Here is a 281,910-nt window from a genome sequence, read left to right on the forward strand (position 1 = left end):
CAGGACAATCCATCTGTGGTTAGTGGCTGTGGCCCTTCCAACACTTCAGCACCCACCCTCCATGCAGGGTCAGCTAAGGCACTTGTTAGAGCGGAAGAGTAAAGAAGAACCTGGCCTACAGTGACTGGTGATTAGAGAGAAAGGACAAGACATCAAGTCACTTCCAGAGGTCGGGTCTGAGATCTGGGTGTGCTGAGGTGAACTTTAGGGCCACAGTAAGCCCGATAGTGATGGAGTAGGGTGGGGGCGAATGCCTAGGAGTGAGTGTTAATACCAAGGCCAAGCCATTAAGTGTCAGGTTCATGGATAGGCCACGGTGTGACTGAAGCAATCTGGGATGTGGGCAGGAATCAGGAGTGCATTGTGAAGACCCTGAGCCAGGAGCTAAATTTCTCAGAGTACTGCCCTGGAGATCAGATGGGGAGCACCAGAAAGGGGAAGGGAATCTGGCTGGATGTCAGTCTTCTCAAGGGAGTATGTGCAGGAGGCAAAGGATAGTGATGACATCAAGTAGAAGGTTCATCCAGCCCCTGGGCCATTGGAGAACCTGGGTGAGAGCCAGCGGCATCACCTCCCAGCCCTGCTGGAGAAGCAAAAATAGGTGTTTGTGATTGTGAGTGTCAGTTACCGTTGGGGATGGGTGCCTGGTCTCAGGCACAGACCAGGGCTTGGACTGATGAGACAGCCTTTTATTCACTTCCCTTGCGGAAGCCTGCAGTTTCCCAGGGACCATGAGGAAGGGTGTGAGCTCAGCTACTCAGTAGGAGGGATAAGTCAGGCACAGGAAGAGCGGAGCACATCATGACCCAACCGCTGGAGTGATAAGTAATCCTTGAAGGAATGGAGAGAACAAGAGGCACAGTGGATTCTGTCTCCGTTGTTTCTTTTTGAATCTCTGCAAACAGGACCATGTCTCTGTTACTTTCTTTTCCTTTCCAAGGTTTTTCATCAGGGCAAGATATCTGTGAGCCTCCTCCTCCAGATAAACCTCTGTGGGCCCTATATTGCACAGAACCTTGAATACTGAGCTTATCCTACAATCTGTCACCTCTCTTCCAGACATGTTAACTTCTTGGTCTTTGTTTCAGTCTAGGAAATGGAGCTGTTAAAATGCACCTGTCTCTGGTTACAAGAAACAGCTTACAAGCAAGCACTTTCCAAATTTTGAAACTTTGTATACATGTGAAGAGTTTCCTTGTTCATATCCCCCAATCTGCCTCCAGATACACCCACAGCTCTCTCATAGCCTTTTAAAGGACTGAGTCTCTGCCCCAGAGGAGGTTATAATTTTGCTTCAGAGACAGACAAACACGTCCAAAACAATTAGAGAGGAATGCGCAGCTGGGCCCGATTAAGTGCTAAATTGTTAGGTGCTTACAATAGGAACGCAGAGAGCAGAAAAGGAGCAATTAGCCAGGGTTGGGGGAGCCTGGGAGGCTTCCTGGAGAGGATAGTGCGGAAGATGCTCCGGTTGCTTACTTAGCCTGAAAAGAACACTTACAGATAGGCCTGTTCCGTCTGTATGGCCACACTGTGACAAGGGTCTGGGAAAAGACTTTAGGTCCTAAGTTTCATTCTTTAGACCCTATTACTTTGTGGATCCCTGGCTCCTCTGGGGACTTACGGCTTGGCCCAGAGTAAACTGACACATCATACACTGAGCCTCTCGTATTTGGCTCTTGTGTCAGTCAGGTGTTGGTAAGGAAACCAAAGATGATTTTGCACACAGTTCCTGTGCGCTCTAATGACCACTTAGTAGTTTTGACTGTACAGACCAAAAACCCCTGAGCAAGTAGGTCCAGATGTCTCTCTCCCTAGTTTTTGAGCTCTGCGTTTTGCCTCAGTACCTGTGGCTAGCCTACAGCATACCTACAGAACCAACGCCCTGGGCTGCATATACCTCCTTTCCTCTTGACTGCCCTTGCTTCACTAGCCAGGACCCCCCACAAACCGACCAGCTCAGAGCCGCTTTCTACTTCCTTGATTGTGTCAGACCCAGCTCATGTAATCCTTTGTGTAATGAAGACCTCCTTCCTCAGTGGCTTGCCTCATATCCCTGTGGCCTGGTTGGTATGCCTCCTTTTCATCTGCAGGCATATCAAGGGGCCCAGCATGACTAAGGGACACACATAGCCGGCATCGATAGCACAAATTCCCAAACTCGCATATGCTGTGAATTTAGATGGTTTTAGATCAGTGGTTCTCTGGGGGTTGAATGACCTTTTCACAGGGTCTTAGGGTCACTAAGGCCACTGGAAAACACAGATATTTACATCACAATTCATAATGGTAGTAAAATTATAGTTATGAAGTAGCAACAAAAATAATTCTTGACAAGAAAAAACAATGACAAAAAAATGACAAAAATAATTTTATGCTTGGTGGGTCACCAGAGCATGAGGAACTGTGTTAAAGGATATGGCATCAGTAAGGCTCAGAGATGCTGTTGTAGACAGATAGCAGTGTTTCTAAAGTCTGTTACTCAGTCTGGGGGCAGGGCACTGTAGGCACACTCATATCGGGTTCAGTAATCACTGATTGAACCTGTAGAATCTTGACGGTGGAATTCTGGGAAATCTATTTCAAGTCCTTTGAAAGTGGCAAGTGAGGAAAAGGAGCCTCTAAAGGTGGGACTTTTCAGGGACCATAAACCTTAGCCCCACAGATGCTATCTTGAATGGCGGAAAAGCAAGTCACAGGCTAGAATCACCGGGGCTCTAAAACAGATGACTTTGTTCCCGGGGTGACTTGCAGAAGAGGAAAACAGAGTCTCATCACCAGGGGCAGATGCTGGAAACAAATGCCACGACCCCCAGGGGACCCCCAGAGCGCACAGTTCTGGCGGTGTGATAACTCAAAATCCCCAGGTCTGTGAAGTCTAGCCTGCACACGATATCGTGACCTTGGTGCACAAGGTCAGCCATGGGAAGGGGCATGACCAACTGGCTGCCCCTATTAAGAACATCGTATTTGGGAAAGGGAACACTCAGTAGGAAGAGGTCTTAATTATCATCCAGCCGAAACATTATGTTCAAGGGGAGAGGCCTAAATTGCAGTGTGGAGCATGAGACAGCACCGTTAATGTGATTATCGGAGCACAAGCCTATTAGAGAGCTTAATGCCTGATTCTGGCATCATCTCATGCAAAGCTCCCAGGGTCTAGAAACCATTTCAATTGTAAACACAACTGAACCTCCATTTCCAAGGGGGATAGCAAAAAATCTGCTAACCTTCACCCAAGGCCAAAGCTGCCTGGCTAAGAGGAAAGAAAGTGCTTTAGGAAAGATACCAGCTGGTCAGCAACTCTAGTCGGCCCCTTTCGGAGAAAGTTCGTCTGGCTGCAAATCTTACATAACAGAAGAACAATACGTCTGTGGATTGAGGTCTAACCATCATATGCGTGAAATGACTCAGTTGCTATTGGCAAAAAAGTTGTGATTCCAAGCTCAGATCCCAGGTTGGGGAGTTGAGTATGTTTCTAGGGTAATGAGGACTTATCTCAAAGGGTTCCTAGGAAGGAGAGACGTTATTTACAACTAAGCCTCATTGGGGCTTAGTGAGCATTTCTCTCCGTTGCCTCGGCCGTGGGACCGTCCTCAAAGAGTGAAGAATGAACCAAATCTTCCAATCAAATGAGAAGCAATCTCAACATCCCTAAGAGGAACTGCACGTCCGTCATCAGGATCCCATGACTCGTGAAATTCACATGGCAGGTTCGTCTCACAGCAAACCATCATAGGGGGTCAGGGCAGAGATCCCTCAAACACGACAGTGGTCATGGGAGGAGAAAGCAGAGGACCCTCAGACATTCTTCAAAGACGTAGGATTATGCACATGTTCAAGCCACAGAGTGACACAGTGAGAGAAGCCAAACAGAAGAATCCCACTGAGTTCAAGAACAGGGACAGTCCCTCTGTGCTGGTAGGGAATCGGAACACTAGTCGCCTCTGGAATAAGGACAGAACTAGCTGGAAAGAAGCCAAGGGCAGTGTTCTCCCCACCACACTGGACAACGGTTGCCACATTTTACACACAGGCTTCCTAGTCATGCTTTTGTATTTCCCATTAATAACAATGGCCCTTTAAATTTAAACTGTGTGCATGACAACACATTTCGCTGTTTGTAAACTATACTTCAGAATTGGAAAAGGAGGGGCTGGGGATTTAGCTCAGTGGTAGAGCGCTTACCTAGGAAGCGCAAGGCCCTGGGTTCGGTCCCCAGCTCCGGAAAAAAAGAACCAAAAAAAAAAAAAAAAACAGAATTGGAAAAGGAAAAAAAAAGTAGTGTCTAGGGGGAGGGGATAGGGGAGGGAGTGACCCTCACCCACTGATCCCACCTGTCTGTTTAGGTGATTTAGTGCCAAATCCAGGCAACCACGGACTAACAGGCCAAAATCAGCTGTGGGTAGGAAGGCACAGACATTCTATCTGTGCTAAACAGTTAAACTTGAGACCCCATTCCTCTACGTGCAGAAAACCTTCATCACCATTGCCTTCCTCGCCTAAGTTCATCTTGGGAAATGGGTTTTCAGAGTCTGTCCCTCCCAGCCAGCTCAGTATGTGCGTTTATTGTGCAAGTTTCGGTCTCCAGACTCCATACCATAATTTTATAGAAAAGAAAGGGAGTGTGATTTGGCTAAATTACAAAAGACGTATGACTGGTCCTGAAAAAAACAGGAAAGGAGAGTTTGGGTCCTCAGGAAACATAACAGAAAGTCACTGGCAGGCTTTCAGGGGGACAGAAAACAAGGCTGGAACTAGAACATGGGTTACAAACCATAGCGGAAACTCCATCTTAAGTATTTGTGTGGTGAATCACTTCTGTACTGTCTAGAGGACTTTATCCCACAGGACTGAAGCTCATGGGCAGGGTAGGCCCTGGCCTGGCACTTGGTGGCTTCAGTTCAGCTTCTAGGCAGTTCCCTTAGCTTCGTTTTCTGCCCACACTGCTTGCTTCCTGCAGCCTACCGCAGGCATGTCCTTCAGAGCCAACGCCCAGCAGAATAGGGTGTCCTTCTTCCTGAACTTTCTTATAATGTAAGAAACCTATCCACAGTTCCTTATCGTTTCTTCCCATGTCTTTGGCTGGCGTGGAATCATATGACTCTCCTACAACCATCTCCGGCGCAAGGGACGAGAAGGAAGAGCGTACCTCTGCAAACACAGCCAGAGTTCTGCTGACCCAGAAAACTGGAGCCTTGCAAGTAAATTCCCGGCACACAGCAAGCCGAAATAGGTAGAGAGAAACTGAACTTCAGTGCTGTGGTGGCCATGGCCTTAGCAGGGTTGGTGGCCACAACTGTCAACTCTGAAGAATGATGGGGAAATAGAACTCTATTAACGCCATACCCTGCCCCAACTTCCTAAGAAAACATGTACCTCCAGATGTCAGCTGTTACTCTGGCTTTAAAGGACTGAGGGGAGGTGGCTGTGTCAATTGAGTTTGGAACAGGATCCAAACCTGCAGACACACGGGCAGGATACCCACAAGAATGAAAATCTACCGTATTAGCCTTGAGCAAGCTTAGGGTTTGCTAAGCCCTGGCCTCCGCTGTACCTTCTAAATCACACACATCCGACTGCTCAGTTCTGCATCTCCAGAGTATGCGTCCTGCAGGCTTCCCAACGCAGCTGACAGGGCAGGAGACCCAAAGCAGTTAAAGTCATATCAGACAGACAAGTCAAAGACGCTTTACCTCCGGTTGCTGACTTCACCAACAAGGCTATCATCCAAGACTTAAACTGGAACAAAGAATTCACAAGACAAAAGGGAAAAACATTTGCATGGAATTTTTTTTCTGTAGCACTGGAAAGCCTAAAATAGCATGTTACCCAGCCTCTCTTGGCTGCCTTGACCCCTGACTCCCATACACCACTTATGTTCAAGCCCATGAATATTCCAGTTCTACTAAAACACTGGCTTCAGGGCCAGCTCAGTGTTAGACTAGAGTGTGAGTGGTCGGCCTTGAAGGGAACCGGAGAAATCACTTTGTACACTATTATTTCCCTCACTGAATACCTGAGTACCTTTTTAACACCACACAAGAGTTTGTGTGCACGTGCGGGAACACAGATTATGTGTTGCTGAAACCTCACATGTTTCTTTCATCAGTTTGTTTGCCGATTTTTTTTCTTTTTACCTCAAACATCTCAATCATATTGTGATGTAGGACTTCGATCCTTGGAAATCCAGCTGTGCCCGCATGCAAAAAGGCTCCAATCCCTGCTGGGTTCCTTGTCTGTTGACCTCTTGGAACAAAAGGTGGGTGGGTGGGGAAGGGTTCCCAGGACCCCCACCTGAGCATTCAGTCTCTCCATATAGTTGTATGCAATTCTGCAATGATTGCAGAAGGCCTCTGAGAGGGGCTAGAACATGTAGGTGGGGGGTATGGGGGGTTGTGAACTCCATCTATGGCTGTGGGAAAACCTGCTGGGTAAAGACTTTCCAGCATAGCCTTTGGGGGTGGGGAACATGCCTACTCCTGTAAGTAACCCATCATCTGTGCAAACCCAATAAACTCATTGGCATCCAGTAGGAACTTTGGTGACACATTATATCGGCTAGTGGTTGGGACCTTAGGGAAGCAGGAAGGTGTTATGTCTTCCCAGGTAAGGGACTGTAGCCACACATGTGACTTGGTAACTTGAGGAGCTTGAATTCAGTACTCCAGCTGCTATGGCACCAGGGGTTCTAGATCAGCAGTTCTCAACCGGAAATTATATCCCCTTCACGGGTCGCCTAAGACCATCAAAAAACAAATGTTTTCATTATGATTCATAACAGTAGAAAATTAGTTATGAAGTAGCCACAAAAATAACTTTATGGTTGTTGGGGGGGGGGGTGGTCACCACAACATAAGGAACTGTATAAAGGATCACAGCATTAGGGAAGCTGAACCACTGGTCACGACCTTCATTCTTGCATTTGGTTTACTTTCTTCTTTCTGGTGTTGGGGATGGAACCCAGGGCCTCCGGTATATTTAGGCAAGTGTTGTACCCCACAGAACCTCAGCTGGAGTTCCAGTTCTGTTTGCTCGGGAAAAGCTACTTTTGACACCGTGATCTAGCAATAATGACGCAGGGTCTCCTCAGAAGGGAGAGGCAAAGGCCCTCTGATGTGTAGCCTAACAATTTGTTGCTCAAGGAAAAGAAAAATGAAAAATGGTCATTTCCTCCCTCCCTTCCTTCCTTCCTTCCTCTTTTCCAACTCTAGCCTGACAGAGATCCACCCTAGTCCACACAAACCCAGAACCGTCTCTGTTAGGTTTTTTGGCTGCTTCTTGCTGTCGTCATCGTCGTCGTCGTCGTCGTCGTCGTCTTCCTTCGAAGCCCAGGCTGTCCTCAAACCATGATCCTCTGGCCTCGGTCTCCAGAGCGCTGGACTTGCAAGTGTGCACCACCATATTCAGGTCCTCTATGCAATTCTTATTTCCACTCTAACGTCCACATTCCTGCAGATCCGACGGGAGGGTCCTTGCACGTGACCCATGAGCCTGCTCTTAGCATTGAGCTGCATTCCAAGCCCTCTTGTGATTCTAAAGGCCACAGAACACTGGAATATTACTTTTTGTTTTTCATAAGATGAAATTTGCTACAAAATCCCACAGTTATCTATGGACTGGTAGCTATGGTTTATCAACCCCATTTTATTTCCACCGTGTTCCATTACATATGCGTTATGTGTTTGATCAAAGGCATTTGCCGAAATACATTAATATAACTATAGTAAAAACTGAGAGTGTTAGAGTAGTATATGACTACTTCTCTAAAACTGGGGACACTGTAAATCTTGAATGAGGATTATGGGCCAGCATTGGAATCCAAGGGAAGGAGATATAACCCCAGTTGAGGTCAGAATCGTGGGTCCTCTGGAAGGGAAAAGCATTGTACACCTCCTACTATGAGCAGTGAATGCATAATGGGGAACCACCTCACATCCAGCCCCTGTATGTAGGGTCTAAAAAAATAAATAAATCAAAATAAAAAATCAGGTGCCCAATCTGTCGAATCTTTTGGTGGCCAGAAGATTCTGTTGTGTGTATGTACATATACACAATACATATCCACATGCATATACACATATGTATTTATGATGAGAGCACAGAGCCCTTGGAAATTAAGCCCAGTTAGTGAACGGGTCAAGAAGGCAAATCTAGCAAGAAGAAGAAGGAAGAAACCTCAGAGTGTGGCTAACAGCTGTCAGAGAGCTCACCTCACAGAGGGAGATGAGCGAGAAGCAAAGAGAGTTCAGAGAGGCCTGGGGACGTGCTGAAGCCCATTTTACCTTTTTAAAGCAAAACAGAAAAGGGAGCGTCCAGTGTGGGTTCCCAATAAAGGCACCTTCATTCGCTGCATCAGTGACAGCCATTAGAGGAGGGGCGGACTGGGTGGCGAAAGGCTGGGAGAGCAACAGGAAGCACACTAGTGGGGGATTTGCTTGCTCCGTGACTAGTTGTAAAGAACTTCCTGCCAAATGGAAGAGTGAGAGGTCTGGGTACTGGGACCTGGGGAAGCCAGTGAGCTGGGCGGAAAGAGGAAGGGCGTGGCAGACGAGAAAGGAGATTAAGGAACGAACTCTTATCCCGGCTTTATAGATAAACCGATTTATAGAATTTCAAAAATAAGAGCAAGAAGAGAAGGCAGAGCCATCAACGAGAGAATCTCTTCAGAGAACAGCTCAGTACAGCAAAGCTGGGACTCACACCGAGGCCGAGGGTCAGTCCCAGTCTGGTGCCGTTTCCACTCTAAATATAACCGTTCGCTACTGGCCTCTTCCTCATTTCCTTCCTTGTATGAGAATGAGAATTGGCAGCTGTCGCCATGTGCGTGTGAACTCACAGCTGCTGAGACTGAAACCTTCTCCTTGGCCAACGGTGCCTGAAGCGGGTGGGGGGATCAAGGTTGAGGGTTCCCTCACACTCTGCGGGGGAAGGGCAGACAGTGTCCGACAGCGCGTTGGTAGAGTGTAATGGTTGAGAGGACAGTGTGCTCCGTTTTCCAAACGGTAATTATTATTTTCGTAATCAGCGTTTATTGTTTTTAAATGACAGCATGGGCAGCTGAGAATAATGATTAAAGAGAAACAAGCTCTGTCCGTGGGACCAGAAATCAGCAGGAAAACCAGGCAAGGCTCCACAAGGAACCTGCTTCTGTTTCCTTCAGGCCTGGCTCCGTCTGAGGGTAAAGTTCTGAGTAAGGCCATAACTTGGTGAAGGAAGACACTGCACTAACCAAGGATAAAAATTAGACCCTAGAAGATGGCATGGAGTCCACATCTGCAATCCCAGTGTTCAAGAGGCTGAGGCAGGGGGACCAAGACTCTTAGGACAGCTTGGGCTGCATGGTGAGGATGAGGCCGTTTACTATCCAGAGAAAGACCCTGTCAGGAGACAGAAAAGCATTTGAGAACGAGAGGAAGCTGCATTCCTTGGGGTAACGCTCAATGAAATAGCGCCCGGTTACTTCATATGAGCAAGAAGAATGAAGCTGGTCCTTGCCCTTCACACATGGCGTTGTTTGGTCTCTGCTCTATTCTTCTGCCATAGACGTGCCACTTGATAAACAGCAAGACAATGGGATGTCCGGCCTTTTGAGATACGGTGCATCCTTCCCCCAGACATCTTCAGATATATTAGTCTCAATGGGTGTTCTGTATTCCAAGATGTCACAGCTCATGTGTTGAAAGCCACCCTTTTCCCTTCCTTCAGCCAGCGCTGCACAGTTGACATTACAGAGACCAGGCACACGTAGTCATCAGTGCCTCCAGACTGGGCTCTAGACTGGGGAGTTCTCGGGCCTGAAGTTAAAGTGTGCTGCTCTGGATAGAAAGGGACCTCAGCTACAGTTTCTCCCTTATTCGGTGGGAAGTGCCTTGCTACTATGTTATGTCAGAAGCAGGGAGCTACTATAATTTGTTTCCAAAAGGCACTTTTAGGTCTCAAAAAAGGAACATACAATGTCTATAGCTTAGAAGGCACTTCTCGGTAGCTAAAATGAATGGCCTTGGGAAGGTCTCAGCTATGAGTTCAAACCCCTCCCTTCCCGCAAGGGTCTGAAAGGAAGCTTCCACTGCGTGTCCTGCTGAAGCTCTTAGAGAATGACTCATCCTAGAACTTCAGCTTTGGCTTGGGAAAATGTCATATTGAAAGTGCCAACGGTCCTACTGGGAAAGTGATCTTTTCTGCTTTAGAAAGTAAGCCACAATTGTAGGACACCCAGAGGTATTTTGCTGGAAGCTTTTCCTACAGGCCATAGCTCCAGTTTACATCAACGGAATTCTATCCCAGGTCAACCCAGGAAGAACCTCTCTGGCATGCAGCCGGGAAGCATTCGGCTCACCACCAGGAGAGCTGGCTTGCTCTGAGCAGACTCCACGGTGTCCGTGGTGTCCATTCCCTCCATCCAGTGTCAATAAACTCATGTCACTGTCACAAAATCAGAGTCCCCATAGCACTGTGACTACTTCTTAGGTCACGGAATTGAAACCAGCCCTGGTCCAGCTCCCAAGTGCTACGAGGCACTTCAGGAAAGAGGGAGCCATTGTGACCAACAGGATGCACAACTGGATAGCCTGTCCCATCAGCCTGTGTGTAGATCAACAACGTCCTCAACAAATGCCAAAGAGCCTTGTATTTTAAGTGATTCTTATGAATAATTGTGCCGAGGTATCTAATTGTAACATAGGAGGAATTTCATTCAGTCTTATTCAGTAAGTATTCCCTGGGTGGCTGACTGTTGTACTATTCACTATTATTATACTATTAGACCAGAGCCTGGGCATGTAAGCCATGGTCCTGCTGTGTCTTATACCCCATGTTCTAGGCAGTGACTATCTGTTTTTCCTGTGTTCTAATACCTTCTGCTCAACTCCATCAGCCAATGCTCATCACTTCACAGGCAAGTTGGGAGGACATTTTCACAAACTGGCCTACTAGGAGTTGGAGGTGAGGGGAATTACTTCCTCAAAGCCAACATTGTGGTCCACACCAGGAACCCAGGAAGAGTCCAATTCAAGGCCAACTGGAACTGCCTAGTTAGTCCAAGCCTGCTCGTGCCTGATGTCGTGCACACGAGTGTGCGTGCCTGCACACATACACACACACGCACACACCAAAAGCCAATAAATGCATCGCATAAGAGCTAAGTGAGGAAAGTTTAACTTGGGGGCTTTCTTCCTCAGAATGGAAGTCTGGCTCCAACTGGTTTTAGGCAAGGTAGTTTCCATCTGAAATAAAACTAGTTTCTTCGGGTACCAAGGCATTATTTTCAGTGTTTCCTTACATAATCACGAAATGCTGATCTAAAAGTTTCTCTGGGTAAGGAGTCCTTGGCCTGATCTAACCACCAGCAATTTACTGGCATTAGCGTGGCCTCTGCCGGACAGGAGAACGGCTTTCCTTCCGTTCCATTTTCTCTTTCTAATGCTGATGAGCTCTCAGACCCAGGCTGTGGGTACATCAAGCTGTGCCCTTCAGCCCTGCCGTGAGGCTGAGGAGTGAATGAACGCTGCAGGATGGTTTTACAGTGCGTTGCCCTCTCTGAACTAATGGGAAGAAAGCACATTTTAGATCCACCGAGAAGGCCAGTAAGTGGTCTCAGACGGTCCCAAGCTTTCTGCCTCGCGGGGTAAAACCTTTTCTCGGCAATGTGGGCCATACTGTCTGGCGTGCCTGAGACTCTGCCAGGCAGATCCCCCTCTATGACAGAAACACCAGATTCCCTACCTACGAGATGGGAAAAGACAAAGCCTGGATTCACGGTGCTCTCCTTTCTCCCCGGCCATGATAGCATTCACAAAGACTCTGTTTCTTGAGTCCTGGCTTCTGACAGCAGCCATTTAAAGAAAGAGACATCCAGCAATTATTAATTTTGCATGGGATCAACTCGGCTATCATTGGAGATGCACTTACATGAGAACAGCCTGTGTTAATTTCATCCCTCTGGGGTTGCCTGGCAACAAGGCCTCGTTCCAGACCATCTCTTCTCCGCCTAGGGTGATCTCTTTGGGGTGTCACTCAAGCTAAGGCAATCATCACCCTATTGCTGCCACTTTTGAATGCGTCTCTGCGGGTCGGGTAGTCCAGGGCACCGGAAGCTCGGCTTCAGCCATGCTGGCTGAGGTCTGCGAAAGTCCTGGCTGTGTCAGTACAGAGAGTGAACTGGGCCTGGGGCATTTGGAATCTCTGCAGTGCCCATTGGATAGGAAATAATAAGGCAATAGAAAAGTTACATAATATGAAGACGTTTAAAATAAACATTAAAAAAGTTTGCAAGCCAATGCAAGTTCTTAGCATTTGGGGGTTAACAAAGCTCACCTGAAGACCACACAGGAGCTCTCTGTTTTCGCTTCACTCTTCCCCCACACTCCATTCCTCTGTGTATCCCTGGCAGTCCTGGACTCAGTCTGTAGACCAGGCTGGTCTTGAACTCACAGAGATCTGACTGCCTCGGCTTCTGCCTTCAGAGTGCTGGGACTAAAGACATGCCATGCCTGGCCTCACTAGTTTTACTCTTGATGGTGTTGTTATTGTTGTTGTTGTTGTTGTTGTTGGTGGTGGTGGTGGTGGTGGTGGTAGGTGTGTGTGTGTGCATGTGCACACACATTCACACATATGTTGAATTATTACAAAATTAAAAGTTAAAAAAAAGATAGTTTCAGTATTAACAACCCAAACGGTGTTTGTACAAATTCCCCGTGCTGTTTAAACCTTCCTGCCATTGTTGGTGAAGGAGGTCAGTTTGGCTGTTTTGAACGTTTCTAGTGACTGCATAAATGAACTTCAGAGAAAGCCTTGGGCTAAGAATGTTTTTCTATGGAACTAAAGTGTGGTTTCGTTCTGTCCCACACGGCTTCAGCTGTGATTCCCAAAGATAAAAAGTAAGTGGCAGCCTCCCCAGGGAACACCATGAATGTAGAACTCTGATAAAAGCAGCGCCACTTCTGATAAGCCTGGCTGTGCCTTTCTGGTCATCTCAGTCCCTGACTCGCGGTTCTTCCTCTTTAGACTTAGCTACGGGAGGGTCGTTATCACCACATACGGCTCCTCTGGTACACTCTTTGTTCTTAGGTTTTATTTGAAAATAATTGTATACACACACCTAGTTACAAACAAATGTTCTTGCATTCCAGACTTTGAATTTGCATCTATTGAGATTTTCTTAACTGGGCATGGTCATGAAAGCCTTTAAACCCAGCACTTGGGAGGCAGAGGCAGGCAGATCTCTGTGAGTTCAAGGCCAGCCTGGTCTACATAGCAAGAGCCAAGTGTTTGCAAAATATAAGGACTCACGCGAGAGAAGAGACTCCCCAGAGTTTATGGGCCAGCTAGCACAGTGGTTAGTGTACGCTGTGGGGAGCAAGAAGAGACCCTGTCTACAACGACATGGAAAGGAGGACCCACGCTTGAGGCTGACCCCCCCCCCCCCTCTCTCTCTCTCTCCCCCCCCCCCTCTCTCACACACACACACACACACACCCAAATACACCTTTTTCAAAAATACTTTTAAAAAGAAGGTACTTTTGACCGGGCATGGTGATGGATGCCTTTATTCCCAGGACTTGAAACCCTGTCTCAAAAAAAAATAAAAATAAAAACTAACAAAAATTTAAAGATTAAAAAAAAAAAATCTAAAAATCTGCATACACATATAATATGACTTTGAGAACGACCTAACATGTTAACCTTAAAATTAAAACTGTATTCTAAGATTATTTTAAATTCAAAGAAACAAATCCCAGGGCTTGGGGATTTAGCTCAGTGGTAGAGCGCAAGGCCCTGGGTTCGGTCCCCAGCTTCGGAAAAAAAGAAAGAAAGAAAGAAAGAAAGAAAGAAAGAAAGAAAGAAAGGAAGGAAGGAAGGAAGGAAGGAAGAAAAAGAAAAAGAAAAAGAAAAAGAAAAGAGGGCTGGAGAGATGGCTCAGCGGTTAAGAGCACTGACTGCTCTTCCAGAGGTCCTGAGTTCAATTCCCAGCAACCCACATGGTGCCTCACAACCATCTGTAATGAGATCTGATGCCCTCTTCTGGTGTGTGTGAAGACAGCTACAGTGTACTTATATATAATAAATAAATCTTAAAAAAAAAAAAGAAAAGAAAAAAGAAAAAGAAAAGAAAGAAGCAAATCCGTGTAAGGCCAGAAGAACCTACAAGCTATGAGGTTGGTTTATCCCTGTTTTGTTTAAGCAAATGCTTGCCACAATGTTTCAATAAGGAAGGCAAGTACCGTGAATGTGAGAACTGGCGTTTGCATGGAACCATTTACAATGAATGAATTTGACAGAAGTGGCAGTCATTCTAGTTAAACCACCAGCTAGCCAACATCTTGACAAGTTGGTTTGCAGCCTGGAAAATGGTGGGGGTTTGTTTTGTTTCCTGTTTTGGATTTTTTTTTTTTCTGTTTTGTTTTATTTTTGTCCTTCAAGACAGGGTTTCTCTGTGTAGCCCTGGCTATCCTAGAACTCATTCCGTAGACCAGGTTAGCCCCTCAAGCTCAGAGATCTCTGAGTGCCTCTGCTTCTGAGTACTAAGATTCGAGGCGTCTACCCAGCTCTCTGTCCTGTTTTGTGAATGACAGCCTTGGCACCTCCAGCCACTGCAGTGCACATCTCTTACTCTGGAGGCCTCTGTTGGGGGTATATGCTGCACTGTTCTTCCTGTATGTGACGGTTTCCCACAGTCATTCCTGTGATGATCTCCAAGAGAATTTTGTGTCAGCTGAATAGCAGGCAGCACTGTCCCAGCTGCAGCAGTGTGGTACCTGGTCGCAGTATGGCTGGACGGATCCTCACTTTCAAGGCCTGTGCACTAGGGACCAAGCGTAAACAGGCACATGAGACTTACAGTAGAAGTAACCTAGGGACACCATCTCTGGGTTGCTGCCTTTGAACTTTTCCTTTTCTTTTTCTCCCTCCCTGAGATCCATCTGCGTCATTTTCTGCAGCCTTCATTTTCCCCTTGTTACAGAAGTTTATGATGTGTGAGCACCAGAATTTATATATCCGTTCTCTTGTAGGAAAGACACTTGGGCTGTTTCTTCATTTTAGCAACTATAGAAGGGAACACTGCTATAAAATTCATATGCAAGTTTTTGTCTAAGTACAGGGTTTTAGGAGTGCAATCGCTTGGTCGTATATGGTAGTGAATGTTTAGGTTTGTAAGAAATTAGTTTGCCAAGTAGCCATAACTTGTGGAACACTCAGCTTAAGTGATACAGTTTTGTTTATCCTGCCTACTACGTGTGATCATCGCCAATTCTGTTTTTACTTCCTTTCTGGAAACCTATGCACATTTTAAAAGCAATGGAGACCTGTTATGTTAATTTGAGTTTTATTTAAGTAAATCTGCTTCAACAAGGAAAGCCAAGGCCAGGAATAAAAGGGCCAGAGACAATTATCTCAAAGAGAGACATTAGAGCAGAAGCCACTGCAAGGTAAAATGGCTCACCTAGAGGCCAGACATCAAAAGAGAGGAAGAGGAGGCCAGCCCCCCCCCGACTCCCACCCCCGGACCTAAAGCTTCCCAGTAGGCTCTACTGCTTATGAGTTTCAACTCCCTCCTCAGACCTCCAGCCTGTACACAGGCCTTCTGAGAGGTTGGGAGAGCAAAACATGTGTAAAGTACAGAAAACCAGTAACTGCTTGCATCTACTAGGCACTTGGCCAAATTCTGCTCTTAGAATGTGGGGGAGCCTCTCTCCTGCTTATGAAGGACTGGGGAGGCAAGCATGTGACAGAAAGCCAGTTCTTCCAGTGTCAGCCCCAGAACTCTAATTTAAACTCACCAGCAGTGATGTGAATTGGATGAGCCCTCAACACCCAACAGAAGCTTATATCAGGGACAACTTTGGCATGGACCACCCAGCTCAGAGGAGGAACTGGACCCTCTGAAAAGGTAAAGAAGGAAACTGGCCTTCTGGATCAGCTGTTCGGAGGGAAACAGAACAACATTTGTTTACTGTTTGAGTCTCCAAAAGTTCATACCAGACCTGTGTTTCACAAATGAGGCTGCAGGAGTTCTGCCCAAGGGAGCAAAACTAGGTTGAATTTGAACCTTCAAAAGTGCCTTACTGCTTCCTAGTCAATTCTGGTAACAGAGACCCTGGAGTTACACCCCAGTTCAACTGTAGCCTCATGTTTCCTGTATCTCAGTCTATTTTAAGTCTAGGGTGAAAAGTTCCATTTGCTGACAGCTGTGAATATGGGAAAAATTACATTTCTGTGAAATTAATGGGAACGCATTTTCATCTCTAAGGAGCAGAAGGGCTCAAAAGAATTCAGCTTTAAAAAAAAAAAAAGAAAAAAGAAAAGAAAAACCTCAACTCTTTCCACAGAGGTCAGTTTTGTCTGAAGCAGCACAGAACCCTTCTCAGGACTTCACAGAGCAACTTGCTCTCAGGGAACTCTCTGTCCTCCAAATACTCTTCTCCGCCCAGCTCTTCCTGACCTTCATCCCAGGGGATAACTATTGTCCTTATTCCAATTGGACTTTTAAAAAGTATTTATTTATACCGCAGCCTACTTTGAAAAAGCTTTGAAGAAATTTAAAAACTCAAATATCTTCCTTGTTAAGCAGGACAACAAGACCAAAGAGTTGTTTAAAAGAAACAGAAAAATAGACCGGAGGGAATAAACATCTGCCTTCAGGAGTGCTTCCAGCACTTTCCATACAGAAAGACACAATGTGGCAACATTTGACTTTTCCCACGTGACGTGGTCAAAGCTCAGTGAGGACTCCTGTGTTTCCGGTTCACTTGGAATTACTGGCTTATCCACTTAACAAATATTTGAAAAGGGCCTTTCCAGTCAGTCGTCTGGCTCCAAGTGGGCTGGACTTTATCTGAGGTGAAGCTCTAATCCACAGCATGGTGGTGTTTGAAGGTGGGGCCCATGGAAAGTAACGTTGAGAAGAGGGAGGGACAGAGGAACCCCTCCTCCCAAGTGAAGAACCTGCAAACCAGGAAGAGCCTTCCCAGAATTGAAAAGCTGGTACTTTCCAGATAACAAAACTGTGAGAAATAAATATGCACTGGGTAAGCTACTTAATTTATGGCACATGGTTGCAACATCTACAGCTAAGATGGCAGGACCCATTAAGGAATAGACATACTTTGAATCGCTCTTGTTAACACTGTCTGGGGGCTTTGTCTCTTGTGGGCTGCCATGGCCATATAGTGGAGGCTGAAATATTGCCCTATCTTTGCTGTGTGTTGTGCGTTTGACCCCGTAGGCTCATATATCTGAGTGCTTAGTTATCAGGGAGTGAGTGGAACCCTTGACAGGATTAGAAGGATTTGGAGGGGTGGCCTTGTTGGAGGAAGTGTGTCCCGAAGGACTGGGGGCACTTTGAGGTTTCAAAAGTGCATGTCAGGCCCAGCTTCTGTCTCTGTCTCTCCTCTCCTCTCCCTCTCTCTCTCCCCACAGATCAGGATGTAGCAGCCCTCAGCTACTGTTCCAGCACCACGCACAATGCCATGATCCTATCCATAATGATAATGGACTAAACCTCTGAAAACTGTAAGCCAGCCCTCAATAAAGAATTGCCTTGGTCATGGTGTCTCCTCATATCAGCAGAACAGTTATCAAGACAAAAGACCTGACCATGCTACCTGTTGGCAGAATGTAGATTTGGGGACTTTGGACTAGAAACACAGTTCAGTGCTTGAAGTGGAGCTTAATGGGCTCTCCTAGCAGAAGCTTGGAAGCCGGGGGTGTGGAGAGTAATACAGATTATGACTTCCTGGCTTCTTGAGAGGTTTAGAGGGGAAGAATACCAGTAAGTGGCTTGGAGACTGTTCTTGTGATATTTTAGTGAAAATTGTGGCTACTTTCTGCCCTTGTCCAGAAAAATATGCCTAAGGCTAAATTGAAGAAATTTTTTTTGGATTGATGGTGTTGGCAGAGAGATTTCAAGACAGCCTAGTGTTGGTCGAATTATGTGATTATCAATAATTACTTTTTTTCTTAACAGATTTGGACTTTATTTATTTGGGGTGAGGAGCACATGTCCAATGGTACTCTTGTGGAGATTAGAAGACAACTTAGAGAGAGACGTTTCTTTCCTTCTACCAAAAGAGTCCTAGGGATGGAACTCAAGTTGTTAGGCTTAGTGGCAAACACCTTTACCTGCTGAGTCATCTCCCCAGCCCAGTAATCACTCTTATGCAGATCTATAATGAAAAGGAGAAAGCCAGACAAAGAAATACAAAATGTACATCTTGAGAAGAAAAGGAGCATCAAGAATATAATTCCTGGTGACCTAAGGGCAAGACCCCAACCAGCTAAACTTCTAACTGTGAAAAAGATTTAAAGGACAGTTAAAGCAATGAAGACATACACTTTTGACTCAGGAAGACCTTGAGTCAGGAAGACAACCCTTTAACCTGCACCAGGAAGCCCATATAAGAACACGGAAGAAGGAAGGTTTCGCTCTTTGCCTGCTTGTCCCTCATTTGCTAGCACATCCACTCCTTCCCTGCATCAGAGCCTACTTCTTTGAGATTCCATCATATACAGAAGAGCAACTGAGACACCAAGCCCATGGACTGAGCCACCACTGGATGCTTGGCCTTTCTGTTCACAGCTGCCCATTGGTGGAGTAGCTGGCCTGCAGCCTGTAGTCATTCCAATAAACCCCATATATAACACATGTATATACACATGGGTGTGTATAGGTGTGTCTGTGTATACAAACACACACACACACATACACACACACACACACACACACACACACACACACACACACACACACACAGGTTCACAGTCCATGGTCCTTCAGCTGGGTTGCTGTTAGTCCTATGACAAGGCAGTTGTATGAGAAGTGGCTGCAGAGGAAACTGCTTACTTCATGGTGACTGGAAAGTAAAAGGGGGCAAAGCGCAGAGGTCAAAGACCAATGACCTACTTCCTCTAAGTAGGCCTATCTCACAAGGTTCCTGCTGTCTCCCAGAAGCGCTGTCAGCTGATGAGCCTTGTGGGGACATTTCAAATTATAACTCCAAGTCATATGGGAATAAAGTAGTCAGCCCTTCGTCCAGCCTGCCAGGTGTCCTTATGCGGCAGTGATTCTCACCCTTCCTAATGCCTGCGGCCCTTTAATACAGTTCTTCATGCTGTGGTGACTCCAGCCGTAAAATTACTTCCGTTAGGACTTCATAATTGTGATTTTGCTACTGTTGAGAATCAGAATGTAAACATCTGACATGCAACCCCTGTGAGAGGTTCATTCCTCCCCAAAGGGGTCGCAACTGCTGTATGAAGGGCCAGAGAATTCCACGTAAAGAAGGGGAGGGGGAACAGGTGTCAGAGTTCCACCGCCGTGTGCTGAGAAACATCAAGGTCGTTGGCAACACCAAAAGCTCAGAGTTCTCCCCCAAACTTTGCAGATAGCGTGGCCCTCCCCACAGCCTGATAATTATGAGACAACGAATGTCTGTCGTCTCAAGGTGCCAATTCGAGGTCGTCTGTTACGGCAGCCCAAGCGAAATAGAACACAAAGATGCCAGACTCAAGAGGCAGTAGCTTATAAGCTGCATCTCCACCAGAGGCAGAGCAGGAGGAGGAAGATTCAGGTCCTGTAGCCTGTACCGGGAGGGGCTGGCTGTGGAGACGCAGCTGGCTGTGATAACCACTTATAAAATCAGACTCACATGATCGAGGCCTGGCTTCAATCCCTAACACTAGCCAAGGTTATGAATAAATAGATAAGCTGACAAAGGGTGGAGTTTTATTTTATATAGATTATACACCAGTAAATCTGGTCCTTTTTCCAAATCCAAAAAGCAAAACCAAAGACATACTCTCTTACTTAACATCCAGATGCAAAGGCAGCTGACCTCATACCGTTTGCTTAAATGTATACTGTACATAAGCGACTATGACTGGGTCACTTAAAATAATTTGTAGACATCAGGGCAGTTTAATGCCAAAGCATTTCAATATGCATCTCTTAAGAATAATATTTTATGGACTTGAGAGGTATCTTAGCAGTTGGGAGCACTGGCTGCTCTTCCAGAGGTCCTGAGTTCAATTCCAGCAACCACATGGTGACTCACAACCGTCTGTAATGGGATCTGATGTCCTTTTTGGCATGCAGGCATACATGAGCAGGCAGAGCACTCATGCATAAAAAATATTTTTCTTCATGTCTAAGAAAAGCAGTAATAATACCAATTACTAATTCTACCTTTTCAGTTAAAATCAAAATGTTTTCGGTTTGCTTTTTTTTTTTTTTTTTTTTTTGTAGCCTCTCTAGCCTCTTTCTAACCAGGTTTTAGTCAATGATCGTAAGATGCATTTGAATCTGAATCTGGCAGTGGTGTTTGACTTGACTTGGAAGGTGACGGTGATTATAATGGGTCTGTGTAGGGAGACATTATCTCAGAACCACAAAAGCAAGTAAAAAACGTATTTGGTCGTTAGGTCTCTTCAGTCTCTTATTCTAGAGCAGTGGCTCTCAACCTTCCTAAGGCTGCAACCCTTTAATACAGTGCCTCATGTTGTGCTGACCCCCAGCCATAAAATTATTCTCTTTGCTGCTCCATAACTGTCATTTTGCTAGTGTTATGAATCACAATGTAAATATCTGTGCTTTCTGATCATCTTAGGTGAACACTGTGAAAGGCTCGTGACCCACAGGTTAAGAACTGCTGATCTAGAAAGATCGTTGTATTTTTTTTTTTCTTTATATCATCGTTGGTCTAGTTGGTCTAAAACAATTGTTTTAATGCCTATCTACCCTTGTCTGAAGTTCTTCCTGGTGTTATCAAATGTTTTCTTCTACCCTTGGGTTCCCTATAAGATAGGTTTTAGGACTAAAGGCTTGATTAAATTCAAGGTAAACTTTGGGCAAGAATTATTCACAAGTACTAGAGACGTTTTTGTAGTCTAATATCATCATTATTATTACCACCACCATCACCATCACCATCACCATCACCACCATCACCACCAACATCATCACCATCACCACCTCCACCATCACCATCACCACCATCACCACCACCATCATCACCATCACCACCACCACCATCATCACCATCTTTTGCCTTCCTAAGAACAATTTTCCCACCCTTTCTTCTCTCATTGCATAAAGGCTTTATCTGTGCAAAAAAGCCTTATAGGCAGCCTGGTATATCACCTAGAGACGGAGGCCTTAAACATCAGTATGATAGCTCCTGCCCTAGAGAAGGCGGGTGGATAAAATCCTACCTTTCATCTCCCAGTAAACACTCAGCGACTGCTATAAGGAGTCAGGCAAGACAAAATGGCCCTGCTGTCAGTGAATTTAGACACGGTCATTAAAATAAGAACGTCTTGGGATTGGGGATTTAGCTCAGTGGTAGAGCACTTGCCTAGCAAGCGCAAGGCCCTGGGTTCGGTCCCCAGCTCCGAAAAAAAGAAAAAAAAAAAATAAGAACGTCTAGAAATGTGGTACATTGACCTAGTTACTTTCTACCAACGTGACACAAGCTAGAGTCACCTGAGAGGAGGGAACTCAACTGAGAAATTGCCTCAGTAAGACCCAGTATAGGCAAACCTGTAGGACATTTTGCTAATTAGTAATTAATGTGGAAAAGCCTCTGAGTTCTGGGTTCTATAAGCCAGCAGGCTGAGCAAGCCACGAAGAACAAGCCGGTAAGCCCCACCCTCCATGGCTTCTACATCAGCTCTTGCCTCCAAGTTCCTGTTTGCTTTGTGATCCTGCCTTGGCTGCCCGAGGTGGATTCATGATCACCCTTTCTCCCCAGGTTGTTTTTGGTCTTGGTGTTTCATCACAGCAAAACAGTAACCTAAACTAAGACATGCTTGTTATTTAAAAAAAGAAAAATAGCTTGACTGATTGCGTACCGGGAAGCCAGAACTGAAGGCTTTGCTTTGAGGACTGAACTGTGGGCGGGGCGGGGCGGGGGTCATAGACTAAAAGCTGACCGGAAGAGCAGTGGAAGACAGAGCAGTTGGAGAGTGGGACCCAGGCCCTGTGGGCTGGGCCTGGAAGGGGAGAGAGGCCCCTTCCCTGAGAACCATGGCTAAGCAGAAGACTAAGGAGTGATCAAACCGGCGGGGGTGGACTCAGGGAGGGTGGGGCACCCACAGCCAAGGAGAGTTGCCAGAATTAAATCGGTGTAGGAATTATGTCTGATAAAACGATGACATGTTCTTGACAGCAATTTTAATAGCACATCTAGTTCTGGTTTCCTGAGGATAGAGGAATTTTAAATCATTCTGAAATGATGAAGAGCCAACTGCCAGAGGCTCACAATATATAGCTCAAAGGGAGAGTACTTGCCTGGCGTGCAAAGGCCCTGGGGCTTGGCACACAATCCCAAGCTCCACTAGAGAATTTACTGAGAAGTATTGTCTGCCAAAATCAGGGGCCAGGCATGGAGGTACATGCTGTTAATCTCAGGTAGGCAGAGGCAAGAGGATTCCAGGGAGTTCAAGGCCCATTAGGTTTACATAGCAAGTTCCAGGACAGCCAGGAGTACATATAGAGACCTCTCTCAACTCCCTCTCCTGCCCCCAACCCCCTAAAAAAAGAACTATGGGTCCTTAAGAAAAGTGTCTCTCTGTCCCACTTTCCCAAATATTCAGGTTAGACTAAGTGGTTCAAACCATTTTCCACTAAAATAAATAGTCAGATCATTTGTTACTTGTAAGAGTCATTATTAGAATAAAAGACAAAACAAACAAACAAACAAAAAAACCTTTCCCTAAGCCTTAAGAGACAGAGTCAGAACCAGTCCCAACCTTCTGACTTGGAGGAATAACTGTAGGTCACAGTACAGTCAAGTGAGTTCCACCCCAACAGCCATGGTGGTGCTGTGCAGTCAAAAGAAGAAACAGAATATTTGGTAATGAAGTCAAAACGAGAAACAGCATACTCTTTAATCTCAATAAGGCACAAAGAGAGGCGACCCAGGAGGCTAACTGCCCGAGTCTGAGTGGTCTGGTTATTTTTAGATACTTGAAGAAGGCCTTAGTGGCCACAATGTTTCATCTCCAACTTTGTCTGGAAAATGGTTGCTTTAGAGGCAAGAAACCTAGGACCTCTGAGAGAAGGGACCGGGCAGGGAGCACAAGAGAAAGGGTCCACGGGACAGAGAGCTTGAGAGGAGGCAGGAGAGGTTTGTGGGAGGTTGTTGGCCAAAGATTGGTGATTGTGGTGAGTGTCGTGGCCTCCATCCTGGTTGCACATGACCTTGAGGCTGAAGAGCTTAGAGAGCTATCAAATGTCTAGGGGTGGTTGGACATTTGGTGTCCAGGGGTGATTAGAAAGCTTCCAAGGTTCTGATTTTCGTCACTAGAAGTCCAATGCGCTATCCATTGCGCCACAGAGCCACCTCAAGGTTCTGATTTTCAATAGCTAGCTGGGAGCTAGTGTTGTTAAAAACTGTTCCCTGGTGGACTTCCAGCACCTTCTATTAAAGACAAGCACGTTACAAGCTGCTCTGGGAAATACATTATCTCTAATCCTCTCAACAACCCCCAGAATGAGGTCACTGAGGGTTTGGGAGGTGTCCACAGAGCTAACAAACCAAGGCTAAGAGATCAACTTTGGCACACTGAAATTTTAAAGGGTTTGCGTGAACGAAAAACTCACAGAGTTTGGAAAGCTTTCTAAAATGGCCACAGAAGCAAGACAAAACCCTAGTTAGGGTTATCCGGCAGTTTCTGGCTGCTGGGTCTCTACGTAGGCCCAGTTACTGGGTTTTAAGTTTTGATGTTTTTTTACAGAGCGAGGTGTCCTCCCTTTGGTCTCAGAACACCGTTATTCTAAACACCGTTTTCCTTTGTTCCCTGTTGTCCTGATACAGCAAAGTCAACACAACGCTTGTCAGACCCTGTGAAGGATGCTTTGTAATTTCCATTCTATCCAAGATTGGTAACTTTGTAAATTACAAGATGAAGTGAAAGACACAGAGAATCCAAGTTAGCATTCTGAGTTATTCAACCTTTCTTCTAAATGTGGACGCTTGTAAGAATCTTATACCCAGCACTAGAGGTCACACACTAGTCAGGAAGGGAGCTTCATCTGACTCATTTCCACATTTTTTCCTCCAAACTTATGTGCCTGCCTTTTGCCCCGGATGACTCAGCGGGATTACAGACTATCCTCAGGGGGTTCTGGTATCCACCCATGGTTAAGAACCGCTTGCTCACTGGGTGCTGAAGACATGGATCGGCAGCTAAGGACACGTGGGCTCCCAGCAATCACTCTGGGTGGCTCCAGCCCTGAAGGGATCCGGCACCTCTGCCTCTGTGGGCCCTGCATTCACATACACACCCACACCATTAAAGTCTTTAAAAAGAACTATTCGCTGCTCTACCACATTTCCAAAGCTCTTGTTTCAATCTTGGTGTCCGAAGACTCTAGGACTTCCTTAAAGTCAGTAATGGACAAAGGAGGGGAACCAGGAGGCTGGGGCAGAACTGCTAGGGAATTGGGGGGTTTTGAAGTCATTCTCCCTCACCTCTACACTATTGCCTGGTGCTATTGTAATATCTTTTCAGCTTAAAAGTTTCTGATGTCTGGGGCCCAGCAGGTAAAGGTGCACTGACCTGAGTTGGATCCCTAGGACCCACAGAGCGGGAGCCAAAACCAAACTCCTGCAAGTTGTCCCCTGACTTCCACATGTGCACACACCAACATGAATGAGTGTTATAAAAATTCCATGTATATGTGAATGTATGTATGTATGTATGCATGTATGTATGTATGTATGCATGATGCATGTATGTATGTATCTGGAAAGGTTCTAGCAACAGTCGATGCCACAGAAAAAATCCTCCTAAAAGATGACAGGTGGACTCGGCAGCTGGCCCTGTTCAGAAAGCAACAGCTTGGAGAAGAAGCACTCTACCCTCTCAGACCAGGGCCAGCAAAGCAAGGATCTCAGGTTGTGGGCTGGAGACAGGTCAATGATACAGCACTTGCCTGGCTGGACCTACCAACCTCGGATGTGTTCCCCCAAGAAAAAGATCTGAGGTGATCTGAGTCACCCCAACAGATGAAGAGGACTTTGGTTTAAAAAGAGAGAGAAGGGGTTGGGGATTTGGCTCAGTGGTAGAGCGCTTGCCTAGCAAGCGCAAGGCCCTGGGTTCGATCCCCAGCTCCGAAAAAAAAAAAAAATAGAAAAAAGAGAGAGAAATATACTGTCTGAACCAAAACACTCCCTGTTCTCTTCACTGCTTCCAGTCATGACCTCTTTATTGGTGTCAGCACCGGTGACTGAGTTCGGCTCACCCTGTCATGTTAGATGAGTGTTATGCACACAGTATGCCCTTTTCTCTTTCTCTACCAGGGTTTTTTCTCTTGGTTTGAGGTGGGGGTCTCAGGCCACCAAACCTTGTATGTAGCAGAGGACAATCTTATGTAAGATCCTCCAAAGGTGACAAGCCCCGGCTGCCACAGCTAGTTCAATTTCTTCCCTGCCCTCTCCTCTCCTCACTTTTTCAGAGTAAAGGTTTCTCTCACTTTTTTTTTCCAGGCAAGGTATAGTAGCACACACCTTTAGCCCCAGCACTTGAGAGGCAGAAACAGGCTGATCTCTGAGTTCAAGGCCACCCTAATCTATACAGTGAGTTCCAGGACAGCCAGAATTGCACAGAAATCCTGTCTCAAAAACAATAAAACAAAGCAAAACCATTTTTATTTATTATTTTATGTGTATGAGTGTTTTGCCTGAATTGGTGTTTCTGCACCAGGAATCTGCCTGGTGTGTGCAAAGGCCAGAAGAAGGCAAAAGAGGGTGTCAGGTGCCCTGAACCAGGAGTTATCGCATGGGTGTTGGGAATCGAACCAGGGGCCTTTGAAGAGCAGCCAGGGCTGTTAAATGCTGAGCCATCTCTGAAACCATAGTTCAAGACTTCGTGATGAACAACTGTCTCCAGGCTACAACAAAAGGAAAGGGCAAGTTTGCAAAGAAGAAATAGAAAAACTGAACAGATATTCAACACCACTGACTGGGGAAACACAAAGAAACTTTTGCCTCAAATTGGCAAAAAATGTGCATGATCAGACACTGTCAGGAGTAAAGGGGAACCCTATTAACTACTTCTGAAAGTATAAACTGCGGGTTATTTTGTAGTGCTTTCGGTGGTCTCTGTCTGCACCTCAGGTTGCAGGATTCCTATGCACTTGCTTCTGATTCCTGACTTTGCATCTATGTCACACGTGCAGCTTGCAGTCAGCCGTGGAGGAAGAGCTTCACACCAAGGCGATTAACAAGAGCTACAGCCACCCCCACTGATTTGCGGAAGACAGGTGTTAGCATCTGTCAGCATCTCGGGGCAGGAAAAGTTCGTAATCCATGCTCTACTCTGTCTCTGAGATATCATCTAAAGTTTCATGCATTCAAACTTGGTCCACAGCTGGCTGGGCACCCCAGGAAGGGGGTAGAACCTTTAAGGGGCCACAGGGAAAGTGCTCCTAAAGTAGATTGTGTGACCCCAGAGTACTCGCCAGCTTTCTGTCACTGTGACAAAATGCCCAAGACAATCAACACATAAGGAGGAGAGGCTTAGCTTAGCTTGTGGTTCCACAAGCTGATAGCTGCTTGGTTCTGTTGCCCGTTGTGAGGAAGCCAGACATGGAGGGGGTTATTTACTTCATAGAATCGGAGGAGCAGAGAGAGAGGAAGGGGCCAGGGTCCAATATCACAGGCATGTTCTGTCACAGTTAGCCTCCTCATGAAGCACTTAGAACCATGCACAGTTAATTGGCTAGACTTCCAGGTGCAAAATAGGTGTGGCATTTGAGCCACAAGGAATGGCACAGCTGTGGTTCTCGTGGTAACCGCTTCTCTCTGAGGGCTTACTCAAGGCAACAGGGACTTGCTGGGTCTTGCCTATCCACAGGTTCCTGTGTTTCACCCCAAGGGATTGAAAGTTGATTCTCTAAGGATTGGGTTGAAGGCTTCTCCAGCTCTTGAGGGATCTTAGAACCGAATCCCTTGGCTTTTTGCTCACTTCTTCTCGGCGTGTGCAGGGAAAGAAGGTGCTGATTGCTGGCGCTTGCACTCCCTCTCCTCATTTTGAAATGATGTACACAAGCATTGCTCAAAGGGTAGCATCCCTGTATCTCTAGAAGGGAGGGAATGGCCCTGCAGGCTTTCTCAGGTGGCCAGATTAGCTGTCGGTCTTTAACTTCTGATACTGCAGAAGACGTTCTCCCTAAATTTCCTCTTCATCTCAGGTGTGGTACAACGTTCAGAAAATAGCCACATCTGTGGTTTAGATTGATCCTAGATTAACCTGTGAGACGGTTGGCTCATAGGGGTCAAAGGGTACTCAGGAAAGATCTCCCCTTTGCTTTCCCTCCATAGCCACTGAGCTAAATCCCCACCTGCTTCAGTGACCTTCTAGGTCGGTGTGGGCCATCTGCTCTGGGAAAGTTTGGGGGCTTCATCCGACCCAAAAGCCGGAGTCAGTTGGCTCCAGGGAAGGAAGCAATGTTACACAGCCTGATTGCCTTTCTGTACCGTTACTGCTGCTATTGGTAAGTGTCAACCGACTGAGGGAAGTTCTGTTTTACATGGAGTAGCGACCTTCACAACTGAATTCCACCTTGAGGCAAGGATCAGGAAGGAGTTTGTCTTTGGAGTCAGGGTCTCCCATGAACCCAGGCTGGCCCGGAACTTCCTACACAGCTGTAGAACGTTTGGACGTCAGACTCTCCTACCTAAACATCCTGATTGTAATGCTGCGATAACAGTGTGAGCCACCATGACTCATGGAGGTGGGTTTTTTTGTTTGTTTGTTTGTTTTTTAAGATCAATTACTCCTTCCAGAAATTGGCATGGGAGTTTTAGACATGAATCTCTCACCAGCTAGCATTAGTTCCATTCTGTACGATCCCTCCTTTTGGAGGCAGGCCTTGGCAGTTCTCTTCAGGAAGGAGGTAAGAACTTACTGGAAGAATACCTTCCTTGCCAGGCAGGCTGAAAAGATCTCGTAGCTCCATGAAGGCAGCCATAGAGTTGCCTCAGGTCTCCTCCCCAGAGAGGTCTCAAGCCCCGGGGGTTCACTCAGGTGCGTAGCTCCACTGTTAGCGGCTGCGTATTCTCTTAGCCCGTTCTGTTTAGCTTTGTTTGGCTTCCATGGGAACACAACTGTTTCTTTTCTCAGACCTCCCCTTATAACAGCTTGTCACCAACCCCGGAGCCTCATGCTGAGCCGAATTTGATGCACACAGATCTGTAAACATCCATCAGGGGCAAAGGAGCCCCTTTCATGAAGATGGTGACCCCATTCACTGCAGGGAATGCACGCCTTTCTTACCTCAAGACCCAAAGACATCATTTCCACTTGAAGTCAGCTTCTTTGCCCCAGCTGTCCTCAGATGTCCTACTGTTAAAACTTTGGTTAAAGTCTTTCCTGAAGATCTGGATAAGGGTGTGGCCAGCTCTTCATTAGGGTTGCCTAACCTAGGTATGTGCAAGCTCTTAGCTCTGATTCCCAGAACAGAAAAACAGTCAAACCATCCATCAGTCATTAATCAGCCTGTCTACCTCCCTCGCTTCTGAATCAAGCATGGTGGTGTATGCTTGTTTTCCCAGACTTGAGAGGCAGATGGCCAGCTCAAGACCTGGGTTACGTAGTGAGACCCTTTCGAAATCAGCCTCTCCGGGTGTCGTCTCTGAAGCTCGAGCAGCGGCTGTAGCTTTCACTACACGGTCCACCATGTCTGTGAATGCTTCATGTTACGGTTTGGTTCCCAGAAGATGGTTCCTACCAGGCCCAGCAGCAGCAGCAAACACAGGTACTGACTCTGAGAGAGAGAGAGAGAGAGAGAGAGAAAGAGAGAGAGAGAGAGAGAGAGAGAGAGAGAGAGAGAGAGAGAGGCTTTCAAGAAAGGAAGTATGTTCCCTCACGGAGACCTCAATACACGTAAGGTGGGCCCCGCTGTGTTACCACTTGATTTTCTTATTCTTTATTTTTTTTATTTTTCACAAATGAAGCAAAGGAGTCATGGGGCCATTGAGCTGACCAAAGTCATGTAGCAGTGAGTAAGAAGCCAGAACTTGACTCAGTTAATCCGCCCTTGATTCTCTATATGATGTGTCCTTTCAGTTGTTGACATTTTCCTTTTTTGAGACAGGGCCCCCCAGATCCCACTCATGCCACATTGCCCGACCCTGTAAATCAGACTTGTCATCCCACTTCAGATGAACAGGGTGACCTTGCCTGAGAAGCCTGTACGGTGCCGTGACAGATCCAGGTCTACTGGATGCTGGGCTTTCTTTGCCTTACCGAATAGAAACCATGGATTTAGTTAATGCTCTACTCAGCTAGCCGATCTCCTGAGGAGTATGTTTGCAGATCCTCTCAGGATTTTAGTATGCGTACAGGGAATTCTGGTGCTCAGTGCATGGGGAGAAGGTTTTTAATATCAAGATGTGTAAGAAGTGTTCCCTGCCCTTATGACTCTAGGGTAAACATGTGACCAGAAAGAGGTGCATTGATGTTGGGAGAGTTCGGCAAGCAAAGAGATGAAGTTGTATTTCAACGTGCTTCACACGATCCACACATGAAAACTCAGAGAGAGACTCAACATTCAGAGAGCTGGGGAGAGGGCTCAGCACGTCAGCATGAGAACTGGTCTTCCAGAAAAACACCCCTGTCAGGTGGTTCGCAACCGCCTGTAGCTCTAACCCCGGAGGAGTCCAACACTTCTGGCCTCTTCAGGAGCTAGCAAACACCTGCACACACCCACACATGGATGCACACATATTCACAGAACTAAAAATAATAAACCCTTTATAAATGTATATAGCTTAGCTTGTGTGTGTGTGTGTGTGTGTGTGTGTGTGTGTGTGTGTGTGTGTGTGGTATATGAGTCCATGCATGTAGGTGTGCACACCTGTGCACGTATACATAGAACACAGACTCGGGGTGCTCTGGTCTATTACTCTTCTCCCTTACGCTTATTTCTCCCAGACAGGGTTTCTCAGTGAACCTAGAGCTGAGCTGGTGGCGAGCAAACTCCACTGACGTCTTATCTCTCTCCTCCAGGCATACATGGGCACACTCAGCTTTTTATACAGTTGTTCAGAACCAAGCCCAGGGCCTCAGTGCTTACATTATTTGTGAAGGTTAATGTGTGTGTGTGGGGAGGGGTTAATGTGTGTGTGGGGGGGTAATGTATGTGTGGAGGGGTTAATGTGTGTGTGGGGGGTTTAATGTGTGTGTGGGGTTAATGTGTGTATGTGGGGTTAATGTGTGTGTGTGTGTGTGTGTGTGGTTTAATGTGTGTGTGTGGGGTTAATGTGTGTGTGTGGGGGTTTAATATGTGTGTGGGGGTTAATGTGTGTGTGTGTGGGGTTCCATAGAAGAGAATTTGTAGGTTTCACCACATTTTTTAGAAATTTAAAACTGCCTATCTGCCTGCCTGTCTGCCTGTCTGTTTCTCTCTGTCTGTCTGTCTGTCTGTCTGTCTGTCTATCTATCTATGTATCCATCTATCCGTCCATCCATGTATGTATGTATCTATCTATCCATCAATCCATCCTTCTATCCATCTGTCTATCCATCTATCCATCTATTTATCTGTCTATTGTGTGCATGTGGAAGTTGGAGGACAAGTCTTGGAGTTGGTAATTCTCCTTCCATCCTGTGGGTCCTGGCGGCAAGCACCTTTACCCGCTGAGCCTTCTCCCTGGATCTTACTGGATTCTTAGATTTCAATTGCATCTGTAAGTTAAGAACCACTAAAGTAATGCCTTGGAACTGTATCCACACATATAGCTATATAAATGTAACTGCAAACTAAAATATGTACACACATATTCCGAAAGACAGACAGACAGACAGACAGACAGACAGACACACACACACACACACACACACACACACACACACACACAGACACACACACGTTATGTTCTCATGGACACAGCTCTCACATGGACCAGAAGTATTCAGGAGGAAGCTTACCAGTTGTTAAGAATAACTACTGGGGGGGTTGGGGATTTAGCTCAGCGGTAGAGCGCTTGCCTAGCAAGTGCAAGGCCCTGGGTTCAGTCCTCAGCTCCGAAAAAAAAGAAAAAAACAAAGAATAACTACTGGGGGAAAAACTTTTTTTTAACCTAAAAATATTTATCTTTATTTTATGTGTATATGTACCTGCACATATGTATGTGTACCATGTACATACTAAGACCAGAGAAGGGTGTTAGGAAACTGGTGTTACCAACAGTTGTAAGCTACCGTGTGGGTGCTGGGAACCGAACCTAGGCCCTCTGGAAGAGCATCCAGTGCTCTTAGCAGCTGGACAATCTTTATAACACCACTACCCCCCCTTTTTTTCTTTAATAAAAGAAATTTCGTTTTTGCTCCATACAATTCTGTGCTGACTTAAAACTTTAAATCCTGTTGTTTGAGGAACATGTTCAACTTGATAATTAAAGCTTCAGAAAACCTGGCCATTCTACTTCCTCACAGGTAAGTAAGCCTCTCTCTAAGATGCTGCTAGGAGAGTTAAACTGTGCTGGGAAGCCTGGGAGGACAAGGATAACCCACTCGCCTGGTGCCGTGGAAGATCCGTTCATGCTGTACATTCTCCTCAGAGATGAGCTGTGGGTCTCCCTTCTCCCGGGGGTCATTGGCCCAGGAAGATGAAGGGCGTATTGGTGAATAACAGGGTGCACACGGCCCATTAGCACCAACGGTAATAACGACACACCAAAACCAGCTTCAGGGAGACACATCAACTTTACTTGGGGTGATTCACGGGTTATATAGTTTTGGGGAAGGGGAATAGAAATATCCAGGGTGGGCAAAGATCGCTGGCTGAAAGCTAAGATCTCAGGGTGCTTTTGGTACCTCATTAGCATGGGGAAGCATTTCAGGAATCCCAGGTGCTAGCTGAACCGGTTCTTATTGGGAGAAAGGAAGCTGACTTTGTAATGTAACCAAGGCCACGGGCATTCTGCAGGTGTAGGTGTGGGGTCTAGGGTCCTCCAGGTTGAAAAGAGGAAAGCCCACTGCCAAAGGGAGTCCACCTCAGCTCCAAGCTCAGGAGGCTATCTGGACAGTGCAAGACCTCAGCAGCAGGGTAACCGTGGGTGACTGAGTGGGAAGTAAGACCCAGGCCATCACAAATAGAACCAGGCTGTATACAAATCAACAGGAGCCTCAAGCACAGTCAGATCTGATATGGACACAGCATGCAAATGCAGTGGGCTCACGCCAGGCCCTGGGTGTCAGGAGACATGTTGTGCTCACATGGGAATTTGCAGGTCCCTGGCAACAGTTGGTTTTTTGACTGGTCAGTGGCTGCCCAGGGGGACACAAGCAGGACTTGGAGGATTCTCAGAGAAGAAATGGAGGACAGGGAGAAAGAGAATCACCAGGGCAGAAGGAAGGAAGAAAATACAAACATGAGAGTTATGGAAGACAGAGAAGCAACCACGTAAAAATCAAGGAAGAGCAGCCCCAGGGGCCACTCCCTCGACTGGGTCTGGGGTAGCAGAGATAAAGTATAGATTTTAGAAAGTGCTAACTCAGGAATACCAGAGGGGAATGTGTGCTAGCCTCGGGAGGTTTGGAAGTGTTCAGTCATTGCGCTAGTTAAGATGTGTGTGTGCGTGTGTGTTTGTTTGTTTGTTTGTGAGTGTATGTATGTGAGTGTGAGTGTGTGAGTGTGTGTGTGAATGTGTGTGTGAATGTATATGTGAGTGTGTGAGTGTGTGAGTGTGTGAATGTTTGTGTGAGTGTGTGTGAGTGTGAGTATGTGTGTGAGTGTGTGAGTGTGAGTATGTGTGTGAGTGCATGTGAGTGTGAGTATTGTGTGAGTGTGAGTGTGTTAGTGTGTGTGAGTGTGTGAGTGTGGGAGTGTGTGTGAGTGTGAGTATGTGTGTGAGTGTGAGTATGTGAGTGTGAGTATGTGTGAGTGTGTGTGAGTGTGTGAGTATGAGTATGTGAGTGTGTGTGTATGTGTGTGTGAGTATGAGTGTGTGAGTGTGTGTGTATGTGTGTGAGTGTGTGTGAGTGTGTGAGTGTGAGTATGTGTGAGAGTGTGTGAGTGTGTGAGTATGAGTATGTGAGTGTGTGTGTGTGTGTGTGTGTGTGTGTGTGTGCGTGCGGGCCTTCCATTGGAGAATCCAGAGCTCTTGGGTGGGAGCAGAGATATGAGTGCATCCACTGGGAGCACAGTATCTAGACACAGTGAGCAAGGACATGGTTTTGTTTTATAATCACGTTTTTGCCAAGGCCCTGACACAAAAAGAGACAGAAGGCAGCAGTTGTGAATGCCTTCCTGGTCACCCTGCGTGCCCTTGTACAAGTCTGTTGCCCTGTCTATCCAGATGTTTCCTCATTTTTGACAGGATGTTAAAATAGCTTCTGTCAGTTTCAACATCAGTCACTCTGAGATCTGTGCCAATTCATAGCCCTGGCTATAGATAGAATACAAATCACACAAAACCTTCTAATGTCTTTAATATAAAAGCAGTTGCCTGATAGTGGTGGTGTATACCTTTAGTCCCAGTGATCAGGAGGCAGAGGCAGGCAGATATGAGTTTGAGGCCACTTTGGTCTACAGAGCGAGTTCCAGAACAGCCAGGGCTACACAGAGAACCCTTGAGGAGGAGGAGGAGGAGGAGGAGGAGGAGGAGGAGGAGGAGGAGGAGGAGGAGGAGGAGGAGGAGGAGGAGGAGGTGGCGGCAATAGTTATATAGCATGGAGGACCTGAGTTTGGTTCTGAACAACTGCATAAAAAGTTGAGTATACCCATGTATAGCTGGAGGGTAGAAACAAGAAGGTCAGTGGAGTTTGCTCACCACCAGCCCAGCTCTAGGTTCACTGAGAAACCCTGTCTGGGAGAAATAAGCTTTAGGGAGAAGAGTAATAGACCAGAGCAGTCCGAGTCTGTGTTCTATGTATACATGCACAGGTGTGCACATGTACACACATGGACTCATATATCACACACACACACACACACACACACATACACACACACAATAAATTATAAAGATTTATTAATTACGTGTAAGTTTCATATTTAATCATCTGGTCATGCGCCACCTTGTAATTTATTCTGATACTTCTGTCCCGGGCTTGTAAACAGTGTCAGTTGGCACCCTTATCTTACAGGAAACAGATGAGGGCGGTTCCTTTGCACAAAAGCTAGCTTGGAGTTTCATACATCTGTGATGCAGTCAGGGACAACAATGGCACCTCCATATGAGCGGGAATCAGTTAAACTCTGAGGAAACGGCTATTTCTCAAATTCGGGGGTTGACTAGAGTCAGCTTAAGCTAACGGTTAGTTCTGTTTAGATTCACGTTTCTGTTGCAAAACCCCATCTAAAACTTCTCGTCTGTAGTGGTGGGCAGCTAAGACTTAAGGTAGCACCCATCCTGCCTTAAGGCACAGCATCCCTTGGGAGGGGTCCGATTGTTCCTCAGCTAACCCTGGGTCCCTTCTCACTAGTCCAGATATTAACTATGCATGCCACAAGAGATTTTCTCTCTGTCAACATTCGTGTTCCATTAACTTCTATTTATATTCCATTCTCCATCTTCCAGCCCGTTCTAAAGAAAGAACTCAAGGATGAACAGCTTGACATGATGTCAGCTGTTTGAGACTGTAGGTGCTCACACCAAGCCTCTGAGACAGTTTTTAAAAGGCGGCTGCGATTTTAAGAGACATTAGAGAAAGGGAAGGCTACAGTGACGGAATTTGGTCCTTGGCTGATAAAACTGGTATGAACCAGAGCTTCCAAGATCAGTTAGACCTGTAAGAGTAGGGTCCTACAAGCCTTCATTCACCTCCATACGGAACTACCAAAGCCTTGCAAGACAGGGCTTTCTGACTTGATTCTGGAGGCTAACTGCCTGGGATTCTAATAGATAGGTGTTTCGATGACTATTATCGAAGCGGGGATGATTCCACGAACCCTGGTTCTGGCTACAGTCATTTTTATTTTATCTCCCAGGTCCTAATCTCCAGATGGTTTTAGAATTTCTGATGTAGAAAACCTAGTAGGCTCTCTGAGACCTCCTGCTACTGTTCTTGGCCTGTTCCTCATTGGGAATGAGTGCCCCTTACAAAACAACTGTTCTAGAAAATACACAAAGAGGATAATTAGCAGTTATCCAGAAGGGAGTGGATCCCTTATGTTGTCTGGAGAAAGCCGCAGGCTGCCTTTCAAAAAGGCTCTAGCAGTGTTCTTCCAAGCCCTACAACTACACACTTTGCTTCCAAAAAATGAAGAATCACATTTTCTGGATTCTTCTTGCTATCCGTGTATGTTTGGCTGACAGGTCATTTAACTGTTTTTTGTTTTGTTTTTTTAGTATGCATCTATACTATGCATTTATAGAATTTTATAGAATAATATAGTTTATGATGGCTTATGCTTAAATATCAGTAATTATAAGATATACCTTATCCAAAACATTTTTATTCAGAAATATGTAATATGAGATATGGATACCATCTTCACAAACCACTTTTCTTTCCTAAAAAATGTATTTTAGAATGCATTTTCGATATGCATTAACAGCAGTTTTCCTGACGACCCAGAGTTTGGAGAACTAATTTTTTAAACCCCACACCGCTTACATGGTTCTTACTTGCAATAGCGTGACTCAGCAAAACAATATGCAGGTGTGAACGGTTCTTTCTTGCTTCCGCAGATCTTCATGGCTTGCGAGTCAGCACTAGTGAGGCAGCTATGGTCCTGTCTCAGCCTGGCTTCGAGCAACATTCTTACCCTTCTTTCACAGCAGGACACATTGTCCAAATTCTCGACCAGGAGGGAGTGCCTAGGAAGAGAAGGTGCCTGCATAGCTTTCTCTTCCAAACCACTCCCTTTATCTGGATGTACTCCATGATTTCAGGATGTTTTCTGGGGGGGCTCTTGGGGGCTTCATCTAAAGTCTTCTGGACGTTGTTTCCAAAAAGCCAGTGCTTTTAGATGGGCTGTCGGAAGCTTTGAAAACATCTCTAAGTTGATTTAGAAGGAAGAATTTCCAGAAGACCTGGGGTAGACTCATGAGAGCTGGAGTGCTATTACCACAGGCAAGAGAACAAACAGCATTTCAGAAGCATAACGCAAAGGAAACTAAGATTTCATTAGGATCACATGACAAAAACATTCGACAAGGACTAAAGCCTTCTGCTGCAATATCCTTGCCATGTGGTAACTGCCTGCACTGGTGGTCCTAGATATGCCCCCTAAAGGCTGTGGGTTGAAGGTTTGATCTTCTGCCTGTGGTGCTGATGGGAGACAGTACTGTTAGGAAGTGGCAGAAGGAATTTAGGTCAGCAGGGACACACCCTTGAAGGAGCCAGGAAGTCTGTTTCTTTCCAATCTCTCAGAGCTTCCTACCTGCAGGAGGTGTGTAATTTGGATTCACTGCTTTGCCTCTCCTTGGGGTCCAAAACAAGGGAACCAAGTAACCATGGCCTGAACCCTCCAAAACGGTGAGCCAAGATGAACCTTTCTCCTGAACTAGTGATGCCTCAAGCATTTTGCCTCAATAAAGGAAAGACCATTAAGATACTCCTACTAGAACAGTAGTCGTCATAATAGTCCCTTTCTTTCTCTGAATATACATGCACATTTGTAAGTTTTTGAGTGCATCTATGGTCTAGTATGTGTGCACATACATGTGGAGGCCAGAAGTTGATGTTGGGTGTCTTTCTCGTGTGTGTGTGTGTGTGTGTATGCACTGTGAGAAAGGCACTTGCTGCCATGTGTGACAGTCTGAGTTCAAACCCTAGAATCCACAGTATGGAAGGAGAGAACTAAATTTCCTTGTTTTCTGCCCTCTACAGGTATTCTGTAGCATGTGCTTTAACACACACACACACACACACACACACAGAATATGAATGTAATTTTTTTTTTTTGGTTCTTTTTTTCGGAGCTGGGGACCGAACCCAGGGCCTTGCGCTTCCTAGGTAAGCGCTCTACCACTGAGCTAAATCCCCAGCCCCATGAATGTAATTTTTAAAAAGTGGTGTATCCTTACTTAGATCAACCCCAACCTCTAGATTTACACCACACCTATCCGACTACATCAGTCAGCCCCAGAAGAATCTCACTAGGTTCAGGTTAAATCTTGTCCAGGTAGACAGGTTCAACTTCACTGAAGCTTAGAACCCACACCGGTGAGCTCCGCCTGCACGACTGGAATGCTCCCCTCATTTTCTGAGGGGAGATATCAAGCACATTATATGACACACCACGTGTCATGTGTGGATTACTAACAGCTCTCCCACAAACAAACAGCAGACAGCTGTTGGAAAGAATGCCAAAGTGTCAATTCTATTGACTCTGAGGTGACCCCGCCCCACCTCCTCGCACTCTAAATGAGTGCTTTACCAAAGAGCTGTGTGTGAAGGACCCTAGGGGGCTTTCGCCAGCCTTATACCCATCCACCTCAGGTCAAGGCTAGGCCACGTTCCATTCTTCACCCACAGGAACACTCTTGAGTAGAAAGTTCTCAGAATGTATTGACTGATGCTTGCTAGCCAATAGATTCAAAGGTCAATATGCTTAGTCGAAGTTTAAACTGTAACCTTGTTGGTGTAACCTGTACCCCCTAAAAAAAATATAAAAACTGCTTGTTATAGCCATTCAGGGTCGCCTTCTAATCACTCTCCTCGAGGGACTGATTGAGGGTTGACCCCGATGCGCCAGAAAATAAAGCTCTTGTGTTTGCATCGAACTCTGTTCTCATGGCTCACTTGGGGGGTCTCCCGGTAGTTAAGACTCACTTCGAGTCTTACATTTGATGCATTGGCCAGGAAGCAAGACCCCTTATGAGGTGGCTAGGAATGGTGGTCGGTCTGAGGAACATCTTGAGCTTGATGGCAGGTACCATGGTTGTCAGTATCTGTGCTGTCTGTAGCCATGCTGTCTGTCTTGCTTTCAGCTTGCTTGAGAGCATTGTGAGGCTTAGATAGCCTCTGGTCTGGTGCAGTCAATTGCAACAGGCAGACAGCAGATGTGCCTTAACGTTGTGACCTCTGGGAATCTGGAGGGCTCTTCAGGTCCCATGGAGGGAGTCGGGAGGACTCTGCTTCTTTTGGAACCTGTTAGATTCAATACTGGTGGGAGCTGGTTGAGTCACCCCATTACCTGGTTTCTGTTGTCTTCCTCTGTGTTCTTGGACTTAGACGACAACTGACTGCTATCTTTGGACATGGGACAGACTGAATCTACCCAGTTAAACATCCTAGTGAACCACTGGAGGGAAGTTGGGGAAAGAGGAAAAAACTTGTCAGTAGTAGTAAAGAAGGGCAGGTTAGTTACTCTCTGCTCCTCCGAATGGCCCACCTTTGGAGTAGGGTGGCCATCCATAGGGACCCTTGATTTGCAGGTGATCAAGGCAGTTAAGGAAAGAGTCTTTAGGCCAGTATCCCTTGGGCACCCAGACCAAGTTCCCTATATAGTTACCTGGAACGGTCTAGTGGAAGACTCTCCCCAACTGCCTTGGATAAAAGACTTTTTGTCTCTGAGACTCAAGTAGGTCCTGGCTATGAAGGAGAAGAACCGTAGAGACCAATGAGCCTGTAAAGCACATCCGCCAGGACCTCCACAGTGGATCTGATAGTGATGGATCCTCCACCTCCTTATCCCCTTACCATGGCCCCAGTTCCCATGGCCCCTCCTCAATGATCTCCCTTGAGCCTCGTCCAGTGTCCCTATACCCGCCACCCGCTTCCTCCAGCCCCAGCAAGGGTGAGAGTAGAGAGGAACCCTGTGAACCAGGACTGGCTATGGGGACCTGAAGCAAAAGGGCCACTTCACCCGATACAACAGTGGTGGTTCTCCCCCTCCGAGCCTGCAGGCCCATAGATGAGGATGGCAATCAGGTTATGCAATATTGACATTTCTCTCCGGCCCAACACCACCCTTTTCAGGTAACCCCAAGGGGCTGACTAATCTCTTTGACTATTTCATTTACTCAACATCCCACCTGGGGTGATATCCAACAATTCACATGCTCTTTATGACCAAAGAGCAAGAGAGGATAATTTAGGAAGAATGTTCCCTCAGACACGGGGGCACCATCGATTGACCAGGCTGTCATGGACAGTGGATTTTCCCCTGACTAGACCTGACTGGGACTTTACTATGGCAGGAGGTAAGGAGTCTATCACCAGGCTCCATTGACAGGTCTCTAGGGGACTGCACAATGACCCACCAATTTGACCAAGGTACGTGAAGTTAATCAGGGACCAGATGAGTCACCTTCAGCCTTTCTAGAGTGGCTCGTGGCGGCATTCTGCCAATATACACACTATGACCCCAGCAGTGAGGAGCACAGAGCTACTGTGACTTTGGCTTTTATAGACCAGGTCAGTAGAGATATCAGGAAAAAGCTTCAGAGGCTAGAGGGACTACAGGATAAGTTGTTGAGGGATTTAGTGCAGGTTGCTGAGAAAGTCTACTATAACAGGGAGACAGAGGAGGAGAAGGGGCAGAGAAAGAGAAAGGAAGATGAAAGGGAGATGAAAAAGAAAAGCAACAGGAAAGGAATTTGCAGAGAACCTTGGCTACAGCAGTTAGGGAAAGCAGAGAACAGAGACTCCAACTGGAGAGAGAGAGAGAGAGAGAGAGAGAGAGAGAGAGAGAGAGAGAGAGAGAGAGAACCTTCAAAAAGGAGCAGTGCCCATTTTGCAAGCAGAGGGGTCACTGGGCCTGAGAGTGCCTCAACGAATGGAAGCCGGGGTGGGAAATCCCAGGCCATGGGAAAAGCACCCCCAAATGGTGAAGGTGTTAGCCCTGGGGAGGAAGACAGCGTTTCCTCTCTCTCCTAGGGAGGACGGGGTTCAGACCCCCTCCTGGAGCCCAGGGTAACCTTGAAAGTGGAGGGGAAACCCAACCAATCCTTGGTGGATACTGGGCCCTAACACTCGGTCTTCCTCCAAGCTGATAGGTCAGTCTTCAGCTAATAATAATAATAATAATAATAATAATAAATTTAAAAAATGTGGGTCCAAGGGGCCACTGGGACTAAACAATATTCATGGACTACCCGAAGAATTGTGAACCTGGGCATGGGCCGGGTGTCATGGTCATCCCTGACTGCCCCTATCCCTTTCTCAGGAGATATTTGCTCTCCAAGATGGGGGCTCAGATCCACTTCCTTCCCAAGGGCCCTCAATTGAGGGGGCCTGCTGAAGAACCTGTCCAGGTCCTTACTATTAGGCTGGAGGACAAATACAAACTGTTTGAGACCAATATCCAAAAGACAGAGGATATTGCTTGGTGCCTGGAAATGTTTCCTCTTGCTTGGGCTGAAACAGCTGGGTTAGGTCATGTGCGTCTGGAGGCTGTGTATGTGGAGCTTCAGACCCAGGCTGATCTTGTCTTGGTGTGCCAGTACAGTATCAGGAGAGGCACGAGAAGGAATTAAGCCACATATCTCCCGGCTCCTCCAGCTTGGGGTGTTGCTTAGTGCTGTTCGGCCTGAAACACACTGCTCCTGCCAGTTAAGAAGCCAGGCACTAACAATTATCACCCAGTCCAGGACTTAAGAGAGGTAAACCATGGTAGAGTGGCTCACATCCACCCTACTGTCTCTAACCCCTACACTCTGTTGAGTTCTTTGCCACCTTCCAGAATTTAGTACACAGTCTTAGACTTGAAAGATGCTTTCTTCTGCTTGAACTTGGCACCCCAAAGTCAAGAATGCTTCACCTTTGAATGGAAAGACCCAGAGGATGGGACCACCGGTTGGATGACATGGAATAGATTCTCCACCAGTTGGGCTCAATCCAGCCACCTTGCTGCCCAATTCCAACCTGGAGCCACTACAGCACAAGTGCCAAATACTGGCTGAAGCCCATGGGTAGAGGAAAGACCTCTCTGACAGGCGCCTGCCGGGAGCCGAGGCTCCCTAGTTTACAGACAAGAACGGTTTTCTCCATGAAGGTCAGAGATGAGCAGGTGCTGCCGTGGTGGATGGCACAAATGTCATCTAGGCGGAACCTCTATTCCCCAGCACGTTGGCATAGAAAGCAGAGCTAAATGCTCTCACCAAAGCCTTGGAACAAGAAAATTAACATCTACACATATAGCAGGTATGTCTTTGCCACAGCCCACGTACACAGAGCTATATACCAAGAGAGGGGACTGCTCGTATAAAAAGAAATAAAAAAAAAAAAAAAAACCCAACAGGAAATCTTGGATATTTTGGATGCCCTGATGAAGCCAGTAACTGTATTACTCATTGCCCAGGACATCAGATGGGAAGAAACTCAGTGGCCAGGGGCAATAACCAGGCAGATCGAGTGGCTTGAGAAGTGGCTATGCAAGGGCCTACCCGGATATGGGCCTGCAAGAGACACCTGCTGGGAAATGGGATTGGATTAAGGGATGGCCTCACTTAGAATATACACAGCAGAAGAAAGGACTCAGATTACTAGCCACCCCACGAGGTGGGAGGACAATGGTGGCACTCAAGAGGGGAAAACTATACCCCCCAGACAACAAGCAAAAGACTCACTTGGCCACATGCACACAAATGGACTCATTTAGGAGATAAGAAGCTCATCCAAGCAGTCAAGGTTTATGTCATAGACCTTAGGTTTTTAGCCAGAGACAGTAGAACAGTGTAAGGTATGTCAGGAAGTGAGTGCTTATGCAGCCAAGAGCAAACAGGGCAAGAGACCCAGGGGAGTGTGGCCTGGGGTTTATAGGGAGGTCGATTTCACAGAAGTCAAGTCAGGAAAATATGGTTACAAATACCTCCTAGTGTTTGTAGATAATTTCTCTGGATGGGTTGAGGCTTTCCTTACCAAGCAGGAAACGGCTACCATGGTAGCCAAGAAGATATTAGAAGAAATCTTCCCAAGGTCTGGAGTGCCCAAGGTAATTGGTTCAGACAACAGTCTTGCTTTTATTTCTAAGGTAAGTCAGGGATTAACAAAGATGTTGGGGACTAATTGGAAGCTCCATTGTGCATACCATGCCCAGAGCTCAGGGCAGGTAGAGAGAATGAATGGAACCCTAAAATAGACCTTAACTAAATTGACCATGGAGACTGGCGCTGACTGGGTGGTGCCCCTTCCCCTGGCCCTGTTCCAAGCCTGGAACACCCCCTACCATTTTAACCTGATCCCTTTCAAGATCCTGTTTGGTTCCCCAACTCCCTTGGTGTCCCCTGGGCCCTCCCTGGAGGTTTCCCAACTCACTGATAGGAACCTCTTCTTGAGGCTCTAAGCCCTTCTTCAGTCAATACAACGTGAGATTTGTCCCAGACTGTCTGCCTTATGCTCCAGGAACACCAGAGACCCCCTTACCATTTCCAGACTGATGGCTGGGTCTACATTGGAGTCCTCAGGCACAGTTGCTGGAACCCTGGTGGAAGGGACCCTTCCTGGTACTGTTAACTGCTCCCACAGTCCTCAAGGTGGACAGTACTGCTGCCTGTGTGCCTGTGTCCCATGTGAAACCTGCAGATGCTGCCCCACTCCCTAGAGACCCCCGCTGTCCCCAGGTGCCCGTCCATCAAACCTGAACTGTGGTTTCCACTGGAACTGGAGATGATATTGCCTCCCTGATGGCCTCCAAACCCCTCAACTCCTGGTGGCCCAACCTCTCTTTTGACCTGTGCCAGCTGGTGGCAGGACTTGACTGGTGGGACATCCCCACCCATGACGGGAGCACTGGCGGAAGCAAACTGCCCATATGGAAGAAAGAAGGCTCTGGGCTGGGATGGGGCAGTAGGATGTGCATTTCCTGCATGGAGGTATGACCTTTGGGAGACCCCCATTTATGTTTGCCCTGAGTGGAAGAAGCAGGGCACAAGTTCACAGATGCAGGGATCGAGACCAGTTTTATGGAGTTGTCTGGGGATTCGAGACTACAAGACACACCTACTGGAACCCCTCCTCCTCTTGGGACTTGATCACAGTAAATGGGCCCTAGCAGGGGGACCAAGGGACCAAGGGACCAAGGGACACCCCCTGCACAAACGCCACCTATATATAATCAGATTCACTCAGAAAGGCAAAGAACCAATGGGATGACTAAAGAGAAAAACTTGGAGACTCAGGTTGTACAAATTGGGGTCTGATGATGGCCAAGGTGAACTCCTCCCCTCGACTAACCACCCTCAGATCCACCTTGTTAGGACCCCTAATTGCTCTCCTGCTGTTGTTGACCTTTGGACCCTGTGTATTGAGAAAGCTTAGAGCCTTCATAAAAGAGAGAATACGTGCAGTACAGCTGACGGTCCTGCGCCAACAATGAGACCCTGAAGACAGGACCTGAAGAATATGAATTAGTCGCCAGAGACCCCTGAGTGTAGCTCCAAGATTGGAACTTGTACAAGAAAAAGGGGGAATGAAGGGCCCTAGGGGCTTTCGCCAGCCTCATACCCACCTGCCTCGGGGCAAAGCTATGCCAGGTTCCATTCTCCACCCATAGGAACGTTCTTGTAGAAAATTCTCAGAATGTACTGACTGAGGCTTGATTTAAAGATTAATATGCTTAGCCAATAAGTTTGAACTGTAACCTTGCTGATGTAACCTGTGCCCCTAAGAAGTATTAAAAACTGCTTGTTATAGCCATCCGGGGTCGTGTTCTAGTCACTCGCCATGAGGGGCTGCTTGAGGGTCGACCCTGATGCACCAGAAAATAAAGCTCTTGGTTTGCATCAGACTCTGTTCTTGTGTCTCACTTGGGGAGGGGGTCTCCAGGTAGTTCAGACTCACTTCGAGTCTTACATTTGTCCTCCAGCCTCCTGTTTAATTTTGCTTTTTGTTTGTTTGTTTTATTCAAGACAAGGTTTCTTTGTGTAGCTCTGGCTGAAGTGGAACTCACAGAGCCCTGCCTGCCTCTGCCTCCCCAGGGCTGGGCTGTGTAAAGCCATGTGCCGCCGCCACCACCCGGCACACTTCAGTGTGTTTTTATACGTGTCCCTCACAGTCTTTGTGCGAGCTAAAATATGGAGACCTCTCCAATGGAACAGATGTGAAAGTAAAAGAACTGAGCAAGCAGAGACAGGCAGTATTTGAATTTGAGGGTTTTCCTCTTTTTTACCCACTTTTTAAAATATATTTTTATTTATTCTTGAGGACTTTCATACATGCATACAATGTTTTTTTGTAACACCAATGGGCAAGCAGGACTTTAAAAAGGTCAGTGGAGAAAGTCTGTGAGCACTTTCACTTCAACGCTCCTCCCTCCCTCAGTTAGGCTGCCTGCATCAGCCCGCTGATACTCTCTTCCACCTCTGACAGCTTCTTCAAGATCTGCTTGACCTTAGCTTCATCAAACTCCAGACACAGAAACTCAGATTCCTGTAAAACACAAAAGGAAGTCTCAGAAGAAAACCGGTAAGAGAACTGTAGTGGTTTGAATGAAAATGGCCTCACAGGCACAGCCCTTTGCATACATTTGCATGCTGTAGGGAAGGGTTAGGAGTGGCCTTGTTGGAAGAGGTATGGGGGGAGCCTCAGGAAAGGGCTCCCCCTCCCCCTCCCTCTCTCCCCCTCCCTCTTCCTCTTCCTCCCTCCCTCTCTCCCCCTTCCCCTCTCCCCCCTCCTCTCCCTCTCCCTCACCCCCCCCCGCCCCCCTTCTGCAGATGAGGATGTAAAGCCCTCAGCTACTTCACCAAGCCTGCCTGCTTCCTGGCTTGATGATTATGGACTAAACATCTAAAAGTGTAATTAAGCCCCCAAATTAAATGCTTTCTTTTATAAGTTGCCTTGGTAATGGTGTCTCCTCACAGTCACAGATAGTGACTAAGACTCTAGCTGAAGCTCTTCATCTGGCATGAGCACTCTGCAGAGGCTCAGGGCCCAGCACGGCACGGCAGACTCCAGGTCTTTTAAGCCTATGTGAAGTCTTACCGCACAGCATATCCAGAGTGTCCACAATGAGACACAAGTGTAAACACAGACGGAAGCCCTTGTTCCCATGGAGAGGCTCTTCTGTCTGGCAACTCAAGTGACAGGGCACAGTTTAAGGTAGGTACTTAGTACTGCTGCTTTGTGGACAAGAACTCTAAGGGCAGGAAAGGTTAACTTCATCTAAAAATGTTTTAAATGACACAAGTCAGATACTGAATTCCCAGCTCCGGCTGACTTCAAAGCCTGAGCTGTCTCCGCCTTATATAATAATGAAAGAATTGTGGTTTGTTCTGAATTAGCCAGGGCCAACTGCAACTCTGGCTGAAAAGGAATTGTGATAGGTTCACTGGGAAGTCTTAGCTAGACAGCTAAAACGGATGGCCAGATTTCGAAATCGTAACGGATATTCTCAGGTCCTTCTCCACGAGATAAGACTTCCCTCACAAGAGCTCCCTCCAATACAGTCCCTCAGTCACTCAGGATTGGTGGCAATCTAGATAGTATTAAAAAAAAAAAGGTCTTTGACGTGTGTGGTGGAAATCTCGCATGGCCCAGGTAACCCTAACTCTTCATGGTTTTGAACGAGAGGGGCAGATTACAGGTATCCAAGAGTATCAGTCTTTCCTACCTCATGGACAGTAACTTTAGACTAGTATACATGATTGCAGATTATACAGTCCAACTGTCTTGCTTTCTAGAATATGAAATTGAGGTTCTAGATATATCAAGGGACATGCCTAATGGCCTTGTCCGTTCCGGGCACAACCACAGGGTTAATACTCTTATCTGTACATTTTTCTCTCTAAACTTAATTAAAAGGGATCAAAGTATCCTACCCCACGAGTCTACTCTGGCAAACAGATTGTTCTGAATTGAAGGTGACTGAGATCATCGGATCCCTTCTTGGAGCTCCTTCCATCTAATTGAAACCTTCTGAGAAACAAGGACGGTGGGAGAAGACAAAGGCTAGTGTAAGGCTCACTGATTAACAGTGTCTAGCACCGTTCTTCCTGTCACCAGCTGCCCCTGGGAACCTCATTTATTAGCCTTTTAGTAACTTTCCAAGTCTGTGAGTTTTCAGGGGTTTGTTTTGTTTTGTTTTGGGGGCTACATGTGGAAGCCAGAGGTCAACCTCTCCTGTTGGTCCTCAGACATTCACCTTGGCTTTTGAGACATTAATCTCTTAGTGGCCAGAGCTCACTGAGAGCATGGTGGGCCATCTGTCTCTCCAGCCCTGTGATCACAAGCTCATGCCACACACTTGGCTTTCTCAATTCCTCAGGTAGGTCCTTCCCATTGAACTCAAGTCTTCCCAGTCTTCTACTACTGGCTAAACCATCCCCTAAGCTTGTAACTGTGACCTTTTTTTCAGACAGGGCTTCACTGTAAGGCTCTGGCTCACCTAGAACGTGTCATATAGACTAGGCTAGCCTCAGACTTACAAGAGATCTGAGTGCCTCTGCCTCCTGAATGATGGGGAGAGGTGTACATCACCACATCTGGTCTTCAAACGACTTTAACTGACAATGGAAACATTAAAAAGTTTATATTTATAGAGTACCGTGGGATATTTTGAAACTTGTATTCACTGTGTAATGAATCAAGTCAAACATTTCTATCTCATCTTTAAGTGGTGAAAACACCAGTTCTTTCTTCTAGCCTTTGGAAATATGCAGTATATTGTCTATAGACATTCAATTGTGGGACATCTCACTCCTACCTGTAACTTGAGACCAATCATTAAACTCTCCATCACCTCCTTTCTTCCAGTCTCTCCAGCCTCTGGGTCACCGACACCCTGCTCTCACTTTCTGTGAAATCAACTGTTTGGGTGCTAAGGACTGAATCCAGGGCCTTGTGCGAGCCAAGCAGTACTACCACTGAGCTTCAGCGACAGTGAGATGGACGTGTGCGTGTGCACGTGTGTGTGTGTGTGCACGTGTGTGTGTGTGTGTATGTTGCACATACCACGTCACATGTGTGGAGGACAGAGAGTAACCTCTCCCGTCAGTCCTCCTCCCCTTGTTTTAAATATGTTTTACATATTTGGGGTGGGGGACAGGGCACATGCTATATTGGGCCTTGAACTCAAGTCCCCAGGCATGGAGCCATCTCCACAGCCGGAGCATTAGCAGCTAACAGGGACTAAACTAGGGCCTTAGAGCCCATGACCTCCATCTTGTTTTGCGATGGTGTCTCTTTGCTATTTTCCTGACTGTGTAGGCCAGGCTGGCTGGCTTGAAAGCTTCCAGGGATTCTTCTGTGCTTTCCAGGGATGCTGGGGGTACAAATGCTCATGTTACATGTCTGGCTTTTACGTGGGTTCTGGGGATTTGAACTCGAGTCCTCATACTTGCATAGCATGCACTTTTACTCACTGAACCATTTCCCTAGCCTGAGATGAATGTTTTGGGTTTCGTTTCATTTTGAGACACAGGGTTTCTTCTCTGTGTAGCCCTGGCTGACCTGGAACTCACAGATCTGCCTGCCTGCCTCTGTCTCCTGAGCACGGGGGTCAGACGTGTGGGCCCCAGGCCTCACTGAGATGGACGTTTTCATAAAGCACTGAGTGACAGGCAGTGTCTTCTCCCAGTCCCGACTTGCTCTACCTAATTAGCATTGTGCACCCAGGCCTGGGGATGCCTCCCTCAGTGCTGGGCCTCTGCTCTTCTTCTCTTTACGGCTGCCTCACAGTCCACGGAGATGTGTATCTCCCTCAGCCACTCATCTGTCAAAAAGTCCTTAGGTTGCTTCCACACTTGGCTATGGTGACTAACCCTGCAGTAAACACGGGAGCACAGGCGTCTCGCTGACACACTGATGTCATTTCCTTTGGATCACATGGTAGAGCTGCTTACTTTTTTTTTTAAAATGGGTACATCAGAAAGCGTTATTTTGAGGTACAGGATGGGCTTAAAATACAGAATTTGGAGGGAGCACAATTTAGTTAATAACAATGTCCAGTGATAAGAGGTCTAGGCTTATCCAGGGTCTGTTATTTGTGGACAGTATGATAATGTCAACAATCTCATACTTAATTCTTAGTTTCCTGAACATACTATGCAAACAAGAACTTCTAGTAGTTAAACCAAGAATAAGAAAACAAGCTCAGCAGTGGTAGAGCGCTTACCTAGGAAGCACAAGGCCCTGGGTTCGGTCCCCAGCTCCGAAAAAAAAAAAGAACCAAAAAAAAAAAAAAAAAGAAAACAAGCTCAGAACACGCACATGCACGCACACACAGTGACTGGCCAGTCTACCACAGTCTTCCTGACCTTTACTTTGAAACGTTATTTACTGTGAGTCCTGTCAGAATAAAAGCTGCCAGGAAAAAGATTAGAAAAAGGCACAGAAGGGTTCTCTAGCCCCACGCTTACATCTTGTTAAGCCTTGCGTGCATGCTGTGTCCCTACGTCTAGACTCACATTCTTGCATGCCATTCTGAGAGAAAATGTGAGTCTGAGGGAAGGAGAGGGAGGTCAGACGGGTTCGCCAGCTCTGCCTGTGGCAAGCGTTTGGAGGCAGTGGGTAGAAGGTGGGCAGAGAGGAAATGGTATCTCTGTTTAAGGGTGTGCTCTGACATCAGCTGGTACTGGGCCTTTGTTCAATGATCAGCTCTCACACTGATGTGATATTTATAGACTGGAAACCCTTTCACATGCATGGTCTCACTTGATCCTTTAACAGTCCCTGGGAAGAGACAAAGTCAGAAGCAAGCTACTCTGAACAATTGTAGAATTAGCAGAATCTCCCCCTCTAACACAGAGCAGATGGTTTGAGCCAAATCTAGCAAGCTTTGTCAGAAAATACAATGGATTTTATGAGTTTGATATTATAATCCCAATGATAGAAAATTAGGATTCTGTTTACTTAAAGTTGTCCACAATTCTACAAACTGGAGTTTCAAAGTTCAGGTCCATATGAAAGACAGGCAAAGGCAGTCAGCAGCTCCTAACTGGGGGGGAACTAAGATTCTCCCTCGGTCACCACCATTCAGTAATAGACACTGAAAGTTTTGGAACTGGAAGTAAGAGAACAGTGTGTGGGTATGGGATCCAGGACTCACTCTTGCTCCTGTGAGAAGGAAAAGCTACAGAGAAAAAGAGAGACCAGGAGAGAGGGCTAACTCAGCTGGCCGAGTGCTTGCCTAGGGGCACTAGGCCCCAGCTGTCACTGCCGGTGCCACATAAACGGGATGGCAACACACACCTGCAGTCCCAGCACTGAGGAAGCAGAGGCAGGAGGATCAGAAGTTCAAGGTCACCCTCCACTACACAGGAAACTCAAGGCTAGTCTAGGCTACACATCCTGTATTCTCACCACACCCTAAAAAGAGAGCAGTGGGGATGATTGTCAGAAAATGCTAATGAATTAGAAGCTCAGAGGAAGACAAATTCATGTTTAAACTATTAAAACATGGAAACAAGACTAAGCAACCAAATGCTGTAAACCTTACTTGTCCCGTTTCACAGCTGTCCTAAGGTTAACTGGGTTGCGGCTTCTGAGCCTGTAAATCAGGACGTTAACTAAGTCTAAGGTTTCTGAGCCTCCACAGTGACTCAGCTCCCGAGAAGTACGTGGGCCTCACACCTGCCTTATTTTTCCATGGCAGCTCTTACCCAGCAAGGTAAAAATTATATCAGGTACTGGCACACTGTTTCTGATTTGTCAAAGGAAGAAGCTAAGTACTTCATGCTGGCACGCATGGCCTCTCTGATAGATATACTCTGGCCATGGCCTTTGGGGCAGCCTGAAGTCAGCCTCATCTGGTACCCTACCCTGGGGCTGCCAGTCAGGAAGCACACATCCATCATCCAGTGAAATAATACAGAGGTGCAGCAGCTGGCTGTAACAGTGGCTAGGGCAGCGCAGGACAGGAGCCTGACAGGGCAGAAACAAACGAGGCTCCAGGATAGGGTTGCCAATGACCTGATAATGGAACTCAGGTCCTAATTCTGTTCTTGTCTGCCCATCACTACCAGTCCCTAGAAAGGGAAGAACCCCAATATAAGCATTTTCCTTATAATCAAATTGGGAAATAGTTCTAATACCCAACAACCCACAGAAAGACCAGGCGCGATGGGCTAGAGGGCATCCACCCTCCTCACCTGAGCGGGCGTGCACAGCCACCTCAATCCCTTGCCCTGCCATGAAGTTATCCAGTTCACGCTAGATCGTCCTCTGTGTCCTTTGTCTCTGCCTTTTAATCTAGGCTAACAGGATGCTGTCATGCCTGCCCAGCCTTCATGTGGGACAAGCCAATGCCCAGGCATTGGTATCGTTACCCTGTATGAGAGCCTCTGCCCTTTAAAAGAGGCTCTCTGCTCTTAATAGTGAGAAATAGTCATGTGAAAGCCTCCTGCAGCTAGACTGTCATCCATAACAACAGAAACAGACAAACAAAAACCTGTTCTCACTGAGGAGAGGCACCGACTACTGTGTCGTCGGCAACAGCAGAGGCCAAACAACAAACTCCTTTGTTTTTACAGATCTAATTCCCAAGAGCATGTGGAGCTTGTAATAGTCATTCTCCCTGCAAGGATCAGACATACTGTGTGCTCTCTTTTCCCACCATAATAGAGGTGTTTATTTAATTAGACCACCCACCGAATTAAAATACTAAGAAGTGGGAAAGGCCAGATTCAACCATAAGGACACTGGCAAGGTCTCAGGACTAAACAGTAAGACCTTCTTACCCTTGGGAACCTGTATTTCCATGTTTTCTGTTCTGAAAAGGAGCAAAATGTGGTGGTTTGAATAACACAGGTCCCCAACAGGTCCACAAGGTGTGGCCTTGTTGGAGGAAGTGTGTTTCGGTTCCCTTCCTGCTGCCTGCTGATCCCGAAGTAGAACTCTTAGCTCTTCTCCCTCACCATGTCTCCCTGAACACTGCCATGCTTCCCGTCAGGACAATAAGGGACTGCACCACTGAACTGTAAGCCAGCCCCAGTTAAATGCTTTCCGTTAGGAGAGTTGCCGTGGTCACGGTGTCTCTTCACAGCAGTAGAAACTCTAAGACAGAGTTTCTATTTACAATTTAATTCCCTCACTTCTGTCTTCTTACCACGTAGAGACATAACGGAAGTCTGCAGCCGCAGCCAGTTATTACAAGTTAGTAAGGGCGCACTCCCAGCGGCGGCACGGCTGACCTGGTACCTCTGTAAGGCTCTGAGCTAAAGAGAATTGAGAGCAAAGGTACTACTGCGGGGCCATGCACTATGCCACCCCTAACTGACCGTAAGACCCAGCGTATGACATTCCTGCATGGCCTGTACCCGCCGGCCCTGGAAGATGATGCTTTTATGAGAACAGTTTATATTTACAAAGGAAATCTCTTTTTGTGAGAATGGAAAGACGACGATCAAATCACCACAGATCTCGGTTTAAATCTGCATAGTAAATCTAACATTTGCTCTATGTACTTTTCCTTGGCTGCTTTTACAAAGACCTTTTCCCACTTCCTCCTTTGCTTCTGAGAATAAAATGGGTTTTAGACCTTGTTAAGATCAGGCTGTGCCCTGCCCTAAGTTACTCCATAAAACTGACTTTTCTTTTAAGATTGTGCCTTGTTGTAAGAGACTCCATTTTATAAGCAGCGTTTTGAATTGATTCTGAATTCAAAAGCACCTTGATGAACAGGTATCCAGGACCACCCATAAGGCCCTGACATAAATAACTCATTCATAACAACACAGCACAAGGGATGCCACTCTATGAATTTACTGATGTAAACTGGGTCCACAGGAGAACACGGGCATACGAAATCCTATCAGGAAACAGGCCTGAGAACGTCTGGACACACCAGATCAAGGAAAGGGTGCAATTCCTCCCTTGGACCCCACAGAGAAGAGGACGAATACCACTGCAGTGCAGTGTTCCCAGAACGCAGTCCTGCCATCTGACCACCCCAGTGTGTGTCAAAGGACTGAGGACATGGCCTGCCTGAATGTTGTCTGTCTGTCCACCCACTTAACCTTTGCATCTAGCCAGCTCTGCGCTTTGTTTCTGAAGCTGCCAACATTTTTACTCAATTCCGACTCTTCAGCCTGACTCTGAAGTGGCAACCTCCTGCCTCTACCCAGCGCTCCAAGGGGTGGGGTTGTAAGCATGTGCACTCTGCCCGATTTTACACGGCGCTGAGGGGCCAGCCCACCATCTGGACATGCTAGGCAAGCATCCTACAGGCTGGGGTACAGTCCTGGCCCAGACATGGGCATTTTACAGATTGCTTTCTTTTCACATTTTTCTTAAGTTCTTTAAAAATGAGACTTTTATACACACGTATATGTGTGTGTGCTTGGTGCCCCTGGAGGCCAGAGGAGTTAACAAACGGTTGTTGCTTTCGTATGTGTACAGAACCCAGGTCCTCTGCAAGAGCAGACACAGAATTTAGCTCCTGATCCCTAGCCCCCTTCCTACTTCTTTTCAATCTGTTCTGTTACACAACTTCCTCCTCCTCCTCCTTCTAGTTAAAATAATGACCAGAGTAAGACTTCTGACCTTCAGTGGAGACATGGTATTCTAAACTCCACCCCTCCCAAAGTACAAGATCAATATTACAAGGCTAAATGTTACTGCCCTTTCCTGTAACTTAATCTAGGGCCTGTCGGCCGCCTGGACAGGAAACCAATGCCCACAATTTTTAAGAAGTAGTATCATGTCTTAAAAAGAAAAAGGAAAGAAAAGAAAGTAAATGAGGCCAATGGCGTCTTCGTCCAGTGCACATCTTCACCTCTGAGAGTATCCCAGGTTTTAGTCTGTCTTCTACACTGCACACTTTGTGTCTCTTCTGAATTCACGTGACAGAACACAAGGACTAAGGGGCCAAGAGGAGAGTCTAGAGCAGATCGGAAAGATCTCTGCAGAAGGGGGACAGCAGAGCCACGCTCACTCAGTACAAGTCATGCTACGCTCGCAGCTCCCTCAGAACGGCTGTTGTTCTACAGACTCGAGGGCTGAGGAGGAAGAGGTCCTTCCATAAGGTGCCATGGGCCAGTCAACGGCTCAGCTCCACACAGCTAGGGCTGCTGCTTACACACTCTTTGAAGACCGATTATTCCTACAGCCCTAAGGAGAAAGCAGACCCCAGACAGGCCTCAACATTCGACCTGGGGCCGTCACTCTGGATGTTAGGACCAGAAAACCCCAAGTCAGCTGGGAAAGGGGACGCAATTTATCTCGATCTGCTCCAGAGACTGGAGAGTCAGCTTTAAACAAGGCCGTCTCTGTCTTTTTCCCACTTTAATGGGGGGAAGAAAACAAGAAGACTTTAAAAGCAGTTTGAATGCACCACGTTCAGATTGTTCATCAACAGTAGAACACTTTTTTTTTATTTCATGAGGAAACTGTTAGCCCCCTCCCATGTAGTTTACTTAGGGAGTAAAGGAGGTTGACTGAATTACATTACAGCGAGAAGCTGACCCAGATACGAAATTCACATCACTGTCTATCCTCCAGAGTCAGCGTCCTTTGGTAACACACAAAAGCAAGATGACATCATTTGTTGGGAGATAATAAAGACCCAGTATAAAATTACACGACACAAGACAAGAAACCAGAGATCCGGGCTCTGCGTCCAGCTCTCCCTCTTAATCACACTCACGGGAACTCAGGGGTCACTTCAACTTTTTGGAGCCTGACATTCTTCATCTATCACATTTCAAAGGCTTTTTTTTTTTTTTTTTTTTAGAAAGTTTTAATGGTACAATAAAAGAACATGAAAATGTTTAAGACACCAACAAAGGTAACTGTGATACCCATAATCAAATGTTGACAAGAAGACTCAACGAGCAAATACAGGATAAGTCACCACATACATACCCCGTCTCCCAAAGCTTACCTTTTGGAGGAAATGAACCCCTTCAAAGAGCCCTTTTTAGTGATAACCCTCTACATTGCTGAGCCCAAACATCACTTTTTGACAAATATTTTATTGGGATTAAGGAGATTGTTCAGCCAGGAAAGTGCTCGATGCTCAAACATGAAGACCTTTGTTCCCCGGTAAAAGCCAGGCGTGGGGATGTGGGAAAGCCAGATGTGATGTCAACTTCTACTTACATATACACATGCATACACAATACATACATACATACATACACACACAACTTAAAAACAAAATGTTTCATCTGGGGGCTGAGGATTTAGCTCAGTGGTAGAGCGCTTACCTAGGAAGCGCAAGGCCCTGGGTTCGGTCCCCAGCTCCGAAAAAAAAAAAAGAACCAAAAAAAAAAAATGTTTCATCTGTTGTAAAACTATATGCTATGAAGTTTCGTACACGTGTGTGACATTCTGTCACGTGCATCCTCTCTCCCTCTCTCATTCCTCCAACCACTCCCTGGCTCCTCCCCCGACCAAGTCCTTATCCCACTTTGAAATCTTTTTTCAGTTTTTAAAATCTTTCATCTTAAAAATAAAATTCTTTATTGACATTCCATGCCACAATTAAAAATCCTTACTTTAGGAGTTACTCCTGATGATTTGTATCTGTGAGGGAGAAGTCAGTGGAAGGCCCCTTAACTGCTGAGATGCTGATTACCAAGCACGTAGATATTGTCTCTTCTTACAAGTCGGCCCCTGTCTTCTTGGAGGGCTCTACAGCCGCCATCTTTAATGCCTGTGGGTCAGGAGTGAGGGAGAAGGCAATGGCGCACTGAGGGAGGGAATGAGCAGACGTATTTAAAGGGATGGCCATGTTTCACTTCATCTGATAATTTATAGAAAAGTGAGCTTGATGAGGAATGAGAGGCAGGGAGATAGGGGTTTCTGCTGCTAGCTGTTTGCCATGACCACTTAGGGCGTATGAACACCACGGTCCATGGCCAATAACATCCCTTCCAGGTTGGACAGAAGGCAGCTGTCGTGCCACAGACCCCTTAGGGTTGTATGAGCACCAGTGTGCTGACAGTCTCTGGTTCGACTGTGTGGCTGATGGTCTGTGCCGCTCTTAACCACTTGGTCAGTGTCTGGTAACATCCTCTGATGGAGACAGAAGGTACTCGTCTTGCATAAACAAGTCTGGGCCTTCCTGGGATTTACAAACCCAGATCCATCGGCCTGAAGCCAGAAGAACGGAACACACACGGCTCCATATAAGGGAGTGGGTGAGAATAGGAGTCACTTGTTTAACCAGATGGGCACTTAAATGCCCCAGAAACCTCTCATCTGCAGACTTCTCTGGCCAGGCCTGTCGGAGCATGGCTTTCCTCCCCTCCCCTGCTCGCTGACCGCCTGTCTGGGCAGACACAGGCTGAGACTCTCAGCCCACTGCCCAACTCCTCCTCTGCAGAGTTGCCGTGCGTGCGCTCTGAAGATGCTCACACAGGGCCAGCAGCTGGCACTTGTACTGAGAAGATGCTCACACAGGGCCAGCAGCTGGCACTTGTACTGAGAAGATGCTCACACAGGGCCAGCAGCTGGCACTTGTACTGACGAGCTCGTTCCTTCTTCCAGCTTACCCTCAGAGGCGGGAACGCACTGGCCTTCACTTTTCCTGGCCGATCCTATGAACTCCAGCTTATCTGGCCTGTGGCACCTCTTGTAAACCCAAATAAGACTGTCTCTGGAGTTTCCTTCTTTTAAAAAAATCTTTTGATTGGAAAAGGGGACTAGAGACCGATCAGTAGTAAAGCACTTGCTGCTCTTCACTCTTGTGGAGGACCCCGGCTTGGTTCTCAGCACACTCACGGCAGCTCACAAGTGCGTGCAACACCAGTTCCAGGGGGGACAGTGCTCTCTTCTGGCTTCCCTGGGCGTTACACACACACACACACACACACACACACACACACACACACACACACTCTCAGGCAAAACCCTAACACAGAGAAAGGCTGAATTGCTTATTTTTTTTTAAAGATTTTATTTATTTTATTTATATGAGTATACTATAGGTATCTTCATACATACCAGAAGAAGGCATCAGATTCATTACAGATGGTCGTGAGCCACCATGTGGTTGCTGGGATTTGAACTCAGAACCTCTGGAAGAGCAGTCAGTGCTCTTAACCTCTGAGCCATCTCTCCAGCCCTGAATTGCTTATTTTAAAGGAAACTTATTGACACTGACACATAATTTGTCAGTTTGTGCTATGGGAAGTAAGTATTAACCTGGGCCTTGCAACCTAGAGATGGAAAATAGGACACATTAGGCTGAATAATGAACAAGGAACTGGAGTAGAACGACGCCTGGTGCTGGTCTCAGGAACCAGCTTTATGGTTACAGTTGCCTCTGAATCCAGTGATGACAATGATATCACCCACAGGCAACAGGGACCAATGCATCTGTTGCCATGGCAATTGCTGTACATTCCCAGCATCCACCTGGCTTACCTCCCACCTTAGGCAGACCCTCCTGACCTTCGCTCTCCCTTCTCTCTCTTTAACCCCTTCATCTCCATTGCCCCCTTGGCCCCTTTCCCCACAGCTCTCTCACATGGACCTGTACTGACCTGGTGCGGTCTGTTGGGACATGAGCTGCACTTCTAACACGACACCTGAGAAGTTGTGGGGAGGAAGCAGGGTAGGCGCCCTAATTTACTGAAAGACTAGATCCATTAAGAGAAGTGGACCATAGATGGGAGAACTGTCAAAGACAATGAATTCTAGTGAGAAGCTTGTGATTTTCTTTAATCCCTCTCCCTCTCCCGCATGTGTGCATGCGTGTGTGTGTGTGTGTGTGTGTGTGTGTGTACACGCGTGTGCACGCACAAATACTCATGCACTCATATCAAGGACAACCTCAGCTCTGATTGCTTATTTTGTTGGTTATATTATATTCTTTGCATTTTGGGCATGGCTACACGTTAAGCACAGAGCTCTGTGAGTCCCCCATTGAATGCTAGTTTAAGCAAACACAAAGTCAATCCTGCTGGCTCCCTGGTAGTTAAGGCTTTCAAAGCAAATGTTAAATAAATTCTACAAGGCTATTTCATGCCCATCAATTCACACACAGAATGGCCCATTGTCAGGCTGGCTGCCACTTGGCAAGAGGTTGACTGGGGAAGGCTAAGCTCAGAACAGTCTACAGGCAGAAGAAAGTCCCAGAATCCACTGCCATCGTATTTATCAAGACATGCCTCCTGTGACTGTGTTTCAACCCCAAAGTCATTTTCATTGTCTTCTGCAACACAGGATTCCAAAGCGACCAGGCTTTGATAATAGAGACGTTCCTAGAGACAAGCAGCATGGTGAACGGATGTAGGGACGATTCCCTAAGACCAACAAAACCTAGTTATTAAATTAACCAGAGTTTACTTTTCAGAAAAAATATCCTCGAGAACAAAGTTAAAGAGCCCTGTATGCATCACTAAAAAATTTACAGCTCGATATAAGGCAGTGAGGTAACGCTAAGTGGCTAAGTAAATAGCATGATCACGGCAGAATTAAGGGAGAAGTAACTTGGTGGTAATATTCATGGTGGTTTAGTCGGGGAAAGACCAGAAGTAGGAGACTGACTGAAACAAACACAGAGTGGGCGAGAGCACAGTCCATCTGCAGGTGAGGACCGGGGGCTCCACAGCCTAGGAGACCATCAAAGCCTGTTGCTATGCCTAGGCATCTTTCTCACACATGAGCAAGCAGTTCCCAGAGCCTCTGCATCTGCTCTCTGCCGTCCAGAACGCTTCTGTGGTGGTTTCCTGCTACTGCTGGGGGCACAGCCTTGTTGGAATAGGTGGAGCCTTGTTGGAGGAAGTGTCATTGGGCGGAGGGCTTTCAGGGCTCCTGGTGCTCAAGTCCTGACCCTGAGACACACAGTCTCTCCTAGCTGCAGTGGGACAAAGATACCAAACGTTTAACTCCCTCTCCAGCACCGTCTACCTGGACGCTGCCATGCTTCCCGCCATGATGATAATGGACTAAACTTCTAAAACTGTAAGCCAGCCCCAATTAGACGTTGTCCTTTAAAAAAGTTGCTGTGGTCATGGCTCACAGCAGTGAAGCCCTAACTAAGGCAACTTGCATAAAACACAAATGGTTAATGGTTACCACCTGAGCCAAACTCTCAGTTTTTACAGCTTTCTTGTACTAGTAACTCAAATTCTAAGCCTTTTATCACTTAAAAACTAAAGCTACTCACAGGGGGGGGTGGGGGGGGGGCGGCTCGAACCTATGAACCCAGCGCTTGGGAGGTAGAAGCCGAAAGATTAGGAGTCAAAGGGCAGCTACAGTCACATAGTGAGTTTGAGGTCAGAGTGGATTAACATGAGACCCTGTCCAAAAAAGCAAACAATCCAAAATTCAAAATAAAAGTTAACTCTTTTTAAGCAATGAGTCTTACACTAAGCGGTGTCACAAACACCTGTCTGGCATGTGGCTAGGCCTCCGTCGTTCATCAAACAAGCTGAGCAGAGTCGCAAAGCTGGCACAGTTTGGGAGTCACGCAGTAGGAGCACAGGGAAAGCACGGGCTGCGCACAGTAGGTTCAGGGCTGCTATAAGAAAATACTGTAGACGTGGTAATGTACACACAAAAGAGACTCGCTTCTTACAGCTCCATGAACTAGCAAGTCTGACGCTGAGGGCGTCAACCTCTGGCACCATCACATGGCGTACGGGAAAGTAAAGATTTCTTCAAAGGTAGAGCGAACTAAAATCTTTTATAAAAGGGGCTAATCCCTTCCAGAGAACGGACCCTCGAGATCTAAAACTTCTTCAGGTGCTGCTGCACTGGAGATAGGTTTCCAGTGCACGGTCTGGCCCTGCATTCACACTCAAGCCATAGCACCAGGCAGGCCACGACATGTCTGCTACAGCTAAGAGCGGGAAGTAAAGCTACCTTGAGAGCTGGTAGAGTTGATGGCCACTTACGAGTCACATCACGGAAGGCTAATTGGTGAGAAGTACACTGAATATTTGCCAAACTGGTATGCACCCCTTGATCTAAGAAAACCGCCTTGGTTTGAGAACAGTGGGATTCTTGATGGCTTCTCTTCTCAGGGAGTTCGTGTTCTTTTAAATACAATCTCATTAGAGCTGGGAGAGTGTTTGTACAGCGTGCTTGGGCCTGTGCTTGATTCCTAGTACAAGAAGAGAGTAAATATAACCTCTTCTATCAAGAAACTAAAGCTTTGGAGACTCGATGTTTGACTTTTTCCAGGAAGCTGTGATTTTATGATGATGTCCCTTGAGTAAGTCATGATTAAATCTAATAAATCCTATTTAGTTTTAATTTCTATATAATATAATATAGTCTGTAAATTCAGCAAGGAAGGTGAAAGACAAGCAAGGTTTCAGTTTTGACCTAAATTTGAACGTGCAGCTCAGCCAAGACTATGAGAATCAAGTGATTCCTTAGTGATTTGAACAAGTCATACTGTCCTGTGGTCGGTATGGCTGCTTTCTTCCCATGACCACTTCCTGATCCCAGATCTCCCTGCAGGACTTGCAGACAGATTATTCTCCTGCAGGCAGCTTCTGACTTGTCCGTGCTGGGTTGGGCTTTCTAGCGATGGAGCTGCCTTTGAGCTAGCCGTGTTCCCATGGGAAACCCTGGTGAACGCATCCATTCGCTGAGTACATCCATTCTTGTGGTAGTGTTACTTTGGTCTGTTGGTAGTGACCCACAGGAGGTGAGCAGGGTTTGCTAGTGTTTCCTAGGAAATTTGAACACAACCAACTACCGGTCTCTAATTAGATTGAGACTTAAGATGATACAATTGGCTACTTGTAGAACATGACTTAAGAAAACACCCTCGTATTAGATTGCTGGTTTACTTATAGAAATACCTCTTTATTCAAAAGTTAACACTCGGAAGCGCAAGGCCCTGGGTTCGGTCCCCAGCTCCGAAAAAAAAGAACAACAACAAAAAGTTAACACTCTAAGCAGCCAGAATCTCAACTAGGTTTGGCTCCAAGGTGTCCACTGGGAACAGTCAGCAAGCTGTCATTCTCAGCGAGGCCACCCGGGCGCTAATGCAGCCTGTGCTGTTTGTGTAAAGCCTTAAATGGCTCTGAAGCACCCTCACTGGCTAGGCACCCATCACAAATGTTTAGCTGGGCGTGAAACACACAGAATTTCCTTTAGAAATTTTTGAGCTCTGCACGGCAGCCGTACCACAGCCAGTGAAGTCCACCAAGTGCAGTTATTGCTAACTGGAAACTTTTCCCAGCAGGGAAGAAAGTCCCATGTTTTTAATCTTCTGACTTGAAAAGGTTACAGCTACAGTATAATAAACCCATGGTTCTATTAAAAACACTGTGGACCTGGAAAGATCTAGAAAGACGGACACACTTTTCATAAGCCATCCCCACCTTTGCTTTTAACTCGGGGTGAAGCTCATCTCTCATCTCTTAAAGACCACAACTGCCTCTGTAAATTGGTGTAATGGTGTTTGCCTCACCACTTCAGAGGCAGTTTGGGAATTATGAAACAATATTCTCGAAGCTCTTTGAAAGGTCTTAATTATCATCGAGCAGCACAATTATTCTGACACCAGTTTTCCTACTCAGTTTTCTAAATTTATGCTTAGAAAAAGCAACCAACACAAACAAAAAAATTAAAATATAAATCAGCTTATCTATCCTAGATATGGGCCAATCACAAACCAGAGACGGGAAAACACCCGTGCAATGAGATGCTGTCAAACAATGGCTCCTGGTAAGCAGCAGAAAACCGCTCACTGCAAAGGGTCTGAAGACAGCATAGTGTCATCATCAGATTATCCAAAAATCAAACACAACCTTCTGTTGTGTTTTGTTTTGAGGCAAAGTTTGAAGCTTACAGTCATCCTTCTGCCTCAGCTTCCTAGGTGCCAGGCTTACAGGTGCAGGTAGGTGTGAGCCACCAAGCCTGGCAACAGAGCCTCTTTGGGGAGGATGATGTGGGGGTTGAGACAGGGTCTTCCTATGTAGCCCCGGCTGGCCTCAAACTCAGGACGTAAGAACTGCCTGCCTCTGCCTCTTAAGAGCTGAGATTAAAGGTGTGGACCACCTCAATCGGCCAGAAGAGCCTCTCCCCAAACCCCAGAGGTTTAAAAAAAAAAAAAAAAAAAAGCAATGGAAAAAAAGAATGTTTTTTTCAATTATTTTTATTTTATGTCTGAGTATTTTGCCTGTGTGTGTGTCTGTATATCACTTGTGTGGCTCGGTGACTATGAAGACTAGAATCGGGCTTTGTATCCCCTGGGGCTGGAATTAGAGACGATTCACCATGTGGGTGCTGGGAACGGAATCCAGATCATCTTGAAGAGCAACCACTGCTCTTGACTGTGTAGCCATCTCTCCAGCCCCTGAATATTTTAAAATTGAAGCCTTCTACTTCCCCAACTTATGACAATGGAAATACAGTTATCAAGGGGGAAAAAAGAACCTATAAGTCAATGTTTTATTTACATATAAATTTATATCTTTATTTTTATTGTATGGCTGTTTCACCTGCTTATGTGTCTGCTCACCATGTGTGCCCGGTCCCCGTGGAGGTCAGAAGAGGGCATCAGACCCCCTGGAACAGGAGCTTCAGGTAGGTATAAAGCCACTATTTGGGCGTTGGGAATCCAACCTGGTCCTCTGCAGGGGAAGCCTCCTCTTAACCTCTGAGCAGCCACCCAGCCCCAGAAGCCAAAGTTTTACATTTTGCTCTACTCAGGAGAAAATAGAAAGACACTAATTAATTAAAACCAAAAACAACATACTTGAGTAACTAGTCAGACTGTGCCACCCGATGGTTCTGTGACAAGTCTTCATCTTCACCTGGGAATACCTGCCATGGTCCCTCCTCCAGAGGCCACACCCTTTAAAACCCATGGAGCAAAACTTCTGTTTAAAGCATTCGTTTACAAATGTTCTTGCCAAAGAAGTTCAAAGCTGTGCTCCACTTTCCAGGACATGGGACAACGAGTGTGAGTTAAAGGACTGTCCTTGGTATGCATTGCTCTGATCAAACACTGACCAAAGGCAACCTCAGAAAGAAAAGATCTTTAGAGGCAGACAGTGAGGCAGAGGCCATGGAGGAATGGATGCTGCTTGCTGGCTGACTCCCTCAGGCTTGCTCAGCTAGCCTTTTCATACAACCCAGCTCCACCTGCAGGGATGCACCTCTCACAGCGAGTGAGTCCTCCACACTAATTAGCAATCAAGAAAATGCACCTCAGGCATACCCACAGGTAATCTGATGCAGGCACTTCTTCACTGTAAGTTAAATTAGGACACCAGTAAGAACCCTGGGTTAGACACAGAGACAGCAGGGGAGAGACAGACACAGAGACAGCAGGGGAGAGACAGACACAGAGACAGCAGGGGAGAGACAGACGCAGAGACAGGCAGAAGCAGAGACTCAGCCTATGAAGATTAGATAATTGTCATCGGGACTGGGGAGGTGGCCCAATGGCCAGGCACACTGGCTGCTCTTCCAGAGGACCCAGGTTTAACCTCCGGCACCCACAGAGGGGTGCACAGCTATCTGTAACCCAGTCCCAGGGGAGCTGGCATCCTCTTCTGTTCTCTGGGTGTGCACCATGGAGATACACACGCAGGTAAAATACCCATACATACATCACACAGAAGTATTTTAAAAGGAGGGGAACACAGTGGAGGAGCACAAGCTGAAGAGGGAAGAGGAGGGAGAGAGAGGGGAGGAGGCGGAGGAAAAAGAGGCAAAGGATGTCCTTTGTCATTGAAAAAGCTAAAGAAGGGGTTGGGGATTTAGCTCAGTGGTAGAGCACTTGCCTAGCAAGCGCAAGGCCCTGGGTTCAGTCCCCAGCTACGGAAAAAAAAAAGAAAAAAAAAAAAAAGAAAAAGCTAAAGAAGAAATTGGCACAAGCTCCAACCACTGGATCAAAGCTGGCTCGCACCTGTTCTCTTTATAAAAGTCTGAGAGGATACGGTCAGGCACATTCATTTTTATATCACCTATGACTGCTTTCAGGCTACAGTGGCAGAGAATGCGTGGTCCACTGAGCTTAAATTATTTAATCCACAGTTCTTTATAGGAAACCTGTTATTCAAAACTCGCACGCACGCACGCACGCACGCACGCACGCAATCTGCACCTTGCTTTTCCGCGTCACAGAGAATTGAAAACCTCAGCACGGGATTGGAGAGATGGCTCGGTGTTTTAGAACATGGACTGCTCTTACAGAGGACCTGGATTCTATTTCCAGGACCCACGAGGCAACTCACAACTACCGGTAAGTCCAGTTCCAGGGGACCGATTCTGGCTTCCACAGGCACCAGCCACACACACATGCATACGTGCAGGCAAAACACCTGTGAAAAGTGAAACCAGAACAGCAGCACAGCGTTTTTAAGTACATAAGCCTTTAGTGTTTGTCCTGTGCAGGGAATCCACTTCTCAACGCGCATCCTGGTGACAACTTGTCCTAAAGTGATGGAAACACTTTGAGATCCAAGGATAACTATGTTTCTCTTTCCCCCACCCCACAGAAGGGGAATTGGAGCAGCGGCATGGCACATCAGATAAGGCGTGTGTGCTGACAAGCCTGATAGCCTGAACTCAGTGCTCGAGATCTACATGAGAAGGAAAAAACTGACTCCTGCAAGTCATCCTCCGATCTCCGAGTGTGCCCCCGAGTGGCACGTACCCCCACCCACACAGAGTAAATAAATAAGAATAAAAGAGAGGGATTGGGGATTTAGCTCGCTCAGTGGTAGAGCACTTGCCTAGCAAGCGCAAGGCCCTGGGTTCGTCCCCAGCTCCGAAAAAAAAGAAAAAAAAAAAAAAAGAGCAACGAGGTCCTGATTATTATTGCATACAAATAAATTTCAATTAGGCTACAAATTCAGTGTTAATGCAAAGGAAACAATCCAAGGGGAAAAGCCTGAGAGTAGGATGTTTTACAGGGTCTCTAACATACCAACTGTAGGAAACCTGAGATAAATGCATAGCAAGGCTGACACGTTAAATATTCACACTCCAAAGCCCCAAAATAAAATATGCACAGTCAGTGGGTGGGGGTAGCACATGCCTTTAACCCCAGGAGAGGCAGAGGCAGGTGGATCTCTGTGAGTTCAAGGCCAGAATGGTTTACAGAGAGAGTTCCAGGATAACCAGGGCAACAGGGAGAAACCCTGTCTTGAAAAACAAAACACAACAGCATACTCTTTGCACTAAACTCTTGCTTTGGGGGCTAATGAGAACAGAGCACAAGTATACAAGGTTACACGCACAGGCACACAATGTTTTTCTATGCTGTTTGCAGCAGTGCAAACCAAGAGGAAACCTGTGTGTCTGTGTGTGTGTGTGTGTGTGTGTGTGTGTGTGTGTGTGTGTGCGCGTGCGCGCACCACAACCATACAGTGTCTTCATCTGAAGAGTGGCAGTGTTGTGCTAGTCTAGAGCACTGGCAAAGCCACGGACAGACACCAGCAATACACAAAAAGTCATTGAAGACACCCAGCCAGGCTACCAAACCCTGTGAGGTTGTATTTTTATCTGAAAGGAAAATGACAGGAAAAAAAAATAACATTACTGGTAAGACTCGGAAATCTCATCAACGTTTTGTATGTTTTTATAATTTTCACTCTTTTAAAAAAATAAAGCATGGATTTTTTTTTTTTTTTGGAAATTTTGAAGGAGAGTCTAATAAATAACATTGACTTAAGATGGGAATTCTTCAACTTCCGGTGGCCGTGTAAAGAGAACCGCAGTAATAAACCGCCACTAGGAACAGAACGGCGACTAAGGCGTCCCCTGTCTTTCCGCCCTGGCGCTCTTGGTGGGTTTTCCTGAGCTGGAGGTTGAACCAGGACCCTGTTTATGGTAACCGTGCACTGCCACTGCGCTATCCTCTCAGTTTCCTGTGCTGCTGCTCTGATGAAATGGCCTCCGAAAGCACTTAAGGAAGGAAGGGTTTATTTCTGGTCACAGTTCAAAGGTACCGAGTCTGTGACGGTCTGGATGGAAATGGCCCCTGTAGATCGGTGAGAGGCATTACAGGAGGAGTGGCCTTGTGGGGTAGTGCTCGGTGGAGGGAGTAGGGGGCTCTGAGGTTTCAGAAACTCTGTTTCTTCCTCTGCCTGCTGATCTAGACCCCTCGGCTACCTCTCCAGCACCATGTCTGCCTACATCCCACCATACTAACAATGGACTAAACTTCTGAACTGCAAGCCAGCCCGAATTCAGTGTTTCCTTACAAGAGTTGCTGTGGTATTCATTCACCCTGGACCTGTGGTAGAAACCCTTGGTCATTTTACCTTGACGCTTTGAGTCAGTAATTACGACCAGTAATTTCAGTAAGGTTAACTATGGATAAAAGACCTGCACTCCAAAACAAAACAAAAAAACCCCAAAGCGTTGGGTGGTCATGGCGTCTTTTCACAATAGAAACAGTTGGTACCTGTAACTGGGCTATTGCTGTGATAGGCCTGATTGTAGTTCCATTTTTTCACTTCTGCACACCAAGCAGAGAAGAGCCAAGTTCTGAAATGCAAGTCTTCCCTTGGGGTGTCCAGACGGCCATGCGCATGGGGCAGGAAAGGATGGAAGCGAAGGGTTAAGTTAGCGGATCCCAGGGCTGCAGTAGATAGGGGTTGGGGCTGGGCTGGGGGCCACAGGAGGGGATGAGTTCTCCTTCAGAGACCTGAGTGGTGCTGCTCTCATAGAAAACTGCTCTTTTAAGACGATGCTCCACAACACAGCTTGTCTTGTTCGGTTGGTTTCAACAGGGACTATATAAATAAAAGGACGTTAGGAAGGGGTTCTTCTTAGGGTGACGTTCCATTGGCTGAGGTGCAAGGTTCTGGGGATACCTCACGGAGAGGTGCTCCAGAGAGTTGAACCTGTAATCCCACCAAGTGACATGCCGCAGGCAGAGTGTGGGGTTGGGTTCCCCAGATAAAGTAGAGAAGAGGAAGCCCCGCCGGAAGGGAGTCCTCCATTTTGCATGGAGTGCGGGGGAGCTGTCCGAACATGGTGGACTTCCACCTTAAGTAGAGGATTTCCCAGCACCTGATCATGGTTTTGTTTGGAGGAATGTGGACTCTGGAACTCTGGATTGGGACAGTAGTGGAATGGTTTTACCGGGGCTTAATGGGCCATCCTAGTAGGAGCATGGGAGACAGTGGTGCTGCGGGAGATTGAAACTCAGGGAGCCCAGCTCTCTAGAGACCATTCTTGTGATATTTCAGTGAAGACTGGGGTTGCTTGCTGCCCCTGTCCAGAACTCTGCCTGAGGTTAACCTGAAGAGCTCTGGATTGACAGCATGGCAGAGGACATTTCCTAAGGACCCAGCATGGAGTGTTGGTGTGAATGGCAGTGCCCTGCAGAGCTATACTGATGAGGGGCAGACGAGGAAGGGAATATGAAACGTACAGCTGGAGAAGAGAAGGAGAGGCAGGAGGTGTGAAAAGAAGAGCCGGACGCTGAGAGGAATAAAGGAGTGGCGGTCTCAGGGCGAGACGCCAGCCAGCCAAGCTTCCTACTTATGAAAGGAATTAAAGAAAGGTGTAGGGCCAGTTGTGGTGGCATGCACCTCGAATCCCAGCACTCAGGAGACAGAGACAGCAGATTTCAGAGTTTACAGCTAGCCTGGTTTTACAGAGCAAGCTCCAGGACAGCCAACCTTATAGTGAAGGAGACCATGGAAAACACAATGCTGACAAAAATGTATTCAAACAAGGAGGCCATGGTCCAGCCCCGGCAGGCAGCAAAACCAGGCAGCTTTGGCCATGTGGTTCTGAGTTTAGAATCAAGAATACAAGAAAGGGGCTATGGATTCTCCCTCTGCAGCAAAGGAAAGCCCCTGAAGACAGGAATGTGTCAGGGCTGTCCCTGCTCGGAGAGGACCTAGAGAGGTCATTTCATGAGAACTCTCAGCTCCTCTCCAGCACCATGTCTGCCTGCAGGGCACCATTTTCCCACCCTGACCAAAAAAATGGACTAAACCTCTAAACTGTAAGCCAGTCCCAATTAAATGTTTTCCTTTATAAGACTTACCTGGTCATGGTGTCTTTTCATAGCAATAGAAATCTTAATTAAAACAGTGCCCATCACTGTTGTAGGGAGGTTGTCCCAGTAAACCTTCCTATTGTCATAAACACCATGGCCAAAAATAACTTGGAGAGAAGGGAAGGTTTATTTCAGCTTATACTTGCAGGTCACCATCCGTCACCAAGAGAGGTAAAGGCAGGAACCGAAAGCAGGAGCTTGAAGGACAAGCCATGGGGGAATGTGCTGCTCCCTGGTTTGCTCCCTCTGGCCTGCACTCAGCCAGTTTTCTTATATAACCCAAGGGTGGGACCACCCTCATGACCACCCTCATGACCACCCTCATGAGCTGGACACTTACTAACATCAACTAGCAATTAAGAAAGTGCCTCACAGCCATGCCCCTAAGCCAAGCTGATAGATGCAACTCTCCAACTGAGGTTTCCTTTCCCTTGGAACGGCAACCAAGAGTAAGCACCACAGAAGTTAAGGTGGGCAGAAGCAAAGCTATGAGCGCATCTCACCCGCCGTGAGGAGACGGAGAGCAACGCCTGCTGCCCAGCTGGTTTCTCCACTTACACAGGCCAGGATTCCAGCCAGGGAATGGTGTGACCCAGAATGAGTGGGTCTTCCCATCTTAATTAACTAAATCAAGATAATCCCAGAGGCCTACTCCCAGCAGATTCTTGGTTCTGCCAAGACGACAATTAACACTAGCCTTCTGAATGCTTACCCTAGCATCCTCGTTGGACATTTTTTGGAAGTATATCATTCTATTTAAAGATTCATTACTCAATTAACACATTAAAAACATTTGTAGTGTGATTCCTTCAAACAACATTTCAATTAAATACATTGTTTTGCCATAATGCATCCATTGAGGAAAAAAGATATTGTTTATGTATTAAATCTGACCTTAGTGCTCCTAGATCTATGTTTGAAGACTGTTAGGTCCAAAGTATCCCAAAATGGCAGTGCTGTGGGCAATGTCCTAGTGACTGACTGACCTCTGCTCAGGCTGTGCTGCATCTGGGTAGACAGAAGGACTCTTAGTGGATAAACAAAACCTAAACTCAGAATTCCTCACAAATCTCGTGAGGTGGGTTTCGGTCAGGAAAGGCCATAACTCCCCCTATTCTCCCCTTCAACCAACTTCCTCCAGCAAACAAGACTATAGCAGATCTGAGTCCCCATTCTGGTTCCCAGGCTGTTCAGGCTCCCAACCCCTCCCCCCACCTACCCTTTGAAATGCTACCTTAAAACTGGCAAGGTTTCTCCGGGTTTTTGCTCTTTGCTGTCTGTCAGAAACAGCCTGGCAATTTGAATCTCCAATAAACCTTTCTTCTACCCACAGCGAGGCCTAGTTTGGTGGTTTCACTGTACCCCTCCTTACAGATTTGAAACTCCAGGTACAGCAGGTAAGCTATAAGAACAAGCAGCAAGAATAAACATTCTTAAATGTACTGTTTGCTCTTTCTGCTAATCTGAGTATTATTTGCTGACTTTTACAAAGACAATGAAAACTCGGTGTGGTAATGTGCTTGTACATGGGAGGCAAGGCAGGAGGACTGACTGAGTCTAGGAGTTCAAACCTAGATGTGGGTGTGGTATGCCTGCCTTTAATCCCGGCACTCAGAATCCCTGGGAGTTCGAAGCTAGCTTGGTCTACACAGCAAGATCTTGACCAATAGGAGCTACAGAATGAGACCCTTTCTCAAAACAGACTAAATGACAACAGAAAGACCAAACCAAATGGTCAAAACTAGCCTGGGCTACTTAATGAGACCCAGCCTTGAAAAATGATAGAGAGGAAGGGAGGGAGGAAGGATGGACAGAAGGACGTTTTCCTGAGTTCATTTTCCTTACTGCTTTTCTCCTCTGAAATGGCATCTTTGTCTTTTAGTCTCAGTCTTTCAGAGCACTAGAGTGACTCTTCCTTCCCACCTGTGACAGACGTGCACACACAAGCAGACACAATGAACGAAAGATGGCTGAGTGCTTCCCGTAGGCCTGGCAGAAGTGTGTCACTTCTCTGCCACTGCCAGCTCTCGCTGCTTCTCACTGCTTAGCAATCTCCAGAGTTTGGGCTTCCAAATGTCAAAACCTGTGACCTTCTCCTGAGATTTAGTACATGATTTTTGATCTTGTCATAAAATAACTGCCATTAAGCAAGAGGAAATAGGACCTTTGACTAAATGTTGCCAGTTTTGATTAGTTCTAGAGAACTGCTGTTCCTTAACGAGAGAGAGAACCTCAGGTCTCAGTAGAGGACCTCGAGGACTCATGCCATAAATTTTCACTCTTCTTCTATGGCCCCTTGGCTATGCAACTTCTGAGCTGTGGGAAGGAAGAGCATCTGAACCATTTCCTGCTGCCTGGCTTATCTTCCTATGAGTTATAGGGCACTGCTAACCAACCACCAGAGCAGAACACAGAGTGACAGTCATTTCCACAGAAGGAGACAGATCTGAAGGGAATAACTATATTCTCCAGGAAAGGAACTCTTAAGACTTTTACATTTTGCGTGTATCACTGGTTTTCCTGAGTGAAGATGTGTGCACCATGTTTGTGCTAGGGGCCTGCAGAAGAGAGAAGAGGTCCTTGGACCCCTAGAACTGGAGTCAGAGTATTGTGAACCAGCATGGGGACGTCAGGAACCAAGCTTGGGTCCTCAGCAAGAGCGGCCAACGCTCTTAGCCACCGAGCTGGCTCTCCAGACATGGAGAGTGAATTACTTGGGGTGCTTTCTTAATGACTTTTGGAAAGATTATATCTTGTATGAAGTGTTGGGCTTTAACTGAACTCCAGAGCAATGACAGCAGTGGAAGAAAATATACAAGAGCTGAGTAAATTGTGCGACAGCTTCCTGAGGGTCCTTCCAACTGAGACGACAGCTTCTGAGGACAGGATGTCCTCGGTGTAAGCAAGGGCTTGGTGAGACCACCTAACCGGATCACCAGTGAGTAGGAAGAAAGCAGAAAGGTCCCCTGGGGATCCACTGCTGAGGCGGCGGGCAGGCAGCGAGGATCCATCAGCAGGGTGAGGGTGGGTGGGGCTGATGGAGGCTGTTAGTCTGACCATGGTGGGGTGGGGTGGGGTGGGTTAAGGGTAGTTTGTGGTAAACAGAAGCCCAGAAACCTCGAGATCCTGAGGAGTGCTGAATTTAGACTTCTATTTAGGACACTGTGACCAGCACTGTGGTGTTGGGGGCCTATTTTGGATCTAACGCCGGGGGAGGTTAAATAATGCATTGAAGCTCAAGTAACAGCTCAGGCTGGAGAGATGGCTCAGTGGTTAAGAGCACTGACTGCTCTTCCAGAGTCCTGAGTTCAAATCCCAGCAACCACATGGTGGCTCACAGCCATCTGTAATGGGATCCAGTGCTACCTTCCGGTGTGTCTGAAGACAGCTACAGTGTACTCACGTACATAAAATAAATAAATAGATCTTAAAAAAGAAAAGAAAAGAAAGAAGTAATAGTTCCAGGAAGGCCTGGAACGGACTGAATTTACTAGGCCCCTCGCTCCCCAAGAGTAAACAGCAAAGCCTGCTGAGAGTCACTCAGCCCATCTCCTCAAAAGAATCAGAGACAAACTCAGCCGGAGCAAAGGCCAGTCACGCCGCCTGGAACAGAGCCAAGCCAAATCGCACACAAGAAGAGAAGACCAACAACCTGCTAGGTGAGGCTGCCGGGCGAGGCGAGGCCACCTGAGCACAGGAGAGGACAGCTACAGCTTGTTGGCTACTCCATACAGGCTGTGCAGTGAGCTCCAGCTTCCATGAGCTGCTGTCACTCATGAGGGGCGGGCTTTGGTGATGTCTTTGAGTCATTTCTGCTCCCAGAAGTAACTCCTTACCTATATTTCCGTAGGTAATCCCAATAAAACTCATTAGTTTGCCAAATTGGACTTGGATGGTATTCACGCTCCAGATGATCTGCTGGGAGCCCCGCCTCTACTCTCTACTCTGAGTGAGTAGACATATTGGCTCACATCTCCCCCAGGAAAGTCTGTCACACAAGTAAAAATCTACGCAACCGTTTAAAATGCTGGGACAGGGCTGGGACAGGGCTGGGACAGGGCTGGGACAGGGCTGGGGACGTGGCTGGGTTTGTACAGTGCTTGCTTACCTAGAGTTTAAAATGCTGGGACAGGGCTGGGACAGGGCTGGGGACATGGCTGGGTTTGTACAGTGCTTGCTTACCTAGAGTTTCAGCACCACCCACGTACACCATGTTCATGCCTATAACCCCAAACCTCAGAGGTGGAGAGCGGAGAATCAGGAGTTCATGTGCATAATCCTTGGCTACATGGGAGTTTGAAACTGACCTGAGCCATATGAGACCCCCATTCCCTCCACGAGACAGTTGGGGCAGGGGAACAAAGCATAAAATGTTGGAACAAGCTCCCTATTTGGCAATTTTGATGCCTTAACACTGACAGCAGTGACTCATTCTTGCTCAAAGCAAGAGATTTCACTCGGGATTCTAAAGTCAACCTGTTCTCACTGATTGGGCCTTTTGCTAAAGTAAGGCCGAGGCTTACAGATCCTTGTTCAGCTTTGAAAAACAGCAATCACCCTTGAAGACAGAAACAAACAAACAAACAAACAAACAAACAAAAAAATGGCGGGGCTGGGGCTGGAAGCAGGCCACAAGGAGGCAGCTGCCCCCCCCTCCTCTTTGCTCCCTTGCCCTCTTCTAACAGAATTCATATGTAGATTTACCACAGACAAGGAAATACTTAAATAATAAGCAAGCATGTGTGTATTACTTAGGGGTTGTCGACCTTTATCTCAAAGTCAAACCCCTGAAGTCTGCCCCTCACCCACCCTGGTGGAGAAAACTCGCAGAGGCCCTGGCAGAGTAGCAGCCTTGCCAGGGTCCCTGGGTGATGGTCCACGTTGACTGACTGGATTTAGAATCACCACGGAAACACAACTCTGGGCATGACTGTGAGGCACTTTCTAGATCCCATTTATCGAAGTGGGAGGGTCTACCCTAAATGTGGCTAGTACCATTTCATGGGGAGCAGGAGGAGCAGGCTGAATTTTAAAAAGTGAGCTGATAACTTGTGCCGGCTAGTTTTATGTCAGCTTTACACAGCTAGAGTCATTGAGAGGGGAACTCTCAATTGAAGAAAATGTCCCCTGAGACTGGACAGTGGACAAGTTCTGTAGGACATTTTTTACCTTAGTGATTGGTGGGGAGGGCACAGACCGTTGCGGTGGGGCCATTCCTGGGCTCATGGCCCAGGATACTCAAGGCAAGCAGGCTGGGGACGCCTCGGGGAGCCAGCCAGGCAGGAAGCCCCGCCCCACACGCACACTTCCAACCCTGTGCGTGACCTTTGTTTAGGTTCTTGCTGCCTTGACTTCTCTTCATGAGGGACTACGATCGGAACATGAGAGATGAAATAAACCCTTGCTCCCCCGGTTGCTTTTGGTCGTGGCGTTTGATCCGGCGGCAGGAACCTAAGACAGTGAGGATCGCGCGCTCTGCTTTCCCAGTGCAGACGCAACGCACCCGGCTGTTCCGACCACTGAGGATCTCCTTGCAGTGATGAGCTGTGAGCCAAACTTTCCCATCCTGAACTTCCTTCTGTCTGCTATCCTGCCACAGAACAAGACAGTCACCAATACACTGAGGAATTCAAGGCTAATTAGAGAAAATTTGACTTTGACAAACTACCCTGATCTTGGAGCAGCAGCCTGATTTGTAGCACTAGGGCACTCAGGGATCGACTCTTCCCACCAGGCTCCTTGCTCCCGTGGAGCCCCTAACCTCCCTGCAGGAAATCCTGAGAGACTCAATGTGTGCTCCTGACACAGCAAGACCACATCAAGAACCCTAGCCTCAAGACACATGCAAAAAAAAATGGCAAACCCCATCCTGCCCTAGCTCAGAAAAGTCCTAAAGCCTTCTGAAGGGTCTGAGTACGGGAAGTGAAGGTGTCTGCAGAAAATGCCCCCAATAGCTCCCCAGATCCTGTATCTATGGCCCAAAGACTTCTCCTCTGAAGAGACTGCTCCTACCACCATGAGCTAAACCTGTCCCCTCGATCCAGATGTACACTATAAACCTTCCTTGTTTATGTTAGACCCACCTCCCTTTCTAACTCTATAATAAAACAGAATTTCTGGGATACTGCTTCTCCATCAGAGAGCTCTGTCTACCTACTCCCAGCTTGTCTGTATGTCTGTCTTTGATTTCCTCGCCCCCCTCCCTCTCCCCCTGTACAGGCTGCAACAGCGCCCTTAGTGTATCCAGATGGCAAACTGATAACGGAAAAGAGGCATGTCATACTGGAACCGGCTGGAACCAGCTCTTGCAGCTCACTTGACTTTCTACCTTTCCAGCACAAACTGGAAGCCAATGATCCAGATATACAAAACTGAAACAAGTGCCTTTCTGTGATCAGAGTATTTTAAAGCTTTCAAGGGGAGAACTCTTTTTTGGGTTGAATAGGAACAGCCCCCAAAGTGTTTGAACAGCAGGCCCACTGGGATGGCACTATTAGAAGTGTGGCCTTCGGTCCCCAACTCCGGAAAAAAAGAAAAGAAAAAAAAAAAAGTGTGGCCTTGCTAGAGGAAGCGTGTCACTATGGGGGTGGGTTTCGAGGGCTCATGCTCAAGCTTCCCTCAGCGCAGCACCCAGTCTCCTGCTGCTGCTTGTAGATCAAGATGTAGAATTCTCAGCTCCTTCTCCAACACCATGTCTGCCTGCACACTGCTAAGACGTAGCCATCTTCCTGCTAAGTTTACTCATTATTCATTCCTTACTTCTCCAAAGAAATTTCTCTCCGTGCAGTCAGCACTCTCAGCTCCTGGGTTCCTCTGACAGCTTTCTTTTCACTGTGACTGACTAACTTAGATCCAATCTGTTTTCCAGAGTCCAACTGCAAGGAAAATGAAATGGCACTCTGTCCACAGGCATGCACTCAAGCACATGGGACAGAAAGAAGAATTAAGACATATACTCTGCCTTTCAAGGTTACAATCAGCCAGACCCGTCACATAACTGTAACCCCAGCACTGGGAGCAAATGCAGAGGATACTGCTTGAGTTTGAAACTAGTCTGCATTTATAAAGCAAACCCAGTCGAACCTGAACTATATTGAGGACTGAACAAGACTGAAGGATGTAGATTAGCTATGGAAGGCTTGCTTGGCACCTCAAGGTCCTGAATTCAATCCTCAGAACTGGGAGGGTGGGGGGAGCCAGTGTATTCAGTGTATTTCTCTTCCAACACTGAAGTCCTATGACCTGTTCTTTTCTCTCTGCTGTGATGGCCACTGCCCGACGCTCAGCCTACACTGTCTACCATCGTCTAAATGCTAACCTCTCAGAGAGGTGCTTGCCACTCCTTTCCTTCAAATATAAATGTGTACAAGTCACTTGCTAAGATCACACTGGCCATAATTATTTCAATTCTTCCCTTAATAATCCACACCCTGCCATTCAGATAAGGTCTAACAACCAACTTTGTTTTGTTTTAAGACAGGCCATGTTGGTCTTAAATTCCTACGCTTCCTGCCCCACCTTCCAAGTGCTGGGACTACAGGCACACACTGCCATATCTACTTTTAGTCTGACAACTTGTTCACTCCCACCTGCCTGTTAAGGTCCCTCAGATTCCCTACAGAAACCCCACCAACAAACAACGTGATGCTCTTGGCGCGTGCCCGCTCTCTGGGTCCTCTTCTGTGCTCTCAGTACTTTGTCATCTGACCCCCATATACCATGTGTACCCGATCTGCAATGCTTGGACCAAAGGCATCCTCAGTTATGCAATCCTCTCAGCTGCCAATGCTGTCCTCTTCCTCAGTCTGGTCCCCATCGCTGCTCTATCCGCCCATTTCTGTGGAACCATCTCTTCCCATTAAAGGCTATCACCCCGGGATCACTGACGCACTGACGCAAGGAAGAGTTTGTCAAAGCCAGAGTCAGAGACAGCAGGAGAAGTGGAATTCACTCCTCAGTCCCTAAACGACTGAGACGTGGGAGACAGACGACCACGACCACACGACCACAGCAGCACGACCACGGCTGCACGAGGTGCTTTCCTCACTGCTGTGACCCTGATACCTGAGCAGCAGCAGCTGGGAGGAGGAGTTGACTCGGCTCAGGGTGCAGGAGACACAGCCCACCCTGAAGCAGAAGCAGGGCCGGAGCTGGTGCTCAAGCAGCTGTGCCTGTTCCCGTCTCACAGGTCAGGGGCAGAGGGCAGTGCTGGGGCTCAGTGGGCTTTGCCCCTTTCCTTCTTCATTCAGTTTAGAACCATAGACCATAACTGAAATTTCTACCCTATTCCCCATAATTCTGCAAACAACCTCATAAACACACTTGAAGCCCTGTTTCACTAACGCCCTATTTCTTTCTTATCCTTTCCCTTTTCTTAAAGGACAGGATCTCATATAACTCAAGCTGGCTTTGAACTCATCCTGTAGCCAAGGATGACTCTGAACCTCTGATCTTTCTGCCTTTACCTCTTGAATATTGGTACTACAAGTCTGCCCCATCACTCAGTTCATGTGGTACCGGAGACCAAACCCAGTGTAGGGAGGAGAGGACCAAGTGAAGTCTCAAGGAAATGTGTGCTGTTGATATGAGCATGGCCATGTTGATGACTGTGGCCTCTGACTCATGGGAACACGGCAAAGCCATGTACGTATGCATGCACACACATGTATGTATGCACAAGCACGCGCGCGCGCACACACACACACACAGACAGAGAGAGACAGACAGACAGACAGACACCAGGCTGAAGCTCAGGAGGAAGATGGAAATGTCTTCCCTCTGGCACAGTCGTGGATGCTGATAATGTGTGCAGAAGATGTACACTCTGGCCCCTCTACCCCGGGATATTACGGTCTGAAGATGGCTCCCCTTCAGAGACAGCTCCTGCTGAGATTAGCTAAACCCGCCCCTTGATGCAGATGTACACCATAAACTCTGCCTGTGTTGATCTGGACGTAATAAGCTTGCCTCCTTCCTCAATGTATACAAAAACCTCGCCCTCTACTTAACATGCAATAAACATGCTGAGCTTCCTGGATGCAGAGGGTTCTCCAGCACAGACCACCAGATCTCAGCACTTTGTCTGTTGTCCATCTGTCCCGTTTTTTCTCCATTCTCTCACAGTCGCAGTTGGGTGTGGCCCAGGTGCCGTCCATGCTGGTGGGCAGCATCCGGCTTTGGTACAAGACAGGCAGGCACGCACTCTACCAACTGCTACAACTCTAGCCCTGCCCCCCCCCCAACACTTCTCAATCCAATTAAATTAACAGCACTGAAGATCACAAGTTCTCTTTTCACTCCCTTTATAATGGCTTTTCCTTGTGGAATTAGAAAGGTAAGTTTCAGAGAATTTTAGCAAGAATAGTCACTGTGAGTCCGAGAGACCATCCAGTTATCAGAACTTGTAAACCATGGTCTTGGTGTGAGACGACGCACAGTTCGTATGAATCAGACATTGATAACTTTACTGCCTCGTTTCACTTCAGCGGACTTCTGTTGCACTAATGCAGGGGGAGGAAGCTATACTAGACATCTACACATGCACTCTGGGTACCTGAAAATTCAGCTCTCAGATGGACATGCACACAGAGTCCTGGCGACAGGTAAGCAGACCTATCTATCACCAGTGAAAAGAAGGAGGTTTGGCCCCACGGTGGTGGTGCATGCCAGGAACCTACACACCGGGAGTCTGCGGGCAGCCTAGGCTCCATCCGTACAGAGTAAGTACCAGGCCAGGCTGGGATACACAGTGAGACCCTGACTGAACACAATAAAGAGGCAGTAAATTTAGTTCTCAGTTTTATTATGAAGCTTTGGAAAATCCACTCGGAAAACTCATTTATCAGGTTTCATTTTCTTCAGACTCAAAATCAAAGTTAAAATAATAACTTCAGATGATTACATAAAGATGGACTGAGGCTTGTCCACCCTACTCTAGACTTTAACAATTTTTGTTTTGTTTTGGAGGGAGTTGTTGTTTGAGTTTGATTTAGGGGTGTGTGTGTGTGTGGTGTGTTAGGTCCCATGTATCTCAGGCTGGTCTTGAATTCACTACATTGCCAAAGATGGCTTCAGCCTTGTGATCCTCCTGTGCTGAGCACAGCCGTGCTGTACCCATGCTGTACTCATGCTGTCCCCATGCTGTACTCATGCTGTCCCCATGCTGTACTCATGCTGTACCCATGCTGTACTCATGCTGTACCCATGCTGTCCCCATGCTGTACTCATGCTGTCCCCATGCTGTACTCATGCTGTCCCCATGCTGTCCCCATGCTGTACTCATGCTGTACTCATGCTGTCCTCATGCTGTACCCATGCTGTACTCATGCTGTACTCATGCTGTCCTCATGCTGTACCCATGCTGTACCCATGCTGTCCTCATGCTGTCCCCATGCTGTACTCCGGTACCACATGGACTGTACTCAGGGGCTGGCCTTTCTGGTGCTGTAGACTCACTGGTTCCCCAGGCTGTACTGGGTAGACCGCTCCTTCCATCTGTCTGTCTTGTGTGCACACGTCTCAACACTCAAGTAGAGATGAGAGGGCAGGACTGGAGATAACTCAGTTCTTCCCTTCTACCATGCTGCTGGGGGCCTTTGCTCACTGAGACATCCTGCCAGCCCTAGTAACATAGCTCCACATCGCTGAGGTTCAATTGGGAATTATCTTTCCCAGAGTCTGGAAGGCCTACTGCCATGGCCTGCAGGCAAGGAACACAACCACCAAGGCTCCGCCCTCCAGGCACCAGTGGGATCCGTTGCCCTTTAGTCACCCAGCCTGGCCCATGCAGGCTGCGCTCTTCGCAGTGCAGCACTTGTCGCTGCCATCATCCGAGAACTTTGGGCTCCAGGGCCTTCAGCCTCTGAATGAGGGTTCACACTAGTACCTCTCCAGGGTACAGCCAGGCGCTCAACCTCAGGTTAGAGCTGCAGTACCGGCTTTCATCCTAAGCAGCTAGTAGTTGCTGCCGCTCTCTGACTTGTAGGTGTGCACTGTTGGACGATCCAGCCTCTGCTTGTGGAACCCAGGCTAGTAAATCCCCTTTTATAACCATCCATACTATTGGTTCTGTCCTTCTTTTTTAAGATTTATTTATTTCATGTCATGTGGGTACACTGTCGCTGTCTTCAGACACACGAGAATAGGGCATTGGATGACAGATGGTTGTGAGCCACCACGTGGTTGCTGGGAATTGAACTCAGGACCTCTGGAAGAGCAGTCAGTGCTCCTAACCACTGAGCCATCTCTTCAGTCCTTGGTTCTGTTCTTATAGAGAATCCTGATGTTTACTGCAGGTTTGCAAGTAAAGATAATCATTTTCAGTTGGTAAATATATATCTATGAGTAGAATTATTGAGTCATAAAGTGTGTATTTAGCTCCATAAGCTTACTGCCATAGTCTGTAGGCTGAGAAATACAACCAACGAAGGTTTGCCCTTCAGACTTGGTGCTGCCCTTGCCCCCCAATTCCCATACTTGAGAGACTTGGGAGGTAGACGTAGCAGGATCAGGAGTTTAAGGCTAGCGTGGGCTACAAAGACTGCCTAAGAGAGAGGAAGAGGCTCCAAGTCATTTTTGAAACTCCTGCAGGTCTGAGTTCCCCAGCTCGGCGTCTTCATCAGCACCAGGAGGATCAAAGTCGATGGCGCCACGCTAATGGGTAGGTGGTGCCATTGCCTAGGCCTGGTGCTGTTGAGGATCTGTGCTTTCATTCACGCTTCTTCCTTGCTAAGCTCTGAATCACTGCCCGTTTCTCCCTTTGCTTGCTATTATTGGATTCTAACTGCTCCTTACGCAGTCTAAATATAAATAATTTATTAGCACATCCTCTGCAAATACTTTCTCCCCGTCTTTGGCTTTTTTTTTTCTAATCCCCATAACGCATAGAGAGTGGATGTTTTCACTCTGCTGACTCTGTTTCTCATCTTCCCTGTGTTGCTGCTCTAGGAGGATCTGAGAAAGCACGTCTTTCCACTAGCAAAAAGCACACTTTTTATGAAAGTAAGAGTTCCATTTCTTCTTTCATGGCTCGTCTCTCTCTCTCTCTCTCTCTCACACACACACACACACACACACACACACACACACACACACACCCCGCACCTATTTCTTTTTTTGCTCTGTCAGAGACACCATTAAGAGAAGGAGAGGACGGGGGTTGGGGATTTAGCTCAGTGGCAGAGCACTTGCCTAGCAAGCACAAGGCCCTGGGTTCAGTCCCCAGCTCCGAAGAAAAAAAAAAAAAAAGAAAAAAAAAAAAAGAGAGAAGGAAAGGACAAGCCCAGAAACTGGGTAAACATTTAGGAGGCGTCATAATTTACGACCACTTTGAACTGGCTGTTTTATGTGGTAAATGTTCATTTTCTTGCTATCACACACATGGATAGCAAATTGTCTCACCTCCACTTCTTGAAAAGAATGACCATTTTCCATTGAGTCGTCTTTGTGGAAAATCAATTGACCATGCATTCGTGGATTCAATTTTATATTCTAACCTCTCCCTTCCCCCTCCCCTCCCTCCCTCCTCCCTTTCTTTCTCCTTTTAATTTTCATATTACATTTACTTATCTGTGTGTGGAGCACCCTACAGTACATGGGAGTCGGAAGACAACTTTCGAGTGTCAGGGTCACTGAGCGGGACTCAGAGAACTCAGGCCCTCAGACCTGGCAGCAGGTGCCTTCATCTGCTAAGACATCTTGATGGCCTTCTTCTTTACTGAAACAGGGTATCAGGCCAGCCTTGAACTCACTGTGTAGTCTAGGTTTTCCTGAACTCACAGCAATGACTGTAAGCATCAGATACAGAGACTGCAGACAGGCATGGGCCACCATGCATAGCATTATGTGCTATATATGGACCCAGCTGTTTATCCTGTCTCGTTAACTGGATCATGATGCCTCTGGTATGGTGACACACCGTTGGTATATTTCTTCACTAACTAGGATTTGAGAAAATAATCAACAATCTACTTATCATTCTCTCCCCCACACACATGATACATATGCTTATGTATGGGTATTGTATACAAAATATTACTGTTAGACTCCAGATCTTTCAGATGCTGCTCCAAAGGGTCTTACCGATGTGACCACACTCTCCCAGGCTCCTCTCTCTGGGTCAGTGAGAAGCAAACAGGCTGTACCCAGACACAGCCTTTCTGTTCTCATAGCTCTCACAAGAGCCAAGTCCACCTCAACTGCACTATGGCCAGGCCCTTACAGAGAGCAGAGCCCCAAACAGACCAGTGCTGTAGTCCACAGTCCTGACCTCCACAGCCCTGACCTCCTCAGCCCTGACCTTGGAAGGTCCTTGAGACTTTACACAGCCACTTCGGCCAGGGGTATAAATAAGTATCTGGTTTCTAGGTCTGCCTTAGACCATCCCTCCTGTGCACAGCCCCTGGTCCTCACTCCTCTGCTTGGGCAGGCTCAGCTTAAATGAAGACTCTGTCTTGCCAACTCTAAAGAACCTTTTGTCTGATGGTCAATCTAATTTCCTGACTATCTGTCTGTCTGTCTGTCTCAAATGGGTCTCTCCAGCCCTAGAATCTAATAAGCATTACATTCTAGCACAAGTTCTATACCACTATTCTAGCTCAGACCTGGGAAACCTGGCAAAGGCCTGCACACTTTAAGGGAGGAAGACGAACGGCTCCACAGTAGACCATTCTCTGACCCTGTCAGTCAGCAGGTGTCCTCCCCTGAAGCCAGGAGGAAAGAGGGGCCAAAGCAGTCGGGAAGGAAGTCAGACTTGGCAGGTTCTGCTTTTCCCTCCACTTTTGTCTAAGTGAACATGCGTAAGCCCCGTCCTCATCAACTGTAAATGTAGCATACAGTTTTCTCTCAGCTTTAGGTCTTCATTTCTGAATATATTTGTATGGTTTCCTGTTGCTAGTCTGTCTTCTTTTTAATATTTTTTTTTAACTTTTATTGGAGTATCAGCCATTTTGCCTTTTCTTCTCAGAAGCCACACCCTCCCAAGGCTGTCTGGGAAGTGGGGCTAACAAGGGCTGTGGAGGGGGAGAAGGAGAACCTTGAGTGAGCTACAAAAGTAGCTCTTTCTTTCTCTTCTTCACTTTGGAAACTTGATTGTTAATATTAGTTCATTTGTCGTTCCATTTAGAAAGCAAGTGCTGTTGTTACTCAGTTCACTGCTGAGACAGCAGTGGGCGTGCAGTGGCGGGGCCTAGGGACTGATTTTACGTTAGGCCTTCTCTGCATCAGATACTGAGCTAGGACTGCTGCAAAAACAAACCCTCATCAAATCTGTAGAGATTTCATCTTGATTTGCATCCCTAGTCAGTCATTGTGTAAGGAAAGCACCTGTAGTCAAACTTCCCCTCCCCAGCCCCAGGTTAGGCATTTTCATGCCCGCTTTCCTGGGGGTGTAGTCCTTCCTGCTCCTTCTACTGCACAGATATGTAAATGTGAGACAAAGCTCTCGGAAGTGTCAGAGCCTGGGAGGAGCCTTACAAGTCATTTTAGGAAATAACTGTGAGATCAGAAATGATAAATAATTCAAGAATCTACTGTGTTCTCTCCAATTTTATCTTTCAAAAGAAGTAAGGACAAGCACCCTCAAGTCAATTCAAATTAAACCAAAGTGATGTCAGTTTCGTCACCTATACTCAGCCACAGTGAGTGGGAAACTCTGTAGCTCTCCCGTGGGTGGCAGGCATCCGCCTCCTTATACTGCAGTTAGCTGCTTCCTCTTCCTGTGTCTCTCCTTTTCTCTATCTTCTTTGCAGCTTCTAAATCGACTTTAGTAATTAGAGAGCACAGCAGAATCCAAATCGCTACCAAGTTGTTTAGTTACAGCTACCATTTCTCCTCAGTTGTTCTGGGTCAGGGAGATAACTGCTGCCTTCAGTTACTCTGTCACAGCTTTACCCACGAGACTTCAAAAAAAAAAGAAAAAGATTATACTAAGTATCATTCCATCTTTAAATGCTGGAACAAAAGGTGCGAGCTGCAGGTTCCCTTTTGTGGTAATGTGTTCAGAGGGCCCTCTCTGCACTTCTCCTGGGCATGGTGCCTGGAGGGGTAATTAGCTTTGATTCAGAATCCTGCCGTTCTATTAATTAAAATTATCATATACTTGCCAGGTGAAAACAGAAAAATATTTTGCAATGGGAAGAACTTCAAAAATGAATAGATAGACAGATAGACAGACAGATAAGACAGATCAGTCAGGTGTGGTGGCACAGGCCTGTAATCCTCACAGTTGGGAACAGAGGTAGATAGGAGTTACATAGAAAGGCTATTCTGGAATTACATAACCCCATCTTTTTTTTTTTTTTCCGGAGCTGGGGACCGAACCCAGGGCCTTGCGCTTCCTAGGCAAGCGCTCTACCACTGAGCTAAATCCCCAACCCCTACATAACCCCATCTTAAAAGTAAAAGCATTTATACAAAAAGCATGGTATTCATTTTATATATGTGTAGCCATCCATTCAGAATAATAGGTTTAATAATATTATCTTTGTTAAAGTAACTACTCATTAGTTTCTGAAATCATAATTATTAACATCTCCTGAAACATACCACTTAGAAATGTTGGATGAATAATTTTTGGATTTTTAGGTAACTTTTTTTAAATAAATGGAGAAGACGCGCGCGCGCACACACACACACACACGCACGCACACACACACACACACACACACACACACACACACACACACACACACGCACACACACGCACAATGCAAGCCTAGAAGGAGGGGCCTGAAAAATCAACAAGAGTTCGTGCTCACACAGCAGAAGACAAAGCCTGCACAGGATGGGAGATGGAGACGCCTGCAGCCCACAGAGAGCGCTCTCCTCACAAGAGGACTTAAAGTAAAGGTCAATCCAAAATCAAAAGTGCAGGAAGCAAAAATGTAGCTATGAGTGAGATTAAGGAGAGACAACAACTTAGCTCTCCATGCTCCACAAAAGAATCATCAGCCAAACACTGAAGAACAGCATGTATTCCAGAGAGACTGAAAGACCCAAACACAATTCACAGAACGAAAATATAATCACTAAAGTCAGGTGGCTGCTCTAATCTCAAAGAAAAATGCTACAAACGCCCACACTGAAGTGGGAGTTTATACCAAAGAGATTCTTCATTTAATCTGTGGATAGAAAATCCGAACAAGCACACAGCCCAAATGTTTCAGCAGACAGTGTTCCTAGCAGCAAGGCTGCGTTCATGAATACGGCTGTGAGTGCCTGGACTTGGTAGTTAAGACTCCAAGAAATGCCATCTTGGTCACTTCTTCAGTGGTTTAAGAAGCATCCACTCTGTACCTACTATCCTCTAGGCACATCCTTTATCCTCTGTCAGTATTAAATTGAGCTGGTAATACTTGGTTGAAAAGACTAATTCAGGGCTGGAGAGATAGCTCAGTGGTTAAGAGCACTGACTGCTCCTCCAGAGGTCCTGAGTTCAAATCCCAGCAACCACATGGTGGCTCACAACCATCTGCAATGGAATCTGATGCCCTCTTCTGGTGTGTCTGAAGACAGCTACAGTGTACTTATATATAATAAATAAATATATCTTTAAAAAAGAAAAGAATAACAGTATTTTGTATTAAGCTTCAAATAGATCAAATGACCACAAAATGTAAGAATATATGAAAATGTATTAGTTCTACAAAAAGCTAAGTGGAAATCAGAAAATATTATGTAGCTAAGGAACTGTGTCTCAATTTCTCATCTACAAAATGGTAACACCATCTTTTCTTCCCTCTTCGTGCAAAGCATGAGGGGATTACCAGGAAACAAAACAAAACAAAACAGGTGAACTTAAATGTGCTACAGAGATATAAGGAATTGGCCAAGTAACATTTTTAAAGAAAGCAGAACACAAACAAATCAAAAAGAAAAACTAAGTTTATATGGTATGTCCTGGGCTGGCTGGCTATGAAAGATTCTATTTTCAAAGAACACGTTGCAGTCCAGCACTGAGAGTTAAGTGTGCACGGGCACCTTGTATTTCTGCGGTGCTTGTGAGTAGAAGCTGGGCTACTTCTCTGTTACTCTGTCTTTGGGAATGAATAGGTTTGGGAGACAGCGGTGTCAACTTTCAGGACAGAGGTCAGATCTATGTGCTGTTAGTGCAGTGCTGTTCCTGCCTGGACTCAGAGTTCCCCTCCTGATAACAGCACCCAAGTGTGAGCTTGCCCTCTCTATATCACTCTAGTATAAGCAGGCTTGGCCAAACGGCGCAGATGCAAACCAGCTGCTACCGGGACTGATACCTCGCTGTCCTGGAACTCATTTTGTAGACTAGGCTTGCCTTGAACTCACAGAGATCTGCCTGCCTCTGTCTCCTGGGCACTGGGACTATGAGTGTGTGCCACCACACCCAGCTAAAGTCACTCATTTTATTTTGCTCCTAAATTGTCTCTACTGGCCTCCCAGCTCACCTATATACCTCTCTGAGACCACCATCAAGATCAACTCTGAGGAAAATATATGGATCTCAAAAATTAGGTCTCAGGTTTAAGCTTATAAAATATGATTTATGATAACAGAGAAGAAAACAACATCATGATGTAAGTAAAATGTGCCAGGTTCTGAAACATTTAAGTATAATTTTCCCTCACAAACACATTCTACCAGAGACTAAAACCTAGAGAGTCATAGGTGTGTTCCCTATGTTGGAAAAACAACACAAAAGTACAGTTTTCAATTGAGGAAGCCATGGTCCAGGGGTAGTCCAGGTGTTTCACTTTGACTCAACAGATGTCAAAACAGGTGTGTCTGTTACGGTCCACTGCTGCCTAATAATGTGAGCACAGCTGGTGGCCATCGCTTTACTGCACTACAGAAGCCCTGCCCCTCCCTGTTTTCTGGTAATTCCCTCATATTCTACCTTTGACGAAACTCAAGTAACTTGGGCCTAAAAGTTGACTTGACTACAGAGAAATAAATTAATAATGGCCACCTGGTTGGGTACACGCATACTCTGGAAGGGTGATACTGCAGTACCCACAATCCTGTGCTGTCTCTACTTCCCAGGAAGCACTACCTCTCGCTTTTCACTGAGCTATATGGTTTGTTCTTCTATTGTTGCAACTGAAATTCTATGGATTTATCAAAAGGGTGTTTCAATGTTAACACAAAAGGCCACAAGAGGCTTAATAATAAAGTTCCCAGCACCACAAAACAAGTGGAAATTAACATTAATGTAATCTAACATTTAAAAGAAACACACCGCAATGCTAGCAGGTACATAGGTAAAGCCATATGACAATTCTGCTAAAACTTACGGTTCGAACGAACGTGCACATTTCTAGAGTTTTAGATGAAAGTAAATAGTTAAATGGGCCCACCCTCTCCCCCGCTTCCTTCCACCCTCTCCTGGAGACCGCCTCCGATCCCTTCCTAATAAACCTCCCACATTAAAAAAAAAAAAATAGTTAAATGGACCTAGAAATTACAAAAACCACTTGGTTGGCATAAGAGCTGATGACAGTTTAGATCTCTCCAGACATGCTCAGGCTCCCTGGAATACACTGCATCCCACTCTACTTTTTATTATTATCTGTGTCTAGATTTGACCAAAAGACACTGTGCCTCTCTAGAGATCTAGCTTATCTCCCACAAGGAAAGAACTATAGACTCAGCATGGACTGGACCTACTTACCAACGTAATCCAATGAGCAGCTGCAAAACACTAGCTCCACGAGTCCACAAATCTACCAAAGCTGTCCCTTAGTCTCCATGGGAGATTCGTTCAGAGTTCCACCAAGTGCATAGGTGTTCCAAGTCTCTCATAAAATAGCACTGTGCTTGCATATAATCTGCGCACTTCCTCTCGTGTAGATGTTTAAATAGTCTCTGGAGATTTAAAAGATTTATGTATTTTGTGCACATGAATGTTTTATCTGCATGTACACCTGCACCCCAGAAGAGGTCTACATGGGGCTGACTACATGTAGTCTACGGGACTACAGCTATAGATGGTCGTTGAGACACTGTGTCAGTACTGGGAATTGAACTCAGGACCTCTGGAAGGTCAGCCAGTGCTCTTAACTGCTGAGCCATCTATCCAGCCCTTAAAGACTATTTAAGACTGAGAGAAAAAGGGAGGGGGGAACCAAGAAAGACAGAGAGAGATAGAAAAAGAGAGAGAGAGAGAGAGAGAGAGAGAGAGAGAGAGAGAGAGAGAAGACACGCGTGAGTGCAGACGCTGTAGACATTGGAGCTGAAGTTACAGGCAGTTAGTTGTAAGCAGCCTAACACAAGTGCTGACATCAAGAGCAGACATGCTCTCAGCCACTTTGCACACTTTCCAGCCTGTCTCTGGACTCCTTAGCAGACATAAGATGATGTACATCACATGTAAATAGTTCTTATATCTTATTGCTTAGGGAATAATACGTAGGGAGGGAAAACCTGGGCATATTTAATACTGTCTTTAAAAAGGTCCATTTTATTTTATTTGTAAGCGTTTTGCTTACATATATGCATGGACGCCACATGACTGCAGAGGTCAGAAGAAGGCATCAGATCCCCAGGAACCGTATTTACAACCGCATTCTGGGTGTGAGTTGCCACACGGGTGCTAGGACTTAAACCCAGGCCCTCAGCAAGCAGAGGGCTTTAAGCTGCTTGGACCATCTCGCTTGTGGGCTCAAGCTCTTGAGCCTCTGTCTCTACCTCCCAAGTAGGAGGTTTAAGAGTGTACGCCAACATGCCAGGATTCGTGTACACTAAAGCTGGCTATGTGGTGTATGAACTGATTTACAGGACAGTCAACCACCCAGAAAATGGACCACTGAGTTACAATATGTTCTTATAATCAAATACCAAGTAACGCCACGAACAGAGGACTACAAAGTCCTCCTCTACCTGGTTTTGTTTTCTGAGGTTTCAGTTTCCTGCAACCCCCAAGTATTGAAAACTCCAAAAATTAGTAAGTCATATGCTCTTAGAGTAGCACATGACAGCATCTCCTACCATCCCTCCCTCTTGCCAGGGACAGAGGCTGCACTTCTAGTCAGTATGTTCATTACATGTGTAGCATATATAATAGTGTATATGTAATACATACATTAGTCACCTACATTTGACTGACTAATCAACCATTGCAGGACTGCAGCTGTTTTATTCAGTAATGATTTTTAAATTTATTTATTTCATGTATGTGAGTACACTGTCGCTGTCTTCAGACACACCAGAAGAGAGCATCAGATCCCATTACAGATGGTTGTGAGCCACCAGGTGGTTGCTGGGAATGAACTCAGGACCCCTGGAAGAGCAGTCGGTGCTCTTAACCACTGAGCCATCTCTCCAGCCTTGTTCAGTAACTATTTTGCTTAATACTGGCACAAAAGTAAAAAGTAACAGCTGACAATTTTAATATGGTACATTAACTATTCTGTAACTGTTATTATTGATCTCTTACTCTCCCCTAATTTGTGATAGGTTTTTATGTATAGACAACATATATACAGTGTGGTATTATCCATGTTTTAGGATGTGGGTCATGGACTACATTCTTAATAGATACTGGTGTACTGATAAATACAATATACTTGAACCTCAAAACATGCTGAGGTAAGTTTTCCCTTAACAACACAACTGTGCAAGTTTCTAAGGTATGAAATGTTCTGTGTCTTATAAATGTAAGGGTATATCCAACATATCCCTTTTCCAAGACACATCTAAGGCTTGAGCCCTTAGCTGAGCATGGTGGTACATATACCTTTAATCCCAGTACTTGGAAGACAGAGGCAGTTGATCTGGTTGGCCAGGCAGGTCTACAGAGTGAGCTCCTGGCAGCCAGGGTTTCACAGTGAAACCCTGTCTTGAAAAGCAAAACAAACAAAAGAGATGTGAGGGCTTTACTGCCTATAAATTTTACCTTTAGAATCATAAAGAGATACGGTTACAAAACATATGCCAGGCGGGCACACAGCTCAGCAGTAATGTGCTTGCCTACCGTGGGAAGAGCCCACAGCACTACAAATGAAATCATTCATTAAGTAAATGATGGAATGGGGTTGGGGAGAGGAATAGGAGGGGAAGATTTCAGAGGAGAAATGTAATGGTGTCTGCACACTATCTTTAAAATATAAGAAAGTGGTAAAAAGTGTTGTTGGGTGAACAGACAGATGGGAAGATAGTAATTAGAAAATAATAAAACAGCAACTACAGTCACATACATGGTAGGAATATATTAGTTACAGCACAACTATTCCATGCATCTGAAATTTTTTACAATAAAATATAGTATGGAAATTTTTTTTTTTTTTTAAATCAAGGGGCTGGAGAGATGGCTCAATGATTAAGAGCAGAGGCTGCTTTCCAGAGGACCTGGATTCAATTCCCAGCAACCACATGGCAGCAGCTCGCAGCCGTCTGTAACTCCAGCTCCAGGAATCGGATGCTTTCTGCCACCTCTGCATGCACCACGCACACAAGAGGCATAGGCAGAAAACCTGCTACTCACCCATTCTCCCACCCACTCACCCGCCCACTCACCAACTCACTCACCCCCTACCCACTCGTCCCTCACTCACTCACCCACCCACCCACCCACTCACTCACCCACTCACTCACCCACTCACTCACCCACCCACTCACTCACCCACTCACCCACCCACTCACCCACTCACTCACCCACTCACCCACCCACTCACCCACCCACTCACTCACCCACTCACTCACCCACTCACCCACTCACTCACTCACTCACCCACCCACTCACCCACCCACTCACTCACCCACCCACTCACCCACCCACTCACTCACCCACTCACTCACCCACTCACTCACCCACCCACTCACCCACCCACTCACTCACCCACCCACTCACCCACCCACTCACTCACCCACTCACTCACCCACTCACTCACTCACTCACCCACCCACTCACTCACCCACCCACTCACCCACTCACTCACTCACTCACCCACCCACTCACTCACCCACTCACTCACCCACCCACCCACTCACTTACCCACTCACTCACTCACCCACCCACTCACCCACTCATTCACCCACTCACCCACTCACTCACTCACTCACCCATCCACCCTCCCACTCACTCACCCACTCACCCACCCACTCACTCACCCACTCACTCACCCACTCACTCACTCACCCACCCACTCACCCACTCACTCACTCACCCACCCACTCATCCACCCACCCACTCACTCACCCACTCACTCACCCACTCACTCACTCACCCACCCACTCACCCACCCACTCATCCACCCACCCACTCACCTATCACTCACTCATCTACCCACTCACTCACCCACCCACTCACTCACTCACTCACCCACTCACTCACTCACCCACTCACTCACTCACTCACCCACTCACCCACTCACTCACCCACTCACTCACTCACTCATTCACTCATCCACCCACTCACTCACCCACTCACTCACTCACCCACCCACCCACTCACCCACTCACCCACCCACCCACTCACTCACCCACTCACCCACCCACCCACTCACTCACCCACTCACTCACTCACTCACTCACCCACTCACCCACCCACTCACCTGCCCCACTCATCCACCCACCCACTCACCTATCACTCACTCACCTATCACCCACTCACTCACTCACTCATCCACCCACCCACCCACTCACTCACTCACTCACCCACCCACTCACTCACCCACTCACCCACTCACTCACCCACCCACTCACCCACTCACTCACTCACTCACCCACCCACTCACTCACTCACTCACCCACTCACCCACTCACTCACCCACCCACTCACCCACTCACTCACTCACTCACCCACTCACTCACTCACTCACTCACCCACTCACCCACTCACTCACTCACTCACCCACTCACTCACTCACCCACCCACTCACTCACTCACTCACCCACTCACCCACTCACTCACTCACTCACTCACTCACCCACCCACTCACTCACTCACCCACTCACTCACTCACCCACCCACTCACCCACTCACTCACCCACTCACTCACTCACTCACTCACTCACTCACTCACCCACCCACTCACTCACTCACTCACTCACCCACTCACTCACTCACTCACTCACCCACCCACTCACTCACTCACCCACTCACTCACTCACCCACCCACTCACCCACTCACTCACCCACTCACCCACCCACCCACTCACTCACTCACCCACTCACTCACTCACCCACCCACCCACTCACCCACTCACTCACCCACCCACCCACTCACTCACTCACCCACTCACTCACTCACCCACTCACCCACTCACCCACCCACTCACCCACCCACCCACTCACCCACTCACTCACCCACCCACCCACTCACTCACTCACCCACTCACTCACTCACCCACTCACTCACTCACCCACCCACCCACTCACCCACTCACTCACCCACCCACCCACTCACTCACTCACCCACTCACTCACTCACCCACTCACCCACCCACCCACTCACTCACTCACCCACTCACCCACCCACCCACTCACCCACTCACCCACTCACTCACTCACCCACCCACCCACTCACCCACTCACTCACTCACCCACTCACTCACCCACCCACTCACTCACTCACTCACCCACTCACCCACTCACTCACTCACCCACTCACTCACTCACTCACTCACCCACTCACTCACCCACCCACTCACCCACCCACCCACTCACCCACCCACCCACTCACTCACCCACCCACTCATCCACCCACCCACTCACCTATCACTCACTCATCTACCCACTCACTCACCCACCCACTCACTCACCCACTCACTCACTCACTCACTCACCCACTCACCCACTCACTCACCCACTCACCCACTCACTCACCCACTCACTCACTCACTCATTCACTCATCCACCCTCCCACCCATTCACCCACCCACTCAGCCACTCACCCACCCACTCACTCACTCACTCACCCACCCACCCACTCACCCACCCATTCACTCACTCACCCACCCACTCACCCACCCACCCACCCATTCACTCACTCACCCACCCACTCACCCACCCACCTACTCACCCACTCACTCACCCACTCATTCACTGACTCCTTCACTCATCCACCCACTCATCCACCCTCCCACCCATTCACTCACTCACCCATTCACCCACCCACTCACCTGCCCCACTCATCCACCCACCCACTCACCTATCACTCACTCACCCACCCACTCACTCACTCACCCACTCACTCACTCACTCGCCCACTCACTCACCCACTCACTCACCCACCCACTCATCCACCCACCCACTCACCTATCACTCACTCATCTCCCCACTCACTCACCCACTCACTCACTCATTCACCCACTCACCCACTCACTCACTCACTCACCCATCCACCCTCCCACTCACTCACCCACTCACCCACCCACTCACTCACCCACTCACTCACCCACTCACTCACTCACCCACCCACTCACCCACTCACTCACTCACCCACCCACTCATCCACCCACCCACTCACTCACCCACTCACTCACCCACTCACTCACTCACCCACCCACTCACCCACCCACTCATCCACCCACCCACTCACCTATCACTCACTCATCTACCCACTCACTCACCCACCCACTCACTCACTCACTCACCCACTCACTCACTCACCCACTCACTCACTCACTCACCCACTCACCCACTCACTCACCCACTCACTCACTCACTCATTCACTCATCCACCCACTCACTCACCCACTCACTCACTCACCCACCCACCCACTCACCCACTCACCCACCCACCCACTCACTCACCCACTCACCCACCCACCCACTCACTCACCCACTCACTCACTCACTCACTCACCCACTCACCCACCCACTCACCTGCCCCACTCATCCACCCACCCACTCACCTATCACTCACTCACCTATCACCCACTCACTCACTCACTCATCCACCCACCCACCCACTCACTCACTCACTCACCCACCCACTCACTCACCCACTCACCCACTCACTCACCCACCCACTCACCCACTCACTCACTCACTCACCCACCCACTCACTCACTCACTCACCCACTCACCCACTCACTCACCCACCCACTCACCCACTCACTCACTCACTCACCCACTCACTCACTCACTCACTCACCCACTCACCCACTCACTCACTCACTCACCCACTCACTCACTCACCCACCCACTCACTCACTCACTCACCCACTCACCCACTCACTCACTCACTCACTCACTCACCCACCCACTCACTCACTCACCCACTCACTCACTCACCCACCCACTCACCCACTCACTCACCCACTCACTCACTCACTCACTCACTCACTCACCCACCCACTCACTCACTCACTCACTCACCCACTCACTCACTCACTCACTCACTCACTCACCCACCCACTCACTCACTCACCCACTCACTCACTCACCCACCCACTCACCCACTCACTCACCCACTCACCCACCCACCCACTCACTCACTCACCCACTCACTCACTCACCCACCCACCCACTCACCCACTCACTCACCCACCCACCCACTCACTCACTCACCCACTCACTCACTCACCCACTCACCCACTCACCCACCCACTCACCCACCCACCCACTCACCCACTCACTCACCCACCCACCCACTCACTCACTCACCCACTCACTCACTCACCCACTCACTCACTCACCCACCCACCCACTCACCCACTCACTCACCCACCCACCCACTCACTCACTCACCCACTCACTCACTCACCCACTCACCCACCCACCCACTCACTCACTCACCCACTCACCCACCCACCCACTCACCCACTCACCCACTCACTCACTCACCCACCCACCCACTCACCCACTCACTCACTCACCCACTCACTCACCCACCCACTCACTCACTCACTCACCCACTCACCCACTCACTCACTCACCCACTCACTCACTCACTCACTCACCCACTCACTCACCCACCCACTCACCCACCCACCCACTCACCCACCCACCCACTCACTCACCCACCCACTCATCCACCCACCCACTCACCTATCACTCACTCATCTACCCACTCACTCACCCACCCACTCACTCACCCACTCACTCACTCACTCACTCACCCACTCACCCACTCACTCACCCACTCACCCACTCACTCACCCACTCACTCACTCACTCATTCACTCATCCACCCTCCCACCCATTCACCCACCCACTCAGCCACTCACCCACCCACTCACTCACTCACTCACCCACCCACCCACTCACCCACCCATTCACTCACTCACCCACCCACTCACCCACCCACCCACCCATTCACTCACTCACCCACCCACTCACCCACCCACCTACTCACCCACTCACTCACCCACTCATTCACTGACTCCTTCACTCATCCACCCACTCATCCACCCTCCCACCCATTCACTCACTCACCCATTCACCCACCCACTCACCTGCCCCACTCATCCACCCACCCACTCACCTATCACTCACTCACCCACCCACTCACTCACTCACCCACTCACTCACTCACTCGCCCACTCACTCACCCACTCACTCACCCACCCACTCATCCACCCACCCACTCACCTATCACTCACTCATCTCCCCACTCACTCACCCACTCACTCACTCACTCACCCACTCACCCACCCACCCACTCACTCACCCACCCACCCACCCACTCACTCACTCACCCACTCACTCACTCACCCACCCACCCACTCACCCACCCACCCACTCACCCACTCACTCACCCACTCACTCACTCACCCACTCACCCACCCACCCACTCACTCACTCACTCACTCACCCACCCACTCACTCACCCACCCACCCACTCACTCACTCACTCACCCACTCACTCACTCGCCCACCCACTCACTCACTCGCCCACTCACTCACTCACTCACCCACCCACCCACTCACTCACTCACTCACCCACTCACTCACTCGCCCACCCACTCACTCACTCGCCCACTCACTCACCCACTCACTCACCCACTCACCCACCCACTCACTCACTCACCCACTCACCCACCCACTCACTCACTCACCCACTCACTCACTCACTCACCCATTCACCCACCCACTCACCTGCCCCACTCATCCACCCACCCACTCACCTATCACTCACTCACCCACCCACTCACTCACTCACCCACTCACTCACTCACTCGCCCACTCACTCACCCACTCACTCACTCACTCACCCACCCACTCACTCACCCACCCACTCACTCACTCACCCACTCACTCACTCACTCACCCACCCACCCACCCACTCACTCACCCACCCACTCACTCACTCACTCACCCACCCACTCACTCACCCACCCACTCACTCACTCACCCACTCACTCACTCACCCACCCACCCACTCACTCACTCACTCACTCACCCACCCACCCACCCACTCACTCACTCACCCACCCACCCACTCACTCACTCACTCACCCACTCACTCACTCACTCACTCACCCACCCACCCACTCACTCACTCACCCACCCACTCACTCACCCACTCACCCACTCACTCACCCACCCACTCACTCACTCACCCACCCACTCACTCACCCACTCACCCACTCACCCACTCACTCACCCACCCACTCACTCACCCACTCACCCACCCACCCACTCACTCACCCACCCACCCACTCACTCACCCACCCACTCACTCACTCACCCACCCACTCACTCACCCACCCACTCACTCACTCACCCACCCACTCACTCACCCACTCACCCACTCACCCACTCACTCACCCACCCACTCACTCACCCAATCACCCACCCACCCACTCACTCACCCACCCACTCACTCACCCACCCACCCACTCACTCACTCACTCACTCACCCACCCACTCACTCACTCACCCACCCACTCACTCACCCACTCACCCACTCACCCACTCACTCACCCACCCACTCACTCACCCACTCACCCACGCACCCACTCACTCACCCACCCACTCACTCACCCACTCACTCACTCACTCACCCACCCACCCACTCACTCACTCACTCACTCACCCACCCACCCACTCACTCACTCACTCACCCACCCACTCACTCACCCACTCACCCACTCACCCACTCACTCACCCACCCACTCACTCACCCACTCACCCACCCACCCACTCACTCACCCACCCACTCACTCACTCACCCACCCACTCACTCACTCACTCACCCACCCACTCACTCACCCACCCACTCACTCACTCACTCACTCACTCACCCACCCACCCACCCACTCACTCACTCACCCACCCACCCACTCACCCACTCACTCACCCACTCACCCACTCACTCACTCACCCACCCACTCACTCACTCAGTCACTCACTCACTCACTCACTCACCCACTCACCCACTCACTCACTCACTCACTCACCCACCCACTCACTCACCCACTCACTCACTCACTCACCCACTCACTCACTCACCCACCCACTCACCCACCCACTCACTCACCCACCCACCCACTCACCCACCCACCCACTCACTCACTCACTCATCCACCCACCCACCCACTCACCCACTCACCCACCCACTCACTCACCCACTCACCCACCCACTCACTCACCCACTCACCCACTCACTCACTCACTCACTCACCCACCCACTCACTCACTCAGTCACTCACTCACTCACTCACTCACCCACTCACCCACTCACTCACTCACTCACTCACCCACCCACTCACTCACCCACTCACTCACTCACTCACTCACCCACTCACTCACTCACCCACCCACCCACTCACCCACCCACTCACTCACCCACCCACTCACTCACCCACCCACCCACTCACTCACTCACTCATCCACCCACCCACCCACTCACCCACTCACCCACCCACTCACTCATCCACCCACTCACTCACTCACTCACTCACTCACCCACCCACTCACTCACCCACCCACTCACCCACCCACTCACCCACTCACTCACCCACCCACTCACTCACCCACTCACCCACTCACTCACTCAGTCACTCACTCACTCACCCACCCACTCACTCACCCACTCACCCACTCACTCACTCAGTCACTCACTCACTCACCCACTCACCCACTCACTCACTCACCCACTCACTCACTCACCCACCCACTCACTCACTCACTCACCCACTCACCCACTCACTCACCCACTCACTCACTCACTCACTCACTCACCCACCCACCCACTCACTCACTCACCCACTCACTCACTCACTCACTCACTCATTCACTCATCCACCCACTCACTCACCCACTCACTCACCTATCACTCACTCACCCACCCACCCACTCACTCACTCACTCACCCACCCACTCACTCACCCACTCACCCACCCACCCACTCACCCACCCACTCACTCACCCACTCACTCACCCACTCACTCACTCACTCACTCACCCACCCACCCACTCACTCACCCACTCACCCACCCACCCACTCACTCACCCACCCACTCACTCACCCACCCACCCACTCACTCACTCACTCACTCACCCACCCACCCACTCACTCACTCACTCACCCACCCACTCACTCACCCACTCACCCACTCACCCACTCACTCACCCACCCACTCACTCACCCACTCACCCACCCACCCACTCACTCACCCACCCACTCACTCACTCACCCACCCACTCACTCACTCACTCACCCACCCACTCACTCACCCACCCACTCACTCACTCACTCACTCACCCACCCACCCACCCACTCACTCACTCACTCACCCACCCACCCACTCACCCACTCACTCACCCACTCACCCACTCACTCACTCACCCACCCACTCACTCACTCAGTCACTCACTCACTCACTCACTCACCCACTCACCCACTCACTCACTCACCCACCCACTCACTCACCCACCCACTCACTCACCCACTCACTCACTCACTCACTCACTCACCCACTCACTCACTCACTCACCCACCCACCCACTCACCCACCCACCCACTCACTCACTCACTCATCCACCCACCCACCCACTCACCCACTCACCCACCCACTCACTCACCCACTCACCCACCCACTCACTCACCCACTCACCCACTCACTCACTCACTCACTCACCCACCCACTCACTCACTCAGTCACTCACTCACTCACTCACTCACCCACTCACCCACTCACTCACTCACTCACTCACCCACCCACTCACTCACCCACTCACTCACTCACTCACTCACTCACCCACTCACTCACTCACTCACCCACCCACCCACTCACCCACCCACTCACTCACCCACCCACTCACTCACCCACCCACCCACTCACTCACTCACTCATCCACCCACCCACCCACTCACTCACTCACCCACCCACTCACCCACCCACTCACCCACTCATTCACCCACCCACTCACTCACCCACTCACCCACTCACTCACTCAGTCACTCACTCACTCACCCACCCACTCACTCACCCACTCACCCACTCACTCACTCAGTCACTCACTCACTCACCCACTCACCCACTCACTCACTCACTCACCCACTCACTCACTCACCCACCCACTCACTCACTCACTCACCCACTCACCCACTCACTCACCCACTCACTCACTCACTCACTCACTCACTCACCCACCCACTCACTCACTCACTCACCCACTCACTCACTCACTCACTCACTCATTCACTCATCCACCCACTCACTCACCCACTCACTCACCTATCACTCACTCACCCACCCACCCACTCACTCACTCACTCACCCACCCACTCACTCACCCACTCACCCACCCACCCACTCACCCACCCACTCACTCACCCACTCACCCACTCACTCACCCACTCACCCACTCACTCACCCACTCACTCACTCACCCACTCACTCACCCACTCACTCACTCACTCACTCACCCACTCACTCACCCACTCACTCACCCACTCACTCACTCACTCACCCACTCACCCACCCAACCACTCACCCACTCACCCACTCACTCACCCACTCACTCACTCACCCACTCACTCACCCACTCACCCACTCACTCACTCACTCACTCACTCACCCACCCACTCACTCACTCACTCACTCACTATTCCATCTTGGATCTCCTTTCAGTCAACTGCAGAAAGCCTAAACAGAACCAGTGTCTACACGTAAAAACCCTGGGTTCAATCCTGAGCAACACAAACCTTAGTGACTGGCGAGTTATCAGGTGCTGTGTGCACCCACCGAGAAGCAGGGTTGTGCTATCCCCAACCCCATTTCAACCCCAAACATGTGTTTCCAGTCCTTAAGTGCCATTGTCCAGAGATGAACTGCTCCCTAACTGACAGGGATAAGACAGTCCAGGCGTAAACACTGCTATGACTCATCCCATGATGAAGGGGAGGCTGCAAGTTCGTCAACAGAGAGAAAGCTCAGTCAGGACTTGACTGCCTCAGCTTCCCCTGTCATTTTCTGCGGATGCTTCTTTGAGTGCCTGGTTGGATGGTGTTGTCTTTCTCTGTTATCATTTGTTTTCCTCGGAAGCCTGACCCAAGGGAACGTAACCCACTGGTCTGCCAGTACTGGCAAATCCCAGCCACTCGTCTCAACTGAGTTTCTCAACTGGTTTCTACACCCAATTTAAGATGTTCTGTTGTCTATTCCTCTCTCCACCCATCTATCTCTGATATTTAGTCTTTTACTTTGACTTGTTACATACTTAATAAACTCACACATTTATAACCCAAAGTATGATTACGACCTAAGCAAAGCTACTATATAAAAAGGGTCCTTTCCATGTATAATATGAAAAACATGATCACTTTTTTATAAATTTTGTGTGAATGTTTGTGTGTGTGCGTGCACACACATATGTGTGTTTGTGCATGTACATGTGCACATGTGGTTCAGGAGAGCAAACCCAAGGACCTCATGCATATGAAACATGCACTATACCAGAGTCCTGAAATATGCCAATCTAAGGGAACTTTAAAAGTCCTTGAAAAATTAAAGTGACGCGTCAGACAAAAGGCAAAGACATGTAAAAATTGCAAGGGAAGATGTGTGGGCAGAGGGATCCGTTGTGATGAGATGATGCTGCCATGATGAGGTATTTTCTGTGCTTCGCTTCGTTTCAGACTGAAGGGCATATATGAGGGGACAGGGAAATGAACAAGGTTTATGATGTAAAACTTACCAAGAATCAATAGAATGTTTTTTTAAAAAATTCCTGTGGAGTTGAACTGTTTGTCAGGCTGAAAGCCTACCAGGGACTGTGTCTAACCATGGTGAACAGGGGATGGGGCTCTCTGCATTAAGTAAAGAGGGGTCAGTTTCTGCTGGGCTTGACTCACAGGGGGTGGGGCTGAGTCCGGTTTCCGGTGGTTACCTCACAGGTTTTGAGTAATTTCAAGGAAGGTGGACCTGCAGTTTAACTTTACAGTTGCCACTGAGCATCCAAGATAGGAACGCACAGGAGTCAAATAGCTATGGCGTGCTCCTTGACAAGGTCAAGTTCTACAACGGCAGCCAGCCATCTGCAAGGACAATCATAACTTCAAGACCACTCCCTTTTCTGTATCTCCTCTTCTCTTCCTGAGGCCCTGAGACCGAGCCCCGGCTCCTGCACATGCCAGGCCACGTTAGTTTTTTTTTTTTTTTTTTTTTTTTTTTTTGGTTCTTTTTTTCGGAGCTGGGGACCGAACCCAGGGCCTTCCGCTTCCTAGGTAAGCGCTCTACCACTGAGCTAAATCCCCAGCCCCCACGTTAGTTTTAAGTGTAGTTCGCTGCCTCATAACGAATCTTACAAAGTCAACCCTTTATAGAAAGTCATGGGGTCCTGGACCTCTCTCAAAGGGCCTCTTCCTGAGTGAAAACTTCTTTGCTAAAGTGAATTATTTCAAAGCTAAGGGAAAATAATAATATACGAGTGAGAAAAAGTAAATATTTTCTTCCCTTTCTCACCCTAACAACATAAATATAAAATTGTATAATGTATACAATGTTCTGAGAGGTTTCTTTGATAAAATAACCAAAATGAGATGCATAGAGTGCCAGCAGCTGCACTGGGGAGCTATGAGCTGCCATGTGAGTGAACTAAACCCAGAACCTCGGTAGGGGCAGCCTGTGCCTTTCACTGCTGAGACATCTCTCCAGCCCCCACTTTTATTAGAGAATGAAGTTATAGGTAAGAAGGTAGGAACGGTCTTTAAAATATCTGCTTTGTGTTTAAAGGGGTAACACCTAAGTTATACCTACTTTGTGCAATGTCGTCTAGACTGGCTATGCTTTTGGGCTTTTCCCTTTTGGTTTTTCTTTTCTTTTTTTTCTTTTTTTCCCCAGAGCTAAGGACCAAACCCAGGGCCTTGCGCTTGATAGGCAAGCCCTCTACCACTGAGCTACATCCCCAACCTCCCTTTTGGTTTTTCAAGGCAGGGTTTGTTTCTCTGTGTAAACAAAGAATGTGGCTGTAATGGAACGTGCTCTGTAGACTAGGCTAGCCCCAAACAAAGAGGTCTGCCTGTCTCGGCCTCCCGAGTGCTGGGATTAAAGACATGCACCGCCACACCATGGCTAGTCTCGATGTTCTTAATTCAACAGAAAGTCAGAGTCTTGGGCTGGATCCTATCCTTACATCACATAAACCTGGCATTATCATGCTCGTCTGTAGTCCAGGGAGATGGAGGCACTAGGGTCAGACGTTCTTGACCATGACTGACTGTACAGTGAGTTCAAGGCCAGCCTGATACACGCAAGACTTTGTCTATACAAACAAATAGTTTAAAATGGAAGGAAAAGAATCTGATGAGAGCTACAAATTTTCATCGTAGAAAATAGCACTTATTTGCCGAATGGGTCCCCTAGGAACCCCTAAACAACCTAGGTGGATGCCCAGACCATAGGTTGTTCCCCACAAACTGACAGTGAGGCCCTCCGTCGAAGACTCTAACACGACTCACTGAATATGAGTGTTGAGCTGGTGCCTACACGGAACCTTTACCTGTGTGCCAGCATCTTTAGTAGGGGAGATACTGTGGGAGCTACCAAGAGAGAACAAAACACCAAGTCAGCCACAAACCTTCTACAATGGTGTCCTGCCTGCCAGATACACGGTGGTACAAAGCATGTGACCGGCAGTGACTGCTGTGACCTAAGGCCACCCTACCAGATGGAGCCTGAGCCCACACTGCCTAGGTGACCAAGAACTAAGAGTACATGGACCAGGGATCTATGGTGAAACCAAATAATACTGATCTAAGAGAAAGACTCCTGACGACGCTGCTGTGCTCAGAGGTCAGTGCCTTGCTCATCTCTGAGAAGCTTCCTCTTGCAGCAGACAGGAAAAGCTAGACCCACAGTGAGACATCACACAGGCCCTCGGGACACACAGCTCTAAATGAGATGTTTCCACCAACCCCTCTCCTCAGAGCTCGGGGAACCTCACAGAGGAGGCGGGAAGAGTGTAACAACCAGAGGGGATGGAGGACACAAAGGAAATAAGGCGCTCTAAACCAGGATGAGCGAAGCTCACTGGAACTCACAGACCGAGGCAGCAAGCACAGGGCCTGCAAGGGCTGCACCAGGCCCTCTGTACTTACATTGTTATGTGAAGTGGAAACTTAAGGGTTCTTTGGAAGGTCAGGTGTGTTGGATGGCATTTTGCTGGGGACAAACATATGCAGGACACAGGAGAAAGGATGTTCTGCTAAAGTGAGCACACGAAAGGACACGTGATGAAGGACTCTTTACTAACAACATTGTATTGGTCCGCCTTACACTGCGTAGTTGAGCTGCACTTGTCAGGACTCCACAGAACGAAATGCACCAGACAACTTCCTGTGGTCTGCCTCAGCTTCTTGCTACTTCAGAGGACTCAGGCTGATTGACAGTGACGTTTGAAGGATAGGACTAGATGGACAGTGACGCAAGCTGAGCTTGCCTTGCTGACAGAGCTAGCTGTGCAATGCTTGTGGGTCTCATGTCTTCGATGATCTTCGCTTCCCTGAGAGAGGCACAGCTGAGAACTTCTCCTGGAGTCCCTCCCTGTCCCTCCTGCTGACGTGTGCCAAGGCTGAGGCCTGGCTGTCTCTGCTAGGTCATGCCACCACTGCTATCCCAACTCTACTGAACTGGACTTCTTATATATCCGTGAAGTGTTTACTAGAGGATCAAGCTGCCGATTCCTGCTGACCTGTGAACTAAACTCAATTTCCAGACAACACAGACTGGAGTTGCTCTAAAGAACCTTTCTAAGCAGGTCCGCTCTACCCCCAATGCCCTCCCTCAATATTCTTTCATTCCACTACCTTTGGTGGAGGGGCTACATTTAAGAGCCAACATTAAAAACAGACATTGAAAAATTAAAGTTATAATTATGGCTTCCAGTTTAGTGTTTTTATGGGAGTCCTGAGTGTGTGAATGAGGGGGTCTCTGATGCTTGTGCCTTCTCTTGGGTTCTTTTCTTTCTGTTGGTTTGTCTTATCTAACTTTGAGGTCATAATTTTTGTTTTACCTTATATGGGAGGGGAGGGAAGGAAAACTGCAGTTAGGATGCAATATATAAGAGAAGAATAAAAATTATTTTAAAAATGAATGAATGAATGAGAAAAAGAGAGAGAAAAACAAAACAGACAAACAAACAAATCCTAGCCACAAGGGTAAAGTTAACAGCTGAACCCTCATTTGTACCTCTGCTTGGGGAGGAACATCCATTTTCTCCCACACAGTGCCCCGGGTGTACCAACCGCTCCAGGGCAGGCCTCATGTTCAGGAGTAGCTGACCGACACACACCGGTCTCCACAGTGTTTTGTGTGCTTTTATTTGGTTACAGTTTGGTGGGATTTTGTTTTGTTTTCTGGGTAGTATCTTATTGGTTTGGGGAGGTTTTGTTGTACTGGGTATTTGTTTTTGAGGAAAAACTTAAAGCTGGGTGGCAGGGAGGAGGACAGGATCTGGAAGGACTTGGGAGAAGGAATATGGTCCAAGTACATTTAAATTTTAAAATTGTCTTAAAAAATAAAATTATGAAGTACCTATATATAATTTTACCATGTACAAGGATTTTGTGAACCTTATAAAATGGATTAATGGATTAGTGGGCTTGCTCATTTTACATAATAATTTACATTTTACTATCTATAACGTAAAATTCAGAAATTAATTGTTAGAATTTAGTTTCTCATTCAAATCAACTTAAAATGATATGGCTTTTTGTCCATCAACTGGGAAGCTTGTATGGTGATTCTGAGATGCTCTTGAAATACAGAATATTTTCTAAGTGTTTACTAATTGTAAAGCAGAGGAACACGTACCTACATTACATGAAAGTTTACATTATGATTCTAACACTTCTGCTGTGCGGCAAAGCCGCGCACATATTCCTGGCTTTCCTTTTTACAGAAGGCTGCGCCTTGTTTCAGGGGCTGAGGGCCGTGGTGGAGGTAGCCACTTCTTATCTGTGTCCAAAGACAACAGAGATTAAACTTCTTCCTTCATAAGAACTTCACTTGCTTGGCCCCGCCCTCAGCCGTGGTCAGTTTCCTCTTTTGCCTACTCTGATACTGCAGCTTCTAGAAGGAGCTAACCGGCTACAACTGACTGCTCTGTAAATCATGAATGGAGGAAGGGGGAAAAAGCCACTGGTTTAGTGGGTTGATCTGCTAGTCCTCTGAATTATACTGTCAAATCTATTATAAAGAAAAGAACGTCAATGGATGGAAAATGAACAATATTTGGATTAAGACAGCAAAAACAAGTAAAGCTCAAAAGCTAAAATCAATAGAAGGTAAAAGTAACAAGTCAACCATGCATGGGCTTGGGGTGTAAACGCCCTGCCTGGCACGCAGCCCTGGGCGTGATGCAGGCTGCCATGCAGGAGGGGAGGAAGAAAGGGTCGAGAAAATGGTTATTAATGAATGAGCAGGCCCTAGATCAGAAAGTTATCAGACATATCTGATCCTTCAAGATGACAGCCCTACCCCAGGACGCGATTACAGAGACAAGCTAAACAGCAGGAGATCTAGGGTACACACACGCCAGAGCTCAAGGCTGAGCTGTGTGGTACACACACGCCAGAGCTCAAGGCTGAGCTGTGTGGTACACACACGCCAGAGCTCAAGGCTGAGCACCATGGTACACATCTAACCTGTAACCCGCACCAGGGGCTGAGGCAGAATGATACCCGTTTGAGCAAGCCAAAACAAGAGCTGAGTTTTAAATATGCAAAATTAAGGAAAAGGGTACATACAGCCTTCAAATTTGCTGACAAACTTAACATAGGAGGCCTAAGGCGGAGCAGCGCCTGGAAAGAGACCAGCCGTGCAACAGCAACAAAACGTGGCTTACTTTTAGAAATGTTTGGATTCCCCTATTGCTCACAAAGAAACAAAAATATATTAGATGTAGCAAATATTTCTCAATGCTACAGTCAATTGTACAGAACCATCATCACAATAAAACATGACTTAAAGAATCTATAGGGAAACAAAAGGAGTTTAAAACTTCCCTCACAGCCAATGCAAGCGACAAGAGAAAATTGTATCCGTTATTAAATCAAATTTTACATGGACGGCACAGAAGCCCTCGGAAGTGAAGGAACGACCCAGGCTGAGCTTTGTGCGCCTGAGCATCGTGAGGACGAGCGGACGCCACACTGTGTGTAACTAAGCACCTGTGAGGATGAGCGGACGCCACACTGTGTGTAACTAAGCACCTGTGAGGACGAGCGGACGCCACACTGTGTGTAACTAAGCACCTGTGAGGACGAGCGGACGCCACACTGTGTGTAACTAAGCACCTGTGAGGACGAGCGGAAGCCGCACTGTGTGCGCCTGAGCATCGCGAGGAAGAGCAGACACCGCGCTGTGTGACTGAGCGGTGCGCTGCGGCCTCTGCTCGCTCTTCTCCGCCGCCATTCTTTCCTGAGACACTGGGCAGGATTCCTCTACAATGAAGGCAGAGGAGGAAGGGAACGCCTTGCTTTGAAGGACGAGAGTTCTATTTCTATTTATCCACAACAATGAAAAGAGATTCCGATAGAGTGTGAGACAGGAAGATGGGAAAGGTTAAAAATAAAAGACTTTGGAAAATCAGACAGAAACATTCTTGCTTCTGTCTCAACACTTAAGAGACAAAGACAGAAGGAACTTAAGTTCTGGGCTACACTGTGAGATTCTGCCCCCAGGAATAACAAAAAGACCTGGTCTAAGGTCTTTTCCATTCCCTTTAATTCAATGTACCCAATGTGCTCTGGGCACGAGAGGCTATTCATATAATTCCCATCTTCCTTCTGTTCCTCAGGCTGTGCCCACACACAGACATAGACACTCTGCTGGTTATTGTGATGGCAGTCTGCATTTCAGTAATCTCCTTGATAAATCTAAGAATGCTTATAAAAATCACAAGCTGACACAACCATCAAGAAGAAAGTGGTAGAAGGCCTAGTTTGGACAGCTATGGTGGCATCTGCCTAAAATCCCATCGTGTGGGAGGGAGCAATAGAAGGACCAGGAATTTATGGTCATTCTTGGAAGTTCTAGGCCAGGCTGGGCTACGTAGATATGTGAGACCCTGTCTCAAACAAACAAAACATAAAATGCAAAAGCCTAAATCTGTAAAAACTAGAACAAAAATACAAATAACCAAAACAAAACATAGCATAACTAAGTTGGAAACAAGTAATCTGATGTTCCTATGGTTATCAAAAAGAAAATGGCCGCCCATCCTATAAGCGCATATACAATCCTGGTTTATAACTGGCACCAAGAAGCCTGATACTGCCATTAGCATTCACGATTTCAAGAAGTAATAAGATATTCAAACATAGTACCTACTTTTATGTCCTTTAATATCATTTAAGGCAGATACTGAACAGGCAGATAGACCAGTTAAAATACTCTGTTGCAGAGGACCTGCCTGAATTTGGTTCCAAGCAACCATACTTAGCAGCAACTCACAACTGACTATAATTCCAGCTCAAGGGGGATCCTCTGGTCTCCACAGGCATCTGCACTCCTGTGTACACACCCAGGCGTGCGCGCACACTTGAACATACACACACACACACACACTCAAAAACAAAATAAAGCTTTAAAAACCCACAGTCAATTACAAATATTCTAGGCCTTGTGAAAAAGGAAAAGGAGATGGTATGATAAATTGTATAATAAGGGGAAATTACAAAAACTGACCAACCAAGAAAATACGCAGGAAGGAGAAAAAGAACTGGGTGTTCCTTTCCCTTCCCAGGACATTCATAGGAAGAATATTACTATTCCCTGACATTCTTTCATAACGGTTTGCCACCTTCATTTCAAGTTCACTATACATCAAACCTTACCAGATTCTGAAATTTAATCGCTTGCATCTGGACAAGCAAGAGAAAATTATAACAGGGTCTGTCTTCTTCCACAATGGCCATACATTTGGTCAGTAAATTTAGTTAGACCTAACTTCCAAAAGTTAAACTCAAGTAATTAAAATTTAAAGTGGAGAAAGAGAAAATAGGGCAAACTTTCCATATATAGGGCATTACTAACTAAGAACACCATACATTTTAAAATTCTTTATAATGACATTGAAAATTCCCAAACACGTTTGGTTACAAGAAGTAAAAAATAAAGAAGTTAAAGGAAAACCAGGTGTGATGGCGAATGCCTTTGACCCCAACACCCAGGAGACACAGGCAGGCAGCTCCCTGTGATTTTGAAGCTGACCTGGTCTACATAGAGACTGGACATCCAGGGCTACACAGCGAGATCTTATCTCAAAATGGGGGGAGACAGGGGGCGGGGGGGGGCGGAGAGGACAGCTAACAAAACAGTATGAGATGTGGACATGAACTTGCAAACCATTTAAAAAGAGACATCCCTAGATCTCGCCATATAACAGACTAAAGCGGCTTCTTGAGAGAACGGCAAATTCTTAATCTCTAGCTCACCAAAATATAAGCTATTCTCTGTGCCCAAGGCTCTCCCCTACCACCAGCCAGAACGGAGCTGGGAGATAGCTCAGTTGTTGAGTGGTTACTGCTCTCCCAGATCCCACGCCAGGCAACTCACTACTGCCTGTTAACTCCGGCTTCAGGGAATCCAACACCCTTTTCTGGATTCTTTGAATATCAAATTTACACACATAAACACACACGTGGACACATAATTAAAAATAAAATTAAATATAAAAAAATTAGACCTGGAAATTTTTTACCCAGAGTATAAACAGATTCGTCTAAAATAAACTATAATCATGAATAAAGAAATTTCTAGGTGAATCTTATCGTATGTTAGCGTGGCGGTTCTGAACCTGTCGGTTACAACCCCTTTTGCAGTTGAATGACCCTTTCACAAGGATTGCCTAAGATCATTGAAAAACACAGATATTTACATTATAATTCATAACAGTAGCAAGATTAGTTATAAAGTAGCAACAAAATAAATGTATGGTTGGGGGTAACTGCGCATTAGGAAGGCTGAGACCCACTGTGTTAGGTAATGGAATCTACTGACTTAAACCAATTATTCCACCCCAGCACGGACTGGTCTGAGGGAAAGGCCACTCTAACGATGCTCCCTTGGGTGAGGAGGAAGAACACAAGCTTGCACTCTTTAAAGCTCCGAGAGTTACTTCTATTTCTCTGAGTACCAACTTTGTTATTGAGTTTGTAAGCTGTGCAATTTAAATACATAGATAGGGATGGTTGCCTGAGAAGAGTTCACTAGTCAAAGGTGTAAAAATATCCTCATCAGAGGTTATCCTCCTGGCTTATTTCCCAAGGAAATCCATGAAATTCCAACCCAAACATAAATAAGGCTAAAAATCAATAAAATGACCACTTCCACAGTTACTGTTTCTGAGGCTTTCATAGTGGATGGTGGAAATAAAGTTACAGGCTGCATGAGCGCAGGGAGGATGGAAATAAAGTTACAGGCTGCATGAGCGCAGGGAGGATGGAAATAAAGTTACAGGCTGCAGAGCGCAGGGAGTAGGGCTTTTAGGCACTGCATGGTAGGGGTGGCAATACTGTCATCTCACTGACAGCTCTGCCCTTAAATTGCAATCTAGTCCATTTATTTCCAAGGTTAATTACAGGTCCCAGTCTTCAACTGGGCACTGTAGATCAGGCAGTGCACAAATTATTCTCATTGAATGGGGGAGAGGAAGTGGTGGTTTGAATAAGATCGGCCCCCACAAGCTCATTCTTTTGAAGCTTACTTATCAGGGAGTGGCAGCGCTTGAAAGGGATTAGGAGGTGTGGCCTTGCTGGGTGGATTGAGTCATTGGGGAGGGGTGGCCCAAGCCAGCCCAGTGATTCTCCCCTGCTGCCTGAGACCTGGATGTAGAACTCAGCCTCTCCAGCACCATGTCTGTCTGTGTGCTCCCATGCTTCCAGCTATGCCGACAATGGACGGCCTCAGAAACAGGAAGGCAGCCCCACTTAAATGCTTCCTTTATAAGAGTTGCCAGAGTCGTGGTGTCTGCTCTCAGCTGAGAGCAGTGACTAGGACACCTCTACAAAGCCCAGTGCTCTGAAATGTTAGACTGGGGACACAGCTGGCAAAAGTTAAAGTTTATTCTTGAAATGCAAATGGAGAATAGCAAAAATGCTAATGGGCCAGCATCAGAAGCAGACAAACAGGCAAATCCAGGTTTACACACAGGCAAATGGACTCCAATGCAGTGCAGAGCATAGACTTCCTGTCCATCACCATCTCACATATGGCCCAGAAAAATAAAGTATTATTCTAAAAAATCTTACGTCAGACTTTCCAGGATTTAAACAGAAGACTGAGTTTATTAGTCCAGATGACAAACAAAAGCAAATCTCGAGTATTTTTGCAAGTAGACTTTAAATTAAAAAGTCTGGCGGAGGTAACCCACAGTCGACATTTAGAACCTGTAGAATGCGAGTCCACATTCTATAGGCTACAGTTGTCAAAGAGCACTAGGAAAACTTAGAACTCGCATCTAAGTCTAACTAGTGTGGGACTAGGAAGTCTCTGCCACAAACAGATGGCCACAGGCCAGCTCCAGTGAAGCCACTGTCACTTCCACTTTAAAGAGTTACTTGTTCAGGTGCAGTGGCACGGGCCTTTGATCCGAGCACACAGGAGGCAGATGGCGGCAGACATCTATCTGTAAGTTTGAGTCCTTAGTGTACAGAGCAAGCTCCAGGACAACACAGGGCTACACGGAGAAACCCTATCTCAAAAAGAACAAAAGCAACAGAATCTGTTTTCTTTATGTGTGTATGTCCTCCGTGTCTGAGTACGCACAGTGTGTGCAGGTGCCCGCAGGAGCCAGCAGAGGGCATCAGAGCTCCTGGAGCTGGAGTTACAGACGCTTGCGGATGCCTGCCCACCTAGGTGCTGGGGCTGGCCTGGGTCCTGTGCAAGTGTCTCTCCATCTCCCTCCACAAGTTTATCCTGAAGTTGTAACAGACAATACTTTAAGACAATGTGACCTTCAGAAAAAGTCAATGAACTGGAACATCTGTTGTCTTTTAACTTGAGCAAACAATTACTTATGTGATCTACAGAACAACTAATTTTTTTATCCTCTTCATTTATTAAAAAGAAATCCTAATGCCTACCTTACACGACACTGTTGCAGGGACAATAACGTATATAAAGCAGGATTTAAAGCACAGTGCTAAATATCATCAACTCATGACCGACTGCAGCAGGTAAGATTCATCTGTGCAGCTAACTGAATGTGAATGAAAATATGAATATGAGTCCCTACACCTTTATGGTAAGAAACCACGCTATCTGGACAGTTACACAGTGTCCATAACTCTGGCTCCTTTAACCTCACAGCTGGAGAACCGAGACTCCTCACCCACCACAGGTCACTGTGAGTGACATGTACGTGCACAGGGAGAAAGCCCATGAGCACCCATGCAGCACGTGAGTGGTGGCTGGTGCATGGCTATTACACATTCAGCCCAATGTGAAGCGATGAGCTGGGTCCTGGCCAATGAGAAGCACTCAGAGAGCGCTAATGATGTATCAGTGGTTAGAAGTTAAACTGCGGCACTGCAACAGAGAAAAGGGCTGGTGTGGAAGAAATCAGTCCAAGGGGAAGGAGGACCAGCACACAGAGTTGTTCAAAGTGACCATGCAGAAAAGGAAGGACAGCAAGAGATGGGAGCTGAAATGGGGCTGGGGCTTAATCCCAGCCTCCTCTTCCTGTCCTCCATTCCCGAACATAATTACACTGTGACCCTTAATAGAAAAACCATCTCTTCCACCCCAACAAGCTGACCTCCAGCTTGGCAGTTGCTCTGGATACATTGTCTAACTTGAGGCTGTGTCACAAGCACAGAGTACCAAGCGGGCCATCACATCCTTTGTGGCTGGGTTCCACTCTGCAGCATGCTGACACACGTGCTAACTGCAAAGTTTTCAATGGAAGCAATGAGCCAGCAATTCAAGTAAATACCCATTCCTACACAGTGTAAGGCAGTTCGTAATCCTTTCACAGGAGCTACTTTATGGTTTCCCCTCCAAAGCTTGCTTATTAATTCAATGGTTTTCCCAAAGTCTGTGCCTGTGTCCATTAGCTGAGGAAAAAGTGAGAGGAAGTATGAGCACAGCCCCTTATCAGTGATCACTTAGGACTTTGTTTCCTCATTCACTTCTGCAGGGTATTATCCCTTAAACCGGGCATTCGAGTTTCAAAGAAAAGGGGAGATATATCGGATCCTGTAAAACTCCTATCTTGTGACCAAAAAGATAAATCAGATGCAAACGTACTTCCTGAGCGATTGTGAGAGAGCACGTGAGTTCAATCCCTAGAAACCACATCAAAATGATGGACACACTGGGGCACGCTGAGATCTCAGCACTGGAGCAGCAGAGGCAGGCGGATCCCGGAGTCTGACGGACAGCAACCAGCCTGTCCTACTTGGTGAAATGCAGACCACTGACAGCCCCTTTTTAGAAAGACAAGGTGTATGGAACCAAAGGAACAACAACCAAGGTTAGCCTTAGGCTCACACACACTCATTCTCATATTCTCTCTCTCTCTCTCTCTCTCTCTCTCTCTCTCAACACACACACACACACACACACACACACACACACACACACATACACACACATGCACACACCCTTTCAGTTAATAAAATATAATGGCCAAATATATAGTATACAGGAGTCATAAATGACCAGGAATCTAAAAATAAGATTAAAGGTAACATATGTTTACTTTTACCTTGTTTTAAAGAAGCTAAGTCAATACAAAAAGTTGCCAAGATGGTGGCAAGATGGCTCAGCCAGTAAAGGCAAGTGCCACCAAGACTGGTGACCTGAATTCTGACTCTGAGACCCACAAGGAGGAAAGAGTGTCCTGCTCTCAGCAAGCTGTCCTCTGATCTTCACATTTGAACCCTGGCACATACCCTAACCCCAACTGAATAAATGAATGCAATTTTAAAATGTAAAAAAAGTTCCAAAGAGTAGTGCAGGGAAGTATAGATGAGGATACTGGGTTTCACTGAAATAAAGAACTCTTCATTTCAAAGAACACACAGGGCTTTGTTCAGCAAATACATGCTTTCCTCTGGAGACGTTAGTAAGACCTCATTCGCTCTGGCCAATCTTTGCATAGCAGTGCAGCACAGGTGCAGTCTGAGTCTCCTCCACTGTAGGCTCAAGGCAAAGCACTGCACACACCTCGTGTGCTCAAAAAAATTAAACTAGAGAAGTAAAACGTATGCATGTATGGGCGGTCTGGAGAGATGGCCCGGAAGTTAATAGTGGTAGCTGCTCTTCCAGAGGTCCTGAGTTCAATTCCCAGGCAATCACATGGTGGCTCACAACCATCTCTAATGGGATCTGTGCTTTTTCTGACGTGCAGGTGTACATGCAGGCTGGAGGAGAACCTTATTGTGCTCATCTGTCTGCACAGATGACACAGCAACAGTGCTCACAGGAGCTTGAACAGAGCTCTCCTAAGGAGACGACACAGGACAGGGCAACGTCTCAGCTCTGAACTTACACAGGTCCCAGGAAGCAAGATCTTCAGGAGAATCCACAAAAAAAAAAAACAAACAAAAAAAAAAAAAACAACAACAAAAAAAAAAAACCCTGAAGTTCTTCTTGACTGAACCAATGCAAAATATCTGCATAACTTCCCAGGGACACAACTGTGAACTATGGGGGCCAGGGCTGTCGATCACTGGTTGAGAACTTACCTAGCATTTGGGAGACTTGGGACTTAGCTGCAGTACTGCAAATGAAACACAGCAAAGTGCACTGTACAGTATATTTAGGTGTAGGCTATCATCATGTTATAAAAATTCATTGGGGTAGTCATAACATTATTAATCTTGTAGGCATTCTGTTTAGATGAAAAAGGTCTTAGGTCTAGCTTCACTTTTAGCAGAACACAAGAAAATTAAAGTAGTGGCTCTAACAGATTTAAGTTCGAATATAAACTTCATCCCAGACTGGTAGGATGGCTCAGCAGGAAAGGGGGCTTGCTGCCAAGTCTGATGACCTGAGTTTGAGTCTCAGGATCCACATGGTAGAAAAAGAGCACTGACTTTGCATATTTGTCCTCTGACCTCCACATGCACACTGTGATGCAAGGCTAACTTCTTAGCCTGGCTGTAAGTTTTGTCTCCAAGACCTTCCTGAGGTTGGCACCTTCCTGCCATTCGATACTCAGATCAGCCTTTCCTACCCAACCTAAAGCAGCAGCCCTTGTCTGAGACGGAGTTCAGCAGCCGTGAGTCTCAGGGCCTTCAGGTGAGCCTGATACACAGAGGCAAGGAGGATCCCAGCCCTCGCCTGCCCGCTTCTGCTTGTCTGTTTTTTGTTTTTTCTTTTTTCTTTTTCTTTTTTCTTTTCGGAGCTGGGGACCGAACCCAGGGCCTTGCGCTTGCTAGGCAAGCGCTCTACCACTGAGCTAAATCCCCAACCCCCCCTCTTCTGCTTGTCTTGGCTCTTCTGCCTACCTCCAACTGCCTGACGTTGGGAATGGGAGAAATAACATGCACAGCGATGAGAAGGGACGGGCTCCCTCCGGGCTCCCTCCAGGAGCCTTTCCTCCGTCACTGGCAAAAGTGAGGAGGAGCACGGTAAAAGCAGGGGATTTAGTACACGCTCAGAGAGCTGACTCTGTCTGTAGTGACTCCTTCGTTTGTAAGTGTGCACTCTGGATCAGAAGGTTGAAGTTATCAGAAAAAAAAATCAGATGCAAATGAGTCTTGAAGCCCACAGCATAATATGCAAATCACTTACCAGGAAGCCAAGTGGGAGGAGACCTGAGGCTCTGCTTCACCAAGGATGGAATTACAGGCCGTACATCTGAGAAGCCACTGTTTTTCATGTTTATTTTATGTGTGTGAGTATTTTGCACTCATGTACATCTGTGCACCACGTGTGTGCCTGGTGCTCTCCGAGGCAAGAAGATGATCCCCTAGAACTGGAGTTACCGACAGTTGCCACCATCTGGGGATTGGAAATCAAACCTGAGTCCTCTGGAAGAGCAGGCAGTGCCTTAACCACTAGCCTGTCTCTCTAGCCCTAAGAAGCCATCCTGAAAAGACCCCTGCTAAGTCGGCGGCAGTGAAATCTAGAGGCAAGCCCCCTCCCTTCTGTAAATTATCAAATATATTTTTAGTTTACTCTGGAAATCCACAGCAAGTGTCACAGGGCTGGGGACTGCACAGAGAGAGGCCTCACACCTGTTCCCAAAAGAGAGGCTACATGTGCACACCATACTACATTTGTTTCTCTGCTCCTTCGAAACTTACTCTAATTGAAGAGGTGACTGTTTTAATTGGCTTATGCTATCGTCATAGTGACCTATCCAAGTAGCCTATAACAACAGCTGCTTGGAAGCAGAGGGAGGGCCACAAGTTCAAGGCCCATCTGAGCTCACAGAAGGTTAAGGCAAGCTTAGGCAGCTTTCTGACATTCTAGCTCAAAAACAGAAATGACAAAAGAAGGGATGGCTGGGTGGCTGGGTGGCTGGGTGGCTGGGTGCTTGCCTAGCATGTATGTCCTGGGTTCAGTTCCCGATATCACAAAAGCAGATATAAAGTATGAGATGTATGAAAAACAATGAAAAGACAGAGAAGAAGGAGAAGTTATTTAAGTTAGAGGTACAGAAAATATATTTGACAAAATTACAAGAGACATTTCCCAGATATGGGGAAGAGATGACTACCCAGATACAGAAGTATTCAGAAACCACGCCAAACCACATGTGCTACAGTTCAACATCACACTTACAGAAAAAAGAGCAATGAGAATCATAGGGGAAAATGTCAGATCATATACAACAGCAAATCCATCAGAATAACAGCAGATTTTCTCTGACAAATCTAGAGGCTGGGGGAAGTGATGGCCCATTTCAAGCTCTGAGAACCAATGGCCAGTCTAGATTGCTGTATTCAGAAGTATTCTTCACAATTGCAGAGGGAGAAAATTCCCTGATAAATACAGGCTGTGGAATTCATTACCACTGATCCACAAGTACAGAAGCCACTGGAAGGAATCCTACACACTGAAGAAGACACAATGGCGTTCAGGAGACGTGGGGGACAATGGTGGTGCATGCCTTTAGTCCCAGCGCTCAGGAGAGAGAGGCAGGTAGATCTCTGGGTCTGAGGCTAGCCTGGTCTAGAGAGCCAGTTCCAGGACAACCAGGGCTTCCCAGAAACCCTGTCTTGGAAAACAAAAGCAAAAACAAAACAAAAGGGCGCTGCTGAGAAAGGCAAGGAGACTTTTGTTGACAAGTGTGCCCGGTGCCGTACTGCGGGGAGGGTGGCAGCACACTGGACAAGTCCCCACGCTCTGTTGGACAGAAGGCTCCTCTGGCCAACGCTCTCGTTTACACAGTTGACAACAAGTACAAAAGGCTCATCTGTTGCTCTATAGGGAACTGGTTACTCAGAAACAAGAAAAGCCTTGTGCTTGAGAAAGTTATTCTCTGAAGTACAACACATTGTAGCACAATCAAAGCAACATATTCCTGGAATTTAAGTTTGTAATGCACACTCTCATCCTTTTCACCTACTTAAATGAAAAACATGTTCGTATCTCACTGTGTGGCCATATTTATAGAATTCTGGAATGTGCTGCTGGAATAAAACGTATAAAGTTTAACAAGAAGTGAAAATATTTGTTGTACTTTATATAAAATTCTATATCGCATATACATTTATTTTTATTAGATAAATATTTTATAGTATGAAAAGGGAAAGAAACGCCTAGAACCAAGTGGAAAGACAGCATACTGAAGCATTGGGATGTAACACAGGCAGTGCTAAGCGGGAGTGTGGCCGAGAGAGCCGGCGCACTGACATCAGGTTGGTCCTCAGAATGACATCACTGACACGCTCTAAACTGATGTAAAGAGTCAGATGTAAATCATGTGATTTACTGAACACGGTAAATAACTTCAGATTCGACTATTCTGGTCTGTGTGTCGAGGCTTCCTGCCTTTGACTGCACGGCTTATAAACTATTGTAATAAAATCAGAAAGGCACATTATAATCCTAGTTTGAGAAGTATCAGGGAAATACTAGGTTAAAGAACTGCTATAATAATTTCCTAAGATTCTTACAACAGATGTGTGTGTTCTCATATCCTGAGCACATGTTAAGTACTTAAAGACAACATGAAATAGAGTAGATTCCTCCCGACAGGCTCCGCGACTGAAGATTTAACCAACCACAACACAAGATACTACCACAAATATCTATACCTAGCATGTACTGACTTTTTTTTGTCATTATTCAGCATAATAGTGTACATAGAATTTACACTGCTTTAGGAAGTATAAGTAATCTAGAATTATTGAAAATAAAGGAGGGTATATGTAAACTACATGCAAATGCTACAGTTTTATGAAAAGGATTAGGCCTGGGTTTTGGTATCTGTGAAGGGCATGGTGTCCTAAAACCAATCTTCTGAGAGATACAGAAGGATGTGTACACTCACCATTGCCAGACTAAAAAGTGAACGGCCTGTGTGTATACCACACAGACTCCAAGTCTAACGGCTAATCCTTTCCTCACTCTCCTCACTGCCCTGTGTTGACTTTGTACCGGGGGGAAGGGCAGGCACATTTCTGTAGACCGTAAGGATTGACTGACCTGACTTCACTATCAAATAAACCCAAACCCATTAACGCTACAATTAACACTGTTCTAAACTAAACAAATAAAAGGCATTCTAATTTTCTTAATTAACAAAAAGCCTTACATTAAAGTCAATATTAAAGGGGGGGAAAAAACCCTAAAGAATAGCATCTGTGAAGAAACCAGCCAGCTAAAGAGACTGTGCTTATCATGAGAAAGGAAATGCATTTCCAGTAGAGGGTATAATGAAAGCCCTTATTTGATTATTTATCAAAAATAAATGTGATTAACTCAGTGGTCTGGATAGTCTCTAATTACCAGTTTCTTACCCCTTTTCCCTGCTCCAAAAAACGTAAGCCAGGTCACCGGAAGTGGACTTTAGCAGGTGCCTGCAGCAGGAGTTGGATCGCTTTAGGAAAAGCCGCACGGACACTAAACCACCTGTTCTAAGCACGGGAGACTCCAACGGTAAGCAGCACTGCCTCATCAATAATCGAGATCCGGCTGAAAAATATCTGAGAGCCTAAGGCCAGAGGTGGTGCACGGAGTCTTCAGGAACAACACATTGATATTAAGAGATTAGGATTTATCTCTCCCATCCCGGAACACTACCCAGATAACAGGACAGGAAGGCTCTCTTCTGCACTGGCTAACCTCAGCGTCTGCTCTCGGTGTCTTTCTCATGCCTGGGAGACTGCGGTCACAACTGTCCCACCCTGCCCGTTGGTGACAACCGCAAGGCTGCTTTCTAGACTCTGTAACCGAAAACACCAACAGGATTCTACCTCTGAAAGTGATTTTAGGATTACCTCTGCAAACACAGTTAAATAAAAGTAAACTAAGTGTGTGGATCAATAATGAGTAATAAAAACACAGTTTACAAAGGGAGATTGACGTTAGACTCACCCGTCCACTTCTCCCAAATTCCAGCTCTATTATGGCAACAGGGCTGTGTATTTGAGTTGAGTGCCGTGACTGGGACTTGCCGTCCACTCTCCAGCGCAGGCCCCGAAGCCCGTTGTCCCAGCGGCTCTGGCTCATGAGGCTCTCTCGGATTTTTGTCTTATGGCTCTTCCAAAACTTGGAGATGACTGCAGCTTGTTCACTGGTGATGCCGCCTTGCTTCTTGGTTTGAGCGGTCAGGAATGCCTCTAACTGGTTGAAATCCATGTCTGCAGATGCAATAGACTATAAAGATAACAGAAAAAGCAATAGATCTGAACTTGGTACATAACTACGCAAAAGCCGCCTAGCTACAGAATATATTTTGATTGAACTTAATCACGACTACGCTCTCAAAAAGGCCACCAAGTGCTGTGGGATTAGAATAGGTATGGTCCCCATAGATTCATGTGTTTGAATGTTTGGTCCATGGGAAGGGGCTAAGGAGGTGTGGCCTTGTTAGAGGAAGTTATGTCACTGTGGGGGCGGGCTTTGAGGTCTCCAATGCTCAAGCTACGCCCAGTGTGGTACACAGTCTCTTGCTGTGGATCAAGATGTAGAACTCTTGGCTCCTCCAGCACCATGCTTCCTGCCATGATGATAATGGACTGAACCAATGAGTCTGTGAGCCAGCCCCAATTAAATGTTGTCCTTTATAAGAGCTGCTTTGGTCACAGTGTCTCTTCACAGCAATGGAACCCTAGTGAAGACAAGTGAACGATGATTATAATACAAATGCAAAAAATACTCCCCTTCCAAATACTGGAAATTCTCTATCAAAGCTGGAATATAACTTTAGATATCCATTTTCAGGGGACTTAAAGAGACGGCTTAAAGATCAACAGCACTTGCTGTTCTTGCCAAGGTTCAGGTTCAGCTCCCAGCATGCACATGGCAGCTCCTAACTGTCCATAACTCCAGTTCAGGGGACCTGGGGCCCTCTTCTGACCTCCACAGACACCAAACATGCACAGGATGCACATAAATACACACAGGCAAAATATTCATACATATAAAATAAATAAATCCAATTCTTTTTTTTATTTTAAACTTTTTTTAAAGATTTATTCATTTATTATATACAAGTACAGTGTAGCTGTCTTCAGACACACCAGAAGAGGGCATCGGATCTCTTTACAGATGGTTGTGAGCCACCATGTGGTTGCTGGGAATTGAACTCGGGACCTCTGGAAGAGCAGTCGTGCTCTAAACCGCTGAGCCATCTCTCCAGCCACCAATAAATCCAATTCTTAAAATATCCAATTATTAAAAAATCCATATTCTTAAAATATGGAAAAATAAAAATTATTCTAAACAAAAAGTTAAAAAAAAAAACCAAACAGTTCTCTGATAAAACCTTACACCACTCCTCGTCAATAGGCCTGGTCTGACATGCTACTGGGGTACCATGAGTGATCCATTGGAGCGTAAATGTTGTTAAACGGGTATGGCACTTGAACTCCGCAGCCTGTTTCAGTCATGCAGGGAACCACTACTACTCTGACACTGTGTGCTAACTTACACTTTACCTAACTGCCATTTAAGGTAGGCTCTCCAGGCTAGCATTCAAGCTAACACAGTAACTAAATGTATCAGTTTGATATTTTCTCAACATTGACACAATCTCCAGTCATCTGAGAGGGACCACAACTGAGTGGAGAAAGTGTCTCCATCAGGCTGGCTAGTGTGCAGCCTGTGGGACAGTTTCTAGACTGATGATAGATGTGGGCGGGGTGGGCGCCGCCCACTTGTGGGGTTCAACCCCTGGGCGGGTGGCTGGGTTGTCTAAGAAAGCAGCTGGGTTCGCTGAGGAGGAGCCAGTAAGCAGCTTCCTCCAGGGTCTGTGTCCAGGTTCGTGGTGGGCTTTCCTCAGTCCACTGACGATGGGCTGGAACCTATGAGCCAAGTTAACCCTTTCCTCCCCAGGTTTCTTACAGCCATGGTGTTTTGCCATAGCAACAGAAGCCAAACTAAGATGCTAAGTATATTAATTATAAAATAAAGAATCTTAAGTTTGCACAACACTCCATGTTCAAAGAATTTTCACATCTATCAGGATTTTTTTTTAAGATTTATTTATTTCATGTATGTGGACACACTGTCGCTGTCTTCAGATGCACCAGAAGAGGCCATCGGATCCCACTGCAGATGGGAAGTGAACTCAGGGCCTCTGGAAGAGCAGTCAGTGCTCTTAACTGCTGAGCCACCTCTCCAGCCCCCTATCATTTGATTCTTTTATTGATTCTTTGTGGATTTCACATCACGCACCCCAACTGCACTCATTTCCCAGCCTTCCGTATCTACCCCTCCACCCTTGCAACCTTCCCCACAAAGCACCTCGCCATGGAAGCTGCAGTTTGTCATGGTGTGTCACACAGTCACACACTCTTTTATCCAAACAGCTCTACTTGCAAACGCTCTTTACAATGAGTCATTGGCCTTGGCCTGGTTTGAGGCCTCTGGTTTCTGCTATACAAATACTAGAATGTCACCAAGACTCCTCTGGGATAGTCTACTTTTGCCCTGAGTCATGGAGGTCCTGCAGCTTTGTTTCTGCAGGACCAGATCCTTCACACATTCCAGCAGCTCATAGATAGGGTAGATGCTGGGGTGGACCAGCTCAAAGCCCTGGATCTGGGCCTAAGTGGTAGCTAAATTGATCAGCCTGTCAGCTCTCCCACACCCACACCAGCAGAGCTGACTCTCCTGCTGGCCAGACAAGGCTCAGGGCCAGCTCTCCCCTGGTTGGTGGGGCCAGCTCTCCCGTGCATGCGGGCAGGGCGCCACTGTGTGGTGGCAGATCAGCATGGCCTCTGATGGTAGCACAGGCCCCTGCTGTGGCAGGACCCAGACGCAGATGTGGCCCTGAGGAGCACAGGCCCAGAGGTCATCATGGTCTCAGGTGGCAGTGCAGGCCTCTCTCACATCAGGCTGTTCCTCACCACCAGCCTGTTTCCAGTTCTCTCTTCATTGTGTACTAACTTCTTACCTTCTCTGTCGCTCCCATCTCTCCAATGATATATACTTGCTCATTGCAATGGCGCCCACTGGGCCCACACTGCCCAGGATTGGAGGGGTGTGGCTGTCTGCCATGCCGCACAGCCTGGACATCTTTTACTTCTCCTGAAACTCATATTCTATTTCCCATTTCACAGACAAGGTAGTCAGACGCAGTAAGAAGTACTGACCACAGAAAGCCACCGACTTTCGTAAAGCCCAGCGGCCAGAGCGACCTAACTGGAGCCTAAACTGTTTCATGCTTCTCTGGTTGGTTGTCATAGTGACTGCACGCAGATATGGATACAGACATCATCGCTGCTGCTGATTAAAAAGTCAAACTGATTCTTCCTACCATCAGTGATATAAAAATGCTGCCACCTAAGGATTAGCTACAAAGCTTGTTCATATTCCTTGGAAAGTAATTAAGGGATGAGAAATGTCCCCTACAGACTCGGGAATGTGAGCCCCAGTTGGTGCGACTGTCTGGGAGGTCTGGGAGGTCTGGAAGGCGCAGCTTTCCTGGAGGAAGCAGTTGCTGAAGGCAGGCTGTGAGGGTGTGCAGCTTCTCCTTACTCCCGCCTCGCACGCTCCGCCTTGTGCTTACAGATGCTGCTGCTCCTGCCGGTGTGTCTCGTGGCCACAGCTGACCGTTCTATAAAGCTGTACGCCAGAACAAACTTTTCCTTTATAACTGGCTTTTGGTCATGGTGTTTTGTCAAAGCAACAGAAAATTAATGGAATTTTTGGTGCATGTAGTTGGAAGGTGGCTGAGATAAGAGGACCTACAGGAACCAGGGCCCTGGGGACTATTACAAAGCAGAGCTGTCAATCCCGAGAGCGCCTGTCATGTCTGCCCGCTCATGTTCTTCTCCTTCTCTTCCTTCCATCTACCTTCACCACCCCCCCTTTTAACTTTATGCCAAAAAAATTGAGGAAATCAGCTGTCCACATTCCCAGTCTCACGTCGTTCTGACACGGTGATCTGCAAAGTCAAGGCTGTTTATCCCCTGTTGTAAGTGGGACGTTGGCTGGGACCACCCCAGCTCGGAGAGAAGAGGGTGCTCTCACTTGTCTAGTTTGGTGCACACACCAGCAGCCTCTGGCCAAGGGAGCACAACAGTGCACGGAAGGAAGCTTCAGTGACTCCCTCCTCAAACTCAGCTTTGGGTCCTAATTCTCCACGTGTCCAGCCTTTGGTGGCTCCTTGTGGCCTATAGGTAACAGTGTTGTGAGTTTTGGCACACCGTGGTTTGACCTACACCACCTTCTCAACTCTCCTCCAGGTTGTTAAACTAAACTAGTCTGGCTGACTTCTAACAATACCTATTTCTCACTTGAAACAGCTAAATTTTTAAAAGATGAAAATTACTTTCCAAGGAATATGAACAAAGCTTTGTAGCTAATCCTTAGGTGGCGGCATTTTTATATCACTGCTCAAGAAGATACCACAGAACAGGCTGACCCAAGTCTAACGTGACTGCAGTACCCCATCTGATACTATACGAGGAAACCAGGTTATGATGACCAGAGCCTAGAAACCAACTTTGTTTACATGAGAAAGTACCTTTGAACAGTTTATTAAACACTAAATTTTTCAGAGATGTAACTAAAATAACTTGTACTTTGGTTAGGTCTCAACTTTATAAACAGGATACTGACCGTTTGGAAGAAGCATTGCTGAGTTTAAAGTGTATGAGCTGCCAAGGCCACACGGCTGTACATTAAGTACATTTGTTGCTGTATGTTCACAGTGATTCCACATGTAGGTGCAACATGAACATATACATGCAGTAGTGCTTGAATAGCTACAGCTTGCAACATCTCAGATTCCTGTAGTTTCCTTTATTTTCATTTATTTATGCCATGCTGATTTATTTTAAAAAATACAAACTATATTTTGTGTGTGCATGTGTTTGGTATATGTGTGTGCATATGTGGTGTGTCTGTGTGTGAATACGTGGTGTGTGTATTTGTGCATATGTGTGGTGTGTATGGGCACATATGTGTTGTGTGTGTGGGTACATTGTGTTCTGTGTGTGCGCCTATGTGTGTGTGCACATGTGTGGTGTATGCATATGTGTGGTGTGTGTGTGCATATGAGTGGTATGTGTGTGCATATGTGTGGTGTGTGTGTATATATGTGGTGTGCATATATGTAGTGTGTATGTGCACATGTGTGCTCTGTGTGTATATGTGTATGTTTGATGTGGTGAGAGCGATCCTTGCATGTCTGTGCAGGTAAATGTGGAGGCCAGAGGTCAGTGTCGGGGTCTTCCTTAATCACTTTCCACCTTCCTCTTGAGACACAATGTCTCGCTAACCCTGGAGCTCACTGACTAGGTCTGTGTGTCATCATTACCACTTCCACAGTGACATTACACATGCATGCTGCTGTGCTGGGAAACCAAATTCAGCTCCTAGTGCTTCACTATCAGGCATTTTACAGCTGAGTCATCGCCCCAGCTCCAAACTTACATAAGAATGTTATAAGGATATAGAACCAGTCTTAGGAAAAATGTTTACTATAAAGAGTAAACAGGGGGCTGGACAGATGGCTCAGAGGTTAGGAGCCCTGGCTGCCCTTGCAGAGGACCTGGGGTTCATGTCCCAGCCACCCACATAGCAGTTCACTATGACTTCAGTCTCAGGGGATCCAATGCCCTTCACTGGCCTTCCTGGGCACCAGACATGCAAATGGCACACAGACATTACATTCAGCCAAAACACACACATACATAAAAGAATTAATGACAATAAATTTTTAAAGAATACAAACATGGTCTCAGAACCACTATTCATAAGTGAGTGTTCAGAACTATGCTCTCCAGGCCCCTGTTTACTTTGCAAACATTTTCCTAAGTTCTGAGCATCAAGCAGAAGCTCACGAAACCAGGCATATCTGATTGTCAGTGCTTATTTGACAACTTACTGCCTAGCTCGAGCACTGAAACCGGACAGCAGTAACCTGTCCACAGGTCCCACGTCTGCATCCCCAAAGGCGGTTCCTTTCTGGGTGCCTCTGTGCTACTGTGGCTGCTGAAAATGTCCTTCAATCATCACCCTGCCTCATTAGCCTCATTCTACTCATTCAGAGTGCTGTTCTAACGTGTCTTCCCCGGTGTCTTCTCCCCTAATAAGGTAACTGCCCCTTTCAGCTCTCCAAATGCCCTGCTGCCCGTCACTGTCCTTGCCTCAGCGGAGTGAGGGGACCCGCTTACAAGTCTCTTCAACCCACTGATGTACTCTGTGAGACTAACAAGTCTAACACAGTCCTCTGACAGGATTCAAATTGTAACAGGCGACCTGTCTGGATGATAAGGCATAAGAACAAGGTAGACCTGTACTTAAAAAGCCTCTCAAACTGTAAACCCCCAGCTTTTATTAAATTTAAAATGAAACACAAACTCATATACAAATGTATAATCACGACTCTTAGACATGTACACATAAATAAGAAAATCTTTGGGATCTAAGACTATGCAAAGTGTCTCTTGACAAGACAACAGAAGACACAACTCAAAAAGAAAAACTGACGTATCTGCCCATCAAAGTCAGCTCTTCTCTGAGAAGGGCTGAGCTTGCTTCAGCAGCACACCTACAAACCTTGAAGAACGAATGTGTGCCCTGTGAGACTCAACCAAGGGCCAGTGTCCAAGATGTGAAGGCTCTTTAAGGACTTTTTGACCTCCGCATTTAGGATCCTCAAGATGGTGTAAAGGTCAGCAAGGCCTCTCCTCCCCACTCCTATTTCCCTTCATCTCGCAGCTCTTTTCATGACCTCCCTCCCATTCACTATGCTTCCCTCCTTTACTAAACCCCCTTTTTTTGCCACTGTTTAAAAAAAGTTAAATAATTATTGCACATAATTAAGTAGTCTCTAGGACTCTAAGAAACAAGTCACCAAATTAAAACTTAAGACCAATTCACATGCTACCAGGCCAGAATTCTTAACAAGGTCCATAAAAACTGAGGTTGTGAGGCCATGAAAACTACCTTTGCGAAAGTAGCACAGCTGCTCTGGAAGACGGTGTGGCAGCTTCTCACAGAGCCGAATGCTCTGACCACCCGTCAAACCGATGCTTCCCTTTGCATTCACCCAAATTCACTGAAACTTCTCCACACACCACCTGCACCGGCATGCTCACAGAAGCTTTAATAATAGCTATCAAAACTTGCAAGGAACCAAGATGTCTTACCTCCAAAGAGTGGAATGTGTTTGTTCATTTGTTTGTTTAGTTTTTGTTCTTATTATACGCATCCAGGCTTTCTAAATCCCCAGCTCTCAAACAATGTAATACTAAAAAGAAATGGGTTATCGTTGCATTAAAGACTACAGGGTGTCTATTACTAATTGGAAAAAAACAGTCTGAAAAGACTACATACTGCATGATTCCAACTAATAGAACATTCTGGGAAAGGTAAAAGCAGGGAGACAAAAAAGAGACTAATGGCTGCCAGAGGGTGTGTGTGTGTGTGTGTGTGTGTGTGTGTGTGTGTGTGTGTGTGTGTGTGACAGTACAACTGATTGTGAAGGTTGTGAAGCTACTCTGCATATATATCAAAATCCACAGAATATATAGCACCAAGTGTAAATCTTAAAGTGAACATTGACTTTGGCCAACGATCTTAGTTTCACCTGTTTTAATAAATGTACCTCTGGTGTGAGGTGTGGATAGTGAAAAGGGTCTACACTGCCAGTAAGGAAGTCTAGCCAGGCATGGTGGTCCACATCATTAACACTAGCACTCAACTGGCAAAAGCAGGCAGATCTCTCTGGTTTAGTTAGTTCTAGTACAGCCAGGGCTACATAATGAGGCCTTTGTTTTCTAAGTCTATTTGCTGTTTTTAGTAAGTAACAGCAATGTATTTCTGTGATCTTATTATGAAGAAAGAGAATCCATCAGTTTTCATACTAAGAAACATTTAGTCACATACACAGGCACAAGTTCTAGTCTTATTTTTAAGGTGAACAAGGTACCGGTTACTTCCTTAGGATCTGACCTCTGTAGTGGAGCCAAAGAAAACAGGCGTGAGCCAGAAGCACGGCTAAGCACGGCCTCTGTGGCTATGCTGTTTGCTTGTTCCTTCTGTGCAAAGGACAGTGCAGACTCGGAATGAGACGTCAGCCCTCACATGAGAGCACCCAGTGCATTCTGCTTATCTGGAAAACGTCAGCCTCGTGCACTGGGAGCATCTGGGGGCAGTGATACACACCTAAGAACACAGCATTCAGGCCAACCTGTGCTACACAGCAAGTTCCAGGCTAGCCTAAGCCACACAGCTAGACCCTATCTCAAAAAAGTAAAGCAAGTAAGCTCTGAGGGGTGAGGATAAAGTACCTCAGAGGTAGTGTGCTTGTCTAATGAGTGCAAAGCTCTGAGTCTGTTCTCTAGCAGTAAAGAGAAAAGGAGGGGGATTCTGATGGTTAATTTCAACAGTAAGCATAACGATTCGTTTCTTCTTCAAACCTGTGCTATTCAAATAAGGCACAGGGGGAAAAGGGACCCTAGTGCATTACAAATGGATCCGTATGTCCCCCTCACGTCCAAATTCCTAACTTGAGGGTTTGGAGGTGGGGCCTGAGAGGTGATCAGTGTTAGAAGTTATGCAGACAGGAGCTCCCCTGAGGTATTAAAACTCTCAGAAGTGTGTGCGTCTTCCCCACTGCATCACGCAGAGCCCACAGAGCCCTAAGGGAGTGAGTACTAAGGCCTACTGTTTAGGCCAAGCAGCCCATAGCACTTTGTTACAAAAGCGGGAGAAAACTCAGATACAGCAGAAACGAAAAGCAGTTACAGCCTACCTCAGTTAAACCCAGATCGAAACAGACTCATCGGACCAAGGCTTCCAAAGACACACCCATTCGTTTTTAATTAAGTGAATTTGCCATCAAAGAGTATAAATGCATAATAGGAGGGGGAGAAAAAGCAGCAATAACAAGGAACAGTAAGAAGCTCATGAAATATATTTTAAAAAAAAATTTAAAAAAGGGGACTGGAGAGATGGCTCAGCGGTTAAGAGCACTGGCTGCTCTTCCAGAGGTCCTGAGTTCAAATCCCAGCAACCGCATGGTGGCTCACAACCATCTGTAATGAAACCTGATGCCCTCTTCTGGTGTGTCTGAAGCTACAGTGTACTCACATACATAAAATAAATAAATATATTTAAAAAAAAAGGGGGGGGGGGTTGGGGATTTAGCTCAGTGGTAGAGCGCTTGCCTAGGAAGCGCAAGGCCCTGGGTTCAGTCCCCAGCTCCGAAAAAAAGAACCAAAAAAAAAAAAAAAAAAAAGAAGAAGCTCATGATTTGGGGCTGTGAGGAAAATCACCTTCGCAGCTCAGGCTGAGCCTTTCAAGTGCAGCTCTGCTGCCTCCCACTGCGCTCACATGGCCAGCTCACTGGAGGCCCACCCCACTGGAGACCGACCGCACTGGAGACCTCAGTAAACTCATGCTGATGCCTTCAGATGCCTGCAGGCCACTCTATTTTTAAATTATTATTGTTGTTGTTGTTGTTAAATTATTGTTGTTGTTGTTGTTGTTGTTGTGGGGGAGGGGCATATGCCAGAGTGTATCTATGGAGGTCAGAAGACACCTTTTAGAAACTGGTCCTCTCTTTCCACCTTGCTGAAAAGGAAGCATCTCTCGTCTCTGCTTTGTTGGATACCCCAGGCCAGCTGGTCCAGGGTTCTAGGAGACTCTTGTCTCCGTCTCCACCTTGCTCTGGCAGCCCTGGTATTACAGAAGCACAGCAGCATGATTTCTGGCTTCTTACATGGGTTTTGGGGATAGAACGTAGGATATCAAAGCTTACACGGCAGGTACGTTTACCTGCTGAGCTATCTCAGTAGCTCTACTATTTTAATTTTTTTTTAACGTCATTACAGAGAAGTGGAGAGGCAACTCAGCGATTGAGAGTGCTTTCTGCACTCAGTTCGCAACAGCCACACCAGGGAGCTCACATCGCCTGTTACTCCAGTTTAAGAACTCTGACGCCCTGTGGCCTGCATGGGCACCAGCACAAATGCGGTGCACATACTCTCTTGTACATATAATTAAATATAAATAAAAAACACTAACTATGTGTGGCATGAGTGGCAGCAGACTCTTAAATCCAGCACAGAAGGTAGTAGGGTCAGGAGGATTTTTGTGAGTCTCTATAACCTGCTTCCTTGCCCTGGCGGGTCAGCCACTTCCCCCTGTGACAGCCATGTGAGCTGGTGAGGAGGGCAGCAAAAAAGCTTTGCAGGTAGAAAGTGGTGCTCGAAAGGGCCAAGCTAGCACCGCATCCTTTGCCACTATGAAATGTCAACATTTCTCCTAACCAGACACTCCTAAGGTTGGCTAAGAAAGCTGGGAATTAAAGCCAACCGCACAAAGATGGGGGCATTAGGTCAACCTGTCTCCCAGCAGGAAATAAACCCACCTGAAACACCATGGCTTGGGAACTACACTCAAACGGTTCGTGTTACACATTATTAAACTTGTCCCGGGCTCCTTCCTCCCCAGACGGTAGAGGATCCTTGATAGTCAGACCCTTTTAGCTGCTGCACCTCACTCTGTATTATGACCTTGATGTCCCTGAGCTGAGCACGTACTCCATCCTCAGCTCTTAACGTGTTCACTCTCCCGTCCAGGTAGAGCCTACTTGTCAAAATCTGACCATCTGGAACCAGCAAGACAGCTCGGCAAGTAAAAGCACGTGCTACCCACACCTGATGACCTGCTCAGAACCCATGTAAGGGTGGAAGGAGAGAATCCACTGCACAAAGTCCTCTGATCTCTACTCGTTCATGGCACATGACTGCCCCAGAATTTCATCTTCAAGGATGTATAGAGAGAAGGTGGGTAAAGTGCTTGCCACAGAGGTGTAAAACCAGGTTCAACCTTGGTTTCGGTGAGAGAGGAGGCAGAGGAAGAGAAAGCCTGGAAGCTCATAGGACTGAGCCTGGCTCAAACAAGGCAAAAGGCCAGGACCATAGCTGAGGCTGTCACACAGCACACATACACACACACACACACACACACACACACACACACACACACACACACACGCGCGCGCGCGCGCGCGCACGCACGCACGCACGCACACACACACACACACACACAAACATATAAACACATATACAATATACATGCAAAGATAAAAATTTTAAAAGACCAGGGCCAGCAAGAAAGCCAAAAAGAGGCTCTGTCAGAGCCTGACAAATACAGAGGCGGATGCTCACAGCCAACCATTGGACTGAGAATGGGGTCCCCAGTGGAGGAATTAGAGAAAGAACTGATGTAAGTGAGGGGGTTTGCAACCCCACAGGAAGAATAAAACTATCAACCAGGCAGGCCCCCCCAGAGTTACCAGGGACTAAACCACACTCCAAAGAGTACACACGGAGGGGCCCTTAGCTCCAGCCAGGCATACATAGCAGAGGATGCCATTGTTGGACATCAGTGGGATGAGAGGCCCTTGGGAAGGCTCAATGCCCCAGTGTAGGGGAATGCCAGGGCGGAGAGGCAGGAGGCAGTGGGTAGGTGAGTAGGGGAGCATCCTCTTAGAAACAGGGGGAGGGGAATGGGATGGGGGATTCCAAAGGGGAAATCAGGAAAGGGGATAACATTTGAAATGTAAATCAAGAAAATATCCAATAAGAAAAGAAAGTCAAGAAGATAATTTTTATATTTAGTGTATGTGCACTCATGCATGTGTCATCAGAGAATAACTTACAAGGGTCAGTTCTCTCCTTACACTATGTGAGTCTCAGGGATCAAACTCGGGTCATCAGGTGTGGTGGCAGGCACCATTACCTGATGGCCCATCTCACTACCCCACGGACCCAGCTGAAATGTTGCTATAATCTACAACTCATTTATTAGGCTCTTTATTTTGCTTTCAATCTTATCATCTGAATACACTGTCATCTCGTCTAGTACAGTATGGGCGGGCTCTTTATTCAGTACACGCTACCACACTTGTCTTTATATACCCAGACGCAGATTGTTGCAGTTTACATGTGAACTGTCCCAACAAAAGTTTGTTTGTCGAAGGCTTGTGTCCCAGCTGTAGGGAGCTGGGCAGTGGTGGCAGCGGCTCATGCCTTTAATCCCAGCACTTGGAAAGCAGAGGCAGGCAAATCTCTGTGAGTTCCAGGCCAGCCTGGTCTACAGAATGAGTTCCAAGACAGCCAAGGCTATACAAAGAAACTCTGTCTCTGGGGGCAGAAAGATGGCTGAGTGGTTAAGAGCATGTACTGCTCTTCCTGAAATCCCGACTTCAGTCCCCAGTTCATGCCAGCCAGCTCACAACCTGTAAGCCCAGCTCCAGGGTGACCTAATGCCTCTAGCCTGTGGGCGCTTGCACACACATGTGCAAATCCACACACAACAGACACATATATGCACAGAATAAAAGTTATTTTAAAAGGGAATAAATCCTAAGGACACTAATCTCATCAAGTATTTCATGAGCTCATAGCTAAATAGGCTACTATGAGGGACAGGGTTAAAGGAAGTGGTCACTTGGGCCATTCCTCTGAGGAGTGTATCTTGTGTTCCCTCTCTCTCTCTCTCTCTCTCTCTCTGCTTCCTTCCCACCTCAAGATGAGCTATTATGCTGTACCACACGTTCCCATCCCTGTGACATTCACTCCAACAGTGGAGATCTAACACACTTAGCATAGCACTTTGCATACAAGAGTGCACGAGCTGCCCCCACCTGTACTGTTCATTAACGCCCGGTTCATCGGTTCTGTACCCCACACATTCATTCACATTATGACTCTCACACCCAAGGAATTAATGACTACATCTAACTGAAAAGAATGAACTTTCAGTTTAACAGTGAAAAAAGTGGACGCTTCTGTCTTCAACTCCACGGATCAGCCAGCTTTCCAACATTAATATTCTGAACATCTAAAAGCTTAGTATCTGCTTCTGCGAATCCCAAGGCTAGGTCTCTTGAAAGCAATTGCTCACTGTCTTCTACATTACCTAACTAATTACAGAACATTATATTAGGATTGTATTAAATTACTGTTATTCAACAAAATGATTTATAATTTTAGTCATTCTAAAACTAATTCACAGTTAACCTAGCTATCACACAAAACAAATTGTAATTCTATAAATTTGATTCTAACTTTTCTCCTCCAAACAGATGTTTGTCCTCAGGTTACCTCACCCACACCAGTAATGTGCTGTCTCTAGACAACTGCTAAGATAACTTTGTTGTTTTGTTACTTGGTTTTGCTGTTGCTTGAATCAAGGCCTCATGTAGCCCAAGCTAGCCCTGAATTAGCTATGTAGCTGAGGGTCCTCAGAACTGCTGATCCTGTGTTTCCATCCCCCAACTGTTAGAATTATAACTGTAGGCTACCCCACTCAAATATAAGATAGTTTATTCTTTTACTCATGCTGAATTTTGTTTGTGTATGTACACAGCATGTAGGGGTCAGAGGACAGCTTACAGGATTGGGTTGTATGGATTCACTCAGGTCAGCAAGCTTTGTAGCAAATGCCTTTCTTGCTCTGCCATCTTGCCAGCCCCGATGTTTTCTGAACTAGGGTTTCCCGGGAGAGCCATGACCTTGCTATGAATCGGAACATGACCTTGAACTTTACCTGACATCCCCTCCCAAGCACTTTGACTCCGAGGTGCATTGGGAGCCACTGAGCAAGAGCTAAGTGCAAAGGCCATGTTCTTACCAAGTAGGATATTTGAGGGTAAGAAAGTCTCCAAAAATAGCGACAAAGTAAGAAAAAGAATCCTTTCCCTCCCAGCTTCATTTCTAGAACTACTGCTGTACTGTTACAGTGTCTAGGCTTCTTGGGGAGACAGTATTTGATTCGTGCAGCCTACAACTCAAGAACAGTTAGTATTATGTCTTATATTATAGTCTTGTGTGTGTGTGTGTGTGTGTGTGTGTGTGTGTGTGTGTGTGTGTGTGTGTGCTTGAGAACTAGAAGCTGGGCCTGATGGCTCATGCCTTCTGACATTCACAAGGCTGACGCGGGGAGATTGCAATTTGAAGATTAGCCTGGGCTACATAAGCAAGACCTTGTCTTAAAATGATAATAATAACAATACACTTTAAATAAAAAAACAAAAGAGAAGCTACTAAATTGTGACAAGCAGGTACTGGGGTGTTTTTGCTCTGGGGGTGAAGCACAACCTCTAGCACTAAAAACAGACAGACAGACAGACAAACAGACTGACTGACAGACAGACAGACAAGGGGGCCTTTAAAATGTGACACGGATAGTAAGGAATAAAGCCTGGAGGTCTGGGAGTTCTGAGGTATCCCTCAGAAGCAGAGTTTGTATCTCACATGCAGGAGACCCTGGGGTTAGGTTCCCAGCATCACGGGAAAATCTCACTTTAGGGAAAATATGTAAACTTACCTAATTATCTACTTTGCAGCTGCTAAGAAAACTACTACTTCTTTATTAAAAAACAAAAAGTCCAAAAGAAACAGCGCAGTGTCCAGGTGTTACCTTACAGTCTAATATCAGTTTTGCAGTCTAACGGCAAAATGAGGCCACATTTAGTTGTATCGAAACCTGTAAGAACCCTCCTGTTAACAGATCAAAAAGGTTCTGTACTCAAGAAAAGGCACATGGAAACAACATACAAACCAGTGTCCTGAGGAGGGTGGCCATGTGGCCACAGCCCAGCCTCAAAGCTGATGCTCATCCTGTGAGTTACACTGGGTGACAGAGCGAGAACAAGGCCAGTCTGGGAGAGGGCTGCCTCAGGAAAAAGTAGGGTCCTCTCTAGTAGGCGAAACAGGGTGCCCAGCAGGAGCAGAGCTGATAAATATATCAAGGGATATTCAGTCAGATTCTCGCAGCCCTAGAAATTATTCCTATAAAAAGGTCAGACAGTGAATATTTTAGGCTTTGGCATGCAATCTGTTCTAAGTGCCTAATTGTGTCCTTGAAGGGCAAATAGGAAATAACTTATCACACTGACATCTGATGTTCACATTACTAGAGAGCTGGAGGAATGAGCGGCTCAGTGGTTAAAGGACTGTTCTTCTAGAGGACATGAGTTTGATTCCTGCTCCTGCATGGTGGCTCACAACCATCTGTAACTCTAGTTCTATGGGATGTGACACCCTCTTCTGGCTTCTGTGGGCACACATGTGCTTCACATGTAAACAGTCAGACAAACACATAAATCTTTTTTACAAAATAGGACTTTAGAGGGTCAGTCTTTCATCCCACCAGGATAGCCAGGACTACATAGAGAGACACATCTCAAAAAAACAAAAATAAGGGGCTGGAGAGATGGCTCAGCGATTAAGAGCACTGACTGTTCTTCCAGAGATCCCGAGTTCAAGTCCCAGCATCCACACAGTGGCTCACAACCATCTGTAATGGGATCCGATGCCCTCTTCTGGGGTGTTTGAAAACAGCTACACTGTTCTCAAATAAATATAATAAAAAATAAATCTTTTTAGCTTCTTCTAATTGTCTGGCTTCTGCTGCCTCTGCTGACCTGCACTGAACGGCTCATGAACAAGTTCAACTCCACTGCACTGCACTCACCGCGCTGACTCCCAGCTGACGCCGGCCTAAACTTCTCTGAAATAGCTCTGCCCAGTGTGTTCTCATGAGAGTGGGGCGTATCCTATCTCCGACTCATTCTTTCCAATTTTTCTCTGATTCGTCACTTTGTCTGCCCCTCAATTAGACATCACTTTCAAACATGACTGCTTCCTCCTACACACTAATCTTACTTACCCTGTTTGGGATTAAAGGTATCTAAGATGTCTGCATTCCAGCCAGAGCACACGGACAGACGGACCTAGGTCTTTGGATGTTATGGCTTACCAGAGCAGCCATGCTGCTGGGTTAAAACTCCTCTACAGGAGGTGAAGAAAGCTGTAAAAAGGCGAATTTATGTTTCTGCTTTCATATCTTTATGTGATTATTCATCCTCGCCGTCAGGATGCTCCCATGTCCAGCCTCTCCTTGACTATCCCGGTCCAAGGCACAAGGAAAGAGTCTTTGTCATTGACGCTCGCAAAGCCCACAGAGGTATACGATGATGCTGATTTGAATGCATGACTGTATTTAAAATAAACTAATGATTTGTTTTGAAAAGTGCACAATGTGCTCTGGATAAAGAAAAGGCGAATTCAAAGGCTTTATACATGGCAGGTTCTCTGTTAAGAAATAGGTGTAGGGGCTACAGAAGATGGCTCGGTGTGTAAGGGCAAGGCTGTTCTTACGGAAGAACCAGGTTCAGTTCCCAGCACCCACATGGTGCCTCACAACTATCCAGATCCACGGCAACTGAAGCTCTCTTTGGGCACCAGGCATGGACATGTATGTCTATACATGCAGGCAAGACACTCACACACATCAAGCAATGAAAATGATTCTAAAGCAGAGGTGCTGCACGCCTCTCAGCAAAGCACTGGGGAAGCAGAGGCAGGCAGATCACTGTGAATTCCAGGTCAGCCAGCACTACACAGAGAAACCCTGTCTCCAAGAGAAAAAACAAACAAACAAACAGATAGACAGGTAAGTAGGTAGACAGACAGTCTGACAGACAGACAGCCAGCACTACACAGAGAAACCCTGTCTCCAAAAGAGAAAAAAAAAAAAAAAAACCAGATAGACAGGTAAGTAGGTAGACAGACAGTCTGACAGACAGACAAAGCAAGCCCAGGCTGTTTGATCTCCCAATCCTCCTGCTTCTTCCTCCCCAGTTCTGGGACTATAGACATGAATAGGCACTGTGCCTGGCTATACAAAATTCCGTGTAATTTGATTTTTTTTAACTGAAGAATTAGTTGAAACGATTGCTCTTTTTTATTTTAAATTTGTATATGAATGTTTTGCCTGAATAGGAGGCCAGAAAGACCTCTGATCCCCTAAAACTACAGTAACATTGGGTTGTGGGCCACCATTCGAGTGCTGGGAACTGACCCTGGATCTTCTAGAAGAGCAACAAGTGCTCTTTTCCTTTTTTTTCTCTCTTCTGTTTTTTCTGTTTTTGTAGACCAGGCTGGCTTTGAACTCAAAAGATCCACCTGCCTCTGCCTCTCAAGTGCCAGGATTAAAGGCGTGTGCCATCACCATCCAGCTCTGATTCCTTTTAATTATAATAATAAAGACTCTGCTACTTTAATTTATCCATCTGTATGCTGGCATGTACTTGCCACCCATGCACTTGTGAAGCTGGTGCCACCACTGCCCAGCTTGCAATTAAGAGCTCTTAACCACTCAGACATCTCTCCAGTCCCATTAAAACAAATTTTTTATTAAACATAATTGTAATTTCAAAATGCCAAACCAAATGTTTAGATTTTTTTATACACAAAATTATTACTGTTGAATAGCCAGCAAAAGCAATTTCTGCCTTGAACATTCCAGAAAAAGAAAATATTTAAACATCTTTGTGCAGTCCTGCAGCTATTAGCAAACCGATATTCTATTGCCACCTACAGTAGAAAAATAAAACTACAGCTAAAACCTAAAAGTATGCGCTCTATTTATGAGCCCAGATTTGGCTCAGGACCGGTGTCATGCCAACCCTCAAGAGACTCATGCAAGATAGCTGCTGCAAGTTCATGGCCTACCCGGGCTACCCAGTGAGTCCCAGGCCAGCCTGTGTTAAAGCATGAGACTGTATCCCAAGTAACTAACTCAGGTTTTGTTTTGTTTTGTTTTGTTTTGTTTTTAGAGACCGGGATTCTCTGTGTCCTGGCTGTTCTGGAACTCACTCTGTAGACCATGCTGGCCTTGAACTCAGAGATCTGCCTACCTCTGCCTCCTGAGTGCTGGGATTAAAGGTGTTCACCACCACTGCCTAGATTTGTTTTATTTTCTTTGGGAGGGGGAGGGGCTTTTTAAATGTATTTTTACTAATGTTTAATTATATCATCCAAACCATATAGTAACAGTAAAATCTTCCTACTGTAACAGGGCCCAGACCTTAGCATAAATGACTCCATGATGGACATGCCATTCATGCTGTAAAACTCAGCATAGACAGCACTACCTGCCAAAATTAAAACAAATACTTAATCAGTCAAAGCCCACAAACTATGTGAAAGTTTCTACATGAACTAACCTTGCTTCTGGCTAGATATTTTGTTAACTGAAATCTGTCGACCCAGGATATGATTTTTATGCTTAAAAGGTCACCCTGAGAAAGACTCATGCTACACTGGAGTCCCAAACACACAGTGTAGTACCAGCAGCCAAATAAAGATTTTCTGGTTGGGTAACAGCCGTGATTGCAGGCCTTTAATCCCTGCACTCAGGAAGCGGTGTAATGAGCGCAGTATTTTTTTTTTAAGTCTTTAGACATGTAAAAATAGCTTAGTCAGGACCTCCATCCACTATAGCCAACACTGCCTGATAACAAGAACGCAGCAACATTATCCACTCAAAAGAACCTGACACAGGTATAAAACCCCATGAGGCCCACTGCTCTGCAGTGGAATCAGACCACCTAGATGAGCCCTGTGGCTGGATAGTCTCCCCAGGCTCCTGACCCTTGAATCAGAGCCTTCTATTAGGCTAGTCCAGTTAAGATATATCACAAGACTTAGGACCACAGTTAGGACCTCAGCATAAACATAATTTTTGCTATACTAACTAAAATATCTACCTTCTTTCTTGTGACACAGAGGCAGGCAGATCTTTCTTCTGTCTTAGGGTTTTACTGCTGTGAACAGACACCATGACCAAGGCAAGTCTTATAAAGGACAACATTTAATTGGAGCTGACTTACGGGTTCAGAGGTTCAGTCCAGTATCATCAAGGCAGGAACATGGCAGCATCCAGGCAGGCATGGTGCAGGAGGAGCTGAGACTTCTACATCTTCATCTGAAGGCTGCTAGCAGAATACTGACTTCCAGGCAGCTAGGGTGAGGGCTTTAAAGCCCATGTCCACAGTGCCACACCCACTCCAACAGGGCCACACCTTCTAATGTGCCACTCCCTGGGCCAAGGATATACAAACCATCACATTCCACTCCCTGGCCCGCATAGACTTGTTCAAACATATAAGTCTGTGGGAGTCGTACCCAAACATAGCATGATGCAAGGCCAGCCTCTTCTACGGAGCAAGTTCCAGGACAGCCATGGCTACACAGTAAAACCCTTGTCTCAGAAAACAAACAAACAAAAAGAAAAGATTTTTCTCTTGGCTTAAACCCTTGTCTGATCAGTCTTCTCTGCTGAATACCCCCACAAAACTACATTACATAACAAATGAAAAGGACGTTTTGCAAAGAACAAAACACACTCAATATTTTAAAAAAAAAAAAATCCTGACTTTCCACAAGAGTGAGGAACTGGAGCCAGAAGGACGGTCTAGTTGGTAAAGTCCTTGCCAAACAAATATGAGAGCTTAATTTCTATCCCCAGCCCCCATATAAAGGAGCCAGGCAAGGTGGGGGGCCAGCACCCTAGCAAGAAGCGGTTGCCTGCAGTAAGACAGGTCTGCGCAGGCTCAGGCCGTGCATTCCCACAGGAGGAACGCTCCCCTGCAGGGGGCGGAGACAAAAAAAAAGCAGTAAGAGATGTACTGCGCAGGCCCGCCATTCCCAGAGTAAAGACGTAACTGCAGATAACGGGGTAACTGCGCAGACCAGCCTTACTGCGGATAACTGCAGATACCTGGATAACAGCGCAGGCGGACCATACTGCGGATAACCACCGGTAACTGCACCGGCCAGCTGTACCATGGATAACCCGGTAACTTCGTAGGCTGGCCGTGCTACGGATAACCAGGTAACTGCGCAAGCTGGCCGTGCCACGGAGGCTGGCCGTAAAGCGTATAATCTGGTAACTGCAGGCTGGCAGTACCATGGATAACCAACCCAGTAACTACGCAGGCCTATTGTGCCACCGATAATCGGGTAACTACACAGGCTGGCCATACTGCGGATGACTGGATATCTGGGTAACTGAGCCGGCGGGTTGTATCGCAGATAACCGGATGACCGGGTAACTGCGCAGACAGGCCATACAGCGGATAACTGGATAATCGGGTAACTGCGCAGGCTGGCCGCACCACAGATAACTGGATAACCGGGTAATAGCGCAGGCTGACCGCATCACGGATAACTGGATAACCGGGTAACTGCGCAAGCAGGCTGTACCGTGGATAACCAGGTAACTGCGCAGCTGGCCGCACCACGGATAACTGGATAAACGGGTAACTGCGCAGGCAGGCTGTAAAGCAGATAACCAGGCAACTGCGCAGGTCAGCCTTACGTGCCGCGGATAACCGGGCAACTGCGCAGGTCAGCCTTACATATTGTGGATAACCGGGCAACTGCGCAGGCAGGCCGTACTGCGGATAACCGGGCAACTGCGCAGGCCGGCCTTACATATTGTGGATAACCGGGCAACTGCGCAGGCAGGCTGTACTGCGGATAACCGGGCAACTGCGCAGGTCAGCCTTACATATTATGGATAACGGGGCAACTGCGCAGGCTGGCCTTACATATTGTGGATAACCGGGCAACTGCGCAGGCTGGCCTTACATATTGTGGATAACCGGGCAACTGCGCAGGCCAGCCTTACATATTGTGGATAACCGGGCAACTGCGCAGGCAGGCTGTACTGCGGATAACCGGGCAACTGCGCAGGCCAGCCTTACATATTGTGGATAACCGGGCAACTGCGCAGGCCAGCCTTACATATTGTGGATAACCGGGCAACTGCGCAGGCCGGCCTTACATATTGTGGATAACCGGGCAACTGCGCAGGCCGGCCTTACATATTGTGGATAACGGGGCAACTGCGCAGGTCAGCCTTACGTACTGCGGATAACGGGGCAACTGCGCAGGCCGGCCTTACATATTGTGGATAACCGGGCAACTGCGCAGGCTGGCCTTACATTTTGTGGATAACCGGGCAACTGCGCAGGCCGGCCTTACATATTGTGGATAACCAGGCAACTGCGCAGGTCGGCCTTACGTACTGCGGATAACCAGGCAACTGCGCAGGTCAGCCTTACGTACTGCGGATAACCAGGCAACTGCGCAGGTCAGCCTTACGTACTGCGGATAACCAGGCAACTGCGCAGGCCAGCCTTACGTACTGCGGATAACCAGGCAACTGCGCAGGCCAGCCTTACATATTGTGGATAACCAGGCAACTGCGCAGGTCAGCCTTACGTGCCGCGGATAACGGGGCAATTGCGCAGGCTGGCCTTACATATTGTGGATAACCGGGCAACTGCGCAGGCCAGCCTTACGTACTGCGGATAACCGGGCAACTGCGTAGGCAGCTAGCGCAGCCCACATTCCAACGCAAACACTGGACTTTGACTGCGCATGCGCACATGCAAGTACTGGTTGCTGCACTGCGCAAACACACCCGTGACTCAGCTGGTTCAATTCTCTGGGCTGGTAAAAAGGAAAGTCAGCTGGGCTGGATGGTGCCGTCCAGTAGTCACTGTTCAGGAACGTAACGAACATTAAACAGCAGAACAACTTAGCAGTGGGCGACACTTTCAATACAGCATCGGAAAGAGAGGTTATCGCGAGATCCAGGAAGGGGCCCCGCGCTCAGAGGTAAAATGGCATCACAGCAGACCGCGTTTCCTGAGAAACTCAGCAGAAAACAATACAAGGCTGCAATGAAGAAGGAGAAACGCAAGAAACGTCGGCAGAAAATGGCTCGCTTGAGAGCTCTGGAAGCCCCACCAGAGGTGGAGGAGGAGGATGTTTCTGCCAATGAAGAACTTGCAGAGAGATTACTGGAGATAGAGAGGCAAAAATTACATGAAGAGTGGCTGCTGAGGGAGGAGAAGGCACAAGAAGAATTCAGAATAAAGAAGAAAAAGGAGGAGGCTGCTAGAAAACAGAAGGAAGAACAGGAGAGACAAATAAAGGCTGAATGGGAAGAACAACAGAAAAAACAGAGAGAGGAGGAGGAGCAGAAGCTACAGGAGAAGAAAGAGAGAGAGGAAGCGGTGCAGAAAATGCTGGACCAGGCTGAAAATGAAGGCACTTGGCAGAACCCAGAACCACCCAAAGATTTAAGGCTGGAGAAATATCGACCCAGTTGTCCCTTCTACAATAAGACGGGAGCCTGCAGATTTGGTAACAGGTGTTCACGGAAGCATGACTTTCCCACGTCAAGTCCCACACTTCTTGTGAAGAGTATGTTTACGACGTTTGGAATGGAGCAGTGCAGAAGGGATGACTACGACTCTGACGCAAACCTGGAGTACAGTGAGGAGGAGACCTACCAGCAGTTTTTGGATTTCTACCACGACGTGCTGCCCGAGTTCAAGAACGTGGGAAAGGTGATTCAGTTCAAAGTAAGCTGCAATCTGGAACCTCATTTGCGGGGCAATGTGTATGTTCAGTACCAGTCGGAAGAGGAATGCCAAGCAGCCCTCTCTCTCTTTAATGGAAGATGGTACGCAGGACGACAGCTGCAGTGTGAATTCTGTCCAGTGACCCGGTGGAAGGTTGCGATTTGCGGTTTGTTCGAAATGCAAAAGTGTCCGAAAGGAAAGCACTGCAACTTCCTCCATGTGTTCAGAAACCCCAACAACGAGTTCAGAGACGCGAACAGGGACATCTACCTGCCTCCGGCGAGCACTGGCTCCTCTGGTAAAAACTCAGACCGGGGGGACAGGAAGGATCACCGAGAGGAAAGCTACAGCAAGTCAAGAAGCCACCACTCTGGCTCATACCACTCCTCCAAGAGAAGCAGGGAGTCGGAGAGGAAGAGTCCTCACAGGTGGAAGAAATCTCACAAACAGGCCACGAAGAGTCATGAGCGGCACAGCTCAAGAAGAGGAAGAGAAGAGGGCAGCAGTCCAGGTCCGCAAAGCCAGAGCCACAGAACCTGAGCCCGGCTGAGGCGACACCACTTGGACCCGGGATACAAAACTTCCTTACAGAATAAAAACGTAACGCAGTATTCTGATTCCCCCAAGATATCCAAAGGAAACTGATTACAAAGGAAAGGCATGGTAACTCAGTCTAATTCCCAAGGTACAAACGCTTGTGGCTTTAACAGAGACAGAACCAGGTATTACTCTTTGTCTGTTAAAATGCTTACAGTGCTGTTACAATGCTTAGTATCATGTTATTGGTGTTGTTTTCCACAGTTTAAGCTGGCTTCCCATGTTTTCCTGTGATAAGTTTACATTGTGATGCTTTATCATTAATATATTTATTAACATCGTTTTTATATTGCTTGAGTTGGACAAAATTCCCAAATACATATCTCTGTTCTACAAAAAAGAACATATAGGATTACAGAAACAGCAGTTTCCTCTCTTTTTATAGACAGGCTCTCAACTGTGTAGCCCTGGCTGGCTTATCAGCTGCTGGGGTCACAGAAATGTACCACCTCCCAAATCCAATGGTAACTTTGTTACCTCATGTTTGTGTGTGTGTATGTGTGTGTGTGTGTGTCTGCATCTGTGAACATGTGTACACAAGTATGGTAACCTCTGAGCCATCTTTCCAGCTCATATTTTAAATCCTAGATCTCATAAATCTTGAGAACAAGTTAGTGAAAATTTTAGGTTCTCTACCAAGCAACCAATTTAAAGTAATTTACACATATTATTTCCAAATACCAATATTGTAAATTTAAGAATAAATGTTTAAGGTAAGAGATATCTCTATGTAAATGTTTAGATTTGAAATACTTTAGGCTCTTAACATCAAATACTATCTGTCACAGCCTCTGTAACTATATTGCCAACAACTGCTAAAGATAGGAAGCAGATGATGACCGTGCTCCCATGTTGTGACAAAGCTTTATCCAATCACGGACAGGGAGGAATGTCGCTGGGCTGCAGAGCACTTGCCAGCATTCCTGGGCGCAGTTAAAGACCCAGGAATAGCAAACAATAAAACCAGTAAGGATGGGAATGAATACAGTGAGGAATGGAATGGGAGCACTGGGCCAGCCCAGCCCTGCAGCCAGATGCCCGCCTCTCACTGCAGGTTACATTTCTGTTCTCCCTCACATCGCCCAAGCTAGCTCTAAACTCCTGTCTGAGATTCCCAACAGCTGGGACACAGGCATATGCCACTGTGCCCAACCTTTTCAATGCAACTGGCACATTTAAGCACTGCCCATTTATTCAAATGTTTTACAAATCTTTACTGAGTGCCTATCACATGCTGGAAAGAAGTATTAAGGGTAGGAAAATAATAACGTTGGCCTTTTTTACAAATGAACAAGCTAGTAAGTACAGTACCAAAATTCAGGTAGTATTAATTCTTCAAAGCAAATTACAAATGTGAGCTCAAAGAATTATATAAGAAGTAGACAGTATGCTGTGACTGGTGGGGCATACCTTGGGGGGATCTCTAAATCTGTGGCCAGTTTGATCTCATAGTGAGTCCCCAGCACATAGTGATAATCCATTTCAAAAACCAGTAAATAGAGGCTGGAGAGACGGCTCAGTGCTTAAGAGCACTAGCTACACGTACTGTGACTACTTTATGAATTTTACAACTCCTTGGGCACTACCCAGAAATCAAAACTGGAGTGGGGCAGCAGAACAGTCCACTGGATAAAGATGCATGTGCCAAGTCTGAGGACGTGGGTTTGGTCCCCGAGCCTACACGGGAGAAGGAGAGAGCTGACTCCATAATCCTGACGTCCACATGCACACCATGGTGTACTAGTGTTAGTCAATGAATGGGCTGCTTCACGTATCCATGAACAGTTTAACAGGCAATAGAGTGCCGATGTCCCAAACAAGGAAAGTGAAGGACTCCGCTGTCCATAGAAGAGAGCATTCAGTACAAATGTCAGAAAGACATAGCATTTGGAAACAATGTGAAAGTTAGGAACCTGAAACGCCCTGCACAACAAATTGCCAGGTAGTTGGCGATCAGAAAACCGGTACACCTGGGCTTGGGCTTGGGCTTAGCTCAGCACTGCGACCTTACCCAGTGAGCACTAGATCCTGGGTGTGCTCCTCGAGATATCAAAACCAGGAGCCTGTTAATGGAAAGACCCACTGTATCCTCTAGGAGGTCCACATCGTCCCCTCACGTTCGTCCTCTGGCCTTTGTATCTCCCTTTTCCATTTCTATGCAGAACATGATTTTCTAGGTGACAACACAGTCTACTACCGCCCACGTGTAAGTGTGTAGCCTGTGTCAAAGCAGGAGTGCTAGAGGAATAAAGGCTCACACGCATTCCTTACTATGTCCCTCTCACTGTGATCAAGTTGGATGGTTCACCATTCCGTGTGTGTGTGTGTGTGTGTGTGTGTGTGTGTGTGAATGTGTATGCATGCACACATTCACACATTCACACTGTGACTGTAGGAGCTTGTCTGTGCCAGTGTACATACAGAAGTCAGAACAACCTCTGGTGTTTGTCCTTACCTTCTACTGAATTTGAGATGGGGTTTGTCTTTCCACTGTATATGCCAGGCTAGCTGGCCCTAAACTTCTAGAATTTTCCTATTTCCACCTCCCATCTCCTCACAGAAGTGTGTACAAACTGCAGACACACTATATGATCAATTTTTTGTTTTTTTTTAATTTATTTTATGGGGCTGAAGAGATGGCTCAGTGGTTAACAGCACTGGCTGCTCTTCCAGAGGTTCTGAGTTCAATTCCCAGCAACCACATGGTGGCTCACAACCATCTGTAATGGGATCTGATGCCGTCTTCTGGTGTGTATTAAGAGTACTCATACACATAAAATAAATACATCTTTTGTAAAAAGCTTTATGTGTGTGAGTATTTTATCTGCATGTGCTCCCTGCATGTGCCTGGTGCCGGGGAAGCCAGAAGAGGGCGGTCTGCTTGCTGTACTTCTGGGAACTGACAGCACAGGTGACTGTGACCCAAACCCAGACCCTGTGCAAGAACACGTGCTCTGAGCTACCGACCACCTTTCCAGACCCTGGACATCCAGTTTTCATGTGGGTTTTAGGGATTCAAACTCGGGGCTTTGCACTTAAGCACGATCACTTTTACTGTCTCCCCAGCCCTCTTTATCCCTCGACCATGCTCTACATTTATACTACCCAACATTTGCCATTTACACTGAATACCACATAAAGCTGCCCCTTATCACCGTCTAAAATAATCTCTTTGTTCAAAAGTGCCAAAGCATCTTCAAGATGCCTGCCAGAGGTGGGGGGGTGCGTGGTGGGGGAGGTGGTGGGGGTGTGTGGTGGGGGAGGTGGTGAGGGGAATGAACGCCTTTAACCTCAGCACTCAGCAGGCAGAAACAAGCATATTTCTCTAAGTTCAGGGCAGCCTGGTCTACACAATGAGACCCTGTAAGAAACGGGGTGGGGGTGGGGGGAGGAGTGGGGGCTGGAATCTGGCAGGGTAGAGGTGGTTGTCTTGTGACTGCTGTGACACACATCTTACCCATGACTCAGTCGGTCAGACACTGCAGTGGTGGAAAACAGGAATGGGAAAGACTGCTTCCAGAAATGGATTCGGCAGGCCAGAGCCTGACTGACAAACAACAGCTTCATTTCAACAAGGAAGACACTCCTGCTGCATTCTCTGTTCCTCCTCCTTAAGGGGCCAAGATCCTACCTGGCCCCAGCCCCCTGGATGGTCCTCACTCTGGTATGATGCTAGCATAGCATGGGGGAACCTGCCATGATGCCAGTCGTGGCTCCTCCTGGGGACCTGCTCCTACAATAAGGCCACTCATGGGAGACCACATGCCCTTGGTCAAGTCCAGGCCTCCAGTGATAAGGTGGTACTCACCTAGTGACACATGGCATGACACAGACAGACAGGTGAGGGCAGGTCATCAGTTCTGCACTCTGCTGTATATTTTATAATGACAAGCAAGGCTTCTCCCTATATCTAGCATAGGGAATAGCTTTGGTTAGGAGAAGTGGGGTTTTCTTTTAAGTTGTTTCATTTGTATCATGAACTGTGAAAACAAAATTATTAGCTTCTAGTTTACAGAAAAAAAAAAAAAGATTGGCAGAAAGAATGCCTTTCTGTCCAGTTTCTTTCTTCTGCTATAAATACTATAACACCCTTACATCATATATCTATCTATGTTCCCTTTTACTAAAGATGGATGGGCTGGGGAGATGGCTCGGCAAGAAAGGACACTGCCGCCAAGCCTGACCATCCGGACTTGACTCCCCAAAACCACCTGGTATTGCAGACCATTAATCCCAGCATTCAGGAGGCAGATGCAGTGGATCCTGTGAGTTCTAGACCAGCATGGTCTACATACTGAGTTCCAAGCCAACCAAGACTATATAATGAGATCCTGTCTTAGAAACAAAAGCAATTCCATACGGTGAGAGAAGGGTTCAGAGAGAATCCTCTGACCTATGCACACAATAAATAAGTATGTGTAATAAAAACTTAAATAGTAGGCATTCTCCACCTAAAAGCATCTTCATGATTTTATAAGAATTAGAGACATGTGGGGTTCAAGGGATACTTCAGTGGTTGAGAGCATGCATTGTTCTTTCAGAGGACCTGAATTCTGACCCTCGCCACCCACATCGGACAACTTACAACTAACTACTTGTAGCTCCAGTTCCAGGGAGCCCACCACCTCTCGCCTCCACAGGAACCAGCATTCACGTGCACAGGCACACAAAAATCCATACGATAAAAAGTAACTTTTACTTCTGAGGTGAACAATGACTTAAAACAGACATTCCAGCTCTCAACTAATCGAGTCTTTCTCTTGTGGTACTTTAAAGCAATCACTATGCGATACCTGTGCTGTCACACAGACAACTTTAGAAGCATTGCCTATTGTAGGTGCTAAAAGAGTCATTCAAGCCTTCTATCCCAGACTCACTCGGAAAACTCAGATGTCCTGGATCTCACTGAGCAATGTATTTAAAATGAAAATACAAGAGACAGCTTACAAGTGATCTCTTCTCTGTATTACTTGGAAAGTTTTATCTCATAGTGAAACAAAGAATCCCCTAAAGGTGAGCAGCAGCACCAACATTAGGCCCTAAGATAACTGCCTGCAGTGTGCAGTTCTTCCTGGCCTGCAGTCCCTTATCCTCGTAGGCCAAGTAAACAGCAAACCAGACACCAGATTCCCTAGGAAACCTTGAACGATTACTTGAAGAATAAGATTTGATAAAATAGCAGGCATCCAATCAGATATGATTGGATATGATAAAATTGCTCAGAATGTCTACAAGCATACAGGACTTTTCAAATTGTATTTTTTTTAAGATTTATTTATTTATTATACATAAGTACACTGTAACTGTCTTCAGACACATCAGAAGAGGGCATCAGATCCCATTACAGGTGGTTGTGAGCCACCATGTGGTTGCTGGGAATTGAACTCAGGACCTCTGGAAGAGCAGTCAGTGCTCTCAACCACTGAGCCATCTCTCCAGCCGTCAAACTGTATTTTGATGATGCTGGCTCAAAGCTAGAGCAGTGACTGAACATGCTAGGCAAGCACCGTACATCCCCAGCCTCTGGCTTGTTGAGCTGTGTAGACCTAAGCTGACCTTCAAGATCCCCTGTCTTTCCCTCCAGGGTGTTGGCACATCAGGCCTGTACCTCTCTGACACTACTTGACCACAAGTGACTCAGACATTACTCCTCCCATTGCATGAGTCAATTTCTGTAAAGTAATTGCATTTATTTTTCTTATATTCAAATACTGTAAGAAAAATTAGGTAGTGGTGCTTGCCTTTGATCCCAGCACTGAGAGCCACAAGCAAGTGGATCTCAAGTTCAAGGCCAGCCTGGTCTACAGAGTTAGCTCCAGGACTGTATAAAGACCTGTCTTGAAAAAAGAGATAAAATAAATGTAATAAAATAAAAGCGTAAGGATTTTTGGTAGCATGTTAAAATTTAACAGGAACTTTAAATAGTGTGGTTTTAGGCTATTTAGGTAGCTTAAACTACACAGTGAAACACTGTCTCGAAAAACAAAAAAATAGACATCTTAAAATTTGCCTTCCCATCTGTGTGCATTTGGGTGAAAGAGGTCAACGTCAAGTATCTTCCCCAGTGTCACTCCCATTTGTGTGTAAATGTGTGTGTGGAGGCGAGAAGCTGATTTCGGGGATCCTGCTTTATCACTCTCCAAGCTTTTTCTTTATGAACAAACGTGACTGTGTAGGACAGGGCGTAAGTTCCCACAATCCATTTACCTTCAACCATGTGGTTTCCAGGAGCTTCACGTAGATTGTCAGGCGGACAGCAAGTGCCTTCACCTGCTAAGCTATCTCCCTGACCCACCACCCTATTTTTAAATTCTAGCCCAAGGCCTCACGGAGCCCAGCGCTCACTGATTGGCTAGGCTGGCCGCCTGGTCAGTGAAGTCTGGGCATCTGCCTTTCTCCACCTCACAAGAGCTGGGTTGGTTACAAACATGCCTGGGGGATAGGGTCCAACTCAGGCATTTTACCCAGTGAGTCCCCGCCCTAGTCCATCCACTTCATCTTTCAAAGAGGTATTGACTTTTATGTGTATGACGGTTCTGCCTGCACATATATGTGCACTGCATGAGTAGCTGGTGCCTGTGAAGACCACAAGGTGCTAGATCTAGATTCGAGTGACAGACTGAAGTAAGCTGCACATAGGTCTAAATCAGAATTAGCAGAGTGGTCACTAGCCACATGTGACCACTTTAACCACTTGAAACGTGGCTAGTTGCAATTAAAATATTTTAAATGTAAGATTCACATCGTACTTTAAAGATTTTGTGAAGGAGCTGGAGAGATGGCTCAGCAGTTAAGTGCACTGGCTGCTCTTTCAGAGGACCCAGGTTCAATTCCCAGCATTTCCCATGGCAACTCCAGCATCACAAGTTCCAACACCTTCACAAAGATACACATGCAGGCAAAATGTCAATGCACATAAAATAAAAATAAAGACTTTATGAAAACAATACATTGTATAGTAATTACATAAATGATACATAATGCCTTGAATACACTTTAATTATAACATCTTACCAAAAAAAAAAAAAAAAAATCACAGGAACCAGCTGGGCAGATAGCTCAATTAGGGCCTGGTCTGATTCTCCAGCACCCATGGAAAGGAAGCACTAGCAGAGCAAATACAACCAGATCTCTGGAGTTCCTGGCTGGTCTAGGGGTGTGTGTGTGTGTGTGTGTGTGTGTGTGTGTGTGTGTGTGTGTGTGCGCGCATGTACGTACAGCAGGGGGTGGTGGTAAATGTTTGTAATTCTAGCATTTGGGAAGTGGAAGAAGGAACACACAGTTCAAGGCCAGTCTGGGCTACAAAAGATACTATCTCAAAACCCGGGTGGGGTTGAGGGGACTAGAGAGATGGCTTAGAGGTTAAGAGCAAGTAATAAAACTCTTGCAGAGGATCTGGGTTTCCAGCACCCTCGTGGTGGCCTATAACGGTTCCAACCACCAGTGCACATGCAGGCACCACACCCATACATGTAAAATAAAGACAAATCTCTAGTTAATTTCACCTCTTCTGTTTCCCTCGAATAGTTTTCATGAGACAGTCTGATGTATACCTCATTCCCTTTGGCAAATATCCTCTTAACCACAGAGTCGACTGCTTTAATGGTGTTTACTCCAGTTAATCAATCCTTTATCTCACCAACGACCTCATTCTAACGCTTCCCAACTTCCACAACCCAGGTAAGCTGGCAAGCATGCCCTCGCTCTCTTTAAACAAGGATAACACCACATTGCCCTGGCTTGCCTGGTTGTCGTGGAACTCGCTAAGTACAACAGGCTGTTCTTGAACTCACAAAGCTCTCTGCCCGCCTCTGCCTCCCCAGCGCTGAGATTAAAGCCGTGCACCATTGCGGTCTCGGTGCAACCCATCAAAGTCCGGGACGAAGAAAACTCGAAACTTATCTATACTACAGACACAGAGAAGTCTTGAGGGGGTAAAAAGTCAAGGTTTTCACCGGTATGTGTCTCTAAAACAAAGGGCGCAACAGAGCTAGCTCCATGGCTCTGGAGAAGGGCGGAGAAGCTAAAGACCAGCTACCCAGCAGCACCCCAGGCTGGGGGCGGGTCTGAGGCTGCGTGGAGGGCAGGGTTACTCGGCGGAACAACTCTACCTTGAGAATTCCCCTCATCTTCGCCAGGAAGGGGCGGAATTCCTCCAGTGGCACTTCCGGGTAGAGTTGGCTGTGCAGCAGCTCCTCAGTGATACCCGAGTGTCCGTGAAAAGTGTTCTGTGCCAGGCCGCTCAGCAGCCCGCTCAGGGACTTGCAGCTCTCCAGCTCGCCCGCCATGGCTAGGGAGGGCCTGCCGCCCAGCGGCTGAGCTCCGGTCCGCTACGGGGGCCGAGAAGGGCCGTAAAAGCTGGCAAAGGCACCCACGGAACACGATGCCCGGTTCCTCCGCTAGTCGATATAAACATCCACTACTTCCACCACAGCCAATCCACTCAGTTTCCTTTAGGGTCACTATGCTGTTTCCCTTTTCACTCAAAGGAAAGATGGATGCGCACTAAGCTTGCTGGAGAAACCTAGCTGTTACACCGTGAGAACACCACTTTAACTCTTCGATGGCTGTATCTCATTCTACAGCTTGCGATTAAATGAACAGTGCCTACCACTCATTTCGAAGCTCTTAAATCCTCCCCAACCCCTAAATGTAGCTACCTCCTGAGGACATGATTCCTTTGTCTGCGTTAATTTCTTTTTGTATACTGGTATGTTGTCTTTCTAGCATTATCAGTATGGTCCACTTTCTATAACCAATATTTTTCAATGCCTTCTTTTCATTCTTGAATTGGAATCGCATTAGTAAATACCTACCTATGTAATTACAAAAAAATACCCTTACTTATACTCACCTATAAGCGTGTAGCATGATACTAGAATATAGGTGGTGAACCTTTAAAGTGTGCTAAATGAGGGCTGAACGGATTCAGAGGTTAAAAAATGCATACGGCTCTTGTAGAGTTCCCAGCACTCACTTTAGGCGACTTATAACCTCCTGTAACCCCAACCTCAGAAATTTAGAGCTTTAAGCAGCAATGTACTCATGTGCACACACACACACACACACACACACACAATTAAAAATAAACCTTCAAAGAACCACACGAAATGAATGAAGCCAGACATGAAAGACAATTGGATGATCTTATTTATATGCAATATCTAAACTAAGCAAATCCATACAAAAATTCATTTGCCAAGGACTGAAGGAGGGAAGAATGGGAAATGACTGAATGGGTACAAGATCTTTTTTCAGATGATGAAAATGCCAGTGAGTAGCCACTGGTAATAATTACACGGCTGGCTTTGTCCTGTATCCATTTATGTGTACGATAAAAGACAGTTTCACAATATGTAAATTAGCTCCCAATTTAAAATTTAATATAAGCTAATTGTAATCTACAATTAAAAAATAGCACACTGGGCTTTAATCCCTAGACTTGGAGTCAGGGGCAGGAGGCTCTCTGGGTTTGAGACCAGCTAGGACCACACAGAGAAACCTTGCCTCGAAAGACAAAAAAATTAAAATAAAAGGACATAGAATAATACATTATGAACTCCGGTTGCATTCAAGCACAATTATGTAGCCTGGTGAGCAGACAACATGTGAAGTAACCAAACGCCTGCATCTTATTTTGAAGGGAATATGTTTGGAACCGTGACTTCTACAAAAGACATGGATCTGAGGGTCAGGGAGAGGTTGTTGTGTACAGCTAGCTGTATCAGCAAGCCAAGCTATCTGTGAAGTCCTGTTTATGCCCTCCAAATATCACATGTCCTCCACGTGTCTTGCCTCAACCATCCCACTGACTTTCCAAAGGACCCTTAAGTTTTTATTTTCTGCAGTTGTGTTTTGAGAGGATGAGAGGCAGAGCTCCGTGTGTTCTAGGCAGGTGCTCTACCACTTAGCAAGATCTCCAGCACCAGAGAATTTGCTTTAATTTTTAAATATCCATATGAAAGACCAAATACTCACTTTGTGGATAACTTATACTGTGTTGAGGACTTAAGAGTATACAAACAATGGCTCAGTTTTTTAATTATGTCTAAAATGTCAATATAAAACTTATTGAGCCAGGTATGGTAACATATGCCTTTATTCAGGATGTAGAGACAGGTAGTTGTAAGTTAGAAGACAGGCTGGGCTACATAGGGAACTCCAGACCAGGCAGGGTTTTATTATATGCTGGCCTCTACATGCTCGCACTCTGTAGGTACATGAGTCTCAAAAACAAACAAGCATCTCGGGAAAATGAGATAACAAAGTCTGGGGGAGCCAGATGTGCCTCGGCCATGCAGACAGCACAGAGGTCACCAGGCTACTAACCACATCCATTCCCAGCCTTCTGAGCAGAAACATGTTATACATCTCTTTCCTTGTGTTTTACATTCCTGCTTTTCCTGGTACTTACCTGTGAGCACGAGGACCTCTTTGCCTCCAACACAATTGATTGGGAGGTAGAGTTCTATATCCCAGACTTCAAAATGCTAGCTGTGTCTGACAAGCCAGCTCAGTCAGTCAACAGGGTTTCCAGGGAGGGAGCCGACAACACTAACATGACCCCAGTCTGCTTTTATATCATTCTAGGTGCATACATAGAATAGGGTCAGTCCTAAGGCATAAACAAAGCAGTCAAGGGACAAACAAGGCATAAACAAAGATCCCATGATTACTGCATTCAGGATTCCACTTTATATGAGTACACTGTAGCTGTCTTCAGACACACCAGAAGAGGGCATCAGATCTCATTACAGATGGTTGTGAGCCACCATGTGGTTGCTGGGAATTGAACTCAGGACCTCTGGAGGAGCAGTCTTTTTTTTTTGGTTCTTTTTTTTTTTTTTTTTTCGGAGCTGGGGACCGAACCCAGGGCCTTGTGCTTGCTAGGCAAGCGCTCTACCACTGAGCCAAATCCCCAACCCCTGGAGGAGCAGTCTTAACCACTGAGCAATCTCTCCAGCCCCTGTATTCATGGTCTTAAAAAGACCCATCACGATACAAAGAATGCATTCCCCAGCTGTGTTCATCTTAAGCCTACTTTCTTGTCCTAGCCCAATGCCAAAGTCCTGCCAAATTCCTAGAAGGTGGGCCCCAAAAGCTCTCCACACGTGTTCTCTCCTCTGTTATAATCTGTAAAGACCTCACACAGGTGCATGTACTGTTACATGGAATTAAGTTGACACAGGTGTGTAATAGCCCGAACTCCAGGGAAAAGCAGTTGCTACTGTTAGCATGGCGTTTCTAAATGTGGATAAAGATGGGTGGAGGTTACAAAGAGAAAAACATTCTTTCCTCAGTTTGCAGTCACTGCAAGCCAGAGATCTGGTCTGTATATCAAAACCAAGCTAAGAATATGTGCTTGGTTTTGGAAAGACTTCTCCTTGGTTAAGAGCACTTGTTGCTCTTTCACGGGACACAGGTTCAGTTCCCAGCACCCGCAAGATGGCCCACAAACCATGTGTAATTCCAGTTTCAGGGAACCCAATGCCATCTTTTGACTTCTTTGGGCACCAAGCACATATGTGACACACATACATGCATCTAGGCAAACACCCACTAAAATAAGTAAGTCTTAAAATGTGTGTTTGCATGTAAAATTGGGTTAAATTTAGGCTCTAACAATTCACAAATGGGTTTTCACCTTCATAAATGTCCCCTGCATAGCAGACTGTATCATATTCCTGATTAGTTTAACTTTGGCTATTCCTACCCATCCATTAAGGTGACAACTAACTGATCCTTTCAAGAAAGTACCAACCTAAAGAAAACCACTGGTCTGGACTGGTTTAATTACTGTTTGTGTGTGGTTTGATTGTATGTATGCAAAAGAAAAATTTCGAGGTGTACCTTTCCAAAGAAGTGATTTTTTCTAAAAGGCGTCTTCAAAAATGTTTTGTGGAGCCAAGAAAAACAACCTTAAAGACCCTACACTTTTGTGTTAAATGCGCCTACAGAGCGCAAAGAGCCAGGGTGTGGTGACGCACGTCTTTAGTCCCAGCACCCAGGATGCAGACGCAGGGCCAGCCTGTTCTCCACCGTAGTTCCAAGAAAACCAGGGCTATATAGAGAAAGCCTATCTCAAACAAAACGAATAAGAAAGGAGGTTGCAAAGAATGGACGGAAGAGACAGATGGAAGGTGGGACCAAATGCCACCACTAAGCAGATAATGCGTAAGTCTTCATCCGGAAGGCCATGACCAAATTACTGTTGTCATGGGGCACATAGAAAAAGGTATCGTGTAGTTTTTAACTTATTAAATTTTTATTAAATTCTCTCTCTCTCTCTCTCTCTCTCTCTCTCTCTCTCTTTGTGTGTGTGTGTGTGTGTGTGTGTGTGTGTGTTCCTGTCTGTACACATGCCACAGCATACATGTGGAGACTGTAAAACAAATTACAAGAATGGATTCTCTTCCACCATGTGGATCTCAGAGACTGAACTCAGGAGTCAGGCTTGGTGGCAAGAGCCTTCCCCAGTGAGCTGCCTCTCTGGCTCCATTTCTCTTTCATGAAAGCTTTGTCTGTTCATTTCATTTTATGAGCATGTGCCTGAATGCGTGCATGTGCTTCACCTGCAGGCAGGTACCCATGGAAGTCAGGATACTCAACTCCTGGAATCACAGTTTCGGGAGGCTGTGAACCACTGGATGCTGCTCTCTGTAAGAGCAGTAAGCACACGTAAGCCCTGAGCCGTCTCTCCAGCCAGTCCCATCTCTCAGCTTTAGAGTGAATACTTCACCGAGTTATAGTTCAGCTGATAGACTTTTGGCACCTACTCTTTCTTGATTGCTTTAAATTAGAAATAATTCTTATGCCGAAGTGGCACTTGGGTGGTGCTATGCTCTGCCAAGTACCCCTGGTCAGAGAACCTTGTGAGCCTGGCCTACCTCAACTCCGAATCACCAGGTTGACCCAGAAAAGAAATTCCCTCTTCTGCCACCAGGGGCTGCTATTGCCATAGCTGCAGCTGCAGCTTGGCGCCAGCTGCGTTTTAGGAATGCTCTTCAAACAAAAGGCTCAAAACACAGTTACCGTTTATTAAATTTCAAATCACAGGTTTTATAGATAACAAACCTGGACAAATGCTAAGAGGATGCTCATTAGAACGTCAGAACAGAGCAGCAACAAGGAAAAGACCCAGAAGCTCAGCCCCAAGGGAAACCGGTATCTGATAAACAGCCCCGCTTCCACACAGGTTTCCCTCTAATCATGGCCAAACATGCCAGCAAGCAAGTGGTTCCGGGCAGGAAGTGATATTTTTATAAACGTTAAAAGTGTAGACTGTGCCAGGCGGTGGTGGCGCACACTCAGCTATTTCTTTATTTTATGAGTATTTTTGCCTGCAGGAATGCGTGTGCATCATATATGTGCGGTGTCTGTGGAGGTCAGAAGAGGGTGCTGGATCCTTTGAAGCTGGGCGATAGGTGATTGTAATCCAGCTGTGTGGGTGCTGGGAATCAAACCCGGGTCTTTTGTAAGAGTGACAAATGTCCTAAACTGTGTTTTAAAGCAAAGCGTCCATCTTTCTAGCTCCCGGTCCTTTTTTTTTTTTTTTTAACCCTTGAGTCTGGGGGAGCGGGGGTGTAAAAGGCATGCACCATCAACTGCCCATCTTTGGATAGAACTTTTCAACAAAGACAGATAAATAAAATGTATAAATCTAAGTCTTATCTGACATAAAAGACTTGAGGAGGAAATGAAGAACCAAAAAAAAAAAAAAAAAGTTTGAGCCAGACAGTCATATGTTAATGAGAAAAATAATAAAGTGACTTACGACAAAGGGGCTTGCGCTAACTACCCCTCCCCTTGGTCAGAACATAGAGGGTTTAAGATCATGTTTTGCTGTGAAATCAATTCAGCTCACCTGAAACAGGTGCTGAATGGTGAAAGCCCCCAATCAGTTGCTTTCAGCATGTGTCTTAATTTTTCTGTCCCCCGATTCTGTCTTCTGTACCAGAGTCTGAACAGGTAACCACTTCAAGGGATGTCAGTGACAGATGGGCCACGGAGAAAATGTCAACAAACACAAGAAAGCAAACTATGCAGACAGTCCACCCAGGCCGTTCGGTCAGGAAACCATAGATAAATCCAACTATTGCAGAAAAGAAGAATTCCCTGAAACATCCGTGCATGAGGCAGTGAACTCAGATTTCCAGCATGATTGGCAGAGATTGGCTTGGACCTCTTTCATTCTGCTTCCCTGTCCCTGGGAAGAAGTGTCTTCCTGCAGCACAGTGAAGGCCCCTTTCAGGTGGTAGTTTTGTCTCCTGCTTTTAGGGGCAGGAGAAGTCAGAGTACTTGTGTTAGTTACTTCTCTATTGCTGTGATAAAACGCTAAATCACCATGACTATGCCGGGTGGCGGTGACACAGGCCTTTAATCCCAGCACTTGGAAAGCTGAGGCAGGTGGATAGCTGTGAGTTTCAGGTCAGCCTGGTCTACAGAGAGTTAGTTCCAGGACAGTCAAGGCTACACAGAGAAACCTTATCTCGAAAACAAAAACAAACACATGTCGACGAAGGCAATTTATAGAAGGAAGATTTTTGGGGGGGTGGGGGTGTTATGGTTCCAGGACTTACACTTGAACTGCAGGGAAAACATGGGGCAGGGGCAGCTCACATCTCAAATTGTGAACAGGAAGCAGCTGGGAATGCCTGGCAACTTTTGAAACAAATTCTGTCCCCAGTGATACACTTACTCCAGCAAGACTACACCTTCTAAGCTTCTCTGATCAGAGCTACCCACTGGGAACCAAGTATTTGTCTGAAACTGGGGGTGGGGGGGGGTCATCTCAAACCACCACAGTACCAGCACCTGTTCTTTTCATATAAACCAGTTGTCTCAACTGCCATAGAATGTTTATGTACTGTGAGGGAGGGGTAAACTAGTCTTTGAAAAAGATGTATCCCCCGGATGGAGGGGGTGGTGCAGTGGGGGAGGACTTGAAAACTTCATCTTAGTCTTAATAGCCTGAGTTCGTGTCAAAGCTCCTCGTGATCACAGGACTAAGTCCATAAAACAATTTTTCCTTAACCTACTGCAGGCATGTGGCACCTTATGGGTTCTCAATGATTAACTGTGAACTACTAGTGAACAGGTATTACCTATATAAACTTCCCTAGTCAATGATAGTGCTTATAGAAACCTTGGAAGTTTACCTAGAGACAGATTCCATCGCCTTACTGTGGTTGACCCTGGGCTTTAGTGCCATCATCCATAAAGCAAAGACGATGGCACCTATTTCACGGGATTATGAGGAGGAATAGGTAAGGTAAAGGGTGTAAAGGCTTCACACTTTGTTCAGCAGATAACTACTAATCAGTTATTACTATGTTTATGTTCCCTAAGAGTCAGTGGCTACGTTTATGGAAGAGGTCGTAACTAGAAGGCAGACTGGATTTGGCAGGCAGTCACAGCTCCACAACTATTAAGATTCTGTGCCATTTGACCAGTGTATTTAAACCCCTAGGCAGGCAAAAAATATATACACAAGGGAAGAAACTTATTCATGGCAAATTTTTCCTCCAACACCTTTGCAAAGTGAATAAACTAGGAATAAAATTTAGAATTTTGATATAGATGTCTGGAAAATGCCGGCTGCGCCACACCCACTCCGGAACAAAGCCAGGGCTGTCACGGCTTCGTCAACATGACTAGCAGGAGCGAGTGGCTCCGGTCTACATAGAATGGCACCTGTCACGCCTTTAAAACCTCCCGCTCCATCTCAGCGCCCAGGCACAGGGACCGGTTGACTGTCCGCTCCCGGGATCTCCGCGCGCGAGCTCCGCGGCCGGCGTGCGGCGGACAGCCCCTGACGTCATATCTGCGCCGGCACCACCGCAGGCCCCTTCTTCGGCTTCCGCCTTCTCTCCCGGCGTCGCTTTCTGGAAGGTTCGTGGAGGCGGCGGCCAGGGAGACCGTTACTCCACAGCAGGCCGGAATCCGTGTCCATCGGTCCTCCTGAACCCGCGCAGACGCCATCAAAGTCGCCATGCCGGAGAACGTAGCTTCCCGAAGCGGGCCGCCCGCAGCGGGGCCGGGCAACCGCGGGAAAGGCGCCTACCAGGACCGCGACAAACCGGCCCAGATCCGCTTCAGCAACATTTCCGCGGCCAAAGGTATCACCCCTCGCCGGCCCGCCTAGCGGCAATACGGCCCAGCCTCTCACTGTGACCTTAGCCTTGGGTGGGTTGTGTTCCTTCAGAGGTGGTCTCGTCCGGTGGGCGCAGCTTTCTACTGAGTACTCCGGCGTGGAGGCCTCGGACACGCCCCATTGTGGGTCGCGGTGCTCCCTAGTTCATCCCCTGCGGGCTTGGGCGGTGTTCGTCACGTTGGTGCGGACAACGGATGGTATAAGATGCTGAAATGCAATGATCCTTGAGATCTGACGCTTCAGAACTAAAGCTTGGCTGTTCGTTAAACCTAGTGGTAGACGGCATAGTTAAATGAACTTTCTTTTTTGGTTCCGTGGATAGACAGCATAAATTCCACTTAACCTGCACGTGGGGAACATGATGAAAAACAGACAGGCCTGAGTTTTATTCTCTGCATGTGTTATTTCATGTTTTTGACCTCTGAACCAAAGTTCCCTTACTATCAGTCCGGGGAAGATAAATCTTTGCTTTCTGTAATTGTGAACATTTAGAGAAACCGAACTGGAGAAGAAAAAAAAATATGGAAGGAAAATTAAGAACAAAGCTTTTAGAGATATTGCCAGGGTTTATTTGGGTTGGAGAAAAAGATGCATGATTCGAGAAGTGAAATTGCTGTCCTGTCTTTGGAAAGTCCTGGAACCCAGGGAATCATTGGCTTTATTTTCAATAAAGCTGTAAGTTGGGTGAGGGAACAGTTTATTTGCAGGGTTGCTGGGAGAATTAAATGTGAACCTGTACGAAGTAAACCTTGGGAGTATTGCAGTCAACCAGCCCAGGTGACCGCAGTGTGTTGGTGCTGTGAGGGTGCAGGGTGGACCTTAAGGAGTTGGAGAAGTTGGCAAGGTGGTCGGTCGAAGAGTCTTTTGGAAGTTTGGAGTGAATACCTGACACCTAGAAATTTATTGGGTTCATTAATTATGTATGTGGTGGTGGAGTTATTGGGATGTTGAAAAATCGAGCCGATTGAGTGACCAAAGAGTGTATGCTATATACAAAATGGGATGTTTTTACTTCAGGCAGCCATCTTTGCTAGGGTTTCTATTACTGTGAAAAAACAGATTACAGAGTAACCTTTTTTAAAGATGGATTTATTTATGTAATTTATGTATATGGGTGTTTCGTCTGTATATTTGCACACCAGAAGGATTGGATCCCACAGGACCGTGGTTATATATGGTTGCTGGGTGCTGGGAATTGAACTCAGGAACTCTGGAAGAGCAGCCAGTGCTCTTATCCATCTGCTGAGCCATCATCTCCAGCCCTTCAACCTGCTTTCTTACCAGCCCAGGACCACCAGCCTAGGGATAGCCCCACCCACCCACTATAGACTGAACTCTTCCCCTCAATCACTAAGAACATGCCCTACAAGCTTGCCTGCAATTGACTTTTTCTTAATCAAGATTCCCTCCTCTGAGATGACTTTAGTTTGCTTGGGTCAACTTGATATAAACTATCCAGCACCTGTCAAAAGCACAAAAATTAAAACAGGACAGGAGTCGTGCACGTAGGAAGGATTGGTTACCAAATTGCCTGTAAAGCTATCTAGTTACTAAAAGAGCAAAGGGCAAACTAGTTTTTCCAAGTTAGAACAAAACCCTAGGGAGTAAGAAAGGCTTCTTCCAGATACAGCTGGAGTTTAGTTCATTTTGGAGTTATCCGTCCCCTCTGAAAAAAAGACAGTGGTACTTGCTTAATGGTGAGGAAGACTTCACAGACAGAAAATACTGCTAGCTCAGTGTGAACCATTTAACAGTCACTAGCTTGTCTTACAGACCTTCTAGAAATGTAGAGTCTGAAATACGGTATTTTTTGGAGTAGTGAATATCTTGAAACAGGTCCACTAAAATCATCTGAAACTTTGATTATGACTGCTAGACCAAAGTCATGACATATGTAAAATATTAGTATTATACGAGGTATATCTGTTAAATTATTCTTTACCTGATGTGGGCAAAAGCATACTAGTTAAGAGACATAGACGAATTATTAGACTATGGGTCCCACATGTGTGTTCTCAGCGGATTATGTTTTGTTGGGGAGAGGAAAAGCTAATGAATGTGCTGTGTACAACACTCGGGTTTTAGCTGTTTGCTGCTGCTTGTACTGTTAAATGAAAGAAGAAATAACACTAAGAACTTAAGACTAGATTGTGCCATTTTGATTCTCACAGGAATTTTGAAATTTTGCTCTACATAGACCTAGCACATGTGAAGTGGTCTAGTGTCTATTAGGGTTGTTATTAGGCATGAAGTTTTAGAGGCATAGTAAGCTGGTATATACCATATCCTAAAGAGCAACTTTGAAACAAAATGCTTTTGCCTTTTTCTTTAAGTCTTGGTTTAATGTATGACTTTTGTTACTCTTCTTTTTTAACAGCGGTTGCCGATGCCATTAGAACAAGCCTTGGACCTAAAGGAATGGACAAAATGGTAAAAAATTTAAATAACTCATTACTTGTTGAGAACTTGTGTTCACATTCACAGTCAGATGAAAGGTGGTGCTGTTTCAGGGCTGACATCTGTGGTAGAACACTTGCTTAGGGTGGAACAAGGCCCTAGGGTTGAGTCCGTGTGTAGTGCCTTATAATACCACCTCTTCTTCCTCAGATCCCTCCAAAGTCAATTCATCAAGAGGAGAGATTACTTAGGTAGTATAGTATTTAACTGTATATTTTAATGCTTTTTGGATTGAGACTGTCCCTTGGTCCTCTTGCTTCTGCTTGAAGTGCTGGGGTCACAGGCTGTGCTAGCACGTTTGACTGTTCATTTATTTTGAAACCTGAGCTTACCGCTGTGCCTCAGCTTCTGGAATGCTAGGAGTACAAGTGTGAGCCGCTGCGCCCAGTTCAACTATTTAAACTTTTTTTCTTAACTAACTGGCAGTGTAAAGCAGATAGAGTCTAATTTGGATTGGTGCGTCCTAAGATTGAGAGCTAGTTAGCAACCAAGCCGGAGACAGACCAATATGGCTAGCCAAGGAATTTGGGGGATCTGAGCCGAGGTCCTCATGCTTGAGCAGTAGGCACTTTCCTGAATGAGCTTTACCTCCAGACTACTTTACATACCCTGAGTGAGCAGGGGCCAGAGAGATGGACGCATACTGCTTCTACAGGGGCCCAGGCTGCGTTTCCATCACTAGATAGAGGGTCTGATACTCCTGGTCTCTGAGCACTGTGCTCAGTTATGTATATACACACACTTAAATGTGATCAAGCTACCCAGGCAGAGCCAGTCACTTACTTTACAAAGTTGAGTTGTTCTGAATGTTTTTACTGGTTTACTAATGAATGAATATTAAGTTAAGCAGCATACATAATAAACTAAGTTGTATGTAATAGTAAATGGAATAGAGCTGGTAGAATACTGCATTAAAGTTTTAAAAAACCAACGTTCCAGATTCAAGACGGAAAAGGCGATGTGACCATTACCAATGATGGTGCCACCATTCTGAAACAAATGCAAGTATTACACCCAGCAGCCAGAATGGTAAGTGTACAGGAGACACGATCTCGGTCAGTAGCCCAGTGACCTGGTACGCACTGTGTACCCTTGGACTTGGCAGCCAGCCAGCTTCATCCTGAGTGCTGGGGATTATATTCGTGGGCATGTGCTGTCAAGTGTACTTGTATGATACTCAATAGAGTTAACTTTGATACTATTTAAACTGGAGAATCCTTTATCTTTATGCTAAAAACGTACATTTCTAAGATACTGTTCTCTGGGTGTGAGGTGTTCTATAAGAGAGCTTGGGGGCTTTTTCATTTTGCTTTTTTGGTTTTTGCTATGGACTGAATCCATGGCATCATGCAAGCTCACCAAGAACTATACACTACTGAGCTACGTTGACAGTTCTTAGAAAACAAGTGTTTTGAGTTAGATGTTACTGGGTTCTCATTTCTTAGCATCTTGGCATGTTCTGTTCACATAGCTGGTGGAACTGTCCAAAGCTCAAGACATAGAAGCAGGGGATGGCACCACGTCGGTCGTCATCATTGCTGGCTCTCTCTTAGACTCCTGTACCAAGCTTCTGCAGAAAGGTAGGTAGAATATAAGATAAAATACTTTTTATTACTGAAGAAAGACAGAAATATTTTTTTAAAGGCAAACATAAAAAGCCAAGCTATTAAGTAATATGGGATTTAATTTGAAGTGACTACTCTTTTGTCAAGGATTTCTATTTGCTTCTTACTTTTGCAAGGCTTCTTTTTGTAGAAATAAATAGAATTCTGCTTTTCAAAAATAAATGATGGCACTGTTACTAATCTCAGGCGTGGAGAGATGCCTTAGGTGAGACGAGCTCTTGCTTTCATACGTAGTGTTCATCACAGCAACTCTCCAGTTCCGCCTTAAAGTAAATAAATGTATTCAGTGTTTTAGAAAGCATTAAATTGGTTTTAGCTTTAATACTGCATGAAAATGTACTTCACCGGTTTCAGATTGAAAAGTTAGCTCTTAACCGTAATAAGCACTCATTTAAGCCGCTCTGCCTACAACTGAATTGTAAATTAGTTTGTGTGGTGAGCATTTGGAGCCTCTGGTATTGCTTAGTATCTGCCTTTTATTGCCGGAGGCCCTGGGATCAGCCTCAGCACCACAACAGAAAAAAGGGAAAGAAAGTATTAGATTACTCTGTCATTTTAATGAGTAAAACACTTTAATGATAAATAAGTAGTTTGTAATTAACCTGGTTCATAAATGGCAGGTATACATCCAACCATCATTTCCGAGTCATTCCAGAAAGCTTTGGAAAAGGGTCTTGAAATCCTTACCGACATGTCTCGGCCTGTGCAACTGAGCGACAGAGAAACCTTGTTAAATAGTGCAACCACTTCATTGAACTCAAAGGTGAGACAACCATTGAGGGAGAATTGAATTACAGATGATGGTGTGTTGTGATGCTGTGAGCATTGATTTGCTAAACTGTATCTAACACTGCCTCAACAAGACTAGTAATCATTTCTGGAATGGACTTGTTTTAAGATTGAGGTAAAATGATCAGTAAGGCTAACAAGAATAAGGAGTTTTAGCTGGACATGGTCGTACACACCTTTGACACTAGCTATCAGCAGGCGCAGCAGGCAGACAGATCTCTGAGTTTGAGGCCAGCTGGTCTACAAATGAGTTGAAGGAAAACCAGGGCTGTACAGAGAAACCCTGTCCTGGGAGGGGGGAAACAAAGCAAAAAGAATTAAGAGATTTTCATAGGTGCAGTATCCATTTGTATTTTTTCATTTACTGCATCTTAACACTTGTTGGTAAAGCAAAAACTGGGCTTTTAAGTTGGGAACTTTTTCACTGCCAAAATCCAAGGCTGTCATAGAATTTCTGTCAATATAGGTTTTTATTTAATATGTGAAAATGTGGAAAGTTTTCTACATCTGCTGTCCTCAGGATTTTATATAGCCATCCCCATAGAATGGGGGGAGTAAACATAGAAACTCAACGGCACACGCATGGCACACGAAGAAGATGAAACTGGTATTTGAGCTCAGTATGGATTGCCCATCCACTAATCAGCTCGTGACACATGTACTGCTGTTCTTATTTGCGAGATTTAAAGTAGTGGGGATACAAATTTCTTGGGAAAATTCAGGTGAAATAATAAAAATGTAAAATTAGGGACTGATGAGATTTCCTAACAGTTAAGAGTACTTGCTATTTCTCCAGAGGATCTGGGTTCAATTCTCAGCATCTGTGTGGCTACTCAGAACAACGTGTAACTTCAGTTCCAAGACTCCCACCGCCCTTTTCAGACTTCCCTAGGTGCCAGGCACAAACATGGTGCACAGACATACAGGCTGGCAGAATATCCGTACAGATGAATTTTTTTAGAAGTTTGTAAACAAAACTATAAAAAGTTTTATGTTGGGGTTGGGGATTTAGCTCAGTGGTAGAGCGCTTGTAAGCACAAGGCCCTGGGTTATGTCCTCAGCTCCAAAAAAAAAGAAAGAAAGAAAGAAAAAGAAAAAAGTTTTATGTTACCATCTGTTCTATTATGATTTCATCCAGTAACAAATCTTTTTTCTTGCATTCCTTTCCTCTGGTAATACATAGTAAGTTCCAGGCAAGCCAGGGCTACATGGTGAGGCTCTGTCTCTAAATAACCTAAATGGTATTAGAAACATGTAGGTTCCATGGTATAATAATGGTTAGTACTCTGGACTCTGAATCCAGCGATCTTTTTTTTTTTTTTTTTTTTTCTTCTTTTTGGTTCTTTTTTTCCGGAGCTGGGGACCGAACCCAGGGCCTTGCGCTTCCTAGGTAAGCGCTCTACCACTGAGCTAAATCCCCAGCCCCGAATCCAGCGATCTTTAAGTAAGAGCACTTTTTTTGGGCTGGAGAGATGGCTCAGTGGTAAAGAGCACTGAGTGCTCTTCCAGTGGTCCTGAGTTCAATTCCCAGCAACCACATGGTGACTCAAAACCATCTGTAATGAGTTCTGATACCCACTTCTGATGTGTCTGAAGAAATTTCATGAATACTGTCTGTCTTAGTTAGGGTTTTTATTCCTGCATAAAACAACATGACCAAGAAGCAAGTTGGGGAGAAAAGAGTTTATTCAGCTTACACTTCCACATTGCTGTTAATCACCAAAGGAAGTCAGGACTGGAACTCAAGCAGGTCAGGAAGCAGGAGCTGAGGCAGAGGCCATGGAGGGATGTTACTTACTGGCTTGCTTCCCCTGGCTTGCTCAGCTTGTTCTCAAGAATACCAGCCCAGGGATGGCACTGCCCACAATGGACTAGACCCTCCCACTCTTGATCACTAATTGATCATTGAGTAAATGCCTTAAATAGCTGATCTCATGGAGCATTTCCTCAGGAGAGACTCCATTCTCTGTGATAACTCCAGCTTGTGTCAAGTTGACTCACAAAACCAACCAGTACACTATCCATTGTCTGTCTTCTCAGCCCTTGGTATTAGTACATAAATAAGCTGATGTGATGGTTTCATTACACAATCAATTTAGGTGGGAACTCTTCACATAAAATTAAATGTCTAGATAGTGCCAAATGTAATAGAATAAAAGCATGTATATTTTTATTTGTATATCAGGCAACTTGCAAACTGGGTGGGAAAAACAACCTTAAGTTTAGTGTCTCATCTACTAAATCCAGAGCTGGTATTTATTTCTTAAACTATTGCTTCGTAAAAGTAACTTTCTGTCTTAAATCTAGGTTGTCTCTCAGTATTCAAGTCTGCTCTCTCCAATGAGTGTCAATGCAGTGATGAAAGTGATCGATCCAGCCACGGCTACCAGTGTCGATCTTAGAGATATTAAAATAGTTAAGAAGCTTGGGTAAGCATCTCTGATTTGCCAAAACCAGATAACTTTGAAGAAAGAGCTGGGGTGGCTTATGCATTAATGCCAGCCCTTGGGAGGCTGAGGTGGGAAGCCGGCTGTGAGTGCATGTCGAGCCTGGAATAAACAGTGAGCTCCATGACAGTCTGAGCTGAAGGGAGAGAGGCTCTGTCTCACAAAACCTTCAAGCAGCCATGCTTAGGCTGCTGCCCTTCCTGCCAGTGGACGCAGCGTAAGTGAAGGTGACTCTGAAAGTGAGAGCTAGGTATGGCGATCTCAGGGGTTGGCTTGTGCTTCCTTATGGTAGGACGAACGTGCATCCATGGGTTCTGAGAATGAGACCAAAGCACTTTTCTATGCTCTGATTGTTTTTCCTAGTGGGACGATAGATGACTGTGAGCTGGTGGAAGGCCTTGTTCTCACACAGAAAGTGGCAAATTCTGGCATAACGAGAGTTGAGAAGGCTAAGATTGGGCTTATTCAGTTTTGCTTATCTGCTCCTAAAACAGATGTAAGTAAAATCCAAGCTGATTTCCTACTTAGTAACTTTCTAATCAGATGTGTTCTTTAAGAAGAAAATAGAAAATGCTGGTACTGGTGATGTCTCTAAAACATAGAGCTCAAAACAATTAAATTGAGACAAAATCAGAATTGGTTGCTGCTTCAAGTAACATGAGGTGGAGACTACAGGCGTTGGAATGTGTGTAAACTACGTGTGTGTTATGCTCATTCCTTGAGTTTGCAGATTGTGTCTAGCTTCCTGAGATACTGCCTGATGGATCCCACAAAGATTGTGTTGTTTGTGCAGTGGAGCCTTAGACTAACTTGATAGCCAAACTATAGAAGTCATTATTTACGTAAGATATTACCGTCTTAGTGTAGTTCCCTAAAAAGTATGGCACCTCAGACTTTATATTCTGCCAATATATAGGTTTCTTCGGTATTTTGTTTCTCAAAAAAAAAAATATGAAAATTGATGGTTATTTTTTTTGTGCCGTATATATAACAAGTCACAGAGTAAAAAGGATGTAATTAAAATTATTTCTGTAATACATATGGTGTGTAGAACAGCTTAGTTTCAGAAGCGGTAGAACCTGATGTGGTCATACATGCCTGTATCCCAGTACCTGGGTGTTAGGGTGGTGAGTGCAAGGCCAGCCTGCGTGAGCTACACACTGAGAGAGCTGTCTTTCAGACAGACAGACACCAGTGATGGGTGTGACTGAAAAGTGATGGGCTGGAGAGGTGGCTCAGTGGTTAAGAGCGCTGACAAATGCCTTTAATCTCGGCACTTTAGAGGCAGAGGCAGGTAGATCTCTTGAATTCAAGGCCAGGCTCATCTTTGGAGCAAGTTAAGTTCTAGGACAGCTTTGACTATACTGAGAAACCCTGTCTTAAAATAGAAAGCTAAAACTTAATTTAATTAATTAATAGCTTTATTTATGTATGTCATTTTAGATCCTTTTCTGTGCCTATCTCTAACTGGTAGGTGTGGGCTGGTCTTTCACTTAACATTAAAATCTCTTGCTGTAATGATTGCTGAGTTCTTGTTCCCATCAGATGGATAATCAGATAGTAGTATCTGACTACGCCCAGATGGATCGAGTGCTTCGAGAAGAAAGAGCCTATATTTTAAATTTGGTGAAGCAAATTAAGAAAACAGGATGTAATGTCCTTCTCATACAGAAGTCTATTCTAAGGTCTGTTCTATTTACTCTCTTATCTCGAGACTTAAAATTGATTTGGGGATCCTACAAGTAATTAAAAAATATTTATGTGTATGTGTTTGCTTAAGGGTATGTACTGCATGTGTACACCATCTGGATCCCTTGGAGATGAGCAGAAGGTGGTGGATGCCCTGGAACTAGGTTGGGTTTATGGGCAGCTGTGAGCTGCTTTGTTACAAACCTAGAAACTGAACCTGAGCCATCTTTGTCCCTGCCCAAGCAAATTTTAAAAGAGACAGTTACTTAGTCTCTAAAGCACAGGAAATCTAAAGAGTATATTTTGGTGCATCATATTTTCATTTATAAAGACGGGACTATTTTTTTCTTGATAATTTAAACATGGGCTATAGTTTGTCAGAAGCACTTAGGCAGAAGCACTTAGGCAGAGGCAGGCAGATTTCTTAAAGCTACATAGGAAGAGTTTGTCTCAAAAAGAAGAAAGAAGAAGAGAATTTTGGACTTTTAAATGAACATTAAAAAGTGTTTCCCGTCATAGTTAGCCATTTGAATAAGAGTAAAATTAAAATCTCAACTATTGAACAATAACAATTTTTAAACCTAAGATAAAAATACTTTTGTGTTTTAGAGATGCACTTAGTGATCTTGCGTTACATTTTCTGAATAAAATGAAGATTATGGTGGTTAAGGACATTGAAAGAGAAGACATTGAATTCATCTGTAAGGTAAAATTAATGTGTGTGAAAATACCCACTAGCGTGTGTTATGGGTTTGATTTTCCTGTTGTGGTTAGTGGGGTGTGTGTGTGTGTGTGTGTGTGTGTGTGTGTGTGTGTGTGTGTGTGTGTGTGTTTGCATGCATGAATCCCTGCACCACACCATCCTTTGGGAGGCCTGGTTTGGGCCTCGGTCCCTGTGGAGCTGTGAACCGCCGCGTGGGTAGAGCTGCCAGCCCCTTGTCTCCCGGCCCAGCACAGCGGTGGTTTTTTGTTTTGTAGTGCAGCATTGAGTCTAGTGCTCTGAATAGAATACCAGACAAGTGCTTGTTCTTCCATTGAGTTTTGTCTCTAGCACAATGCTGTCTTGATTTGTGGACTTGATTATCTTCCCAGACAATTGGAACCAAACCAGTGGCTCACATTGACCAGTTCACTCCTGACATGCTGGGTTCTGCTGAGTTAGCAGAGGAAGTCAGTTTGAATGGTTCTGGAAAACTGTTCAAGGTAATAATATATTGTTAAGCTTTATTTATCTTGCCTTGTTTTGGTTTGGTTTTTCTTTTAGCACATTGCTTAATTTGACATTTATTCACTAAAGATTACAGGCTGTACAAGCCCAGGCAAAACAGTGACAATTGTCGTCCGAGGCTCTAACAAACTGGTGATTGAGGAAGCTGAGCGCTCCATTCACGATGCTCTCTGTGTTATCCGATGCTTGGTGAAGAAGAGGTAATGTGACTTCCGCTGCATACAACTCGTTTCAGTGTCTGTGTGTGTGTGTGTGTGTGTGTGTGTGTGTGTGTGTGTGTGTGTGTACAGTGTAGCATGTTGGGGGAGGGGCACTGGGGCAATCTTTCCTGCCCTCATGTAGGTCCCAGGTCCTGGGAACCAAACTTGGGTTGGTGTGGGGCATTTTACCCGCTGAGCCATCTTGCCGGCCCCAGTCTTCTCAAGACTGTAGTTTGAGACTGGAATACAATTCCACCATTGCTGGCTGCTTGACTAGTTCAGCCTCCACGCAGGGCTGCATGCACCAGGTGTGGTGGGGCACACCTGTACCCTAACACTCAGGAGGTGAAGGACAGAGGATCAAAGGTCTGTCCTCCACTTCATCCAAGTTACAGGCCAGCCTACCTTTAAAAAACAACCACCTGCTGTATTTTGACTTTTTTTTTTTTCTTTTTTTCGGATCTGGGGACCAAACCCAGGGCCTTGCTAGGCAAGCGCTCTACCACTGAGCTAAATCCCCAATCCGTATTTTGACTTTTTAAAGTTAGATAATAAATGACTTAAAATCACTTCCTTTGGGGTGAAACAAGCTAAAAATGTTTGTGAATTTCAGAGCTCTTATTGCAGGAGGTGGTGCTCCAGAAATAGAGCTGGCCCTCAGACTGACGGAGTACTCCCGGACACTGAGTGGCATGGAGTCCTACTGTGTTCGAGCTTTTGCAGATGCCATGGAAGTCATTCCATCTACACTGGCTGAAAATGCTGGCCTGAATCCCATCTCTACTGTAACAGAGCTAAGAAACCGCCATGCCCAAGGAGAAAAAACTACAGGCATTAATGTCCGAAAGGTAATAATCTTTTTTTTTTTTTTTTGGTTCTTTTTTTTTTTTTTGGAGCTGGGGACCGAACCCAGGGCCTTGCGCTTCCTAGGCAAGCGCTCCTAGGCAAGCGCTCTACCACTGAGCTAAATCCCCAACCCCTGAAAGGTAGTAATCTTGATGCTTACGGTTGCTGAAGAACAGATTGGTAGAGGAATTGTTGTTTACAATTTTGTCATTGTTGGTTAGAAGGCTTTGTACTTAAAAGTAGTGTGATTTTTCTTTTTTTCCTTTCTTTTTTTTTTTTTTTTTTATTCACACCTGAGACCTGGCAAGCTTACTGTATGCCCTTCAGAATAAAAATGAAGCCTTGGGGGGTTGGGGATTTAGCTCAGTGGTAGAGCGCTTGCTAGGCCTGGGTTCGGTCCCCAGCTCCAAAAAAAAAAAAAAAAAAAAATGAAGCCTTGGGAAACAGCATTCAAATGCCATTTACTAACTTGTAAGAAGTTGGTCTGGCCTTTCATTTCCTGGGTTGTAATTTAGAGAGGGCACTAGTTAAGTAGATGTAAGTGTGAACTGGTTCTTGTGTTGTGAGGACCAGCAGTTATCCTGCCTGGTGAGCTCAGAAGAGTGATAGCTGTGCTCTTGCTGTTTACTGTGTGTGTTCAAATTCTGAAGGCATCTGCTTCCCCGCAGGGTGGGATCTCCAACATTCTGGAGGAAATGGTTGTCCAGCCTCTGTTGGTGTCAGTCAGTGCGTTGACCCTAGCAACTGAAACTGTGCGGAGCATTCTGAAAATTGATGATGTGGTAAGCAAACAGACTTAAATTGCAGGGGCAGTCAAAAAGGAGTACTTAAAAGTTTGTTACCCACCAAGAAGAGAACAATTTACCTTAAACATGATCTGACATTTTATGCTATTACAAGTTTTGAAACCTAAGTGTTTTTTTCTTATCAGGTAAATACTCGATAATCTGGATGAGGCTGGCTGACTGGCACGAGTATGGAGAGAAGTATTGTGGCTAGAGTGGAAGATGATGGCCTTGTTCCTTGTCTGGGAGCTTGCTTCTTCAGAGTTTTTGGACATTGTCTTGCAGTTGGCATTTGTTGGGAATTGTATTGAAACAATTTAATGAAAATATTAAATACTTGGTTTTAAACTCCATATTTGTCATTCCAAAGCTATATTGTTTTTAATACTTTGGGGGAAATGCCTATAGGTAAACTACAGCCCTCAAAATTTAACATTTACCTATTGATCTAACCCCTTAGTCCTGTGTATTCTTGGTTGGTTCATCTGTGGTTGTATTTGTTTGTTGAGACATTCTAGCTGACCTCAAACCTGTGATCTGCCTCCACCTTCCAAGTGCTGGAATTCACAGCTGTGCACAGTTTGTACAGTTCTTGGGGTTGAAACCCAGGGCTTCAGGCTTTTTAATTTGAGATCGTGTCTCGTGTAGCTGGGCCTGGAATTGATTGTGTCACTGAGGACTGTCTTGACTCCTGATCCTCCCTTGTCCACTTAAATGAGTGCTGAGATTACAGGTGTGTGCCAGATGTACGGTTTTTATAATTTCTTTTGGTTTGTATATTGGGGAGGAGAGTACATGATATGGTACATGGAAATAAGACAAATGGGGAACAAATCAGTTCTCTTCTTTCACCTTGTGGGTGTCCGGGATGAACTCAACTTGTTAGGAGTCTTGACCCCTAGTTGGAAGTTTTTTATTTTTGTTTGCTTTAATAGGCTGTGGTGGTGCACACCTCTAATCCCAGCATTCAGGTGGCAGAGGCAGGTGGGTTACTGTGGGTTCCAGGTCAGCCAGGGTTATACATAGTGAGACCCTGTCTCAAAAAAAAAAAGTTCCTTTGTGTTTATCACAAATACCGTGTTACTTTTCTATTCTGATAAAACACCATGACCAGGACAACTTATGGAAAGAATTTATTTGGGCTTAGAATTCCAAAGGGTTAAGAAAGAATCCATGGTGGCAAACCAGGAGGCTTGGAAAGATGAGGGCTTGCATTTTGAACCACAAGCACAAAACTGAACTCTAATGGTGCCAGTCTTGACATTCTCAAAGCCTGCCTGCCCCAGTGACATCAGAAGGCCATGTCTTATAAGCCAGCCAAACTATCACCAACTGGGCCTGGTCACTACCTGGAGCCATGGGAGACATTGCGTACACAAGTACCCCTTCCCATAGAAAGCCTCAAAGAATAACTGATTCTAAAGTAATACAAAAGAAGCCTGTCATTGCCCATCAGTCTTCTCCAGAGGAGTGCTAGTTGAGGTTCCTATGAGTATTCTGGTTGAGAGGATGGCCCAGTGGTAGAGACCTTTATCAGTTCAAAACAAGCCCATGCCATGTGGCACATTTTACAGTCAGATGGGTTTAGCTTCTTATTGCCAACCACTCACTATACTTCACACGTGAAATTATATTTCACTCATGTCTCAGATTATAAATTTCAAATTAGCTACCTTAATTCTAGTTACATACCTATGAGTTTTTAAAACCTGATAGGTACTTATCACTTATTTTCACACCTTGGAATAAAAGCCTGATTTTACGGTCAGCCATGTTTTGGCCTGCAAAATACAGTGCTTCATTACCTCTATTACAATCCAAGAAGTTAAGAAAAATGAATGTTTGAGCCTAGGGTCTTGAGATAAAGATACTTGAATCATCCAGAATTTAGTTTTTCTTTCATTTTAGTTGTATAAACTATACAATTATTTATAAAACAATTGAAAATCTTGGAATGGTATATCTTAGAAATTTAGGTCAAAATAATATTCCAGTTCATAATAATGGATACTGGGATATCCATTACTACTTAAGTCTGTGAATATGCAGCTGTTTTGACAGACTTCTGCTAACCACTGCTTATGTGGAATTTGCAGTGTTAGAAAACCACTACCTTAGGATTTGATGTAGGGGTTATAGCACAATAGCTAACAATCCTAACAACGACTTCGTTGTAGGGATTATAACAAGTCAGCTCACCCAAAGGGACTCTGCTCTATTAAAGCTGAAAGACATTACCCTGCCAAACTTAAAAGGATGTACTTTAAAGGGGCTGGAAAGATAGGTATATTTAAGTGTATTCCTCAGTTCTCTATTCATAAGATTTCTAAGTGTTTAGAGTTTAAGGAGTGGTGTGCAGACTATATCCTCCAAGTAGATTTGCCATTCAGTCAATTCCAAAACGTGTATGAAGTGGCCTCAGTATGCAAAATCGGAAAGAGATCTCAGGTAGTGTTCCTGCGTAGGAAGTCACATGTGGAGCTTGTGTAAGGAACCTATCACCACCCAAAGGTTAGGGGCCTAACACAAGTCAGCGGTGTGTAAGGAACCTAGCAAAACAGAAAAGGTGTGCACCTGTTAGAAAGGCTAAGCAGTGCTATGTAAAACGGCACCAGAGCTGTGGAAGAGCTGCACTTAGATTTATGAGGGGTTCTTAGAAAGTGGCAGAGGTCATTGTGCCACAGATAAGCACTCGGGAAACTAGGAATGAGACCCAGGGTTGTTCCCTCAAAGGCAGACATGTACAACCTATTTTCTGCCCAGAAGGGTGGGACGGACATGGGTGATTCAGCTTGGTGACCTTTGCACCATGTGGCCAGGAGCACACTGGCTCCTCCCCCAGAGGATCAATCTATAGAGCCCATCTTCATGGAAGGTACCACGTGTACTTTACAGAGATTTGATGTAGTCACATCTTAAACTTTATTATATACATGGGAGAATTTTGCAGAATTGTGCTGTACTTAAATATGTCTAAAAAAAATCTAGTGTCTGACTCCCAGAGTGAACCAGCACTGGCTCCTGAGCTCCTCCCTCCAATGTTGCTCTGCCCGCCATGACTGTAGCAGAGAGCTCTGCAAAACAAGCCGTTGATCTGTTCACTAGATTACCCATTTCTAGTTGTGGGTATGCATTTTGTATTTTAGCCTCACTGAACTACGTGCAGTAGAACTCTACCCCTGAGGAGATGAGCATTTCTCACACATTCACTAAAATGTGTCAAACTGCTTTGGAGCATAAAATATGCCAGGGCCTCAATCTCTTTCAAGTGCTCATGGTAAAGCCTGCGAGCTCCTGGGAAATCTACCCTGCATCATCAAAGGGAGCTAAAGCCATGGACCCTTTCGGACAGCACGACTCGGTTACTTCCTGAAGGCCCCGCCTCCTTGCACGTCACATGGGGGTGTTTGGGATTTAATAGGGGCATCAGCATTCACATTACTTAAATAAATTCCAAGTTCTTGGGTGGCAGAACTTGTCTTCATTTGGCTTTTTCACAAATGCCAATGTTTCTTGTTCAGATTATTTTTACATTTTCGGTAACGAGATCAAACCTTGAAATCAGCCAGTGCAAATGCTAAAAACTTGATAGTTGAGGGGCTGACGGAGAAAGAGCCCCCTACGACATAACACTCTGTGACCTCTGTGCTCCTTACAGTGTAACAGGAAGTTAAAGCTCTCCATAGAATATTACCCATTCGCAAGAACTAACAAGCAATTCTAACAGCTTGGGTGCTTTGTTCTCACCTAACTCAAGTATAAACCCAAATATCAACTGGAATGTATGTTTGTTTGTTTTTGAGACAGGTTGTGTCTGTGTAGTTGTCCTGTGATTCCATGGGTATTCATTCTTGTCAGAATTCATATAACTGTACATCCAAAATTATTCATTTCACTATCCTGTATATTGCAATTCAATACAAAAATGCAAAAGTACTTCTACGATACCATTTTCTTTCAGATCTGCCCATTTCTGTTCCCCTCCCTCTTTTTAGCTGTTACTCGATGTCTGCAAATTTAGAATACTGTCGGTCGAAACTTTCCTATTCTCTGTACTGAAGGACACTGATGTCCTTCATACCCATTATTTACTATTTCATGATCCTAAAACCATCAGCTTACAGGGCTTCAGTCTGTAGACAGGTCTTGTTTTTGAGTTGGCTTACACCAAATCCCGTCACAGAACTAGCTGTCATTCCGACGGCTATGGATCCCTCCCCACCTCTAGCTTTTCAGAACCAACCAGTACCCATCAGTTCCTGCAAGAGGCAAGCTCAGCCAAACCAGAGGAGGCAGGGAAGGTGAGGTGATGGAGACCTCGCAGGGGCGAGCAAGGAAGGGCTGGTAGCAACTGCGTCAGAAACAGGTTCAGTGGAAGGCGAGCCGCATAATGTGGAAACTACTGGAACCTTATGGTGGGGACAGGGGCGCTACTTCTAAGTAGTGTTACGTTGCAGGTGGCTGAGACTTCACTGAAAGACCATCCGAAGCGGCCAAAAACCTAAGATCGATCAGGAGGCTGGTGGGGTTGAGCTGGGAGGGTGTGGTCCCTGTGGGTTCTCCCCCTCCAAGCCTGCGGCTAAGCTAGCTGCAGAACCCCAAGACAAGCTACCCCATCACTCACTGGTCCGAGTGACAGGCATTTCCTATGTCTAGCGTCTTACTGGTCAGTCGAGAAACAGGAGGGCGGGACAAATAAGTATTCTCCCTCTGATTGGTCAACTCGTGAAATTCTTGTCAATTAGAGATGAACTGCGTTCTCCGCCATGTTGAATAGCACGCTGCATAGCCTGTCCTTTTCTTGGGCTGGTCACCCAACGCCCGTTCTTTCCTGTTCCTCTGTGCTCTAATATGTTGATCCAGTTAATAAAAACGCGCTTTCTGCGTATACCGCGAGAAGTCCTCGTTCAGATAGAACGAAATAAAGCTAGAAACCAGAGAAAAGCTCAGTCCCTAGCTGCGGATCTGGGTGTCATTCAAGAGAATCAGTAATAGTCCCGGTGCTGATGAGATTCCATTGAGCAAACTCTCTTGAAGACTGCGTTTTACTTTAGCTTACTGTGGTAGTCATTAGTGTAGATTCGGATAGTTATGCTTCTAGAATGCCCCGTTAAACCGCAGGATTGTATCAGAAACCATCATTAGACGTTAGCTGGACTCGGGGCTCGCATTTGTGACAGTGAGAAAGGACGTTGCCTGCGTTACGGTCCTTCGCCACCTCCTGTAGCGTCCCTAGTAACCGTGCCCCTAGTAACCGCTCTCCCCAGCCAGGATCTGCGAGCGAGGCGGCGGCGCCAGCTCACCCGCCCCGGGCCGGCGCGGGCGCTCGGGCTCGGAGGCGGGGCGGTGGCTTCGCCGCACTAGGCTATCAGACTGGCTGCTGCCAACCTCCACCTGCCCGCAAATCCCATCACAGGAGCAAGGGCCTCCCAGTACGAACGCGAAGACCCCTTATAGTTCTTGGTAGCAGCGGCGTTGGCGGCGGCCGTGGAAGAGAAACAGAAGAAAAGGATGTGGCAGATACGGGCGTCGGTAATGTGGGAGCCCGGCGGGGTCTGGGGGCTGTCCGGGTCCTCACCAGCAGGGACGGGTGGAAATGCGGTGTCCTCTGCAGACCCTTCCTGCTCTCTGCTCCAACTAAAGACTAATGCAAAACTTTCTTGGAGAGCATTTTTATAGCTATTTCTAGAGTGTGCACAGAACAGAATTCTACTTATTTATTCTCCAGCATATCTTGAGAATAAATATTCTTCAGTTTTTTAAATTTTTTTCTATTTTTAATTTTTGTTTTTTCCCTTGAGGAAAACTGATGTGCCTATCTATAGTTTTCATAAAACCTCAGATGATAAGTTGGACTGACAAGTGTATTTTATCGGTTTTGGTTAGTAGTGGATTTTAGCAGTCCTTTAGGAAAGCCTGTTTGAAGTTCAGTGGACAGATGCTCCATAGATATAGAGAAACATCCAGATAAATCCCCGAAATCCCAAAGTTTACTAAAGGGGCCATACGGGTGCAGTGAGGTCTTCTCGCAAAACATTTTCAGTATTATGTCCTGGATGCATTTCTAGCAGGAGGGCACAGTCTTCCTCTATCCTCTCTACTTCTTTTCCATATACATATGGATTATGGTTTATTTATTTTATACATATGAGTACACTGTCGCAGTCTTCAGACACACCAGAGGAGGGCATCAGATCCCATTACAGATAGTTGTGAGCCACCATGTGGTTGCTGGGAATTGAACTCAGGAACTTGGAAGGGCAACCAGGGCTCTATCCGTTCTATTCATTTCATTTGTTTGTTTTTAGATTTATGTGTATGAATGTGCGCAGTGTGAGTTCCTGGGAGTTCCTGACGGTTGTGATGGGGGCTGGGAATCAAGCCTAGGTGCTCTGCAAGAGCAGCAAGTGCTCTTAAGCCATTGCAGCATCCTTTTTAGTTTGTCTCTTGAGACATAGCCATGGCTGTCCTGGAACTCAAACTCACAGAGCTCTGCCTGCCTCTGCCTCCTGAGTGCTTGGTTTAAAGGTGCATAGTAAAATGCCCAACTTTTATTCACTTAAAAAGTCTAGCACTCTGCTGGTGTAAAGCACCAGGAAGGAGCATGTCTGTGTGTGTGTGTGTGTGTGTGTGCACGTGCACATGTGTGTATGTGTCCCCACCCCAACCCCTGCCACTTGGTTTCTTAGCAGTGCTGGGGGTGGGATGAAGGGTTTGTGCTTTAGGCAAGTGCTGTACTAACAGCTACAAACTTGGTTTTTGTTTTATTTTAGACAGGGTCTCCTTTGGTTCAGGATTGCCTCAAATTTGCTGTTAAAATCCTGACCCTCCTGCCTCCATCTTCCCAATACTGGGATTCAGGCACCGTGGCTGGCCTGTATCAGCTCTTTCAAGGTTATGTAAAGTAGACAGAGGCCCAAACCACCAGAATCCTAGGACTGGTTTATACCTGATAAGGCTGCCATTCAACACAATCTATCAAAGGTTACAGAAGGCAGAATGCTGGAATGGAGGGAAGGAGTTGGATTCTGGATCAGAAGCCATTGTCTGCTACTCGCTGGGTGATTATAGGACATGACTTCTGTTTCTCTGTCTGTAAAAGGACTATAATCGCCCCCATCTTCTGTTAATAAGAACCAGAGGAGAGAATGGGTGTCATTTCTAGAGAGTTTACATAAATTCGTAATTATAACTGCCAGCTTGAACAATTCACTTGGAAACTGACATATACTCTGGCAGAAAGGTCTGTCCTTTGTATAGTTGTGCTTAGGTTCCAAAGTGCCCTGCTCACTGAAGATTTGTGTTATAAGTGGAGTTTGGGTTTCCAACACCCACATACACACCTGGTGTGTTGGCTTTTGTGTATAATCCCAGTGCTTCGGGAGGAGGAAACAGGCAGATTCCTGGAATTTGCCGAAAGCCCCATCTCAAAAGATAAGATGGACTAGGGAACTCACCCGAGATCGGATGTTCCTGCAACTGATGCTCACCCCTGCACAGGCTGGGAAACTCCTTCTGCTCTCCTTTCCCCAGCCCCGCCCACCTGGGAGAAAACTCAGGCTAACACATCATCACTCCTCTCCGAATTCCAGACAACCTGCCCAAGAGTGCCTCCCCGGGGGCTCAGATTCTGACCACACGTGCACACCAACCATCCCAGCTCCTAGCTAGCAGATCTTCACTCCTCACAAAGCTCTGTAAAACCCCCTTGCTTTAGCCTGGATGTGACGTCACCGACCTCCACCTGTGAGATCGATGAACCCACCCAAGAGCTGCCCCCTAATAAACCTGCCTTTATCCACTTCTAATCCGGTCTAATCCAGCCTGTATCTGTGTCACCGAGGGGAGAAAAAGTCTGTCATTGACCTCTGGTGCACACACACACACACACAGGCACATACACACAGGCACACAGAGACAGAGAGAACCTCAACATTTAATAGAGACATCAAAAGAGATTAAGGATTAGCCACCATAGTAGGAGGCCTGGAACAAGGCCCAGAGGGTCCCACATTCACTGAGAGAAGCAGTGAGGTGAGAAGTCAAGTGCTTCACATCAGTTCCCTAAAAATGAAGAAGAGAGGGTGTGTCCCCAGAGGGGGGAGTTCTGTAGGAGGAGAGAAGGCTGAGTGGTCTTCTGGTGGTTTCTATTTTCCTGAAGAAATGGAAGGGCAATGAGAACAGTCGCTGTGTGGGAAGAGGGCAGGGAAGGCACAGCTGCTGGGGTAGTGGAGTCATCTCCCAGTGGTGCACTGGTGTTGAGCAGGCCGGGTCTAACTGAGTGTTGATAGTTACAGAATGTTGTCTGCTGTTTTCGGAAGCTCCACATCAGCCATGGTGACAACCACTGAGCATCTTCTCCTTTTCAAATATCTAATGGTAGAGCATTAGAAAGTGGAGTTAGACCTGTGAGCTTGAGACCACCCTAACCACGTGGAGAGTTCCAGACCAGCCTAGACAGCCTCATCCACAAAATCAAACAATCAATTAATCTCAAACATTGTCTGGGCCCAACGCCCATAGCGTAGTCTCAGTACTTGGGAGGCTGAGGTACACATATGTCATTAAACACTGTGGAAACTCACTCTTTCCTCCCTCCCTCCCTCCCTCCCTTCCTTCCTTCCTTCCTCTTCCTCTGCTTCCTGGTCCTTCTTTTCTTCTTTGGAGTCAGGGACTCACTGTGTAACCCTGCCTGGCTTGGAGCGCGTGGAGAAGAGGAATTATGTAGAGGAGGCTGGATTCAAAGAGATCTGCCAACCTCTGCCTCCCAAATGTTATGATTAAAGACGTGTTCTACCGTGCCTGGCCCAGAGGATCTCATGTAGCATGTGCTGGCCTCAGACTGGCTATGTAGCTCAGTCTGACCTTGAACTCAGGGTCCTTCTGTCTCTGCTTTCTGAGTGCTGGAATTATAGCCAGGGTCAGCACTGAAAAGAAGATAAATTAATAAAAATTCCAGAACATCAGACACACTCCGTTGACGACAACAGAGACAGTTCTTAAGGTGCTGACATCAGTTAAGCCTCCGGTGCTGGGAGGACTGACACAGCCATAAGTGGGTCAAGCCACTCTCAGGAAGATTAGCCTTTTCCGTGGTGGCACTTAGACCACGAAAAGCTCACTATCAAGGAGGAGGAAAATAGTGGCATTGCACGCAAAGCAGACAGTCCTGGGGAAAGGTGAGAGAAGTGGGAGTAATTCCCTGGCCACTCGTCTGTTTTAGGTTAAAATACAAACAAACTAGGAGGGCCTATTGGAGAAGTATTGCTTGTGTTAACAGTGGACTAGGCAGGCTCCTCACGCTCTCCTCATGATGCGCCTTCCTTTCACAGTTCTTCCAGGTCAGACACTTGCTGGTTTCAACGTGGATGACGGAGGTAGGACCGTTGAAAAGATTTTCTGGGAGAATGAATGAGCCCAGGGATGTTCTGTCTGAAAGCGGCTCCCTACTTTAACCAGAGGACATATAAAACCCTGGCAGGTTCACAGCCTGGTTTGTAGATTTTTCATTTACGTTGGATTGTAGGCCTTTTCCTTAACACCCAGGAAGCCCACAGCAGCCCTTCAGTGACCTGGTTCCTCATATGGTTCAACCTTTGCAAAGGAAATGCCTGCCATTTTCCTTTGGTGAAAACTTATATATTTCTAGCTATACGGCCTTCCACACCACAGATATTTACTGGACGTGTTTTCTCAGTCAGGCACTTTCTAGGCGCTAGGAACACAAAAGCACAGAGCAAACAAGTGCTTGCCTTTGTAAGCTGACTCTTCAGTCGGGGCAGGCATGGGGCTGCCTCGGGTGGATGGTTGGTGGCTGAACAGTTCTGGAAAGGAAAGCAGAGAAGAAGGACTCACGGTACTCTGGGAGTTGCCATTTCACAGAGGATAGTCAACAAAGACTTGAGGTGGCATCTGAGTGAGGGGTGAGCAGCTGTCTTGGGCAGACTGCATAGACTTCTGGGTCGTCAGCATCCTTGAGAGAGAAAGCAATCAAATGCAGGGAGCTCAGGGGACTCTGCTCATTATTTTGTGTATCTGTTTGTTTGTTTTCAAGATTGGGTTACTCTGTGTAACCTTGGCTGTCCAGGAACTCATTCTGTACACCAGGTTGGCCTGGAACTCAGCGATCTGCCAGCTTCTGCCTCCCAAGGGCTGGGATTAGGGTGGGTGACCCATGGCTCTTTTTTTTTTTTTAGGTTTATGTATATTTATTGGGAGGCAGGGTGTCTTTGTGGGTCATGCATGTGCAGTACCCACGGAGGCCAGAAGAGGGTGCTGGAACCTCTGGAGCTGGAATTATGTTTGGTTGTGAGCCAGTATATACATGCTGGGAACTGAACCTGGGTCCTCTGCAAAAGCCGCAAAACAATAATTCTCCTAAGTGCCTTGTGTGACATACATTAAGTAGTTCTTTGGTCCTCTGAGTTGCTAAATTTAAACATATCAGTTCTCTTGAAGAAAAATTGTTTTCTTGAAGTTATCCCAAGTGGGACAACACCAGAAGAGTCTTCTTCTTCCAAGAGCAACAAAAGCCTAAGACAGTGGTTAGGAACACTCGGTGCCCTTGCAGAGAACTGGAATTTGGTTGCCAGCACCCACACTGGACAACTTAAAACTACCCATAATTCCAGCTCCCGGGGATTCAACACTCACTTCCAGACTCCATGGGCAACTGCACTCACCCATTTATACATGTATGAACATAGTTTAAAAATATACGTCTGTCCATCCATCCCCTCCTTCCCGATGTGGATATGCACAAGGAAACCGTAGCCTGGTACATGATAGGCAAATCCTTGATGACCAAGATACTTCTCTAGCCCGAACTATTATTGACCACAGACTTCTGAATTTCCCATTGGAAAGGCTAAACAGACTTATTTTCTGAGATTACAGTATTATGAGTCCAACTTGGGAATATATTTTGTCTTGTTTTGAGTGTGTTCAAGGAGGTAGGCTAAATTTAAAACCACGGTTGGCAGCCCTTTATGCATAATATCATACATAATCTAACATTTGTCAACTGGGAACATTAAAAATTATATTTATAAAGAAAGTGAGGGGTTTGGGGCATGTTATATGTATGTTTAGGTGCATATACCTATGTGTGTGTGTGTGTGTGTGTGTGTGTGTGTGTCTGTGTGTGTATGTCTGTGTGTGTATGTGTGTGTGTGTGTGTGTGTGTGTGTGTATACGCACACACAGAGGCCAGAGAACAACTTCTGTGCTATGGCGTTCTTCAGAGCTGTTGTTTGCTGTTATTTGAGGAAAGGCCTCGCTGATTAGGCTTCAGGGACTGCCCTCTCCCTATCCATCTCGCTTTTTTAAAAACACGGTTTCTAGGAACTGAACTTAGCTTTTTATGCTTGTATAGCAAACACCTGAGCAACTTAGCCACTTCTCCAGCTCTAGAAAGTGAGGTTTTTCTCTCCTTAGTTGACTCAGTTAAAAGAAGGGAACCATGGGTAGTTGGGGGCAGGCAATCAGAAGCTCCAGTCGGGTCCTGTGTGGAGTCTCCAGCCACACAGTACTCCATGCTCTCTTCATGCACAAAGTGTTTGCCACCTGTGGTGTCATTGGTGTCACTCTCCTTGCTGCTCACAGCGGTGACTCTCCTCTGCCCTCTCCTGTATCCCTTTCCCCTCCAAGATCATCCTGCTGGGCTCCCTGGAGAGCCACGGAGAACTTTGTCCCTGGGCCCCATTACTGCCCCACCCACTGCACACCCTTGGAGCCCCGAGGCAGGAGTCCCTCTGGAGCTGGCTCTGGGCACAGGGGCAGCAGCTGCTCACCTCTCAGCCAAAACCTGCGCGACTCAGAAGAGGCTTCCTGTAGAAATCCTTGTAGCCGCTGAGTTCCACCGAGTTCCACTCTGCCTTCCGCAGTAGCGGCATCACATGACTATTTTCTGTTAGGTATCTAGGAGCCCAACCGACCATTATTAAATGCCATCATGGTGGCGCCCGCCTTTGATTCCAGGGATCAGGAGGCAGAGGCAGGCCGATCACTAGTTCAGAGCTAGCCTGGTGTACATACGGAGTTTAGGGCCAGCCTGGGCTACATGGCGAGACTTCTGCAAGAGTCAGCTTTGGGTCAGGGTCAATTTGTTACTTACTTTCAAATGGCAGACAACAGGATTCTCTTTCTATTAGGCAGGCTGTCACAGCTCTCCTGGGAAGGACAAAGAGGTGACATTGGAGAACACTATGAACTTCTCTGATATTTACCACTCTGATGAAGAGTACTTCAGGAAACTCAAAGACCTGAGGGCTGCCCATGCAGAGGCCATGGTAAAATTAGAGAAAATGTACCAGGACAAGCTAACTATGAAGGACATCCAGGCAGCGCTCGTTGGGGATGATTCTTCTAGGTAAGTCTCTTCTAGAGATGGTCGTCACTGTCATTGTGAACTGAACTAAGATAAATGCTTGGACGACATATGGGGGAAAGCACCCACAGTACCGGCTTCTGAATAGCCCTTCCCAGTATTAACGATATATAAAGGTGGGATTTTATTCACAGTGTTTACTGGCATCATTTCACTAGGTTCCCTCTTGCTTTGAGCGTCATTTGGTGGCCATCTGTTTTTTTTTTTTATTGTAATTTTTTAATGCATTTCGCCTGAATGTATGTCTACATGACTTGTCCACCTGGTGACCATAGAGACCTGTGAGCTGCCATGTGGGTGCCGGGAATGAAGCCTGTGTCCCTGGAAGGGCAGCCAGTGTTCTTATCCTCTGAGCCATGTCTCCAGCCCTCCCATCTGTGTCTCTCTGCTTTACTCAGGCTTACAGATATGCATCAAAATATTTAGGCTGCCCCAATTTTGAAAGATGATCTTGTACTCTATGTAGTCCAGGATGGCTTAGAACTTACCATGTTCCTGGCCAGCCTCTGTCGTGGGAATTTTGGCTACTTTGCTTTATGCTGCCGGCTGGTCACAGACACACGCCCACCCAGTGACTATCTCCAGTACACAGAGGAAAGACAGACAGACAGACAGACAGACAGACAGACAGACAGACACACACACACACACACACACACACACACACACAGCTCACTTTTAAACTGCTTTACTGGCTCTGATGGCTGGGCTCCTCTAAGCTTTCTGCGGCTACCATGCCCTTCCCTTCACTCCTAGCTCACCCTCTCTAAATCTGCCCTCAGCCTCAGTGAAGCCCATTGGCCTTGCTGCCTTTCTGTGGGCCACTTTCCTTTTCCACCTACATTTTGGTGGATGCCCCTACAGCTCCGAGCCTGCTCTGTCTCACTCTCCCAAGGCTCCCCATCTCCTCTTCCTGCCCTCTCCTCTCTCCTCACCTGTGGGAACCTGGAAGTCCCATCTCTTTCTTTCTGCCTAGCCATTGGCCACTGGCATCTAAGTTGCCAAATGCAAATGGACTGGACATTATAAATGTAATTGCATTTTTAAATGAATTGCATAGGCACAGTGCCTATCTAAGAGTTGAAAACATAATATATTATGTTGTACCAAAATTAAGCTTATATTTTGTACCAATATAACATAGCCTTGCAGTATTATGATGATGATGATGATGATGATGATGATGAATTCTGTACCAATGTAAGATTATGGCTATAAAATGTTTTTTTGTTTTTTGTTTAAGAGTATATTAAACAATCTAGCCCTATTTGTCAAATTTCTTATAATATGTCTATATCCCCTTTTTCTTTTTTTTTTTTTTTTTTTTTTTTTTTTGGTTCTTTTTTTCGGAGCTGGGGACCGAACCCAGGGCCTTGCGCTTCCTAGGTAAGCGCTCTACCACTGAGCTAAATCCCCAACCCCCCCCTTTTTCTTTACAACCCCTCTTCCCTTTATCTAAGAGCGAAAGGACAGAGAAAAGGAAATAAATCCCCGAGTCTAAGCTCCATATTTAGTTCCCTCCCTGTTCAGCACCGTAAGTGTTTATAAATCATCCCTTACAATGACAACATATGCATAGTTTATAAAATGACCAAGTCGTCCATCCCAACTAAATGGACTGAGACAACAGTCTTCTAGAAGACTTCAACAACGATGACTAGGTTAGGGAGGGGTAAGGCTGCTGGGTAAGCGGCGCCAGTCCTGATTGACAGGTAGGTCAGACTTCACAGCAAAGAAGATGGAAATGTTAGGTAGCAGTAACATGGTCAGACATGGTCAGGAAGGTGACTCTGGAAACACAGAGGCATGATTACAGTAAGACACGAGGAGCAGCTGACTCAAGTTCCTTCTCTGAAAAGCCAGAGTGTGTTAGATAATCCAGTCCTCTCTCAGCTCTATTCCAAAGAAAAACGACATTGTCACGACCCTGTGCTGCCGTCTTCTAGCTGACTATACCTTAATCTTATAACATTGGCAGTTACAGTAACTCTAACATTTGGCCACATAAAATTGGAAGTGTGCCCTAATTCTTCTTCTTCCCTAGTTCTGCATCGGAAAAGAGCTGCTCACATCCTGCCTTGTCGGCGACCTCGCTTTCAGAGCCTGACCTAGACCGGTCGTCCTCCTTGTCCACAACTACTGATGAGTTGCCCGACCTAGAGAAAAAGACTCCTGGGGAAATCGGAACAAGGTCCTATGCCAAGGAGCTCATAAACAACATGTGGAACGACTTTTCTGTTGAAGATTATACTCAGTATGACTCTGACCTCCAAACAGCCAAGAAAAACAGGAAGAAACCTAAAGCCTGGACGCCCAGGATTACAGTGCCGGTGCCCTTTGAAATGACGGTAAGAGAGCAGAAGCGGAGAGAGAAGGCCTCGGATGCTCAGGAAACCAGGGAGAAGATGCTCAAGAGGAATGAGGACGATGCAGAGTGTAAGAAGAAATTCCGAGCCAATCCAGTTCCTTCCCGCCTGCTCCTTCCCCTTTATGAGGATCTAGTCAAGCAGAACGAGGAGCGTCGGAAGAAGACCCGGGAGAGGAGCAAAGCCGCACTCCTGGCCTCCCAGAAGCCCTTTAAGTTCATTGCGAGGGAGGAACAGAAGCAAGCAATCCGTGAGAAGAAGCTGAGAGAACTTTGTAGGGCTAAGAAGAAACCGAAGCAGTTTAAAGCCAGGCCTGTGCCTCGTTTTATTTACAGACCACCTGCGAATGTCAAGCCAAAGAGGGAAGAGCTCTATGGGGACAGCAGGACACAGCCAAAGGCCAGAGATGTGCTGCAGAGTTCGCCTTGGCCCAGTCACTCCACTTACAGAGCTTTCAGGGACCCCAGAAGTCCTGCAATGCCAAGGGGTAAACACAGGCATAGGCGCCTGAGCCCCAGTGACCAAGGCTTGGAGAAATGGAAGGAACCCTTCTCTGAACAGAGCTTTCGGAACTGCCCGGTGCTTTGTGACCAGTGTTGTCTTTACGAATCCTTATGTGACTCCAATAAAAGACAGAAAATCTTGGCAGACATCCGAATGGGTGAGGAAATTTTGAAAGAAACACGCAGGCCTAATCCTTCTCCTAGGCATAAATCCCCCAGAAGAAGCGCGCACGCCAGCGCCAGGCCTTGTGAATACAGCCCTCCGATGCCCACCGCGTCTTCCCGAGGGCGCGAGCAAGCCATCAGGTAAGGCACTGGGATGGGCGCTCCTGGTCACATGGTTGCTGAACTGGCATAGGAAGAAGCCCTGTGGGTTTTGGCTTGATAAATCTGAATTTACTAAATTATCTGCAAGGTATTGTATGACATGGTGGAGAACCGTTTGCTAAGAATGTTCTTCTAAGAAACAAATGTGATTTCTGTGTTTCCTTGGGGAAGGTAGAGAAACAGCATCAGTTTTACTCGGATTTCCAATGTCACAATTACGATTTTGGTCAAAAGGTGGCCTTTTTTTTTTTTTTTTCTGGCCTTTGAATTATCCCATGTTAAATCTTTGCCGGACAACTTCCTCCTTGGCTTAAAGTGAATTAAGCCTTAGTTTGTTGCCCTCAGGAAATCCCTTGAGGAAAAGAAAATGTTGGAAGAAGAGAGAAATCGGATCCTAACTAAACAGAAGCAAAGAATGAGAGACTTACAGAAACTCCTGGCAACCCGGGTTAAGGCTTACGGCTCACAGCAGAGCTTGTCTCAGCTAGTTAAATCCAGGGTAACCGATCTCAGGTACCACGGAGGAGCCTGGGGACTCCAACAGCAGCTGTCAAACTCCTTCCCTTCCCCCTTTCCTTTCCTTTCCTTTCCTTTCCTTTCCTTTCCTTTCCTTTCCTTTCCTCTCCTTTCCTTTCCTTTCCTTTCCATGTAACTATGGATACCTAGATATGAAAATACTATGGTATCTTAATTTATGGATTTAAATAATCTTTGGCTGTTTCTCCTCAATTGTTACACACATATATCCACACATACACATCTTATGATAACAGTCAGTGTATATGCTCACCTCCAGAGTGAGAACCATGAGACCATGTGGACCAGAAGCATTTTCTGTTATGGCCATAGTTAATAACTGCTTTAAGGGGTTGGGGATTTAGCTCAGTGGTAGAGCGCTTGCCTAGCAAGTGCAAGTCCCTGGGTTCGGTCCTCAGCTCCGAAAAAAAAAAAGAAAAAAGAAAAAAAATAACTGCTTTAAAACCAGCACAAAACCTTCTTATAAGTGTGTTCTTTTTTTTTTTTTTTTTTTTTTGAGCTGGGGACCGAACCCAGGGCCTTGCGCTTCCTAGGTAAGCGCTCTACCACTGAGCTAAATCCCCAGCCCCGAGTGTGTTCTTATTTATAAATCTTTTAAATATTTGTCATATATACATGCATGTGCATAATGCATTATATATACATATATACTCATTGTATATACATACATTGTATATCTGGTGCTGGGGATGTGAGGATCAAAGCCTGGACCTTGGACACTGATCTGGCCTTATTAGCCCAGAGAATATTTTTTTTTCAATTAACAAACAAGTCAGGGAGCTCTGTTTTAAGTTTGTACCAAATACAACGGTTTGAGTGGCTGCGTCCTGGGTACATGCTGCCCCTCATGACTGTTCCCTGTGAAAGCTAATAGCATCCACAGGACACCTACACTCCTCTGCAAAATATTACTAGAATTCTATAGCGCAGAGTTTGAAAACCAGCATTCCAAACATTGCACATAAAAATGGTCATGCTTATGCAAGAGAAGCTCTCCTCCAAAGCTGGGTAAGTAATATGACTTACTAGCCTCTAAGATCCAAATACATGTATCTGCTTTTAACACTGAGTATTTCTTACAGTGTGGTATTAGCCCACTAATACAGCCTAGTTTGATGAACTTGTGCAAAACATTCCTTTAGGAATACAGTGTTTACTTGTAGGAAGTTAATGCCAACTTACTCTGAGTAAGCGTAATTATAATTACTTATAATTACTTTCTGTACCCGGGATACTCTCTTGTCTCGGCTGCTTTTAGTATAGCTTACCCAGAGAAGCACAGTGCGGTGTAATTCCTTGTGGGGCCTGGTCCATAGAGGAAGACAGCAACATCCAGCATTTTGGCTTCTCTCTTCTGTTGCTAAATACTCATGAGCCCCACTGTCTCGCTTTCCTGCTCCCACTTAATTAATGTTGCCCGTTATGTGATCTCATTTAGGCAAAGAAGAAACGTGGGGTCTTTTTTTTTAAATTTTTTTGAGAAGGTTTCTCTGTGTATCCTGGGCTGCCCTAGAAATAGCTCTGTAGGCCAGGCTGGCCTGGAACTAGAAGATCTGCCTGCTTCTGCCTCAGAGTTTTGGGACTAAAAGCACTGCCCAGTTTCAGGGTCTTGTTTTTGAAAGGATATTTTTAAGGTAACTATTTGGACCAGACTTTCTTGCTTTTGCACATTTCTATATAAAACACTTTCCAGGCAAGTTTGAAGTCTTTTTGCCTTGACAACTTTTGAAATCCAAATGCCCAGACGATTCCTAGAACAGAACAATGTGTGCCTTCAAGGCCTGGCTTTTTATTCTGGACGTAGGAGAATTCTGTCAGTCTAGAAAAGGAACTGGCCCGAACTGTGCTCTCATTTCCTGATTTGACTTCTGAAGTGAATGTCCTAATAGAGCTTCCGTAGCTGACCTTTTAAAATGCCGTTCTCTTTATCTGATTCTAGAAGGAGCGAAAAGGCCAGGATGAAAGAATATTGGCAAGAATTGGAGGAGCAAGATAAAAAATTGCAAAAGAGGCCGATGCTGTTTGAAAGAGTCTCCCAGGTTGTGTTTATTGGAATTTAGGGCCGTTACCAGCGTCCTGTTTCAGGACCTCTGGCCTCCATGTGTGTACTCCATCTCGTTGTGTCCTACAGTTGCCAAGACATGCCGTTTCTGGGGCAGCTTCATCCAGTCCACCAAGGAAGTGATTTTGCTTAAGATCTGATGAGGCTCGCAGCTCAATAAAGAACACGTCGCCAACCCTATGAACCTCAGGTTCCTGCCACAGTTGCTTTAGTGTCTGGTCTTTTCAGTCAGCCCGGCTCTTATTCTGTTGAGGCTTCGGGATAGCATGGGGAGGTCTTTGATGAGTTCAACCATTTGGTGTATGGCCATCGTACGCAACATAGTGAGACCCTGTCTCTTACAAGAATTTTAAATTGCATATTTATTTGTTTGTTTGTTTGTTTGTTTGTTTATTTATTTATATTACTTGTGTGTGAGTGTTTTGTGTGGGCACCATGCACATTTACTGCCCACAGACATCAGAGGGTATTGGATACCTCGGAACTGGGGTTGTGAGCCACCATATGTTTGCTGAGAATTGAACCTAGACCCTCTGTAGAAATAAGTGCTCTTAACTACTGAGCCATCTCTCCAGGCCTAAAAACATTAAAAAAAAAAAAAAAAAAAAGCAGATCTCTCTGCTTCCCCATTCTCCGTAGCACATCTTGACCACAGCACCGCCATTCCTTCCCATGGCGGCCATCCACTCCCGGTTTTAGTAGCGATCTCAAGGGGTCTTATGATTAACCTCCCTGCCATCCAGCTGGGCATACACCCACCATGCCACAGCCCCAGCCCTCCTGTCGGCTTCTCAGGCCCGTCTCCCACTCCCTCTCATAGCCCCTCACCTGCCCACCTATCTCCCCTACAGTGCAGACTTTGAGTCACCTCTAATCAGGCTGTTTAGTGAAAACCCAAAGACTGTACCTTTTCTTAGCTCCTACTCACACAAACCATAGCTCATAGTCACAGTCTGTGGCCTTCTTCGTGTTCCTCCATGAGCCTTACCCATGTCTGTCTGCATCCCTCTCACCGAGGTATGAGGATTCTGGTCTTCTGTGCAATGTCTCTCTTCCCTGTTAACGAATTGGCTTTAAGGGTAATGGCTTGATCTTTGAATTCCCAGCACCCACAGTAACGTACGGCCGGCCATGGAAGCGCCTAAGAGTTGTGATAAATTGGCCGGCCTAGCCTGTACATTACCTTTTCTGGGTTAGCCCAAGCTAAGAGCATCATCCTGGCATATTAGTTATGAATCCCAGCATAACAGACAAGTCAGTCAGGCTGTGAATTCCCACAGTTTCCTAAGCACCAGAGAGAGAGAGTGGCAAATCAGTGGGGGAGCACACTGACGGCAAATTAACCTTGCAGCCAACAACGTCCTCCCGCTTTTGGCCCTCCAGTTTTTTGTTCCCTTGCAGCATTTTCCTCCCCATTATTTGACCATCTCCATTCAGTAACTGTTAAATAAACCAAAACGCTACTTCAGACAAAACCTCGGTGATAAAATATCTCTTATCTTGAACAGAGGCATTGATGACAACTTCCCATCGTGTGGTATTTTACTTATTTATTTTATTTATATGAGTAAACTATAACTGTCTGCTGACACCCCAGAAGAGGGCACCGGATCCCATTACAGATGGTTGTGAGCCACCATGTGGTTGCTGGGATTTGAACTCAGGACCTCTGGAAGAGCAATCAGTGCTCTTAACTGTTGAGCCATCTCTCCAGCCCATGCATTATCTTAAAAAGACAAAAGTGATCCTTTTGAGCAGGGCCTTTGATAGTGGTGCCTTCCTCGCCGTGCTCCTGACCTTACAGCTTCAGCTCTGTACGGCGAAGGCGAAGGATGAGCATCGGCGGTCAAATTGAGTCAGATGCTTACCTTACTGCACGTGCTAATGACAGTCAGTGTCCAGTGGCCACCATTTTGGCTTTGTTAACATAAATTAGTACATCTCCCCCCAAAGCCTCAAGTTTTGCTGTGACCGTTGCTGCTAATTAGCTCCTGCTATTCAATAAGTCACCTTGCAGCTCTATTCATTGCTTGCCTAAAAAGCTAACTGCAGTCTCCCTGCCTGTTGTTCTGTCCTCCAGCAGGAAGTGCCTGTGACTGGTTACAGGGGCAACCACGTTGTCCTTGTTCTTGGAGGTCACAGGACTGAACAGACGTTAGGTTGAATTCTCTTTCTTCATAGCATTAGCTTTGATTTTTATTTTTAAAAAAGAACAGGTCTCATGGAGCCCAGGCTAGCATAAACTGGTTATAATGCCAAGGATAACCTTGGACTTCTATTCTACTGCTGCCTTCTGCGTGCTGGGATTATAGATTTATTACTACTACTGGCTTAGGTGGTCCTGGGCACCGAGCCCAGGACTTCAGACTAGACAAGCACTCTACCATTTGGTGTACATCCCAACTCTGGGATGTACGTGTTTGTGTATGTACCAGAGGTCAGTGTTACGTACCTTCCTTGATTGCTCATTTAATTTTTGAGGCGGAGTCCCTCAGCAAACCTGTCAGCCTGCGAGGGTAGCCAAATGAAGTGCTGCCTACCTTTAATCCCAGCACTTGGGAGGGACTGGCAGTTGGATCTCTGTGAGTTCAAGGTTAGCCTGATCCACAGAGGACCAGGACTACACAGTGAGAACCTGTTTCACGTGCATTGTTTAAAAATTGTTATTGACAGTGGTACAGCTTAACAGAGGTCTTCAGTTGTATGTCTTTTTCAGTCTCCCAGAGTATCCTGGGTGACATAGTATTAGCTCTTACATTTAATCTTTGCTATTTTGGCTTCTCCTGAAGAACCCTAGGTCGAGCAACTGTGCTTTTCCTCTGTTTTCTCACACTCTGCATACAGGCTAATGTTGGTCCACCAGAACTGGGCGGTGAACCTTGGAGGTTCACAGGGCATTCCTGGCCTCAGATCTCTTAAAAGATCCACTCAGAGGAGCTAAAAGCCAAGACAACAAGCTGAGCACGTTGTCACGATGTAGTTACCTAAAGCTGGTGGACTCTGGGCTGACTTGTGGCAACTCTGCTGGGGTTTTTTGTTTGTTTTGTCTTGTTTTGTTTTCTGACAGAATCATGCTGTGTATCCCTGGCTGGCTTTGTGGAACAGACTATCTGCCTCACCTCCCAAATGCTGCTCGGATTGAAACTTTTTGTTGCTCCACCAACGAGCTACAGCCCTTTCTAAATGCTCCACCAATGAGCTACAGCCCTTTCTAAATGCTCCACCAATGAGCTACAGCCCTTTCTAAATGGTCCACCAATGAGCTACAGCCCTTTCTTAATGGTCCACCAATGAGCTACAGCCCTTTCTAAATGGTCCACCAATGAGCTACAGCCCTTTCTTAATGGTCCACCAATGAGCTACAGCCCTTTCTAAATGGTCCACCAATGAGCTACAGCCCTTTCTTAATGGTCCACCAAAGAGCCCTCAATTAGCTGCATCTACAAAGAAGTGACGTTCAAGGGATTTAAACTTAGCTCTAAATATCTAATTTTTCTTCCATGAAGTAAAGATAACAGTACTGCTGATTTTATTTTTGATGGACTGATGTCACGGCGTCTAAGACTGAGCACTACACTAAGTGAATAAAGGAGCCGTCCGGCACTCCATTGTGGTTCTGCCTTCTGATCTGCAGTCAGACACACAACCTTTGTTTTTGTTTTCAGACAGGTCTTGCTATATATTTCTGCTGGCGGGTGCGGAATTCATTTTGTAGGCCAAGCTAGCTTTGAAATTGTGTTAATCCTCCCCCAGCCTCGGCCTCTTCATCACTGGGACTGAATCACATGCAGATCATTAATCAGTTTCCTTATTGATCATCTTTGGGGGGTGCTCCTTATGCAATCGAGAGCCATTACAGGTCAGCCCTCAGCCACCTCTAGAGGTCCGTGTTTCTAACTTGGGGGTCTGCGTTGCCGTTTACAGCATTTCCTGTTTCTGGACTTGCGCGGAGCTGGCTCAGTTGGCTAGATATGCTCTTTTGTATTCTTCTGCGAATGCCTTTTTCTTGGTGTTAGGTTTGTAAGTTATCTGCCAGGATGTTCATTTTCTTTCTTCTTTTTATAAGGAGTTTTATTTTATTTATTGTATGTATATGAGTACACTGTCACTGTCTTCAGACACCCCAGAAGAGGGCATCAGATCCCATTACAGATGGTTGTGAGCCACCATGTGGTTGCTGGGAATTGAACTCAGGACCTCTGGAAGAGCAGTCAGTGCTCTTAACCACTGAGCCATCTCTCCAGCCCCAGGTTATTCATTCTCATTGCGTCATTTTTCTCTCGTGTGACTAAAGCACAGCTTATTACCCACCCAAATGTTGACAGGCCTTGGCTGCTCACCATGGAGGAGCATTCTTGTAGCTATCCTCTGGGGCACATGTGTGAGCTCTCTTGGTTCACGTCTACACAGGTCCCTGTCAGTCACAGGAGAAGCAGTTTCAATTGCTGACTCTGTTGATCTTAATTCTCAGCGGTGCTTTAAATCTATACATCTTAATGAAAACGTATAGCCTTTGCTCTCATCTAAAAGGGGTTGTCTCTCCTATAGAAGAATGCAAGGTTGGCCGCAGAGAGGTGTTACTCTAACACTCTAAAAGCACTAGGACTCTCTGAGGAGTTTGTTTCACAGAAAGGCCGAAGTGGAAAAGCATCTGAGAATGTCACCAGGCCAGAGCTGAGAAGCTGCACATCGGATAAAGAAAGGTAGTGTGCTGGCAGGGAATCAGACTCTGGGGGCTCCTATTGTTTAAAAAAGTGCATATGAACTGTCTTACGATATACTGTTTTATCATGTAATATAAATATTACACAGTGATACAATACTCTGTTCTTACAGCAAGCTTTTTCTGACTTATATAAAAAAAGATAATGGCTTGCTTTTGATTGAAATACAAGGAATCAAGTTTCAAGATAGATTAGTTGAGGGGAACCTTCGATTTCCACATTAGCACTGCCATAGTTGCCCTGCTCGTAGACTTAACACCTTCTCCATGATGGTAACACAGGCCGTGTACCTTTGAAAGGAACACATTTTTCCTTTGATTGTTATATTTTTTTTCCTTTAGCTCTTATGGAGAAAAAAGAAAGAATGAGGAAGAAAACTATTTGACGGATACCAGCAGCCAGGATTCTTACAAGGGAAACAAGGAAGATATTAAAGAAAGTGGAGAAGAAAATTCTGGAGAATGAGCCTAAATCACAAGGTTTCTTGTCTGGCTGACCCTCCCCGTGGATCACAGTGCCTGAACTTGTAGTACTGGGGGCGTCTATGGGAAAGGCTCTCACACATGCAGGGCTGCTGAACCATGGCCGGAAGGGCTGAGTCCACACAACAGGCGATTCACTTGCTCGATTACAGCCTCGCACACTGCAGTGTAGAAATCACCATGTACGCTGTTTCCGATTGTGATTATGTTTGTGTTTTCAAAGTGTCTGAGGGCTGGAGAACCACAGCTGTCACAAATGGGTTACTTATGGATGAGGTGTTTAGTTTTTTGTTTTTTTGTTGTTGTTTTTTTTTCCCGGAGCTGGGGACCGAACCCAAGGCCTTGCACTTCCTAGGTAAGCGCTCTACCACTGAGCTAAATCCCCAGCCCCCAATGGGTTACTTATGGAACTGTCCATTTGTGTTTTAGAGGAAAAAATTGGTATTTGAAGACTTTTAAGTGCACTGTTTTTATTTTTTTTTTCTTGGAGCCATTTGTAAATAAGCGATATACTACAGACCAAATAGGTACTTAGAAATTTACAGTAATTTGGCACTGAAAAGATTTACTGCTAAATTACCCACACCATGGCTACTCTTGCCTTTTTTGCCCTTATTCTGGTGAAGTTTAAGTCCAGAGCTCACACATACAACTTAATGAATTCTACCATTTGCTGTATCCCCAATGCCCCCAAATTATTTCTGATCGGTCAAGTATTAAAGTGCTTTTCGCTACTTTAAGAGTGCTTGTATTAGTGCGTGCAGAATGGCTGCGGCCCTCATGAGTGGTAACCTTAGTTACGAGAGAGAAGTTACTGTGCTGTACATGCTGGGGTGGGGTCCTAACTTGCCAAAGGAAAATCCTAAAAGAAATTCAGATTTCTCGATTTATCCTTGGGTTATTTTTAAGTGTTTCCTTTTTGTTTGTTTGTTTTTCCTTTTTTTCTTTTTCTTTTCCTTGGCTTTTTAAGACAGAGTTTTTCTGTGTAGCCCTGGCTGTCCTGAACTTAATTTGTAGACCAGGCTGGCCTTGAACTCAGAGATCCGCCGGCCTCTGTCTTCCTAGTGCTGGGATTAAAGAAGCATGGCACTACTGCTGGGCAATTTTACTCTTAATTACATGTCTGTGCGTAGGAATGTGGATTGTCTTTGTGTACCTCTGTGTGTAGGTGTGGATGTGAGTTCAGGCGCCTATGGAGGACAGAAGAGAGCATTAGCCTCCTTGGAGCTGGTCTCCCAGGCCAGGGCTGTGAGCCAGCTGACGCTGGGTGCTGGAAACCACACTTGTGTCCTTTGCAAGAGTAATGTGTGCTCTTACCACTGGGCAGCCCTCCACATCCAACCAGCTTGGTATTATTATACTTCAAAAATAATCGGGGCTGGGGATTTAGCTCAGTGGTAGAGCGCTTACCTAGGAAGCGCAAGGCCCTGGGTTCAGTCCCCAGCTCCGAAAAAAAGAACCAAAAAAAAAAAAAAATAATCAAGAGAAGGACAGCTTGGTTCGTCACTATTTTTTCCTTTTCTTACTGTATCTCTTTTTAAAGATTCACTTTTCTTTTATTGTGGGTTTCTGCCTGTGTGCATGTTTTGTCTGTGCAACATGTACAGTGTCGTGCTCTCAGGGGAGGGCAGTGGATTCTCCAGAACTAGAGCTACAGACAGTTGTGACCCTCCATGGACGTGCTGGGAATTGAACCCAGGTCCTGAGCAGCCAGGACTCTTAATGACTTGGTCCTCTTTGTGCTCAGTGAAAACAGAAAAGAAGACCCTCAACCTCTTCACTTCCCTTACAGCTAGGCAGACATATTACACAATACCACATTAGCCAGAAAGAAGGAGGTTTTGGGAAATCCTTCAAAGGGAAGACAGCAGCTCATCCCTTTGGCCCTTTCTTTTTCTCCTTCCTTCCTTGAGAAAGTGAGTTTTCATTAAGCAGCAGAATGGTGTTCTTAATTCAGGAGCCATAGCCAACTCCGTGTTTTACATATGGTTTGAGGTATCATTTCTAAATTCCCACTGTGTCTGTGATGCTGACCGTGCACGGTGACAGCAATTGTTCGCTCTGTGTGAAGAATGCTTACTTTTTCAAGAAGAAACATGTCCACTTAACCTCTGAGGCTAGAACCACGCAACAGGATATATCAACATGGAGACCAGCGCTGAGGCCTGGCTGGAATAATTCTGCTCACTTTGGATTATTAATAAAGAGCATGCCCTCCTCTTCTTGGGGAACTGTTTGATTGTTAGGGTCACTGTGGGAGGGGTGTCATTGCTACGTCCAGACGGGAAGGTTCTGAGAAGGCAGCAGGTTGAATGTGGACAGTACCCTGCACATGTGTGCACAACCCAACAGAGAGAACGAAACGAGTGTGGCATAGTTCGCAACAGAGGTAAACTCATTATGCCGCAGGGTGGAACAAACTATGCTGCCCATTTGCACCCCGACAAGCCATGTTCCGAGAACTGTGCCCAAAGCTGTGTGGCTGAGAAACAGAAGCAATCACAGGAAGCAGGAGGGCAGGAGGGAACCTGTTAGCACTCCAGACACAACACTCAGCTCTCTCGAAATCCCAGCACTTAAGAGGCTGGGGCAGGAGAGCTGCTGCAAGTCTAACACACCCTAGGTTACATATTAAATTTCAGGCCAGTCTAGGTTATCCTGACTATTCCTGATCTCAAGAAAGTTCAAGATAAAATGGTTCATTAGTGATATCAACATTTAATACCATGGGATTCACTTTTCTTGTTATTCTTTACGTATCCAAACATTCAGGACAAACTCTCTTCCACAGTTTGCTGAGATAAAAAGTCGTATTACTGTCAGGGCTGTGGAGATGAACTGTGTTCTGCCTCAGTTTCCCTTTCTCACAAGGATGCTACGGGCTATGATTTCCTGTTGCTGCTGGGTCTAGCTTTTCCTGTCATTAAGCCCTCAGGTTTTTTTTTTAATCTCAGTCCAACTGAGGAAGTGGGATTGGCTTGAAAGGGTGGTGGAACCTACCTTACTTTCAGAGTCATCAGGGAGTGCCGTTTTAAGGGAAGAATTGTAGGGAGAGTTTAAATGCACACATGAGGAGCTGCTTGTCTCGCTCCTATGGAAGAACCTATTCCGTTTATTTATTTGTAGTGTTTACTGTACCTCATGTTGTGTCTGGAGTCTCGTATGCAGTCTGTGGGCAGGCGGGGAGGACACAGGCCAGGGGAGACACCACAGCATCATCTCAGTCATGGCAGCATGGAAGTCCGTCTATAATCTTGAGCAGAAGTGCTCTGTATTAAAGGGTCAGAGGCATAGCTTGGGTAGTGCACTTGCCTAGCATACCCAAGGTCCTGGGTTTGAGCTTATCACCAAACAATTAAAATATTCCAAAGGTTTATATTATCTGCACACAAATACACACATACACACACACACACACACACACACACACCAACCACACACCATATGCACATACACATGCATACACATATACATACACATACACACCAGCCACACACCATACACACATCCACAGACACCCCACACACACACATACACCATACACAACACTAAACACATATACACACATACACATATACAAAGACACATACACACATACATGCACACACGCCAACCACACACCATATACACACACATACTCACATACATGCACACATGTATACACACACACCAACTGTTGGACCCAAAGGACCACCACCAAAGATCGGTTCGTCCCCAAAGACCACCGAAACCAGATTCGATGCAATCAGCAAGAGGATTTTTATTCCAAGCGCGCTGGGGTCCACAGTCGTACGCCACGTAGTGGTAGAGGACTACGGACCCAGAGTGCAGAATCCGGACAGCTTTTATAGGGTTTACAACAAAGCCCGCACATCACAAACCAATTATTTCATAGCATCAAGAGCCCACGTGGTGTGAGCCAATCAATATGTACCATTCCATGATTTCTAGGCCAATCAATTTAAATTATCTGAGCCCGAGCTCCGTGGAACAGTCAGTTTCCTATAATCTCGGAGGTCCATATTTGCGTAGGCTCCCGGTGTGTGTGTGTGTGTGTGTGTGTGTGTGTGTGTGTGTGTGTGTGTGTGTGACAGATTGCAGTCAAGACAGGTCACAAGGGCTTTTCTTCTATGGCGCAAGCAGTTTACAGAAACTAGATAACCGGTTAGTCAGCTCATTTCCTGTTATCTTACTAGGCCTGGATCTCGTACTTAAGAGCCTATCTTACACCCTTTCACCTAGTTCCATACAGAGAGCAGGCTCAAGAAATGTGACCTTTTACCTACTTACTGGCAGAGAGCAGGGTCTGGAATTTGAGGTATTTAGGTCTTCTTAGGGGTGAGATAGCATTTCAGCATTTCTAAACTTCTGACTTCTTGGCTGCATTTTTCATCCTTTCACAACCATACACCATACACACAAACACACAGACACATGCACACCCCCCCCACACACACACAAAATATACACACACGCATACAACCCCCTCCACCACGCCCCCCACGCTTTTCACCTGAGCAAGGGCTTTCTTTATGCTTGGCAAATGATGCTCTCCTGATGAGCTACATCCCTGACCGGAACACTCACACTTTTATTCCCTGAGTGATTTGACAGTAATTTGTTTAATCAGAATATTTAACACATAAATTCTTTATCTGTCTTCTGTGTAACCACATTGCCATTATAATGCCTAAAAAAAAATCAACTATGTATCCTCTATTCTTTTCTCGGTACTGAGGATTGGACCCCTACCGTGACCAGCAAACTGAATATTGATGAAACACTTCAGTCTCTGCGATATTCAATTTACCCAGTTGTCCCAAACAATTATTTCACTTCCTTCCATTTCTGTATTCAGTTCGGGCAGCAGTCATGCCTCGACAGTGTCTGTATTCTGTGATAACCTTCCGTGAGGAGGTGTCCCACCTTCCTGGGCCCCCTCAGTGTTTGACCCCTGCTGAGCCTTGCTGATGCATGTGGAAGTCTTTTGTTCCTAACAAAGGAACACCCTGACCTTTTTGTTTGCCCTGGGTGGTACACCTGGGCCGTAACAATGATAAATCGGTTCCTGTTTTTTGTTCCTGTTTCTTTGCTCCTGAGGGCATAAGCCTGTTTTTCTCAGGTGCTTCCTGAATTTCTCCACCCAGTGAATTTGGGGTATATATTCTGTGAATCTCAGATTTGGCATTCTCGTAACATGAATGACCCGGGTATATGTCTTTTTGTTAAACCTCGCAGGCCTACGCCCGGTTCTCGATACAGGGGTGGTGGGGGAACCCACCGAGATGGCTGATAACTACATTTGATCACTTAAGGTGTTCCTGTCACATACTGTGCTGTAAAGTCCTTGTTATCCCTTTAAGATAACTGTGGGGCAGGGTGTGAGTATGTGAGCAGTGCTTTAATATTATAAATAAATATCTGCTTCCAACAGATTCCTCACCCAGTAGTTTTTATATCCCTGGATACTCATCCCTGACTGTGTTTTGATACTGGGGCTTATCCAATGGCCATTTTCTTAATTGTTTATCCTTCTGTGTTAGACAGCAGTCCCTCAAGGGCTCCCTGCTGCTTTTAGGTGATGTATCATTACGACTGATGAGTTCATTTTACTTACTTTTTTTTTTTTTTGGTGTGTTATAATTATTACCACTACTAAATTTTTAGAATTATGCTCAAATTATCCTAATTTGGCCAGCATGATGGCCCCACCAGTTGGCACACTTCCTTACCTTCAGGCACAATGGTAGTTTCAAGGATCGATTTATATTTCTCTGTCCAGATCTGGAATCATTCATTTCTTAAAGAAGTCCAAAAGCCTTTAATGGAGAATGGTGTTCTCCATAGTGTAATGAGAACCTCATTACACTGCTCTGCTGGGGGTTCTGCTGTGCCTGGCTTACAAGTACTGTGGCCAACAGACCCACTAAGATCAAGTAAAGCAGACTTTTGAGACGTCAGTGTAAATCCTATCAAACGTGTTCAATATCTTTTATATTTAAAAACATTGACACTTGTATGCTTAAAAAAAAAAAAACAGCCAGGTGTTGGTGACACATGCCTTTAATCCTGGCACCCTAGGAGGCTGAGGCAGGAGGATCTTTGAGTTTGATGGCAGCCTAGTCTACAGAGCGAGTTCCAGGACAGTCAGGGCTACACAGAGAAACTCTGTCTCCAAAGACAAACCAACGAAAGAAAGAAAGAAAGAAAGAAAGAAAGAAAGAAAGAAAGAAAGAAAGAAAGAAAGAAAGGAAGGAAGGAAGGAAGGAAGAAAGAAAGAAAACAACCACTGGATAAATAAGTAAACAAGTGAACAAACAAATAATAAAATAAAACAAAAAAAGTAATATTATAAGATGTGTGAAAATCCATACTTATAAAACCAACAGGTCTACACCCTGTTTCACATGTACCAGTTGAAACCTACCTCACTCTCCGGCTTGTTACCTCCTTTCAGGCAGACTGTTCTCTTTTGGCTTCCAGGCTCTGGACCCTTGAATTCCCTGCCTTAAAGACTTCCTTTCTACCTCAGCTGGATAGTCCTCAAGTCAATTAAAAAATGTTTATGTGTAGGGATCAAACTCTGTGGAAGCATCACCTGTCAATAAAAAGCCTGTGGCCTATAAGAAAGGGTAGATTAGAAGGCGGGACATCCGGCTGAAAGATAGGAACTCTAGGAAAGAGTTAGGCATGGGAAAATCCCGCCCCCCTCGGGACTCTGGTAAAGTCGAACATATGAAACCGAGGAGAGGTAACTAGCCACGTGGCAGACATAGACTAGTGTAAACAGGTTAATATCAGTTACGAGCTAGTTGGGGAACAGATTTTGGCCTAGGCATTTACTCATAAATAATAAACCTTGGAGTTGTTATTCGGGAACTGGAGTGCACGTGGTAAAGCCCAAGGCTACATTTACCTGTATGCGTGCATGTCTCTGTGCCTGTGTATGTACGAGCATGTGCCCACGGCGCCCAGAAGAGCTGAAGTTCTGGGGGTGATGAGCCATCCTACATGGTGCTGTGAACCGAGCACTGCTTCTCCGGAAGAGCATCTAGTGCGCTTGACCACAGAGTCCTTATTTGTGAGGTACGTGTGAGGGCGTGTCTATGCCCTGGTGCTAACGGAGGCAAAGGCAAATCCAGGACAGTTGGTTTCTCCTCCTACCATGGGGACTTCAGGATGAAATTTAGGTCGCCAGACCAATCATCTTGCTGGTTCCCCTGTCACTCATTCAGATTCTGACTCCGCCTCCTCTAGCTGCTGCTGCTGCTGCTACCCACTTGCATCTAATACTGCGAGACTTTAGATTCACCCCCTCTGTTTCTCCGTTTCTCCGTTTGCTCACGTCGTCCTAATGGATTCATTGCCCTTTTAGTAGATCTTTATATGGTTAGAGCAACCTTCTTGCCAGTGTTTTCTCCTTTCCTAGGTATCTTCCTGGTTTTCTGCCTTTGTCAGTGACTCCCAATTCCTGCTCTTCTCTCCTTAGAAGATGCAATCTTTCCTCTCTCTCTCTCTCTCTCTCTCTCTCTCTCTCTCTCTCTCTCTCTCTCTCTCTCTCTCTCTCTCTCTCTCTCCCCTTTCTTTTTTCTTTTTTCCTTCCTTCCTTCCTCTCTTCCAAAGATTTATTTAGTATATGTGAGTACACTGTACACACACAGAAGAGGACATCGGATTCCATTACAGATGGTTGTGGTTGCTGGGAATTGAACTCAGGACCTCTGGAACAGCAAGTAGTCAGTGCTCTTAACCACTGAGCCATCTCTCTGGCTCCAAGATGCAGTTTTTTTTAGAGTATCTACCACTGGAATCACTCAATCTCAAAATTCCTCAGGTCTTTATCTTTTAAGGACAAACACATCTTACAACACAACCCAGTCTTCATTCTTCCTGTTTCCTAAGTGGCGTTGCTATCTCCCAAGTTGCTCAAGGCAGATACCTGGCAATGATGTATGTGGTTCCTACTTCTCTCTTCTCTCCTGTACCCTCGTCACCAGCCAGTCCTACTGTAAATCCTTCCATGACTAACCTCTGCTTCTCTCCCCACAGTTCCACTTGTGTCACCAGGGTCACCTTTCTGTGATTGTGAAATCTGAGCATTTCTCATATTATTGTTGTTTTATTATAATTTAGCTTATTTATTTATTGAGTCAGAATCTCACTGTGTAGCCAGGTTGGCCTGCAACTCACTATGTAGACCAGGCTGGCCTTGAACTCATGGATATCTGCCCACCTCTGCCTCCTCAGTGCTGGTACCAAAGGCACGCAGCCCATTCCTGGCATTTGAATCTTGTTGGTTTCTCTTGTTATTTCTGCCAGAGCTGCGTCATACACCAGCTTCTGGCCCAGTCTCTCCCGTTCTCCTATCTCTGCCTTCCGTTTCTATGTGGATGCTGAGATTGCAGACATCAGCCATATCTGGCTTTTTCATGTGAGTTTGGGTTTTGAACTCAGGGTGTTAGAGCTGTGTAGCAAACACTGACCTGGCGAGTCATGTTCTCAGCTTGTTTGCTCTATACTATTGTGAGTGACTGAGGGGGACAGGTATCCCTGGAGAAGGAGAAACTTGGAGAGAAAAGGCTCTTTAGTGGTCACTCCTTGCTTAAGGTACCTTTAAAGAGGTACATACAATTACCCGAGGAAGAGGTGATAGTGGGTTGAAAATTGTAATGGAAAGACAAGACATATTTGGATTCTAGGTACATTTCAAAGGTAACACTAAAAGGCTTTGAATGTGGACTGTCTGAGAAATTAATGTATTCAAGGACAAAGTTTGTCAGTTACTGAACGGGATGATTTGGAAAGCAATGGGTTTAGGGAAATTAACAGCACAGGCTCTTGTTGGCCTTGGCCTACTTCCGAGTTGACTCGCAGTGGAAGTGAACAGTCCCCGTACCCTGATGGTTCTTGCTTCTTGTAGCTTCCTGCTTGCTTCTTGTAGCCCCCAGCCTGGGCTTCCTCTGTAGCCCAAGGACTCATCCATCAGGGTTGAACTGGGATCTAGGTCCCCTGGGGAGCCTGGGCCAGTGAGGGATGCTATAGGAGCTACTGGGCAGGTGGCCCAGCTGCCCTTTTAGGGGCAATTCTGAGAGGCCTCCTACAGGATTCCCTAGGGGCTATCCAGCACGCGTAGCTGTGATTTTACAGTGGCCACCTGCTCTGTAAAATGCCTCTCCTTGACTTCTCCTCCTTTGCCTCTTAATTCCTTTATTTCTTCACCTGATCCAAAGAAGCCAGGCTTTTTTTTTTTTTCCAAAGAGGGGGTGTGTTTTGTCTTTATTCTGTATTTTGTTTATTTCATTTCATTTTGTTTTTATTTTTGACAGGTCCCATGTGACCTAGGCTAGCCTTAAACTTGCTACGTCCCTGAGACTTGAGACTGAAACTCCTGATTCTCTTTTCTCTTTTACTTCCTGAGTGCTGGATTTTTTGGTTTTTGGTTTTGTGGGGGTTTTGTTAAGACTTGTTTTAAATTGTATGTGTGAATACAAGTTTTGTGTGTGTGTGTGTGTGTGTGTGTGTGTGTGTGTGTGTGTATGAGTGAACTTGCCCATCAAGGCCAGAAGTAGTAGTCAGGTTCTTGGAACTGGAGTCACAGGCAGTTCTGAGCTGTCTGACATGAGTGCTGGGGATTGAACTTGGGTCCTCTGGAAGACCAGCACATACTCTTAACCACTATATAAGGTCTCCAAACCCTTGATATGTTTTTTTGAGACAGAAATTGACTTTGAACTCACTCTTCCTACCTCAGACTCTTAAGGGCTGGAACTTAAGTGCCAGGTATGAGTCACTGAACCTGGTTTAGAAGTCAGCTTTTGCTGCATAGCAAACCACCCCCAAATTTAGTGTCTTAATCATTATTTTTTGTTCTTGATTCTTAATGTTGTGATATAAGATGCCATGACCAGGACAACTTATAGTAAAAAATGGTTTATTGGGGGCCTGTGGTTTCAGAGGGTGAGTCCATGGTCATCACGGCAAGGAGCATGGTGGCAGGCAGGCAGGCAGGCAGGCAAGGACCTAGAGCAGAAGCTGAGAGCTCACATCCTGATCCACAAGCTCCAGGCAGAGAAAGTTATTCAGGAGTGGCATGGGCTTTTGACCCCTCAAATCGCCCCCCACCACCACCCCTGTGACACACCTCCTCCAACAAGGCCCCACCTCCCAGTCCTTCCCAAATAGTTTCACCAATTGGGGACCAAATATTCAAGCATACGAGTCTATGGGGTCATTCTCATTCAAACCACCACAGCAGGTAAGGATTTGGGCTGGCCTCAGTTGGATGCGTATTCTACAATCTTGCCCAGGCTGACTCAGTGGCTACACGTGGTTGCTGGGTTGTGGATGGATGGTTTAAGATGACCCCTGATAATAGAAACAGACTGTGATCTCAGCAACTTCATATGGGATGGCTCATCTATCCCTACAACATCTTCCTCTTCCAGGAGCCTAGCCTGGGACTGTGTGCGTGCATCAGGGTGGCAGTCCAAGGGAACAGAAACAGGCTCCAAAGCTTTATGAGGCCTGGAGTCGGAAGCTCCACAGAGCCATTTTTCATCAATGCAAGTCACAGGTTCCAGACCAGATTTGCAGGATGACACACAGACCCACTGCTTAGTGAAAGGAGTGACATCACATTGTCAAGGAGCGGCCACGGCTAGAAAAGACTGCTTCTGCCTCCCTAGGGCTGGGGTTGCAGGGTGGCACCACTGTACCTGGTGATGTGAGTCTGAAATAGAGTAGTGAGCTGGGCTACAGAGTCACTGATGATGTATGTCCTGAAGTAATGGGTCTGCTTTACAGTAGACAGAAATGTGTGCAGTGAGAGAGAGGCTGGAAGATGGCCCTGAGCTACCACGACAGTGTGGAGAGGTCAGGAAATGGGCCAGAAAAGGACACAGAGAAGAGTCGACCAATTAAAGTTCTATGGTGACAGTGGCATCTTGGGGACCAAATAAGAAGAGTGACAAGCTATACAGGGAGAAGCACTCCATATTCTCTCCATGGAAAGTGGCCAGTCATTGCTGTTCATATGTGTGTCTGTTTTCTCTGTTCTTCCTTCCTACCTTTTTCTATTTTTTTTTTTTTTTTTTGAGACATGGTTTCTCTGTGTAGCCTTGACTGTAGAACTCACTCTGTAGACCAGCCTGGTCCACCAATGTCAATCATCCAACCTAGCTGTCACGGGGGGTGGGGCTCACAGCTGCCTCCAGGAACTGCATATGAGGTTATTTTTTTTAAGGATTTATTATATATATGTACACTGTAGCTGTCTTCAGACACACCAGAAAAGGGCATCAGATCCCATTACAGATGGTTGTGAGCTACCAAGTGGTTACGGGGATTTGAACTCAGAACCTCTGGAAGAGCACTCAGTGCTCTTAACCACTGAGCCATCTCTCCAGCCCTCATTTCTTGTTCTTATTTTCTTTTTTTTCTTTTCTTTTTTTATCGGAGCTGGGGACCGAACCCAAGGCTTTGCGCTTGCTAGGCAAGCGCTCTACCACTGAGCTAAATCCCCAACCCCTTGTTCTTATTTTCAAATAGTGAGGGAAGCACACAGTAGACAGACTCCTCACGCCTTCAAGACCTTGTGTCATGTATGCGAGACCTCGTGTGACGTATGCGAGACCTTGTGACGTATGCGAGCACGTGACCGGAAGCATGTCGTTAAACAGACGGCCCTTTCTTGTGGTGCGCTCTCTTCCTGGCTGCTTCTTTGCCTGCTTATATTTGCGATTCCAACGGTTTCAAGAATGGACTTGCTTAATTTCTCTCTCTGGGCTTTTGTTACCTCATTTAGCGTGCATACTTTCAGGAGGGCCGCTAATACTTCAACTTCAATTAGCAAGTTCTTCTGAAGAGAAAACACACTGCTACCTCGGCTAGATTAATTCTACAGCTTTACAGCATTTGATTTCCACAAAAGATTGTGACAATCAACCGGGATAATTTAGGCAGCAATTACACCTGACGAATGGGAGATTCGACTCTTTCAGTCGTGGAAAGCAAAAACTGCTTTCGTGTGAAAAGAAAGCGCCACCCTCAGCTTGAACATTCAGTGTCAGTTACTCAGAACATGCCCTGCTCCCTAGACTCACTTCTAAATAAGAAAGGTCGCTCTGCATGAAAACCGAGAGCTCAGAACCAGTATAGAAATTTCAAGGCCATGACTCTTTTTATCTGATCTGGAAGCATTGTTGATTCCCCTTCCCTCGGCGTTTAAGATGAGCATTTCACAACGGCAGTGACGGAATAACGGGCGACTTCGGTGGCTGCCTCATCTGGCGACTGCTCATTGTAAAGTAATTCCAGATTCTTAAGCCAAAGTTTAAAATATAACGTGGATTTCTAAATAGAACTTCCATCCTTGGTTACTGAAACGGTGGTGGTTCTTTCCAAAGAACAGTTGCGCCGTCCGTGCCCCTGAGGAAGGCTTGCTACCTGACCTCTCACCCTGGGCCTGCGCTGGTTTGAGCATCTCTGCAGGACCACAGTGCCGAATCCTTTTTGTTTTCTCTTGTTTTTTTTTTGAGACAGGGTTTCTCTGTGGAACCCCAGCTGTCCTGGAACTCATAATCCACCCGCTTCTCCCTCCCGAGTGCTGGGATTAAAGGTGGGTGCCAACACTGCCCAACCTCCAAATACTTCTTTCTTAAGACCACATAAAATTTTAAAAACTGACTAGACTAGCTTGATAACGAGACTAGTGAATAATAAAGTGGGGGCAGGCATTTGGAAAGGAAGCCCAGTGATGGGAAAGTGAGAGTGGGTTTTACTCAGAAGGTACACGGTGGCCTCTGTGGGGAGTCTCTAGGCATCCACCATGTTCAGGGCCAACAGTTGCATCCCTGCAGCTTTATTACCTCAGGGATGGACCACCACACACAGCGCATGTCCTGTAATCACAGACGAAATGAAATCAATAAATATATACACTCATAATGCAACTGGCTGAGCCGTACATGTGAAACAGTAATTAAAAAGTTCCCGTAATTTGAAAAATATAGAAATGATCTAATTCTTTACCGGAAGTGTCCCATGCTCCTCAAACTTTCTCCTCTCTCCTTTTCCCTCCCATGTCTTGTCCTCCCTCTCTCTGACCCTGTCACTGTCCAAACTGTCCACCTCTCACGGACTTCCCATGTTTAGTCCTTAAAAACCTACTTCTGGGTTGGAGATTTAGCTCAGAAGGCCCTGGGTTCGGTCCCCAGCTCCGAATAAAAGAAAAAAGAAAAAAAAAGTTAAAAACCTACTTCTGCAAAAACACCTGCTGTTTGCCTTTGCCTGCTCCAGGGGCAGCAGTGTTGGGTCCACTGTCCCCCACCCCAGCCCCCAGGGCATAAATCTCCTTTATGCTGAGAATTTGGTATCTGGTGTGTTCTGAGCCAGTTCTGAGGCCCCTCCCCTTACCTCTCCATCAGACCCCACCATTTGAGGCTTCAGAATTCTAGCATATGATTGACATGGCTGAGTGGCTAACCAAGCCTGTACTGGGTTGCAGGCAATGACTATTTTCATATATAACAAGAGAAACTGTTTTCTCTGCCCTCTTTTTCTCTTTCACACAGGGTCTTATGTGTCTCAGGCTGCCTTGAACTCACTACAAGCCAAAGGTGGCCTTGAACGTCTGGTCCTCCTGCCTCCAATTCTTCAAATTCTGAGATTATAGGTGTGTACCACCACATTTGGTTTATGCAGTGCTGGGAATCAAGCCCAGGGTCCCATGCAAACCAGACAAGCATGCTACCCATAGACAATAAGGCCATATCTCTAACCCAAGACTCCAACCAGGAATGGGATGAAGGCTATTGGCAGTGATTTACCTGCTTACACAGGCCCTGTGTTTTTAGGACCATTGAAAAGAAGAGAGAAGGGACTGGAGAGATGGCTCAGGGGTTAAGAGCACTGACTGCTCTTCCAGAGGTCCTGAGTTCAAATCCCAGCAACCACATGGTGGCTCACAACCATCTGTAATGGGATCTGATGCCCTCTTCTGGTGTGTCTGAAGACAGTGACAGTGTACTCTTATAAAATAAATAAATAGTAACAGTAGTAACAGACATAGCTAGACAGGCAGCAGTTACCCAGGCCTTAACACTGACCAGCCAGATACCTGTCAGGTCCAGATCTAGGACTTTGAATTGGCCCACCCCAATATCTACCCCATGGATGAACTGCTATAGATCCAAGTCTATAGGATCTCCATGACACAGGGGCAACAACAGGGGAGTCCCAGTGAGGTTCCAGTACAAGACAGTAGAAGCCAGAGGCGGCATCATACAGGACCAATGAATCAAAGCAATGAACGTTTGCAAGCAAAAAAGTGTGGACAAAAGGGTAGACTGTAGGACACGCTGTAACACGTTACAGCTTCCACAACAAGATTTTTTCCACGGACAAAAGCTTGCAAGGGTGCAGGGTAGGTATGGGGGGGGATGAGTGGGATTGGGGTGCATGATGTGAAATTCGAAAAGGATCAATAAAAAGTTTTTTAAATACTCCTACCAGTCAGGTGTCGTGGTATACACTTTAATCCCAGCACTCGGGAGGCAGGGGCAGGTGGATCTCTGAGTTTGAGGCCAGCCTGGTCTACAAGGCGAGTTCCAGAAGAGTTAGGGATACATGGAGAAATCCTGTCTTGGGGTTGGGGGTTGGGGGCAGACACACACAGTCCTACAAAATCAGGTCAACGAGCAGAGGGGCAGCAGAGCCATACTTTCTACCCCGTACTATCAGACCCCATCTTGATTTGCAGACAGAATATAAAATGTTAGTTTCACCAGCTGGAGGCGTCACCCTCGGTGACAACGCAGGACCAGTCTGTGACCTGAGGTCTCTCTTACCCGCTGCTGAGCTTCCCGAGTCCCAGACGCCTCTGGTGTGTGGGAGCTGCTGGAAGGGAAGGCCAGCATGTCAGAAGCAGTAAGCACTAAGTCTTTCTGGAACTTCGCTTGTAGGCCTAGAACTTAAATGTTGCTTTTGCCAGGAGAAGAAGAAGGAGAAGGAGAAGAGGAGGAGGAGGAGGAGGAGGAGGAGGAGGAGGAGGAGGAGGAGGAGGAGGAGGAGGAGGAGGAGGAAGAAGAAGAAGAAGAGGAAGAAGAGGAAGAGGAAGAGGAAGAGGAGGAGGAGGAAAGGGAAAACATTCTACAACTTTATTCAAATAAACATTTCTGCAACTTCCTTCATGGGAACAAAGAGGGAGTATTAAAATGGGCCACATTTAATCATCACACAGTCACATTTAATTTTTTTTAATAGTGCTTTTAAAACATAGTATCGGAAATCGAACCACAATATTACAAAATAAACAAACATACATTTTTAAAATACCTGTATAGATATTTTTTTCTTGGAAACTAAAAATATTTCACATGCAGTGTTTCATTTGTCCTTGAATCTTTGCCCTCGAGATGTATTGCTTTGCGGCCAGGCTAACCTGGACTCTGTCCTGTCTTTAGTACTGAGACCAGCTCTGTGGGTTCGTCCCACCTTAGCACACTGGTAGAACCTGGATTTCCTTTCCCCCCCAGCAGTAGTAGTCTGTCAGATCTTCATGTATACCAGATACTGCCCTCCTTGGGCTACAGAAGACCCTGTCCCGAGTCACAGCCCCAAGAGAAAAGTTAGATCTTCGCTCTGAGAGGGCTGTGCCACCGTGTCTGACACATTCAAAGCAAATGCCAGGCACAGTAGATGCTAGGGGATCAAAGAAACAAGACCCATGCCTTGCCCTGAGGGAGCCTCGCAGGTGGAGTGATGGATCAAGGGTGGCACTGGCAGAGCGGTGACGGAGGAGCGGAGCCTCCAGGGGCCCTCTCTGTAGTAAGATCTGGGCCTGAAGTCTGCCAGGAACTCCAACAAAACAACCCTGTAGACAGATGGACCCCTTTCAGTGACACTCCAAGAGTGATAGGGAAGGAATAAAAGAAAATTCTGGGCCAACCTGAGTGGCCCTCTGAACTTATTGTGAGCCTCCCACAGCATACGGACTGTCAGCTTCACCGGTACAGCCCAGTTTTCAGTGTGGGTCCTGACATACATCTCTGGACTCCTTTCCACATCCCAACAGACTAAGTCCTTAATCTTTTTTGACTAAATAAATTTACCTAAATGATTAAAATTTAATTTTGCTTTCATCAAAAGGCAAATTAAAGTCCCCGTAATCTCCAATTCTATTAAGTTAATACATTGAGCTAAGGGAAACGGCAGAACGGTGTCTGCTTTAGAAGAATACAGATTTCTTTTTCTACTATTTGAACAATTTTAATGGAATGATTAAAATTAAATCATGGCTGTTCCCCCAAAAGCGTTTGCTTCTGAGATATGTGTGTATGTAAGTATTCTTGCAATTCCACAACAGGAAATCTCCATGGAAACAGGCCTCCCGTGCTGTGGAAGAAAGGATTGGTTTGAATTTGAGCTGCGTTTTGTCATCTCCGTGGGGCTACTAGTGCTGAATATCTGAGTTCAGGGAGGCGGTGATCCAATACCACCTAGGTAAAGACATGGACTCTATTGCTTTTTTAAATTTTTTTAGAAGATGTATTTATTTATTACATATGTGTACACTGTAGCTGTCTTCACACACACCAGAAGATGTGCATCAGAGATGGTTGTGAGCCACCATGTGGTTGCTAGGGTTTGAACTCAGGACCTCTGGAAGAGCAGTCAGTGTTCTTAGCCACTGAGCCATCTCTCCAGCTCTCTAATGCTTTTTAAAATGGCAGGATATGCTACTAATTTATCATTTATATCAACAGGTAGAAGTAGTACAAAAGAACCCTTTGATATTTCTTGGCTCACACTCTAATTTCAGCAAGTACAATGCCTTTTGTCGCTTCGTCAGTGCAGAAAGAGAAATGAAAAGCTCAGCATGGGAAGGGACAGCATTTGGTGAAATAATTTGTTCTGGATGCCAATCGACATGGGTTTTTAAATGTTAATTTTGGTTAATTATTTAGACGAAGTCTCACTGTATAGATGACCATGTTCACTGTTGGTCGTGAACTCACAAAGATCCACCAGCCTTTGCCTCCAGAATGAATGCTGGGATTAAAGGAATGTACCACCATGCCCGGCCAATATTTATTTTTTTAAAAAAATCTCTCCAGTCTACATACATTTGTCTTGCAATGAGATGCCTAACAATTTTGATACCTTGTGTTACTAACCAAATAAAGACCATTTAAAAGTCATGTCTAAGGGGTTGGGGACTTAGCTCAGTGGTAGAGCGCTTGCCTAGCAACCGCAAGGCCCTGGGTTCGGTCCCCAGCTCCGGAAAAAAGGAAAAACAAAAAAGTCATGTCTAGAACATCTTTTTCACTGACTCTTGGTACAGTGGATATATTTTTTAAGTACTGAAAAACATACCCAGGTACTCAAAAGCATTGGAAAGTCCACATCTTAAGAATTACCCTTCTTGGGGTTGGGGATTTAGCTCAGTGGTAGAGCGCTTGCCTAGGAAGCGCAAGGCCCTGGGTTCGGTCCCCAGCTCCGAAAAAAAAAAAAAAGAATTACCCTTCTTTATGTGTCTATGAAATTATTAATCTTTGTAGAACAAAATGTTCAGGAGATATCGTAAGGACCACTGGATTAATGCAGTGGTCTCGATGTATCCCTGAGACATTCAAGATGGGAACGTTACTCTCCAGACTCACGACATGCTGGTGATATCTAGGGGAGGGTCCTTTCAGAATTGAGCAGAGCTGTTTGAAATCGTGAAGTTGAAGTTTATGCTGAGAGTAGTGCCTTCAGAAACCAGCCCCCAGGTGTGCCCTGTCCCCATAGACCGCCTCCTTGCCCATCAGGCCTTCACTAGACACCACCACCTCCGTGTTGGATTTCTCAGACCCGTCATCTGTAAGAAACAAGTCGCTGAACACCATAAATCAGCTAGTCTGAGGTATTCTTTTATAGCAAAACGGACTAAGAAACACTCGTTAGCAGAAAAGAAATGAATTGAGAGTATATTACCTCTTCTATAAGTCAATTCTCTAAGCCCAAATTCACCTTGCACAAAGGAATCACGCTCCTTACTCCACTAGTGGCAAAGACGGTTGAAAAGTGAAGGTGACAGAAAACCTCCAGTAGAGTACTCTTCCATTCGGGCCAATTTATCATTTTCTGGAAGCCGCACCAACAGAAATTTGAATAAGGCTTTACCTAGTTGGGCAGAATAAAGTCAGGTAAATTCACTCCCTCAGACAGTGAATTAGTCTCTCAGAATACCACAGGCTGGTTAATTTATAATATCCGGAGAATCTTTTGGCTCATATTCTAGACCAGTGGCTCTCGCCCTTCCTAAGTTCCTCATGTTCTGTCGACCCTCAACCATAATATTTCATTGCTATTTCATAGCTGTAATCTTGCACTATTATGAATCGTAATTTTTGTTTTGTTTTGTTTTGTTTTTTTTCCGGAGCTGGGGACCGAACCCAGGGCCTTGCGCTTGCTAGCCAAGTGCTCTACCGCTGAGCTAAATCCCCAACCCCGATGAATCGTAATTTAAATATCTACTATGTGGCCCCTGTGATGGTTGCAACCCACAGGTTGGGAACCGCTGATTTAGAGACTGGGCAGTTCAGGAGCATGGCACTAGCATCTGGCAAGGTGGTGGAGGTTGCTTTGTTATACATGACAAATGACATCCCATCAGAGAGCTGGAAGAAACTGAACTTTTAGAGCAAACTCTGTCTTGATAAAGAGTTCGTCTACTACATGACTATACTAATCGACAATCTAAGCACTTAAAAGTCTTTTGCTGTTGTTGGAGACTGTGCCTAACACCTTGAGCATGCACCACCACTGAGCTATGTCCCTAGCCTCCAGACACCTGTGAAGTCCTCGTCTCCTAAGTGTTTGACACTGACTTCCAACAGGTGACATGTGAGGAGCCCACAGGCATCACCCGAGGGGTTGGTTAGCTTCACGCTTAGCCACTTTCTCCAGGTGAGAGAGCTGCTCCTAGGATTATGGTTCTGTCTGCCCTTAGATTGTGTTGGGCTCCCTATGCATTCAACTAAATACCAGGCAGCCACCCCACAGGAATAAGAGTTCCATGTGTGGATGCTGTCCCAGTTACTCATTCTGTCTTGGCTGCCCTTGTCTGTCTTTGTTTGGGGCAACAAGCAGCTCAAACTTGAGATGATTAAGTAATGACCTTCTTGAGGGCTGTGTGATTTGGTGGCGGTGGTAGTGGTGTGTGTATATTTCCAGGGCTGTGCGATTTGGTGGGGGAGTGGAGGGGGTGTTCCAGGGCTGTGTGATTTGGTATGGAGTGGTTGGGGACGTTTCATAATAAATTTACACTTCTTTGCTCCTCCCCACAGATGATCATTTGTATACACTGATCCTCCTAGAATTTCTATACTGATAACTAGCCCCTCCTTTGAAGGGTCTGCCTAGACAGGAAACCACAAGTGCAAAAGAAGAGCAAGCCTAAGTCCAAAATGTGACAGAGGCAAGCATGAGTGGGCCCGTGAATGCTAATTAAGCCAATGAACTTCTTACATGCTGTAGTCAACCTGCTACCTTCAGATTTACCCCCCAGCTTCCTCTGTCCTAAGGTCCCTGGGGCCTCTTGCCCACTGTTTTTTTTTTTTTTTTTTTTTTTTTTTTTTGGTTATTTTTTTTGGAGCTGGGGACCGAACCCAGGGCCTTGCGCTTCCTAAGCAAGCGCTCTACCACTGAGCTAAATCCCCAACCCCTTGCCCACTGTTTTTTGTTTGCTTGTTTGTTTGTTTGTTTGTTTGTTTGTGTTAATGTGGAAGGCCTGGTACTGGAAGGAAACTGACAAGGAAGTGAGGACAGGATTTAATCCCACGCCTGCTCTTTGCCACATAGTCATAAACTGGTTCATTTCCTGCCAAAGCTATATCCCAGTCGTTGGCTTCCAGGACACTGTTTTCTCTCGTGTTTATCTACCACCCCTTTCTTATGTTCTTCTAAGGTTGGAAACGACTCTCTCGAGGGGTGCACAGGGCCCCTCTTCATTGTGAACCATGTCTTTAAATAAATAACCCTCCATTGAATTTTCCTTATGTATCCACTTGGAGGGTATTGTTTCCTGAGTGCTAGCTGATAGACTGATTTTCCATAAGAAATCCTAGAATCCTAGAAACATGTTGTGTGTGTGTGTGTGTGTGTGTGTGTGTGTGTGTGTGTGGTGTGAGTGCGTGTGTTTGTGAATGTGTGTGAGTGTGTGTGTTTGTGAATGTGTGTGTCTGAATGTGTGTGTGAGTGTGTGTGTGGTGTGTGCGAGTGTGTGTGTTTGTGAATGTGTGTTTGTGTGAATGTGTGTGTGAGTGTGTGTGGTGTGGTGTGTGGTGTGATGTGTATGTGTGGTGTGTGTGAGTGTGTTTGTGAATGTGTGTTTGTGTAAATGTGTGTGAGTGTGAGTGTGTGTGTGGTGTGTGTGGTGTAATGTGTGTGTGGTGTGTGTGTGAGTGTGTGTGTCTGTGTCTGTGTGTGTGAGTGTGTGTGTGTATGTGTGTGTGTGGTATATGGTGTGTGTGGTGTGATGTGTGTATATGAGTGTGTGTATGTGTGTGTGAGTGTGTGTGTGAGTGTGTGTGTGGTGTGTGTGTGGTGTGGTGTGTGTGGGGTGTGTGAGTGTGTGTTCGTGAATGTGTGTGTGAATGCGTGTGTGTGGGGTGTGTGTGAGTATGTGTGTGGTGTGTGTGTGGTGTGTGTGTGGTGTGTATGAGTGTGTGTTTGTGAGTGTGTGTGAGTGTGTGTGTTTGTGAATGTGTGTGTGAATGTGTGTGTGTGTCTGTGTGTGTATGTGTGTGTGTGGTATATGGTGTGTGTGTATGAGGAGTGTGTGTGTGTATGTGAGAGTGTGTGTGTGTGGTGTGTGTGTATGTGAGAGTGTGTGTGTGTGTGGTGTGTGTGTATGTGAGAGTGTGTGTGTGGTGTGTGTGTATTGTGTGTGTGAGTGTGTGTATGTGTGTGTGTGGTGTTGTGTGTGTGGTGTGGTGTGTGTGTATGGTGTGTGTGTGAGTGTATGTGTGGTGTGGTGTGTGTGTCTGAGTGTGTGTATGTGTGTATGTGTGGTGTGGTGTGTGTGGTATGTGTATATGGTGTGTGTGTGAGTGTTTGTATGTGTGTGTGTGTATGTGTGGTGTGGTGTGTGTGGTGTGTGTGTATGGTGTGTGTGAGTGTGTGTATGTGTGTGTGGTGTGGTGTGTGTGTGTGTCTGAGTGTGTGTATGTATGTATGTGTGGTGTGGTGTGTGTGTGTGTGTGAGAGTGTGTGTGTGTGTGTGAGAGAGAGAGAGAGAGAGAGAGAGAGAGAGAGAGAGTGTGTGTCACAGTTCAGCTGTACAGTAGAATTCATGCAAAGGAGGCAGGTTTGTTGTTGCTTTGTTCAGCACAGTTTGCAATCCACCTCAGTCTTCCACCATTCCTGCACCCCAAACTCACCATGGAGGCTAACTACTTTCTCCCCTGCCTTTCCTTTCTTCCTGGAGACCCCGGACCAGTCCGTCTGACAGTTCTGACTACTGGGTTTTCAACCCCGTGTCCCGTGCTACATTTCTCCTGGGCTCTTGGCAGTGGGATTCATGATCCATACAAAGGGAAGGGATGGGCAGCTGAGAGTTTAACACAGAGTATGCCGTGTACTCAGTGTCTAAGTAGCCAGGACAATGACACTCTCGCTTATTAATAAGTTGGCATGTAGCGTACAAATTAGACCTTGAAGTCAATTTGCCAAGGCTTTTAATCACTCCACATACACCTGAAAACAATGTTTTCAGAACTAAAAGCATGAGTTAATATCTTGAAAATCAAAAAGTATCATTCAGACTCCAGCATGGAGGTTTTGCCAAGATATTATCTTAATTGTTCAAAATAAAGAATTAAAACCACAAAATTAATAAATGTACTTTGTTGAGGACCTACCATGTAGCAGTCATTTAAAATATTTAATTTAAAAAACCCTGAATATTTGGTATGTTACCAATGACTGGGACTGAGCAAGGCTTTCTGCCTCCAGGGAAAACTGGAATTTGAATCCAGGCTTGTTTTAAAGGCTCACATCATACTCATCTAACAGTATGCAGGGATATTGGGAAGTCCTTCCGACAACAAATCTGATGAGGATAAATAGAGAGTAAGATGTTCACTAAAATGTAAATGCAGTATAATGGCAAACATACACATTTGGATAAGAAGACACAGAAAAACTAGCTGACATTTTACAGCCATAAGCCTTTTAGATAATTTTTGCCTAAATAGTTATTACAAATACTTTACATTTTGGTTTTCAGTTCACTACTAGTATATAAAATATTTGTGTGTATGTGTTTATATGGTGTATACATGTATACATGTTCATGTGTCTGCAAGTGCATGTGCCTGTGTGTGCACATGTGTGGAGGCTAGAGGTCTTTCTCTTACCATTTCCACTCTATTATACATTTATACACACACACACACACACACACACACACACACACACACACGGTTTTTTGAGCTAGGATATGGTGGTCTGTAACTCTCATTGTAGACCAAGTTGGCCTTGAGCTCACAGAGATTCTCTGAGTGCTGGGATTAAAGTATGTCTCAGCACACTGGGCTCTACCTGTTAATGAAAAAGAATTCTTTGGATTTGTGTACCATGCACCAGATGTGTGCCTGGTTCCTGTAAAGGACAGAGGAGAGCACCAGACCCCTTGTAATCAGAATCAGATGTGGTTGTGAGCTGCCGCATTAGTGCAGGAAATTGAACCCAGGTCCTCTGCAAGAGCAGCAAGTTCTTTTAACTGTTGAGCCAACTCTCATCTACCTTATTTTTGAGACAGGATCTATCCCTGAATCTGGAGCTCACTGACTTAGGCTTCTTGGCTACTGAGCTCTTGAGGCCTTGCTGTTTCTGTCTCCCCAGCACTAGGATGCATGCCATCATGTTTGGTATTTTACATGGATACTGGCAATCAAACTCAGGTGATCATGTCTGCATGCTAGTAGCTTTACCAAAGAAGGTCTCCCCAGAACTGCAGCTGGTATTTTGTGTTGTAGTTAAGTGATGATTTGAATATGCGTGGCCCACGGAGTAGCACTGTTAGGAGGTGCAGCCTTGTTGGATGTCACTGTATGGGTGGCATTTGAGACCCTCATCCTAGCTGCCTGGATGATAGTCTTTTCCTGGTTGCCTTTAGAACAAGATGTAGAACTCTCAGATCCTCCAGCTGGATGCCTGTCTGGATGCTGCCATGATTCCTTCCATAATGATAATGGACTGAACCTCTCAACCTGTAAGCCAGTCCCAATTAAAATGTCCTTTATAAGAGTTGCCTTGGTCATGGTGTCTCTTCACAACAATGGAAACCCTAAGTAAGACACGTTATGTTCTTTAACATGAAATCACCAGTTTTAAATATAAGACAAATTCCTTGGATGTCTTGTGCGGCCTTGATACAGAAGTATAATTTCCACATATGCCAGTTCTGTCTGGTTGAATGTTGTTTTCTTTTTGTCAGTTTTCTTCTCTCTTTCTAACCTATGCTTTTTCTTTTTCTTGCCTCTAGCAGCTAAGACTTCCTGTGTCACGTGGGACAGGCACAGTGAAAGTACACAGACAGGCCTTGACTGCAGTCTTAAGGGAGGTGCAGTCTTAGAGGAAGCCTCCAGCCTTTGATCACTCAAATAACTTTATAGGTTTTTTAAATAGGTCCTTTATCTTATTGAGGAAGGATCCTTTAACTCCTAGTTTGGTGAGACTTACCATGGAGACATTTAATTTTTAGAAATGTTCTACATCAGCCAACATATTCATGTGGCTTTTTTGCTTTAGCCTGTTAAAATAGTAGATTATATTGATTATCAAATATTAAGCCAGGCTTACCCTTCTGAAGTATAAACATTGGTTGGTCATGATATGTCATATATGTTCACTGTGTGTATGTTTTATATTGAATAATTGTTCAACTTCTTAATAGTGTGATGGAGGTTTTGCTTGTGTTATGAAGGACAACAGCCTGTAGTGGTCTTGTAATGCCTTTGCTTTGGATATCAGGGTAACAATGGCCTCCTAAAATAAGAAGCCACCTAATCCTTCTTCATCCATATTCATTCCTCTTTATTTCAGCTTGGAATTTGTAGGGAACAGGCCCCTTCCATCTAAGTTGTTGACTTTATTATTTGGATCATATTATATTATCTAATAAAATTATATTTATATACTTATATATTATTTTCTCATACTCTTTTATTGTCTGTGGAGTATGTGACATAGTACAGTAATATTCCACTTCCCAGTCTGGATGCTGGTAACTTGTGTCATCTCTCTGTTTTGCCAGTCTTGTTAAAAGCTTACCAATTTTTTTTTTTTTTTGGTTCTTTTTTTCAGAGCTGGGGACCGAACCCAGGGCCTTGCGCTTCCTAGGTAAGCGCTCTACCACTGAGCTAAATCCCCAGCCCCAAAGCTTACCAATTTTAATGTTACAAAAAGTTACCTTTTGGATTATTTTTTCCATTTTTTGATTTTTATATTTTTTTTACTATTTTCCCCTTTTGCCTTCCTTGGTCTTATTTTGACTGTGCACCCTAGATCTCACATAACCCAAGCACTGTGGTCACAGATGTGTTCACACACCCAACCCTCTAGGTTTAAGGTGAAAACTGAGGTTTCTGAAGAGTTACTTTCTTTTCTAACACTATGATGTTGATGTAATAACACTGTTGTATTTGCACCTCACAATTTTAATATGGTGTATTTTATTTTTTTAATTGAAGTATTTTCCAATTTCCTTTGAGACTTCCTCTTTGCCCTGAGAACTACTTAGAAGTGTATTGTTTTCCACTGTTTGGAGATTCTTCTCTTTGCTTTCTTTTACTAATTTCCAATGTAATTCTAATATGATAGTTAAACATAATTTGCATTATTTTCAACCTTTTAAAAAAATGATCCAGGAAGCAGCCTATCTTAGGAATTTTCAGTATGCACTTGCGATGACTATTTTGGTGTTGTTGGGTGGAAGTCGATGGTAATGTTGAGTTCTTCAGTGTCTATATATAATCTGGACATGACCGTTATCTCTGACTATTGTGTTATCTATTATCTTCAGAGAAGTACAGATGTCTGCAGCTGCAAGTGCCAATTTATTCTTCTGCTTCCCAAAGACCAACAACTTTCATGCAAGTTCTGTTGTTAAACATATAAACAGTCACAATTTAAAAAATTTAAATTACATTTATGTTTTGTATGTATTTATGTATTGTGTATGGGTGTTTGTGCCATGGCACACATATGGAAATCAGAAGACAACTTTCTGGGTCTGGGGATGGAACGTGGGTTGTCAGGATTGGTAGCAGGTACCTTCAGCCCTTTAAACTATCTTCCCACACAACAATCTTTTCTTTTCTTGTTTTTTTTTTGTTTGTTTGTTTGTCTCTCCTCAGAAGTCCTTGTTTGAAATTCATATAGTCATTTATTTTTTTCATGAACATTTGCATATTACATGTTTTCCTATTCAATTTCTATGTTATAGTTTATAGGGCCAGAAAGCCATGCAACTGGGGGAGTCAGTCTGGAGCAAGAGTGAGGTTGGGGCACATTTAAACCCTGAAAATCTGCTCACGGGCAATGGAGGTTGGGACTGAAAATACTTGTAGTGTATATTTTATTAGGCAGTAGTAGATGGCTTTTTGTTTTGTTTTGTTTAAGATTTATTTATTTAATGTATATGGGAACACTGTAGCTGTCTTCACACACACCAGAAGAGGGCATCAGATCCCATTACAGATGGTTGTGAGCCACCATGTGGTTGCTGGGAATTGAACTCAGGACCTCTGGAAGAGCAGTCAGTGCTCTTAACTGCTGAGACATCTCTCCAGTCCCTGAAGGATGTTTTTCATTGCATTTGGAATTCTGGAGCGAGGTGGGTCTTTTCTTTCCTTCCTTCCTTCCTTCCTCCCTTCCTTCCTTCCTTCCTTTCTCTCTTCCTCTTCCTCCTCCTCCCTCTCCCTCCTTCTCTCTCTCTCTCTCTCTCTCTCTCTCTCTCTCTCTCTCTCTCTCTCTCTCCCCACTTTAAAAAATATTTGCTGCTTCCTGCTTTCATGATTTCTTAAGGAAAAAAACTTAAGGTTTAGTGGGTCATCTTTCCACCTCCTCTTACGTCTGATTAGCTCAAACTGGGTTTTGGCTTTTGGCCAGGGAAGCACCAGGCAGTGAGTTGTTTAGAAGTGGCACTTCACATGACAAGAGTAATAGACTGTCTGATTAGGCAAGCAGATTAGAACTGATCTCCAAATACATAAAACTCAGTCTCTAGAACTCTAACTAGATAGCTGCTACAAAGCAGGAACACACATACACACACACACACACACACACACACACACACACACACAAAATAAAATGTTCACCACAAAATTCAACTAACATAGCTAGAAACACTCAACACTTAAAAAGCTGAAATCCCAGATGAATTAGATAACTTTTTAGCCCCAGCTAAGAAAACAGAAATTCTAGTGCTGGTCATGTAGCTCGATGGCAGAGCTCCTATCCAGGTGAGGCCTTATCCAGGGTGAACCGTTATCCAGGGTGAGCCCCTATCCAGGGTGAGCCCTTATCCAGGGTGAGCCGTTATACAGGTGAGCCCTTCCGGGGTGTAGATGGTCTTACATTCAACTTCTAATGCCACTCATCACTCTTTCACACAAAGAAATAAAATACAGGCTTTTCTGCCACCGCCATGCCATCCAGACTGAGGAAGACTCGGAAACTCCGGGGTCACGTGAACCATGGCCACGTCGCATCGGTAAGCACCGCAAGCACCCAGGAGGCGGTGGAGATGCTGGAGGCAAGCATCACCACAGGAATAAACTTGGACCAATACCATCCAGGTCACTTCGGGAAAGTTAGTATGAGGCATTACTACTTGAAGAGGAACCAGAGCTTCTGCCCAACTGTCAACCTGGATAAATCATGGGCGTTGGTCAGCGAGCAGACACGGGTCAATGCAGCAAAAAACAAGACTGGAGGTGCTCCCATCATTGATGTGTGATCAGGCTACCACAGCATTCTGGGGAAGAGGAAAATCCCTAAGCAACCTGTCATAGTGAAGGCCAAGGTCTTAAGCAGAAGAGCTGAAGAGAAGTTAAAGGGTGTTGGAGGTGCCCGTGTTCTGGTGGCTTAAAGCCACTTCAGAGGTTAATTAAATGCTAACATTTTCAAATAAATAAAAGATAAAATACAGAAAAAAAACTATTAAGAGTAAACTGTCCTAGCTATTGTAAAGTGTGTTCATTGACATTTGTGCTAATATGTTCATTGATGATCATAAGCAAACCAGTGGCTAGTGCCTAGTACTTCCCTTTACTATCCTAGTGTAACCCGTGAGATATGAGACTAGGCTCGCACAAACGCACACAGTGATGGTCACAGCCCCATTTACTATTCCTTTGTTTTATTTGAAGGAGGGCAGTAAGTCTTTTAGTCAAAGCAATTTAAGATACTCCCCTCTGAGACTATGGTCTTTATGTGTTGTTGCACTGAGGTCTATGGTTCATAGTTGGTGTGGTCTCTTTGTGTCTCCTACATATTCCTATTATTATGGTCTTGTTTTTTGTTTTCAAGACAGGGTTTCTCTGTTTAGCCTTAGCTGTCCTGGAACTCGATCTGTGAGACAATTTAGCCTCAAACTCAAGGACTCCTCCTGCCTCTGCTTCCGCAGTGCTGGGATTAAAGGCATGTGCCACCACTGATTGGCTATTACTGTGGTTGATTTTAAACACAACTTGCCACAAATTACAAATTGCATACCTGAGCAGGGAGCCTCACCTTTGCCGGCTTGGCCTCTCTCTTGCCATAAGCTGGTATGTTCTGTTGTTTTGAGTACTGACAGTAGAACCAGTATTCCCAAGCTTTCACTGTGGAGTAGGGAGCAGTGGCCATCCATGCTCCTGGCACCAGACTGGAATTACTGAGGCTGACCTCATGGACTAAGCGCCATCAGTCATTCCACCCCTGCCCCTCCCCCAATGAGAGACAGCTATTCTGGGATAGCTTTGACTGTTGAAGCATGTGTTGTAGCATGAATGAGGAGCGAATCTGTGGCTTAAGTCCCTTGGATTTGGCAGGCATTTCTTACTACAGAATCAGCATCCTGCCCTGATGGATGCCTTACTACAATCCTGCCCTTGGTAACTCAGGTCAAAAACATCAGAAAGAGGCCAGTATGCAGCACATTCCTCTATTCTCACTATTTGGGAGGCTGAAGTGGAAGGACCCTGACTTCAAGGCCAGCCTGGGCTATACAGCATGACCTGGACTTAAAAAAGATGCTAGACACAGTTAAATCAGCATAGAGACTCAAAGATTTTCCTGTTGTCTTAAAACACCTAGACATTCTAAAAGAGGTTCTGGGCTGGAGAAATGGCTCAACAGTTACAAATATTTGTACAAAAGAGAAAATCACTCTGAAAGGGCACTCGTGTTTCTCCCCCCAACACTAAATAACTCTAAGTTTGGACATAACTAGTTGCTAGACAGAAATTCAGAAACTTGAGCGTGAAGTAAGCTTAGACCTCGTTAGCATTATAAACACTGACATCTAGATTTCATTTGTCCGGTTAGATTTCTTTGACAGGGTCTTGCTACATAGCCTTGGCTGCCTGGAACTTATATATACACCTGGCTATGTTTGCCCCCATCTCCTGAGCCCCTGTGCTTAGTGAAACAATAGAACTCTTTCTGACTGTGGAAAGTCAGAGAGAAAAATGTGAAGAAAATTTAGTTGCTAGTGAGAGAACCAAGGGAAAATGCCCCACAGATAAGTCAAGACCAGGATGGTCTTGTGTTAAAGGTGGAATGACACCAGTGTTTCCTAATTTTGTGGCTGAGAATTTAAAATAATCTGGTTTTAGAGATGGATCCTGTGACATTTTTCTCTATGAGACATGGCAGTGATTTGATTCCTGTCCTAGGATTTATGTTGGAACATCATCTCTTTCTTACTCATGTTACCTTTAATAAAGCATCATTGTTTTAGGAGAATGTGGACAAGTCTACAATGCTAACACATGTGGTAATCTCCACCTGTCTGTGGAGGGAGGGTCTGTTCAAAATTGCCTCACTGACGCCTGAATGCCAAACCAGAAAGTATTTTTTTCTACCAGATATACCTATGTATTAGGCACAGTCAGCAAGCTCATCTCTATACAGCCCTACAAAAGTTATGTGAATATGATGTCTCATGTCCCAGTGCTAACCAGGCCGAACCTGCTTTAGATTCTAAGATCAGACAAGATCAGTGCATTCAGAGTGGTACAGCCATAGCCTGGTCTCTCAACAGTAATGCACTCCCCCTTCTGGTGACGTGAGGTGACGTGAGGCCAATATGAAGAGATCAAATGAGGTGAATGACTAAGCACTTGTCAAGAACTGTGGCAATCACTTTGTAGTTCAAGGTGACAGCAAAACTAGCACAAATCTATTTCCTTCTTTACAATTTGTTGTTTTCCAGCCTAGACTGGAACTTGCTATCTACCTCCACTTCTCAAGTACTGTGATGTCCTGCACAAGCCTAGCCTTCTTTAGAGTTTCAGATAAAAATTTGTATACCTTAGTAACTTTGGCACTCAGCATTCTTCCTCTCCTTACAGAGTCAACAGTTTTTACCTTATCAGTTCAAGGAAGCACTTCATGGCTTCTCGTTGGCATATTCAAATTGTCAGAATCACCACTCACAAATGCTCTGGCCACTGTTAAACACAAGCACTATGACACCCTGACAGTTGATCTGGTAACCAAGATATGATGAGACTGAGGCAAACCTAAGAAGCCCTCATTTCACTAGTTCTCAGTGGACTTTAAATCAGATGTAAAGGCACACAGCACACCCCTGTCATTCTAGCACTCAGTAGGCAGAGCCAAGGGGACTGCAAGTTTCAAGATAGCCTGTGTTATGTAGTGAATCCTTGACTCAGAAAAAAAAAAAAATCACTAGTTTTAAGATGGCAAACATTGTAGCTGGGGCTGGGAGGTAGGTAAATGGCCCAGTTGAGTAACAGTTTGCTGACTAAGGGGAAACAGCATCTGCATCTTGGAAACGCTGGATTAAGGGATGATTCACAACATGTAAAGGATGGGGCAGAAGGCAGGAGACTGTCATGCTCTGCAGAATGATGCATAATTTACACTCACCAACCACTTATTTCTGGGACTTTCAATTTAGCATTTCAGGCTGCGGGTGAACGTGAGAAATGAAGCCATAGATAGTGAAGTGTAGATGAGGGTGACTGGGTGCAGAGAACACTTCATCCTTCCGGAAAAGGGCACAGTCACTCTGCAAGCAATCTCGGAGTCCTTAGGCTGCTGCCTCTTCTATGAGGGACAAGGAGGCGTTCCTCTGGTTTCCAGAGGGTGGGGGCCTACAGAGAGCTGTGAGGCCTATATAGGGGCCTGCATAAGCTACCTGATTATGTAGGCAGTTTAAAGACAGTATAGGATGAATGAATGCGGGGCCCAGGCCACTTTGTCAGAGTAGTAAAAATGTCACCTTGAGGTGTGGAGTCCAAGGCCCTTGTGTAGAGAGATTCTTCTCTAGCTGTGCTCTGGGTTACTGAGTGCTACTAAGAACAGTCAATAGGAGAAAGGTTGGTCTCACCAGTCAGTTTACAGACTTGACTTTGTTCAGTTTCTGTTTTTGTTTAAAAAACCCAGGCCCTCTCATTTAACTTCCCCAACAAATATATCTTCTTTCTCACAGAACTGGGGTGACTTGAACCCAGAGAGCTAACCTGTCTGTTCAGATCAGCCCACTGACCTTCTCTTCCACGACTCCCACTGAGGTGGTAGCTTCACTTCCTGAGCTTTTGTGTTTTTACCCCTCACTTCACTCTGAAGTCCAGGGAAATCAACATGTGGCCTTGCACAGAGAGATTTTATTTTGGTACAGGATCTAAGTTTCCCAAATGGTCTTGAGTTTGTCATCCTTTTGCCTCAATCCCCAGAACAGCTGGGGAACACAGGCAGACACCAGCCTGGATCTTCTACTCTGACAGCCCTCTTCCACTCCTCTCAGAGCCCATCTTTCCCAGTAAGACTGCACTAACATAGCTTACCCACTGCTGCCTTTTGGGCCTGACAGCTTTTGCATTTTCTCAGTTTAAACAGCTTTCACAGGGAACAAACCCATGTTGAGTGTTGAACCAAAATCTCCTTTGAGGTGTAGTTGCTCTTTAAGTTGAGAATTTGGGTTGGTGACATGGGTCAGCAAGTGTTTACCACCAATCTTCACAAATGACCAGAGTCCAAAGTTCCGGACACGCATGGTGGAAGATCAAAACCAACCCCTTAAAATTGTCCTCTGATGTACACACATATACATGTAAACACATGAATGGTGTAACATCTTAAAAATCAATGGTGGGACTATAGACTATTAATATGAAAAAATGTTCATAATATATTCCTTTCTTTTCAATATCTTTGGTTCTCCTGACTGAAAAGGAAAACATATATTTTAGGGCTTGGTTTTGTTTTTTGCAAAAAGTAACACACGTGGTTACATGTTTGATGGTAATCCAATTCATAACTAAGTAATCCCCTCAAAATCCTCCAAACAGAGAGGCTTCTGCTCCTCTATCAAATGCACTGTTTACTGATTCCATACTCTGCACCATGATAGAGAACACGGGCTAACACTGAGGTATTAACAGGCGTTAACTCTGGGCAGAGGAATTCATGACTTCTTACCGAATGCGTTCTCATGCTTCTGTTACAAACTCCAGGAGTTGCTGCTCTCACTCTACATGAAACCCAGAGTCTGAACGGAGGTGGTAAAGCTTACCTGCAAGGCCTTGTCCCACTAGGCAACCTCACGCACCACTCTCTAACATGTCTAACTAAACATACTATTTTAATTTTTGAACAATTTTAGGGGGGAAAAAACCTCATAATCTCAAAACCCTTGTGTGTGTGTGTGTGTGTGTGTGTGTGTGTGTGTGTGTGTGTGTGTGTGTGTGTGTGTGTGTGTGTTTGTGAGCACGTGCCCTGGAGCTAGTCTCACAGCAACTGTGAACTACATGGATGCTGGGAACCACAGTGGTTCTCTGTAGGAGCAAGAATACTCCTAACCACTGAGCCATCTCCCCAGCCCTCAAAACCACCTCATAGTCTGAAATGTAAAGACTCATACTAGTCCAACTTGATTTTGGAAACTTTCATTTAAAAACTCAAGAAGTAGTTAAAGGTTCTGATGTTTACAAATAAAAGCTCTTAAAATTCTGTTACTGCTAATGGGTAAATATAATTTAAGTATAAAGTTTTTTTTATCAGTTATATAATTTTATGTTCAACTAGGCAAGGAAATATGCCATAATCAATAAATAATCAATAAATGGGCATCCTCCCGATTTTTCCCTTTGCCTATTATTTACCGGGTTGGTCTGAAAATGTCTGACCTGCAAGTCTTATGTGGCTTTCTGGCCTTCCAAAGTTTTATTCTCCCCAAATTTCGTGATTCTTGTCTGCTCTGTGAAATTATAAACAACATGGTTTTATGTCAAACTAACCACTCAATCCCTGTGAAGTGTTTTAGTCCAAACAGTGCGTTTACATCGTTTTACTTCAGTGTTTCTTCAGCTGGGGATTAAAGTCTGAGCCTTTAACGTGGCTAGAGACAGCTGTGTCTTAGCTAACTCTCCCGAGCTGCACTACATTCTACACTCACAAAGCAAGCCTCCATGCTTCACTTCAGCCAGGCATGGCGGCACATGGTGGTTAATTCTGCACTCTAAGAAACTGACGAACCCAAGTTCCAGGCCAACCTGGGTTACGGAGTAAACCCTGACTCAAAACACAAACCTCCTATCGGCTCTTCTACTCCAATGTCCTACCAATGCCTCAAAACCAAAATCCATGCGTTTTTTCCTCCTGCAGAACCTGGCCTCGCCTCCCTCCAACTCCCATCCTCGGTCCTCTGAGGAAAGCCTCGCTCGCCTCCTGGAGGACCACGAACGCGCCAGCGAATTCGTGTCAGTCACAGCCCTAGACGCTCAGTGGAGGTTCAGGTCACCTCGCACCCTGGCAGGACCGCCTCTGCGCACGCGCACAGTCCATAACTGCGGCGCCGCCCCGCGGACAGAGCCGCTCTAGGCACGCAGTGTTGTCCGGTCTCGTTGGCACCGGCGCTCACGCCGCCCCCCCACCCCCGTACGCTGGGGCCGGACGCTGTTCTGCGTGCTGGCTCCACGCTCTTCTCACACTACGTCACGAAAAAGGCGTGGGCCGCGCTCCCCCAGAAAGCTAAGCGTCCCTCCCTCGGCCGTCACCGCCTCCGTCCGTGGCCCACAATCCCCTAGCGCGGGGGCTGGTTTCCGGTCGGGGGGCTCGGAGCCCTTCACCTTCCCGAAGCCTGCCATGGTGCTGGCTGGCAACGCCTCTCTCTCCGCAGATTAATAGTTCTTCCCTTCGCCTCGTCGTGAGAATAATGCGTTAAAAAACGCACCAGTTTGTTATGTGAGCAGCATTCCAACAGGACTTAATTATATCTGAACTTGTTAAGCAATAAGAGAAAAAAAGTCGGGTGTGGTTGAATTCTAAAACGCCCTGGGCTACATGCCGAGACGCACTGCGGGAAATTAAGTCGTGTCATCCCTACGTTTGGGAGCCAAAGATACGGTCAAGGTTAGCCCACCTGGGTGGGACAGGAAACTCAAGCCACAAGGACGAGGATATTGCCATACTGCTCCGTAAATGTGGAGTTTTTAAATGCGCATGTGTCTCCAGGTCTTACATACATTTTAAATGGTCATATGGCTGTTTTAGTCGTTTAAAGAACCCGTAGTTATTGGACTTTTAAGGTATTTACAATTTTTCATCTCTACAAGCAACGATAGGTTGCTAGGTCAAAGGGAACGACCATTTGTAAGAATCCGAACCTTAACAGTCTTCCTAGAAGTGTTTTTATTAAGGTGCATTTTTCCATTAAGTAATAGAATACCGCGTGAGAGCATGAATCATTCCATTACTAGTCAGTCTTTTAACAGGCTCTTGTATGAATTTGCATTTTGTTACCTAGGTTTCCGGATACTGATGGTTCTTTGTGAATTGCTGGCTTATAATTTGTTTATTTTAAATTCGAGGTATTCACACTTTAAAAATGTACAGTGCTTTTGCATATTAGCAATATTAACTCTCATTTAAATATTGCAAAAATTGTTTGGTTATTAAAGCCAGTAAGGTTTTAACTTTGTTATAGGCATATCTAATCAGCCTTTCATTTCCACTCTTCCTGCTTACCTTGTTGCATTTCTATGTACAGTTGTAGGGGTTTTTATTGTACATGTGTGTACATGTCATTTACTCCATTAGAACTTTACTTAAAAGGATCAAAATTTTCAAGAAGCTTTTTTAAAGGGGACCGGTGAGAAGGCCTAAGGTCCCGAGTAGGATCCTTAGAACCCTCGCGGTGGAAGGAGAGAACCGACTCTGACAAGTTGTGCTATACATCTCTTTCCACATAATAAAATGTTGTAATAAAATTTAAAAGGGCAGAGAGAGGCTTAGTTCAGTCATAAAGTATGTTGCCTAGACTCTTCCACATCCTAGATAGGATGCTCAGTATTGCCAAAAGAAAAAGAAGAAAGAAAAAGGGAAGAGCCTAGCATATATACCATTTTTTGAATGGATATTCAGGCTTCTCCACCGATTGAAAATGCTGCCCTAGCCAGGTAGTAGTGATGGTTCACACCTTAAATCCCAGCACTTGGGAGGTAGAGAGACTGGCAGATTTCTGAGTGTGAGGCCAGCCTGGTCTACAGAGGGAGTTCCAGGACAGCCAGGGCTACACTGAGAAACCCTAACTCAAAAAAAAAAAAAAAGAAAAGAAAAGAAAAAAAAAAGAAAGAAAGAAAGAAAGAGAAAAGAAAATGGAGGGGCTGGGGATTTAGCTCAGTGGTAGAGCGCTTACCTAGGAAGCGCAAGGCCCTGGGTTCGGTCCCCAGCTCCGAAAAAAAGAACCAAAAAAAAAAAAAAAAAAAAAAAAAAAAAAGAAAATGGAAAATGCTGTCTTTACAAAAACCCTAATTTTCCAAATGTGCCTATTCCATTGATTTGCTACTGAGCAGTAATACTGTTTCACTGAATCTTTAAAAAATTGTTTTATTCTTCATTTGTATATGTTATTGTGAGTGTGTGTGTATTCACTTACATCAGAGTGTGTGTGTGTGTGTGTGTGTGTGTGTGTGTGTGTGTGTGTGTGTTTTAGAGGAAAGTAGAAGAAAGTGTCATGGAACTGGTTTGTTCTTCCACCTTTACATGGGTTCCAGGAATTGAACTCAGGTTGTCAGATTTTGTGGTAAGTGCTTTAACCTGCTGAACCATTTGATTGGCCCCCAATTTTAAAAAAATATATTTACTATTATTCTATTTGTATGTGAATGATGAGAGGGCACGTGTGCCATGAGATGCTTGTGGAAGTCAGAGGACAACTGTGTGAACTTGCTTCTCCCCTTTCACTTTTCCTGTGTGTGAAACTCAGTATGAGCTTCTCTGCCCATGCCATGGAAGGCAGAATAATAGCCAGTGACGATCTGTGGAAGGCAAGAACAGCACCACTCCAGCTGCTGTTGTTTAAACCTCTAATGTCTGGCCTCAGGCAGTTTACTCTAGGCATGTTTAAGCCCAGTACAACTTTGGAAGAAGCTTTCTGGTAAGTTACCCAAATCCCATGTGCACGATAAAGCTTAAGTTAGCATGACTACATGGAAACCCTTGTGTAAAGTTCATGTGGCCTTTACCAGGAAGACAGGTTCTACTGACTGGGAAACAGTTCTCAAGACAGAGGTCTATGGAGGAAGTGCCTGGGACAAAGACAATAGTCAGTGGGATCAGGTGTGGCCTGGCCCCACATGGCACAGATCACCAAGCTGTTTACTGGGTCCATTCCTAGCTTTCTGGGCAGAAACAGGTTATATGTCTCCTCCTGAGTAGATAATCCTGTGTGCTTAACATTCCTACTTTTCCTAGTGCTTTCTTTGTCTGTGAGCAAAAGGACCTCATTCCCTCTACAACTCAGGTCAATAGACTTGTGGGTCAAGTGCTTTTTCTGGTTGAGCTATCTCACTGGCTCTGTTTAATGCACCTTTATTTTTAAAGTTTCAGTAGCGTGAATTCTGCTTAACAGTCTTAAGAACTAGACAGCTGTAATGGTGCATGTCTTTAATCCCAGCACTTGGGAAGCAGAGGTTGGTAGATCTCTGAGTTCAAGACCAGCCAGGACAGCCAGAGCTACATAGTGAGACCCAAGACTTAAATTTTGGTTGGAATTTGTATTTAGTTTTCTCATTGCTGTGATCAGATACCTGAGAGGAGGCAACTGAGGGGAAGAAAGATTATACTTGAGGGATACAGTCCACCATGCAGGTGAGGGCATGGCAGGAGGAGTGTGAGGCAACCGACCACATTGCCTCTGCCGTTGGGAAGCAGAAAGATGAATTTTGATGTTCAATTTACTTTTCATTCAGCCTGGGCCTTCAGTCTATGCCACCGTATTTCAGGTAGGTTTCCTTCTTCGGTTAACTCAATCTGGAGAATTCCTCACTGACTGACATACCCAGAGACTTGTCTTCTAGGTTATTCTACATTCTTGACAACCAGTGTTAACCATCGAAAGTTCATCCCTGGTCAACTTGACAACCACCAATTTTATAACTTTTATGTCATGTGACTTTTCAACCCTTTGTGGCTCTGGCTCATGACCATCTCATAATGCTAAAGACATTCAGTCCACGGGTTGGGGATTTAGCTCAGTGGTAGAGCGCTTGCCTAGCAAGCGCAAGGCCCTGGGTTCAGTCCCCAGCTCTGAAAAAAAGAAAAAAAAAAGACATTCAGTCCAACTCTGCATTCCATGAGGTGGAACCCTCCATGGCTGCCCTCAGGAAACCCTTCCTGCTGGCCAGAGCAGAGCTCCAGGTTTCTTTTCTTCTCTTTTCTTTTCTTCTCTTTTCTTTTCTTTCTATCTCTTGTTCTCTCTCTCATTCTTTCTTTTCTTCTATTTTAATAATTGATTTTTATTTTATGTGCACTGGTGTTTTGCCTGCATGTGACTGTGTGAGGTTGTCAGAACTCCTGGAACTGGAGTTATAGATAGTAGTGAGCTGCCATGTGGGTGCTGGGAATTCAACCCAGGCCTCTGGAAGAGCAGCCAGTGCTCTTAACTGCTGAGCCATCTCTCCAGCCCTCTGGTTTCTTTTTAATTGCACTCATCTGTATAACAGCTATGGAGCTTTGAGACATACCATGTCTGTAATTTTACACTCGCTCCGAGGTCGCTTTACTAAGAGAGCCGGCGAACAGCACACACAGCATGGATGCTACCCTGTTTTGAAATTTCCTCCACTGGAAATACTAGGCTTTGGACTTTGTGTTGCTCAAGTTCTCAGGATGTGGGACGGATACACTCCCTGTCCTGAAAAGCCTCGTGAGCTGGGTCTCCACTGCCACGTTTCTCTTGGCATTCCTGTTTCTCAGATTCTATGAAAGTGCCCCAGTACCTGCTGCTCATAGGATCCGAGATCCTGTAGACCAGAGTTCCAAATTCTCCCACCTTCCTTCCACAAACCTTTTACATCAGCCTGAGATCTACACAGTTGTATTTATCACAGCAACAGCTCTAAGTACCCACTTGGTGGAGTGCTTGTGAGAAAACACCAAGTCAATACGAGTCTGTGATCTCAGTCCTTCAAGACACGGAACGTTCTTAGACTGACACGGAACGTTCTTAGACTGTGCTTTCATGCTTCTCCCAGGTGCAGCCCACAGCGTGAGTTTACGTCAGATTGCTCATTAAGCTGCTTATTGTTTGTTCATGTGCCTCCATGGAGAAGCATGTTTTTGCCATGTGCAGTTTGTCCCTTTACTCCGGTGACTCCTCTGAACCCTCAGAGTATAAACCATCTGGGCATGAGCCTTGAGTCTGCCCCACTTATCACCTCCATTCTCCCAGGTCCCAACACCAGTCAGGCAGTGACAGGAGCGGTCTGTCTAGTTCCCTTACTGCAGTAACGACTCCTGGCCAAAGCAACTTAAGGAAGAAAGGCTCTGCTGTGCTTTTGTTTTAGTAACAGTTCACCGCGGAGGTGAGGGCATGGCCGCAGGAGCAGGAGGCACACTGCATCTGTGTTCAGGAAGCAGAGAGATGAATGAATGCTAGGACTTAGCTTTCTTCTTTTTATTTATTGCAGAAACCCAGCTTGTGCCCATATTTAGATGGTGTCTTAGGGTTTTATTGCTGTGAACAGACACCATGACCAAGGCAACTCTCTCATAAGGACAACATTTAATTAGGGCTGGCTTACAGGTTCAGAGGTTCAGTTCATTATCATCAAGGCGGGAGCATGGCAGCATCCAGGCAGGCATGGTGCAGGAGGAGCTGAGTTCTACATCTTCACCCAAAGGAAGCCAGGAACAGAGTGAGCATCCCCAGGCAGCTAGGAGGAGGGTCTCAAAGCCCACCCCCACAGTGACACACTTCCTCCAACAAGGCCACACCTCCTAATAGTGCCACTCCTTGGGCCAAGCATATGCAAACCATCACAGATGGGCTCTGTAACTCAGTATAGACACTTCCTAACAGAAATGCCTGTCTCCTAGGTATTTCAGATTCTGTCAAGTTGACAGCATTAAGCGTCATAGAATTGTATTAAGATTCTAAAGTGGGTGTTATATAAATTAATTTTATCTTTGCAACACTGACGATTGAACCCAGAGCCTTGCATATGCTACCGAGTGCTGTACCACTGAGCTATACTCCCAAACAAGAAGTGGGATTCTTATAAAGGTGATGCATACATAGGTCATACTGAGGGCTTCATTTGTATTCAGTTATTTATATGAGACACTGCTTCATGTAGCCCAAGTGCCCAGGCCGTTGTTACCTGCAACTTCTGACTCACCTGCCTCTGGCCTGCTTGTATTAGCCGTGTAAGGCAGCACACAAACTGAGCTGTGGCCCCTCTTATGTTAATTTATTTAATTCACAGAGCCACACTGCTGTGGTTAACTTGACCTGACCCTCCCCACCCTTATCTAGGGTGGCTGAAACAGAGGTAATAGAAAACTGACTCAAACTAATTCAGTCTGGTTTTCTCTCCCAGAATTTATAAGTAGCTTAAGTTAGTCTCAACCTAGAAAGGTATGACACAGCCAAACAGACCTTTGAGCCACATACAGTTGGAGTGCGGAAATCTCTGGAGGAGCTGCACAGACTTAAACCACTTCTCCAAATGAACTGTCAATTTAAGCCCACCCAAATGACCTCTGGCTTAACACCAAACTTTTCAAGTAGCTATTTCTTCCCATGTATACTATAAATTTCTGATTTAATTCATTTGGGGTTTTTCCCCCTTACAATCGTAACTGTTTATCATAGTCCCCTTTATGCCTTAATCTATAAAAATTCTTTCTTCAGCTGAGACAGCAGACGTCAATGGCATGTAAATGTGACATCAGTCTTTGAAATGCATTCCAGAACAATGTTTCCCATTAGATCTTTCAGTTCTATAACTCAGTTCTGGTGGTGATTCATAGGAGGGTGACAATGATTCATCTGATTTCAGTGAGCCACAGGATCCCAAAGAAGTACCTCATGTCCTATAACCCGATCTAAAAAGGAGTTCTCACATATGAGTAAGAGCATTTAGATTCCAATACATTAAACAGAGCCAGGCATAGTGACTCATGCCTGTAGCCCCAGCATCCCAGAGGCATAAGAGCTTAGAGTTCAAGGCCAGCCCAGACTACAAAGACAGGCTCTGTCTCAAAACTAAAACACAAACAGGCAGCAGTAACAACAACAACAATAAAAAAACCTTAAGACAAACTGCAAAATGAAGAAAACCATTTTCAAGAGGACTACTTTTCAGTTATAAAACGAGAAGCAGGAGAGGGTACAATTCTATCTGCAATGGAAGAGACAAAATAGAAAGGGAATTGATACTTCATTATTAATGCGAGCACACGATTCTTTCCCAAAGCCCATCTTACCAGATGTATTTAAGAACACAATTGCTGGGGTTTTAGACATCTTATAATGAACGTGCAACGTTCTGTAATTGAACCCTCACTGGAATTGAACCCTCATGTTTAATAAAAAGAAAATGTCAAGCGGAAATTACCATAAGCCATAACTAGAATCAGTAAGGTCTACAAACAGTCACACACCTGTTCAGGTCAGGCTTGGCTGCCGAGTGAGATTGTCTTGAACTTAGGAAAACTTTTAGATTTCTAGAGGTGAGGAGGTTTTTTCAGAATGTAGATAATGGCTGGTAGGTCTATTCAAGCTGGACATTAAAATTTCAGCAGGCACTCAGTTTGCCTGGCCAGCTCTGGAGTCAGCTAAGAGTTTCTTTGAAGTCCTGCTTGTGTCAGACAACCCTGTGGTTTGAACTGTTTAGTCTAAAGGCAAAGAACACAGTTTCAGAGGAAGAAAATACAGACTGTGAAGTAGTTATCAAAAGTAATGGGTACAGTTCTGACCAGCTGCGCCCCTGACCGAGTGGTCCATTGTTACTCATTGTTGGGGGGTGGTTTAAAAGAATTGCAGTTTTAGATCATAAAAATTCCCAGCAGACTTTTAGGTTTTTGCTATATATTTTTCTGAAAAAGTTATTACCTGTGTGTGTGTGTCTGCCTTTGTATATGGCTGTGTGAGTTTATAGGCACCGTGTGAGTACAGGTGCCTACAGAGAGCTGAAGACAGTTTCAGGTCCTCTGAAGCTGAAGTCATAGACTGTGCGCTGTCTAATGTGGGTACCAGAAGCTGGACCTGGGTCCTCTGTGAGAACAGTGTGCAGTCTCAACCATGGAGCCATCTCTCTTGCCCCTGGACTATTTTTTTTCTTGAACCTCTCAGTGAAGCAACCCATCCTTCTTGTTTCTACTCTTTATTTTCTTATGTTCAGCCTCATGGCTAGTCGTACCAAAGTTTCACTGAATCTTTAAAAGTGTGAAAATTAGTGAATTTATTCAGTAAGGTAACCCAAGTGCCCATTTTGTCGGGCTACATGCTCCATGGTAGGTGAGAAACACTAAGAAGACTTTACAGAGCCTGTGAGGTAGCTCAGACAGTAGAGCTGCCGCACAAGCCTAGTGATCTGAATTCCGTGCCCCGGATCCACTGAAGGTCAGGGGAGAGAACTGCTTTACGGAGTCGTCCTCTTACATGCATCCACACACAGTACCACACAGACATGCTCTCTTGTACACCCTCTTCCCTCTCTGTCTCTCTTCCCCTCCCCCCTCTCTAATAATCAAAAGGGCATTGCAATACCTTGTTTTAGGTGATATGATAGGTAAGCATAGTGAACCATGGGACACCATGCTCTGGGATAAGGGGAGGAATGCTAAATAAATTAGAGGTTAGTAATTCAGAGGGAACTTAAAAATACTGTACAATAGTGTGTTAGTCAGTGTAGCATTACTATGAAGAGACACCACAACCATGGTGTCTTTTAACTCTTTTAAGGAAAACATTTAAGTAGGGCTTGCTTATCCTTTCAGAGGTTCAGTCCATTGCTACTATGGCAGGAAGCCTGGCACCACACAGGCAGACATGGTGCTGAAGACAGACCTAAGAGTTCTGCATCTGGATCTGTAGGCAGCAAGAAGAAAAAGAGACACTGGATCAGGCTTGGATGTTTGGAACCTCAAAGCCCACCTCCAGTGCCACTTCCAACAAAGCCACACCTACTCCAACAAGGCCACACCCCTTAAACCTTCTCAAGTTGTGCCACTCCTTGATGACTAAGCATCCAAATGTATGAGCCTATGGGGGCCGTTCCTATTCAACCACCACGGGTGTTAAAGATAGAGATCCCCAGACCTACTAAACAAAACACTGAATGGAGCTCAGCAGCCCGCTTTAACCTGCATAACAAGTGACAGCTGCCCACTGAGGTTGAAGAGTGTGCCTCAGCCACAAGTGTGGAAAAAGAAAATCTTTTGTCTGCCTGTTTGTCTGTTTGAAGGGTCTCAGTCTGTATCCTAGCTAGGCTGAAACATGCTGTGCAGTCCACGTTGGCTTCAAATACATGGTGCTCCTCCTGCATCAGCCTCCAGCATAGGCAATTGCCATATTCAGCAAGACAGTCGGTGATTCTGAATGAGTACAGGAATCGAGTAGGGGGAAAGATGAGATTGGAAAGGTAAGCATGCCTCACTTATAGCCTTACAGGTCACATTAAAGACTAATCTTCATCGGTCACAGTGACGCATACCTTTAATGCCAGCTCTTGGGAGGCAGAGGATTTCTGCAGTAGAGGCCAGCCCGTCCTGAATAGTAAGCTAGGGCTGCAAAGTGAAACCCGGACTCAAAATAAAAATCAAAGCGAACAACAAAAAAGTCTTTAAACATGAGTCAACAAATACTGATTGTACCTGGTCACATGCAGTTATAACGAACGAAACAATCCTTATTCACTGGGAACTTACTTGTAAGCAGGTGGATATGCTATGGCTGGTGGAAGGAAATGCTATGGTGCTATAACCTGGAAGACAGCAGAAGGAAATTACACATAGTCAAAGGCCATGTGGGTCCTAAGGGGAGTCCGACACTGTCGTTTGCTAAATGGACACGGTGTCAGTCAGCTTTCTAAATATTATGTTTACTCTCATGCCTGAGGGCTGATCTTAGCCTTGGTCTGAGACACTTCATTTTGCAGTGGCTGTTATACAGGGAGCCAAGTCCCGTGGTCCTCATCTGAGGTAACTGGCGTTGAAAGTCTCCTGGAGGGGTTGGGGATTTAGCTCAGCGGTAGAGCGCTTGCCTAGCGAGCGCAAGGCCCTGGGTTTGGTCCCCAGCTCCGGAAAAAAAAGAAAAAAGAAAAAAGAAAGTCTCCTGGAGGCTTCCTCTGTGATCCATTACGATCTCACACTACTCCTCAAGTGTACCAGAATGTCCTGAGCATAAACTCCATATAGTTATGCAGGACCTCTCTATGTAGAAACTCACAACTGGCCAGGCGTGGAGAATAGCGTTAAGTGGAACATTTTCATTGCTTCCTCCAGAACTCAGCGCACTGTGGTGGGGGTGAGGAAAGAAAGTGGGAGCTAGGGGATGCAAGGAGTGCTGGGGCACACTGCCAGGGGACACTAGGAGCGCTGGGACACACTGCCAGGGGACACAAGGAGTGCTGGGGCACACTGCCAGGGGATGCAAGGAGTGCAGGGACACACTCGCACTAACTTCTCAGCATCAGTGCTTACCTGCACAAGTAGCCTAGACCCATCAATTGTTGCTGACATTCATGAGCCCCACCCCCCAGCACCTCCTCCAAGGAGCTATAGTTAACTAATGGAGCTAGAGGAGGGGAGATAAACCCCATGCTTGTGCTTATACAGGAAAAGCTACTTAAACGCAGCAGGGGACTCACTTGCACACAGACACACATGGTAAGAAGGGAAGAGGGGCGCTGTTGGGAAGAAGGGGTTTATCTGGAAGGGGTTAAAGAAGATAATGGGATATGCTCAAAGTATACACACACATGTGAAACTGTGAGAGGCAAAGGAAACTAAAAGGTTAATTGTGTGACTGTATTTCTTACAATGGAGCAGGCTAGGGAAGGAGATGGAAGGAACATAACTTCCTACGAGCTGACTCTCAAGTATTTGTTACAGTTATGGGAAGCCGATTGACCCCAGTCGCAGAGGCCTGTGGAGATGCAGTGCTGGAAATGTTCTGAGCCTTGGCTGACGGATGTCAGTGTCTTAGTTGTAGCAATTGCTATAGTCATGCACATGGTGCACGGGGACTCTCCATTGCTTCTTACAATTTCATGTAGACATAATTTCAAAATAATGAATTTGGAATGTTTGGAAGAATGATCAGGGGTCAGAGATGAGAGCAATTATTTTGCATAGGACAGTTTGGAAAGTCCTCGACTGAAACACATTACCATACTACCCCTGGATACCCGGAGAATCACAGAAAGACGACCTCACAAACTCCTTTATCCACATCAGAATGTCTGTGGCCCAGAGTTGTGCAGATAACCCGTGCTGCTGTGAGTTAAGGCTTGCAACGCTATGGTACTTTGGAGGTGTAGTGTGGGACCGTGACGGCCTAGATTACAGGGAAGGGTCCAGGAGAGTTTCGATCCCATGCCTTAGAGAAGGATGGCAGGAGTTGGCTCCCCCCTAGCTGCCATTTTGACATCATAGAGTCATCTCCCCCAACACCAACCCTAACAAGAAGTTATTACCCTCACAGTTATCGGGCTTCTTCCTTGTTTGACCTTATAAGTCCTTGTGCCCCCCCCCCCAGCCCACTGCAGCTCCTGAGTACGCAGATGAAGCACCTTCTGACATCTCTGCCCTGACCAATTGTACATGGCCATACAAACCTTGCCCTAGGAACCCTGGCCACCTCCCCAGGGGTACAAATACCCCTTTCTCCACCCCCTCCATTACACTGACCCAGTTCTCCAAAGCTGTTCTCAGGTGTGTGTCCATTGCACTCATTACTGACCTAGATCCTGCCTGCACCCACCACAGTCCCTCCCTCCAATGCAGCAGGCTTGGCTTCCCCGAGGGAAGAAGCAGACCCAGGACCAGGACCTAGCACTATCGAGAGGCAGGCATACATGTGGAATAGTTTAGTAACCTGGGTCTCTATCTGGTTTGGATCATGCACATCCTCCTCTTTTAATAATGCACAGCTTCCTTTATGCCCACATATACCTTTCTCTGTGCAACCCTGACAATGTTAGACTCCCATCTGTTTTGGGCTCCCTGCGCACCCCTCTTTTCCTCCCATTGATGACTATCAGGTTTGGAAAGCTGTACACAAATGTGTTCTCAATACATTCTGGCCTGAGTGTAGTAGGGTCATCCAGCCCGACTTGATTTTAAGTGTGTGCTCTGTAAGGCAAAGCTGTCCTTAAGCGAACTTTTAGTGAACCCCCTATTTACCATCCTGTGCCTGTACACAGTTAGATATAACAGATTGAAATCAGATGCTTTATGTAAGGGGAAATGTGCAGTAGAAAAACATCTCAGTCAAACTAGAGAACCATCCAAATTCCACACCGACTACCAAACTCCTCCTTCTCCTAAAGTCAAACACAGTGAGCAGGGCCCTGAGGCTCCTTGCTCCTGTGGTCCACTGTTCCCTTGCAAGTGTATTTTGATCCTCTCCATTTTGCTTTGAGTAATACTCCTTCACTGCTTAACAATCTGTGTGGGTTTTACCTCATTCTTGAACAAAATGCCAAGAACCTGGGAACATCGATCCACACAGTGACTGTTGGCTACGGGCAACACCATCGTGGCGAGCTAGGAGAGAGAAAGAGGAGTAAAACGAGAGTTGGTGGAAGAGACTCGCCACACAGGTTTACAGGCCACCGCTAAGCATGTCTGACTTCATCCTGAGGGGAGGGGAAGCCGAGGAGAGCCAACACGCTGTGACTTGTACTTTAGAAGTATGATTTCATTCCATTAAAAAAAAAATGAGCGAGCAGGGCTTGGAGCAGAGGGTGTTGGAAGTAACTGAAGCAAGACCCACGCTTGGATTGAATGACAGCAGTGGTGAGCAGCTGGATTCTGTTGATTAGGCTATGTCCTCCGACGAATTCCCTGTGGAACAGGGACGAGGTCCGAGATCTGAATTAGTCACTTGGAAATGGAGCACAGAGAGGGAAGAGTAACGGGTAGAAGGTCAAAGGTTAGGCTTGTTTTGTTTTCATTTGCTGTAGAATAATCTTTACAATGTCCTTTAAGCCAGGCAATACTTGGGAAGCAGCAACAGGCAGTGTCCATTGTGAGTTCCAGGACAGTCAGGGCTTTGTAGAGAGACCATGTCTTTTCAATTCCATACATGTATAGATTCACCATACAGTTCCATACATGTACACATGCATAGATTCACCCTCACCCCCCATGTCCTCCCACTCCCTCTGGAAATTCCCAACATATTCCCCTTCAACCGTCGTGTCCTTTCTTAATCTCCTGCTCTTTTTCTAACTCATTGAGTCCAGTTAGCGCCGCATGTAAGGCTGCTGCCTAACCTCATTGATTCGCTTTTGTGCAGAGGTCGTACGCACTGTTATAGCTTCACAGTGAGTTTGTGCACACAACGGCCACGCTGTGAGCAGAGGGAGCGTTGCACAGCTGTACAGAGGTTGCATGCAGCGTTACACTGTAAGGGTCCATGATTCACTGACTCAAATGGTATGTAAATGCAAAGAGTGTTTTATTCTGCAGAAGTCCAGCACGCTGGGGTCTCCCATTACCAAGACAGCGAGATACCGAAGTGGGCTTGCAGACCTGATTTAAAGCACTTTAGGGAATTCCAGGGTAGGTGACCTCTATGTTAATCTGTTGGGGCTATCTCTATGGACATTCCATTATCAGGGTGTGGGGGCTGCAAACTCGATGGGGAGGTCTGGAAACTGCTGCTGACCTGTCCTTACCTCAGGCCAGGTGGCTGGGACAGTCCATTACCTGGGCATGAAGGCTGGAATCTGGGTTGGTTTTTTTTTTTTTTTTTCTATTAGTAATCAACTAACCTGGGCTTGCCTGGGGTTGCCGGATTTTTAGGCCGAGTCTCCTTAACCACCAACTTGAAGCCTGTCATGGAATCAGCCTAGCGTTCTCCATACTTGCAGTGAGCTTATGTGCACAGTGCACAGCATGCTTCTCCACAGAAGAGTCTGGCTCTTATATTCTTCCCATTCCTTTTCCAACCTCCCCGGAGCATTGGTGTGGTGGTGTAGACAGATATCCCATTTAGGACTGTGCATTCAACAGTCACTACCCAAGCCGTGGGCTTCTGACCAGGTTTGTAGTGCCAGGCATAAATTCCTTCCTGTGGAGCAGGCCTCAGATCCAACCAGAGAGTGGTTGGCTCTCCCAGTGATCCTCATGCCTCCACCACACCAGAGGGAACATCTTGCTTGGCAAATGACTATTGAAGCATGCGGGGTCCAGCACTGGAGAGCAGTATTGATCAGTTTTCTCTCTCAGTGGCCTGCACAGCACTATGAAAGCTAGCTACCAGGGAGTTTTCAAGTCCGTTCTAGTTTGACTTCCCTGTGCCCTGAAACAAAAATGTGTCGTGTCTTCAGACAAAGGGTCTTACCATCTAGTTTTGGTGGGAGGATGAGCAGTGGCCTGTACTGCATGGGGACCTCTAGGGCCTCCCTGACAATCACCTTATAGGTGGTGTCCCTCTCCTGGCACTGAGACTTTCATTTAATAACTCATGTCTTCTGGGTAGGGGGATGAGGGTGAGCTGGGATATAACCCAACCATGAAGGGTTTCGAGGTCAAACTCCCTAAACAATTTTTTAAAGGTTATTCAAACATTCTTAGCTATAGTTAATTCACCCCGACCAGCCCCCTCTCTCCTGTCCCTGACCCCACACCTGCTTAACCATTAACTCCTCATAGTCCTCCTCCACTTTACATTACATCCATTCTGTTACCCTAAGCCCAGCCCATGGACCCTTTCCACACTCCTGGGCTCTACCGAGACTCCAGATTAATTCCAGACACATCCCTAAAAACTCCCCTAGGATCCACATATGAGAGAGAACGAGAAGCCATTGTCTCTCCGAACCTGAACTATCTCATTTTGAGTTATATTTTCTAGCTCTGTCACTTTACTTCAAATTTCTTAATCTCATTTTTCTTGGGGTTGGGGATTTAGCTCAGTGGCAGAGTGCTTGCCTAGCATGCGCAAGGCCCTGAGTTCGGTCCCCAGCTCCGAAAAAAAGAAAAAACAATCATTTTTCTTTATAGATGAATAAAATTTCACTTCGTGGGGCTTGAGAGACGGTTCAGTGGTTAAGAGCACTTGTTGCTCTAGAAGAGGACCCAGGTTTGATTCCCAACACCAGGTCCTGATTCACACCTGTCTGTCCATTCCTGGGGATCCAACGCCCTCCTCTGACCTCACGGGGCACCAGACATGCATACTGTACATGTACATACATGTATGCAAACACGAAGAAACATAAAAAATTAAATAGTGTATATGTATCGTGTTTTCATTAACCATCAGTTGATAGACTTCTAAGCAGACTATATTTGTTTGGTCTTATATCTGGGTCCTTTAAAAAAAGGATCGTTCTTTTTGTATTATGTGTGTGGGTGTTTTGTCTGCATGTTTATCTGTGCACCACATGTATATGGTGTCCATGGAGGCCATAAGAGAGCATTGAATCCTCTGGAACTGGAGTTAGGGATGACTGTGAGTTACCATGTGGGTACCAGAAACAAGACATGGCTTCTCCGTAAGAGCAAATGTAAGGCTCAAAGTGAGTCTTAACTACCGGGAGACCCCCCAAGTGAGACTCAAGAATGGAGCTCAATGCAAACGCAAGAGGTTTATTTTCCAGCACGTCAGGGTCGACCTTCAACTCAGCCCTCGTGGCGAGTGACTAGAAGGCAACCCCGAATGGCTATAACAAGCAGTTTTTATACTTTTTAGAGGTACAGGTTGCATCAGCAAGGTTATCGGCTAAGCATATTGACCTTTGAATCTATTGGCTAGCAAGCATCTGACTTCGAACTCTATCTGGGACCAGAGAGTCAGGTGACCGTCAGTACATTGTGCAGTTTTTTTCAAGAATGTTCTGTCCCTGCTTCTCTTCAGAACTGTGGGTGGAAAATGGAACTTGGCCTAGCCTTGACCTGAGGCAGGAAGCTGTTACTTTGCCTAATCTTTGACCTAGGTGGTGGGTGTAAAACTGGCAAAAACCTCTAGGGTCCCCATAACCTACCTACTTTCTACCCGGTCAAGCCTCTTAACAGCTCTTACACTAGGGTCCTTCACAGCAAGTGCCCTGCAGACATCTTTTCCTGTGGGCAGCAAAAACAATGGCTGGAAGTCCAGTCCTGGGTCCAAGCTGACCACCTGTGTTCTGCTTGCTACAGCTTTTCCAGTCTGCTTCTCTCTATGTTCTGCTTTCTCTCTGGAGATTTCTCTGTCTACATTCTGCTTGCTGTTGTAAGAGATCTCTCTGTCCATGCCCTGCTTGTTTGTGCACGTGTGTGTGTGTGTGTGTGTGTGTGTGTGTTCTCCAGTTCTCTTTTTAACCTAGAAAATTCTCTCGATATCTCATCTCCTACAAAACACAGGTCCAGTATTATTTTTTTCTTTGCGATTATCTTATGAATCAGCATCCTGTGACACCAGCCCTTTGATTCTTAGGAGAAAACAAGCAATGTTTTTTTCTTAACATTGTAAAAGACTTCATAGATCTATCTGCCTTGGTCAAGCACAGACATAATCTATAAACTACTTAGGCAAGACCCTATCCTGAAATTACCATTTCCTTCTGTCTGGGCCTAACTTTGCTCTGTCCTAGACAGATCCTGAGCTCAGAAATCTGTTTGCCTTTGTAAACATAAACAAAAAACCTTAGCTGGGTGGGATCTCCTGTGATTGCCACTCCCTAAATCTTGTTATTTCCTTCCTTAGTAATTTTCTGACAAGTTGGCTCACAGCACAGTTGATTTTATTCCTTTAGATTCATGAAGCCCCTCATATAATTCATATACATCCTTATTTTTTACATAGTTGAGAAACTGTATATTTTTGAATTCATGTATTTGGAGCTCTTTCCCATAGCCTTAAGGGTTGTCCTGAAGGTCCCAGTGAGAGGACCTTTCCACCAGCCTCAGACAACCCCTCATATCCAGGAGGGAATGCACCAATCTTGTCTGTTGCAGTTCCCAGAATGCCTCCAGGATGCCAGGGAGCTCTTTCCTCCCAGCAGTGCTATCTTAACCTTAACCAAAGGAATGCACTGATGCTGCCCTAGTCTGTAACAACCTACAGGTCAATTGAGCTCACCAATGCCACCGTATGCCCAATCACCATTACTGTAATCTGCCCTTTACGGGATGTTTAAAACTGTACTAACAAATTGTTCAGAGTCCCCTCTCCTCATGAGCTAGGCAGACCCCAGCTTGCTAGAATAATTATCCTCTTACTATTGCATCGTTCTCTGGTCTCACGTCTCATTCACAGGAGTCTCCTGGTAATTAAGACACAGGTCTGGTCTTACATTTGGTCCATTGGCTGAGAAGCAAGACTCCCTGGAAGGGACACAAGAGGCCGGTGAATGGAGGGCAGGTTGTCTTGCTTTATTTGTTACTGTCTAACTCTCGTGTCCCCTCTTTCTCTTGGTTTTGGTTTGAGCATCAGTAAGGCTCAAGGAGCCCCTTGTCTGGTGAGGTAGACGGCAGTGAGTAGAGTAGATGAACCTAACACCATGACTGCAGGGACTCTGGAGGACGCTTCAGGCCCCCTCTGTGGAACCTGTATGACTCGGTACCAGGTGGAACTGGCTGAGTCACCAGTTAGACTATCTGATCTGGTTGTTGCATGCATCCTGTTTGCTATTTGGCTCTCTCTTTCTGTGTGTTCCTGTTCGCCATCTGTCTCTTTGAATGCTTTTTGACTTGGACTAATGAAGGACTCAACCCCCTTGAGTCTGACAGTAGACCATTGGAATGAGACTAAGGGACAAGCTAACAATCTTTCTGTGACCATTAAAAGGGGAAAATGGATGACTTTGTGCTGATTTGAGTGGCCTACTTTTGAGGTCAGGTGGCCCACCACTGGGACATTTGATCTATCTGCCATAAATGCAATAAAAAGGAAGGTATTCAGGGCTGGCTCGACTGGCCACCCTGACCAGGTCCCCTACATTATAGTCTGGGAGGACTTAGTAACTAACCCTCCTTTCTGGATCAGGCCTTTTCTTCCCATCAAGCCCATGCAGGTCATGGCTGTAGGAGACCAGGAGGATCCCCATCCTGAGAAGAAACTGCAGATGGAGATTCTACAGGACCCCAGCTCAGCAGACCTCCTTCTGGATCCCCCCATCTCCATACCCCCCAGCAGCTGCACCCACGGCCCCACTGGAATCAGCTGAGGGGTCTGAAATGCTGCCAGCCCTGGCATCATCAGGGCTCTACCCTACCCTTCTCCAACCAGGGGGAACCCCAGGCCAGCAATGGGAACCCAGAGTAGGAGAGGCACCTCCCCTAATACAACCGAGGCACTCCCCCTGTGAGCCTATGGGCCTGCAGATGCTGATGGGAACCAGATCAAGCAGTATTGGCCCTTTTCCTCTTCAGATTTATATAATTGGAAGGTGCAATGCCCTGCCCTTCTCAGACAACCCAAAGGGACTCACTAACCTGATAGAATCAATCCTCTTTACCCATCAGCCCACCTGGGATGATTCTCAGCACTTCCTCCAGGTCCTCTTCACCACTGAGGAGAAGGAATGCATACTCTTAAAAGCTAGGAAAAAATGTTCTGAGGTCCAACGGGGCCCCCACCCAGAATCAGGCTGACATTGAAAATGAATCTCCCCTCAGGAGACATAATTGGGACTCTAATTTGGCTGAAGGTAAGGAATGCCTAAAGGTCTATCATCAGTCTCTGCTGGCAGATCTCAAAGCTGCTGCTCAGCGACCCCACCAATTTGACTAAGGTAAAAGAAGTGAGGCAGGGTTCTGATGAGTCCCCAGTCATCTTCCTGGAGAGGCTCATGGAAGTATTCTGTCACTATACGCCCTATGACCCTAGCAGTAAAGAGCACCAGGCTACTGTGACCATGGTATTTATAGATCAGGCCAGTAGGGACATTAAAAAGAGACTTCAGAGATTGGAGGGGCTGCAGGACAAGTCTTTGAGGGTTTTGGTGTAGGCTGCTGAGAAAATTTCCACAACTGAGAGACAGAGGAAGAAAAAGAACAGAGAAGACAGAAAAAAGAAGAAGAGAGAGGGATTAAGAAAGAATAATGCCAGGAGAAAATTTACAGAAGATTTTGGCAACAGTAGTGAGGGAGAGTAGAGAAGCTGGGCCCCAACCCAAACCAGGGAGAAGGCCACATGACAAGGACCAGTGTGCATACTGTAAGGAACAGGGCCACTGGGCCTGGGAATGTCCCAATAAAAGGAAGGCAGGAAAGGAGGCCATGACTTGGGAGAGGTGCTCCCCTATCCCAAAGGTACTAGCCCTGGGTGAGGAAAATGACTAGGGAGGACGGGGTTCAGATCCCCTCCCTGAGTCCAGGGTAACCTTAAGAGTGGAGGGGAAAGCCACCCAATCCTTGAACATGGTACTCTGTCCTGCTCCAGGTGAATGGACCTATGTCCAACAAAGTCTTGGGTGCAAGGGGCCACAGGGATGAAGCAGTATATATGGACTACCCAAAGAGCAGTTGACCCAGGTGTGGGTTGGGTATCCCACTCATTCATGGTTATCCCCAATTGCCCCTACCCACTACTTGGGCAAGATCTCCTCACAAAGATGGGGGCCCAAATTCATTCCCTCCCTGACAGACCACAACTGAAGGGACCAGATGGCAAGCCCAACAAAGTCCTCATGGTTAGATTAGAAGACGAGTACAAATTGTTTGAGTCCCTCTTTGAAGGACCAGCCCCCCTGGACATCGACTGGTGGCTAAAAACCTTTCCTCAAGCATGGGAAGAGATGGCAGGGGTCGGGAAGGCCATACACCAGCCCCCATCAATATAGAGCTCAATGCCCAGGCTACCTTCCACCTGGAGGACTTGGTGTATATATACTGTGAACCTCATTAAAGCTTTGGCATTCTCATAGCACGAATGACCTGAGTCTCTACCTTTTGTTAAATCCCCCAGGCCCACGCCTGGTTCTCGGTATCGTGGTGGTGCAGGCATCGTCACTATCCCAATCTCACTGCATCAATACCCTATGTCCCGAGAGGCCCAGGAAGGCATCAAGTCCCATATCCACAGACTCCTACTATTGGGTTTCTGTGGAAATGTCAGTCAGCCTGGAACACGCCGCTCTTGCTGGTTAAAGAGCCGGTCATCCAGGATTATCGTCCAGTACAGGACCTCTGAGAGGTCAACCGATGTGTGGCTGATCATCCTACAGTCCTTAACCCTTACACCCTACTGAGCTCTCTGCCACCCTCTAGGACGTGGTACACTGTCTTAGACTTGAAATATGTATTTTTCTGCTTGCCGTTAGCCCCCCAAAGCCAAGAGCTATTTGCCTTCGAATGGAAGAACCCTGAACTAGGGGTAACTGGTCAGTTAACCTGGAAGTGACTGCCCCAGGGTTTCGAAAAGTCACCTAGCATCTTTGATGAGGCTCTTCACCAAGACCTGGCAATCTACAGGGGAGCCAACCTGCAGGTATGTTCAATATTTAGATGACCTATTAGTAGCAGCTGATAATGAGGTGCAATGCCTCAAGGGCACCAAGCGTCTACTTGTGGAGCTGGGGAATTGGGTTACTGGGCCTTGGCAAAGAAGGCCCTAATTTGCCAATGTCAGGTAAGCTACCTAGGCTGCCTACTAAGAGATGGTCACCGTTGGCCGTCGGAGGCCTGAAGCGAAACCATCCTCCATATTCCCCCGCCGACAAGTCCTAAGCAAGTGAGAGAATTCCTAGGCACTACTGGGTTCTGCTGGCTATGGATTCCTGGTTTGCAGAGATAGCAGCCCACTTTACCCCCTCACAAAAATGGGTGACCATTCTCATGGGAGGGAAGGGGGCAAGAAGCCGTTGATGCTATCACACTGGCCCTGATAACAGTGCCTGTGCTGGGGCTTCCAGACATCTTGAAGCCTTTCCATCTGTTTGTGGCTGAGAACAAGGGGATAGCAAAGGGGGTACTGGCCCAGAAATCAAGCCCCTGGAAAAGACCTGTGGCCTTTGTGCAAAAAACTGGACCCAGTGGCAGGTGGATGGCCAGCTCGCCTCCTCATAGTAGTGGCTATGGCCACTCTGGTCAAAGATGCAGATAAGCTGACTTTGGGCCAGGATCTGACAGTAACAGCACCACATGCCTTGCAGAGCGGGATCCGGCAGCCCCCAGACAGATGGCTGACTAAAGCCCGTATAAGTCACTATCAGTCGCTATTACTGAACTCAGATTGGACTTGTCTGACCAGTCGTTAGCTGACGCAGATGCTACCTGGTTCACAGGTAGGAGTAGCTACCTGGTAGATGGCCAGTGATGAGTGGGGACTACGGTCATAGACTGTCATCAGATTGTGTGGGCTGAGTCACCGCCCCTAGGGACCTCTGCTCAAAGGGCAGAACTGATTTCCCTGACCAAGGCATTAGAATTGGGGATAAGCAAGAAGGTCAATATCTACACAGACAATGGGTAATGCCTTGGCTACAGCCCATGTACATGGGGCCATATATGAGCAAAGGGGGCTCCTGACATCAGATGGAAAAGAAATTAAGAACAAACCTGAGATTATATCACTGCTATCAGCACTCCACAAACCAAGAAAAGTGAGTGTCGTCCACTGCCCCAGTCACCAGAAGGGGGACGAGCCCATAGCTAGAAGGAATAACATGGCCAACTGAGTAGCCAAGGAAGTAGCCTGGGAAGAGGTTGTCCCTATCCTTGTATAGAAAGAGGCAGTAACAAAACAGGCTTGGGATTGAACTGAAGGATGGCCTCACCTCTATTACAGTGAAGAGGAGGTAGCCCAGATTTCTAGCCTTCCAACCAATTACTGTCTAAAAGACAAAGGACAATGGTACACCCAAGAAGGTAAACTCATACTTCCTTGAGACCACGCTGGACTTGATTCCTCAGAGGCACCAATGGACACTTTTAGGGAGCAAAAAATTAATAGAACCAGTTAAAGGGTCAAAGACTTACATTATGGACTTCAGAGCCCTAACGGAGAAAGTGGTAGGACAATGTGAAGTTTGTCAGAAAGGAAATGCTTGCAAGACTTAGAAAAAGGAAAGAGGCCTAGGGGCGATAGACCAGGAGTTTACTGGGAAGTCAATTTCACTGATGTTAAGCTCATGAAATATGGCTACAAGTATCTTCTAGTATTTGTAGATACCTTCTTGGATGGGTCAAAGCCTTTCCCACCAAACAAGAGACAGCTACCGTGGTGGCTAAGAAGATCCTAGAACAAATCTTCCTCCCCAGTTTGGGGTCCCCAAGATAGTTGGGTCGGACAGTGGCCCTGCCTTTGTCTTACAGGTAAGCCAGGGATTCGCAAAAATACTGGGGACCAATCGGAAACTACATCGTGCCTGTCATGCCCAGAGCTCAGGGCAGGTAGAGAGGATGAATAGAGCTTTAAAAGAGGCCTTAACCAAGTCGACCTTAGAGACTGGTGCAGACCGGGTGGTGCTTCTTCCCCTAGCCTTGTTCCATGCTCGGAACATCCCCTCCTGCTTCAGTCTAACCCCGTTTGAAATCCTATATGGTACCCCACCACCTCTGACAATCATTGGTGACAACATGGAAGTCACCTGCTTTGGTTACCATGACCTCTACTTGAGACTCCTGGCCCTACAATCCGTGCAACTGGAGATCTGGTCCAAACTTTCTGCTCTTTACACCCCAGGAACTCCAGAGACCCTCACCAGTTTCAGGTCGGTGTGCAGTATACATTCGTCCAGCGCCACCGGGCGCCGTCTCTGGAGCCTCGCTGGAAGGGACCATATTTAGTGCTGCTCACCATCCCACAGTGGTAAAAGTTGACAGGATTGCAGCCCGGATCCATGCATCCCTTGTGAAGCTAGCGTCTAGACCGTACCCTCCTGGAGTCTCTGAAAACAGAAAACCACTTAAAGCTCAAGATCGTTAAAGAATCATGAACCTCCTGAGACTGTCTTGGCTCCTGACTTTATCACTCCGTTCTCTGGTTAGATGGACCATAGAAAACCCCAACCCCCACACTTCCACTAGACTCACCTGGGTGGTTTCATCAGCCATAGGGATGCCATATGGTCCTCCACAATGGAAGCTCCCCCTTATACCTGGTGGCCCACTTTGACCCATGACCTATGTAAATTAGCTGCTGGACTGGATAACCCCACCCAGGAACCAGGGGAGGGACTACCTGAATACAAAGGAAAACACACAAGCTCCCCAAGCCTTGCCCCGGGGGTGGCGTGGGTGGCGTGGGGGGGACGAGGATTAGGATGCAGGCACCCCCCAGCTAAAAAGTGAACTCCCTCTTGTCCCAATTTACATACGGCCCCTGAAATGGACAAAATAGGGCCTGGGCTCACAGGGGCGCAGGGGCTGACAGCTACTTTTGTGGTGCATGGGGTTCTGAAACCACGGGAGACTCCACTCCTCATGGGACTTGCTAACCGTGAAGAGGGGTTCCACAGGCAAAGGACTAATACGCAACAGATGTAGGGGACAGAATAATCCCACGGGCACCTCACTCTTTGGAGCTCGTCCCAATGTCACTTGAGGAAGTCAGTAACACTCAGGGACCTGGGATGGGGAGGGACCCTGCCTTAACTTGTCCTGCAACCCCCTTTCTATCCAATTTACTGAGGCAGGAAAAGGAGCATGTAGTTAGGAAAAGGGAAATACTTGGGGAGTGCGTTTGCACCAGTCTGGTTATGATGATGGGTTTCTCCTCACCACCTGCCTGTGGATTGAGATCCTGACTGCTTCCATTGGGCTCAACTATGTCCTGTCCCCACCACCTCCGGCCCCCAGACCAACAAGGCCCCGACCCACTTTGCCCGCTCCCACGGTGCCCCTCAAAGAGGTAACCGAGTGTCTGCTTATTAATCGGGACCTCCACAGCGATGGGCACCCACTTCTGAACCTAATAGAAAAGTCTTTCTTGGTCTTAAACTTTACTAGGCCCACCCTCCCCAGCTCTTGCGGGCTTTGCTACGATACTGTTCTACCTTACTATGAAGGAGTCGCTGCCACGACCTCTGTAAATCAGACTGTCAAGATGATGCCTGCAGATGGAGGTCCCGGGCGTCCCTCACCATACAGCAGGTGTCAGGTCGGGGATTATGCGTGGGCTCAGTTCCCCCAGATAAAGAGTTCCTATGCAATCACACCTATAGAATCAAACCAATAGAGATGGATACCTAATTCCTCCCGAGGATGCCTGCTGGGCATGTTCCACTGGACTAACCCCCTGCGTGCACCGGGAGGCTCTAAACAGGACCCAGGGATTTTGCGTCTAGTTGGGCTAGTGTCCCGGCTTTTGTACCACGAGAACTCTGAATTCCTTGAAGAATTAGAAAAAACTACAGTACTGGTACGGGAGAAAAGAGAACCTATAACTGCCCTAGCCCTGAGTGTTCTCGTAGGGGCCAGCCTGGGAGGATTGGGCTAGCCCGAGAAGGGCTAGCCAAGAGCAACAGATAAAGAGAGGCGACATAGAGCTGGTTCTTATCATGGTTTAATTCCTCCCTGTGGTTAACTACCCTGGTTTCTTCCCTGACGTGACCTTTAATTATGTTGCACTTGCTTTTGACTTTTGGACCCTGCATTCTAAATCACCTTGTATCTTTTGTTAAAGACCACATTAATACAGTGCAAGTAATGGTGCTTAGACAACACTACCAGGCTGTCATGGCCAAAGAAACTGGGTGATTTCATGACTGAAACCCTCACAAGGAAAAGGGGCAAAATGAGAGGACTAGGACATCCAGGAGGAGTGCACCAATCTTGTCTGGTACAGTTCCTGGAATGCCTCCAGGATGCCTTTCCTCCCAGCAGGGCTGTCTCAACCTTATCCAAGGGAATCCTCTTCCAAGGCCATGACACTGCCCTAGTCTGTAGCAATCTACAGGTCAACTGAGCTCACCAATGCCACCGTATGCCGAATCACCATCGCTGTAGCCCACCCTTTACGGATCATATAAAGGCCACTGGCAGTTTTGTATCAGTACCGTTTCGATTTTTATTACTAGTCTCTAATATTCCTTTAAGTCAGGTATGGTAATAACCCCAGCAGTGTCTCTATTCTGGATCGTTTTGGCAATCAGGGGTCTCTTTTGCTTCTAATATTTTTTTAAAGACCCATTTATATTTTTATTTTTATTTGATGTGCATGGACGTTTTGTCTGTGTGTGTCTGTGCACCACATATATGCCTGGTGTCTGCAGAAGGCCACAAGGAGGCATCGGATTCCCTAGAACTGGAGTTACAGATGGTTGTGAGCTGCCGTGTGGGTACTGGGAATCGAACCTGGGTCCTCAGGAAGAGCAGCCAGTGCTCTTAACCACTAAGTGATCTCTCCAGCTGTTTTTCTACATTCGTAAGTAACGTCACCAGAATGTTGACCGAGATTGTATTGAATGCACGTATTACTTTTAGCAGAGCCATTTTTCAATATTGATTTTTCTAGTAGAGGACCGTCCCACCTCTAGTGTCTTCCTCAGTTTTTTTCTTAAGTGTCTAAAACTGTTCAACATGGAAGTCTTTCACATCCTCGATTAGACTTATCCCAAGGATTTTTTTCTTTTTATTTATTCTTCTTTCATACAATACATCCAAGATATTTTTTAGACTAATGGGAATGAGACTGTTCATCTAGTTCTTTTTCAGTCTGTTTTCTCTTGGTATACCAGAAGGCCAGCTGATGATTTTGAGCACTAATTTTGATGAGACTGTTATTCCAAGAGTTTCCTGGTAATCTTTATAGTCTCCTCTGTATAGAATCATCTACAATAGATGTCCTTTGGCTTCTTCTCCTTTGTGTGTATGTTCTATTGGCCCCTCTTGTCTTAACGCTCTAACTAAGACTTCCAGGTCTGTATTGAACAAGAACAGGGTAAGTAGACATCTTTGCCTTGTTCCTGATGTTAGTGTGAAGGCTTCGAGTCTTCCCCCCGTTTAAAATAAGGTCTGTGGGTTTTTCATGTATAGCCTTTATTATGGTGAGACATGTTCTTTCTATTTTGTTTCCTTAGAACATGAAGAGACATTGAATTTTGTCAACAGTCTTTTCTGTCCCTGTAAACTGTGTGACTTTTGTCTCTTCATGTCACTTATAATATTTATTGGTTTACCTATATTGAACTAATGATATCTACCTTTCTGGAGCAGACTCCACTTGATCCTAGCAATCTTTTCAATGTCTTCTTGAATTCAGTTTGTAAGTATTTTGTTGAGAGTTTTGTCATCTAAGAAAATTGGTCTATAATGCTCCGTTGTTGTTGTTTTAAAACAAAATCTGTTCTTCCATATGTGTTTCAGAAACTAATAGCAGGACCAGCCTCTGAGGATAGTTGGCTTTTATGAGCTGCCACCAGGAAGCAGGCTAGGAGACCCTGTCATTACTGCCATCTGAAACAGTCCATACAGCACTAGCTAGCATGACCTGGAGCTCACTGTGTAGACCAGAACAGCCTTAAACCCGCAGAGGGTTCCCTCTTCCTACCTCCTAAGCTGGGGTTAAAGGACTGCACCGTCATGCCCAGCTGACGAGAGACTCCATATGTGAGTCATGCAGTTCATTTCGGGTCTTCTATAGATGTTCTTCATTTCAACTGTGTTTTTCCAAAAATGCACAACAGGCATAAACACTGGGCAAAAAAAAAAAGCATAAGCTTCCTTCCAGAAAAAGCTCAGAACAGCAAGCATCCCGGGAGTCTGAAGATTTGACTTTAGTCCGTTTCTAATGTTTATGGATACTTTCAGGAACACGGAACACAGAACACGAATGTGCTTTGCAAGTTTAATATCTCAGTTGTGCTGTCAGCTTTGTGCTTGTATAGAAATGTCAAGCCTTAAGAAATTAAATGCTTGGGGTTGGGGATTTAGCTCAGTGGTAGAGCACTTGCCTAGTAAGCGCAAGGCCCTGGGTTCGGTTCTCAGCTCCGAAAAAAAGAAATTAAATGCTTGGGGGAGGATGGGGAGGGGAAGCCCATATAGAAGGGGAGGAGGAGGGGCTAGGGGATGTTGGCCCGGAAACCGGGAAGGGGGAATAACAATCGAAATGTAAATAAGAAATACTCAAGTTAATAAAGATAAAAAAAATTAAATGCTTAACACATGTGCAATTATGTCATAAGAGATAAGGAAACTATTGTGTAACGTGTAATTATTAAAAAACAATCCACAGTGGGGTTGGGGATTTAGCTCAGTGGTAGAGCGCTTGCCTAGCAAGCGCAAGGCCCTGGGTTCGGTCCCCAGCTCCGAAAAAAAAGAAAAAAGAAAACAAAACAAAACAAAAAAACAACAATCCACACTATGGCGGGCTAGGCATCGGCGCTGATAGCACGAGACCATGTTTCCCCTGGCCAATGCCTTTCCCACAAACACTGCCTCTGCCTCTGCAGAGCTCCAAGATTGCTGTCTCAGTCACGCGGGCAGCTCTGGGTGTACTCCGCTGCGGTTATATCTGCCCAGGAGCTCCGTCCTTGCCCAATCTTCCCGTTCCAAAGCCTGGCCGAAGTCTACCCCGGCTAAATTCCTTCCCTCCGACGCACCTGAGTCCCAGTGAGTGTAAAACACGGTCTCAGTTTAGAGTCAACAGCTGACACACCACTGAGGGTGGAGACTATCGTCCCAAACCATCAACTTATTCTATGTTAGAAATCTCCCGATGTTGGAATCCACCACCAGATCTAACTGTCCTAGTCTACATTTTGCTTGCTTTTGCTCCCGTCTCATGTAGGCAGGCAGCTGTCTCTGCAATTTGTTCAGTATTGGAAGTTGTGTTAGGCTTCCTATATTTTCAGGTAAATTTTATGCCGCTCTTGGAATTCTGGCGGGATTGAAGACTAACCATAGTCTCTTAGCCAACCCAAGCTTTTTAGCATTGAGAGAATATATATGTGTGAGAAGGTGGTTTTCAGAGAGTATACAAGCTAAACCAGGACATAACGGGTGTGGAATCATAGGCCTTAAGTTAGGATAGATGGCAGAGTGCTTTATTTGATTGACAAAATGGTGGACTAGGTGTTAGGTGTAACTTATACTTTATAAATTACAGAATGGTAATAGTTGTGCTCAGTTTATATCTAAGAGAAAAGTGCCTTTTAATCGAACAAAAGGAGGAAAATGTAGATTGATGTCTATAGGCAGGTGAGGTCAAGTGAAATATAAGGCTAGAGCCTGTGATTGGTCAATGGAAAAAGAAGGCGGGACTAAAAGTTTTGGAGAGGGAACAGAGAGACAGAGGGCAGAGGAGAGACAGAGACCGGATGGAACCTATAGGAGAGGAAGGTGAACCAGAACCACGTGGTCCTGGGAGCCGTAAGTGATTGAGGATTTCTTAGACGATTAAGTAATATGGAGCACATCTGTCCAATCCAGGTGCACAGCTTGTATCTGAATCAGTTGACTTTTGAGTTCTTTGTGTGCGCTAGGGAGTTGAAGATTTACTGTTGTAAATCTGACTGATAAATTACAAGCCTCCAGAGTCTTGATTATAAGGGGTTAGGGGTTTATCAGGCAAGCCGCAGGGCCTAACAGGGAGCAGACGGCCTGGGAAGACACAAGCAGTTCAGCAGCAAATGAACCGCAGGAAACTGGGTAGACTGCTGCTTGGAGACCTCCGCTGCTACTGCCAGCGCATAGCCCGCTCTAGTGTGCATTGTTTTTTAATAATTACACACTACACTATTGCCTTGTCCTACTTCCACACCCTGTTTTCTGAGACAGGTTCTTCTAATTTAGCCCATCTTGGACTAGAACTCATTCTGAAGCACAGGCTAGCCTCCAACTTAGAATCTTCTAGCTTCTGCCTCCTACATGCTGGGATTACAGGTGGATACCAGGCCTGTTCCAGGCCTCAGTACTTACTTTCTAACACACGCGTGTAAGACTTGAAGTGAGTCTTAACTACCTGGAGACCACCCCCCCCCCCCAAGTGAGACACGAGAAGAGTTTGATGCAAATGCAAGAGGTTTATTTTCTGGTGGGTCAATCCAATCAGCCCAGAGAGGGCATCAGATCCCATTACAGATGGTTGTGAGCCACCATGTGGTTGCTGGGATTTGAACTCAGGACCTCTGGAAGAGTAGTCAGTGCTCTTAACCGCTGAGCCATCTCTCCAGCCCTTTTCTTTCCTTCTTTATTCTTTTTTGAGACGGCGTCTCACATAGCCCAGTTGGCCTCAAACTCACTATGTGACAGAAGATAACCTCAAACTTCATTCCTGCTACCATCCCTCCCCGAGTAGGATCACAGGAGTGCGCCATTACACCCTGTGGGAGGATCACAGGACCTCGAAGTGCACCATTACACCTTGTGGGATTTCTCTAGACGCTGTGAAGGCTTCCATGAAGCATCCGCCCCCGGGTATAATTTCCCCAGGCCCCACTCATTCAACAGGAGTGCTGGCCCTTGTCAAGAAAATAGAGCCTGATCAGACAGCCTTTTTTTTTTTTTTTTTTTTTTTTAGTATTTTGAAACAGGGTTTCTCTGTGTAGCCCTGGCCATCCTAGACTCACTCTGCAGACCAGGCTGGCCTGGAACTCAGAGATCTGCCTGCCTCACCCTCCCGAGACTACCTATATTTGTTGCAAAATCAAATGACCATAGCATGGTTCTGAAAATCTAAATATTTCCTTTGGAAAGCAATAGAACTAAAAACTGCGGTAAATTCATTTAAACTCCAGCATTACTTACAATGGTAGCCACAGGAAAAGGTACACAGCACTTTTTAAAGACTCTCCCCCAGGATCCGTTACTAAATGAACCCTGGGGCTGAACAGTTCGGAGGCTGCGGTTAGTCCTCCGGTCCAAGCCCTCTGGAGGAACCGGATATGGCTGGCTTAGAGTGCTTCTGCGGAGAGCATGTGAGGAATGTACCTTTGAGTCCCAGAAGCTCTGACACTGAACAAGGTTATTTTTAGAGGTGACCTGCTAGGCTCTTTAGAAAAGTAAACAGACGGATGCACGTGACTTCCTCCAGGAGCTGCGAGTAAACACATCAGCACCCTTGCACCAGCGGGCCGCCGTCCCTCCAGGTGAACTGAAGTCCAATCAGGAGGAGGCAGGGGACACAGTGTTCACAGCTTCTAACTGTTCAGTCTGGAAACAGCAAGGGGAGAGATGTACCCATTCATGTTCTTGGAAAATACACTATTTTTGATAAAATTTCAATAATTCCCTAATGAAAAAAAAAACACTAAAACATTTATTTATTGCCTTTATTGTATTCTATTATATTTATTTGTTTTCTCAGATACTGTATTTCTGTGTGTATGATTGTCTTGCCTGCATATATGCATGTTCACCACATGCGTGCCTGGTGCCCATGGAGACCAGAATTCCTGGAACTGTAGTTACAGGCAACCATGATTCCCTATGGATGGCAGATCCAACAAGGTCCCCTGTGGGAGCAGTGAGTGCTCTTAAACACAGAGCCATCTCTGCAGTCCCATGATGTATCCACACATACAGAACTCCCAAAGCCTTGCCTTTTAATGTGGTGTGTTATACATACCTTCAACCTGCATGAGCACGTACTTGGTTTATATGTAAATAAGAGAGAATTTCTGTCAGAGCATGCTTTTGCTGTCTAACATTATACCTTGATATCTTTTTTAAGAGATTTATTTTATTTACGTAAGTACACTGTAGCTGTCTTCAGACACACCAGAAGAGGGCATCAGATCTCATTATAGATGGTTGTGAGCCACCATGTGGTTGCTGGTACTTGAACTCAGGACCTCTGGAGGAGCAGTCAGTGCTCTCAACCGCTGAGCCATCTCTCCAGCCTGATATCCTTTTGTGTTGCTATTATAGGTCTCTCTGATCCTAGTAATGGACACTGAGATCATTTCCAGTGCTGTTACAAACAATACAGAAGATCTCTGCAGGCGAGTGTGTTTCAAAAATTATATTTTCAAATTTTACCTTATGCATATGAGTGCTTTGCCTGTGTGTATTAATGTGCACCTCCTGTGTGCAGTGCCCACAGATGCCAGAAGAGGGCACTAGATCCTCTGGAACCGGAGTACTGAGTGGTTCTGAGCCTCTATGTGGATGCTGGGAACTGAACCTTGGTCCTCTGCAAAAGCAACAAGTACTCTTAACCCATGAACCATGTCTCAAGCCCCGAGAATCCTTGAAAATGCTTCTGAGCATTTTCCTAAAAGCCTCTATTAGTCCGTGGGAAGAATTTCTCTATCAAAACATTGACTTACTGGTAAGTTTTAATTTGACTACTGTCAAAATTTTCCCCAGCCACCTCCTAAAAGAGAAGAATTTCTTATAGTGACAACACCAAAGTGCTGGGCACACCTCATCTGCTCATAATTTGCTTGTTACATTCAATCACTGAGGACATCAGATCCTATTCTGGTTGTAAGAAACACTGAAACAGTGATCTCACAACATTGAACTCTATTATCCTGTCTACCTCCTTGTGAGACCCTGAAAGGCACCCTGGTTCCCGGTTGAGCAAAGGCTTGAAACCCCAGTGACCCGGAAAGGGACGATAGATGTTTCGCCTGACTCCCAGCAAACCAGGCCCAGTCACTAGCCGCAGCCCTCCATAGATTTGTGGTCATTGGTCACATAAGGGCCACGCCCCAAGTCCCTCCACAGGTAGAGGACTTGACCATAGGTCACAGAGGCTCAAGACAGATCTCCATTACAATGAGGGAACTAAAGGTCTGGAGGCTTAGCCAATGAACTTTCCTTCCCAGACACTCCTCCCTGCAAAAGGTATTTAATCTCAGGCCCACCCAGAGAAGTGGAGTACAGTTTTACTCATCCAGTTCCTGCCATGAAAATAAACACCTTAAAACCACGGACTGTCTCTTTTCACGGACTCCGCCATGGAGAGCCACAGAGGAGCCCTTTGCCTACAGAGCCATGCCACACCACCAAATCAAGCCACCATCACTATCCAGCCAAAGATTCCCCCTGCGGGATCAACTGGAGCTCTCCCGTCTTTTCCCCTCAGCCCCTGGCTAGATCCACCCCGTGGGCCCCCACGTCGCTCTCAGCTCTTCTGAAGCTTCCAAGAGCGCCTGGACGTCTGAGAGCCTGAGAACCCGACAGCCCCCAGGCCCGGGGACCCCCGAGCCAGCTCCGGCTATATCCCGTGCTCCAGCCACGGTTGTCATCAGCCCAGGGGACACCCGTAGGTGCCCTCTGTCTGTCCAGCAGCTCTGACTGAAGACTGGTGCCCAGGCAGCCGGACTCAGAGAGGCCTGGTGTGCCACAAACACGGTTCAGCCGCTGTATGCAGGGGAACAACTAACAGCTGAGGGACTGAGCTGTCCTTTCCTGGTTGGGCATATCTGTCTGTCTGTCTCCTTAGGGTGTGACCATGATTGTTGATGCCTAAGTTTTAGGACATTGTCATGCTCTGGATAGATGGGGACAACTGTGTATCTGCACCGTGCATAACACTCTGGGAGGGGTTCAGCGCCCTTTAGAGTTAAAACCTCCCCTGGTCATGAAGAAACAGAGTTTGTCTTCAAATGCTTTAGCACTTGGCTAAATCTTATTTTGTTTTGTTGCTATTCCTTTGTTCGTTTGAGGCAAATCTCACTGTGCAGTTCAGGTTGGCTTCAAGGTCTTTATCCCCCTGCCTCAGGCATCCAGAAAGCTGAGGTTCTAGGGGGACAATGGCATGTTTCACAGACAAAGCCTATTTAAAGGAAACTGAGCTCCTGGGGTCTAACTTAGCAAGGGTCTAACTCAAGCACACCAAAGTCCCTGAGTTCAGACCTCTGCATTTTAAAAAACAAAACAAACAAACAAACAAAAACCCAGAACAGAACCAGCGAAAGAGTTCTTTTTCCATTTCGTCACAATACATGATGCCAACTTTGGTTTGAGTATCGCAAGTATATTGGAGATGGTGTCTGTGACAGACAAGAACCAAGGACATGCACGACCTAATCCTGAACACTTCCAGCCTGTTAACTGACATGGAAAGGGGCTTGTTGCAGGTATGAAGAAGCGAAGAGAGATTATCTTGGACGGTCGGCCTGAGGTAGTAAGGGTTCTCATATGGAAAAGAGGAAGGCAGGAGTCAGAGAACGATGACCACAGAAGTAGTTAGCATCCACAGTAATAATTGCTGGAGCAGTAAGCCAGGACCAAGGACTGCAGGAGCTTTACCCCTGGAAGCCCTGGAGAGGAATGTGGTATATTATTAACCCTTTATCTCAGCTTGGAGAGACTGCGTTTGCATTTCAAGCTTTGAACTGAAGTACAAAATAATAAGTTTGTGTGACTTTTAAGTCACCGAGTTCGTGATGACTTGTGACGGCAGCAACAAGAACGTGTTGCCATTGGGTAGCTTGACTTTATTTTGAGATTTATTTTATTTTCTGTGTATGGATGTTTTGCCCGCATGTATGTCTGTGTCCCACATGCCTGTCTGGTGCCTGCAGAGGTCAGAAGAGGGCACCGGATCATCAGATGGTTGTGAGCCACCATGAGGATACTGGGAACTGAACCCAGGTCCTCTGCAAGACAACTCATGTTCTTAAGCACGGAGCCATCGCTCCAGCCCCAGCACAGGTCTGAGCCTTGCTTGAAGGACAGCTGTTCTTTTGCAACCTAACATGTGCAGAATGAACATCTTTTAAACATAAGTAATAACCCAGGCAAAGATATTTAATAGTGCCCAGTGGGATTTACTAGATTTCCTGTTTTGAGCTCTTGGATCTTATAAGTGTAAACAATTTTTAGAAATACAAAGAATTACTAATTTGAAATATGTGGACAAGATTATTATCAATATCTGCCCCCCCAAGTGATAATAAAGAAATAATATGTATATAACTTCTTTTTACTAAACAGCATTTCATATTTTAGCATACATACAACATACCCAAAAAGTACTTAAGTACTATTGGTGTATGGTTTCATTAATGGTGACAGGACATTTCACAGAAGCAAAACAGAAGAATACTGGGGCGGGATATGGTGCAGCTTAGAGACAGAGCATCTGCCCAGCATGCTCAAGGCCCTGGTCAGCTCTGTCTGGGCAGAGCTTAGCTGGTAAAGGGCTTGCAGCACCTCGTGACGATTGGTCCTCATCCTTAGCACGCCTATCAAGTCAGGTGCTGCACACATGCTTGAACTGCGGTGTCAAGGAGGTGGGGAGAAGAGGGCCCCTCCTGCCAGTCTAGCCTGGTTGTCAAGCCCCAGATCCCAGTGAGAGACTATCTCAAATCACAAGGTAGATGGCCTCTCGGGAATGACACTGGTCTGAGCTCTGGCTTCCACATAGAGGCATACACATATACACCTGCAAACATACCAATACACGGATACACACACACACACACACACACGCACACGCACACGCACACGCACGACTAAGCAGCAACTGACAGTTACAACTCAGCACTGTGTTGAAAGCAGAAATGCTTGACTAAGTTTTTTTCTCAGGTTCCCCGACCCAGCTGAACACAGCAAAGACTTCCTATCCCCTGTGAACTTGGGTACTTGGGTACAACCCTTTCTGGAGCCTTAGGCAGGACCAGGACTGGGATGCAGTCATCTTGGTACAAAGTTTATGGGACCAAGAAATACTTTAGCAATCAAAATCAATTCTACAATAATATCATTTTTCAAGATTTTTTCCCTATGTAGTCCTGGATGTCCTGAAACTTGCTATATAGACCAGGATGGCCTCAGACTCAACAGAAATCCACCTGCCTCTGCCTCCCAAGTGCTGGGATTAAAGGCATGCACTGCGATGCCTGGCTTGGTGTTATATTTTTAAAAGTGAATTAGTAAACTGTGGTGTACGGACAAGCTGAGCAGAAGAGGACAGGGCTAATTAAAGAGAGACTCAGTCACAGTGTCTCCTACTGGACACCAGGAAAACAAACACAGGCCAAAAATGCTCAGGGGCGTTTTGGAAACAACACAAAAAGATAATCATTTTGTGGTGGTTTGAGTAGGAATGGCCCCCATTGGCTCACAGATCTGAATGATTAGTCACCAGGGAGCAGCACAACTTAAGGATTTAGAAGGATTAGGAGGTGTGGCCTTGCTTCTGGAAAAAGCTCACACCAGGCCCAGCATTTCCCTCTCTCCCCCTCCCCCTCCCCTCCCCTTTCCCTCTCCTCTCCCCCTCCTCCTCCCTCTCCTGCCTGTGGATCAGAAAGGAGCTCTCAGCTACCTCTCCAGCACATCTGCCATGCTCCCCACCATGATGATAATGGACTGAACTTCTGAAACTTTTAGTCAACCCCAGTTAAATGTTTACCTTTATAAGAGTTGCCTTGGTCATGGTGTCTCTTCACAGCAGTAGAACAGTGACTAAGACACATGTAACAAAAATAGCTATAGAAAACAGCTTCAATGGGAGGAGAGGCCCTTGGTCCTGTGAAGGCTGGATGCCCCAGTGTAGAGGAATGCTAGGACAGTGAGGTGGGAATGGTGGGTGGGTGGGGGAGCACCCTCATAGAAGCAGGGTAAGGGGGGATGGCACAGGGGGGTTCTGGAGGGGAAACCTTGGAAGGGGATAACATTTGAAATGTAAATAAAATATCCAATTATAAAAAAAGAAAAGAGAAAATACATAAATACATCAAAAGGTAATATATTTAATGTATATACAGTTAGAAAATCAATAAGAAAATATGTATATACAATTACATAGTTATGAAGATAAGCTTAGGGTATAAAGAGTCAGTTCAGATAAAAAGAAAAAACAAGTAGAAAAAAGCAAGTGGGGGCAGAGAAAATGAGATGTAATTATATTGACAAATAATCCAAGATGTGTTGTTAAAGACAAGCAGAGCTGGACCTAAGACAGGCTATAGTGCTGGGGAGGAGAGCTATGGGTTCAAGGGTAGCTCAAGATACAAGATGAGCTGAGGCCAGACTGGGTCAGAAAGTGAGAACCTGTTCAGAAAACAAAGAGGAAGGAGGAAGGAAGGAAGGGAGGGAGGAAGGGAAGAAGGGAAGGAAAGGGAAGAAAAGAGGGAGGAAGAAGGACAGAGGTTGTAAAGTATTAATGTATAATCACTCTATAGTACATATTAGTGTATCCATAGGAAAAGCTGAAAGTCAATCTAAGAGTTTATGGGCTAATGCTCTCTCTCTCTCTCTCTCTCTCTCTCTCTCTCTCTCTCTCTCTCTCTGAATAATGAGAGGCACTCACTTTCCACATCACACGTTTCTTCACATTTGGACTTCAATAATTCACATACATTCCTTTCCTACATGAACAAAATAAGAGTATTTAAAAGTGAAACGTAAGCCAGAGGTGGTGGCACATGTCTTTAATTCCAGTACTCCGGAAGCAGAGGCAGGCAGATCTCTGGAGTTCAAAGCCAACCTGGTCTACAAAGCCAGTCCCAGACACCCAGGGCTCTGTTACTTACACAGAGAAACCCTGTCCTGAAACACCAAAATAAATAAACAAACAAACACACACACACACACACACACACACACACACACACACAGAGACAGACAGAGACAGGGAGAGACAGAGAGACAGAGAGAGACGGGGGGGAGGGAGGGAGGAAGCATACTCCTTCTATGATGCAGGATAACACAGGCTGGCCGCACCTTCCTAGAGGGCAGTCTGGAACTCAGACCCAAGCTCTGAAAATGTGAGCATCTGTCAACTCGGTGAGTCCACTCCAGTCAATTTATGACAGGAAAATAGTTAAATACATAAGGAAATATTTGGCTACACGGATATTTTTTGTATTATTCTTCCCATCAAAAAAATCTGAATGTTCAGTAATACAGAATCCTTTACATAAATTATTTCTAATATTTTGTAGTCATTAAAAACCCAGAAGCCTACTAATATAAAAAGATGTTTATATCTTGTTGAAAAATATAAACAAAAAAGCGGGCCACAAAACCATATGAACAGTGTGAGCCTCGGCTCCCCGAATCTCAATCTGTGCTCCCTCAGTTCTGCACTAGGTCCCTGCCCAAATTCAATTCAAATCATCCTCTTATTTGAAGAGAAGGATGGGGCTGTGTGTAAACTGAAATTTTTCCAGCTTTCCAGCTTTGAGTGATTCCCACTGCCTGGAAAGACACTCTTGTTATGTATGAGAAATTCTTTTTTTTTTTTTAAAGAATTACATCATGGTCTGGAGAGATGGCTCAGCTGTTAAAGTCTAGACTCACAACACCAAATATATAAGAATTACATTAACTTATTCAGTGCGGGGGATGGGAAACGCACTGTTCAGAGGACAACATGCTGAAGTCAGTTTCCTCTCCCTCCAGTAGGAGGGTCCTGGGAGTCACACAAGTGCACTGACTGGCTGCCCAACCTTGCCAGCCCCCATGAGGAATCCCACCCTGGTTCATCACCTCTCTACCACACCTGCCTGCGGTTGATGGCAGTGCACATTAGGAAACTGGAGAGTTGCTGGGCAATATTATTACCTCCTAGACATGTGTGCGACCGAAGGCTTATCCTAATTCTGTATCCCTAATCTTTTTATTAGGTAGATGAGAAAACACAATACAATGGTGGTGAAGAGTTTAATTAACTCTCAGTAAGCAGAGATTAGCTGAATTCTCCAGAGAGGGAGGTAGGGAGGGAGAGGGAGAGAGAGAGAGAGAGAGAGAGAGAGAGAGAGAGAGAGAGAGAGAGAGAGAGAGATGCAGAACTCTATCCCCTCACAGCACACAAGGAAATTTTGAAAAGAGGCAAAGATAAAATTTGCAGGACTCCTAGGGACAGGCAATGTCCTAATGGTGAAACGAATCCCCGCTGAATTGCTTGGGCTCCAGGCTCCCATTAAACAGCAGGCAAACCCCAGCTGTTCTAAAGGTAGCCAAGGTTGAACCCCTCGAAGGCATGCATGCTCCTGCTTTGCCTGCCCCCAACAGGAGTGTTCGCCCAACTCTGTAACCCTAAAGTCGTTGACAACCCTGAACATATGCATTGGTTAGTTTTATGTCAACTTGGCACAAACTGGAGTCATCTGAGAGAAGGGAACCCAGTTTGAGAAAACGCTTTCATAAGATCAGGCTGATGGCAAGTCTGTGGGGCATTTTCTCAATCAGTGATTGATGGGGGAAGGTTCACCCATTGTGGGTAGGGCCATGCCTGGCCTAGTGGTTCTGGCTTCTATAAGAAAGCAGACTAAGCAAGCCGTGAGGAGCAAGCCAGTAGGCAGCATCACTCCATGTCCTCTGCATCGGCTCCTGACTTGAGTTCCTGCCCTGGCTCCTCTTAACGGAGCAAGATTCAGGATATATATGTCAAATAAACCCTTCCCTCCTCTGGTTGCTTTGATCACAGCATCTCACAAGAGTCATAAAAACCTTAACTAAGACAACGTACAGCATCCAATTAACAGCCCCCAACTAAATCCACTGCCCACCCCTGGAAAATGATTAGAGCTCCGAATGGCTACAATGACGAAATTAGCATAATGTTAAGAGACATGTTGGGGTTGGGGATTTAGCTCAGCGGTAGAGCGCTTGCCTAGCGAGCGCAAGGCTCTGGGTTCGGTCCCCAGCTCCGAAAAAAAAAAAAAAAAAAGAGACGTGTTGAGCTAAGATCTAATAAACTTGTACTACGCTGTGCCATTTTATATACACTGAGTTTAGGAAATTTTATGTTTTAAAGAATTTCATGGGGCTGGGGATTTAGCTCAGTGGTAGAGCACTTACCTAGGAAGCACAAGGCCCTGGGTTCGGTCCCCAGCTCCGAAAAAAAGAACCAAAAAAAAAAAAAATTTCATAATTTTTTTAAAAAAAATCTGACGCCTCACATTGTATTTAATTGAAATTCTTAGATTTCACCAATCAGAGTATTTCTGTTAGAGTTTTTCTGAACATTAAAAAGGCTTTAGTTAGGAGCATGGGCTAGCCAGGCTGCCCAGATTAGTGAACCCTGGAAGGCTCCCAACTCCATGAAATGTACACCGTTGCGCCCTTTCCAGATGAAAAACAGGACACGAAGCACTGCCTAACTTGCCCAAAGAAACACAGTCGGTTAGTGGCAGAGCCAAAAGCTGAAACTGAGCGGGCTGGGAGCCCACTGCTCCAGCGTGATCTGAAGCAAACCCCAAAGACACTTGTGTTGAAGAACTGGTCCTCAGCTTGGTGCTATGAAAAGGGGGCAGAACCTTTAAGAGGCAGAGCCTAACGGACAAAACTTAGAGGCCTAACTCAGGATGGCCCTTGAAGGTGGAGTTGGTACCGCCAACACTGTGCTCTCTTTTTCTCCTTACATACCAGCTGCCGTGAGGTAGCAGGCCTTCCGTAAAACAACATGGTGAGCTGTGTCGTCCCAAGTCAGAGAAGTAATGCGAGTGACCGTAGATTGCAACCTCTGAAACCGTGAGCTGGAAGAGCCTTCTCCCCTTGCATGTGGATTTTCACAGGCATTTAGTCCCAATAAGAGAGTGCTAAGTACTCCAAAACAAAGCAGTTTTAGTACTGCGGAGTACTATGCTAAGTAGTCAGGGCTGGGATGAGTGGCCCACTCATTACAGAGTCTGGTCCTGTAGGATGATGTCATACAGGTGAAGGCAGGTACAAGATAGAACGAGTCCTGTCATTGGACAAGAGGGAAGGATGGGCGGGAGAAAAGTTTGAGGGAAGAGGAAGAAACTGGAACGGAAGGAAACTGGAGGAAGAAACCACTGAGAGAACGTGGAGGCGGATGTTAAGATTCCACACTGTACCTTTAAAGGTTGTTATGAATGTTCTTAAGGGATGGCTGTGTACAGAGGTTTGCATGTTTAAGTGGGGAATTTTATTTTATCAATTGGATCAGAGGTTATTGTGTTGTGTGTTCTTTCATGTAGTGAGTTAAGTTTAAGAGAGTGTGTGGTGGCTAGAGACACTGGGCCGCCACAGAATTGAGATGTGTATTTCTGACATGGTGGCAGCCTATCTTGGGAACTAGATGGGTAGAGAGATTGTTGCCAGGCTCAGAGAGAGGCCATGGGCAGTGTGATATGGGATGGAGCAAAGCGGGTGAGAGGCTTTGCTGACTGAGATGAAGATATTTACCAGATATCTTGGGGCACTGTGGTGCAGGACCTAGTGCGGGATAAAAGACAGTGGGATTATTATTATTATTTTTTTTTGGTTCTTTTGTTCGGAGCTGGGGACCGAACCCAGGGCCTTGCGCTTCCTAGCAAGCGCTCTACCACTAAATCCCCAACCCCTATTATTATTATTATTATTATTATTATTATTATTATTATTATTATTATTTTACAGCAACATAGTCCTGCCTTTTTAGGGACCTGAGGTAGCAGAAAAGATCAGATACAATGTGTGAATAATTGGGATTATAAACAATTTTAAATATAAAAAGAATTCAATTTGTTTGGCGTGCCCATTATTCAGACTACCGTGCAGTGCTTAAGAAAAATCTATTATATTTATAAAGTGTGTGAATAAGAAATTTAACACAGTACATTAATAAGCTCGCTGAGAACTTATCAAAGAACAACTGTTTTAGTACAAACGATAGATTTTAGAAATATGGTTAAATGTTTAACAAGTCTTAAAACTCGTAATGTAAATAGGACCAAGGAGGTGGCTCAGCAGATAAAGGCATTAGGACAACTGACTTCAATCCCAGAACCCACAAGATAGAAGAATCACAATCCAGCCCCAACACAATAGAAGGAAGAAATCCCTCGGCAAATTGTCCTCTGAGACACACACATGTGATAATTTTAAAATGTGCAGCCAAAATGCATTAAAATGCAAACAACTTTCCAGGTTCCTAACCATGCAGAAAAGCCACCTCACATTTAAAACCTTAAGTGAGATGACTCAGGGAACTGCTTGCCTTGTAAGCCTGGTCCTCAGAACCTATAAAAAAGATGGAAGGATAGACTTCAACAAGGTCATTCTCTGATCTCCACATAATAGGTGGCAGTGTGCCTACAGAGAGAGAGAGAGAGAGGGAGGGAGGGAGAGGGAGAGAGAGAGAGAGAAAGAGAATATAGTAGTAGCAGTGATAATAATAATAATTTTAAAAAATTCTCTTAAGATTCTCATTGACAGTTGGTGCAGGAGAAGCCCTGCATTCCAGCCCAATCAACAAGAGCTCCTTCAACCACTTTTCTATGCCATCACCAGAATATGGAGATTTTGTGTGTGTGTGTGTGTGTGTGTGTGTGTGTGTGTGTGTGTGTGTGTTTTAAGATTTATTTCATGTATGTGGGCACTCTGCAGCTGTCCCCAAACACACCAGAAGAGGGCATCAGATTCCATTACAGATGGTTGTGAGCCACCATGTGGTTGCTGGGAATTGAACTCAGGACCTCTGGAAAAGCAGTCAGTGCTCTTAACCACTGAGCCATCTCTCCAGTCCCGAGATTGTATTTCTATAAAACGGTAGTTCTCAATCTTCCTAATGATGTGACCCTTTAATACAGTTCCTTATGTTGTAGTGATCCCTCAATCATAAAGTCATTTTCATTGCTGCTTCATACCTGTAATTCCACCACTGTTGAATAGTAAATATCTGTGTTTTCCCATGGTCTCAGGCAGCGCCTATGAAAAGGTCGGTTGAACATCAGGGGGTCGTGACCCACAGGTTGAGAACCACTGCTCTAAAAGTGTCCAGGCTATAATCATTTAGAAAGTTTGAAAATATTCAGACGTTCTGAACATTTTTTAACACTTTACTCTTCTGTGCTGTCAATCAGGTAATTGTTAACTTGCTGAACTTACCATTCTGATTAGTTTTCCTCACATTCATCCATCTTCCCTAGGGAATGTCTGTAACTGCCGTTGTTTTCCCAGGAAGATTAACCCAAACGTTTTGGAGCTACAAAAGCTGAAATACACTTTACATGGGCAATTACATAAGTTTTAAAGGTTTGTCTTTCCCTGAAAGCTTACTCCCTTTTGTGAAAAACCCTGGCCTAGCATCGGGGTGGATGTCATAAGGCAAATTTAACTAAAGTGGAAAAACTCAGTTAAAATGATTCACAAACTAGGAAAAAACGGTGTATAGGCCCTGAAGAAAAACATCAGGTTGCAGAGTCATGCAAGTCATGTAACACACAGAAGGTTTTTTTTCCCCAGTGTTCAGTGCATCAGTTGTTCACAGATCAGCCTAGCAGCCACAGTGCAGCCTGCTGGCCGGGCAAGGACTAGCATCCAGCTGGGGATTAGGGTCTGACACCAGGGTCTGAGCCAGTCCCTCATCAAGGTGGCAGCCAGGGTAGAGAAGGAGCGAGGGCAAGCTACAGGGTGCAGAACTGAAACTGGCTGGAAGGTTAGAAGCTGAAATCTGCAGGCTGGGACCCAATCCCTTCCCACGCCGCCCCGCCCCTTCCTCGCCCCGCCCCTCCCTGGCTCCACCTTCACGGGGCGGAGCCTCGCGGGCGCCTTCCCTCCTTCAGCTCTGTTGGGGTGTAGCTCCCAGAAGTTGGTGCAGCTAGGTGTTCTGGAAGGGTCTGGAGGCCTGGAGCTGCCTCATCTGCGAACCTGCTGGGATGGGTGGGTTCTGGAAGAATGGTTTCCCTTCCCAGCCGGACTTCGATGATAGTGACAGGCAAAAGGAGAGTTACAGAATGCTTAAGCGAGAAAGAGCTCAGAGCAGGGAAATCACTGAATTCTTTGGGTTTTGGAGGTGGGGGCGGGGCCGTTTTTGACTGATCTTGTTAGGAATCCCAGCCTGACTTTGAACTCCTTCCAAGAACTGGAATCAGAGGCGTGCACCGCCATTTTTTTTTAAAGATTTATTTATTTATTATATGTAAGTACACTGTAGCTGTCTTCAGACACACCAGAAGAGGGCATCGGATCCTATTACAGATGGTTGTGAGCCACCATGTGGTTGCTGGGATTTGAACTCAGGACCTCTGGAAGAGCAGTCAGTGCTCTTAACCACTGAGCCATCTCTCCAGCCCCCGTGCACCGCCATTTTGAAACTAATTCATCTCCACAAAATAGAAATGGCTAGAATCATCATCTAAGTTGCACTGTGAAACTACCCTTAAGCTAATTAACTACTGTTAATTGCAGTGGACGCCCGACCTAAAAACCTTCAGACCAAAGTTTGGCAAGAAAATGGGGGTGTTGGTGTTTTCACAGTTCTCATTGCGAGTCCAAAAGGTACTGGAGAAAAACAAACAAACAAACCAGCGTGTTTTTCTCAAGCAAATGTGAGGTCAGTCTTGTGAGTCTTTTCTTGTCTAATAGTATATGCATTGGCTGGTGTGCGCTCGTGAGATCAAAGCCAGGTGCGAATCTTCAGACTTTAGAGATACAAAAGAAACAAACCTTCGCCTGCTTCAACTCCAAGGCATTGCAAGAGAATTCCAGATGCTAAAGAAGTATGTAGCTGTGAGACTTTCTAACCAGACAGAGCAGTGAAGCTTCATCCTTTCTCCTTGACAGCAGCTGGTTAGAGTGAAGAACAGGCATAACCAGGTGTCCATCATGCAGGAAAGAACAGAGTGATAATTCTGAGTGGCCGGGTAACCAGATAAATGACCTCGATGTTTCTCAAGTCTTCCCTCTCCCTCTGATCCCTCTGTTGAGGGCTTGAAATGATGAATAAAGGACGTGGACATCTGTTTGAGAGACTGCAAAGTAAAATTAGAAATAGGCCCTTTGGGGTTGGGGATTTAGCTCAGTGGTAGAGAGCTTGCCTAGCAAGCACAAGGCCCTGGGTTCAGTCCCCAGCTCCGAAAAAAAGAAAAAAGAAAAAGAAGAAAGAAAAAAAAGAAATAGGCCCTTTATTTCAATCATACTTGGTAATAAAGGGCGGATTTTAAAAAGTGCAGGCTGGACACATGCCATTCGTTATTAGAATCATCACAACTCTAAAATCTCCTTTGCCTTCATTGAACGGAGAGAAAAACTGTGTTTGGAGAGCATAAGCCGGCTTGGCCAAGATAATATGGCTCCTAGGTTACCACTTAGGCACACATCGTGCACATACACACGATATAAATTCGAATTTAAAAGCTATATAGAATGAATTGAGGATCCTTTATGATTAATCTCAGCGAGAGCTGCACGCTTGTTACACAGTACTTGGGAGGCCCGTGTGGGATTGTCATCTGTTCAGGCCAACCTGGCCCAGGTAGCAGACCTGTCTAAGAACCAAACAGAAAACCCATAAGAGAAACAGCAAGGTATGGTGGCACATTCTTCTAATCCCAGTGCTTAGGAGTACTAGTACTAAAGTCACTAGTCTATGTGTAACGTTTTATATTAAATTTTATAGTAACCATTGTGGTTACAAGCTAATCAGAAAAATTTACAGGTTTTTTTTTAAGTTAAAATTTATTTGAAGGTTTGTCAAAACAAGGAAGGGGGTGTTAACACTGTTCTCTCTCTCTCTCTCTCTCTTTTTTTTTTCCCCCGGAGCTGGGGACCGAACCCAAGGCCAAGCGCTCTACCACTGAGCTAAATCCCCAACCCCAACACTTTTCTCTTTGAAGGTGTGTTTGGCTGTTTGGAGACTACTATGTCTGTGTCTGGTTTCCATATCAGGTAATACTGGCCTCAAAAAGGAGTTGGGAAGTATTTCCTGAGGTATTTGGAAAACTCAGTATTAATGCTTCTTTAAATGTCTGGTAGAATTCAGTGGTGAAACCATCTGGCCTACTGTTTTCTCAGGGGGAAGTTCCTTTTTTAAAAGCATTCAGTCCGCAGTAGTGCGTGTGTGGTTTTTAAGAACTTGCCAAGCTGTTTTCCAGAGTGAATAATCCACTTTGTGGGCCACCATATGTGATTTGTCTATCAGCACTGGGTAGTGTCGCTAGTTTTTATTTTAGCCGTTCTGATATGTAGAAATATCTCACTGTAGTTTTTAAAAAACATCTATTTATCGCCATCATCATTGTTGCACGTCTGTGTGTATGTATGTACATGCACTTGCACGGCAGCACACATGTGGAGGTCAGATGTTGACTTGGAGGAATGGGTTCTCTGCTCCCACCACCCAGGCCTGTGGACTAAACTTAGGTCATCAGGCTTGGCGGCAGCAGGTGTGCCTTAACCAGCCGGGCCAGGTTTCCCTCACTCTCTGTAGTTTTCATTTCCATTTCCCTAATTACGTTAAGGCTGAAATCCTTTTGATGTTTGCTGTGTGTGTGTGTGTGTGTGTGTGTGTGTGTGTGTGTGTATCCCTTTTGGTTTGTTTTTTATTCATATTCCCATTGGGGCCGCTTTTGTATTGTTGAGGTTTGAGCTTTCTTGATATACTTTAGCTACTCTTCTCTTATTTAATATGTAGGTCACAAATACTTTTCCCAATCTGTAACTCGTTTTTCTAACTTCAGAATGTTTTTACAGAGTAGCAGTTTCGGCTTTGATGAAGTACAAGTTACACATCTTCCCCTTAACGAATCGGCCTTGGCAGTCTTTATCTCATGTTAGGTCTAAAGCGTTTGTCTCTCATTTTATTCTTAGATGTTTAGTATGTTGCATTCACATCCATGATACAGTTTGAGTTGTGCATAAGGTCTGAAGTGGGACACCATTGCTTTTTCTTTAGAGGACCACTGGCTTGCACACCATTGCTTTTATCTTTAGATGATCACTGGCTTGCAAGACTTGCTCCCCACACTTTTGCACTTTTGTCAAAATTCACCTGGGAGATTACGGGATGCGTCCGTGGCTAAAGGGGCTTGTCTTAAAAGGCTGGCGACGACCTAAGTTCATTCCCACAATCCCTCAGAAGAAGGAAAGAACTGACTCCTAAAAGTTGTCCTCTGATCTCCACATGCATGCCGTGACACACATGTCTCTGTGTCTTTCTTCTACATACACAAAGTAATAACAAATGAGTAATTAAAAATTTTAAAAATCAGTTTGACATTTCTGTGCCCCTATTCTGGGCTCTCTATTCTACTCTACTGGTCTGTCTTTCTATGCAGTCCACCTGGTATTGATGCCATAGCCACACAATTCAGTTGGAAGTTAGTAGAGGGTGTGTGTGTGTGTGTGTGTGTGTGTGTGTGTATAGAGAGAGAGAGAAAGAGAGAGAAAGAAAGAGAGAACGAACTAAGTAGTTAAGTGTGGCAGAACCCTCCCCTAATGACTACTATAATAATGAATAATAATATAATGAACATATATCTCCATATACTGCCTCTGCTGTGATTGCAAGCATACCATGGACAGCAAGACTTTTGCTTTACTGAGACTTCCAGCCCATAATAAACAGGGCATCTCCCCACTTATCAGCTGATTTAGGGGTCTGTCTTACATCCCGTAAGTGGTACCACCCAATTCTTTAGTCCAAATACTTGAAGCCTTGTTTCCTGGCTTCACCTCATTTTACATCCCAACTCATCCCGGGAGGCCAGTCTGATCTGAGTAGTTTCTCTCAGATCATAGTAATACTCTCCCTGCTCCCCTTCGTTCTTTCTACAGATTATTACTTTTTTATTTTGTAATTATATTTATGTACAGAAAACTTAAGTGTACATTTAACCCAGTTTAGTGGTGAGTTCTTTAGCCTTTGCCTTTTCCAGCTTAGCAATGCGAGCCACAGACTTAGCACCCAGGACGTGGCCTCCCCAGTGGCGGTGGATCTCGTCATATCTGTCATTATAATTGGTCCTAATAGCTTCCACCAGCTTAGCCAGAGCACCCTTGTCTTCTGAGCTAACCTGTGTGAAGGCAACAGTGGTGCACGTCTTCCTGTGGACCAGGCGCCCCAGCCTGGCCTTTCCCTTGATGATGCAGTAGGGCACCCCCATCTTTCAACACAGGGCAGGCAGGAAAACCACCAGCTCAATGGGGTCTACGTCATGGGCAATCTGGGACATTCCCTTGTCAGCAGCTTTCTTCTCGGTGCGGGCCAGCAGCCTTTGCTTCTTCTCCTGCTTTGTCTCTGGCTTGTACTTGTGGGCGAGCTTAAGCAGCTGAGTCGCTGTTTGCCTGTCCAGGGCCTGGGTGAATGGTTGATGGCAGGGGGTACTTTGAGCCTCTTATAGAGGATGGCTCCTCACCGTTGCAGCCTGATGTAGCGGGGCCATTTGACGAAGCATGTGAGATCTCTTTTGGGCTGGATGTCCTGCCTAATGCCGAAATTCTTGGGCCTTTTCTCAAACAAAGACTTGATCACCTTTTTGGCCTCCTATTTCTTGACGACGGCAGGGGCTGGGGCCACCTTCTTCCCCTTGACCTTCTTTCCTTTGGGCATCTTGTTTGGCTGGAGGAGAAAGGAAGAAAGCAGATTATTCTTTAAACAGCAGGTGGAAGGATCCTTTTAAAGTTTTACACCAACCCGGCCACTTGTTCCTACTTTCAATCCAGCAGCGGGTTCCCAGTTTCTTAATGTACACAGGAGGTCCTTGTGACCAATTTTCTGCTCTCTTAGCCCAGCGGGGCTCCTACCACAACTGTACCACCATGAACAGCAAACCCTTCTCTTCGCTGATATTGCCAACCCAAAATAAACACATCTCTCTACTTGTAAGGTCTTCTTGGTTCCTTTCAGTAGCATTTTGACTTCTTAGCATGAATATCATCTACGCCAGACCAGACGGTTTAAAACAACAGAAATCAGAGACCCATAGAGATGGCTGAGCAGTTAACAGCACACGCTGCTCTTCCACAGGCCCTGAGTTTATTTTCCAGTACCCACGTGTGGCTCATAACCTCCTGTAACTCCAGTCTCAGAATCCAACACCCTCTTCTGACCTCCCTGTGCCTCTGTGTGCATGAACACAAAGAAAACATGAATTATTCCCTCACAGCACTGGAGGGTAGGGAAGCTAAGACCATGGCATTGACAGATGCAGGTTTTGGTGAGAGCCTTAGTCGTAGATAGCAAAGGACAGGTGATATCTCTCAGGCCTCTTTTCCTGTTTTATTTGTTGGGTTTGCTGTGCTGGAAATTGAACTCAGGGCTTTGAACATGCTAGACAAGCACTCCGCCACTAAGCTATATCCCAGCTCATTGGAAGCCATTGTAAAGTCATTTTGATTACTTTGTTCGTATGCGTGTATGTGTATATGTATGTATGCATGTATGCATGTATATATGTGCATGTATACCCTGGCATATAGATGGAGATCAGAGGACACATAGAAGTCAGTTCTCTTCTTCCACCATGAGTTTCAGGGATCAAAATGACTTTATAAAGGCTGCGACAAGCTCCTATACCCTTTACCCACTGAAGCATCTCACCACTTGAATGTCACTTGAGTCAGTTATAGGACACTGAAGCCCATTCATGCTGAAGCCCCCATCCTTCCTCACACACGCAAAGAGATTGCTCAAGCATACAGGAAGAAATGAGAATGTAGAAGAAAAGTCGTCCACTGGATGCCTGTCACCTGAGAATCAGAACAGCGCCATGACATCTGCAGACTTCCTAGAAGTAGCAGGGAATGAGTGTCCCTATGGTCACATTGCAATAAATATTTCTGTGGAGTAAAAAACAAAGTCCTGGGGGAATGCTCAGTTGAAAATTGTGTAATATTAAGACAATATTTGGTGAAAGTTAAAACTATTGTTTGAAGTGAACGTCACTCACATTTTTCTAAGTAATTCTGATCCTTACTAAGGATTATAAAAACAAGCTTAACTTTATTTAGCCAGAGTGAAAGACCCTTGTTTTCTGATCCCACTTTCTTACCCAAATAACATACCTTAGAGCTGATTTCTACACAGATAGATGGTTAAAGTTCCTTTTGCTGGAGATTTGGTAATTTAAAAGATTTATAACTTTCTTATACCCATTTCTGTTCAGAAGTGTTATATTACATGCCTATAACTCAACTACTTGGGACGCTGAGGCAGGAGGATCACAGATTTAATACCAACCTGGTTAATAAAGAGAGTGCCTCAAAATGAAATAGAAGGGGGCTAGAGATCGAGAAGAGCTGATCCCAGTAGCTGGGATGAGGGGCAGGAGGAGAGAAGGAACAAGGAGAGAAAAGGGAGGAGATGAGGAAAAGGCAGGAAAGGGAGAGGAGAGCAGGCAGGGGCAGGGGGACTATTTAGAAGGCTGACATTCAGTCAATACCACACACACACACACACACACACACACACACACACACACACACACACTAAAGCCAATGCCTGGTCAGACAAGACATAGATCGTGGAACCTATGTCCAACAAATCCAGACCTAGCCTCATTTTAGCCCATTCAAGGACTGCAGTGATCCCAGTGGGTCAGTAAAACCTCTCCTTATAGAAGGAACTTAGACCTCCCAGCTCCTCCCTTCCCTAACCTCAGCAGGCTGTTTTCTGGTGGAATCGTTTTGAATTTTTTAACTGATAGACTGATAGTCTGGATAGTATCTAATTGTAACTTTGTTGCATTTAACCAGAAAGCCCTCTCGGCCCAGCCCCCCTTCTTTAAATAAATAAATGTGGGGTCGGAGAGATGGCTCAGCCGTTAAGAACACTGGCTACTCTTCAGAGGTCCTGAGTTCAATTCCCAGCAACCACATGGTGGCTCACAACTATCTGTAATGGGGTCTGATGCCCTTTTCTGGTGTGTCTGAAGACAGCAGCAGTGTACTCACATAACATAAATAAAATCTTTTAAAAAATAAATAAAAACTATGTGTGTACAGGTGTTCTACCTGCATGTATATCTATGTGCCATGGGCAAGCCTCATGCCCCTGGAGGCCAGAGATGATACTGTACCCCAGGAATAGTTAGAGTTGTTGTGAGCATGCTGGGACTTCAACTAGGGTAACTCTCAAAGAGCAGCCCGTGCTCTCAACCAATAAACCATCTCTCCGACCCCCAGGCTTTTGTTTATAAGTATTTTCTTTTTAATATATGTGTGTGTTATGTATAACAAAACATATATACATAGATATATAGATATAGAAATGAAAGGGGGCTCACACTATATGTCTTAGCCTGAATGTGAACCTTCCTCACAGCCCAGTTGGGCTTTAAATCTGTGTTCCTCCTGACTCTACCTCCTTGGTTTACAGGACTATGCCGCCATGTCCAGCCTTAAATTATTGATTCCGTCTATTCCAGTTATCTTCTGTAGCTTTGGTAGTTTGTGTCTTTTCGGGAATCTTATCCGATTTAATGACGTAGTTTCCTCCTCATTCCTTATCACACAACAAACCAATATTCCTAAATCTGACTCACACTTCCCGTGCCTGCTTAGTCTTGTATTTCAGCTTAATCTCTACCTCCAAAATGTATCCAAAAATGTATCCAATACCTCTGGGACCAAACTCTTCTTCAGAGTTCTCTAGCGAACCAATGGATTTGATAAGGTCTGGACTCTCAGAGAGCCCTTTGTCTAGTGTAATGTTTCCTAAAGTGTGTTCTTCAGAACAGACGTCCTTCAAAATACAAAGTAACTAGGTTGTGTAGCAGGTGTGGGCAGCACCAAGCTGTCAGAGAGTGGGGATTGTATTGACCAGAAGCCCCGCTCTTACCCTTGCCTATTGGTCCCTGACAGGGAGATGGGGCCTTGTCAAGACAGTGTTAGACACTCTTCCTTTTGGGGAGGTCTAGGTGAGAGTTCTGTGTCCTGGGTTTATTTTGTTAGGAAAGCTGGGGTCAGGGGTTGTAGCTCAGTGATAGAGCACTTGGCAGGCTCAGAGGCACCTGTGTTCATTCCTCAGCACTATGAAGAAAAGTCCACGGACCTGGTTTTTCTGTTATAGCTCTCTCCTCTCCTCCCTTCCCCTCCCCTCCCCTCTCCTGCCTTCCCTTTCCCTCTCCTCCCCTCCCCTCTCTTCCCTTTTCTATCCCTCCTCTCCCCTCCCCTGTCCTCCCCTCCTCTCCTCTTCATCTCACATCTTTGTGCCCAGTCTGTTCTGAAACTCACTGAATAGCTGAGAATGACCTTGAACTTTGACTGATCTTCCCACCTCTCCCTCCCAATGCTGTGATTACAAGTATGCACCACCATTGTTTGTTTTCTGTGGTGTTGGGAATCAAACCCAGGGCTTCCTGCGTGCCAGGCGGTAGTCTGCCAATTGCTTATACCCAGCCCTGCTGATAAGCCTTTAATACAGCCCTGTACCTGCCACATACTCACAATCTACTTTGGAAGGCATGCATGACTACCTCTCTGCTTGCAGAATTATTGATCTGTCCACACTTCATGGATGGTAGCATCTACATGGCAAACAAGACACTGATCCCCTCAACCTCCGTATTCGAAGACCGATAGAGGCAACCTTTGCTGTGTAAGATGGGGTCACTCAGGCTAAGTGTCCTAGTGTCTTAGTCAGGGTTTACTGCTGTGAACAGACACTGTGACCAAGGCAAGTCTTATAAAGGACAAGATTTAACTGGGGCTGTCTTGCATGTTCAGAGGTTCAGTCCATTATCATCAAGGTGGGAACATGGCAGCATCCAGGCAGGCATGGTGCAGGAGGAGCTGAGAGTTCTAATTTTTGTGGGTTTTTTTTTTCTTTTTTTTTTTTTTAATTTTTGTGTTTTTTTTTTTTCTTTTTTTTCGGAGCTGAGAACCGAACCCAGGGCCTTGCGCTTACTAGGCAAGCGCTCTACCACTAAGCTAAATCCCCAACCCCGAGCTGAGAGTTCTACATCTTCATCTGAAGGCTGCTAGCAGAACACTGGCTTCCAGGCAGCTAGGATGAGGATCTTAAAGCCCACACCAACAGTGACACACCTTCTCCCACAAGACCACACCTACTCCAACAGGACTGAACCCTCTAATTGTGCCACTCCCTGGCCAAGCATGTACAAACCATCACACATAGTTATAATTACTATTGCTGTGATAAACAAAAGCAAGTTGGGAAAGAAGGGATTTATCTTTCCGTAGTACTGTTCATCATCAACGCACGGCTGGACAGTAAGTTTGAAAATCAGTTTTGCGTAGCTCAGAGCACAGCCTACTCTCCATGATGTGTATCATTTCTGCCAAGACAGTACCTAATTCTCGTTGGCAGGTTTGCTTCTCTAAACTATTCTGACATAGAAGAGACTAGCCTGGTGTTTACCCACTTCCAAAAGGGTGTGGTCACAGAACCTTTGGGAACTCTGTAACACCTAGGAAAGCATATGCAGTCAGGGAACACACTTTGGAAAACAAAACGGTACACTAAGTAATACATATATACCCAGAGGAGTGCAGTACAAATTACAACTCCACAGCATAGTCTCTGAGTAGGAAGGTCTGGAAATAAGGAAGAGGAGGGAAGGGAGGAGGTGTAAGTAATACCTTTCAAGTAATAAAGTGAAGAACAAGGGCAGACATGTTCACAGTAAAGACAGGTAGGGAAAGAGACAGGTCAAGATCATTGAGGTCAAGGACACCAAGTCAGGACTCGAAGTTGACATTGGAACCATTGTCAACCTGAGCAAGTCCTGGAATGGCTGAGCTTTGAGGAAATGGGGATTTTGTTTTTTTTTTTTTTTATAGCTGATTATTTTTTCAGCCCCTAGAATTGTGCCTGATATGTTGAAAGTTCTTGATGAACACTAAACAAATGAATGAATTAATCTATGGTGAATCATTGTTAAAAAGAAGAAAACATGGAATAAACCAGGCATGATGGTTCGGTGTTCCAGAGGTGGCCAGGAGGATTCATGTTCAGCTCCACTCTGCTGGGCTCTGCTTGCTTAGGCCTGTCAATCATAGCAAAGGGGTGGGCGTAGGAAAAGCAGAGGTTATAAGGAGAGCCAGATGTGTGGTGACCAAGCAAAGAGCACTCTGAGCAGGCTCTAGGCTGAAGACACCAGCGGGAAACTAAAGCCAAACACAAAACCAGAAATGCCAGGCCCTCTGGGGCAGCTCAGAGGGCAAAGGCCCAGCCTGACCTCTGAATTTAGTCTTGGAACATACGTGGTAGAGGAAGAGGACCAAGTCTCATAGGTTGTCCTCTGACTTCCACACATGCCCTGTGACATGTACCACACACACACACACACACACACACACACACACACACACCCCACATATACATACCACACACATACATACACATACACACACATACATACATACATACATACACACCATACACACATACACATACAATACATACATATGCACAAATATACACACAAACCACACACATGAACACATATATACACACATCATGTACACTACATACACACACACATCATACACACATATACACACATCATACACACATATGCAGTCACCACACACACGCACACACACATGCACACACACACATCATACACACACATCATTCTCACACACTCATACATACACATCATACACACACATCACACACATGCACACACATACGTCACACACCACACACATACACCACACATACACACATGCACACACACATCATACACACACATACACATCATACACAAAACACACACACATGCACACACATATACACACAAACCACACACATATACACACACATATACACATGAACCAAACACACATGCACACACATATATACACATCACATACACTACATATACACACACACATGCACACACATATACAACCCACACACCCACATGCACACACACACCACACACATGCACATGCACACACATACACCACATGCGCACACACATACACAACACACACACACACACACACACACACACACAAAGACAAAGTACAGAAAGGCGATGAACACTCACAGAGTGATCTTCACTGCTTCCTTACTTTCACCTTGGAAACAAGTTTGTGCTTCCACAGACCGTGCACTCCACATCGGCATCTGTGCACACGCCCGGCACTAAGTAAGGCATCCTCAGCTCTCGCCTGGCGTGTGATGGTTTTCTAGCAATACGATGGACTTGGTAGTCGTCCTCTCAGCCTTTTCTCTATATGCTCTCAGAATATGGTCCTACAGCACGCATCCTAACACAGACAGGAACCCACCAGCTTCCTCTTTAAGAGCAGAGTTTGGCAGGGCTAAGCAGTGGTGGCACACACCTCTAATCCAGCACTCCAGGCAGATCTCAGTGAGTTCGAGGCCAGCCTGGTCTACAGATCAAATTCCAGGGGAGCTAAGGCTACACAGAGAAACCTTGTCTCTAAAAACCAAAGAGCAACATTAGGGCTGAGGATGTAACACAGTGATAGGGTGCTTGCTTAGCACTGAGGCCCTGCACTCCATTCCCAGCACTGGGGTGGGGTGGGTAGCTGACAAGGAATGGAGGTCATAACAAAATAGAAAGAACTTAGAGAATGAAGTTCTTTCTTCTATGAGACTAGCAAAGATTTCAGACAATGAGATTAGTCAATATTGGCAGATATGTGAGAAAGTGAAAGACTGAATGCAGTCACCTTTAGTAGGTCCTACTAGGCGCTTTTGGAAAGCAGTTTAGGGCTGGAGAGATGGCTTAACAGTTCAGAGCTCTGACTGCTCTTCCAAAGGTCCTGAGTTCAATTCCCAGCAACCACATGGTGGCTCACAACCATCTGTAATGGGATCCTATGCCCTCTTCTGGTGTGTCTGAAGACAGCTACAGTGTACTCATATGCATAAAATAAAAATAAATAAATTAATTTTTTTTCTTTTTTTCGGAGCTGGGGACCGAACCCAGGGCCTCGCGCTTGCTAGGCAAGTTCTCTACCACTGAGCTAAATCCCCAACCCCAAATAAATTAATCTTTAAGAAAAAAGAAAGCAGTTCAGCAATCTAAATTATAGCAATACCAATTTTCTTGAATATTGATTCTCTCTAGGGTTGCAGAAAAGACAAAACTAAGGTTCAGTGTGGCTCCGCTGGGAGACCGCCCACCTGATGCCCAAAGCCCTGAATCCATCACCACACAATCCAGATGTGGCGCCTTCTGTAATCCCCAAACTCCGGAAGCAGAGACAGAACGACCGGAAATCCCAGGGCATCCTCTGCTACACGTGACCATGCCTGAGAAAAAAATATTCAACCCAATATTTTCACTGATCTTCATAGTACAAATGTTTGTAACTGTGTAAATGTGTGTGTGTGTGTGTGTGTGTTTCAATATAAAAAAAAAAAAAAAAAAGACCCTAAAGTGAAAGACAGATCGGTGTGTGACTCACACCTGGACCGCAGCTTCTGGGAGGTGAGAACAGGAGGATTGCCATGAGCCAGGCCAGCGTGGACCACAGATTGAGTGAGAATCTTCCTCAGAACAAAAGGGCAAAACAAATTTTCTTCCTCCTCCTCTTCCTCCTCCTCTTCTTTCTCTTCTTCTTTTGAAATGGAGTTTTACTGTGTAGCTCAGACTGTCCTAGAGCTCAGAGATCAGCCTGCCTCTGTCTCCCGAGTGCTGTGGTTAAACAGATACACACATTTTAAATTAATTCTCCAAAATTCCAACCTCCCCTTTAGCCAATCCCACCCAATGCTTTTCACCCCTCCGGCTCTGCTTTTCTTTAACAAGACTGTTTCCCTCAACCACGTTAGTCAGAACACTGCCAATCTTCCCAGGGTGCCTGAGTTTCCTGCGGCTTGTTTCCCATCTGGATTGAGTTGTGGCCCTTGCTGGGGAGATGCCTGTTGTCCCATAGTGGAACACAGTGAGCTCCTACTGTTACTTGTGTCTCTCTTGCCAGTATTTACTCTGGATCTTGTCTTTTCTGTAAAACAAAGTGTTTGTTTCCAATTATGTATCCAGTTTCTTAGGTTCTATATGTAAATCTTCACTTAAATCATACAGTGAAAGGAAGTCCTCAGCCATCTGGGCAACTACCTTCAAGTCACAAAAATGCTACTTGGTGCTAATTTGTATTTGAGGAGAGTGCAGGAATTAATTAGACAAGTTTGTAGCTGCCTGGTGTTTGCTCCTGACAATGAGTCCCAGCAATTACGTCACTTTAAGCTTTTCCCCGGAGATTAGTTCAGGGAGTTTGCACTAAGTAGCAAGTTGTTGTCATGACCCTTTGCCTAGATCTTTCAAAACAGTCATTCGATGTGTGTTTTCCATAACATACGCACTGAGTCTCATAATCGGGAGAAACAATTCTTAGAATTTTAGACTGACATAGGTTAAGCTTAGGTCTGGGATAATCGCATAGCTGGGATTTCACAACAGTAAAAAAAAAAAAAAAAAAAAAAAAAAAAAAAAAAAAACCGAGATCTGACGACCCAAAGTACACTGTAACAGTGTGTAGAATTAACTATTAACTTTCAACAAGTTTGATCAATAGAGCTCTTTCCAGAAAGGCGAAGAATTAAGCACTTTTTCTCTACAAGGGTTACTACACAGTTTAAAGTCCCCACGGAGGAGCGGCCCTTAAAGTGACAGTGCACCTTCATCGTTTGTAAATTTCCACTACCGCAGCCAGCTGGGCTGTGTCCCTTGGCAGCAAGGGCTGTGACCTTTCTCACAGCCTAGTATTGTCCTTGGGATGTTTACGAGCATCTATACACGCCATACGACTTCTGGAGGGACAAGATCGGGAAAAGAAAACAGGAACTGTGAAAGAAATTGAAAGGGAAGAGGCAGAGGACGTTAGAGACCTTGAAGGGCTCTGTGTCCTCCTTGCTCCTGTCAGGCACACAGTACTTAATTTACATACAGCACAGGGCGTGTGCAGGGAAATGGAGCACTTGGAACGTAGACTCCGGCTAAGGTCCTACCATTCCCGCTGTTCCCAGCAGTTGCTTAGGCAAATTTCAGGGCATCTGCTCTGTCACTTTCCTTCTCAAATTCTATAAATAAGGGGGCTTTACTCAACCCTGTGAGAGCTCTCTCAGTCATTCAGCTGAAGGGTTACCATGATTTAAGTCCATGGAGCTTGAACCTCATTTCAGTATCTATCTGAGCCACTGCAATGCAGGCATTAACCAGCTCTTGACGTTCAGCCCGATTTATGTCATTTGTCGCTGCTAAATGTGCTTCCCGATAAGCAGCGCGGGCCAGCCCAGCTGGAAGAAGGTTCCAATCATTTCCATCCAATCCTCTTGCCTCCAGCAAGCAGCCTTGCGGCTCAGAAAGTTCCTGGTGCCCAGAATGCTTTGGGAGCAGAGGTGGAATTAAAACCAAGATCTCCGTTAACCCAGATTCCTAATCTGGAAGCTTTTTGTATCTAGAGTAACTAAATGCCTGAGTAACGTCTCCCTTGGACAGTCAGAGAAAATACTGGGTGGATTCATGAATCTCTTTATTTGGATGAATTGATCATGTGTAAAGTGGGAGAAAGCCTCTATGTAAAGTCAGTGTTTGTCAGCACTGAGGAAGTGCTCTCAGATTTTCCCAAGAAGTATTTTAGAGGTGTCTTCTAAAGCAGGGTTTGGTTTTGGTTGAGACAGGCTCTCTCTAGATAGCCAAGGCTGGCTTAGAACTCTTGAGCCTCATGTCTCAACATTCTGAGTGCTGAAATCGCCAGGCGTGTCACCTCACTCCGTTTGTAAAAACATCCGAGGGGTTGGGGATTTAGCTCAGTGGTAGAGCGCTTGCCTAGGAAGCGCAAGGCCCTGGGTTCGGTCCCCAGCTCCGAAAAAAAGAAAAAAAAAAATCCGAAACTGTTCGGCAAAACACAAATGACCAGTTTTCAAGAGAACACAGAGGGACTCTTAAATCACCACCTCATAGGTGGTGGTGATGCACGCCTTAAACCCTGGTGCTAGGGAGGCAGAGGACTCTGAGTTCAAAGCCAGCCTGGTGCACAGACTGAGTTCCAGGCTGTTAGGCTGACCAACAAGAATCCCTTCGAGTTGTCAAACTATTGAGTTCCTCCCACCACTCCAGCAGGACCTGCAGCTCTTCACGTCTACCTCACGGTGCTTAGTGAAACACATGGAATCCCAACGTCTCTCTACAATACGTGGGTTTGATGTTTCCCAAGTATGTCTTTTTGAACATTTACGTGGATTCAGAAAAGAGATTCCTTCCATCATTGAGTTTAGAAACACAAACCGGGGCTATTTAGAGGGGTTATTAAGGAAATACACCTGAGTTTGATCCTCAAAGTTTTTCTCAGGCCTTTGTATGCAGAGCATAGCACACATATACCCAAACATCTCTCTCTCTCTCTCTCTCTCTCTCTCTCTCTCTCTCTCTCTCACACACACACACACACACACACACACACACAAATACACATAATAATAATTGTTATACTATTATTATTTACAGAATAAAACAGGTCAGGCATAGTGGTATATACCTGAGACCCAGGCAGATAGTCTTTAGTTTGAGACCAGCCTGAACGATTTAGAGAGAAGACCCTATTTTAGAAAGTAAAGAAGAGGACTGGAGAGATGGTTCAGCAGTTAGGAGCACCAACTG

General features: G+C 46.0%; 4 protein-coding genes, 4 long non-coding RNA genes and 1 pseudogene across 23 annotated transcripts; 6 read left to right on the forward strand and 3 right to left on the reverse strand.

The window, feature by feature from the left end:
- The first annotated feature begins 27,527 nt into the window (after nt 1-27,527).
- On the forward strand, nt 27,528-29,679 carry LOC102552414 (uncharacterized). 2 transcript variants are annotated; one of them, XR_005493492.2, is made up of 3 exons: nt 27,528-27,736; nt 28,557-28,759; nt 29,431-29,567. It is a non-coding gene; the product is annotated as an uncharacterized LOC102552414 (long non-coding RNA). The 2 variants fall into 2 exon arrangements; XR_005493491.2 differs by lacking the exon at nt 27,528-27,736 and adding an exon at nt 28,295-28,428 and having other exon boundaries at nt 29,431-29,679.
- Nucleotides 29,680-43,978: 14,299 nt separating this feature from the next.
- Nucleotides 43,979-148,050, reverse strand: Commd1 (copper metabolism domain containing 1). 5 transcript variants are annotated; one of them, NM_001115022.1, is made up of 3 exons: nt 147,623-147,951; nt 116,588-116,869; nt 43,979-44,271 (listed from the first exon to the last, which is right to left on the reverse strand). In NM_001115022.1, exons 1-3 carry the CDS (start codon nt 147,797-147,799, stop codon nt 44,164-44,166), a joined length of 567 nt encoding a protein of 188 aa, NP_001108494.1. In that variant the 5' UTR covers nt 147,800-147,951; the 3' UTR covers nt 43,979-44,163. The 5 variants fall into 5 exon arrangements, with proteins under 5 accessions (NP_001108494.1, XP_017454618.1, XP_017454619.1 ...); XM_017599129.3 differs by lacking the exon at nt 147,623-147,951 and adding an exon at nt 135,661-135,818 and having other exon boundaries at nt 43,982-44,271; XM_017599130.3 differs by lacking the exon at nt 147,623-147,951 and adding an exon at nt 135,366-135,628 and having other exon boundaries at nt 43,982-44,271.
- Nucleotides 62,775-63,552, forward strand: LOC134481876 (uncharacterized). The gene is made up of 2 exons (XR_010057757.1): nt 62,775-62,941; nt 63,198-63,552. It is a non-coding gene; the product is annotated as an uncharacterized LOC134481876 (long non-coding RNA).
- Zrsr2-ps1 (zinc finger (CCCH type), RNA binding motif and serine/arginine rich 2, pseudogene 1) lies at nt 136,173-142,311 on the forward strand (annotated as a pseudogene). Its single transcript, XR_010057752.1, has 2 exons — nt 136,173-136,884; nt 137,833-142,311. The product of XR_010057752.1 is annotated as a zinc finger (CCCH type), RNA binding motif and serine/arginine rich 2, pseudogene 1 (transcript).
- Nucleotides 148,051-148,643: 593 nt separating the features above from the next.
- LOC134481877 (uncharacterized) lies at nt 148,644-172,532 on the reverse strand. The gene is made up of 2 exons (XR_010057758.1): nt 172,395-172,532; nt 148,644-160,009 (listed from the first exon to the last, which is right to left on the reverse strand). It is a non-coding gene; the product is annotated as an uncharacterized LOC134481877 (long non-coding RNA).
- Nucleotides 155,369-168,247, forward strand: Cct4 (chaperonin containing TCP1 subunit 4). The gene is made up of 14 exons (NM_182814.2): nt 155,369-155,629; nt 158,042-158,094; nt 159,061-159,150; nt 159,593-159,701; nt 160,367-160,509; nt 162,843-162,964; nt 163,346-163,478; nt 164,528-164,667; nt 165,281-165,377; nt 165,764-165,874; nt 165,969-166,099; nt 166,713-166,947; nt 167,614-167,727; nt 167,877-168,247. Exons 1-14 carry the CDS (start codon nt 155,503-155,505, stop codon nt 167,889-167,891), a joined length of 1,620 nt encoding a protein of 539 aa, NP_877966.1. The 5' UTR covers nt 155,369-155,502; the 3' UTR covers nt 167,892-168,247.
- Nucleotides 172,533-173,005: 473 nt separating the features above from the next.
- Fam161a (FAM161 centrosomal protein A) lies at nt 173,006-218,332 on the forward strand. Of its 8 annotated transcripts, XM_017599131.3 has the most exons (10): nt 173,048-173,262; nt 177,063-177,107; nt 179,883-180,100; nt 182,163-183,293; nt 183,660-183,827; nt 185,791-185,890; nt 190,462-190,616; nt 190,979-198,205; nt 207,483-207,619; nt 217,791-218,332. In XM_017599131.3, the coding sequence occupies exons 1-8, from the start codon at nt 173,242-173,244 to the stop codon at nt 191,100-191,102; spliced, it is 1,962 nt and encodes a 653-aa protein (XP_017454620.1). In that variant the 5' UTR covers nt 173,048-173,241; the 3' UTR covers nt 191,103-198,205; nt 207,483-207,619; nt 217,791-218,332. The 8 variants fall into 8 exon arrangements, with proteins under 8 accessions (NP_001013898.2, XP_017454620.1, XP_017454627.1 ...); XM_017599138.3 differs by lacking the exons at nt 183,660-183,827; nt 207,483-207,619; nt 217,791-218,332 and having other exon boundaries at nt 190,979-191,859; XM_017599132.3 differs by lacking the exons at nt 177,063-177,107; nt 207,483-207,619; nt 217,791-218,332 and having other exon boundaries at nt 190,979-191,859.
- Nucleotides 175,649-179,970, reverse strand: LOC120096694 (uncharacterized). Of its 3 annotated transcripts, XR_005493495.1 has the most exons (3): nt 179,846-179,970; nt 177,586-177,703; nt 175,649-176,103 (listed from the first exon to the last, which is right to left on the reverse strand). It is a non-coding gene; the product is annotated as an uncharacterized LOC120096694 (long non-coding RNA). The 3 variants fall into 3 exon arrangements; XR_010057756.1 differs by lacking the exons at nt 177,586-177,703; nt 179,846-179,970 and adding an exon at nt 176,489-177,575; XR_010057755.1 differs by lacking the exons at nt 177,586-177,703; nt 179,846-179,970 and adding an exon at nt 176,410-177,575.
- Rpl27al4 (ribosomal protein L27A like 4) lies at nt 217,821-218,132 on the forward strand. Its single transcript, XM_039092578.1, has one exon. The coding sequence runs from the start codon at nt 217,821-217,823 to the stop codon at nt 218,130-218,132; it is 312 nt and encodes a 103-aa protein (XP_038948506.1).
- Nucleotides 218,333-281,910: the final 63,578 nt, after the last annotated feature.

The sequence above is a fragment of the Rattus norvegicus genome, chromosome 14, assembly GCF_036323735.1.
Source record: "Rattus norvegicus strain BN/NHsdMcwi chromosome 14, GRCr8, whole genome shotgun sequence".
Taxonomy (NCBI): Eukaryota; Metazoa; Chordata; class Mammalia; order Rodentia; family Muridae; genus Rattus; species Rattus norvegicus.

Excerpts from the sequence above, each read along its gene's own strand:
- Commd1 (NM_001115022.1), bottom strand. The coding sequence starts at position 147,799 with ATGGCGGGCGAGCTGGAGAGCTGCAAGTCCCTGAGCGGGCTGCTGAGC. Across the intron at positions 116,870-147,622 it reads AGATGAGGGGAATTCTCAAG|TCTATTGCATCTGCAGACAT; the intron begins GTAGAGTTGTTC and ends TTATCTTTATAG. Across the intron at positions 44,272-116,587 it reads AATTTGGGAGAAGTGGACGG|GAATCTGAGTTTCTGTGTCT; the intron begins GTGAGTCTAACG and ends TGTGTTTTACAG.
- Cct4 (NM_182814.2), top strand. The coding sequence starts at position 155,503 with ATGCCGGAGAACGTAGCTTCCCGAAGCGGGCCGCCCGCAGCGGGGCCG. Across the intron at positions 166,100-166,712 it reads CGATGCTTGGTGAAGAAGAG|AGCTCTTATTGCAGGAGGTG; the intron begins GTAATGTGACTT and ends TGTGAATTTCAG. Across the intron at positions 166,948-167,613 it reads CAGGCATTAATGTCCGAAAG|GGTGGGATCTCCAACATTCT; the intron begins GTAATAATCTTT and ends GCTTCCCCGCAG.
- Fam161a (XM_017599131.3), top strand. The coding sequence starts at position 173,242 with ATGTGGCAGATACGGGCGTCG. Across the intron at positions 177,108-179,882 it reads TTTCAACGTGGATGACGGAG|GCAGGCTGTCACAGCTCTCC; the intron begins GTAGGACCGTTG and ends TCTTTCTATTAG. Across the intron at positions 180,101-182,162 it reads GTTGGGGATGATTCTTCTAG|TTCTGCATCGGAAAAGAGCT; the intron begins GTAAGTCTCTTC and ends CTTCTTCCCTAG.
- Rpl27al4 (XM_039092578.1), top strand. The coding sequence starts at position 217,821 with ATGCCATCCAGACTGAGGAAGACTCGGAAACTCCGGGGTCACGTGAAC.